The sequence below is a fragment of the Pieris napi genome, chromosome 8 (assembly GCF_905475465.1).
Source record: "Pieris napi chromosome 8, ilPieNapi1.2, whole genome shotgun sequence".
Taxonomy (NCBI): domain Eukaryota; kingdom Metazoa; phylum Arthropoda; class Insecta; order Lepidoptera; family Pieridae; genus Pieris; species Pieris napi.
Window position 1 is genome coordinate 3,465,268 of NC_062241.1, and position 261,652 is coordinate 3,726,919.

The 261,652-nt window shown below is 32.9% G+C and overlaps 6 protein-coding genes and 1 long non-coding RNA gene across 14 annotated transcripts; 2 read left to right on the forward strand and 5 right to left on the reverse strand.

Annotated features, from left to right (window-relative positions):
* Window positions 1-17,438: 17,438 nt before the first annotated feature.
* On the reverse strand, window positions 17,439-28,225 carry LOC125051815. The gene is made up of 3 exons (XR_007117354.1): window positions 28,179-28,225; window positions 24,360-24,430; window positions 17,439-17,549 (listed from the first exon to the last, which is right to left on the reverse strand). It is a non-coding gene; the product is annotated as an uncharacterized LOC125051815 (long non-coding RNA).
* Window positions 28,226-39,253: 11,028 nt separating this feature from the next.
* On the forward strand, window positions 39,254-84,696 carry LOC125051797 (paired box protein Pax-6-like). 3 transcript variants are annotated; one of them, XM_047652353.1, is made up of 10 exons: window positions 39,254-39,587; window positions 44,163-44,283; window positions 45,694-45,859; window positions 48,588-48,768; window positions 67,371-67,623; window positions 78,139-78,315; window positions 82,817-82,899; window positions 83,668-83,855; window positions 83,989-84,176; window positions 84,517-84,696. In XM_047652353.1, the coding sequence occupies exons 2-10, from the start codon at window positions 44,196-44,198 to the stop codon at window positions 84,603-84,605; spliced, it is 1,413 nt and encodes a 470-aa protein (XP_047508309.1). In that variant the 5' UTR covers window positions 39,254-39,587; window positions 44,163-44,195; the 3' UTR covers window positions 84,606-84,696. The 3 variants fall into 3 exon arrangements, with proteins under 3 accessions (XP_047508309.1, XP_047508310.1, XP_047508311.1); XM_047652354.1 differs by having other exon boundaries at window positions 83,695-83,855; XM_047652355.1 differs by having other exon boundaries at window positions 45,733-45,859.
* On the reverse strand, window positions 39,517-42,486 carry LOC125051796 (putative mediator of RNA polymerase II transcription subunit 26). The gene is made up of 3 exons (XM_047652352.1): window positions 42,217-42,486; window positions 40,161-41,626; window positions 39,517-39,654 (listed from the first exon to the last, which is right to left on the reverse strand). Exons 1-3 carry the CDS (start codon window positions 42,353-42,355, stop codon window positions 39,625-39,627), a joined length of 1,635 nt encoding a protein of 544 aa, XP_047508308.1. The 5' UTR covers window positions 42,356-42,486; the 3' UTR covers window positions 39,517-39,624.
* Window positions 84,697-87,422: 2,726 nt separating the features above from the next.
* On the reverse strand, window positions 87,423-94,247 carry LOC125051601. The gene is made up of 7 exons (XM_047652038.1): window positions 94,100-94,247; window positions 93,802-93,883; window positions 93,366-93,485; window positions 93,136-93,273; window positions 92,839-92,953; window positions 91,998-92,186; window positions 87,423-88,621 (listed from the first exon to the last, which is right to left on the reverse strand). Exons 2-7 carry the CDS (start codon window positions 93,859-93,861, stop codon window positions 87,621-87,623), a joined length of 1,623 nt encoding a protein of 540 aa, XP_047507994.1. The 5' UTR covers window positions 93,862-93,883; window positions 94,100-94,247; the 3' UTR covers window positions 87,423-87,620.
* A 5,513-nt stretch (window positions 94,248-99,760) lies between these two features.
* On the reverse strand, window positions 99,761-141,457 carry LOC125051530 (protein mini spindles). The gene is made up of 37 exons (XM_047651911.1): window positions 141,252-141,457; window positions 139,808-140,042; window positions 139,194-139,324; window positions 138,066-138,310; window positions 136,822-136,988; window positions 135,874-136,112; window positions 134,488-134,682; window positions 133,478-133,658; window positions 131,797-131,930; window positions 130,896-131,025; window positions 130,266-130,391; window positions 128,461-128,668; window positions 127,615-127,836; window positions 127,046-127,283; window positions 125,684-125,842; window positions 124,355-124,574; window positions 123,802-123,981; window positions 122,284-122,453; window positions 121,685-121,849; window positions 121,179-121,299; window positions 120,215-120,332; window positions 114,767-115,004; window positions 114,245-114,380; window positions 113,321-113,517; window positions 112,366-112,500; window positions 111,791-111,882; window positions 111,117-111,281; window positions 109,706-109,838; window positions 109,071-109,253; window positions 108,397-108,578; window positions 107,533-107,763; window positions 106,673-106,796; window positions 105,511-105,708; window positions 104,239-104,392; window positions 103,437-103,501; window positions 102,610-102,744; window positions 99,761-101,770 (listed from the first exon to the last, which is right to left on the reverse strand). The coding sequence occupies exons 2-37, from the start codon at window positions 140,007-140,009 to the stop codon at window positions 101,675-101,677; spliced, it is 6,015 nt and encodes a 2,004-aa protein (XP_047507867.1). The 5' UTR covers window positions 140,010-140,042; window positions 141,252-141,457; the 3' UTR covers window positions 99,761-101,674.
* Window positions 141,458-142,804: 1,347 nt separating this feature from the next.
* Window positions 142,805-213,988, forward strand: LOC125051801 (protein goliath-like). Of its 4 annotated transcripts, none has more exons than XR_007117353.1 (13): window positions 142,805-143,120; window positions 183,499-183,973; window positions 194,642-194,839; window positions 197,550-197,649; window positions 204,979-205,111; window positions 205,715-205,832; window positions 206,582-206,653; window positions 207,957-208,039; window positions 209,371-209,467; window positions 209,880-209,987; window positions 210,553-210,644; window positions 211,431-211,599; window positions 211,646-213,988. XR_007117353.1 is itself a non-coding variant. In XM_047652364.1 (12 exons), the coding sequence occupies exons 2-12, from the start codon at window positions 183,740-183,742 to the stop codon at window positions 211,507-211,509; spliced, it is 1,314 nt and encodes a 437-aa protein (XP_047508320.1). In that variant the 5' UTR covers window positions 142,805-143,120; window positions 183,499-183,739; the 3' UTR covers window positions 211,510-213,988. The 4 variants fall into 4 exon arrangements, 2 of the variants coding, with proteins under 2 accessions (XP_047508320.1, XP_047508321.1); XR_007117352.1 differs by having other exon boundaries at window positions 211,431-211,575; window positions 211,608-213,988; XM_047652364.1 differs by having other exon boundaries at window positions 211,431-213,988.
* A 1,016-nt stretch (window positions 213,989-215,004) lies between these two features.
* LOC125051800 (histone acetyltransferase KAT2A) lies at window positions 215,005-235,698 on the reverse strand. 3 transcript variants are annotated; one of them, XM_047652362.1, is made up of 20 exons: window positions 235,421-235,698; window positions 234,929-235,107; window positions 234,495-234,624; window positions 234,215-234,360; window positions 233,801-234,025; window positions 233,501-233,550; window positions 232,778-232,943; window positions 232,006-232,141; window positions 230,891-230,971; window positions 230,271-230,425; window positions 229,055-229,187; window positions 228,373-228,445; window positions 228,070-228,145; window positions 227,246-227,390; window positions 224,600-224,760; window positions 223,644-223,712; window positions 217,226-217,348; window positions 216,579-216,669; window positions 215,895-216,021; window positions 215,005-215,533 (listed from the first exon to the last, which is right to left on the reverse strand). In XM_047652362.1, the coding sequence occupies exons 1-20, from the start codon at window positions 235,500-235,502 to the stop codon at window positions 215,467-215,469; spliced, it is 2,415 nt and encodes an 804-aa protein (XP_047508318.1). In that variant the 5' UTR covers window positions 235,503-235,698; the 3' UTR covers window positions 215,005-215,466. The 3 variants fall into 3 exon arrangements, with proteins under 3 accessions (XP_047508318.1, XP_047508317.1, XP_047508319.1); XM_047652361.1 differs by having other exon boundaries at window positions 223,644-223,721; XM_047652363.1 differs by lacking the exon at window positions 230,891-230,971 and having other exon boundaries at window positions 223,644-223,721.
* Window positions 235,699-261,652: the final 25,954 nt, after the last annotated feature.

Genomic DNA, 261,652 nt, shown 5'->3' on the forward strand with positions numbered 1-261,652 from the left:
CGCAGTATATAACCTGGAGTGAATCTAAATGAAAGTGAGTAAGTTTGAACCCAAAAAGGGTTCGATTCTCGGCATAGCAATTATTATTTGGAGTTCATAGGCACACAAGTTCATCCATAAAGATTATTAAGGAAACTGTTGCGGAAATTCTACACCATACCCGAGTGTACTTCAAATAAGCTTCGACTATAAGAATTCAACTTTTTGATACAAAAGTAAATTCGTTGATTGGAAACTCTCCTAAAAGTTTATTTTGTAAGTTTAGATTCGGCAATATAAGTTATTGCAAGGTAAAGTAGTTTTTGTATTTTAAATCTATATACAAAAACAAACTTTTTACAATATAACGGATAGTTTAGAAAGAGCCTTTGCGATATGTACTAGTGTTGACGTTTCGACAACCATTTAGTTTCACCAAAGGTTTAACACACGAAATTTGGTGTGCACTGAAGTTTCGCTTGCATTCATTAGGACGTAGCATGATCCTAGCTACTAAGATTAGCGCATTCAAACAAACTTTTAATATAATATGTTTAATCACGTGGCATACTTTAAACTGTTGGTATAAGTGCCTACCTATATCGGTATAATACAATTAAAACCTGCTACTCTGTAACTTCGATACCGATCTCGGTTTTTGTATGCAAGTTCGATATTGTTATTTCAATACCCGTAGCGCTAATGTAGTCTTAGGATCGCGCGGTATATAACTCGATGGGACTATGTGATTAGCACAAAACAAACAACAGTCATTTCAAGTTATGTTCTCGTATATAGTAAACTAGCCGTTTCGCGCCCGCTTTGCTGGACGAATTAAAATAAATTTTATGTTTCATTATTTTATTTTTTTTCATATTTTTATTATTCTTCTTTTTAACTTCCCGCTAAGAAAATTGAAATGTTTCGAAAATCGAGTTTTTAACAGATGTTGACGTTTAGAGGTTCTAGGAAGCCTCCCCGAATGTTTCCGCGGTGAAGTCCGTATGGATAAATTTTCATAAAAGTAAAACAGCAATAAAAAAATGAAGGATCGTTGGAATTTAAAAAATAAATAGCCATAAACCATCTAGGATCATTTCGCATCGAATGGTGGTAGTTTCATGTCGATACGATCAGTGGTTTAGGCGAGATTGAGCCTCAAACGAAGACCATTTTCATTATATATATATAGATGTCGATACGATCAGTGGTTTAGGCGTGATTGAGCCTCAAACGAAGACCATTTTCATTATATATATATATAGATTTATGAATCTGCAGAGTAGCGTCTAGGCGTGTGACTCACTGACAGACTCTGACTCACTCTCGGATTCAAAGTATTAAGTGCTAAAGGTTCCCTTATGTCAAATCTATTACGTTTTTGACATAGTTAGCGCTAAATTTCGAGTCTAAATTTTTCCCTCAGCCCTTAGAGCGCTCGTTCGTCGAATGTAATGCATATTTCTATCGCAATTAATATCGTGTGAGAACCGGCAAACCGATGAAATACTGCGAGATTTTTTAATGATTGTCTATCCAGGCAAGAAAAGGCCTATAAAAAATTGTGCCTTACCTTCAAATCAGGTTTAAAATGTTATAAGGAAATTCGAGAGTAATCATATAATATTTCCTGATAATTATCCAAGAAATACAGTAAGCTAACAAGAAGGTACAGTCTACAGTAAGGGTTGCGTCGAAGCCTTAGGAAGTACACTTTCCACTATTGAAAGTATACGGTTACACAAGAGTTAATAATAAACTTCTATAGTTAAGTAGTTTATTCTACATTGAACTCGTATTTTTAAGTATTTTTGAGATACATAAGAATGTGAAGGAAGAGGTTTTTATGGCTAGAGTTTCTCAACTAACTAACTACATTTTTTCAAATTATTTGAAATCAAAATAGCCTTTGTTACTTATAATAATAATAATATAGCGTATTACAATTATCTATATTAATAAAAAACGAATATGCTATGTATATGTTTTTAGCGCAAAATATAAAGACCGCTGTACCAACTCGAGTAACTTTTTTTATGTATTGATTTGTTTAGTACTCAGATTTTTATTCCGGAAAAACGAACAGTATCTTTGTGGTAGTTTATAATTGTGAAAAAAAAGGAAATGGAAAATGTTCCATATGTTGGTATATAGCTTTTTAAAAAGGTAGGCTTAATACTTAGATATATAAAGGCAAAACGAAATTCGCATACAAAACTTTCTTATTTATAATATTAGATTATAAATAGTGAAATATAAATTAAACCAATTTATTTGAAATATAAACTTTTTAATATTTTTGATATTGTAAGCTCTTTAGTTCTTTTTTCATAAAATATGAATTAGTTCTTCATTAATAATACGGGTTAATATTTTAAATATCCCTAACAGATTAAAATTTATATATGAAGATGGCGTTCTCGGCGTTTTTGACGCTGCACTTATTGTTAAGTACTGACAGTAATTCATATTGAATATATTGTTTTGTTAATATTCGGCATTAATGGTACTCTATCTTACGTGCCGGACATAGGTCATAGACCAGAGATAACATTATTTGGAACTAAATAATTTTGATACTAGAAATAATGTCAGTAGACTCGCAAACATGCTAGTACACTTGTGTCCACATAGTCAGAGATATTTATACAGAATTTTTCCCAGAATTCGTAACAAAGACATAGAATTTACAAGTGGGGTAAGTCAATCAATATGTTAAAGCGCAGATATATATTTATATATGTATGGCACATATAAATGTGATTTGTGCTTAAATTCTAAACATAATTGCTCTTACACTTTTGTTATGATAACTTCTTAATAAGTTAAGATATATTTGGTTGTAATTATAATACGTATAACAACTAAATATCGTAAAGTGTTACGTGTAATAAATATTTATTTTTATATAAAAAGAAAATGTTAAGTTATATAATATAGTTCTTCATCAATAGGTATTTTTTCAATATAACTGTGACATTAGAAGTTACCAGAAGACCTTGTTCTGGCAACCAACGTTGATAAGTTGGAACGAAACAAAAAATCTTACGGATTTATAAATATAACGTTTATAAATATTTATAAAGAAATTATTTATTTTTATTATGCAATAGAGTGATAAATGTGTGAATGAATGAAAAATATAGAGTATTAAGACGGCGCGATCGTGCTATACAGTTGTGATACATAACTTGAGTGTTTATTACCTCAGTAACGTAAAAACTGCCCCAGAGCGATCGTTAGCTTGCAATTCCTGTTTGTAATAGCTTCTAATTACTATTGTTTAGTAATAAATTGTGAAGTGAGGTCATTTATGTGAGAGGATTATTTATTTTTCTGTAAGTAAAATTTAAGAATTTGATATAAATAAAATATACGTAATAATACTATGAACATTTAAATAAAATTTGAATTTTATTTAACTGATTTGATGTGGATGAAATCACGAAATACTATGATTTCTTTGTTAACGTTACAATGTTAATTAAGATATTTTAAGGACAATTTTAGTGAAACTTGAGGAAAAACTTGGGGAAATTTTGAAGTAAATAGAACAAAACGACAAATGCCTAACAGCTTATTGTCAAAAGAAAACAAGTAATTAGGTCATCCATATCTTTGGTCATCAACCAAATTGTAGCTTTCTTATAGAATTTAATTTAATTCTGTTAAATTACAAGGACTTTTTGTAATACAAAGATAAATAACGAGTATTAATTTTATTATAAATTTCTTATAAATAACATTCATTCATTTATACTTTCTAAATAAAATGGATCTGTTCCTAATTGAAACAAAATTTATTATTATTTTCTTTCAATGATCATTTAACCTACGAATAAGGTGGATAGAAGCGCCATAAAGCAATAAAATTTGAATTTTTTAACCGACTTCAAAAAAGTCGAAGGAGGGTATTAACTCGACGTGTAATTTTTTGCGTCTATATTTCAATTATGGCATAAAAATTTCATGAACAAATGCACATTTGTTTGTATATTTTGCAGATACAATGTCAGCGCCTAAAGCCATTCTAATGCTTGTGCTGTTATCCTTTATCTATAAATGTGAGTATATAGGTAGTATTTAAAAACATTATAATAGACAGTTCTAAACTAAAAAATATTGTGTCTATGGAGACTTGTTGGTAACTCTACACTACACTACTCTACACTGATTTGTGGTTCCAAATTTAAATTCTCGTTTATTTTGTTAGATTGGCACAACTGTTTTCCATTTTGGCGCGGAGTTTAAGTTGCATGTGTTATTTAGATTATTATATTGCGGATTTTACATGGAATTTCGTGTTTGGAGTGCCTGAAAATGTTACAGTGTATCTTTAACTAAAACACGTGGTTGAAGAATGGAAGATTTGCCTTGACAGCTATCAACGGCTTCACCTGATCGATGAATAACTAACATTTTGTGAATTTACGTATACGTAGTATACTGGTAGGTGCTCAGCCCTTTGTGTCTAAGACTGTCTTACAAGCATTAGTTTGTAGTTAATTTAATTATTTTAACAAACCGATTTTACGTCTCGAGAAAATTTGTTCACAGTTTCACGGTGTTATATTAAATAAACACTATTGATACCTAAATAATCTTATCAATTCCTTTGAACTATGACTCTAGTGTGATAAGTGTACTATTGTTTAATATAATGAATAGACAAACTAATATGTTTCAGTACAACATGTTCGTTTGTTGTTCCGACGATTTGAATTTTACTAAAAAACAGTACAAATGCCTCCGTTTTTCACACAAAGATAATTTAGTTAAATTAAACATCTCTTTATCTGTAACTAAAAAAAACATTATAATTACTTATTATTAACTTATTTAGTAAGTAATTTCTTATATAAACAGTAAGAAGAAATATAAAAAATCCAAGTGTGTCACAAAAAAAATTGTACACAAGTATGACAGCAGACGGGACAAAAAAAACAAATGTTATAGATGAATATATAAGTAAGGAAAGCATAATACAATAAACATAATATATTTACCTATACAAACTCTTGTCTATATTGTATTTTATATAAACTCTTTTGTAATGTTGTCTTTGCCGTACATAATAATATATTATATATTTCGACATAATATATAGAAACGCAGTTGCGCATTATTTATTCCCGTATAAGCGATTGATACTTTTATATATATATATAGTTATATCAATCCGTCAATTGTTGATCATGCGTGCTATATCGCGAGCACTTTGTTGATCCGAAAACCTATGTTGATCCGGGTGGTTTTTGTTGATCCAATATAATATTTTTCATACAAATGTGGTTCCGACCGGATCAACGATTTACTCCGTTGAAGTTTAGGAAACGCAACCGAAATGTTGATCCAATATACAAATCCACTCCGATAGTTGTTGATCCGATTCAAATGGGCCAATCAGAAGTCAGCAAGTCCTCCTACTGGACATACCTAAGGTATATGGATGGTTTCATTCCTATAATTTATTGCAAGACCACCTAATCAGTAACTTTTCTTTATTTATTCAGTTTTTATGTTTATAGGTATGATATGTATATATGGTAAGGAAATTTGTTGACGACACGCGCTTGTCGCTTACCCGATGTTAAGCTTCGTGGCCAGCTGCATGCATGCTATCAGCTCAATGTCATACAGAGTATGTGATATTGTATTGCACTCAGTAACCCTGAGATATAAGATCTAGAGTCTCGAAGTCCTGTTATTACTCCGCAAATAATGCCCTTCATCCCGGGTACGGTGTCCCGGGATGAAGGTTGAGCGTTGTTTAGCTACCGCTTGGCCGTTGATTAACTGACAAAGGTCTGGCCTTTCCTCAGACTGGCCTTCGCAAGAGTCCTACCAATACTCGATATAGTCTTATATAAGGACAATTTCTAATTGTTATTATAATGTCTTTTAAACAAAGTTTTTAGTTTCTTGGTATGATTGAGACCTAATCGTTTCTATTATGTTACTCTTCTTCTCCATTAATGTATTTTCATATTCTAAGAGTTGAGATCCTACAACAGCTTTTTGGAGTACCTGCATAGGCAATCTATAATTTTGTGCATGAACTGATATATTATGCCCTAGAAATCCTGCCAATTGCTCAGTATAATGATCATTTTGTTTAGAATGAATTTGGGACATTGTAGCAATATGATGTTCCATTCCAGTTGATGTAATCACCTCGGGGCGTTTCAAATTACACTGTTTTTTTATCATATCTAAACACTTACCGCCCTCAAAAGGTTCTTGTGTACCAGGTCTTGGAAATAAATATTGGTTGGAGCTTGGAATTTTTAAATCTTCACGGCAAGCTATTATTAAGTCTATGTTTTCTCGCATTATTTTTGTTAGCAAAATAGGCACACCCCTTGTTCTTTTACCGGGAATCTGAAATACGTCTAATTCTTTAATACACTTCCTCTGCTCTACTGTTAAACTTTCCAAAACCTTTTCGGGCACTTCTTAATTCTTTCTATTGATGTAAAACGTAAGTTCAGCTTCAGCTACGTCACCTGAACGTTTTCGGTCCAACATTATAATGTGAGCTATTGTTACTATGCACAATAATTCATAATTTAAAACACATCTATCTTTTCTCAGTCTGCTCGCATATTTAATTTCAAATTTATGGATTTTTTGCATAACGGTATTAATGTCACTGTCCAACGGCATGACTTTTTCTTTCGTTAATTGATTTCGTTTTCTACTTTTCTCAGCGTTCGACGAAATCTCCCACTCCCAATTGATTTCAATTAAATATTTAAAGTCATGTAGTTTTTTTTTTATATGCGTCCTTATAGGCTGTGGATTCGTTTTGCATAATAGATTGTGTGTATAGTATTTCAAAACATCCCAAGACAGCGGGACGCATACGTGAACCCTTACGTGCTTATAATTTTGACCATGCCTGTTTGTTCATTAAAGGCACACATTTCTTTTATGGCACTTACAAATGTTTCATATTTTTCAGGATCAATTGCGTCAGTGAGATTTTCAATAGTTGTGTCTTTTTTCCGCAATAAAATTAAAAGAGTAGCTAAATCTCTCATTTTCGAGCAAATCGCTTTACGACTTCGTCGCTCTTTTTTCTTCTTAAAGAGACGAGCACCGTATGCTATGATTAATGGATCATTTTTAACTACTAATGAAATTTCATCAGAACGAAGATGCGACAGTATTTTTTCTTTTAGCTCAATCGAAGCGTTCGCCGTATTGGGAACGATTGTTAAGCTGTGATTAAACAATGCTTTTCTTTTAAGTGACGGAAGAACATGTTCAGAAGCTTTACAATTTCTTAGATGTCTAAAAAATGAAGATCTTTTAAATGTGCCCAAGCATGTTTTACAAGTAGCGTAAGTTGACGGACTAGAGGTACCCTGGTTGCTTCGTTTTGATGGTTATAAGGTTAAATGAGCGTCCCGATCAAAGCTCACTTTAGAATTGTGTAAAAAATTTCCCTTTTTTCTCAATTTATCTGTAATTTTTTGTCGTTTTAGCTTTCGTATTTTAGGGTCTGTATCATTGATAGCTTTATACTGAAGAACTTCGATTTCATCTGCGTGGTTACGTAAAAGATGTCTAGAATAATTAGTTACAATTGCTTGACAGTAGAAACATGCATTTCTTCGGTCTTCGGAAAATGACCGTTACCGGCCCCACCGCGCGGGCGTCGACGGGTTCAAGGTCAAAAGCCCTCGGATCAACGTTAGTTAGATTTCGCATATAAAACGGATGCACATTTGACTCGTCGGTATAATATTTGCGACCGTTACGGATCTACAAAAACATTATGTTAATGTATTTTTTGATGGCAAGTATGTTGCAAAGCGACCGATGCAGATCCCCAAACAAGCCTTTCATTTCTAATTCGGATCAAAGTATATCAGTTATATTTGTAAAGAGCCAATTATACACTGCAAGAAGGTGGATCAACATTTCTTTTAAAATCTTACTAGATCAACGTTTACATAGAACGGTTGTATATATATATATATATTTATATATATATATATATATAATATATATAAGTATTGTGGAGATCTGTACCAAAAAAACTAGTTATAACATAACTATAGGAGTTAAGTATCTGTTTTTACTGAACATATTATATTTATTAGGCTACTTGCAAAAGACTTTAAAACTCAATTAATATTTATTATTACTGCCTTAGTTTAGAATTTAAGTCTCTAGGTATTAAAGGGAGTAAATACTTTTTTTCAACGTTTCCTGTATATATGATACCCAGAAGACCATCTAGACACAACATATGTGTGTATGTGTCTCTAGTGTGGGGACTGGCTTCTATGATTAGCTACCACATATTTTTCACAAACCGGGCAGATATAAAATAATCACAACGAAACCGGATCCACGTGAAACAGATAGTAAACAAATACTTATTTATGTACATAACTATATCTAGTATGTACTCGATATTGCGTAAATGCTTTTTATGTTATGCAATGTTGTGTTAGGTTATGCGTAACGCCGGTATGAAGTAGCAGTTTATATATGAATACACAATTTTCATACTTAATCTTGAATATTTTTTATTTATGTATCCTTAAGAAAGAAAGTTACTTGAATACACATAAAGCGATTATAACCTAGAAATAGTTTCCGTTCTTTACAATACAGTGAAATTTATGTGACGCAAATGTTAATTTATTCTGCCACAATTTTCGTAAAGAGGTGGTCAAATGTAGACACGACAGGAATTTTATAAGTATTTAATCTATATTATATAAAAATGTTATGTTGCTTTATGTACGCTTCATAAACTCAAAAAGTTCTGCACCGAACTGAAATTTTAGCGTGATATATGATCCGCGTCCAGGATTATTTTTATCTATTTTTGTTTTTTTTTTTAATTTTTTCCACATGTATTGCAAAATTAAACTTATATGAAATGTATTCTTTGTTTTGTTTCTCATTTCTCAACCATTCAATCACAGCCACAGCGAAATAAAGTCTTGTTAGTTACACCATATATTTGTGGATTTGTATTCATCCGAAATAGGATATCATTAAAATATGATTAATAAAAAGTATCTGTGTAGCCCTTTGTTATGTGGCATGTTTACAACTCGGAAAACCATGTGCTTTATTTGTTCTTGTACCTGGAACCATGCTGGCACGTTATTAAATAACTTGATTTTTATTATTCAAATATTATTAGTTAGGTACCCTTATAAAAATTTAACTTAATAATTATGAATTAATTTTAAATAGTAAATTTTCTCATTCATTGTCTTACGCCAGTCAAATAATGTAAGCCACATTATTAAACTCGTATTAATATTGCAACTTTTCTTAAAAAATCATTTTATATTCGATTAATGTTTATTAGGGACAATACCAATAATAGGACGAGACTAACACATTGAAATACGCTAATGTTCTATGCAAGTAGTGATAGTTGTTGTCAAGAAATGTCATTGATCATAGAACTCAGTAAAAGCGATTCTATAGACTCTCATTACTCATAGCAGCTTTAAATCTCTTTCCAGCCAGTGCAATCCATTGCTATTACTGCAACAGCGCAAACAACTCAGCCTGTTTGGACATCAACCAGTACGAAGAAGAAATTCGCTCCAGCATCATTTCGATCGTGAACTGTGATAATGCTATTCCTAAGACAAAACCAATCACATTCTTCTGCAGGAAAATTGTACAAACTAGTAAGTTTTTTAACCAAATTCAGAAACATGAAGGTGTACGTTTTTAGTATCGAATATAATCTATGTAAATAAAAATGAAAAAGTGAAAGTATGTTTCTAAACGTAAAAATGTCTTCTTTGAAATCAGAGAAAGGTTTTTATGGATAGAAAAAAGGGTGCGTGTACTTATGTACGCGCGTAAGAAGTTATACTTCTTTGGCATTATTAAAAATAGTTTTTGATTGCATGCAAATAATTAATGACAATTAAATAATCAAAGACACGAAAAGGAGTCATTATAGTCAATAAAGTTCAGTTTACATTTGAAAAATTAAATAAATAAATATTTAGTATTAGTAAAGAATAAGTAAGTGTAACATAAATTCTATTATTATTCGAATGTTGTTTTTAAATTATGTCCAATGCCGTAGCATCTTCCTTGGGCAACTTCATTCTGTTAATTTGGTGTCACGGTGCGCGCGCATCGTAAAATTTCACTCTCATCAATTTTTCATAACGTACCTAAAGAAGTATAACTTCCAAAATTGGAGTAAAGTAAAGAAAATAGTTTTATTTTACTTAGATTGTTATTTCCAAAATCGAAGTCTATGGGGACGCATAGCAAAATGTTCCATTATGTTGCTATGTAACTACTAAAAAAGTAGGCTAAGTAAAAAAACATAATAAGGCAAAACGTAGCTTAAGCCGAATTTACATTACGAAACTAGTGGCTCGGAATTAGTTTTATGACATAAATTTCATCAACAATTTCACGTGTAAATTTACAGTTTCATAATGCATGCATCGGTTTCGCGACACTGGATAAATTTCGTGCCATGCGCATATTTTTTGTAAAACTAATGTCACGCAACTACTTTCACGATGAAAACGCGACACGAAACTAGTGTCGCGAAAGCATTTGCACAGGGCAGACGTGTGTGTTTGAGTGTATCGTGCAGCTAAATGACCGCCAAAATGGCAAACCAACGTTGGTCAGTTGACCTTCTGACCAACAATTTAATTTAATTTAACAACGACGTTCTGCATCGCAAAATGAAGCTTTGATGTTGACAGAGCCATGTCGTTGGTGATACTGTTGATTTCACGACACTATTATTTTTTGTTAAAGTAGTTTCACACGTGCTGCAACTATTTTCATGAAACTCATTCCAACATGCATAACACTAGTTTCGTAATGTAAATTCGGCTTTAGGCCATCCTAAGCTACGTTTAGGTAGGTAGTATTGTAAAAATTATTTAAAGTGTCATCTCGTACTAACTATTATCTAGAATTGCTGTATGCGTTCTCTGAATTAATTAAATAAATTTGCAGTTTTCCATCCACACCGGGACAATGAGGTAAGAGTGACCCGTGGCTGTGGGTGGATGCCCCATCCTAAGGACTGCTATAAAGACGACAACTCCGACCACTTGGGTACATCCTGCCAATGCTTCGAGGACCTATGCAACAGTGGCGAATCAGCTGATCCTAACACTATGGTCGTCTTGTTTTTATGTTTCTCTATTATTTTGTATTTTTGGCGGGAATAAATAAATTTTAAATTTGGAATTTGCTTTGAACGTTGAAACGTAGGTATACTCGTACAATAGACATTTCGCTCTTATTAAAAAGAAAATTAGTCTAATTTCACCGTTTTAACTAAACAACTCATCTGTCTCTCTAGCACAAAAACATAAAATGAGGCGGTTTTAACCGCTAACCGCGATATTGATTTATGAATATTTATTGTTATTCAAATTTCATGTGATTTATAATTCTATTTATTGTGTTTAAAAGAATTAATATTCTAGTATAGGCGTTAATTTCATATGCAATAGAAATTGTTTTATTGAAATAGAATTTGAAATTGTTCTTGTCCACTTTCACTCGAAGTGAGATGTTTTTACTGTGCAGAAGGAGAGTTGTAGATAGGAATTCAGGAATAAAAATAATGATAAGCAATAAAGATATAATTTATAACAACGCAAACAATATGTCGTACAAGAGATTTCTACTACAGTTTTAGTAACAACATAAATTACGACCGATAAAGGTTATATATACAGTGATCGCCGTTCAGTTGCCTGCCTTTCTGTCTTCTATTGATTGCACTCCGGAGAATGCTCCATGGAATTACACAATCTCATTACATCCCCTTACAAACAATCTGGAAGCACCTTGCCCCCTTCCATCTTCCCTGGATAGTATAATATGGGTTAATTTAAGCGGCGATTAAATAGGCATCTCCTGGACAGGAGTGTCCTCCAATAGGCCACATCTCAATTAACATCAGGTTTAATTGTGGGTACAACGAAAAAGTAACAATTTGTTGTATATATATAGTCAAATTTAAATGTAACTTTCAAATTAATCAATTAATTTTTGAATATATCCGGGGTTCCAAAGTGAATATTAACTCTATATACTTTGCTTATGGTCTCTGGCAATGACCAGCGCTGTGGAACACGTCTGCTCCACAGCATAATGCTCAGCCAGTGCACTGAGCACTGAGCCACAACACCCACATATTACACACTTTTTTTTTTGTTTTTAAAGACAATTCACACCAATTGACCTAGTCCCATGCTAAGCTGGTGAAGCTTGTGTTATGGATACTAGGCAACGGATATACATACATATTATAAATAGATAGACATATAAATACATATTTAAACACCCAAGACCTAAGAACAACACCAAATGCCCATCACATCGATGTTCGCCTCAGCCGGGGATCGAACCCGGGAACCATGGATTCGCAGTCAGGGGTACTAACCACTAGACCAATGAGTCGTCAAACTTAAAATGTACCTAATTCCTTTTATTATTATTTTATGAGTTTCGTAAGTAATAAATGTTATTTCTATGTCTATGTCTACTATACTCTATAGACACGCACATATTGTTCGTGAATTTAAAGGTAAATCCATGCCAATAAAACTATAAATACACAGGACCGTGAGGAAACACCGCGCCGAGGGCTTTTCTTTGCCGCAAATAAGTACCGCACTATGCATCTGTTTATTTTTATGCCCCTAGTAAACAGAGATGAACTCAACAAACAGTTAACGATGCATCTGTGAAAATCCATTGTTTGGCGGCAATTTTCTATTTGAACAGTGAGTAGTGTTCAGTACCCGGACTCTGAACGCGACATACGTTCGAATCACGGCCACACACATTTTCCATGTTATTTTTGAAGTAAAACTTCTTTAGGCGCATGAGGGTAAAATGTTTACGGAACGTCACGAAGATGTGCAGCGTTTTTGTCGAAGAAAAGGGAGATAGCGATTTAGACTTGAACACCGATGGTGTTTTTTATATATCAATATCATTATTATTTTATTAAGTGACTAAATTACCGTTTATTGGTTGGTTTTGTTTTTTATAAGGCCACAGAACCAAGACCCAGTTGGCTACTTTAGAAAATGTGCACAAAAGTTAACAATATTAATAATAATGTACCTATTTGTTATATTTGGTAATTGTTACCATATTTATTGTGGTATTTCTATATACATAACAACAACTAATTTTAGTTCTGGTTTTTAATTAGCCTTAGTATCATTCATTAATATAGAAAGACTGGCAAAATAAAATTATGGGATTTGGGCAGCTTAATTACTCAATAATTAATTTACAAAGAAGTTTCACTTCTGGCATATTATGTACTTTGTACGCACGCACTTTTTGTTTTTTTTTTCATTTATTTAGGTACAGAATAATACAATCAAAATCATTGTATATATTTGAAAACCAATGTGGTTTGTAGTAATATAAAATAGCATTGTCTTGTGTAGATTTTTATGTTGCTTAACTTTAAGTTATCTAATTCTGGTTGTTCTTTTATTAGCCGCTGTAGTAAACGTTCACCCACTATAGACGTTTTTGGCGCATCTCACCCGCACGAAATTGGTAATCTGGCCTGCCCTGCTATTCTGTAACTCACTTTTCGAACTCACACAGCGGTTTTCGCATCGGCAGTCGCTCTCAAATCAGTCGTGAAGCAGTCACTTTATGATTTGGCATTCTGATAAACAATAAACTACAAGCTCCCACCTTTTCAGAATGCCAAATTATAAAATGACTGCTTCACGACTGATTTGAGAGCGACCGCCGATGCGAAAACCGCTGTGTGAGTTCGAAAAGTGAGTTACAGAATAGCAGGGCTGAGCCTGAACCACGCTATTGTATTTGGCTCTTACGGTATAGTATTTGGGTCTATACGGTTTCCTTTTGAGCAAGATTGATTGAAAAATCCAATCCACACGGACTGCCGGACACAGGCACCGGAGTTGTGTCGCGCGTCTAGCGACTAGGTCAAACTTACAGTAAAAATAATATAGTCTATAGGGTGTTTTTAAATGAATAAATCATAGCTTGCTGTATCTGTTTTGTGATCATTTGTCAATCTAATAGGCAAGTAGGTGATCAGCCTCCTGTACCTGACATTCCATCGAATATTTGGGTCCAAGGCAAGCCGGTTTCATCGCGGTGTTTACCTTTTGAGCGAATGTTAAAAAAGTCCATTGGTGCACAGCCGTGGATCGAACCTACGACCTCAGGGATGGGAGTTGCACGCTGAAAACACTAGGCCAAAACTGCTCAGGTAATAGTAAAAAGGTATTTTAAGTAATTCTACTAATTGATTGTCGACGTTATAGATACAAGACACACTATTAATTATTCCGTTTTTATATGTTGCATATAATATGGTTTTATGTAGATATATATACACATATTTATATACAGCTCTACACTCCAACTTTGTTCGCTCATATAAAATTGTAAGTTGCAAAATTATCAATAATTTTGTATGTACATATTAGGGTAACCGTGTACCTAGATCATTTTACGTGGAATAAGTATGAACAATACACCTTACTTACCACATTATTCCTAAGTAATCCTGTTCAGTAATTATGAGGGTTCTATTGCGTTAAACCCTTCAGTACCTCAAAATTTATTTATGGTTTTCCAAGCTAATCAACTAAAGTAAAAAATTTTTTTTCAATATATTAACTGAAATTATCTCGTATCATTATCGACCCTACAATCTCTCCGCCTTGTACGTTAAACATTAAGGCCCAGCACACATGGTGAAACGAAACCCTTTTGAAATTATAGAAAAATGTCTAGTTCAAGTGATGAAGAAGTTCTGGTTCTGTATTTGTATCTTCGACAAAAAAAGGCGTAAAAGGAGAACGATGTGGATACATCCCTAGGTACATCGAGAAGAATATCAACTGTCGTATGTTTGTGGCTGCCAAAGAATTACAAGAATTAGTGTTGTATTATCAAGCAAGGATACTTTTCCACTTCTAACACAAATGTAATGTTTTTTTGTTCGTCGTCAGCCATTTTGTTCAAAAGAAGCCAAATCCGATGTATGAAACGCAACACGAGTTTCCTGCACGACGGTTTCAATGCGACTGATTTGAAACGCGTTTCAAACCGGTTTCAAACTGGTCGCGTCATGTGTGGTCTCTCAAAGGAATCTATGGCAGAAACTTAGATGCAACTCAAAAGTAACTAGGAGTTGCAGTTTCGTTGCAATTGCGTTTCACCGTGTGTGCTGGGTCTTAGGGATAGAAGATTCAGAAGCGATAATTAAGTCAAAAGTTAAAATTTATAATGTAGGCCTAAATCTCGACTAGGGATACTGACTAAGCAAACTTCAAAGCAAGCTTAGAAAGATTTACTAATTAAATCTTTGATCCTAGCTTTAGTGGTGTAACAAAGTAATAAGATGACTTCATGTGTTCCTCCTAAGAATAATAATTATTTTCAATGCTACCGAAGTTTTGATCACGAACAGATCATTCAATCATAAGTATTGATTAGTTACGGGATACAATTTATATAGACTTTCATTTAGTTACATTTAAACGTAAAACAAACTAACTTTGAATGAAGATTATCTTGTGAATTGTATCATTCTAGTTTTAATTGAGTATAGATTAAGTAACTTGGACTGATTAAAAACATATGTCAAAACGTCTATTGCCAATTCTGTATATGACTGTGTAATAATATTTTTCTTCGAATATTAACAATTTCAAAAAATAATCCGCAGTTCCTTGTTTTTTGTCTGCGGTTTTGCTCTCCGGATGAAGAGGAATTATTAAAAAGTTCAGTCCATAGGTTGGTGTTCTCTCATCTCTCAAATGATATTGGTCGAAAAGTAATAAAAAATGTAAAATACATTTGCATTTAATTTCAGTAACGTTACAAATACTGAGCCCAGAACTATTTCTTGGATAAAAATTCCACCCAGCCGCAGAAATAATTCCGGGTAACAGTAGTTCAACACTTTTAACTAATAACATTTATATTATAACTTAACAATATCGTAGACGCATTCATAAATTCAACACCTGACAAGTTAAAAGAAAATACAGTAATCATAAAATAAGAAATGTTAAACATATTTTAATCTGACTAGATTCAATTTAAGAATTATTTGTATTGCATAGACAATAAATGTCAAAATATGGATTTCAGTGCCACATACTTTTCTCGCGGCGGCTGAAATTGGTATTACCGTCGCCATTTTGAAATGTCAGTTTTGTAATGTTTGTATTTATTTTCTGTAATTTCTTGTTCCGTACAAAAATTATTTAACTAGCTACTACCAAATAAAAATGTATTTATTTTTATTTCTTGCATTATTAATTAATTATCGAACGATTCTGATCTTATTAGATATTATATTAATAGCACAAGTTACAAAACCTATCATATCTGTTATGCCTATGTTTGTCATATTTATTTAAGCCCAGAACTGTATTTACTAGTATACATTGTTTAATTAAGACATTTCAATAAATTATTAAGGTGCCTGCACGACTTCAAACTATTCCCCTCATAATGGTTAATTTTTATTTACTGGCAAGTATGTGGGACTGTAAAACTTTTAAAGAACAGAATTATAATATAAATTTTTGACAAATAAGAACCTGTAATGAATTCTTAATTGACATAGTTAAATAACAATTAAATACATCGTAATTATGAAAATGATAAGTTGGTAAATATAAGAAAAAGCTTTAAATGTCTGAGGTTAATAAATAATTACACTAACTAAATAACATTGAATTATAAGTAAATTAAGCAATCAGTCATAGTATTAGTTGTGTTTCGTATCTCGTTTTTCCCGTTCGGATTCAAAAACGACCTGTTCTGGTTCACTTCTCTCTTCACTGGAAATTGCTAGAAAAATAAAGATAATTATTGCCTTTAGCGAATAGACAAGGATCGGAGGTTGAAGGAAGTATGTGGTGGTTGTAAAAGTATCAGGGGTCGTTTAAACGATGACGTGTTCCGTTCGATTGTGATTGGTTAACAGCATCTCTAGTCTATGCGTTGACAACTGACATGATGCATCACGTTATAGTTCGTTCAATCACAGTCGAACGCAAATCGAGAGTTTTTTGTAAATTCTCACTACGCAGGTATTTTTCAAATCTCCTATTATTTGATAAAGTGGTGTCTGTGTGTGTCAATAAATCATTCACACGATATTTATAAAATCGCTAGACTAGATTAAAGACCTTTTTACCTAATAAATATTTTTATCTTACAATACTGTCACGTAGACTGGTCACGATGAATGGTTATTATACATTATCGAGCGATCAGTCCAGTGACTTCATATCGGATTTATATCAAATGAGGTCTGTTTTTATCTCTCCATTTATATCATATTAACTTACTATCATCTTCACTCCTAAATCCTCTACCAAGCCTAGGCCCGAACCACATTCCAGTACTATCCGTGCTCTCACGTTCTCTCTTCACAAATCCATGACTTCTACCAAACAGAATCTCCTCCAATTTCGCAGGGGATATTTGGATTGGGTACGACCTACCCACGCGGGGAAATGCGTAAAGTTGCCGTTTCTCTAAGTCTTGATCTAAAAAAAATATTATTAAAATTTACATAAGTACATAAAGACACATCCAAAGCCAAGCACATTACTACGTTACATATATAAAGTTAAATTAATTAATTTGTAGTCATGTGAAATTTCTTGAAATTCGAAAAATAAAAATTATTTGGTCCCTGATTGTTAACTTCTTGTTAAAATTATGTCTTAGTGTTTACTGCGTTTAATATCAAAATATTTCACCTAACAAATCATGTATAGGTATCTGCCAGGTCTGATGAGATGACCGTCCAACCCTTGGAAATGGAAATAGGTTTAAAACTCCGTCACGGCGTAGTTTCGTTCCGCTATCTATAAAAAAAATCTTATGTATGCGCTGGAAATCTAACCCCGTGATTTACGTCATAGATGTTAAGCAAGCCACGTTAGGACATTCTTAGCCACAGGATAACGTCGGATTTCGTGTCCCTATCCATAGAATGTGTTCCTTTAACGCTCACTTCTTCAAAGTTGATATGTTTTCGGCGCTTGCCTTTAAAAATCGATTGTATATGTATTATAAAATCGATGTGTTTACTTTTGTGACCATTATTGTTATTTCTTTATATTTAATTGTGTTACTGATACTTTAATAAAAAATCTTATCTGTGAAACCCTACCTTAATAATAAGGACCTATACGAACTTGTAAATAAATGTTTTTTTTACATATTTGTAATTTATATGTCATGTTGTATTGAAATAAATGTCTAATGCGCCGTTTTTACTAAGTTTAACGAAATGGTACTTCAATTGAGAGAGAAGCAACCTAAAACTTCGGATAGTCCGCGCAAATAATGTATGGAAATCCTCATTTATCATATACCCATCTTGTTAATTGTTTACCCTTCTGTCCCAAGATAACACCTGGTATTGTAGGACAATCTGGAATTGGTTGGCTCCCTTAAAGATAGATGTATATATTATTTCGTTATCATTTGTTTTTTCTAATAGGCAGGTCGGCGATCGGCCTTCTGTGCCTGATACACGCCTACTTACCACGAACCATACCAATGTATTTCATTCGCACATCGATAGAAAGTCCATTGGTGCATAAGAGAATCGAACGAACTACCTCAAGCATGTGAGTCGTTGCTACAACAAGATGAAGCCACTTGGCCAACAACGCTTTCAGCATCCAAATCAATTAAGGATGTAAAACAACAACTTTAACAACGTCATGGGACGCCTAGCAGATGTGAAACATCGACATTATTTTGTAAAAGTAATATGCAGAAAAGAACAGATTGTGATAGGAACTAAATATGTTATAATGACAAAATAAAATATTACGATTTTTTTTCCAGATAAAGTCATTTATTGAATAAACATTTATTTTCATTAAATACAAAAATTTACGAATTTAATTCAAATCGTGATTACTTAATTCTTTTAATCAGTGACTTCGAAATACACACACCGTACACATTACTGCATATAGACTGTATATATATACCATCATATAGCGTGGCGTCGCGTCGCCACGCCAGAAATCGGTTTTACGTGCGGCTATAGATGTTTCACATCAAAACACGTTCTTAAGTTTTGTCGATCTTTATTACGAACTTTGTATTTATGTAATGGTTATTTATAACTCGATGTTACATTTGATTATAATGTACTATAATTACTTTACTCCGAGAAATAGTGAAGCGAATATTTTAATCATCTCTCAGGCTTCCGTTTTATTTTTATTTGCTCCGCCGTTTTTATTAAATACTCGAGGGAATTACAAATGGCCCGCGGCAGTCTATTTAATTATTATGTTAATATTCTAACGAATTTACTAACACCGTCAGTATTTGTTCCTTTTCGAAATATCAATTACCTTATACAATTATTTACATTCCTTTGTAACTAGTTTTTGCCTGTGACTTCGTTCGCTGCTACTGCTATATGCTGTCCTGCCTTGCGATTCTGTAACTCACTTTTCGAACTTAAGGAGGGAGCTTGTAGTTTATTGTTTATCAGAATTTGAGCGCGACCGCCGCTGCGAAAACCGCTGTGCGAGTTCGAAAAGTGAGTTACAGAATCGCAAGGCTGTTACGGTATAGTTATATAGGTGATGTTTTTAAAGAAGCGTACTTATTTAAGTTTTGATTTATACAATTCAAGCAATCTTCTCACCATCCACCAATTGTTAATCCTTTTTTATACTTTAACAACGCACTTCTGGAAAGGCGTGGGAAGGACCTAGTTTGTATTATATCTCAATGTAAAACTAAATTCTCACACCGCCAACTTTCTTATCTATCAAGTCAGCTATACAATAAACATAATAGGATCCTTAATATTTACCCGAAGTTATTACGAATATACTAAATTAAAACAAAACTTACAAAGGCTTTGTGCACTATGAAGAAACTGATTTACTAGTTCAAGCATAATTTAATCATTTTTAATTTCTCAATGCACTTACACTCTTTTACACTAGCACTATCCAACTTCCATCCATCCCTTCCCTAACATTAAGACAGTTATTCGCTTCTAGTGTGTACAAACATCTCAACCAGGTAAACCTGTATCTTTATTTTAGTAATAAGACTCAGCTTTCTATTTTTCTTTATATAGTATTTTGGTAACAATTGTTAAGTTACAATTTCATTAAACCGTTGGAAGAACGGAGTACCCTGATATACAACTCTCCCTAGACTTAGTTCAGGGGTTCCAATATCTGGTAAAACTATGTAACTTGTTATTGAATAAAGAAATTTGGAATTTTGTGTTATTTTGGGCAGCATTTAGGATAGTCGAAAGTCCAAAATGATTTAATCATATAGGTAACACAATGTACACTTATGAACGTCAAAAAAAGAAATGTATATGAAATGCTTCTAACTTTACATGTAGTGCCAGTTCTCAAATCAAAGGCGTCGAACTCTCCGCCACTCTTTTTAATCGCCATGTTTTTTTTACACAACGTTTATAAGGAGCTGCAACCATTACACCATATTCCACATGACATCTTAAGTAATTAATAATAATAACATAAATTAAAAGACTTGTCCTCCATCATATAGATAGTTGACGATAATGAACGTCCATACAAACTTTCATTCCGTTATCTGACCGCTTTAATCGCTTTTTTAAAGGTAACCTATGTCCTTTACCAAGACCAACTCTATTAATATACCAAATTTAATTAAAATCTGTGATGGTTAACGCGTAAATATACTATTTATAAAGACTATATTTAGTAAGTAAATAGCTATATAACTATGAGTTCGACAAGTATTAACCTAACGTCGAATAATCGAATGAAGAATCTTATAGCCATACTAACAAATATTAAGCACAGATCGTATGTTAGCGCCAAGATAGAAATCTAAAATATCAAGATTTTCCTCACCATTAACCACTAAAAGGTAATTCTGTAAAGACAATCACAGGTATGTAATGGACTAAGTTGCGAGGTGTTTATAAGTTAGCGATAAAATTCATATCTTATTATGTCTTTGATCGCAAAATTAATAACTTTATGATGATACTATTGTTTCACTAACAAATCTCTGAAATGTCAGTCGCTCTTCCAAAATCTTCTTTGCAAGGTTATTTTCATGTTGCTGTTAGAAGGGTTTTTATATATTGTATCAACTAAACTATATATATATATATATATATATATATATATATAACTATATATACTTTGAAGTACGAGGGTGGTTCTTACGGAGAGAAAAATAAAAAAAAATTGAGTGAAAAAGTCTAAAAACAACACTTTTCTATATTCCCATATAAAATATTCGTAATAATATTTAAAGGCAATTTGAACTTTAATACCATATCATAAAGTTCAAGTGTTAGTGGAGGGGTTCCGGGAAGGTAAATTTTTATTTTTTGACATAATGTATTTGTTGTCTTATCAACTTTCTTTTTTTATCTTACTAGCCAGACCGGTGTCCCGAATAGCAGAATAAATATTAAAAAAAAATAAAGAATCGACTGTTAGCGGTACGATGTTCGCCAGGCCAGCTAGTTATGTATAAGCTCCTATTCAATCTTTAAACGAACTAATAAAACGAGAAAATTCAGTGGCGCTACAACCTTTTCAGGTCTGGTCCTAAGATTTCTGTATCTGTTTCATGATCATGATTGTCAATCTAATAGGAAAGTAGGTGATCAGTCTCCTGTGCCTGACACATCCGTCTACTTTTTGTGTCAAAAGCAAGCCGTTTTCCTCAAGTTGCTTTCCTTTCCCTTTACCGTTCGATCGAATGTTAAATACGCACATAGACAAAAAGTCCATTGGTGCCGGGGATCGAACCTTCGACCTCAGGGATGAGAATCGCTTGCTGAAACCACTAAGTCAAGACTACGCAACTTTGAACATTAAATAAATTTAATTCAAGGCTGTATTTATTATACACATATCAACAGTTAATTTCAACTACAATGGCTTAGTTAGAGCGTTTCAACCGAATTGTTGAATATAATTTGCAACCGGCTATGCCCCAGAGAATATAAGCAAGATATTGTGGTTTTAAGGATTGTTTTAAGCGTTTTGGTTCTCTATTATTACCTAATGCAATACATGCAATAGTTGCTTATGATTATGGTAATCTACCAGAGTAATGCTGGTGGCGATGAATTGCTAAGAAGATCCTTTGTATTATAGAAACAATAATTCAGTGGCGCTACAACATATAGGTAACTCTATATATTATCGTTTTTTTAGCAAAGACATCAGCCTTTTGTGGCTGAAGGAAAATTTTATCTTCTCTCATAATGTGTAATTGCACAAATAGAAAGACAAAATCCATTGGGGCTCAGCCGTGATTCGAACCCTCCTCAACACATCCTTAGGATTGAGAGTCGCACGATGGAGCCACCAAGCCACATTGTAATTAGAAAATAATAGCTATGTTAATATATCATTCGAATCTGAAAGAGGTTGTAGCGCCACTAATTTTTTTTATACTTTTCAAGTTACCTCACAATCACAAGGGCAGATGACAAGATAGTGATTAAAATGCATTTGGTATTGAAAATAATAACTTAAGACTAAAGTTGCAATACATTTGTTGTATGCGAAAATATTAGCAGGCTAACAATTTATCGCTTTCACTTGTAATTTGTAAGCTATTGTAGATAAGTTATCAATATGGGGGAACAGGTAACTGGTAATTAAACTAGAGACAGTAAAGTGCAGGGTATGTTACTAACAAAGTTATATCCACTTCCGCCGGATATTATTTTACACTTGCTAAGAACTCGTGGATTCTAATATCAAATTTTCATCTTTAAGGATGTAGTTTTTTTATATTTGTTTTAACACACCTTGGAGTGCTAGCCTTATTAATCTTTAATTGAAAATATTTTGTAAGAAGTTTGTTTCAAGTAAAACGATTTAAGGATATCACAAGAACAGATAAAATCCAAGACAGTATTAGTTTTGTTCAATAGCTGCGTTATAAATAGCTTGGATTTTCAATTCTTCACGTAATCATCATCATCGTAATTTAATTCGTTAAGAAATAGCATAGGTACCTCAAAAGATCATAATTATTTAATAAAATAAAAAATAAAATTAGGAAAATTAATTCATCATAATTTACGTTTAAACAATTTACTTAAAAACAAATTTTGCAAGCTCTTACAACAGCTTAAACATATAAAAACCCAAATAACATTATTTATATGGAGAGATTATCTATATAGAGAGATTATCTATATAGAGAGATAAAATCACGTAAATATCAGTTAAATTAAATTTAAAACAGTTAATGCGTGCCTGCTATAAAGCAATTAAAAGTTTATTTTTATTTTGTTATTTTAAAACAAAAGACAACAGAGGTTGTCTTTTGTTTTAGGATCAAGTCGTTAGCAATAAATAATTAATCAGTGAGAATATAATCCTAAGGATTAAATTGTTATCTCTACACGAGCTTTGCACTCATACTGTGGTATGCTTTAAGCTGTATGAATTTCTTAATCATATCTAAGTCTTTTAAACTAAATGTGTTATTTTGTATTATTTGTTAATTAAACCACCGTGTTATTAGTGGTTAAAAGTGAATATTAAAGTCGGTTGTGTTACACGTAGAGCCTTTTGTGCCTGACCCATGACATCGATTTTTGGGTCTAAGGCTGGCTCGTTTTCTCACGATATTAACCTTAGTGACGTGCGACTCTCAAGTCGTAGGTTCGTTTAAGGAAATCGCGCTGTTGTCACGTTGTTTGTCCGCTATGGACTCCTAAACTACCGAACCGATATCAATCAAATTTGCACACCGTGTGTAGTTTGATTCAACTTAAAAGATAGGATAGCTTTCATCTCAATTTATACCCGCAATATTATTTTATTGCAAAATATTTGTTTATTATTTGATAGTCACAATTCTAAGAGGTGGCGCTGTGTTAAAAGTAACAACGTTTCATATAAGCTACAATTTAATGGCATAACCACCAAAAAAACATGGTGGTCCCCATGACTGGTGTTCTCCTACCGTTCCCCTTGAATAGTTTACTACTATGTAATATAACAAAAACCTTAGCTACAGCAACGCTTGGCCGGTCTGCTAGTTTATTATAAATATTAATCCCGCGTTCGTCTATGACTTGAAGCATTCAGCGTGTGTAGGTGTAACTCACACACTCAATGTTCCAATAAAATAAACTATAGTAGTAGAAACAATTTATTCCACACAATGTTCAGACTAAAAGACCTTAATTTTATTGATTTTTGCAGTCATAATGTGTCATTCATAAATCTGAATGGGGAAAATTTATGATGCAATTTTGGTAATTATGATTCATATAATGATTTAATCAATAGTTGGAAAATAGAAAATGGACTTACGAGATGACCCTGCAATCACGGTGGCTATCAGGAACATTGTAATAATTATTCTCGGTGTGGACTGCATTTTCCTGTAAAAAATATACATTATAATATGCGCTGAAAGTTCTTTGTATATTTATTATCATGGCATCCTACTTATATGATAAACGCGAAAGTTTGTAAGTATGGATGGATGTTTGTTACTCTTTCACGTAAAACTACTGAATGGATTTTAATCATGTTGATTATACAAAAATATAGCTTATACATCGGCGTGTGTAGCTACTAAACAGGTAGGCTAAGTAAAAAAATCATAAAACTAAATCCACGGGGACAGCTAGTATATAATAAAATAATATATATATAGAACAGGATTAACATATATTATTGTATATTTTGTTCTAATTATTTTCATACAATGGTGCTACACCCGTAGCACCCGCGCCCGTAGCAACCACAAAGTATAGCAAATTCTAAACCAAAACGAACACTAAAATGTAAATTCGTACCAAGTACTTTATAAATTTTTAACCATTCAAAGACCTCACCTCAAAAACTTTTTACCCTTGAATTTATAATATTTTTGAATGATATTGAATGTACAGACTAAATACGTCAGATTTTGGTTCTCAAATATGTCGTTTGTCGTTCCACAAGTTTTTCTTAGGTAAGGTAGTAAGTAAGTAGCGTCATAAAAAGACACAAAAATTACATTCGCATCCTAAAATCACTTACCCTTAAGGCCTGTATTCACTTTAAATAGTGCGAGTGCAAGTGTTTAGTAATTGAGAATGTTTAGTGCATGTAGTGTCCAATTCGGTTTTGGTGGTACTGTAAAGTAAATTCAGCTGTCAGTCGATCAGCAAGTTTGGACGAACATCGAGAAGCGCGCTTGCAATTGGAAAAAGTACTGAAAGAAGTATTCCAAGATAAGAGTATAAAAGTAAGTTTTGGAAGCTGAAATTGCAAGACCAAGAAAAGTATGGGTTCGAAAATGGATTAATAGAAGACCCATTCAGTGCGAAAACTACCAACTCTTTAATGAATTGGCTGCTGAAGATACGACGGAATATTACTTTGCTCTCAGGTTGACCGAAGAATACTGCTAAGTTTTTTGGCAGGCACGCTGCGAGTAAAGGGGAAGGGAGTGACGTGCTACTCGCAGTTCACTCGCAAAAAAATACAACACTCTTCTAATCATGTTACTACGCAGACAACGAATCACCTGCACTAATCAGTCGCTGTCCACACTTGTTTTCTTCTAATCACTAATCAAAGTGAATAAGGCCTGTATATTGTCAAAATATATTTTTAATAATTTGGAGCTAGGATATGAAAACTAGCAACTTAGTAAGTCAAATTAATTTTTATAATATATAAAGTTTCTACGTAAACTGGTTTGGTTTAGTGTAATAGTAAATTATTTATTATTAAAAAATCGCCTTTGCATTGTCACCTAGTGAAATAATAAGCTTATAAATACCGCTACTCTTCGTAGCACAGCCCGAAGCTAGTCAAAAGATATTAACTATTCTAACGGATGTGAGTGTAATTTTATTTGGAGAAGAGACTTTTGGGCCGTGGGGTTCAAGTACACAGGCGCTTTAATTAAAGATTAAAGTTGGCGCCTGGTAGATACCGATGACCAGAGCTGGTGCTTTTCTCGCTCAACGAATTAGTATCGCAATACAGCGAGGAAATGCTGCCAGCGTTAAAAGTACACAGTACTATGGACCAAACTTTTTAAATTTGTTTAAATTTTCTCTTTATTAATTTGTATTATTACTATGTAGGTTTAGAAAATTTAAAATACTGTGTTGGAAATAAATATTATCAAATTTATTTAACTCGTTTGTTCAAATTAGATACTGTTACATCAAATTTACTTAGTGTTTTAATTCTTCTTAAATCAACCGCGTTTTTTTTAAAATTAAATAATGTTTAAATTAAAAAAAAAAATTAAATCGTGACTAAACAACTTATGAAGTCAAACATAGAGAAGATTTAAGCTCACTGTATCATTGTAATTGGGTAAATGGGCATGCTAAATGAATAAATGAGGATTTTAATCATTTTGTAGGGATTCTGTTAGCGTTATGAATTAGTAAGCGCGCTGGGCCGTAGTTAATCCCTTCGACCGGAGGTCAAAATCATAAAATTAAGTCACTAAAATTTTGATTTGCCCTCTTGAGGTATGCTTAGACGGATTCATTATTCCGGGTTAATTCGATTAAACAATAAACATATAATTTTATAGTTGAAGCTAAACAATAGTCATCAGAAGTATTTAAAAACGCATGATTGAAGGACGAATTCATCCTTTGCATGATTCTGGTATGGGAATAAATTGCATTGGTTCTTACTCAAAAATATATTGATTAATACTGAGTATTTTTGCTTGTTCAGCCTTGCGATTCTGTAACTCACTTTTCGAACTCTCACAGCGGTTTTCGCAGCGGCGGTCGCGCTCGAATCAATCGTAAAGCAGTCATTTTACGATAGGATTCTGATAAGGAGGGAGCTTGTAGTTTATTGTTTATCAGAATGCCAAATTGGCATTGGCGAAAACCGCTGTGAGAGTTCGAAAAGTAAGTTACAGAATCGCAAGGCAGTTCAGTAATTTAACTATACTATATATGTAACTCCGTATAACTTTTCGACAAATGATATTAATAACAGGCGAAAGAAATGATATAAATGTCGCTTATAAAACAAAAAACTATCAACCAATACGACACTTTAACTATTATAAGAATTTATGTTAGTAGATGTAAATTTAGAGCTTTTATAAGTAATCCAATACGAATCAATAAAAATGGTTTATAAAAGCATAGTGAGAAAATCCATCTCTGAAATATTCAAGATCATTGAAAGACGTATAAAGGATTCGTAAAAAATAATCTTCTACGAATTAAACCCATACAAACGTTATACCTTATTAGGAATTTTGTCAAAATATCTGTATTATGATGACATGACTTATATTATGTATATGTTAACGTAAAATTACCGTTAGATTGTAATCTATCTCGCGAGATTATAAACTGTCGAAAGATTGTGAACCTCAGCGTACTGCTTACAATTTAACGTATTATTATTCGGTAGATTGTACTACACTAACTTAGTTATCATTCAAACTTCTTTGGTCAATTACAGATTAATTTTACTTTCCAACAATTTCATATAACTACCGAATAATAATACGTTAATTTGTAAGCAGTTCGTTGAGGTTCACAATCTTTATATACAGAGATTCCTGTTTACAACTGTTAGGTAGTATAAAACAGACAAAGAAATTATTCAAGGACTAACATAATCCCGTAAATATTCACGCAAATATTTGCTAAAAATTAAAGCATTGATCACGTTTATATTGTTATAAATTTATTTCTTTTTAAAGAATATATGTGATGAAACTTTTTATAAATATTCTCATACAAATATGTTTTTTCTCGTATATTAATTAGAAATAACTAAACGCAACACATATGAAATGGCCAGAAAATATAATAAATTAGCACCATCATCCCCTTATAATATTCAAGCAATTCGCTAATAAATTACACTAAGCCTTGATCGCGTTTATCATAATTTCATTATTTATTTTAATTTAAATAATAATTTAAAATATATACGTGATTAATTAATTACTATTCGAAAATATTGTATTTCTCGTATAGATCAGAAATAACTAAACGAAACACGAGTTTTTAATATCGACACTATTTTTTACTTATGTCTGTTATATTCGAATAAATTTATTGCGTTCTAATTCTTAATCCAAATGTAACAAAAGCACAGTAAAATCAAGTTTGCTATAAATGTAAAAATACTTACGTTTCTTTCACAACTTTTCACTACTGTGAACAAGTTATCTCTGTCCCCTACCTGTTGCCACTGAATACTGTTTGCTCCTGTAGGACCTTTATATAGTACGCAACGCCCGCGCTTCGATGTATCTCAAACTGTTGATTATCCTATATGAAACACTTATTTTTTTTATTTTTTATTTATTTACACTTCGTTGCAAAAAAACAAAGAATGAAACACAATACAAAAAAATTATAAGGGATGCAACGGGCGGCCTTATCGCTAATAAGCGATCTCTTCCAGGCAACCCTAGTTAAAAAGAAAAACTTATTAGCATTAGGATTCAAATTAACAGGTTATTTTACAATAAAAAAAATCAGTGGCGCTTCAACCTCTTTAGGCCTCAGATTTCTGAATCTGTTTCAAGATCATTTTTTAAATCTAATAGGCTAGTCGGTGATCAGCATCCAGTGCCTGACATACACCGTCGACGTTTTGGGTCTAAGACATGTCGGTTTTCTCACGATGTTTTAAAACATCTTAATGAAATTCGTGTGAGCAAAAAAATGTATAAGAAGAGAGTGTATGTCTACCTTTACGATTGTTTCGTAGCTGTCACGTAGCTGTATTATATATATCTCGTTGCTGTCCTGTGGAGGATTAAACAGCTATTAAGAATGATGTTTATCTAAACTTAAAAAAAACTAAGCACCCTCTTCATTGTGTATGACTCTAGATTTTTTTTTTTCTTAGAGGTTTCTCTATAATAGATTTTTACAGCACGATTTCTTTTAGTAGCGTTGAAATCTGTTATTTATGTACCTTTATCTCATATTTGGTATCTTACCTTGAATGAATCAGTCGAGACTGAAGACTTGTTTTACAGTGACCAATCAAAATTTTTTACAAGTAAACCAATTAATCTATATTAAAGTCATTTAAATTTCGAACAATAGTAAAGACATATATTATCAGATTATATTTCCCCATTAATCTATTTTCTTGGATGGAAATTTATCCGTTATTTGGATGTGAAATTTGGGAACCACTGATCACTGTATCTGAGCATCACGTCCGCGGTTTTACTTAATTCATTTCCACAGCATCCGTTATTTTCAGTTCAGCCTTTTAAGTAGCTGATATTAGGTTTTATAATCTCTTTTCTTAATTATGCATTTATAAAAATAAAATCTTTTGTTGTTTAATATCTTTATATAATACATATAAATAAAAACTGTGCTTAGTTCCGGTGTAAGTTATTAAAATACAGATCGAATTAAAAACCTCTTTTACACGCTTTATATTAGCTTCACCTGTATGTATATATGTGTGTATGTATGTATGTGTGTGTGTATGTATGTATGTATGTATGTATGTATGTAACCGACTCCTTCGGACTCGATTTTGACCCACATTAAACGGACAGATTTAATTCAAACTTTGTACACTTATAAAAAATCAGCGACAATATAATAATTTCATAGGTTTATATCGAAAAATAATGAATTTTTTTTTAAGTCCACAAAGCAATACGATTAAATTGAGACAACACGCATTGCTGCTAGGACTAAATAAAAAAATCTGTGCCATATTTTTCGTCTATCGAGCAATCCACGCTTTTTCACAATAATACCAGTATTTTTTGTTCATTACCATTTTCAGCCTAAATTAGGAATTATTTTTCACTTTTTAGTTTGATGTGCTTTAAAAGCGTGATTTTTAGTTTTTTTAAACTATATTTATTTATCTTCACCTTATATATATAATGTAGTTCGTAGTTATACGTATTCTAAGTATCACTAACACTCTCTCCACTGGCGACACAAAATGTGTTCGCCATTCGCCGTCGCAATCGCCTTCGCAATTAGAATCTTTTTAGTATTATTATTCTAAGAATACCAGCCCATTAAAGTATTTCCGAACCAATTTGACTTAGGGTCCTTCAAGAAAATGAGCGAACCAATTCTTATAAGGTCGGTATCGCACTCGCGAGCCTTTGGCATCCCGTTTGTCTCTTTTATATAAAAGAAACATCACAACAAAAACAATACTCCAATTAAAATAGATCATATTTTTAATTAAAGTCGCTTTTTATATTATTTTTCAAGACTTCAAATTTCTGATTTGGATTTTGTTCTGAAATGAATATTAGAAGGTGCATTGTTATTTGCTAATGTTACAAACTTCAAAAATACATACGTGATGACGAAATAATATCTTAAATGTGCATCGTTTACATATTATGTAAAACTTTCCAAAAAGACGAATATTAAATAAAAAGATTTTAATGCGCTGATTGTGAGCGTGTGTGCGTATTTTTATTTAATTTTATACAGAGCAGAGTTATTTGGTGCATTCGTATATGTATGTATTTATTTAAATGGAGGCGTTATTCAAATTTAAAAAATCTATTTTTTGTAATTTGCAGCCCCAAAACATGGTATGTTTTATGTTTATTAAATAAATAATAAGTGTACTAATACTTAATAAATAAATACTAATAAATAATACTTGGCAAGCCCAAGTTCTCCGGAACGTCTGAAGTCTGCGATTCCATTTAAAATTACGTCGAATACCTACTTTGGGTATTAAAATCGGTAAAAACTAAACAACAGCTTGCAGAACACATACCTGTATGTTTGCTCCATTTTATATTCAAGGTGTTAATTAAAACCAACAAACTTTGATTAAACAGTAATTCGTAGACGTTCTTTCTAAGCTCAGCAATTTACATAATTCAGCTAATCCATGATTACCTTAATGAATTTCTTACTGTGTTAATGTTTGCTTGATTAAATCAAGAAAATTAAGACATAAAAAAAACTTTAATAGAAAAAATACTTCGAAATACTCGCGTTAAGTTCGTAATAGTTTCTTTTAATAATTATTTAAATTTAATAAGGGATATAAGTGAGTGGTTTAGTGTGCGCCTCTCAACTCTCAGGTCATCTTCGGATCCCCGCTGTGAAATTTACGGAAATAGTGAATTATATAAGAAACTAATGATTTTTAAAATTCTATGTAGCCAGTTAATATATGTGATACGGTGACGGAAAACCGTGTCATCTTTGTATGTTTTAAGCAAAATTATCGACTTTTGTCAGACACAGGTGGCTGATTAAGTCTAAAATATAAATGTATCAAAAGCGATCTGCTCCGTGTTTCTGTAAGGGGGACTTCATTAGTAAAAATAAATTAAAAAATGTGTTTATTCTTTTGACAAAAATTAATTATAATGTGTCAGATTGGGAAAACTTTTAATTAGAAAAATAAATAAATCAGTGGCGCTACAACCTCTTTAGGTCTTGGCCTCAGATTTCTGAATCTGTTACATGATCTTTTTTTTAAATCTAATAGGCACGTACGTGATCCGCCTACAGTGCCTGACACACGCCGTCGACTTTTTGGATCTAAGACATGTCGGTTTCCTCACGATGTTTTCCTTCACCGTTCGAGCAAATGTTAAATGCGCACATAGAAAGAAAGTCCATTGATGCACAGCCGGGGCTCGAACCTACGGCCTCAGGTATGAGAGTCGCACGCTGAAGCCAACTGAGGCCGACACTGCTCAAGTAAAAAATACCTGTTATAATAAAAAAATACTTTACGTGATATTATAGTGATATTGAGTACGTTATTGTTTTTTTATATCTATATAAAAATTAAACTGTACTGTACCCTAGTTTATAAACGTAAGAATCTTAATCTTGAGGCCCTGTATTCGAATCCTGGCGACAAATGAATTTTTTATTCAATATGCTTAATTCGCACTTATGGATTTTTGTCGAACGGTGTTATAACCGAAAGACTGGCTCATGATATTTGAGTTATATAAATAAAATACTTAACAATAATACCCAAGTGCTAATAGTGAACTAAACGAGTCAATGCAATAATCGTATTAAAAAGAAAATTTCAGCTTACACCCACCTACTTAATGTTCGATAAAAATATTTTACACAGACATTTAACACTTTGTTAAACTTACAATAGAATCGAACATATTCAATTTGATATTTTCTATACATCTTCGAAGTCCTTGTATAAAATTCGAATTCTACTTGACGTAGTTCTTAAGTTTGAGGTTAATATAGTCACGTAAGGCACTCACTCACAATTTGCGAGGAGTTACGATATACATTATTCATTGTGTGTATCTAAACAATCTGTTAGCCTCCTCCGTTAATGACAATATGTGACTATTTTTTATGTTTCTCGATTCGCATAGAATCAATAGTTCGCTTTTTTTATCTGTACTTTTACAGGGTCACTTTTAGCACGAATAATACTCATATTTATATATATATATAATTCTACTGCTATATGTCACTAAACTCATCTTAAACCGCTGGACCGATTTGAATATTTTTTGATATATAGGCGCTATAGGCGCGTTATGAAAAATTTATGAGAGTGAAATTTTACGATGCGCGCGCATCGTGACACAAAATTAACAGAATGAAGTTGCCCACGGAAGATGCTACGGCATTGGACATAATTTAATAATAAATATTTATTTATTTAATTTTTCAAATGTAAACTGAACTTTTATTGACTATAATGACTCCTTTTCCAGTCTTTGATTATTTAATTGTAATTAATTATTTGCATGCAATCAAAAACTACTTTTAATAATGCCAAAGAAGTATAACTTCTTACGCGCGTACATAAGTCCACACGCACCCTTTTTTTTGTATGCGTGTGTGTGGCGCCCTGGATGGTTTGGATTCACAAATCAGGCCGGTAGGTGGCGCTGCGGTATCTAGGTTATTTATCTATACTGCAACTAAACAGCTGATTTTTCAGGCGAGTCTTGGATAGCTTAACTGGTCTCTTGGCACGTAACCAAACGAGCTGGGTTCGATTCCCAGTCTGAAACGTCCGAATTATTTTTCGTTTGCCGAAAAAGATTTCCGAATAATGCTATTATTAATTGTCTTTCATTTCATACTTTGTTTAATATCCTAATATCAAGATTCAGGACAACCTCTGTCAGGTCCGCTAGCAGCTATATAAAAGTCTGGTTTATATAACGTAATTAATAAATAGTCTTGGCTACAAAACATCCGAGGGTGGCCAGTCAGTGGAGTATTAGTTTAGATTGGCAATGAAGAGATTACCAGTGTGAGATGTCATAATAGGACATCGTGCAGACACATTAATGTTTCATTCAAAATTTTTTCAGACGAGTAGGTGATCGACCTTCGATTCCTCTTCTATGGACGACCGCGAAGGGCGCGCCCGCCGAGTTATTGAAGTGGAAGCGTACATTCAAGAGGTTGGAATCCGTCGTTTAGATTGGCCAGCTCGAAGTCCTGATCTCAATCCAATTGAGCATGAGAATGTTTGTAAAGTAAGATCAGTGCAACCTGCTCCACAAAATATCGAGGAGATAAAAAGAATGGGATATACGTCCCGTATTTCTGAAATTGTTATAAAGATCGTGGAAAGCATGCCCAGAAGTCAGAAGGATTGTCTAGGTGTGATCCTGGCATAAGGACGTCACACTCGTTTTTATTATATATTAGGTTTTTACAATGTAAAAACATAACTACTTTATTTAATTTAATTTCTTTAAACTAACTTAAAAAAAGTAAAAAAACGTATTTTCTTTATTTCCGATCACTTCTGATTGTCTGGTCGTAAACTTCGGCTTTAAAAAAATTATTAAAAAATTGCCAGAATTTACTTCATGCGTATTAATTTACACGATTATAGGTATATTGACGTCGTCGTACGTACCTAAGGCCACTAAATTTAATTTTATTGACTGAAACTGAACTGAAATCGACCTTAGAACGAAAATTTAGTCTAGCCTAACATATATTATCAAAATTATATGCCAACGATTAGGGCAAAAAGTATGATAATGATATTAATCAAAAAATTATTTTCGTTATACATTTTTGGTTCATTGCGTGCGTATTATTAAAAACCACGCCATCTATGATATGTAATGAGAACTACATTACCCTGTTTTCAGTGAGATCTAAGCACGCAAACTTACTTTAGAAGAAATGAGTTTACTGCCCTCTAGCAGCAATTCTTGTAATCAAGTACAGCAAGTCGAGATACTAGGTAATAAGTAACTTTATTACTGTTTTATTTTATTTTACAATTAAGAATAGATGGCGCTTATATCATTTTTATTACCTTTTAATAGTTTTATATTATACATAGACTATGTTTTTGATTCTTTTCTATCGAAAATATATTCAAAATTTGTTTATCGTATTTTATATTTAAGTCTTAATTTAACTTAATTATTATGCCTGTTGTGTTCGTTTTGAAGTTTTTCTTTATTATTTTTGGGTTTTTGTGAGCAACATTACCTATGTTTTAAATAATCCATGTTAACAAAAATACATGTAATCCCAGTATTAATGGTAGTCCCACCCATATTAATATAAGTTTTCTAATGTAATGCATAAACTTTAGGTAAGGTTTTATAATACCATTGATTTATGTATGGCAATCAAGGTTTATAATAATTTACATAAAACATTCAGAGAGATTTTAGAAATCGATGTAATGTACTACTGTTGGAAAAATTATGCTATAAATGATTATTTGCGTGAAACAATATAATTAATATTAATAAAATAATGTAAGAATCGACTATAATGTTATAACTCATAATGTGGTTGTATCTTCTATTCTACCTTTTAAGACAAATTTCTCTAGATTGTACCACCAAATCATTTTCGTACCTTATTCTTGCTAATAAATTATTGTTTTTATAAAACAAGGCCAATAAGGGTTTTCTTTGGTTAGCGGAAGTATACCATAATAATTTTATTTCAATGGATATAAAACGGAAATTTGTCAAATTATTTTTTGTATAAGAGATTGTAAAGTACTCGAAACGAAAATAATATAATCAGTAATACATTCTCGTTAACGAAGTTTTATTTTAAAAAAATGCATAGCCAATTACGTGGACAGATAATGGTTTTCCTAGACACAGAATGCTGATCACCTACTTGCCTATTAGAAAAAAACAAATGATACAGCAGATACAGAAATCTTAAGACCAGCCGGCCCTGCGATTCTGTAACTCACTTTTCGAACTCACACAGCGGTTTTCGCATCGGCGGTCGCTCTCAAATCAGTCGTGAAGCAGTCATTTTATGATTTGGCATTCTGATAAACAATAAACTACAAGCACCCACCTTTTCAGACCTAAAAGTTGTAGCGCCGCTCTTTGAATGTTTTAGTATGTGCGTATTAAAATTAATTACTAGTTAAATATACAACCTCGGTTCGTTTCGGTCACACACTATAGGTAAATCTTGTTAGAATTAGGTCTTTAGAAATGTGTAAATACTAAAAAAAATAACCAAAGAATATCAAAGTTGTCTTGCTTGTCATCAGCAAAAGTGCGTGCGTACAAAGTACACGTCATGTGAAACTTCTGTGGCAAACTAATTTTTAACTCTTATTCATATTTATACAAATCTAAAACTTTAGGTTTCCGAGACTTATAGGGAGGGAAAAAGGAAGATATGTTAGGAATTTTATTGTCATTAAAATATTAAAAGTATCGAAAATTAATACAATATTTATTTTTTTTAATTCATTTCTTCGATAATAAAAACACGTGTCATTTTAATTTACAATTCGTCATTTGAGATTTCAATAAATAATTTTGCATAAAATATAGAATGGTAATATTTCATAAATTCTCTTTACGAAATTTTAATTTTTAAAATAGAATTTCCATAAGGTAATTCGCACTTCTCACTCTTTCTCAAAGCTGTCTCCCTTTTCTTCGACAAAGACGCTGCACATCTTCGTGACGTTCAGTAAAGTTTCACTTCAAAAATTTGTTGAACATATAAGAAAACGAGTAATGCTGCAAAATTTTAGGTCTATTATATGTGCCTGAGACACGCCGTTCAACTTTTTGGATGTAAGGCATGTTGTTTCCTCACTTTCACGATGTTTTTCTGCACGAGTGAGTGTTTAATAAGCACAAGGAAAGCAAAGTCTATTGGTATCTATGGCATGGCATGGCGTGGTATTATTGGCAGAGGTTTCTACGAGCTCAGGGATGAGAGGTGCACGCTGAAGCTAGGCCAACACGGCTTTGCTGTTATTATTATTAGAGCTCTAATAATTAAGCAATACAAAAATTAGTTAGTTATTAGTAGTAGGAGTATTTTAGTAATTGTAATTTGTAGTGTTGTGTTAGTATAAGTTGTCAAAAATTAAGTTTATTTGATTAGTTGTATACCCCTAGAATATGGTAGATAAATTTATATATATGATATATTTTTATTTTATTTTCATTTCTCTTTTTTCTCTCTGATTTTTCTCATTGCAATGTTCATATCTAGTGTCTTGTTTTGGATGATAGGGTTTTTACGTTTTAATAGTTGTGACGTGGAGCGCTTTTTTTATTTATATTATTGACCTCTTCTTCGTTTTTCATATGCAATGGAGTGTGGTGGTCGCTTTTCCAACGGGGACCAGCCGAAGGGGACTATTAACTCTTCTGCTATCGAAATACCATTTTTTTTTTGTTAATTTTGAAACGTTTTACATAATTTTTACTAGTTACAAATCAAACATTAATCTCGTTAATATACCGACAAGGTTCTAGGTAATCTTTACAAAGCTTTTTAATTATTAAATTATTAATAGCATTTTCTTGTAACTTTACTATTTTGTGATAGACTTTTAATAGAGTGAAATGACACAGATTTAATTTCTATGATATGAAGATAGATTGAAAACTATTGCATTAGATAGGTATTCTAATACCTGCGCATGCGCTGAAACGCATAATCTATAATGAGGCATACTTAATTACCGTAATTTGCATAATAATTGCAGTTGTAGGAAGTGTGCTCAGTGGTTGCATCGTGGAGTCAATTCGAGATAATGCATTCATTGTATAGTTATGTACTTATGTATATAATCAACCCTATTCATCGCGAGAAAATAACGTTTATTTTATATTTTTCTTTGATCTTAGATATACATATAGGTATATTCCTTGATATTTTATAGTATGTTTCTTATTTGACGTAGTATACTACAGTATATATACTAAACAACCTGATTATCTATAAAAAAAGATCCTTTGGCGTAGAAATGTTAGCAGGAAAGTTAGGAGTTGTACTCAGGAGCTTGCCATTCCCCAGCATTGGATGGCATCATTTCATGGGAGTTTTAAATACGAAATGTTGGAATAATATCCCGTGGAACACGTCTAACACTCCACAGCATAATGCTGAGACAGGGCTAGTTATTACATATTTATGACATTTGTGTCAAAACTTAATACAAAGTTTAAAAACAGATCAAAGAGATCGGACCTCATACTACAGCTATTTCTAAAGGCTGTTATAAATATATGACAACCAGGCAAACATTTTTTATTTCTAAAAAAAAGACATCAAATATAACGAAGCTAGAAATAGTTTTTATTGGTAAATTCAATTGTCATTTTTAGTATTTTTCTTTTCATGTTATTAATGTTTCCCACAAATATTTCAAGACTACGATTAGCCAAATCGATCCAGTCATTATCGAGTTTTAGCGAGACGAGAGAAAACGTTTTAGGAATTTCGTTATAGGTACCTATATCTTTTTCAATCGTTATCGAAGTATAAACATAAATATTACTAACACATTCACAGATCTAATATTCACACTGAATATTTCATTTCAATTCACAATTTTAATTAAATCAATTTAATTCAGTATTTTCTTTATCTGCCGAAGTCATGTCCACCTAGAAGAAGAATGGTGAGGTTTTCCTAGGTTTTAAATGAATTTTCTTACCAAACAAACGTTTTATAGAACTATGCGAAATACTCAAGTTTTCGATATAAATTTAATCATATGTTTAATTTATATTAATTAGTTTCTAGTAGTTAATTTTGTTTTTAAGTATATTACTGTAATTAATGTCGACGCTTCGGTGGACGGAGATTTGTGACCATTTTGTTTATAACACAACACAACCCGTCACAAATTTCTGTGTACGTTTAAAAAAAATGTTAAGCTAGATGTAGTTTCTAATCAACTAAAGCGGAAGTGCTTTTTAAGTGAAGTTTTCAGTTATAATTATAACTTAGAAAAGTGCCCAGTACATTTATTATTATTTTTGAAATACGTATTAATTATTTTAAAATTAAACAAATCAATAAACACAACTGTTATGATGATCGTTGTTTGATTATTGAAAGTTGTTCTTAGACAAACTTAGTACTGTAAATTAACTAAGTCGTAATTGTTTATTCAGTCCTGCCGTTTTAAAGTTAGGCACTTTTGCAACGCACAGAGTGCATCAGAATACCGTTGCCAAAACGTAAATTCCAATTTCAAAAGAAAACAAAAGGGAAGCGTTTGACGCCAAAAATTTCAACCGCTTGATTGGCTGAAAATCGTCCGAGCTCACGTGCTATTGGTCACAGATAATATTTGTGTGACTAACGGTTATGCGGGGGAGATAAACCAAAATGCGACCGCAGATGTTGACAGAACATTTTATTTAATTAGACAAAGGAAATCCAATCCTATTGTCTCAACGAAAAAGTTCAATTTTGCAATATAATTCTGGACTAAGGATTAATAAACTTAGGATTTTTTTCTTATTTGTCCGGGATTATTGCTGTTGTAATATTATCATGAATAATATATACTGAAATCTTAAATTGCTGGATGTACCTATACATATATTTCCAATTTTTATTTAAAGATTTACACATATCGATTTCCAATTAGATGCAAATTACTAAAAATGTTGCATTTGTTTTTCAGGTGTTTGTATTTGTAATGGTCAGTCTTACAATATTGCTAAAGTTATGTAAAACTTCAGACATTCGAGGTTATAACCAAGTCCAATCTATTGATTTTATTGAAATTAAACCTGGCGCTAAAGACGCAAATGAAACACGTCATTAACAAAACCAACCCCTTATTTCACAAAATAATTTTATTATAATAGATAATTTAAAACTGTCCAACTTCGCCCCACCACTTGGGAATAAAAGAGAAATGGGCGGAGCGTAAATAAAACAGAAACCTTCTAAATATACAAGCGTCCTTTTCGCGCAAGTGAGCAGTCCTAAGTACTGAGCGCTCGACAATGGGAGTTAGTGGAGTGCTGTTGTCTCTTTCACTTATGGCTCCACCAAATAGAGCTATCTCAACATCAGCCCTTCATTTCTATAAAGGTATAAGCGGACGGCAGGGTCATAGTTCCACGTGAGATTGTGTTTTGTAATCAGTGAAGTGCCGCCTTTATTCTGTAGCAGAAGTACAATGTTCGCGCGTTTGACACTTTAACATTTGTTTGGCGCGAACACGATTTTGATACGCCCGTTTTTAGTGTTGCTCATAGTGAAATGTTTTGCAGTTAAAAATTACAACAGTTATTGCAAGGGCAATAACTAGGATTTTTTTCTCTCAAAGTTCTATAAGGTAAGAACAGAAAAAAATCATGTAATATTTCTTTATATCAGGGCCCTCCCATAAATACAAGTGGTCTCTGAAATATAAAAGTGATTCGTTTATTTGATAGAAAAAAACAAAATAAATATATTTTAGCAATTATTATATCATGTTATAAGTCTGATATAACATAAAGTAAGTCCGTTTACTAATTATTTATAAACGCGCCAACTTAATAAATAAGCCAAATATGTAAGCTACATAAGAATAATTTAAACGTCAAATTGGTATCCAAAAATATAAATGTATTATCCCATTATATTGTATAATTTATTTTTCTTTTATATATCTTGAATTAATAAGCTTCACTGCAAATGGCATGAACAATCGCAAGAAATATGATATCAACCAAATCTTTGTTATCAAAGAAATGCATTGATTTTTTAACACAGGTTGTAACGGATTCTAAATGTTTGTGATATCACTTCAATAAAAAAAGCATTATTACCTTATAATAAAGCCGCTAATCATAGATTTTTATATAGACTTTAAATCAAGCCCGACGGCAACATAAACTAATATTGTAATTAAAAAGTAACTTACTCCCAACGTTGACCTTCTGGTTTTGGTCGTACTTTTTGTGGTAGCCCTCTTAAACGTTCTTCTACGCCACGGCGTTCTTATAGTAGAAGTTTCCGAGGTAACTTTTCGTTTCGGGACCCTTTTTGAGGTTTCTGTAGTACTCGTGTTTGTGGACGTAATTAAATTACTGCTATTAGTCAATCCTGGAGTGTCGTTAGTAAAAGTAAAACTTTCATTTATTACTTTTGTAATTGCTTTAGTCACAACTGTGATGTATGTATCTAGTTTTGTATTTTCTGTGTTATTTATCTCTGGTTTCAATAGTTTTGTTATTACTGATTCTGTAGTTTTCTCTGATAAATCGGTGATAGTCACGTCACTATGGTTTTGATATACTTGTGTGTAAATTGTACTAAGAACTTCAATAGTTATATTGTTCGTTTTATATGTATTATTGAATAATGGCATATGTGTGTCAGTGACGTTATGAATTTTACTTGGACTCGTTGAATTTATGATGGAACTTCCACTCGGTAATGATGTTGTATCTATCTCAGGACTTGTTAAAATAGTGACATTGAGGTTATAAGTTTCATTTCTTTCAATTTTCGTACTGGGATAATCTGTTATCATATTTACTCCATCTTTAATTTGATTTTCATTTGTCTTATTAGGATTACTCATATCTTCCTTGTCTTGAAGTTTTGTTATATTAATCGGTATAGAATCAACAGATGTTACATCTTTGTTTAGTTTCTGTTGTTCCTTGAGTAGGTGTGAAGCATTTTGATGTTTTGTATCATTTATTTGAGGGTCTATGATTGAAGTCATATTAATAGGGTTTACAGTGTTGTTTTTGTATGTCTTTGAAGTTCCAGACATATTGCTATAATTTTCTATTTCAGTATAGGTGTAGTTCATTGGTAATGTTCGCAAAAACATTAAATCTTCTATGCTAACTGTAGTAAGACTCGTCTCTTCGGTAGGCGAATCTAGTTTCATTGCAGTCGTAGAAGAGTTCAAAATATTTGTAGTTTCCAACAACTTCTCAGCCGTTGCTTTAGTTGAAGTAATTGGATTGCTAGCATTCTCCTCTTTCAATGATGATGTAAAGGATGACCTTATTAGATTCGTTGTGACTTTCAAAACATTCGTGGCATTATTTAATATAGTTGAGGAGTTCATGTGAAGGCGTGTATTAGGTTTTTTAGTTGTGAAAAATACGTCAACAAAATTCAATGTTGTTTTTTTATGCTTCTGAACCCTCTTAGTTAATGCCTCTTTAAATTCTTCTAAAGTCAAATAGGCGTTAGGCATTTTTGATTCAACTGGATTGTTTATGTAAATAAAGGGACTCCCAGACCTTACTTTCCCTTTGATCATTAGATTATGCAGTTTGTATCCATTCACTTCTTTTAACTTTTTAACGTGTATCTCAAATAGTTGATTCTGATCGAATTGTCGCCGTAGTATGACCAAATCACCATCTGTGAAAGTTTTTTAGGATCTTAATAATCATCCAGTTGTGTATAACCCTATATTGCCTCAGATTGCAACCCTTCCTCGTATGATTTTCTATTTATCGACTAATATAAGTCTGATCTTCTGTGCCTGTCATAAATTTTCTGGTTTGAGATATGCAAGTTTCCTCACGATGTTTGACTTCACCGTAGGAGCAAGTTCTCAGTGCGCACATAGAAGGGAAATTACATTAGTGCACAGCCGATATTCGAACGCACGACCAACACTGCGCCTTTATAAGATCTTACAATTTCTTACTAGTTAAACTATTTTTTTTTTAAATGACAGTTATTAAATATGTAAAGCGTGGGTTGAATAATTAACACGTATTAGAGTAACAATATACCCTTGTTTATGAATACAGAGAAAAATCGTATACAAGGCAGAACACGTTGGACCGACAATCTCCTGAAAGAATGTTACTTGACATCCAAATGATTTTAATTTTTACCGTCGCCGCAGTTCATTTATGATTCAAATATCAATGAAACATGTAGGAATGCGCCCATTGCCTTATGGGATTCCATCAAATAATATAATGTTTTCTAAAACATACCTCGATTTATAGCTTCCATGTATTTATTATATAAGTCGTTAATTATGGAATCCGATAGATCTTGCGCTTCATTAGAACCAATAATTTCTTTAATAACTAATAAAATCAATACAATATTAATCCTATTTACTAATTCCATTTCACCTGTTCTCACAAACTACATTTTTTAATAATTTGTGAGTTTCTAGTTGAATGCATGGATGGATTTTAATTTCACTATCGTAAATTTTTCCAATAGCATTATAAGAGAATATAACTCAGAATTCTTGACAGACAAATACAATTTTTGCTATGATAAATATTGTCACTTAATGTCAAATCAACTGATACTTGTCACAATGACATGTTTACGATTTTTTTAGTTTTTTTTACTCTATGTTCTATGGAAATTTTTGGTGTCATTATTAAACTAATATAAAATATTAAAATCTAATCTAATTTAATTTAAAAAACCCATCTCCTTACAATTCAAGTGTATATATATTTTTTTGAAGTACATTCATATTCCCGCGTAACTCCAGCGTCTATGGGTCATAGAATAAGGATCAATGAACACTATGATTTTTGTCATTAGATTTTTATTCTAAAAATTGCCGAAAGATATTACTTTTATTTTAGTTTTATAAATTCATAAACAAACTTATCAATTCTTGCATAATTATATAATTCATTACCTTATAAATACATGAATTCGATTTTAAACTGATGACATTTTATTCAGTTATAAAAAATTACATACATCTAAACATATTAAATTATAAATGACAAAGCTTACGCCCTTATGAATCACCCAAGTCCGGAAGAACGGATCTGTATTGAATCAGAGATATTAAAATGGAATAATATTCCTCCTTCTTAAGTACTTACATTTTATAAAAAGGCTCTAACCTTTTTTAGCTCTGGGTCACTGTATCTGTTTCGTAATATTTTTTTCTAATAGCCAAGTAGGTGACCAGCATTTTGTGCCTGAAGTAAGTCAGACTCTCTCTCTTTAATCGGCAGCTCATGTCTAAGCGTCCTGATTCGCATCTATCTGTTTTCACCGGTTTCAGTCCAGCGACTTTTGTGACAGCGTACAGTTTTGAGGATAAGTCTCACTTAAGCGGTCCATCAAGTCATACTAGGGAGTGTTAAATGTGCATATAAAGTTCATTGGTGCAATTCGATCCAACGTCCTCAGAGATGAGAGTCGCACGGCGCCACTATGCGTTATGTCGTACGGTATACTGTAGGGTGCTTCTGCAGTGGTTCAATCCATATTTGTGCTGCAGAAGCGGGCTGATAGGGGTATTTGTTGTGTTTCCCCAAGGGAGTCGGTACGGAATAAGCATAAGGAATTAAATATTAAGACACTATCTGGTCAATATATTTATGAAGCCTTGTTACCTTCATCAGTATAATACTCGAGACAGAACTAATATAAGCGTACGACCAACCAGGCTCCAGAAGATAAACCACACCTTATATGGAAATTGTATTCTTTTTTACAACAAGCTCCCATGCCAATATTAGAGAATTATCACTAAATAAATTCAAAGCTCTCGTTAAACGTAAATTAATCAATACAGCTTTATATAAATTTCACGAATATTTAAATGATCCTAATCCTTGGGATTGATTTGCTCCAGTTCAAACAATTTGTATGACTCAAAACTTAGCTATTAAAAAGAGTGGCGGAGTTTCTTGCCAGTTCTTCTTGCCCGCTCTACGCCCTTGCCTTGCGAACTGGTAGTAAATGTAAATTTAGAACTAATTTAACTTCTTTTCTGACGTTCATAAGTGTACTTGTTTACCTATATGAATAAAGTTATTTTAAGTTTGAATTTGAGGCGAGGATTCGATGTCAGTTATAACGCAATACCAGCCACTAGTAATGGCGATGATCATCTACAATTTATTCTGAAGCATTTACCAAGATTATCATTAAGTAGATGTCATCTGTACAGGGCATCATCATAGAAGAATACGGGGTGTACACAATGCTGCCGGCGCAGCAAATAACGCCGATCTCCCCTTGGCCACCCGATACCAACCTTCTGGATCGAATGGACGATCTGGCGCACAAAGGTAAAGGTAATGGTGACCACCATTGTTTACTATTATTAGCTTAGATGCTGGGTAGCTCTGGGTTTTTTGTGAATGTGTTCATCGTAATTGCCATATATTTTAGACCAAGATTTATATTAGAATGTTGTTGAAACTTGTATTATATAATATGATGTTACTTTAATTAAAAAAGTAGTTTAAGTTTGTAAGATTTGCATAGACATATAGACGATAAGTCTTATACGTTTCTTAGGTACTTTAGAATATAGCAAAGAGTATTTAGTGTATTAAAACTTTTGCTTTTAATTATTATGGTATACCAATTTATTATTGTTACAAGTACAATTATTTTGCTTTTGTAATTTGTATATAGGGTAGGGTAGCTTTAGAGCTATTTATGATACGCTGATCAAAACAAATAATTCCATTAGACTTCCATTCATACGAATTTAAAATAAATTATTGTTATTATATTGGTAAACTTAGAACATACATTTTATTTAAATGATCGCGCTAGCTTATGGTCATTTAAATATATTTACAAGCTAAATAATACTAAAATACCTACTTGAATGCTAAAGATAGTATGTTAGCAAAAGCCTATTACTGAAAACCAGTCTCGAAGAGAAACGAGTATCCATGAATCAAATAGTGATTTTTACACTTTTCTTACAAAAAATTATAGATATTATGGAGATGGACTTGGCTAACTTGCTATAATAAAAAAAGTGCGTGCGTACAAAGTACACATGGCAGAAGTGAAACTAACTCTTGTTGATATTTATACAAATCTAAAACTTTAGATTTCCGATACTTAGAGGGAGGGAAAAAGGAAGATATTATGTTATGAATTTAATGAATTTAATTGTCATTAAAGTATTAATAGAGTCGAAAATTAATACAAATAACAAATATTTTTTTTTATTTATTATTTTAATTTGAGATTTCGATAAATTATTTTGCATAAAATATAAAATACTAATATTTCATTAATTCTCTTAAATTAATTAATAAATTTTAATTTTAAAGATATAATTTCTATAAGGTAATTTACCCTTCTCACTCTCTCTCAATCATTCTCAATCGCTCTCTCCCTTTTCTTCGATAAAAACGCTGCACATCTTCGTGACGTTTAAATTTTTTTATCCTCATGCGCCTAAAGAAGTTTCACTTCAAAAACCCAGTCCGCCTCTTTAATTAGGCCCAAAGTATGGCCATCATACTTTAAACCGATTAAAAAAAAGAATTTCTATTAATTAGTAAACAAGCCAATCTCGGCTAAAATATAGACAACACATTTTATTAGGTTATTATTTTTTATTCCCTGATACCATAAAAAATAATAAACTAATATACTGCTGTGTAGACACCTGTTGCATAAGTCTGTGACGTGGCGTGATTAATTAGAGTAAGCAGGCTTGTGATGGACAGGTCACAGCGGTGTTAACCAGCTCGGCGGGGTGTTTGTAGGAGGCAGACCGCTACCTGACTCCACGCGGCAGAAGATCGTTGAGTTGGCGCACTCCGGCGCGAGGCCCTGCGACATCAGCCGGATACTGCAGGTCTCCAACGGCTGCGTGTCCAAGATACTCGGCAGGTACGTGTAGCATTGCTGTTGTTTCATACTTAGAACATACATGAACTGAAGCGTGAATTATAGGAGGTAAATTGGAACTTATCACATCTCGGAGCAGAGTTGTTTGCCACTTTAGCAATCGTGGCTCTGGAATAATCCAGATGAGGGTTCAGTTACGAAAAGTCTTCTTTTCGTTCTCTAATTTCTGCTTCATTCAATTTTATACTAAGGTAGAGTTTAGTTAGCTTGAAAAGTGTTCAGTAAGTTTGTGAATATGAAATTACAAATTCACACCACAGCCACCTTGAAGTAATCAAAATGACAAATGGTTCAATAAATCGTAATATATCAAGACCAAACCACAATTAGCATAGATCTCTGGTAACACTACACCCAGTTATCCGAAAAATGTTGCCAGTAATCAATACCAGGTCTAACTAGCCGTAACCGCAGTATCATAGTTGCGACCGCATCGTAACGTCAGGGTTACAACCTGTATAAAAAGTTTCTTTAGGTTTGAATGCAATTAAAGTATTTCAAAATATATGGCACTATTTATTTGATTTAGTACATGAGATATAATCAGCGTTTTATGCATAACTAACAATTCTTCTTTTTCTTTTCAATCTACAATTCTTCAATTCAATCTACATAAACAGAGGTGATTTTTGTTGTTAATTAATGAGCCCATTTTCAAAAGATTTATTTCGTTTATAACATAGACTGTAGATATTTGTGATTAATATACTGCTATCGGTAATATTAAGTACAGTTCATTTATATTAATACAGTTCAAATTTAGTTTTCTATCAACTAACACTTCTACAATAGCTTCAAAATTTATCGAATTAAAAAACACTTTTTTAATATTTAAGGTTAGTCTACGAACAAGTATTAAGTTTCACACTTTAAAAATGCCATATGGGTTTAAAATGTACCAAAATATTCGAGACACGGCCCAAGGCTCTATTTAACCTGGTTGAGACCATGTAACATGAGACGATCTATTTTCATTGATGGAATATTCTTATTAACTTTGCGGTTAAACACTGTAACGTCTGAGACGAAATAACAACAGCAAACTTAGGTATTCCAACAAAAACTTTAGACAAACATATTTATTTACAAAGAGACAATTCCACTTCAACTAAAATAGAACAAATAACAAGTAAATAATAACTAATTGGAATTAAAAGGTTAATAATTTTTACAGCAGTTAACACATTCTTAATGTTATGGGCAGTTATTTACTTTTTAGTCTTTGTTATATTATCTATATCTATCTTTGTAATCTATTACTATCCATCTAAGTTTTTAATGCTAAACTTGTTAATAAACATGCAATTTTTTATTTCTACAATACAACAACTTAAATCAATATCAAATTTAAAGTTTACACAAAACAGTTGTTTCTCTTATGTACCAATGTATGTGTGCTGTGACAAGCTTTTGTAAATATTTATACTCTTAATTATAGATGAAATTATGCACTGTAAAACCAAATAAAAAAAAGCACCGATATCCTGGCGTAAAATTCGCTCGAATGGTGAAGGAAAACATGTCATAGACCCAAATAGTTGACGGCTTCCGTCAGACACAGGAGTCTCATCACCTACTTGCCTATTAGATTAAACAAATGATCATGAAACAGATACAGACATCTGATGCCCAGACCTAAAAAGGTTGTAGTGCCACTGATGTATTTATTATACTGGCGTATAATGTGAAAAATAATACGTATTAAAATATGATTTAATTACCAGTAAACAAACCAGAGACTATATCTAACCAAATTCTTATTTGGTTATTTTTAAGACTTAAAACTTAAGCAAAAAGCTCGCTCACTGACAGCCAGACAAAACCTGTTTTCATATTTATAACCCGTTGATACATTATATATCTCACTAGTGCTATTTATGGTTGAGACTACTAACAAAAAATATTCACTTTCTACTTTCATAATTCTACTGTGGGTTAAATATTTGCGACTGACTTTTGTCCCGTTTTATTGACATATAAAAAACTATATCAATAAAAATAAATAAATCAGTGGCACTACACCCTTTTTAGGTTATTAAACAAGATAGATAAACCACTCCTTATATGGAAATTGTATTCGTTTTTAAACACACTCCCAAGCGCAATTAGAGAATTATCACTGAATAAATTCAAAACTCTCGTTAAACGTAAATTAATCAATAAAGCTTTTTATAAATTTGACAAATATTTAAATGATGGAATGGATTTGCTCCAGTTCAAAGAACTTGGCGATTAAAAAGAGTGGCGGAGAGTTTCTTGCCCGCTCTATGCTCTATGACTTGCGAACTGGTAGTAAATGTAAATTTAGAATCAACATCGTTTCTGATGACGTTCATACGTGTACTTGTTTACTTGAATAAAGTTATTTTGAGTATGAGGTCTGGGCCTCATATTTATGTTTCATGATCATTCGTCAATCTAATAGGGAAGTAGGTGATCAGCCTCCTGTGCCTGACGCATGCCGTCGAATTTTTGGGTCCAAGTTTGCTCACGATGTTTTCCTTCACCGTTCGAGCGAATATTTAATGCGCACATAGAAATAAAGTCCATTGGTGTTCAGCCTGGGATTGCAACTACTTCAAGGATAAGAGTCGCATGCTGAAACCAACAACACTGCTCATATAAAACAACCATATAAAAATGTGAACACGTGAAATACTGATCTACAGCAAAGTTTTATATTATTATTGTTAACATAAATTTCTTTTAGATATTACGAGACTGGGTCTATTCGACCTCGAGCGATCGGGGGTTCAAAGCCACGCGTAGCGACAGCAGAAGTTGTAAGCAAGATAGCGCAGTACAAACGAGAATGCCCCTCAATCTTCGCGTGGGAGATCAGAGACCGTCTGCTCAGCGAAGGAGTCTGTTCTTCGGATAATATACCAAGTGTAAGTACGATTTCTATTAGAACTGATTTATGTAAAGAGGCTATATTAAATGTTCTGATAACCTTTAAACTTTAATCTGAATTTCAAAGGAATTTTACTTGAATTATTACATAAAAACTGTTTTTATCTGAGGAATTCTTGTACTTTTCGAGAACTTATGAAGAGTTTACGAAGATTATGCTATAAAGCAACTTTTCTGTAAAATCATCAGTTCGTAGCAATTTCGATTAGTTTACATCCCTTTTCTATATAATAACTAGCTGACCCGGCAAACGTCGTTTAGTCATGTATATTATTTCTATGAAATTTTTTTTTAGTTTAATAAAAATAAAAAAAATAGGGGTTGAACGTAGAGGGGTGAAAATAAGGGGTTGTATGTATTTTTATATGCTGAATCATTAAAAATCAGAACAAAAAAAATTGTCTAAAAAATAAAATGTTAGGGGTGGACAACCCTTATCACTTAGGGGTATAAAAAATAGATAGTAGTCGATTCTCAGACCTACTTAATATGCATATAAAATTTGATAAAAATCGGTCAAGCCGTTTCGGTATGGTAACTAACATTGTGACACGATAATTTTATATGTAATACATATAATTATCAATATGTCATCATGATAGTTCGATTCAGATGAATTTAAGAAATGTATAACAGAAAATAGGCTATACCCTTGTTCTGCAGACAAAGACACGCGCTTCAGCCAGGCATTTAAAATCTCTATAATTTCAGTGCGATATAAAATCGTACTGCCGTAACGCCTTATCGCCCCCACGAACCCCACTCCCCCCGTAGCAAAACAATATGACGTTATAACTTTTTTCTTCGTCTTTCCCTTTTTTGAATAAGGCTCCCTTCTGGGACAGCCTTTAGATGGCTCACATATAGGATGGTTAAATCCGACTTACGTTTTTGGTTTCAAATCCTGTTGGCAACAAAAATGTTATAGCATCATCGAACACATTTTAGTTTCCCCGGAAATAGGACTCAGTATCAGGATGTTGCTATCTACTTTGATACAGTTTTATACCACAATATTGAATGTTTAAGTCGTGGGTTGCCTGGAAGAGATCGCTCGAAAGCGATAAGGCCGCCAGTTGTCCTCCTTTTAATTTATTTATTTTAATTGTATTGTATTTCTGTATACTTGCACGAAATGTTAATAGATCTGTTAAATTGTGATTAAGCTGTAATAAAAACAAAGATCCCTTATAGTCAAAATGGACTGGTAAGAAAACTAAATATAAATCTATAATAAAAAAATCTAAAAAAGCAAGTTAAAACCATACAAAATAATTTTAGTCGAACGAAATCCTAGAAGGTTCAAGTTTATACTTTGCACAAAAGAAACACACTGTATCATGCTGTAATATTTTATCTGTGTGCGTTGTAGTTATGAATACTACACTATAGAGGTATATACTATTACTATAGAGGTAGGGTGTACCTGTACATCAGAAAATTACGTTTTTTAAAAATCAATATTTAGTTTATACCTATTATCCATGCCTTTTAAATTGTATTTTAACTTACATGTAGGTATCACAAATGATACATCTGTTTGTGTTGATTATTAACTTCTCATATAAACGTATATACTATATAAAAAATATACTTTTACTAAGTGTTAGGTAGAATACTCACGAGCTGATTTTTACATAAACAAAACACTTAGGCCCTTTCTCCACTGCTCCGGTCCGACGTCGGATACCGGAATGAGTCATGAGAAAAATATCGGAAAGCCGGATTGCGCTTCTCCACTTCATCCGATCCGACAATAATCGAAACTTGTATATTTATCATGCAACACTTATATTAACTAAAACCCATATAATTTATTTTATTAATAAAACGTTCTAAATTCTGAAAATTGTATTGCCCTGGCAAGTTTATTACTTCTTTATATTGTCTATCTTGAAATATTATAATCTACTTAATAAATAGTTCACTAATACTATGGTATAAAAATATAAATAAATAGCAACATAATTTGGTTTGGTCCAGGTTATCCAGATTCTTTCAAAATAAAGAAACTATAAATAAACCTGTGAATAATAATTTATAACCTCTTGGATATACTTGGACCGATAAAACACCGCGTTCCGATCTAGCAAGTTATCGGATCGTTAAAAACCGGATGCCGGAGTAGTGGAGAAGCACGTAAGTACTGTAGTGAGTTTCTAAATCGGATCGGTAATTAACGTTTGCCGGACCGGAGCAGTGGAGAAACGGCCTAACGCTTCAAGTACCACTTATATTTAAGTACAGGTTTCACTCTTTTATGATCTCCTAAAAACAAGCGAGCCGAAAAAAGAAAGATTAAGATGTGAAAACAGTCATTAAGTCAAATTTAAGCAACGGGTAAATTCCTAAACACCCCTCGGAATACTTGTGAATACTTAACATAAATTAATTAATAAAACCCGCCATCATCCTGTCGTTGACGTTCCGAGAAAAAGAAGCATTACGACCTCCGCCAAGAACATCGAGAAAAACATAAAACCCCCAAATGGAAGGTATCTGTAAAACGAGATGAACATAGGATATCGTAATAGGTGCGAAAGAGTTGAGCATCTTTTCCAATGGATGGGGAGAGCGGGCGATTTCGACACGGCGCCGAATAAAGAAAATATGAAGGCTTTTGTTGCCGTAAAAATTCCTGTATAGGGGATAAAGTCTTTAAGTTATCAGGGGGAGGAAGGGCTCTTAGGTGTCTATAAACAGGTAGATAATATTATGCATGCTCTCGTCGTATTTATCGAGCACAGGGTTGTCGTGTTTACGTATCTATGCTTAAGGGTGTTTAAAGGTTGAATATATTAACGTCATGAGATCCATTTATAGTGACGTCCGTTCTAATTTTGTAAATAATGTAAAACTGAAGGGAATTTATACAATAATTATCACACGAACATGCGTACTGCTTTTTAACATAATGAATAATTTACATGTTGAAATTAAATTTTAGTTTACTACAATTGAATAGCCTCGTTTAGCTTAGTAATAAACAAGATCGAAACTTTAGTTAAACCTTTACACTAACGACCCTTAACTAAAAAAGCGAAACCACTCAACCTTGCTAAATACACAGCCCTAAACGATGCGTTTTGCCGTTCAAATGTGTGATTAATATCCATAATGTTACAGTACGATTTTAATTAACAATAAAAATATGCGGTGAGAGGGTCAATTGTCGTCAGGGTTGTCATAGGGTCATATCGTGTTGAGCATGCGTTCCCGTAGCAAATCACTTCCGGGCCACTAAATCCAGGCCAAATTAATGCATTTAGCACGCTCCCGGCACTTTTGCTGGGGATGACAACTTTATTTTATTGTATCGCGATATTTTCTTGTCACGTTACTGTCAACGACCGATGTGTCATTTTTTGTACATTCAATTTATATGATACCATTATTTATAGAAATTTTGTATGATATTTGTTTTCGGTATTATATTTTAAAGTGTATTTTACAACACATTTATATAGACTTTAGGTAAAACTAATATGTGTATATTAACTATGAACATACTACGTAAATTTATGTAGTATAAAAACCAAGTTTAAAACAGCTCTGAAACAGCTTAAACCATTACAAACAGAAAATACACAGTATACGACGATATTAAGCCCAGATTGTTCCGCTGAGTAGCTCAGAACACTGATTTAAAATATCATTACGTATCATATCTGAGATGGCGATCTCACGGGGGTTGGGATATCGCGGCAACAAATTGTAACAAAGAGAGCCAAAGAAGATTACCGTAGAAAACGCGTGCCGCGCACGCGACTCGCATGTGGTCCACTATACCCCACCCTACCCAAAAATACAACGAAAGAAAAATACACTTTAATACAAAACAACAACGCACAATTTCCAATGTTTTATTTTAAGAATTTACTGCTATCGCACTGACGAAAAACATACTGTATATCTCATTAATAAAGTCCAAAATGGATTGATGGGTATTATAAATCGGTTAAAGAGAAGCGTCAGAGAGAAATTAATACCGCAATTCGTGGGATTTAAGGCTTATATTGAAGTTGCAAATAAATATATGAAACAATTGTTTATTTAACTGTTTTTGACATCTTTGTCTTCGGGCTATTTGTATACCACTGATACATTTAAATAGCTTTTTCCTTTTAAAAAAGTGATTTGAGTATTCGCAACTTATATGTATGTGCTATAACATATAGGCCAAAAAAAATCAATGTCGCTACAAACTTTTTAGGTCTGACCCTCAGATTTCTGTATCTGTTTCATGATCAATAGGCAAGTAGGTGATCAGCCTTCTGTGCCTGACGCACGCCGTCGACTTTTTAGTACTAAGGCAAGCCGGTTCGAGCGAATGTTAAATGCGCACATAGAAAGAAAGTCCATTGTCGCACAGCCGGGGATAGAACCTACGACCTCAGGTATGAGAGTCGCACGCTGAAGCCACTAAGCCAACACTGCTCTACAGATAAGCCAACTGGTATTTATTTTAATGGATCACCTCTTAATTAAGATCCTTATGAGAGGTAGCCATAAGCCTGTCTCCATACAGCATTACTCCATACAGAAAACTTTTGCAAAAACAGAACTATTTGTGCCTTGCAGGTCCAACTGTATCTGTAGCTATAATGTTATAAAGATTTCGTGAAAATATTCCGGATTATTCATAACAGTTTTATTCAATTAGAACGAGATGATCTGAGATTAACTAACAAACTCTGCCTGATAATATGTATTATAAATGTATAACAAAGGCCAGTAACTTATCAGTTCGTAGCGCCGGTCCTATCCGAGTAAATTCAATTTAATATCACCGATATAAAGGCATGTAATTTCATTAAACGCACAGGCTAAGGTGTCATCAATACCATACAATTCAGCCCCAGTTAATTACAAGTTTTGAGTGCAATAAGCCGAGACGAAGCGTGCCTCAACCCCGCCTACAATGCCTATTGATTTCTATTAGATTTTCTTTTTATTACGAGTTATTATCGAGATAAAACTTCATTTTATTACGCTATGTATTCAGTGTTTTATGTTCAGCGTTAAGCATTTAATTAATAAGCAAACAAAAACTGGTTAGTCAGTTTGACATGCTCAAACATCTACGTAAATTGTGTTCTATGTATCCTAAATTATAGTTCTTTAGTGTATTAGTTTATTAAAAAAATCTTATGTTAGATGGGCCATTTATTAAAGAAAACTATAGGCAATATAATATCATGCTTCTGTCTAATTAATTCGGTTGACTAAGAGTGATAACAATTTAAATTCAATTAAAACAGTCTAAATTCTGTAACATAAATCGATTCATTACGATTAGACTAACTCAGTAGCAGGAACAATAACAGTTTAGGTACCCTGTAAAGCAACTCGATTCATACAAAGTTTACTACTACTATGCAACAATTAACCATCATACATTATTAACTTTGGACTTTATACACCTGGTTACTATATAGTATTTTTTGTATGAAGTAAGTTGATTTTCAAATAATACCTAATGGAGAAATGTAGTCACTCACACACAAAAAGTTATTTTTAATAGATAATTATTAATTTAATACTAATTTAATTTTAAATACATTTCTGACAGTGTGTGCGACTGGCTTTAATCTGGGATAGGAATCTTCTGGAATCTTTTACAATGATTTTGATAAACGCCGCACTTAAAATGAACGAATAGATCAGATCAGTCTGGAATCGTAAGTAAAGTTTTAAAATATGTGTATGTATTCTTGCACTATTTAGGTGTAATATTTGTACTTTTCAAAACACATCACTTCGAGGGTGTCAACCGAAGCGAGTTAAGTACGGACTACGAACACGTGCGACGAGCGATTTTTTTTTATTTCCCCTCTTATTACTATCGACTTGTGCAATAATGTTCAAATATTGAATCGATTTTTGCTTATGAATTCGGGTACGAACACAAATTTTATTTTCAACTATAACTTTACTTGTATTGTAAGAACTGCAAATATCTTTTACGAAACGAATGCTGTTTTTTTGGAATAGGATCTCTATAGACATTGCAAATATGTATTAAGTAACACTAAATTTTTTGTTTATTTATCATTTATTTATGAACGATTAATGACGCTAGAATACAATATAATTTTAATCAAAAAGAAATAATGATTTAGTTTTTTTAATGTATATGTATTTATAAAATATATATGTATAATTATGTATAGTATACCTTTAACAAGGCACTCTCTCTCACGTATGAATAAGAACGGATTGCGTATATTAGCCTAATCCCCAGCCTCTGTCCACTCCAGTCGAGTGCCACACTTGTTATACCGCGTGTACAGACAGCAAATCACACAATTACTATATTTACGCTATACCACAAAGCACTTTATCGATATCGGTTTAGTCATTCAAATGCTGTATAACCAGCAATAACAAACTTTTAAAAATCATTAATCATCCCGCAAGGGCATTAAACTAAACTTTATTTTGACTAGAAAGGTGCTTACTCGGCACCCATGAACAGAATTTGTATATATAATAACAATGGTTTTATTTGCGTTTTAATTGAAAAATATGAATTATTTAACCTAAACAATAGGATCTTTCAAACGTCATCACCGATTGCTACGGCTAGTGCTACGAAAAGCGTAGAGCGTGTATACTATATTGACGTACATCTATTTTGATGAAACATAATTTTCTATCCATACACACACCCCACGTACGATCAACAGATACTTGATAAGATAAAATAGGAGATTACCATCAACTTGAGCTACATATTGGGGTATTATAACGAAATGTTTATTAGTTTAGGGGCTGTAAACAAATCTTTACAATAAACTAAATATTTTATACAGTAACGATATAGGGATGAAGTAATTAACCTCTATGGACAAAATATTGAAATGGTATGCATATATATTTATAAGAGTGACTGAGAGTATATTTCTCTTGTCTGTTGTACGCCCTTGATTTGGCAGTTAATGTAACTTTAGAAGCATTTCTTTTTAAACGGTTTTATTTAGCAGTGTAGAAAAGCAAGGTTTTACCAATAAAACCCGACGCATTTTTGCACTCTTAAATTTAATTTGCACAATTTTATTGCATTTTAAAAGTCTAACCAGATACAATACTGTCTAGACTACTCATATCATCTATAAATAGAAACTACTTCAATAGATTTTTAGATATGCAATCGATGTAAGATTTTTTTACTTTATAGACTTATATACCTATAGAAAATATTTTATTAAACGGCAGCTATGGGTCATTGATCCCTTTATTTATATTTGAATAGTATTTTTCTTTATTTATTAATTTCCAAATGTTATTATTATAAGTAGGTTAAGAAAACTCTTAAAACTGTATACTCTATGATGTAAACGTTACACAGTTTTTGCGAAAGCCGTCGTATACAGAAAATTAAAAATTGAAAGTTTATAGTCTAAGTACATAAAGGAAAATCCGTAGACTATAGCTAGTTTAATAAGTCACAAGCTCCAATATTTACATAAGTATACCGAGTAGGCAGCGTTCAAGGCATTCTTCGGGCGTGACCGCTTCACTGCACATCAAACGGACTACCACCAAACAGTCATAATCAGCCTCTTAGGCTTTCTTTGATAAACATTACCCTATGCTGGGGAATTTAATTTGCTTCCTATTATCTCGTTTAATTTAATAGAAATTCTGAGAATACCTTATGTATAAGAGATTTTTCGCTTTTTATAAGTATGTTTTGAATTCTATTTCATTTCTACGAATAAACTTATAACATGTAACCTAATTCTGTGAATTTTCACAAATGTTATATTGAATTTTACACAGTAGGTATACTAGCTGACCCGGCAAACTTCGTTTTGCCATATGTATTATTTCAAGGAAACATTTTTCTAGTTCAATAAAAATAACTATGTACTATAATAAAAAAAGGAGTTGATCGTGGAGGGTTGAAAATTAAGTGTTGTAGGTATTTATGTATCATAAAAAAATAAAAATTCAAATTTAGATTTGGACCACCCTTAACATTTAGGGGATTGAAAAATAGTAGCCGATTCTCAGACTTTCTGAATATCCATAAAAAAAATCATAAGAATCGGTAGAGCCGTTTCGGAAGAATTTTATATATTACATTAAACTTAAACTAGCATTTTGTGATTTCCAATTTATTACTCTTAGTTTTCGTCTTATTAACCATATTAATCATATAATCGATTCCAAGACCGTCTAATCCTGCCTATACGAGATCCCTGAATCACAATTTATAAATTAATATATATATATAGATGTGTGTATTTAATAGGTATTTTATACAGATATGCCACAAGAACAATCGCTTCGTAATCACCGTACATAAGTTGTTAGTATACTTCCTTACGACATTAACACAAGAAATCTAACTTCTCCAATTCAATTCTCACTATTTGCTCTCAATCAGCGATTCAAAAAGCGTGGTGTATTTGTATTTTTTAAGGAGAATAAAATCTTGTTTAGCGCTGGGGTGCGGCCCTCAGTCTCGTATTGGCATATGCTGTACGTTTTACGCGGGTTTAATTTTAATCCCACTTCTCTTCGCTTGATGAGTCCCCCTTTACAATATTCCTATATTCATATTAGTTAATGGCCGTTGGAAGTATGTTAAATCACAGATATTATCTGTATAACGAGTTTGACTTGAGCACAAGTGTTTATTCCTACTTTAAATTGAAATTTAATGCTTAACAACCTATACTAAATAAACATTATATTTCAAATAGATATTACGGTAATTTTATTGAATTTTCAAACGACAAACGACAGCTGTGAATGCTCACGTATTAGGTAATAAGGCGGGTAATAGTAATCGAACCATAGAATATCAATATTGTATTGGTAGATTATAAAATCCGGATGGAAAGTATGACATTGATATAGGAAACGAGTTAGTGCTGGAAATAGAGTAAATGGATCGTTGCACTGGCCGTACATAGAGAAGTGCTTATCCCGACGTTAACATACGGCAATGATTGTTGTGGCAGAGAATAAGAGTAGAGTAAATGCCATGGAAATGAGAGCGTTCAGAAGTATACGTGGTGTAACATTGCGTGATAGGATAAGTAATAGTGAGGGAGTGAGAAGTGTAGGTTAAAAGAGGAGAGGAAGAAAAGGTAATGACAAGGATACCAAAAGAAGCATGTTTTGCCTTATAAAGGTGGGTGGAACAGTATATTATATCTTTGTATAAAGATCCATGGATGATGAAGAGGGGTTGGGTAGGTCTATCTTAAATACCTGGAATAAATCCAGTAGCTAGTAGAGCATGCATGGTGAATTTCATAAAAGTGAATAAAGTAAAAGAGGTATCTCAAGAAAAAGGCGTGCTGTTAAAGATAAATAAATTTAAATAAAAATGGTTTTAAATACACACTTTCATAGACGTCGATTTTTCGCAGTATGTAAAAAAATATCTACGAACGATGTGTCTGATGCGCACTTGAAAATATAACTCCGAACATTTACATTTGTAAGCGGAATTCGATAGCAGATGATACAAATCAATAAGCTAATATGCAGTACAAAGCTGGCAGGCAAACGCAACCAACCATTCATTACCGAATCGGTTTAGCATTCCTAGCACGCCATTCACTGACCACAGAGCATTGTTTGCACATGAGAATGTTTGTTTATGGTATGCGAGCTTTTTGGTATTTTAATGGCAACATTATGAGAATATTCATCTGGTCGTAAATCTAAATTGACATTTAAAAGTTATTAATATAAGGTTTTAAAAAATATGATTCATCTGCGCGGTATAGGGATAAATATAAACTGAGTTTTGGTCCATGATTTTAATTTTCGTTTAGACAAATCACAAGAACTGAAACATTCTCAAGGCCAATGTTTTGTTCGTGGTTAGGTTAGGTTAGTTTATTCAGTGCCAATAATTGAACCTAGTTACCTGGGTTAGTATTGTCGAATATATAAATATAATAATAACATAGCATAGTAAGCTTCTATGGAGAAATGCAATGCAATTAGGAGATTAAGGGACTTTACGTCAGGCCTTCTTAATGTCTCTTTTTATTAAATAGAAGCCAGAATACTGCTTAACAGGTCTAATGCAGAGAAGAAGGGAAAGTCAACACCACAAAACGTGTTTGGACCCGCAATTTTTTCTCCACACGTTCCCCGATAATTTAGTGAAATTTACAGTCATTTTACAATAATTTCACAGATCACATCAACTCCCCTAAGAAAGCGTTGACAGCGTCGTCACCCAACAATAATAGGTTTCGATCTAAATCAGAATTCATAGTCATTACAATACCCCTCCTCGAGTTAACATGAGTTATGACTTATTACTACCCCATAACACGGATGCCCCCAAATGACATGTCATTGTCACCTCGCGATTTACGAATGTGGCAACACTGACCACTTCCCTCTCTTTCGCACTAGCAATAATTTATAGTTCTTTCTTTATTTATTATAATTTTATGCAGCGTGCAGCGCCTAAACGTTGTCGTTGTTCGATAGGGGGATATTAAAAGTAATAACAGTATCGAGATATGCGTAAATGAATATTTATGAGTTTTTTTTGCATTTGATTCGGTGATTATGGAGTGTCAGTTGTCCGTAATTATAGCGATGGCGCAGCCGCAGTGTGGCTATTGTCTGGTTTACGATAGCGTATTGTAAAACTTTAAATTACTAAATTAGAAATGACATTAGCATTTATTGGAAAAGTTTACATAAATATTTTAGCACTTCGTTAGATTGGATATTTTTGAAATAGATAGCTACCTATTCTTCAAAACATCTCTTTACAGTGTATTACATAGTATAGAAAAAATCACGCTGCTGCAAAAATGTATAAAACCCTAGAGCTGGTGAATTCCTCGTTTAACGAATAAGTATCGCAATACAGCCTTGCGATTCTGTAACTCACTTTTCGAACTCTCACAGCGGTTTTCGCTTATAAACAGTAAACTACAAGCTCCCACCTTATAGAATGCCAAATCATAAAATGACTGCTTCACGACTGATTTGAGCACGACCGCCGATACGAAAACCGCTGTGTGAGTTCGAAAAGTGAGTTACAGAATCCCAAGGCAGCATGGAAATGCTGTAAGCGTTAAAGGTACACTGCCACAGAGACCAAGCTTTTTAAATTTGTTTTATTTTTCTATTTATTAATTATTATTACTATGTAGCTTAATTATAAATACAGTATTTATAATTAACCTACATACTGATTGTTATGTTTAGGTTTTAATAACCAAAGTACTATTTAACTTCTTAAAACATTCTATTCACACCCGTCAAAGCGAACACATTAAAACACAAAAGTAACGTTTATTTTCATAAAATATAATGAAAAAAACGTCCGTTATATTTGTCTTTCTGATTCATTCGAGCGTTCATCCCCGAATACGTTATTATTAATAATGATTATTGTCATTAAAATAAAATCACTATTATTGACGGCTGAGAGCGGTTCATGAATTAAATACAATCGACTTTTGCCATTTGGCTGGCTTTCAAAGATGAAGTATTTAATTGTGTTGACCCTCGCTGTTTTCACTTCATTATTTTGACTTTAAAGAAGTTGTAAATCTTATGTTACTTGACAATACATGAAATAAATTATGCTCTCAATTCTCAACTAATAATTAGGTTTATAACATTGAAGTTGAACATTACCGAGGTATATTACACTTAATCATTCAATTGATTCAATAACACACAGAGTATTTAAATATACATATTAACCAATTTTGTAAAAATATCTTGTATTATATATATTATATATACTTATAATTAAAAATGGATATATAGAAAACTAAAACAAATTTTAAAAAATATTCCCTGTGGAAAATAATTAACATTAGACTTCTTGGTAAACACGTCGGTAGTAGTAAGATGCGCAGAGGTCATTTAGTAGAAGAGTAGAAGCGTGTGTATGTCTTTAAATTTCCATTGTATACGTAGTTACGTATGTTTTAAAAATTATTCTTAGTATCGAACGAAATCTTCTTGGCATAAAATAAACACTGATTGTAGTCTCAACTTTGTTCTACTGTTACTTCTAAGGTAGATGAGCCTATTGCCTTACCGACCTTACCTGTAAAATAGTGATAGTACATGGCAACTGATAAAACCCTATATAAACCTTTTACTTCTGTGTCTGTTCATTAAGTATTTTTCTTAATATGAAAGTAAGTTAAGTATTTTGAAGTCAAGGTGCTTTTATAGCGTGACCGAATATTTAGAACATAAGTTTAACAATTACTTATAAAAGACATGACTTCTTATTTTGACATTTGCATGCCTATTTAAATATGGCTGATTGTGCGGATTTTTCTTGTTGTTGTTGTTGTTAAGTTTGACAACAATTAATTATAAATAGCTTGACTTATTATATGACTTAATGAAAATTAATGTGTCATTTGCATGCCTATTTTTGTGTGGCTGATTGATGATTGATCGTTATAAATGTACCACTTTCTTGCAATTAAATGACTTATTATTCTTATTATTATGAATGAGAAACACGTCGTCAATTTTTAAATAAATTGTGTATATACATTAGCGCCTGGTTGTGGTTCATGACCTCAGGGCTGAGATTTGCCAGCCTTGCACTACTATTGCTGCTCTCCATTGTTAATAATAGGTGACATAATTTTTCATGAAAAGTAAACCTTTCTAACAACAATATCACGGAATACCATTTATCTTAATTTAACCGTCAACAAAATGACAATTTAACAACTGGAATAATCATTTCGTCACACTTCCGATTATTTCACACTCCTCGAGAACTCGGAAGCCACCCTCATCCATCTTTAAAAGTATAATAAAATAAATCAATAATCAATTTCACGCCAGCCCTTTCTGTTTCGGGTTAACATTTGTCCATTTCGCGGAAAATCGCGATGTATGTGTCCCGGAAAATGGATAGTTATTCTCACCTTTTCCCTAAAAACCAAGAGATTTTCATGGCATTTATAATACGCAAATATCTTCGAACCCAGTACACAAACTGTCTATTCTTTTTCAAAATAAATAAGAAGATATTAAAGGACCACAGCGTTATAATTGTCTGAAATTGTCGTTAATTATTCCATATATCTATATTTGTCTAAATTATTCTGGATTTTGATTAAATATTTTTATGTTAGCAACACACCTTTAAAATTCATACGCACAGCGGACTCCATGAGAACGTACCTAATAAATTGCATATCATTTCACTCTCAAATGCATCCGTAAACATCTTAGCGCCCCGCCGCGTCACAATACAACACGGTATTGACAAACTGCCTATAATTCCCAATCAAACAATAGATTTATGAGCTCTTTAAGTATTGACCCATTTCTTTGATTGCAAACAATAGTTAACGATTTTATAGAAATCGTATTCGTGGGAAAGGTTCGAATTAAGTGACCTGCGCTGTCATCGACTATGGGCGGGTTTTTTTTTATTCGGAAGGCGTTGGTTCTTAAGTCAAGGGGCGTCTTGCGGTCGCTTTATTTCAATTATTTGAAGCATCGAGTGCTTTGTATTTTTATTATGCGAAATTCAATATTTCGCGGGAATTTTTTGTTTAATACTTTGTTTGACACCCAACTACAATGCCTTTTGAATATAGAATTTTACGATTAATTCAATTTGATTGTCTATGCCTATTGTATTAAATATTTTTATTCTTTTTTCAAATGTTAATTAAACGTTGCCAGCTGACAAAAAAGCATCAAAAAGTCAAACGCAGATCTCCGCATTGAATTTGAAAAAACAATAGGATAATGAAATGCAGCGTAGGCGCGCAGTTGCACGCTTACGTTGCAAAGATTCAAAACATCTGACAAGAGTGAAAGCCAAAATATTGACTTGCAAAGTGCCGAGTTCGCGCACAATGCTCCCAGCAGGTTGTCCTTTGTGAAGGACCCTTCAGAATTCAACAATACTGGGAGTAATGTACTGCTTTTTTTCGCGATATAATTGTGAATCTAGGTGCTAGATAATTCTATGGGTCACTAAAAGGTTCTCGAATTAATTGTTTTTAGAAAACTTTTTCTCGGTACAATACTTTTAAAGTAATTTAGAAAAATTAAAACAATCTCCACTTATTATTTATCTTCATTGTGAACCCTCGTGATTGCGTGTCTCTAAATCTACTGAACCGATTTTGATGAAATTAACACTGCTCTGATTATGAATATACCTGATTTAAATTGAAAGGATCATCTGGATATATATTTTAAGTTATTATTAAATTTGTAGACAACAATACAATCATACATGTAACTGTATAAATATGAATATTTACCGAAACAATACTACAAGGCGAGTCGTAAAAAAATCATTATTAAACTTAGGGACACAATACAAACAATACAATATTGTACCAAAATTTAACAAAAAGCTACATAGATGCCAATAGGAAATTTTATAGAAAAATTTAAACATACTAATAGTTATGATGTAATTGAAAATGATTCCGTAAAACTGGAAACTACGTAATCCGATTAAAATGCAATTAAACATGTCCCATAGATCGTAGAAGACGGTAAATAAAAAATCTCTAAGCTTATTGAAAAGTATTTTCGCCCTACGTTCACGGCTTCTGAGCAAATATAAGATAATTTTTTCGCTTCACCTCACCCGGTATTTAGGGGGTACCTTTCATTTTTACGTTCGGAAGGTGCCCGGTGTAATGTAATTTATTTTGTATTCAAAACTCGACTTCAATATCGAGGACACGATTGTCGGTATGATGTTTCGAATTTAATTTTGTTACATTTGCGTATATTAATTTTTCGTCGTTTATCGCTGAATCAATGAAAATCGATATTATAGTCTAGGTACAAGTATTGTTGTTGCCTTCTGTTTAGAATTATAATTGAATGAATAATCCAGTAATAAAACAGTACGAATTTATTTCTTCCTTGTTCAATAGTTACATCTCCATTGTAAAAAATTCTTATAATTAAACTCGCGTACTTAATACATGTGTTAGTTGTGTGTGTTCATCATCATCATCAATGGTTGTACAGCCCCTTATGGGCCAGGTCTTAGCCTGCGTAACTTTCACCATCGCAATCTACCTTGTGCGTCCAACTTCGACCACCGATTGTTTTGAGATCCTTGACAACTCCAACCAACCAACGCAGCATCGGTCTACCGGGTTTTCTCTTGCCACCAGGTGGTAAGTTCAGTAAGAGCCTTGGGGTTCTTTTGTCCGTCCGGTGCACTTGACCCAACCATTTGACCCTGATACATTTAGGCATAGGGCTTATCTTAAGTAAGAGGTATTTTTTTCCCAATTTAATCCAAAGTCAAAAGAACCTATAAGAAACAAGTCCAAAGCTTTTTTTTTTTGGCAAAAGTTAGTACCCAAAAAAGTTTGTCTTTTTAATATATATGCAACAGAGTAACACAATAAGACGATTTTCGTTCAACTAAACTTAAGTACTCTCATAGTAAGCATACACCTGTATGTAGGTAACGTAAGAAATATTAATTAAGCTTGCTTTAAGTAAGGGTATATAATCTTTTCCCAGTTCAATCCCAAGTCAAATGATCCTAGCAAAAAACGAATGTAAGCTTATCTTGACATATTTTGAGCAAAAAATACAGAACCATAATAAAAACTAATTCCCCGTGTATACCACAAAAATCTATTTAAGTCCAACCAAATGCGAACCGATTGTTAACCGGACATTGTCTAAGTGCACTCTTATAAAGAAAATTAATATGTGTAAACAGATATAAACAAATTTACAGAAAGGGTTATTTACTAATTGGTGAATTAGTCGAGTACAATCGTGAAAACAAGTCAATGAGCGTGTAATACGAATTATGTGAGCGCTTACAGGTCCTTTGCGGAGTTTATTTTTTACAAACGGCCACTGCACAGACGTTTTTCACACATGGCCACACTTATACGACTCGCTTGTTTATGGTTATGCATAATTGTTTTTTACATTCTGTGGTCCTTTGATAACAGTGAATAGAGAATTGCAAAATATTTTCATTTGTTTGTTTATAAAAACTAATTATAATTTCTTTATTTTTAGTGTATTTAGTAATATGTATCTTTGAACACAAGGACCAAAACAGTTGTTTTTCAACAAGATTTGTTTTTTTTTAATTAGTTTAATTGTTTTAAATTCAAACAAGACACAACAGGTTTTACAAGATGTTAAAATCATTATCAATAGATACTGTTAATTCTTGCGACGAAAAATCTTGTTAAATTTGCTTTCAATTAATTTGTATCAAACAAATAATTGATACGAATCATTGACTTTGTCACTTGGTCCTTGTTAAAAATTTCCATTTCATTTTGTTAGAAAATTTCTAAGTTGCAACCCCTTGAGAGCCATTTTTCTACTCGGACAGTCAAGATTGTCGACTTTTAATTAAATAGCTTGTTATAACTTTCTATCCCAACAATTTCTATCACCTGAATCAAGAATATTGAAAATACGTTAATAATTTTAAATGTCTATATAATGTAGTACTTAATATTATTAATATTATAAACAAAGTTTAAATAAATAAGTTTTAAGTTAATTTATAATCTGTGTAAAAATAGAGTCGTGACATAAACAGTTCTTATCATAGACAAAAAAAGAAGGACCGTTTCGAACGTGCCGCGCTTTCTCGGTCCATCGGGCATCGCGTCAGCTGCCATTCAGCGCGCCGAGCGGACCACCGCGCGTCTACATATCGAGTTACCGTGTTGCCTTCCTGCCCTACGTCTAAGTTACGTCCGTTTGCCGCGCTGTCAGATGTCAGTGTGACAGTTGGTACTCTGTGGACATTTTTGGTTAACTGGGTGGCCTTAACATTTATGAAAGAATTTCTCAAATCAATCCAGGCGTCTTCAAGTAATCTGGGAACATAGATGATAAAAGGAAAATAACTATAGGCATTAAGCATTCAATATTTACTTAGATTTTTTGGTTCAAAGTCAATGAACGTCAAACAAAATACAAAGAAGATTCTAGTTGCCTCTTCCAAATGGTAGTTTCGTGTGGAGAAGAATGTGCAAGAAACTCCACACTTACTCTTTTAAAATAGGTTTACAATATTTTGTTACATTTGTTAAATAATTATATGTGAAGACAATGTACTCTTAGAATAAACTACTATACTAAAAAAGTTTGATCCTCACATATTTACAAATATCGAAACCGTAAAAAATATACAAAGTTAAACCTGTAGTGTTTTAAAAACCATAATATAAATTGTCAAGGCGAACGTTATAAGATAACATAGACCACTTATTGCTAAAGGATCATTAATAACAGTTAATACAAAACGTGGCTCAAATTATACCCTAAGTTTTAAAATGTGATTGTAAATTTAAATGCTAATGTGGTAGACCTTCAAACTGTGAGGGAAAGTTAATCATTTTAACATACTACTAACTTGAAACAAGTATGTTTCAATTCGTACACAAATAAAACAGTATTAAATTACACGTTATAAGTTGTACATTACACGCTATTCTGATTTCATGTCAATGGGACGACTTTATCATTGACATCGGTTTATAATCTTAATATCTCAATATTAGGCCACACATGCGACAATTTTATCTTTTAAATAGTCTTTTGTAATTAAGAAACAGATATTTTTTAAATGTTCTCTGGGCACCTTTTCATAAAATACTAGCTGCCCCGCGAACTTTGTTTCTCCTTAATGTGATTTTACTTAGCCTACCTTTTTAGTGCATACCAAAATGGAACATTTTGCTATGCTACCCCAGAGACTGTTCGGTTTTTCGGAACGAAATCTTTTTAGATTTTTCTGTGATTTTTTTCTATATAAACCTGAGTTCAAGTTCTTAACTAACAAAAAAAATAGGTGTTGATCGTAGAGGGTAGATGAAAATTAAGGGTTGTATGTATTTTTTTGTATGCTGTATCATAAAAAAATTAAAACAAGTAAAAGTGTCTAAGAAATAAAAATATTTTATTTGGGGTGGACACCCCTTATCACTCAGGGGTTAGAAAGATAAATAGTAGCCGATTCTCGTCGACTTACTAAATATGCATAAAAAATTCATAAGAATCGGTCGAGCCGTTTCGGAGGAGTATGGGAACGAACATTGTGACACGAGAAGAAGCAAGACTGAGATTACCTATTGTACCTACTTATAATGCAATCTTTGTGTCACAATATTTTTACCCCTCACTTCACAGTGTTAATATATGTATATCTGTTTCTTGTTTAGTTTCTACGTTTATACCTGTGTGTGTATTTATGTGGCAATATAAGTTATTTTATTTATTTAAACCTATATGTTAAAACAGTTGTGGGTCTTGAGACAAGCTGAGGATATAGTGGTGTGGAAGCAGCAAGTCGACGTATCGGTTAGGGCTTTTAAGACCTTCAGTAATGTAGTCTTCGAAGAAGAGGAAGAAGTTTCCAAACTGTAATTTAGGATAACACTCGATTTGTTATCATATTAATTGTTAAAGTCTTTTAATCACGTCATGTATTCTTCATCGTTCGCAACAGAGGATTAAAATATATTTTAAAGTCATGCCTACTTCCACTTGATCAATGATTTAGATCGATCAAAAGTAATTTAATTTACGTCAAATAAGCGCATTATTTTGTACACAGGTATCATCCATCAACCGAGTTCTACGAAACCTGGCAGCTCAGAAAGAGAAGTCAACAAACCAGCAACCGTCGTCTGATTGTTCCACCCCTGTGTATGAGAGATTACGGCTTTTGGGGACTCCGGGGTCCACGCCAAGTTGGCCTAGAGCCCCTTGGCCAACACAGATCGATACTCGCTCTCCTTATCAGCTTCACAGTCTGAGCCCTGGACCTCAGCTAGGCTGCAATGGAGATTTAACGGTGATGAAGAAAGGTGCGTGTTTAACATTTAAGTTGAATTCAATATTTTCTTAACAGTGCAATTTAATATTTAAAAAAGCTTCGGCGTTTAATTATTTTTAAAATTGTTGATATCACGTGTATTTTTATAGTCCTTTCTATAAACTCCAATGTTGTTTTTAAATCTTTAATAAATCTACTTTGGTATAATAGATAATATTTCACTGCTTAAGCAATGTATTATAAGTAAATTATTATGCCAATTACATGAAAATAAACAAAAACATTTTATTACTAAATGGATTTTTAGTAAAACATATAATTTCAAAACTCCCAACATGAAAAATAACGAATAACCAAAAGTTATTTCAAAGCGGAACCGTAAACCGCAGCTTTGGACAGACGGGAATAATTAAAAAAAAAACAGCAAAATGGCAATCCGCGTTCGGTCACAGTCTACAACTTTTTTCCTCGGCATTTTGATAGTCGATTTGCGGCTCTCCCCACCCCCCACCCCCCGTCAAAAACATTACTCTGCCCATCCGCTTGGAAGATTTAATTTTCATTTTTATCTCAAACCATCCCCCTTTGTAGTGGTTTGTAGTCTGTATCCAATTAGGTTGGCTTTGAACATTTTTCTCAAACTCCGCAACTGTATGAAACAGTTATGGAATTTTTAATTTCAATAGATTAAAGATTGCCGCGGGTGCAAGTCGAAAAAATATTGATTTAAAATTCGAATTCTTTAAAACGTCATCAGCCAAGAAATACCATAAATTACGGGACAGGTCTATAGATATATTATCTGTAATTAAAATAAGAACTAATAGTCATACTGCGACATAGAGCCTGATATCAAGTTTTCTTACATCCCTTTTTGGTTAAGAAATTGTTCGTTCTTAAAATAGCACCTTAAAGCTCCAAGACAAGGTCAAAGGAGCCAAAGAATAAATCCATTAAGGACCAAAACTAAATAAAACGTACTGAAGGGAGGTGAATGCGTCAAAGCGAGACCGGTATACAAAACACGTCAAGTGCAAGCGGGACAAAACCTCGTCTGGCCTCTTAAGATAAGGCGAAGAAAAATGTCGCAGAATATTTATTCGGGTCCCTGATAAATGGTTATTATGGGGTTCCGTAGTAGTAAATTAGTGGGATATATGGTGTCGGTTGAATATTTATTTATGCGTTGAGTAAGTTATGGTATCGTTAGGGCTGACCGCGGTGAAATGGCACGGTTTATGGCCGCTTTATTGAGATCCGGGATATTGATTATGATAAAGCACTGTTAAGCTTTCCTTAGACAATTATGACATAAAACAACTTCTAAACATAGTTAAGGCATTTATTTCTAAGTCTTTAACAATACCATTTTTTTTTCTTATCTGTATTTTTCTATAGAAAATCCCACAGATTGTGCGACAAAAATATTTAACAAAACTCAGCCGGCCAGTTTTTCCAACGCATAGCTAACGGGGAACCTTAAGTTGGCGGGGGGAAATTAATTTTTTGCACTTTTTTTTGGCTCTATCAACTGTTCGTTAACTGTTCTTCATTGTTCTATCAAAAAAATTTTTTGTTCGTTCTTATTTATTTTTTTTTTAATTATAAAAAAATTGACCCTCAATTTGGCACGAACTATAGATATTTTGATATTTTTTTTTTTCTAATAGTTTAGAACTATTCAATAACTGTTCGTTCAAAAAAAAGTGCAAAAAAATTAATTTCCCCCCGCCAACTTAAGGTTCCCTAGCTAACGTAGGTAGTCAAACATACTCAAATCATCAGTTGTCAAAATGCTTTGACAGATGACAATATAATTGAGTGTCATCTGCCTTTCATATTTGTTGTCTTTGCCCATCCTACTACCTACTTGAAATCATAGTATAGACCGTTTTACTCAAAGAAAAAAAACCAGTGCTGCTCCAACCTTTTTAGGTCTTGGCCTCAGATATGCCTGGCACACGCCGTCGACTTTTTGGGTTTGGCAAGAATTCTTTTCCTGTTTTGATTCCTTTTCCGTTCTAGCAACTGTTAAATGCGCACATAGACAGAAAGTCCATCGGTGCACAGCCGGGGATAGAACCTACGACCTCAGGGATGAGAGTCGCATGCTGAAGCCATTAGGAATTAAAAAGAACTTATTCTCTTTGCAGAAACTATTAGTATCAAAACATAGGGAAAATTAATTAGGTACCTACATCAAAAATTACTTTTACAGTAAAAAATCTTTTGAGATTGAACTTATTTTGCAGTACACTCCTTAAATCTTCTTATATCAAAGGAAATATAGGATGGCGTGAATAAATATTATCGTAGATATTTCCATATTGAGAAGTTCACGTCAGACGTAGAACTGACGCAAAATATATGAATATACTCTCAGACTTACTGGCACCGGGACTGAATTGTATTTTTCCTTTCGAATTGATTATATAAATATATGGTTTACTATCTATATATATATATCTATATATATATAATGAAAATGGTCTTCGTTTGAGGCACAATCACGCCTAAACTACTGATCGTATCGACATGAAACTACCACCATTCGATGCGAATTTCCTAGATGGTTTATGGCTATTTATTTATTAAGTTCCGTTCCTTCATTTTTTTATTGCTGTTTTACTTTTATGAAAATTTATCCATACGGACTTCACCGCGGACACATTCGGGGAGGCTTCCTAGAACCTCTAAACGTCAACATCTGTTAAAAACTCGATTTTCGAAATATTTCAATTTTCTTAGCGGGAAGTTAAAAAGAAGAATAATAAAAATATGAAAAAAAATAAAATAATGAAACATAAAATTTATTTTAATTCGTCCAGCAAAGCGGGCGCGAAACGGCTAGTATATAATAAAGTAATAGTAATCTGCCCAAACATTAACTTAAAGTATACTCTTTGGTATAAAATTAGGTACTTTAAGTTGACTTAACAACCCTTATACTTCACATTAACACATATTCATTTATATTTTTAAAGTATTAGAAATTTAATATATATAAAGCAGTGTTGGCCTAGTGGCTTCAGTGTGCCACACTCATCCCTGATCGTAGGTTCAAACCCGGCTGTGCACTAATTTACTTTCTATGTGCGCATTAAACATTCGCTCGAACGTTGAAGGAAAACATCGTGAGTAAACTAGCTTGCCTTAGACCCAAAAAGTCGATGGCGTGTGTCAATCACAGGAGGCTGATCGCCTACTTGCCTATTAGATTGACAAATGATCATGAAAGAGATACAGAAATCTGAGGCCCAGATTGTAGCGCCACTGAGATTTTTAAATACATATAGGTACAGAACAATAAAAATTGTTTTGAATCCAGTAATAATATAGTGTTTAGTATAATATAGTTATTTTATGTGTTTACAGTTGTGTTAATATATTCTAGCAATCTTTCAATATATTATGTGACTATGTAAAGTGTAACTATTTAAAAAAAATAGACTCTTCTTATGAATACACACATTAATTTAGTACTGTTGATTGAGCATTTAAGACGAAAAATTTGTTACGTCAGGGATAAAACGACCTTAGGAGAATGTCTTCTGAAATATTAGCAGAATTTTAAACAATATTTAACAGAAGAATTTGCATTTGAAGAATACTCGAATTCAAAAACGTATTTTAAATCACAGACAAAAACCCCATACAGATAAATAGTTTCATAAATTCAAACTAGATTGCAGTTCGAATATTAAGAAAACTCTATTTATTCAACATTTTCCGAAGTCTTTGATCATCCGACTAAAAGGCTATATTTAGTATTAATACGAGTACATCTATTCAAAATAGCTAACACGTAGCACAAACGCTATGTACGTGTCGGCAGATACAAAGTACGCCGCAGCCCTTTGATCTGCGCTTATGTACTGTATATAACCCTTGCTTTTCGTATGTCTTCTGTTTTGATTCACTCACTTATGTAAATACATACTCTATACACTATTAACTATCAGTCTTTCTCTTTCTCAATAACTTTACTAACTAAAAACGTTTGGAGATAAATGTTTTTTATTTTTAAAGGTTTCAAAATTTAAGAATTGTTTAGAATTGGATAAATTTTGCTTTTATTTCTAAACAATGAGGGGATTATAACACACTTTTGTTCTTATAACTCTAATGTTGCCTTTTCAAATAAATAATTGTAGCATTATTTAAATACGGCCGTAAAATTAAAAAAAAAATATATGACAAAACATTGTTACGTTCAAGAATTGAAAGGCTTTTCAGTATAAGCGATACTGTCTATTAAAGTAAATGTAAAATCCTAATAGACATATATCTACGGCAAAATAGCAATTAAAACGACCCAACACAAAATACGCTATTGTCCATACCACCAATGAGGGTGCACCCACCGTGAAATGCGATTAACGCTTTGACAGTAGATGTGTGAAGAACACTGTAGCTAAATGATCGTCGTACGTAAATACTAATGTATACCCTACGTATGTTCATTTGCGTTTTGTTAATCTGAGTTCAAAGAGATTTGTCTCTAATAGAGGTTAGTTATGAGTGGAGAACTCCAGTCTCTGTATAAGATTTTACTGTGTGGTCAATAGATAGATTAGTTCAATTTCAATGAAGAAGGATATATCTCTTATAATATTGAACTGTGTATTTTATGATTCATACCACGTTAGTTAGACGTAACTGTAACTTCGCCATTTAGCTAATTTATTAAACTTTTCTAATCCTTCAATAAATTGAATAATAGGTACAAAACTTCCTAAATTACTTAATAATTTACGCAGATGTAAAACAAAGGTTAAATAGCCCAGTGAATAGGCTATCTCGCTCTTACAACTTATTTACTAAAATTAATGCAAATATGTCAATATTTTACAATAATCTTACAATTTTGTACATCACTCTCTTAATGAGGTTTAAATTTCTATTTAGTTTTAGTTACTTTTTATTTTGAGGTTTGCTTGTGTTAAATTATTTCCTTGCTAGAGTTACGTACACTAACATTAGTTAGGTTACATAATATGTAATATGTATATATATGTATATATTTAGTTAATAATTATAAGCACAAACAAAATATTAGCGATCATCGCACACTTAAAGCCAGAATTAGGCCTATAGTTTTTCTCCCACTCATAAATTGAAATATAAAATTCTCGTTTCTGATAATATCCAACAGGCCGACATATAAGTATACGTGTCACTTAAATTTAAGGACTCTTAAATAACCTAATAATATACTAAAAATAACCTAACCTAACATAAAATACACAAAGTAGTAGGACTTTACGCATACATGTTGTTTTAAGATAATATATAAAAGGTTTTATTTATTCAAACAACACACAATTCAAATAACACCTAAAAAAAGGTCCCGAAGATACAATTCGTCAAAGCTACTTATAATATTTAAAACTAAAAGTATTAATTAAAAGTGATTATATCGTGCACACTTGTAATAAACCAAAACCTAGCACGTTAATCGTGCGAACGGGTTGTACAAAGGGTTTAGCAGGGCCAATAACGCATGAAACAGGATTATAAAACATGAAAACGCTCGCTAAAGGGCGTTTTGAACAACCCTCCGCTTACATGTAATTATAGCTGTTAATTTACGAGTTTGTATTTAGGATACCTTATTTAAACACAGTCTAATAACCGCACTCAGAGTTGTTAAGTTGTATCTAATGGTAGATTAAGTAATTCTAATTAGATATCAGTCTGATTTCTTCTTATTTAAAGACGTTTAGATTTAACTATGATGTTAAAATTACATGCTTTAACCTGTCTAAGGTAACTGTCAAAACAATGTTAGTTTAAAACAGCGAAAAGAACTATCAGTTAAACCCCCTTTTTTCATTTTTGAAAATATATTTAACAAAATACAAAATTCGTGTTTTGGTAAATCAATATATTAATTTCAATGAATAATATAAATATAAAAAAGTTGTTCGTTTTATATTTGAATATAAAAATAAATCAATGCGAAAACAATATTAATTTACGCAAATTAGAAGCAACACCACAATTCAATATATTTTAATTAAAACGACAATATTAAAACCGCGTCTATCAACCACAATGGATATTAATTTAAAAATCCATTAATTCGGTATCGAAATAGCGTTGTATGAAATAATAAGGTAAAAAAGGCAAGGGTGGTGGGCGGCGCCGCGTTAGTGCCGCCCCACTGCGCAGCGCGCATAAACAACATATAATTATATCATATGACATATGCGACGCTTATGTACTATGTGCCTAGACTTACATGCATGTTTATTTAAAAAAGGAATAGAAATGTTTTGGAGTTTACGATGTTTTAAAAATAGAACGTATTTAGATTGCGATAACAATTACGTAAAACAACTTCCAGGACGTGCTGGGTTGTCTTATCTAGTATATTTCGCATTTCTTAGGAATTATATGTTAATAGAGAGAGCCGAGATTAAGTCCCGTACACTACACGTACCTCAGATCAGCCTTGCGATTCTGTAACTCACTTTTCGAACTCTCACAGCGGTTTTCGCAGCGGCGGTCGCGCTCAAAACAATCGTGAAGCAGTTATTTTGCGATTTGGCATTCTGATAAACAATAAACTACAAGCTCCCTCCGCTTGTCAAGACGTAATGTGAAATTGCTTAACAGAATACCAGGAGATTCCAAAAATGACGTGAGTGACGAAGGGAGCGTTGTTAGTGCGAGGTGAACTCACGGATTAACAGGATCGCACAGCACGTCTTGAAACCAAGACAGAAAAAAGACAGTTTGACTTCTGTGAAGAAGAAAGGAAATGTTTCACCATTTTGCTTTGAAGATTTAGCTTTTTCCAGGGCTTTAGTAAATGGGGGTAGACATAACTCTTGTATCATGTTTTATTTGTGATAAGCACGTGGAAACACTAAACATCAATCTGATGTGAATAAACACACTTACAAATAGAAAATTAAGAACCAGTAACAAGTCTTTTTAATCACGGCCCTGAAAGACCTACCGAGGTTTTTAAAAGATAAATTCTACTAATTGTGGCAGAATAAGTGCTAACTGCATAACAGCCTACGATATCTTTTACATTGAATAATGCAGCAGCACAAACTCATTTTATTGCAACTAACTTTCGTACGAAAACTATTTCAATGAAGTGTTGGAAAATTACGTTGCGTTCTAGAATCAAAAACAAACGATTCACCACAGTCATTTCTACAGTAAAAGTTCGATTTAACTATTCTACAGTTACTGTGTTACGATTAAACTCAGGTTTGGGTTTAGAAATATTTATGACTACTAACTCTAAGCAAGTGCGAAGAAAATAATGCTAGAATTTTAACGATTTAGTCAAACTGAATCTTTCTAGATTCCGGTTAAATAATTAAATTACTATATAATCTAAGTATGTGTCTCAAATATCTATTGAATGTTTCATTCTTAACATAGTAATTAGTAGGGCAAAAATAAAAATAAAACTATTTTTACGTTTAAGCGTAATACCAATTAACTTTCATTTTTTTTCCCAAAATTGCATTGCCAAGTATTTATCTACTTTTACGTCATAAGACTCGTTAATTACAACAAATATCTTGTAATTTAGTAGGAAAACAACGCTTAAAATAGCCAGGGGAATACTTATGTATAACTATTAAATGTAAATGATATTTTCCCCTCGCACAGTCGTATCGGTTACCACCTGCGGGCCTTTCCGCCGTTTTCCTGCAAAATGGCCGACGCGTGACTGGAGTGCTAACTAGAAAAATTCATATTCCCTTTTTGATAAGCCTGAAATATCACTTAAACGTGAGTCATTTGTGACTTTATGCCTTGGTACTTTTTAATAAAAAATAACGTTAAAATGTATTATCAAAGACATTTTAGATTTATATACGTAGTTTCACGGACAAGAATTTAGAAATAGTAGTTTCAACTTCTATTCATAAAAAACGCGGTTGCAGTTTGAACTAAAGTTCTTATTGTTTATATTATTATGATGATACAGATTGGTCGCTATCTTCTTTACGGAATAGATCAGTGTGTGCACAAGTTTGTGGTTAGCAACGACGTAAGTGTAAAACTTTCTTTAGAGTTTTTCACTTACCTTATAATGTTTAAATGAAATGTACTTAGTACTGTATAGTATGATGACGTCTTTTTCCATGGCATATTCCCTGTCTAAATCAAAGTGACGTTAAATAGAGACACATCTATTATCTGATAGCGATCTTCGTACAGTGTGCCTTCATGAAACATTAATGTTTTCCCGCGTGACAGATGGGCTCCCGATACACCGAATGTCATTTTCTGTCCGCGAACACGCCAGGGTAAAGTCACCCGTATGACGATGGACCGACGGTGTAACCGTTACGACGTGTTTTGAAGATATGAGATCATGTTTCGAGGTGTCATATTCGTTTGCGAAGTGAAGTGGGTGGGCTTATAATTACGAAAATGTGTCAGCTTGTGTTTGTACAATTTTGTAGCATAAAAACTATTTACAAGATGATGCAATTTTCATTAATCTATCTTATAAAGAAACTCCGCCTTGAATAGGAGAAGCATACATGATGTAATCAATTCGTATTAATTAACTTAAAACAGCCGATTTATTATTGGAATTAAATAGTATACTTAATAATATAAAGTATATGTTTCAGCATTAAATAATATTTCCTTAAAATTGTCACTCTCAATTGACTGTCGTAGTGTTTATATAAATTACCGATAATTATATCTATATAATAAACCCTTTACTCGTTGGCATATGAAGTATCCCTTGGTAGAAGTTAAAGAATTTAAATTCCTAATAATGTACTAAGGTAGAATACAGATAAGGTATATTACCAATCTTTAAAGTCTTTAAAACAAAATCACCTTCAAAATGCCACTCCATTATTGGCCATACATTTATAAGTTGATAACGCTATCGCAGGCAGGGTTACGTGGTAGGCTGGGCTGTTATCGTGTCTTTCCGCATGAACGCGCGAGTTACAACCACTCCCCTGCCCCCCTGGATCCCCCTGGAACCCCCAAACACCCCACGGGTGTCTCGGTCCCCGCAGTACCAGATACCGAAGAATCTTGACACTTGAATGTAATTTACTATTTTAACTGGAGATAACGCGATAATAACTTGCAGACATGGGTTTTATTTTGAAATGTGACTTTTTATATTAGTTATGTTGAAAATAGATAATATACTTAATAAAAATTATTTAATATAGTGACGGTCACGTGCATTCCGTCACTAAATGTAACTAACACAATTTATGTTAGTTTCAAGATAATCTAGTTTATTTAAAATTAATTATTTTGGCAACGTACCAGAAATTATTTAAATATATTCGTAGAAATCTATTTTTATTTGTTACTATGGTTATACTTATCTAGAATTAAAATTACACCAGTATTTCAAATAAATTGGTTTATTTGACGAAATGTTGATTTTTACATACGAAACAATCTTATAAAGTTGGTAACCAAAATTAATTACGAGGAATACAATTTAAATGTTTTATTTAAATTAGTTACCACTTTCTTATAATATCTTTAAATAGATTAAATTAAAGGATCAAAGCTCTGAAATTTACTCGCCGGCTTACAAAGCGCCGCGGGCCCGATCTCGGATTAGTATACCGCAATAGACACGCAAATCACCGTTAAATCTATTTAAACAAGCCCCAGTCTATTTATCTATATTTCAAATAATTTACAGAGTGTATACGTACTAAATATTATTCAAAAGTCTCATCTGAAATTGTATGTACTACAGAAACTAGGTTTTAGTTACTCTTTGCTGTTTTATTAAGTCATTTACTTTTGTGGGCGGTGAAAATGTTCAACTGTTAAATAATTATAAGTCTTATTGACCACAGTTCATAGGATACGCCTCACAGTGTCAATGACAAAACATTAATTACATCATATTTAAAGTAAATGTCCTCAATATCGCATGTGGTACGTTTTTCTAGATAGCGCATTAAAAAAATATTATGTGCTGTAACACGAAAAAATACGGTTACACCAAAATGGTATATCTACGGATTATGTTATACGTTAATCACTACGCCTTAGATATTAAGAACCATAGATAATATGAATAAATCAAGAGTAACAAAGTTTTGAAAGCAAGTTACGATTTACGAGTGTTCCAGGTTGTTGAAACATGTGATAACGTACTCTTATCAAATACTATGAATTAGATTTATAGCTTTACTTTGTCATATATTCCAATTAATTTCCAAAATGTCAAACGAAAATTCCCTTTGAATATTATATTTAAATTATGACGGCTGTATAAACTTTTAATTTATTTCGCGTGTTTGTAACGGTTGCCATAAACTTTATATTAATATCTATACAAAAATCATTTATTAAAAACATTCATATATCTAGCGCAGTAAATAAATATTATATAAAATTAAAACGATTTTCTTTTAGGTTTTGACTTACAAATAAGTTTTGGACAACAATAGTAAATTAATTAATTTTTCATATTTCGGAAATTTTGTTCTGAAATTCAGTGTTTTGTTAAGTCTTTGTAAAATTTCACAAGAAAAACAATTACATTACTCTTGTACTTCAGGTGAAGAAACACTGGAGGGTATTGAAGGACTCAACTCCGATGAGACTGGGTCTGGGGATAATTCCAACGCAGGCTCTAGCGGAGCAGACGATGATGCAGCCAGGCTTCGTCTCAAGCGCAAGTTGCAGCGGAACCGCACAAGCTTCACAAACGAACAGATTGATAGCTTGGAGAGAGGTATTGTAAAATGTTTTATTCACTTGACTTGAAGGAAATGTGGTGAGAAAACCAGCTTGCTTAGACCCGGACAATCAATTATTCATACACAAGCATATTAATCACACAAATAATAATTACACAAATAACACAACTTTAATATTGCTTTTTGGGAGAAGGGGAAATGTAGGACAAAATGAATTGTTGTCATTTATTGATAAAGTTAAATCACTTAATGTAGAGAATATTGTCTTGTATACATTTCCTTACATCAAAGGTGCACCAAAGGAAAATAAAATTAGATATAAGTTAAACATTGTGTTGCACAATACTTTGACTACTAATAATATACAATTAAATTGTGACTTAGGTACACTACCTAATTTAATGGATATAAATTGTATATTTAAAAATAAGTATGTATTGACAAAGGATAGGTTCCGCCTACCTAATTATTATTTACAACAGATAGCTACTATGCTATCTTATTTTTTATTTACAACTAAAGCTAAACATTTAGCTTTTCAGACAACTGCTTCTATTGAGCAGATAGCTTTTCAGACAACTGCTTCTATTGAGCAGCTTAGCTTAAAAGAATGTAGTGATACTTGCAGTAGCACTTCATTAAGTATTAATAATTTAAATTAGATAGTGTGACAATAGAGGCAAACTCTAGCAATAATTTAGTACAACTCAGCTCAACGTGTAATATTACTAACAACAACTGTTTAAACTTGATGCATCAAAACATGCAAGGTATGTTGGGCAAAGAATTAGAATTGGAGTTGTTTTTAAAATCAAGTAAAATTGATGTCCTATGCATTACCGAACATTGGCTTAGAGAATGCCAAATCATCTTTAACTTTGATCAGCACCAAGTTGCAAGTTCGTTTTGCAGATTGTCGGCGATTCATGGGGGCTCTTTGATCATTGTTAATAAAAATTTAAAGTATAAAGAGCGTAATGACATCGTGTGTCTGTCTGTAGAACACTCTTTGGAAGTAGCCTGTATAGAGATTGAGAATTGCATTATTTTAAGTGTTTACAGACCACCAAGTGCATCTTACGATTTTTTTGAAGAAAAGTTGGAGGAAATTTTGTGTAAAGTTAGTTTTAAGAACAATAAGTATATTATTGTATGTGGTGACTTCAATATAAATTTATTAGAAAATACCTCCATTAGTAAAAAATTCAATCTGTTATTAAAATCTTACAATCTTGTTAACTTGTTTCTTGAGCCCACTAGAATTACAAGCTCCACTGCTACATGTATAGATAATGTATTTACAGATGCAGAGGCAATGCAAACCTCAATTACAACTGATCTTAGCTCAGATCATTGTGGACAGTTAGTGGCGCTAAAATGTAAAGCGGTTAAACAAGTAAATAAGAGCAGTGTGTTTGTTCCAGTGAATAAAAAGCGAATGGTGAGATTTAGACATAATATAGGTAAACGCCTACCTTTATTACCGGTAGGTACTACCGTTGATACACAATACAACAATCTAAGTGATTGCATTAATAAAGAGTTCAACACCATCTTTACCCCAAAGAAAGTCTCTCATTCGCAGTGTAAATCGTTTAGTGATTGGGCGACAGCGGGAATTTATAAAAGTAGACAACGGTTGTATGACCTTTACGCTGAAAAGTCATACAATCATAATGAAGAATTTATTCTTTATGTTCGAAATTATTCGAAATTATTTAAGAAAGTTTGTTACGCGGCCAAGTCCTCAAATATCAAAAACAAGATTAAAAATAGTACCAATAAAACTAAAATGACTTGGAAGATAATTGATAGTGAAACTGGAAGAGTCAGGGATCGCAATCAAGACATCGAACTATGTGTCGATAACACTATAATCAAATCTAACGAAGAGATAGCGATTGTTTTTGATAAGTACTTTTCTGACATTCCAATTTCGACTACTAAGTCTCTTCAATCATCTCCCGCCCTCGCTGAATCGCTGCTTAAAGATAATGTAAACGAGTGCAAGGTCAGTTTTTCATTCCGACCCATTGGTGCCGACGATATAGTGAGGATATTTAGAACCATAGATATTAAGAACACTACCGATCTTTGGGGTATTTCTGTAAAAATAATTAGTAGCATAATTGATGTAATTGCTCCCCATCTAGCTATAATTTTCAACAATTGTATTAAAAGTGGCGAGTTTCCCGATCTAATGAAACATAGTAAAGTTATTCCTTTATTTAAAGCAGGTAGTATGTCCGACCCCAGTAACTTTAGACCAATTTCCGTACTACCTACTTGTAGTAAAATATTTGAAAAAATTATATTAAATCAACTGGTAATTCATTTTAACGTCAACAAATTATTACATAATAATCAGTTCGGTTTTACCAAGGGTCGCTCGACAGCCGATGCCGGTGTTGAGTTATATAGATATATAGTTAAGGCTTGGGAGGAGTCGCATGACGCTTTAGGTGTTTTCTGCGACTTATCCAAAGCATTTGATTGTGTCCAACACGAGACCTTAATCGGGAAACTCCGTCACTATGGCATCAAGAATACCGCACTGAATCTTCTGACTTCCTATTTACACGGAAGAACTCAGAAGGTTGAAGTGAATGGTAAGAGGTCCTCTGGGTCGGCAGTAGATATGGGGGTACCACAGGGCTCAATTCTTGGCCCTTTCCTCTTTCTTGTTTATATAAATGATCTACCTTTCATGGTAGAGAGAAAACATCAGATAGTTTTGTTTGCTGATGACACGTCCTTGATTTTTAAAATCAAACGACAAATAACAAATTTTGACGATGTGAACAATGCTCTGTCTTCGATTGTCCATTGGTTTAGTATGAATAACCTTCTACTTAATGCAAAAAAGACAAAATGCATTAAATTTTGTGCAAAAAATGCAAGGGTTATGGATACTAGACCAATTATAAACGGTGAGGAATTGAATCTGGATGATACAACTGTATTTCTCGGAATCACCATGGATTCAAAACTTCAGTGGTCCCCTCATATTAACGGATTGGCGAAGAGACTTAGTTCTGCAGCCTACGCGGTTAAAAAAATTCGCTCACTAACTGATGTCGATACAGCTAGACTTGTTTATTTTAGTTACTTTCATAGCTTAATGACTTATGGCTTATTATTATGGGGTCATGCTGCTGATGTCGAAACTATTTTCATCCTGCAGAAGAGGGCTATTCGTGCAATCTATAATTTAAAATGTAGGGAATCTCTTAGAGATAAATTCAAGGAAGTTAATATACTCACCTTTCCCTCGCAATATATTTATGGAAATATTATGTATGTTTACAAAAATAGTGATAAGTTTACTAGAATAGAACATACGCACAATGCTAATACACGGAACAAACGCAGGCTGCAATTTCCCCGTACTAGACTATCTAAAGTTAGTAATTCTTTTTTGGGGAAAGGGATACTCTTCTTTAATAAAATCCCAGAGGCTCTTTTATCACTGCCTTACAATAAATTTAAGAAATGTATTAAAGAAAAGCTGTGTAAAAAGGCTTACTATAAAGTCAACGATTATTTAGTTGATAAAAGGGCCTGGGACTAGTGCTAGACAGGCTACTTCTAATTAATTTGCGATATTTGTTTTAATAAGTGTTGTTTGATGATTTGCTGTTTTAAAAGAGTACCGAGAGTTTTTTACGCCGGCTTTTTCTCTCGGCCTACCCCCTCTGTCTTCTTTGCCGATGAGTAGGGATGCCTTCAAATTTAATGACGTGGAATAAGTGATACATGTATCTTATGTTCCATAATAAACATATTTTATTTTTTTTATTTTTATTTTTAATCATCTTGTGGTTTTCTGTCTAACGGTGCTGATTGACTTGAGCATTAATTTGTAACAGAAAATCCAGCATTCGCCGTTTTTATATTTGTCGAACTAAACAACGAGCCGAGCCAAGCATAGAGCCAAACATTGCTATGAACATTTTCATGAGCATTCTAGTGAACGCTCTAGTTGATGCTCGTCTAAAATATATTCTTCACGAAGATGTCAGACTTGACGGTCGAGTGTGCTCCATTTATACTCATTGGTTATTTAAAAAGAAATTGAAATAGAAAATGTGGTAAACTAATCTGTTTCATCATAGAAGTGTTAGAAGACGATGACCGAAGCTTGGCTCGGCATAAAGCTCGAAGCAATGCTCGCTAGAATGCTAGCCAGAACGCTCGATAGAATGCTTGCTAAAATGTTCTCGTATTTTTCTATGATGTAACATATGCTCATTACAAGTGAATGTTCAAGTTTATCAGCACCTTTACAGTTAGTTACGAAATAGACTTTTGTCTATTTCCGTCAAATTGTACTTACGCTCTCACGAAAAGAGACGTTGAAAACGATGAAGTGTTTGTTACAATTGTGTTATTGGACTGATTTGGTCAGTCTCTAGGTTATAGCATAATGCTCTCTCTCTTTACTAATTGAATCAAATTCATTTTTTAAACACTCCGGTGTTAGTGAACTAAATAAATATGGCAAAACTGATCTAATTCGTTTAATTTTCTTTCAAGAATTCGAAAGAACACACTACCCTGATGTATTCGCACGAGAGAGACTTGCGGCCAAAATTGGTCTTCCTGAAGCTAGAATACAGGTAAGATGCTAATAATGACAATTCATATTTTATATTCTGTATAATATTTGATTGCCGTCTGCAATAAACTTAGTAATTTTTAAATATAATAATAATAAAAATCCCGTTTAACTTCCAATCATGACAATAAAATAATATACAGCTTAGATTTTTTGTTACATTTTATAGGTTTAGTATATACGGTTTTTATACGTTATTTTATCTTGTTATCCTATATATCCTAGCTACCTTCATTACCGTCGATCGTAACCCCTTCACGGGTAAAAACCTCTATAAGAAAAACAATAATAAAAACCTCTGGCTATCTTTTTCCTTTCGCTTCCTGCTACCGCTTCTATTTCTTCTATCAACCTTTTTTTGGGGCGCCCTCTTCTTCTTCTTTCCTTGGTCCTTTCCATATAGTTGTCTACCTTTTATCTATATATCTTGCTATAATTTTGCCCATAATTTTTTAAATAGATATCTCCGATTTCGAGAAAACGGCCCTAAAGAGTTTAATGTAGACGGCTAGTAGTATGGCTGACTTACGTTTCTAAACATAACATACTACAATGTTTACTTTTTTTAAGCGGCTTGATTATCCATTTTGGCATTTTATTTATTATTTCACTAACACCCATTAGAATAGTCAGCCGGATCTAGTCGAAAAAATATCACAAAATTTTATATTTATCGAAACATTCAGGCAAAATCTAATCTATGTTACTAATCAACAAAGTCGAAATCAAGTCCGCGTCCCGCGTTTTGTTAACCTAACCCGACATTAAGGTGTGGTTCTCGAATCGTCGCGCGAAGTGGCGTCGAGAGGAGAAGATCCGCAGCCAACGTCGGAGCCCCGAGTGCTACGGGGCCCCGCAGGTCCCCGCTCCTCCCGCCCCACCACTGCCTGCTCCCGCGCCACACCATCACACGCATCACACGCCTTATCAACCGCAGGTCAACGTTGACACTTACAGGTATGTTTTTGCTTTCCTTAGTACTTTACTTACGACTAACATGTGTTTAATGTTCTCTATACTTGTTGTGTAAAGTTTATATCTTCGGTAGCATCCATTGAGACTACTTAACATGTTTTACGACTATCTACAGCCCACTGACTCCAATGGGATACGGCGCAAGTAGTGGAATGGTGTCAGACGCGTCGGTCTGTGAGGGAAGCGAAGCTGATCTATGCAAGAGCGGATTCCTAGGTTATCCCCGTTATGAGCTTGGCTACCGACAGCCGCATCCGTATATGAACCATGGTTACCAGCATGAACCAGCGTCTCCCCCACCAGGTAATTTAATTGCTTATAAAACTTCTTTATCTTTGGTATAACTATTAACTATACAATAATAATTATTTATAAGGTCAGATTAACATCTTTACAAGTCGTTTTCGAAAAAAAAATATTTATCCATGTAAACCATTTTACCTTGGTTTTCAATATATATTGCGGACGACTGACGGACAGGGGTAAAGGGGACTATTTATAGCACCAGACGAACTGTGCGTTTAGGGGAGACGTCACATTATATTCTGATGCTTCGATATGTTCATAGATATGCTATATTTTTTACAGTTTAAGAATGAAAACCTTATAAAAGTTAAATTAACAGGTTTTTGTTATTTTATAGAATTGGGCGGTCTTTTAGGTGCAGGAGTTTCGGTTCCATTGGCGGTGCCAGGTCAAGACTCTCAACAGTACTGGTCGCGTCTGCAGTGACCCTGGTGGAACTAGACATACATCCAACAAATAAAACATTCAGGCACTGATTCAGGGAATTACCCTAATCGTTTATAAGATTAATAATTCCGAAGTTCGAAATAACAAATTATGAAGTAATAAATCATGAGCTGTTTCAAGGATGTCATAAAAACTTCATTATGTTGTTTCCTGATTCTGAAATGGAGACGATCAGGGCTCCTGATTTTGTGCCTGACTGAAGCAAGATATTTGAAGCGATTTTTACCATTTCAACTACCAATAACATTTAATAGTCTCAACATCGCTATTTATCAATTAATATAGAACAGAAATAAACAGTATGATCAATGTTATCTTGACTTATGATGCCTCGAGTTTTCAACATGATTAAACAATTCGAATTCCTTGTAATTACTATTGTTACCAACAGCGCTTGTAAAAATATGGCTTAATATTCGTTGTGTATGTTTATGCCATGTAATTTTATAAATATAGAATAAGATCTGTATAAATTAAATTCTTTGTTTGGATATAAACTGTAGATTGTCGGTTTCAATTTAGTTTAAGTTTGTTATTTCAGATCAAACTCCAGATACGCATCAAGGTGTAATTAATCTATATACCAAATATCTGTCACAAATCGATAATAAGCGCACACATTTTATTTTACGTAGTTGGGGCCTCGGTGGCTTCACATTGAGTCCGCCCCTGTATTCCATAGAATAAAGAATTTACATATCCAGTAGCACGAAACAACAAAGAGCACAAATAAAGGCTCAAATTGTATTTATGTAAATTATTCTAATTAGTCTACATTTAATAGGTGTCAGTAATTTTTAAATAATTTATTTTGGACCTCAAAGCCTTTAAGGTGAACAATATTTGTTAGTGATTTATTTTAAGGGAATCGCAAAACTGTAGATTAGGCCTATTAACCGTGTAGGCGATTTTATTTGGCTCTTAGATTCAGAGATAAGTCCAAGTACGAACTATATCTTTTATCTTGAGACCACATCAGACATGGGACTAAGGGTAAGATTGAGAAAAGAGACTTGACAAAATGTTTTCGATTTTTATAACCGGAAGTCATGCGCTAAGTTTCCGAACCTCACTCATTATCTTGAGTTTTAGTTTAAATATTACTCGTATTAGCTAATTCTTATTTTGATGTGAAACATCTATAGCCGCACGTAAAACCGATTTCTGGCGTGGCGACGCATGCCGCCCCGCCCTGCTATATGATGGTATATACTATATATATTCAGTCTATATGCAGTAGTGTGTACGGTGTGTGTATTTCGAAGTCAGTGATTAAACGAATTAAGTCAGAATTTGAAATAAATTCGTAAATTTTTGTGATTAATGAAAATTATTCAATAAATAGTCATCGTTATCTGGAAAAAATCGTAATATTTTATTTTATTTTTAGTTCCTATCACAATCTGTTCTTTTCTGCTTTTCATATTACTTTTACAAAATAATGTCGATGTTTCAAATCTGCCAGGCGTCCCATGACGGCTCACATTTTTTTTTCTACCTGCATATATCCAAAGTTGTATCTTTGTCACTTATTTTTCATCAATATTCTGTACCTACTTGTATTCTGTGTCTGTATTTACATTAACATCGTAGCATACCTTACATGGTCAGCTTTTTAAAATAAATCGTCAATGTATATAAATAAAACACCTGTGTTAAAATTAAATGCTTTCCCTTTTTTGAGCTAATTGGCTTGCTTAGAACCTCAAATCTGCACCGCCATAGACGTCTATCTTCGAATGTTGCTAATCAATATGTTGTACCAACATTTAATTAGGTGTAGATAATGTGTATTATTTTAGTATCAAAATATACTTACATAAAGTAGCTGTATTCGAAGATAGCCTAGATTTGACAGTAGTAGAATAAACCCCCCATGGTACAAAGTAGGCGTTTTCTATATCCCATAGGTTCGAGTTTATTTTTATATATGTATATATATTTGTTACGCTTTGAAGGCCACAAAAAAGATCAGTGAAACCTTGTAATACATAAAAGTAAGTTTAACCAGTGTAGCTAATTTGACTTCATTTCACACTATTAATCAATCTATGACTTGATTATTTGACCGTGCCATGGCTTTGTTACGCTTGTCTAAATTACTCTTATTTATATATTCCAAGAGTGAAACAGACTAAAATGTCTGTACTTAGTTATTAAACTTACCATTTTGAAGATACATCAACTTAGCATTATTTTAAGCTTCATCTCGCCACAAGTAGTAATCAGTCCATTAAAAGTAAGATAGTGTACAAATATCAATTATTTAGGTAATTAATTTCGAATTTATTAATTGTAAACTTATAGATACTTACGATATTGTGAATAATTGTGTGATGTCGATGAAACGTTTTATTAATTGCATTATATTACATTTTTGGATAACGTTCGTTTTTTTATTCTGATCCTTTAATCCTTTCAAAAATCATAATACAAGTTTAATGTTTATGTGATAATAGTAAATTATAGATGATCCAGTCCATTTGAGTGCAATTAATTATATAATTGTAACGTTGTATGTTTTTTACAAAGACAGGTATCAATAATAGTTTGTTGAATATTTATTCACTATTTTAAATTGTGTAAGTCTTTTTGGTATCTCATTAGATGCAAAAATAGCATTAAATGCGTAGGAATAGCGTAGTCCACATGAAGATCGATTTGAAAATATAGGTTGGATGCCTACTGACGGTGGACGACAAATTCTAAATTAAATATTGGCCATGTCTTATATTATATTTATTACCATAAACACATTTACAAAAAATATCGAGGTAATTGTTTGTTTTAAAAAAAAATTTACACAAAAAAAAAAAACAATTGATCTTCAAGAATCAATATAACCTAAAATAATACCTATTATTTTTGGTTTATACACAATAGTGTGAAATTGCTATCATTATATGAACTTAAAGTAAGCGTATATAATCTAATAATTCTCATTTGTAATTCAGTCAACAATATAACCTAAATAACTATCATATACGATATACATCATAAGTTTTCGTTGAGTATTGCGTCGATATCATTTAAAATGTCTTTATCGTTTTCTTTATTCACACTTTTCCGGCAACTGGCGACAACATCTGGTACATTTTTAACTAAGTCTAATTCTAAGTCCGCAATAGTTATTTCATTATCTTCGGGTTCATCGCACAAGTCTACCACATCAACGGGTTCACCAATATTCGTCGATTCAACGTCTATTATGTCGCTATCACATGTTTTATCGTCGGATAAATCAACACTTATAATTTGGACATCCGTATCAGAGTCTTCACATTTGCTGGACTCATCAATATCTTTGCTTTCACTAATAGATTTATTAGAACTTCTACTTCTAATGAGTCGTGGCTTAGAAGTCTGTTCGGCGATCTTGATTCTTTTAAATTCATAACAATTGTCTACCAATTCATCCGCTTGCATCACAGACATGTCGCTCTGTTCTGATAATGTCCTTTTTCGGCTGACCACTTCCGCTTTTTTAGCCTCGGATTTCTGGGTCTGACTTGGCTGTGTTGGTGCACTTTTATCTAGTTTCTTATAAACTATGGAATTGTTCCTAACTAATTTGATGATTTTATTACCCGCCGTGGTAATTGCTTCGTGAGAAGAGAGTTTCCTCTTCCTATTTAATGTGAGCGTGATTGGTGTCGGTTGTATGACTGTGTCTGACACTTTTTTCTTTGCTCTTATTTCGTCTAGAGACAATACTTTAAAGTCTAGGGAGGTTCGCATGTCGCCGGCTGTTTGTTTACCTGCGATTTCATCGAGGGAGATTTTATCGTATTTGGTAGACAAATTGGCTCGAACTTTTTTACGCTCCTTTGTAATGTCTATAGCGTCGTAATTGTAGTAAGCTGCGGATTCGGCTTGGATCTTTTCGAGGAGCAAGAGCTCTTGCGACTTAGTCCTCGCTATTTTGGCAGGGTCGTCTGCTTCCGGGACGTCGGCCTTAGTCGGAGTGGAGGAGGGCGCACTCTCGTTGTCTGATTCTGTAAGAACACACCAAGTGATCGTGAGAAGACGCTCTTAAAGCGTAAAATGATTTTAGTAATTAAATTTGAAACGACCGCGCTAACTTGGTGTGTTCCTGTTCGCATCTGAAACGGACTTAGGGGTGGACGGTCAAAAATAATTACAAAAACCATAATACGAAACGTATTTATTTGCTCGTTGATAAATAACACAATATCAGTAAAACAAAGCCAGAGTACATCCTCGGATATTTGTTAGTTAAATCAAAGTGCTTACACGCCTTACTAAAATTAGAGAAACTCTTACAATTGTAACGCTAATATTAAAATAACAACGATTCCATAAGAATTAAACAATAAACTTGGAGCCCCTAGGCGGTGTTGGAAGCTAAGTGCCCTAGTTGCCCAATTAGTATAACAAAAGAAAACCTTCTAAGAATCAACTTGTACTAGGTGAACAAGGCGTAATCGAGTACTGGAGTCTGTATATCGTTAGTGTAGCAAAACAACTTTACAAAGATATTTTACAAACAACCGAAGCAGACTCTCTGAGACACTATCCGAGCCTTCACCGTGCAAACATATATCAACAATATTGACTGCAATAATACATAATAATACGTTTGCGTAAAGTACATTTTAAAAACTCTTAACGAATTTCGTTACAAAATCTTAAATCTATGATACAATAAAAATGAAAACTTTCCTTTAGTATTTGAGTAAAGTCGATACACAATTTAAAAGTATCGAAATTAAATTTTCTATAGTAAAAAGCAGTCTTACCCTTCGAATTTCCGATAAAGAACGCCTAATAAAATCAAAATAAAACAAAACATGTACGTGGGTACATATAAACGGCGATGAATATTAAATCCTATATTTCTCTTGGCATTAGTCACCGTTTTCGTAATTTTAAAACAAAATACCTGTATGACATAAAACTAAACAGGCACAAGCGAAACTAAATTTCAGCTGTCGCGTTAATAATAATTTTTCATTTTGTACTCAAATTATTCTCTTTACTTAGGAAAGGTTCTTATTTAGACCTATTTAAAAAATAATCCGGTTGACTTAAAACATATTAAATACCTAACACTTGCGAAATAATTTTATCCTTAGGCTTCTAAACAAGAAACAATCCTAAACTAAAAAACAAATATTACAACCTCAAAAGACACAATTTGAATCCTATTTTTTTTAATCACTCCTAATTCTAACCTCCACCGATTAAAACTATTTTTATTCCCTTTAAATATGTTTAAAATAATTAGATAAATAAAATGACTAGGCGTACCGTGGACCCTAACGATTTTTTTCCATTTGTTACAACCATTCTGTTTCGAACTGATATAGGAACTTTTCTGTCAGTGCAAAACAAAACATATATTGAAACAATTAATTAGCTAATCAGACTAAGGTGCTTTTAGAACGGCTGCCGAGCGAGCGCCCAATGCTAATCTATCCTATACTCGGTAATACATTTTCTTAAGCACAAATTTAATTTCGTAATAGTAGTCACAGTATCATCATCAATACAAACATCAATTCACAAAGTAGTCCGATCGGACTTAGAATATATTGCACTGCAATGCAGCGCTGTGACCTCTATCCGCCTAACTACTTATAAACGCTCAGTGCGAAATATAAACTTTTATAAGACGCGACCCTTAACTCCTCTACATTAAACGCATCAAGCATTTTTTTTTTTTTTTTCATTTCACCTATATTAATGAGTTATAGTATCGTGTATATATATTTTTATTTCCATACTATGTACTTTATTAGACAAAGATTACATCGACGTCTAAGATGGTAATACATTTCAAATGAACCCACACATAAATACATTTGAAATATATGCGTGTTACATTAAAAACTAGAAAAAAAAAAGCGAGTTAATATATTCCTCTAATAGATATAATTAGCTAAGATATGAACGAGAATACACTCTCTAAATTATTGCACATACAAAAATACCGACCTAGCTAATTAATTTAATCGGTCGGACTCGAGAGAGAGCTAATATAATTTAAATAGTTTAATATTAAAGGAAAATTTAAATAAAATCTAGCAACAAACGCTCGCCGCTGCGCTAAATAAATAAGGTAGATGAACAAATCGATTTAAAACAAACAAAAGCCACTGTTGGCTCAATAAAGTCAACTTTAAGACGAGCCAATTTGGATTTCATAAATAATCGAAAAATCTGGATATCTATTAACAATCAGATCCGATAGTAGAACAACTGAAACCTCCAATTATTTCTTAGCCCAAACTCAAGAAAACTGTTACCTCTAGTTAAAGTTACGTATATTATGCCAAATTCTAAACAATGAATTGCTCTTAATAGCGGCGAATTGTGTCGCATTTTATAAATAAACCTGTCTTTAGAACATGTGAAAACACTGAATTGGTAAACGCTTATAGTGAAACTAAAATACTTGAAAACAAAAACCTTGCCGTATACCTTTATAGAGATATAATATATCTTTGCACACGTTTATAAATCTATAAAATTGTAAATAAAACCTTTAAATAAATGAACTCTAAATACTTGGCGTAAAATCGTGACTATTTTGACATTCCAAGCGTTAATTCTATTTACCTTCGCCACAATTTATATATTAGTGAGCGAATTTTACATTAGCTTAACCCATTTAACCGCCTAACTTAACGGCGTCTAATAATAGTCAGTTTGGGTAACTGTTATAAGTCACATCAAAGTTTAAATTATTTTATATGAAATTTGATTAACATGACTATCGATAACGCATCGATAAGCACAAATTAATATAAAATGTAAATTATACCCAACTCCTCACGTCAAGTCTTGGACAATTTGCTTTAACGCTTAAATAATGCTAAATCTTTGACAATTATTATGCCACGTATAAGGTTTAGTTGGAATTCATGGAATAGCTAAGTTTCTATGATAAACGTTAGTTTTTATGATTAACGTATGTTATGAAAACTATGAAAAAATAGGTGTTATATTAAAGACTATTAATAATAAAAAATAAAAGAATTAAGATTGGGATTAGAGATGACTTTTTATATCTCAAAAAGTTACCTTTTTAAATGGCTTGTCAATATCTCTACTTTGTTGTGTCTTAATTTAATTCCACACCGATTACACTTTTGCATTTCACATCTCATTTCGGTATATGAAATCAACATATTAAACTTAAAAACAATATTTTACCTCACAAAGTCATATAATGAAAGCTATGTGATGTTTCAAATTCTTAGCAAAGAGGCTGCACGGACGAAAGCCTTAGGTAATTCCATAATCCAACTAAACTCAACCGAAAGCATTAAGCATTTCAATGGCGAAAATAAAAATGTGTGAATCGCAAATTGTCCAAGTCTCAGGGATTTCAATAGAGCCGCATACCTTCCTCGAAGTTAACGACGAGTGGATCGACGGGTAACGGGGCGTAGGCTTCGTGTGGGGCGTGGGCCACTGCATGGGCGTGGGCGTGAGCGTGGGCGTGGGCGTGAGGGTGGCCGTGGGACACTACTCGTCGCCCACCCATCAGTTCGGGAGATGCTGGAAGCACGCCCAAGATGGCAGAGTCCAGCACTGAAGAGAAAGAAACTTACTGTTACTATTTTTTACAAATGACCTACGGTGATAAATAATATGAATAATTAAAAAATGTGGGCTTGCAATGACTAAATTGAATTTGGCTGCAAAAGTATGATAATACTATATTCCTTACATAATCAGTTTTAAAAACACATTGATAAAATGCAAAATACCACTCATTAACTAATAATGATTAGTTGACAACATTAATTACTTAATTACTTTACTGTGTATCATAATAATATTATACACTTTAAACCTTAATAATTATTTCTCCATCACAATAAACAGAGTATTGTTAAAACAATAATGTAATGAAAATATAATTTTAAGGAATTGAAGCAAAGATTGAAATTAATATAACATGGTCCTCATTACTTACTACAATTACATTACTTTGGGTCATAATTTTTTTAATTAATTTGTACCCAGAGGAATAAATCCACATTGGTTTGTAAACTCAAACTCAAAATAACTTTATTCATATTGGTTACCTAGCAAGTACATTTATGGACGTCAACAGAAAAGATGTTAAATCAAGTTGATCAACTAAAATGAAACTAGTAAGAAAAAGATAAATTTTAAAAGAACTTCCAATAAAAAACAACAAAGTCTATGGCCTTTTTTGCAGAGGAAAATGTCTTACCCTGTCGCTGTGGCCACAAAAGTGGTACAGAGGCTGGAGGTGGCACATTGGGAGTAGGTACTCCAGTGATGGCCTGTTCAGCACTTGCCTCAGGAATGCTGCTTGTAGAGGGGCTCTGAAAATTATTATATAATGTTTACAATTAGGCCTAATTAAAATAAATCCAGAAATCTAAACTATATAGAAATATACCTAACGCCTAAAGGTATTCAAAGACTGCTACAGAATGTGGTGATTCATGTGAAAATTTGTTTTTAGTAGTAGTAACTTAGTGCTGAAAACTTGTAGATAACTTACTGTAGGAATAGGGCCAGCCTGGCTTGGAGCTATGCCATCGGTGCGGGCATCTGGATTCTTGTGCATGAATGGGCAGTGCTTCTTACGACAACCACCTGGTTGGTTTTCCCAGTAACATGGTATTTGCTTGCGATTTTTCTATAACATTAAGATTGTGAGTTCAGTCCTTGTCCATGTTAAATAAAAAATATGAAAAAAAATCTGTGAGTTATAAAGTTAAAAAAACTTACCCTCAGTTCCATGTGCCTTAGTTTACAATGTTTGTCCAGGCATTTTCCCTGCTGCCATGCCGAGCACATTGTCTCACAACCAAGAGCCGATGGCTCATGGCGAAACACACAGTTGTCACCCTGTACCCAAACATTCAATTTAATTTACTAACTTGCCTGTATTCTACATATACCTAGTTGTTCAAAATTATGCAACCTATTATCACTCATAAAGGAAAAGAAAACTAGATAAGATTACAATAAGGATTAAATTAATAACTGATAAACGAATGTAAGGGAAAAACCGTTCTAAAAATTAATTGGATGTGGTTTATAGCTATTTTATGTTCGTAAATCGTACGCATGGTGTTATCTTACTTTGTTTTGTAGAAATGTAGTTAATGCAAAAAACTAAACTTACTACAGAAAATATATTAAATAAATACTAAAAACTTACCTTAGTACATGTAGAATAGTAATAAAAGTAACAGTCGTTAAATTTTCTCGGCGACTCCATTCCTTCTTCTTGAAGCCAGGGTCTGAACAGAAATAATCTATATGTTATAACTTATCGTAAACACTTAATTAATATTCAAGTCTTACAATATTAATATTAAGCAAAAATTATTTCCATACAGTACAAGGTTCTTTAATAACAAATTAAAACGAAACTGACACATTGTGGGACACATCGCGGCTTAAACATTTTGCACTAAAACTCCTCTTACAACAGAATTCAGTTAATATTTACTCACCGTATTAAAAGTAAACTAAAAATTAATTAAATTAAGAACACAATATTTCACAACAACCCTATCTATTACGAAATAATAAATTAACGTCAATATTAAGAGAAATTGTTGCAGTTATGAGATATGGCGGACATGTGGCGGAAAACCAACCATAGAGTGCATTCCTATAATGAAACCAACTTTCATTATAAATGTAGACTCAAATAAATGCTCTGTGGTAACTGGTAACTCCACTGTCTATTAAGTCTACAGCGCTTCTCAAAGTTTATGCGAGAGAACTTGTACAAAATAATAATTGTTAATTAAATAAATTATTAAAAAATAATTTGTTGAAGTAATTATAACGAATTTTTGAATTGAAACAGTTTATGATAATATGAAGGAAGGACTTCTACGATATCTTGTACGTTATGAATTATAAGTTTGAAATAATTGAATCGAAAGAGAGAGATACGGACGGTAAGAAATTGGTTGGAAAGAATATATGACAGAAGAAGCCTAAACTGCTGTAAAATACAAAGGAAAAAACAGTAAGAGAGAAAGGAATTTCACATACCTCACACATTGTACTATTGTTTTTAAGAAATGTGGACGCATTTTAACTGAATCCTTTCAAGGATCTTCAGAGCACTGCGATAATCAACGATCTTATTGGAGATAACGAGACTACTGTTCGAAGGCTACAACACGACTGACTACTCCCTGCTTTTAGCGAAACCTTCCTCTTGCGCAGGGTCATTGTTACATTTTCAATCCTATTTTTTGCGCGAGTACGTGAATGTGAGAGAAAGAGATAGGAGAAAGGGTGAGATACCCTCATACCTTATTATTCCATTCAATGTTCTATTATTTCATCTAAAAAACGCACACAGTATAACTAATTTTAATGTAATAATATAAAACATATTTTAATAACATTAAACTATATTATTTTACCATGATTTTATATGTCTGGCAATTTTTTTTTACATTATTTTGTGGATGTACATCATAATATACCTACCGATTCTTTTACATTGGTTATTAATTCAACCAAATATATTTGATTGATAAGTAGTGTTAGTTAAGTTTGTAGTGTAAATTATGAAAATTTATGTAATTACATATTTCATTACTACTTTTTTATATTATATTATAAATGTTCACAATGATTATTATTAAAATTGTAAAAAGCGTATTAAATATCTACTGAATAAGAATTTTATATTGTGATAACACAATTATTTATTGTATGCAGTTTCGCGTGATACTTTGCGACATATTACCACAGCTGTAGAGTTAATATAAAATAAAAACACACTAGTATTTATTTAATGTAACCTGCTTTTAAGTGAGAACGAAAAAAAATTATTGACATATTGTGTCGTTTGTCAACCTATGTTGGAGTAGAGATACTGTTGACCTATTACAATCCAACGGAACACACATCGTTTTGCTTTTCAGACATTCTTAAAGCAGATCTATTATATAACTTATTTGGGTCTTAGTTTTTAATACCGGTGCTTTAAGTTCCTAGAAATCGGCTAAATATAAAACTCGACTAAAGCCGTTCGTTCACGTGTAATCTCTATACCCAATAATTCCTTTGTTTTAGCGAATCTTTTGTTTAATTGCTTATGATACCCAAATTGCTAAAATAAAGAGCAATTCTAAAGCATTTCAATATAATAAAATAATATAGATATCTTTCTCAGAACTATTTTTTTTAATTACGCATTATGAAGAGATAACAGACTAAGTGTGTTCACAACCTGAAGCCAGGCAGTTATCGTACCAGGGCCGTAAAATTATCGTATATATGATCCATATACGATAAATTATCGTAGTCAGGAAAATGGCTAAAAATACTTTAAAAAATCATATGAAACGTGAAAATAAAATGTTGCAAACGATTTATAGTTTAAATCTTTTAAACTTGTGTTTTTCAAATTGAAAAAAAATAATAATAATTCAATCTCTTCCGTCAAAGAGGAACGAAAATACGCAATATTTTCTCGTTGAACAATATGGTGTTCGCTCTAAGTGATATACCTATTGTCCGTAAAAGTCGCATATTATTTTTATCATTTAAAATTCGTTAGGTATTAAAATGTTATCGAAGACTTCCAAATCTACGTCACCATACAAATCGTGAATTTTAAGGCTGTGCATTCTGATGCGTTTTTGTGTTTGTACATTAACGCTTTGTTCATCTGCTGTAGTTGCCTTGTGACAGCATAAGTTCCTAATACAAAAATAAGCCAATAGATGGCACTGACACTAAAAACTGTAATTGTTATTGGGCTATCTGTGTAATCATCAATTTTTTTTATCAGACTGGAAATTATCGTACAATCTGCGTACGATAGTCATGTACCATCGTACATCGTACGTTGTTATGAAATTATCGCAAATGTACGATAATTATCGTACGGTTGTGAACCCTGTGACTAACACGGTTAACGGATCTAGAATGATTTTCAATTATTTGAGGCGGATTCTGGGAACGGGTTATTATCATACTGCTGCATGCATGTTTGATTTTTACTACCTTAGAAAATAATACTTCTATAATATGTAGTAGGAAGTAAAATAAATGCATTAAATATTTAGACTGAAAGATATAAATATTTACTAGATTTAGAATATGTGGTAGACCTATTTTTTTATTGTTTAGCATACTCATTTAGTGTTTCAGTGACGAACATAAGTGAGCTATGTCGCTTAAGTTTTAGCGATTAGTATTAGTAATTAGTATTATGTATTAAATGACAAGATAAAAACCGCAAAATTATGACGCCATTAACGATATTGTTTTTTCAGAAATCTTAATCGTATTAGAACATTCTATTCTTTTAAAATTTTTGCTAATGAGTTATGTTACCGAATTAGGTATACAGCAATTAATATACATATTATTAATAATTTCATTAATCTTAATTTAAGAATTAATTAATTTCCCATTGGCCATACTGATATAATATATAAAAACAACTCATTAAACACAAAAAATACGAATAAAGTTCTGACAGTGCTAATAATTCAGTCAAGAATCGAGACATCCTAATATATTAAGCAAAGTACAATATATACAAAACAAAAAAATCCAATACAACATGTTCATGGGCTTTGTAACTTTCAAACATTCAATTTTCATCCGGTTTACACGGTTAAACTCTTCCCTAAAATTAAAGAACCTAATTAAATAATGGTTTCGAATCGACAATATATATCCATAATATTCGGATAATAGTCTAGTCGACAAGTTGAAAATGGTACAAAATAGAGATACTACTCTTAAAACTATGTGCGATAGCTCATTGGATCCGGAATGACGTCTAGAAAAATGTGCCAAAAGCGTGTATTAGCACATAAAAAATTGCAAAAGTTATAAACAATTAAAGATGAAAAAAAATGGCATTTCGATTTTAGCCAATATTTAACAAACTATTAATATTTAAGAAATTTCAAAAAAGATTATGAAAGAGGAGGAAATTTCCAATAAAAAACTCTTAGCTCCCGGAACTCTATTTCCATTATTTATAATTTTAATTTAACCCTGAAAATAGGTCTGCGCGTAACATTTTTAGGATTCGCGCGTGGCGTCATAAGCGACTACGGCACATTAATTAATTTATTTAGGTATTGAATAATTTCTTTAAATTTGAAAAAATTATGGTGTGTTCTGAACACTATAATTAATTTATTCGCGTTGGAAATTTTACTTAAAGTTAATTTTTCAACAAGTTAAACAATTGATAACTAACGAAATTTTCTCGAACTACCGTCTTATTTGTAATGAAAAAAAATGTTTAAATAATGGTCGTAAAAAAATTTCGCTTAAGAGGTTCTACTTTCTTACATTCATATTTAACAAGATCGTGTCATAAAAGTTAATAAAATATTTATACTTTGATTATAACAATTTTTTTACTTAAACAAAAACTAAAGAAAGGCTCTACGAAGCGAATTTTTTTTACGACCATTATTTAAACATTTTTTTTCACTTACACGCTTTTGGCACATTTTTCTAGACGTCATTCCGGATCCAATGAGCTATCCGCACATAATTTTAAGAGCAGTATCTCTATTTTGTACCATTTTCAACTTGTCGACTAGACTATAATGGCGTTTTAAATTGTAAAAAAAGTCAGTAATGAAAAAGTATTGAGATATATATTGGTCGTCAAATATTTATGTGTACAAATAATATATAACTAAATTTAATTTGTGTAAACTAAGGAAAACATATGAATCTAAGTACTCAAAGACAAATGAACGAATGACTTAATTTAAAAAAAAACGTCAAATCGATTAGTCTTACTGAATCATTCCAGATAATTCTGTCATTCTTATAATAATTTTGTTGTGTTTCCGATAGAAACGGCGTAATAAAATCAAAAATTAAATTCAGCTAATCTATAACAGGACATTCATTGACTGTTAGGCAGTACGAAGTTCGCCGGGTCGGTTCCAAATAAACGAAAATAAGTAATAGACTATTAAACTTTTATTTATCTATTATAAATAAAAATGTCTGTGATGAAATTATGTGTATTACTATAATTCTTTATAAATTAATTTTAAAGCTCAAACAGAATTTTTAAAGTTACAGGAGAAAGATAAAACCTTATTGAAGGCTGGCTTAAAATAATACAGAATTAGGTCTGATGGTTTTTTAGTATAAGCTTCTAACTCATTTTTGGATAAACCTTTTCAGTCTTATATTTCTTAATTTAGCACCCATTTTTTATCTTCACTGGTTAATTACGTTCCAAGAAATCAGCTACCAATAAAACTTGAACCGACTAAGCCGTTTCAAATGAGATTATAATCGCATTGTTCCGTAGATCTTTTGTTTAGCTCTATGATAAGCGAATTGCTAAAATAAAAATCGATTCTAAAGCATTATCTACGTTAAATTTAAGTGGTTTGCCGACTGTACCTATGTTTTAAATGTCTCTGTAATTAATAAACGTATCGCCATAATTTTTGAATTGCGATTATTTAATAAAATAGACATTTGTAGAACTTTATAGATATACTGAATAGTACCTATTATAATCTAATGATTTATGTTTATGGTAATCCATAAACATAACAAATTGGCACTACCACATCTGGTCTATTATATTTTTATACCCTTTTCAAGAATATTTACGAATGCATTACGTTCCACGAATTTAACTACCAATAAAAGTCGAACCGACTCAGCCGTTTCACGTAAAACCTAAAATTGTCTTTGTGGATCTTGGGTTAAAAAGAAGATACCCATATAACCGTCCCAAAGCACAACGCGGGGATATCTGATATATTCAGTTATTCTCACTCCTGTTTAAAATGTTTTTTTATTTCGCGCAACCAATTTATTGAAGCCCTATTTCTATAATGATTAATAAGAACTAAAATTCATAGTTCCATTTTATATTTTACATTTTATTATAGGGTTACACGATACCTGCGTTAGTATTATACTTAACACCATGTTCAATTTAACAATCTAACATACATATAAAATGTATGAGACTTGTACTGTAAGTATGATAGTAAATTCTCTAGGTATTTAGTCTGAAACAAAAATTATTAATCATATAGAGATGAATAAAAGAAGACTAGTGTTGTATGAATTTATTTAAATATTACAGAAATCATGATCTTATAATTTACATAAAACAAATAAATGCTCACAATAATAATTATTAAGTTCATAAAAAGCGTATTAAATATAAAGGAGAAAACCGCAAAAATATATCATAATTAACGATATCATTTTTAAAGAACTTCTAATTGCTGTAGAAAATATAAAGCTCTCAATGTTACCTATATCCAATTACGGTTATATTCTAATTACCATTTTGGTATATTTTACTAATGGCAATATTAATTTACTACTATCACTATACATGTTATTAATTAATTACTCGATTAGAATTGCTTTTCGCTAAATTGAATCGTGATTATAGAGAGATATAGGCCATAATTTATACGTAAAAAAATACAACACTAATATTTGACAGTGGTGAAAACTCAGTCAATAATATAATAATCATAACCTAAAACGAGAACAAGTAGTAAGAAAACATTAAATACATATTTAAATATCTCATAGTATAGTGGCAAACATAAATACGTTATAACTAGAAAAATTGTTATTTAATAATGGGGACACGTTAAAGAATTTGTATGGTTATTATAATAAAATATTTTTTATTACGAGAACTATAAGCCAATACTTTAGGAATGTTCGATTTATTATAGTGAAATGGATAATGCCTCATCGCAGCTAAATTTTACTAACAAATCTACCCGATGACTGCTACAAATGATAAAATGAGTATTTCGCAAAATTTCGTTTCAAATCCCGAGTATAGAAGGTAGAACTAGGAATATATAATACGTACGTACTCCCGTGCGTATACGTTAGGTGCACGTAAACTACAGCGTATACGTGCGTACGCTTTGTTCGTAGTTCTATACTCGAGACGTGAAACCTTGCCAGTCTTATGCGTTCGACAGTCCAACATAAATTATACTATCACACTGTATGTATGTCATGGATTCGCGATGCAACCTACAAACTACAGAATCTTCCAGATTCAAACTCATCTACGCTACACTATACACACAGTCTGCTAGTCATAAGTAATATCAATCGTAATTTTCAATATGACGAAGACTACGTTGACATACAAAAATAATACACTAATTAGCTATAGTATATATTCGTTTATAGGCGATTAAAATGGATCATGAAATTAACGTCTAAAATAAAATTTAATATTAATAAATGACAATACTAGTACTAGGGTTCACACACGTGCAAAACTCGTGTAAATCTTATTGTAAAGAACAAAAACACAATTCCTCAACAATTTAAATTTATAACAGTTAGAATGACTTAAAGCATTAAGTAATTTTGAGATTTAACTGTTGTATGTGCATTTTTAATATAAAACACTGGTTAACACATAGCAACATTCGTAAATAACAGCAAATTATTAAAACTTTATCCCCACCAATCAATATGGCAACATTAAAATTTTGTTGCCAATTGTAAAAAAAAAACAAATTATATTCACATTATGAAATAATAGATTCAATAAATATTAAAAAACCAGGAAATGACATTTCAAATTGTAATTTGGTGAGGATTTCAACGTATCGAAGCTACACCCCAATTACCCTGATAACACGTTTTCTAATATTGTCACTTTATTCTAAGGGTACACTACGGACGTACGACCAGCATTAGGAACTAAAAGCGTGATTAATGCCGAGATTTTGACTCATACACGAACGATTTAATTTCGCAATACAACCGACAATTTTAGAAAATACTGGTACGTGTAGGAAACAACCATTATACAAGTTTTGGGACCAAATCAATGGTCAAAATGACAGTGCGAATACGACTTAATATGTCGAAATTAGTGGGTATACCATGAGCTTCACAACAGGAATACATTGTAAAATGCACTTTAATTCTTAAGCAATAAAGATACAATCTCAAATGTTACCTGTTATGAGGCTCATGCTATAGTGGGTCACGTATGAGTGAGATAATAGATGCCGTAATACGTATGTGCGAGTGAGAGAGCCTTATCTTTTAGACGAGCTCTTGATTTGTTGCAATTTAAGTCGTAGAGCATCTACAGAAGCTTCGTGTCTCTGGGGCATTGTCTGTGTCGAATGTAACTGTAAAATAAATATACAATGTATGACTTTTTAATTAAAAAAACACAATGTTTTCTTGATAATTTCAGCACAAAAAACTAAGTTTACTAAGATTCGGATCATCATTATCAAAGGACAATTTTTCCATATTAGCTGTATTTAAATTACACAGTATTCGTGAAACTTTTTGAAGTTATACTTCTTTAGGTGCGTTATGAAAAATTGATGAGAGTGAAGTTTTACGATGCGCGCGCACCGTCACACAAAATTAACAGAATGAAGTTGCCTACGGAAGATGCTACGGCATTGGACATAATTTAAAAACAACATTCGAATAATAATAGAATTTATGTTACACTTAATGTAAGAGAATAATAATAAATATTTATTTATTTAATTTTTCAAATGTAAACTGAACTTTATTGACTATAATGACTCCTTTTCCAGACTTAGATTATTGAATTGTAATTAATTATTTGCATGCAATCAAAAACTATTTTTAATAATTCCAAAGAAGTATAACTTCTTACGCGCGTACATAAGTACATGCACCCTTTTTTTAAGCTATATTTCATTCCACACAGTATAAAGTCATAGATAATTAACCAAATTTAACTTTGGTTTATATTTGTATGGAACACGAATAAATCAAATTTATTAATGAATATGGAATAATATTTTTAGTTTTTGTAGTTTCTTAACTTAAATTCTACTGAATGTAACCTTAATTAATGTAATAAATTGTTACATACAATACTAAGGTCATTTCCTAATGAATAAAAAATTCCACCCCTTTCCTTTATTCGCCAATAAAACACTATGCTTTTTATTCTTAATTCCCATTAGTACTTTTGACTTACCTCCAATTGTGGGTCGATACTGTGTGTTCTAGGTAACGTGTTGTCGTTGATGGAGTCAGCGAACGCCCGATTATCACCCACGGGTGTACGCGGCTGAGATGATGGACTAGACTCGACTTTCAGGCCAGCTTTCATCTGTAATTAATTTTATTAGTGGTTAACGTGCAAAAATGACAGAAAAGTTGTAATTGATTATATATAGTATAGGGGATTTAAACGATTTAAGAAATATCTATCTATCTATCTTAAATGAAACATCCAACATTTTCAAAAGAACGAACGAACATTTACCGAAATAAAAAATAGATATTTTAATCAAATAACATTTACACATAGTATTGTCTTTTATTGACATAACTTTTACACATTTAAAGAAAACACTTTTTTACCGGATTGCAGTTATGTATTATTATAAATACTTTTTCACATTCAACACCTTTTGTATTCAGTCACCGTGATCATGCACGCTGTAAAGCACGCGAAACGGCGAAAAAATTTAAAATTATGTAAAAAAATAATTGTAAATTTATAATAATACATAACTTAAATCCGGTAAAAAAGTGTTTTCTTTATATCATTTATATATATATATATATATATATATATACATCCTCCAAATTGTTTATTTAATACCATATATTAACTAAAATTATATACAATGTGTGGGCACTTTACCTATTTATGTAAAAACAAATTATTTGAGCCCCAGCTCTTTCGTAACTTATATGATAATAAATTAAATACTAATCTAATAATCAATAATATAGAACTCTTTAATCACCAAGTTTTTTTTACAAAAGGTATGAAAGGAGCTAAACCGTAAATACCTGTAGCGCTCGAAGCCTTTCCAAGAAGTCGTTGGGTGATTTTTCATCGTTTTCGTTTGTCACATCTGTAACGTTTTACAAGTAAAAATTAAGATTATTTAAATAATTACACATCTCATCATCATTCGGTTTGCGGGTAGGCCGAGAATTGAATATCGAGTCCACACAAAATAACAAAAAAAAGATAGTAGGAAAATACACAATCAAAAGTAAACATTGAGCTGAATCAGGAGAAGATATATCATAGGAAAACGTTTAAAAAAAACGTAAAATTAAATTAAAAAATCTGCCTCATTGAAGAAATCTAGTGCAAGTGAACAAAGATTCGACAATTTCCTTTTTTAAAAGATTTAAAAAAAAATTAAAAAAAAAAAATATCTTTACTTGTGCGGTTTTTACTGTTTGTTATGAAAAGGGCCGCAATTATCACTCGCCTTAAAACCACTTTTAATGTGAGCACCGCACTTAATAAAATATATACATTCACTAACAAATAAAATTTATGTATAGACTCAGATGTTCAGACTGGTATTGGAATTGAAAAAAGTGCCCGGCCAAAAAGTAGTAAAGTAGATGATCAGCCTTCTTTGCCTAACACACGTCGTCATATTTTTGCCGGGAATTGAACCTACGACCTCAGTATAAGAGCTCGCTGGAAAACACTGCTCTTTACCATATATATAATCCAATTTAGGCAAATATTTAAATCTAGCAAAACTTTTATTAATTAAGGAAACTGATTAAAAAATCACGATTGATGATCTAATCTCTAGTTTTTTGAAGTAGGTTAAAAAGGACATACCAATATGCTCAGGTTTTAAGTCTGGCTTGTAAATTTTGTGAGTTCGCATCTTTCGCTGCTCAGCCACTTCCGCTAAACCACATTCCACATAGTTTCGGAAGTAGAAGGACGATCCGGCCATAAATGTCCAAATATCCACTTCCGGGTGACGTTCCTAGAAATATGTATTTATTATTATAAATGTTATATAGATGCTATAATTTTCACATTGATCAAAAATGAAACTAAAAATGTTAAAGTTAAATAAATTAATTTATGTAAAATACTTTTAAATTATCTTAATTCCCAAATAAGAAATAATTAAAAGGCAACGTGAAATAGACAAACTTTTTTTTTATCGAAGTTTAATGACAGTTAATTTATTTATTCATTTACAGTATATATGCCAAACAATAGATTGTGACTAAAGGTCCATTTAGATGGGGAGAGTTTCTCGCACGTTTTGGGGCTAGAAATCGTACGCGACTATCGCCAGCAATAATCGCCATAGCATTATCGTATCAAAATGTTTACCTACAGATAAGAACTAAATTCTCGCCTACGATTATATCATACGAGATTCGCCAGTGATTTATCGCTAGGCGATAATTTCCTGCGTCTGTTTACACATCGACATTTTAGTAAGAAGATTCTTACTTACGAGAAACTTGACTAGTATATACACGATCTCGTATGACATTTTTTTATGTTCATACGAGTATCGTACAAATCGGTTTGAACCGTTTTGAGTGCGAGATGTTTCATTTGAGTTTAATAGGGGTAGGGTTCTCAAAAATGTCACAAAAATCCTTTTAATTTTGGGGTTGCTTTTAATATTAAGTTTATTTGACTTACGAGAGTTTGTGGAACAATGAAAAAGAAAATTATAAAAACCCACTTTTAACACAAAATCGTTTTTCCGTTTTCGTTTAATTAATTCATGTACTAAGAATTAAAACACCCTCAAGCACTGCACTCATGGTAGCAACTTATGGTAGATTATTGCTTTTGAAATTCTGTTTACACAATAAACTTTCCTTTGCGAAAGTGGAAGAGCGAGAGGTAGAAGAGAATGTTTAGACAAAGAAACTTTTTTATATTCTTTCAATAATCGTACATTCGAGACTAGAAACTCTATCTAAATGGGCCTTAACTCATCAGAAATACTATCTGGGTTGTCTGGAAGAAACAGCTTTTAGCAGAAGACCGCCCATTATTTGTCTTGTTTCGTGTTATTATCTGAAAACTTCCATTGCAAGTAAAACAAATAAAATCAATAGCCAACAAACTCACTCGTAAATCGTAAAGCTGAGATAATGCCTCCTTATTGGTGTCCTTGGAGCCGATCCTCTTCAATATGATCCCCAACTCCTCGTGTACGGACCTGGGCAATCGTCCAGCGGTGAGGGCACTGTTGCCCACATTCACGCCTAGGCTCTGAAGACCGTTCACGTCAGACTCCTTTTTATCTTCCATTTTTATTTGTTGTTGCTGAAGATGACATGTTATATTATGAGTAAGTTTATTAGGTAATCTTTAGTTTATCTTCGAGAAACCTATTCTCGTGGCTTGAGTTGTACCCTAGACAAAATCAAATTGGTTGCTGATTTTTTGCTTTTACATATTTTTGTTATTTTTTTTAATTTATAATACTAGAAATGTAATTGTTTTATTTTATCTCACACACTGTTTTATTGTATTTTTTTATATTATTTTTATTACTCTTTAATGTATAATATTCTACGGTTTCGATATTTGTAAATACCTATGTGAAGAACATGTATACTAACTTTTTTAGTATAGTAGTTTTATTCTATGAGTACATTGTCTTCACATATAATTATTTAACTAATGTAAACAAAATATTGTAAACCTATATTAAAAGGTGGAGTTTCTTGCCCATTCTTCTCCACACGAAATTACCTTTTGGAAGGGGCAACTAGAATCTTCTTTGTATTTTGTTTGACGTTTAAAAGTGCCATTTTAGGTGGTCTAATTGAAATAAATGATTTGATTGATTGATTGATTGAGAGTGCGACTTCCATCCCGTAACTTCGAACCCCGAATGGATTTTTTGAATGTGTTTTTTTTATTATTTAATACTCATCAGTACGATGAAGGTAAACATCGTGAGGAAACCGGCATGCCTTGGATCCAAGTAGTCAATGGCTATGTCAGGCACAGAAGGCTGATTACTACTACATAAACCACAAACCAGGGGTTGTTGCGTTACTGATCTATTTCATGAAACATAATTTTGACTAATACTTCTGAAAAAAAAATTCTGAAATAATTTTAACTGCGCACACACAAACACAACTATATTTAAATCAGGTTGATCCTAAAAAAAGTAACGAGAAAGCTATAGCTTTTAATTTGTCCAATTGTGTTTCCGTCAGTGCTTTTGTTCAAATAATATATATATTTAAATACGATTTATATATTTTTTTAATACCTTCAATATTTTATGTAAATAGGGATACAAATCCGACTCGTGAATATCTGGTATAAGTGTGAGATGGTTCATTATGGACGCTCCCTTTGTTTTCACGAGCGTGTGTACTAGAGTTTTCACTGTCCTGTAAAAAACATTAAATATAAGAACATCTCGTCATGCTCAGTTCGTAAGCTTTAGATAAAGTTGGCAACAATTTTGAACACATGATAAATGTAAGAAATATCACGAAAACAAAGTACAGTTTTCACTTGTTTTTTCATTGTATGTAAACCTATTAGATCTACAAAAACCGTATTTTTGAATGTTAATAAAAGTTTTTTATGAATGCTTAGTAACTTAACGGTTACAATTGTGTGTAACTTAACTAATCTATAATGCGTAATAATAGACTATTTGACAACATGAAAAACTGTTATTGAAATTAATATGTAAAAAATATGGGTTTAAATATCAACGGTATTTAAAATAACTTGTAAATAATCATTCGGCTTGTCCAAAATTAAAATAATTTATTTTAATACGTCACGTAACATAAAAACAGTAACAGGTTAGTCGAATCGACGATGACGTACCACTAAAGAAAGTCTTCATAGAATTAAATAATATATAATTGTTCCACAGTGACTTATGAAAAATATGTTTTCAAAATCTTGGCTATTTCTTATAAACAAGTACCATCCCGAACACAATATAGACTTTTGGACGCAATTTCGATTTATTTTTATTTCAATTTTTGGTCACGTGGTACAAAATGTATTTTAAATTATTACGCATTCTAGATTTTTCTATAATAAATAACGATAAATGATCTGACTTGAACCAGATATTGATGTGATGGTGATATTGCCATAACATACCTATAAGGCGTATCACTGGTAACTTGGGCGTTCTTCTTCCAATAACTATTAGGAAATGCTTTGTAGAAGAGATGTATTTTGTATAAGACGGTGTCGCAATCAATAGAATTGATATCCCACGATGGTATCATTTTCAGAGTCTTCCAGAAGCATTTGAGAAGTAATTCTTGGTACCGGGTATAGGCGGGGTCCGATTCTGCTATAGAATCTTGTAGAAGTGACACCAGCGCGCTGAAAATTACAATATTTTGTATGTTAATGGAAATATACTTAACATTAAACACTAAAAACTTTTTCACTATTTAATTATATCGTTTGTATAGCATTTGAATACCCAGCCTGTGTCGTGTCGGTTGCTTATTACATTTATATATAATGACTGTAGTACCCTTAATAGAATATTGGTAGGTACGTATTTAGATTACAAATTTTCAACGTATTTTAAAAGACTCCTAACTTTAGAGTAGTGTTTCCCAACGAGGGCCCCCCGCCCCGCAGGGGGGCAATTAGTTCTTATACCAAAATTTATTAAAATTATTTTGAATTTTTTTTTTTTCTTTATATTTTTATGTTTTGAAATGTATTTACTGTGTTTTAGTCGGCGGCAAAAAATCCTTGAAACCCACTTTTGTGTTTACTTCACAGCTATACCCAATAGTTAAAATTACATAATAGAAACTAGGTCAATATTTAATTCATAGTACCCCATTTTGAATTTGTGTTAGGAAATAACTGAATGAAGCAATTGTTACACCTGTAAAAAATTTACTTTCTTTTCTTACGTTACTAATCTTAAAATTTTTTATGCAGAATCATTTTTTTTTACTACATATCGAAACATAATAACTGCAATAAAATGGTTACCATAGCAACGCAGTATGCGGCGAGTGTTCTAGCACGCACACGCACAGATTGTTGAGAATTCGTGTGAAGCGATCGCTGTCTGCGCCGTGAGTGCCTTCCGTCAGTACGAGGAGGAGCTCACTTATCACCGAACGAAGGGCCGCTTCGTTCACTTGCATGCCGCATCCGGATGTCTCGTAAAACTAATCAGATCAATTCGGTTTATCAAGTATTACGTAACGAATTTGGGGGGGGGGGGGGGGGGGGGATGGAATTACGCGTTATTGTTAATATTATTTTCGACTTTCCAGTGTTTTAACCACATAATGGTAACTTAGATATAATGAGTCACTAGGTGGTCACAACGTTTTACTATACTTGGGTACAGAAAAACGTTACGGCGCGTTACATGGGGGGGTCAATTATCTCCAAAAATTGCATGACGTAATACTTGAACGGTCCCTTAATTATATGGTTTAAAAAATAATTATAAATTCTATGTTTGCATTCGTTTTAATAATGATAAACTATCTCCTTGTCAGAAAGTAAGTTGAGTTTTGGCTAATGGAACAATGATGCAGTCAATCAAAAATATTAGATACAATAAAAATAGATAAAACTGGCCTAAATTATTATTTTAATACCTTAAATAAAAAAAAAGTTGAATGGAGAAAAAATAAGGCAGGCATAATTACCGTGGTAAGTGTCCGTGCCAGGCACTTAAAGGCGATGGGCGTATTTTCGGACGCGGGCGTAGTACGTAGACGTCTCAACTGCGTACTGATCGCGGTAATGAGTCGAGATTCGTGAGCCGCAAATGCCGCGCCACGCCCAGACTCCAATGCGGACGATATTAGGGATAACGCCCTATATGCCGCCTGGAAAAATGTTTAGTATTGACCAAGGCATATATGTATATTTCATAGGTAAATAATGTGAGTTCACTATGTTTTTTAGATTATAGAGATTTCAGATAGTATCGAAGAGACTTACATCTTGAAAATCAAACACGTATTATAAATATATACTATGTGTATTGTGTATCTATGAACATATTATCGTTCTTATGGGTTCTTATGGCAGAAGAGAATCGAAAATCGAAAAGCGAAAATCTGTTGTTACGCATATTTTCCACGTGTTATAAGCTGTGGATGCGTTTTGCCTTCAAAGAATAGTTTTTTTTTAAAGATATAACGTATATTTCCCTTGAAGATATTGAAACATGATTCTCCAAATTTTAATAAAATTCAAATTAATTAAAGTTCAATTATTTCAACTTTTCCTTTAAAATATACACATTTTAATGCAAGTTATACAAGTATTTCCTTACGTTTAGGTCCGGGCTAGCAATGGAGTGAACGGTGTTCGCGATCTGCGAGTCGTCAACGGCAGTGACCAAAGGCTGTGTGGAGGCTAATGTATGTGCCTTGACTGGCTGCCTGGGGGACATCGCTACCACCGAACTGGAATTTATGAAATGTATCTTAAAAATACTGTGTTAAATAAAAAAAACATTAGAGGCGCTACAACCTCTTTTAGGTCTTGGCCTCAGATTTCTGAATCTGTTTCATGATCATTTTTTAAATATAATAGGCAAGTAGGTCAGCCTCCAGTGCCACACGCCGTCGACTTTTTGGGTCTAAGACATGTCGGTTTCCTCACGATGTTTTCCTTCACCGTTCGAGCAAATGTTAAATGCGCACATAGAAAGAAAGTCCATTGGTGCACAGCCGGGGATCGAACCTACGACCTCAGGTATGAGAGTCGCACGCTGAAGCCACTAGGCCAACACTGCTCAAAAATACTCTATTACCTAATATAATAATTTATTGCTTTAACAAAAACTCGATACCTCTATTTAAGCAAAATTGTTGTCGCTTGTTATGAGAGAGATTCAGTGTGAAAAATTACAGCCAATTTATTTTAATATGTTGTACTATATCCATATATTTCTTGTTCATGTTAGTATGAGTGTCCTACACCACAGAAGAGATTGCATTGTGTAAAATATAGTTTACAGGGTTTTATTAAATATATAAATGAAATTATTTGCTTTCATCTCATTCAGCTTTTAACTTTGTTTCTTCTGTGCTAATTTTAATATAATTGTTAAGACTTTAAGGAGTTTCTTTTTCTTCCTACTGCATATAGTCTGATTTTTAATTCCGTAGAATTCTGACTAATTTAAGTTTATTCGATATATTGTTAGTGATATTGAAATATTTGTTATGTTTGTATTAGGTCACTTGAGTAAGTAAATATTTAGAATTACCTTTTTGTAGGTAAAATCTAAAAAATTCGTAGCGTTTTTTTTATTGACCTCAAATAAGTCAAATTTGTCCCTTTTTGGTGGAGAACTTTTTTAGTAGCAACATGTCAGAATTCTATGGAATTAAAAATCAGAGTATAGTCTAGAAACTTTTATTGCACTGTGTTCGCCTCACGCGCACCTATAATTTATATAAAACCTGTTTAATTTCAGTTAAAGAAATATAACGATGTTCTTAAAGGTAAGCGCGCATGTGCCACGGTTATTCAGTTTGCTTATTCTGTGGTTACCGAACGTCCGGAGTAGGGAAGTAGTCGTACTACACGTTTGAATAAGACATTCTTAATTGGAATAGAAATTAAAATAAACGTGAATTATTAAAAATTTAGACGAAGGCCCAGCGTTGTATGTATGGTTGAGGAAAACAGGCATGCCTCAATTAGTTAGTTTAGGACGTTTTTTTAATAATTACCTTGGGGCACACGTAGTAGTGACCATTCTCACAGGTTCCTCGAGGAACTTCAGATCTATATCCGGAATATCCGGCCTTCGTAGAACCGGCTTCTCCGCGTCCAGTCGCGCTATGAAATCTGGGTCTAATCCAAACGGCCCGGTTATCGTTCGTGGCTCCTCATGACTGCAAAAGTAAGTGGGCTAAGTAATTTTTTTTTATCTCTTTTTTTCTTTATTATATTAAATATAAAGGAGATTGAAATAGCATTTTCAATATGGATACCATAACATTGAAATACTATTCAGTGGTACTGAAGACTTTTAAAACCATTTCAAATTATTCATAGTCAATATCATTCTATATATTACTTGTTTGTTAAGTGATAACTTTAAAAAGTCAAAATTAATTCATCATTCCAAAAACCACGAGTAGACGTACATTTTTATATAAATATACATAGAAAAATTAATAATTATTTACAGGTTACACTATAACCCTTTTTAATACAGATTACTCTCAATCAACTGTAAAATGTCATTTTAAGTTTATTTAAATTTAATATAGTGGTATTTTTTTACCATGGTTACAAACACGGTCATCAGTAGACATTTCTAAAACGTCGTAACCGCACCTATATAGATACTAGATGTATTTAATACAAACACAAAATTCTTAAAATATCTGTATCTTACTGTACGACAGGTGGTGGAAGTTGCTCCTCAGGTTCTTCATCTTCATAGTCATCTCCTGGTGTTGCCTCTACAGCGATCTCTTCCTGAATTTCCTTTTGAAAAAAAAACATTTTAATTCAAATTGTATATATATATACTACACAAAGCTATCAGATTCAGAAAACAAAATTATTTAAATAATTGTTCTGTATCGTAATATTTGTTATAAGGTCTTCTTAGTTCTTACTTCAAACAATTCGTTCGTATACAATGTATGAAAATCTTTAGCAGCGCTCGCTGATTTTGAACTAACCACGACCATAAAAATTTTCTAATTCAAATATCTGAAAAAACGCTAATAGTCCGGTCAATCTAGACCAAAAAATGAGAGTGAAGGTACATAAAGTCCCAACAAGCTGAAAATCTGTAAAACATCATTATAAATAATATTTAAAACTTCCCCATCATTCCCGTTATATATGTACCTTCGAATGTCTAAATTGACCGGAGTATAAATTGTTGCAAAAACCAGTACATTAAGTACGTTTTAATATTAGATATACACCAAAACAAAATTATGTTATAGAATTCTTTACCTCAGGTGCTTGTTGTAATATGGGTTTTCCGCAGGCCGAAAGCGGTACCACCATCGACCGACGAGCTTCTGCGCTGCGAGTTTTACTAGCGCGTTTTATTCGCTCTTCTAGAAGTGATAGATCCTTGTCTGATATCTGAAAGTGCATAAGTTAAAATGTTATTATAATTTTCTATACTATAAAAACATTAAATCTTAATAGAATAAATTAATATAGTCTCGTAATTCAATATGTATAATGTATATTTGCGTCATACAATATTTTGATCACATAACGAAATTCAAAGATTACAGAAAAATCATTGTAAATAAAACTAAAGCTAAATTATATAATATAACACTGCTCGGAAATTACTTATTGTAATGTAATGGCGAGTGTAGTATCAGTTTTCCTAAACATCACAAAAAAAAATTGATTACTAATTTAATTCCGCTTGTTTATTGAAAATGTTATGCAATCATTATCCAAACAATTTTTTACTTCACCACAGCATTCAGATCTATTTATCTATCTTCGAATGTCATCAAACTCAAAATATCTTTATTCATGTAGGTAAACAAGTACACTTACGAATTGTCAAGTTAAATTAATTGTAAATTTACATTAACTACCAGTTCGCAAGTCAAGGGCGTAGAGCGGGTAAGAAGAACTGATAAGAAACTTTCCGCCACTCTTTTTAATCGCCAAGTATTGTCATACAAATTGTTTGAACTGGAGCAAATCAATCCCAAGGATTAGGATCATTTAAGTATTCCTCAAATTTATAAAAAACTTAACCGATTAATTTTCGTTTAACGAGGGCTTTGAATTTATTTAGTGATAATTCTCTAATTTCGCTTGGAAGTTTGTTGTAAAAACGAATACAACATCTTTATACGAAGACCGATACTAATTATTTAGTAAATTAATTTAATACTTGGTTGCAAGTAGTATATATTAATTTATAAAATCATACCTGTCCAATAGTCTTATAGATCTTCTCTCCGTCAAGGAAATAGGCGGTAGTGACGCAGTTCAGTGCGGCCGAACGCACGGCGTTATCTCTGTCCCCGATTAGCCTTGCCATTTCCCTTAAGGCCGCGCCCCCACCACCCCCAGACATCACCGTGGATCCGTATGTTTCTAGTAAATGGTTTATGCAATCCAGGCACTCTGTAAAGTTTTATATGTGGTAAAAGTCGGGGAAATTCGTAACGAAGTTGGGGGGGGGGGGGGCTTTTGTAAAACGATGCGGGGCGGGGATTGAAGTACGCGTTATTGTTAATATTATTTTCGACTTTCCAGTTATTTACACCACATAATGGTACTTGATACTTGGGTACAGAAATTATGTACGTAAACTAAATTTAAAACATGTATAAGTTCGAAAGCATCAATCTGGCAATATCATGAGCGTAGAATTACAGTAACTTAACAGTTAAAACATTGGAATTTTTAAATTAAATTTAAGTATAATATGAAATAAATTCTATAAATTGCATTTCCAAATTCAAATTAATTTCAATTTGTTGCCTCCTTTATAATAATGTAAAAATGTAACAAAAATACAACTGTCTCGTCTTGAGCGCTGACCAATATGTCAAAACCTTATATAGACAAAACGGTTGACAGCAACAAAGAATTAAGTTTGATTGACGTTCTAGAATATCTACATATAAGGCCCGTAGCCTTATATGTAGATACCCACTAGAAAAAGTAAGTACTATATCCTTAAAAACTTAACAATATTTAATGTTCTATCTGTTCAATTGATCAAATATACTGCGCTAAAATCATGCCATACGTACAACTGCGTTTTACAGTAATCACAGCGAAATATTTGGTTTGTGAAAATTGGTCCTTCGAGCCGAATTTTTTTATAGATTGAATTTAAACTAACCGGCTCTTTGTCTAGCGTTTTTAGACTTCAATCCCTCCATCAAGTAGCCAAATAGTTTCGTTACTGAGTAAACAATGCAAATCTGTCTGAAGAGATCCTTAACGCCATTACGTACTGTATCTTTAGGGTCACCAACCTGAAATTATCAATTTATATGAAAATAATATTTTACAGCTATTATATTAAAAGTATATCTAATATATAAAATTATCGTGTCACAATGTTCGTTCCCATACTCCTCCGAAACGGCTCGACCGATTCTTATGAAATATTTTATGCATATTCAGTAAGTCTTAGAATCGGCTACTATCTATCTTTCAAACCCCTAAGTGATAACAAAAATACATGCAACCCCTAATTTTCACCCCTCTACGATCAACCCCTATTTTTTATTATAGTAGATAGTTATTTTTATTGAACTAAAAAAATGTTTCCTACAAATAATATACATGGCAAAACAACGTTTGCTGGGTCAGCTACTATACTATATAAAAGCATTTATTATAATTGCAAAATATATACCTTTAGAACAAGATATGGTATGAAGCAATTTGCCTCATATTCCGCCATTGTGTAATCACTATCAATTAGGTACTGAAATACTTGGCTTATGTACTCTAAGCCCTTGAGAATCACTGAAGGGTTAGTGTCAAAGAACCTTAGTGTCAACCACTTGAGTACTAAATCGAGATTAGCAGTCAGCGCTGATCCATTTTCGTGAAGGTCTTCAGAGAGAGATTCTATTGCTTTTAAGTGATACCTGTAAAGAAAATGGTATAATAAACTAAAAACACCCTTAAAAATTAGTCTATGTCCAATTAATTGCACTGTTAAACCTTAAGTACTGTCTGTCTCTTTTAATCGTAGCGTCAAAACAATTTGACAGAAAGAGACGAAAGATACTTGGGTCATTCCACGTCAAATCGACCAATAGTTGGACTCGACCCCTTTCGATTTGGATAAATTTTGGTCAGAAGTTTTCTTTTATCCTATAACGAAGTTCTGCCAAAGGAAAAAAATTAAAAATTTTTTTTTCAAAAGTTATGCAAAATCCAAAATTTCACTATTTTCCATATTTTTTAAATTTATGTTTCAAAAATCTCGAAAACTATTGCAATTAAAAAAATCGCTTATGGTAAACTTCAAAGGGGATACTTGGGGCTATTAAAAAAAAAATTTCCAAAAAAAAATTTTGAAAAATCTCCAATTTGTGAAATTTTGAATTTTTGAAAATTGTCAAAATTGACCGTCGACAATAAATTTTTGGCTCAAATTTTTTTGTGTACTACCTTGTACCAATCTTAAAAGATCCTGAAATTTTTGGAACTGTGTTTTTTGTTTTTTCAAAAATATGAATTTTTGAAATTTGTTAAAAAAAAAATTTTTCTTAATTTTTTTTTTTTTAATCAGTTTGGCAAATCGCGTAATTTTGATATTTTGAACAGTTGAAATTTCATTTAGTGGCATAATGATGAGAAAAAAAACATTAATGATATTTGTTTATTATTGGTTATTAATTTATTTAATAGGGCTTTTTACGTGCAAGTTTACTTGACATTCTGTTACGAAAAATTTTTTTTCTTCAATTCTTCAGTTACTGTTGTTGCTCCTTTTCTTTTTCTTAACCTGAAAAATGATAATATGACTTAAATCTTTAAACCCAAACTTAAAAATAGATAAAGTACTAACACAGAAATTTCAGATTTTTACCTGCTTTTAATATATGGTTCTTCAACGAACTCGTAGATATCTGTATTTTTTAACCGGAAGTCCTTTCCTTCCTCAGATGAGGATGAGGTTTTTACTCTCATCACATCACTTGAAATGGGAATAGCGGCATGACAATTTCGGATTCCTTGTACTGGCAGAGCATTTTTAAATCTCTGGTTAAGTTTTTTTTGAGTACGCTGAATCTGCTCATTTGAAACAAAGTCACAATTGATTCCGTGAACATTTTCTTTTGCCCATTGGAATAGCTCATCAGGTGTTTGAATTTGGTCGTCAGCTTTAGATTGGAGGTTGGCTCTGTCAACCTTCCGTTTTAATGTTCCGCCTAAACCATCACTTGGACCTTTTCCATGTGAAGTTGCAAAATAATGCCATTCCGCTGGTATTTGAAAATCTTCCTCATGATGCAGCAAGTTCAGCAAATTGTACCGATTTTTATATTGAGATGCTGCACCATCCGAAAAATAAATTATTTTAGAAATGTCTGGGATTTTATTTTTCAGAAACGATGTCAGTACTTCCTGGAAACTATAAACTGCTGTTGTATTATGCGTCAAGTTGTCTGAAATGATTATCAAATTTAGAGGTACTATATTGTCGACATTTTCATCAATGGATCTATAATAGCAAGCAAATGGATGGATTGTCGCTTGACTATTATTCCAATAAGCTCCTTGGACACTGTTTTGAAGTAAAAATGAGTAATTTTCTGAGAAGTCAGCAACAACAAGTACTTGTCCAACTTCGAGATTATTTTTCGTAGTTTGAAAAAATTCAGCCTGTTGACGAGCAATAAAATCATGCTGAAGGAATTTTGGAATAGATTCTACCAAATTATCAACGAAATCATCAGTTGATTTCACAATCGTTTCCAAAGAACATCGATCTACTTGAGTCCATTGTTTATACGTTATTTCATCTACAAAGTTATCATTGCAAATATTTTCGATCGTTCTTCTTAATTTGGTCGAGCCAGGACAGTTACTACAGGTTCCCAAATAGCAGTCACTCGTAGGCCGAGGACAAATAACCATTTTCAAGCAATCTCGATATGAAGAAAACGGTTGACTTTCATCGCTACATTTTAATTTGTCAAGTTTTGCACCATGAAATGACAGTTTAAAATTTTCGTGAATGAGACAGACACAAACTACGTGAGTGCCAGATGAACCTGCTAGAACACATTCAGGGGGTCTCAGACTAGCAAATTTTGAAAAACTGACTTTTTCAAATGGGTATTTCTGCTTGAACAATTGATAAATTTCATTTAAATTACCCAAAATCAGCCGTTTTTGTTTTGGAACCCGTTGACCATTCTCATGAATAGATTTAAATTCTTTTTTACCTGGTAACTCTCTACTTACATCTTGATTTCGATAAAATTGTTGAATTTTCTCTTCAGTAGTTTTTAATAATGAATGACCTTTGTTTCTTTGTGGAGTGAATAGAATGCCATCTTCACTGACTTTTTGTTTTACTTTTTTCACCATGTATGTAGATGCTTCAAAAACATCAACAATTTTTTCTGTTGACCAACTTAAAGGCAAAACAGATAAAATCTGTAATTTTTCACTCACTTTGCTGCAGTTATTAAATTTTTCTTTTAGCTGATTTATTATTTCTTTTCCGGTTAATTCAGGAGTATCGTCAATGTTCAATTGTTTATTTTTAAATGTGTCAGAATCATTTTCCATAAGATGTTCAAAGCATGATTGCAGTTTCGATGTCATCTCATGATATTTCCGTTGAGCGTATGTTTTTGATCGATCGAAATCTTTTTTTTTTACAGGAGATAAATTAAAAATTTTGGCAATAGAATTAAGGCGATCTAGATGTATTTCAGTAGGTGTAAAAGTTTCACCGGTTGAGCTGCACATTTCAGATGTTGAAGTTGTCACATTTGACAACTGCAAGTTCTCAGATAAATTAGAGGACATTTTTTCGTCCACCAGGCTTTGAATTAATATTGGAGTTCCTACTTGGTCAGGTGTTTCGGATGGTTTTGATGATTTGGAAACGGAATCTTCAGAGACACTCTCAACTAGTTGACTTTCTTCGACATTCACAGTTTTTTCAAATATTTCAACTTCATTTTGATGTTCTGGTAATTCACTATAGACTCTTTTAGTACACGAAATGCATAGTTTACTTCCCGGTATAATGGAAGGTAACCTAATCTTACACTGTTCGAACAATTTTAAACTGACTGGTCTCAAAGATTTACGAACTATACTGTCATGAAGTTTAAAGGGATCAGCACAAGATTTTTGATTTGAAGTATATTTGATACGATACTGTTTGTCATGTTGAGAGCAAATAAAACTAACATCTGTACCACTTCTAGAATTCAGAGTAATCTGATCTTCGTCAGAAAAATCTTTGCAATTAATAAATTTTTCTTCAGAGCATATTTCATTCTTAAATAATCCAATCGAACACTTTTTATTTTCCATCACTAATCTCTTATTTTTTCTGCACTCAAAATTTTAACTAGATAATGTCCTCAAATTAAACACTTGATAAGATAATTGTTATAAGTTTAGAATTTGAAGAAAGAGTTATTTCTAGACACTTAGAATGATGACTGTCTTCGAAATAAAAATCAGAAAGGTTAACTTTATCTTACACGTAAAGATTCAAACGTCACGCCACAGATGTCACCACTTCTTCTACTTTAACATCAAATGATAATACAGGTGTCAGTATCATTTTATAAGTGTTTGCGTTGTCGTATAAACACTATATAACACTATATATATAATAATAAAACTTGTATGATCTCAACGATGTATATAATTCGTAAAAAATAAACCGCGGCGTCGGCAGCGAGTTGCACGTGTGTCGCTTAAGAAATCGTGGGCCGTACTGGTGGCGGAGCGCGCTGTGGAATGCGCGTGCCTCGCCCCCCGCCTGCCGCGGAGAACAATAGACTCGGTCTATACGTAGAAGTTGGTAAGTACATTTTTAATAATTTAATTTTATAATTTATTTTGGTAATTTCTATTTCAGCTACCAATGACGACGAGGACGCCACAATTTTTTTTACGAGTTTTATTTTGAAAATGATCCCAAAAAATGTCATTAATGTTTTTTTTCTCATCATTATGCCACTAAATGAAATTTCAACTGTTCAAAATATCAAAATTACGCGATTAGCCAAACTGAATAAAAAAAAAAAAAATTAAGAAAAAATTTTTTTTTTACAAATTTCAAAAATTCATATTTTTGAAAAAACAAAAAACACAATTCCAAAAATTTCAGGATCTTTTAAGATTGGTACAAGGTAGTACACAAAAAAATTTGAGCCAAAAATTTATTGTCGACGGTCAATTTTGACAATTTTCAAAAATTCAAAATTTCACAAATTGGAGATTTTTCAAAATTTTTTTTTGGAATTTTTTTTTTTAATAGCCCCAAGTATCCCCTTTGAAGTTTACCATAAGCGATTTTTTTAATTGCAATAGTTTTCGAGATTTTTGAAACATAAATTTAAAAAATATGGAAAATAGTGAAATTTTGGATTTTGCATAACTTTTGAAAAAAATTTTTTTAATTTTTTTCCTTTGGCAGAACTTCGTTATAGGATAAAAGAAAACTTCTGACCAAAATTTATCCAAATCGAAAGGGGTCGAGTCCAACTATTGGTCGATTTGACGTGGAATGACCCACTTAAGTTATGTGCAATTAGACTGATTTAGTTGTTATGAATCTGGGGCTAAGTAAACTTTTAATAGAATGTATTCTGTTGTTTATTTTAATTGAAGGTCATTATTATCTGTATTAACTGTTATATGCATGTATGTCACACTGCACAGAAACACTTCAAAACAGGGACAGATTTGTAGAATTATAGAATTTAAATAACTTGAAACATACTTAAATTTTAAATGAAAAGCTTTAAACTATATATATTTTAGTATTGTCTTTTATTGACATTTAAAGAAAACACTTTTTTAACGGATTGAAGTTATGTATTATTATAGTATAATATATATGTATATAGTCGATACCAACTCCGGGGAAATAAATACAGATAATACAACTTTTTCTACAGCTTTATATATACATTTATTTGACATTCAACACCTTTTGTATTCAGTCACCGTGACCACGCACGCTGTAAAGCACGCGAAACGTCAGTTAAATTTAAATTTATGTAAAATATTTGTAAATTTATAATAATACATAACTTCAATCCGGTAAAAAAGTGTTTTCTTTAAACATATATTTTTCAATGTATACCTAAAATCGTTGTGGAACATATTCGCAATAAGTTGCTTGTTTAATCCGGCACTGTTCATTTGATCTTTCAATAAGTCAAAGAATTCCTCTCGCGGCGTCGTGAAATTCCATTTCAATACTGTAAATGAATAAATATTTGTGTATTTAACTTATATTTCAATCTAGGACGAAGTTGTATGTGTAACAAGAATTTCGACGTCTATTGTCAAAGTCGCTTAAGCAATCAGGTAACGTAGCAAAAAGGTGTTTTTGTTTCAAAGTTCGGAATATTCTCGTGTCCAGTTTATGTTTACACCACAAATAAACGCAGGCTGCAATTTCCCCGTACCAGACTATCTAAAGTTAGTAATTCTTTTTTGGGAAAAGGGATACTTTTCTTTAATGAAAAGGCTCTTTTATCTCTGCCTTTTAATAAATTTAAGAAATGTATTAAGAAAAGCTATGTAAAAAGGCTTACTATAAAGTTAACGATTATCTAGTTAATATAAGGGCCTGGGACTAGTGCTAGACAGGCTACTTCTAATTAATTTGCGATATTTGTTTTAAAATAAGTGTTGTTTGATAATTTGCTATTTTAAAAGAGTACCGAGAGTTTTTTACGGCGGCTCTTTCTCTCGGCCTACACCCTCTACCGATGAGTAGGGATGTCTACCGATTAAAATTTAATGACGTGGAATAAGTTATAACTGCATCTTATATTCCATAATAAACATATTTTTTCTTAAATGTTAACTTTTTTTTGTATACAAAAAAAATAAATAAAATTCATTCGAACTTATTACAAAAATATATATCCCAAAACACGTAATTATAAACAATAAAAGCTTTTTCCTTCCTTATTTAACTAAAGAACTAACTGACGGATGCACCAAATCTTTCAGTCTTAGGTAAGTTACAATCTAGGTTTAAACACCGTCAATACTGAATTCAAAATATAGATTTTCATAATCAGCGTGGACTTTACCTTTTAATTTCTGATCATCAACAATCCTCTGGTTCTTAGCATTATTGTTGGGTAAAAGCGGTGTGCAATCGTCATCCTCTTTCTTCCCACGATTTGATGCCGACGATGGCTTTACCGTGCTCTAGAACAAAAATTCATTTAACATTTCTTTTAATTGACATTATGTACAGCACTTCCAAGTTATATTAATAGGTTGCAATTGGTTTATATAGTAATAATAATTATTAAAAAACTGTAATAAACTAATAAATAAAATTCTACAATTAAAAAAAAAACGGCTGAAAGAATAGTTTCGCCCAAGACTTGTTTTTTTAACGCGTATATAAAATATACCAATTATTTTAATAAATGTGGCCCCAATTTATTAGCTTAACTGTGAACTACTGGTTCAAGTAGAAAACTTCTCCTTATTTCTCAATTTATCAAGGAAAGCTTCGGACAATATAAAATCATGATACAACAAAATAAGCAAAAACGCACTAAGCAAGTTAACAGGACATTCTTACCTTGGCTTTGGTGAGAGTCCCTTTCTTCTCAACTTCTTTCTTAGCGCCAGCGGATTTCAATGCTCGTGGGTCACTCTTCCCCTTTTCCTTAGTTGGTAAAGGTTGTACTGGCAAGTTGGGCCTCGCTTTCTCTAATGCCGCTTGAACAACTGATTTCGATCCCGGCTATAAACAAAAATATTTCATACTATAAAAACTAATTTTTATTGCGATAAATATTGATTATTACCAAAAAAAATAAAAGATATTAAAGAATAACTTTACAATTCAAATAAAAATATATTAAGATTCACGTTTATATAATATGGATTCGCGATAAACATCGACAAATCAATTGAACTAACCAATAATTACTTTCATATATCTCTGTTAAAAATATTGCTTCTACTAAATATCGCAATGAGCATTAGAAATTGATGATTTCATGTCTCTTTATAATGGATAATGTTTTTAAACTCTTGATAATTTTTATATTTTATTCACGTTATCAGTAATTTTAAAACATTAAATATTAATTTCCTATGCAACTAGCGCCATCTTAGCTTAGCACCATCTGTTCCTAACTCTTGAAACCACTAAGAATAGTATACAAATATTACCTTGAGTTTATCGACTTGTTTGTGCATGGCGTCGTATCCGAGGTGCAACATAAAAGGCAGTACGCACTCTGCGGCGGCCTTCCGGACGTCCGCGGCGCGATCTTCTATACACGCGAATAATATTGGTATGCATACAGAGAGCTCTTCTCGGGGGAATGATTTTGGTGGTACTGGAAAAAATCATAACATTTAGCATAAGTTATTGCTTTTGGTTTACTCAAGTTACGTAAATAATGTAATAAATTCGCGTTTACATCCTTCAAAGTTGTTTTATTAATAATTCCTAATTAAGGCTGAAAATGGTAATAAACAAAAAATACTAGTAATATTGTGAAAAAGCGTGGGGCGCCGCTCTGTGCCATATTTTTCGTCTATCTAAATTAGGAATTATTTTTCACTTTTTAGTTTGATGTGCTTTAAAAGCGTGTTTTATAGTTTTTTTAAACTATATTTATGTTCCACTTTTTAGTCCTAGCAGCAATACGTGTTGTCTCAATTTAATCGTATTGTTTTGAGGACTTAAATTTTTTTTTATTGTTTTTTCGAGATAAACCTATGAAATTATTATATTGTCGCTGATTCTTTATAAGTGTACAAAGTTTGAATTAAATCTGTCTGTTTAAAGTGGGTCAAAATCGAGTCTGAAGGAGTCGGTTACATACATACATAATACAAAGCGTGTAAAAACATTTCGCATGTTTTTTCGTCGCAATTGCTTGACGCCAGCACTAGAACGATGTTACTATCATTATTAATTGAAACATGCAATACACAGTGGCGTAACAATAGGCGGGGCTGGCAAAATTCCACGAGCCCCGTCCCAAGAGGGCCCTGCCCAAGAGATATTATGTTCTATGCAAGTCTCCAGTACGTATTGGGCCAGAGTGGGGACTACAGACCATTACCTATCGCCTAAGAGAGGAGGCCTTTGACAGACATATACAACATGTAATTGAGTATTCTGAAAAAGTTCATTAAACTGAGTACAACGTGACGATTTTTACTGATAGGGCCCCATCAAAAGAATTTGCCACGGGCCCCAGATGGTATGGTGCGATACCAACCATTTTATCAGATTTTGCCTTTATTGAAAGAGTGATTTATTAGCGTATTTAGTAGCGTAGCGTAGTAGCTTTAAAATAAATGTAACGTAAACGGAATTGTATCATTCTGAAATACCGAGTGTTTTAAATATTCATTCTTTTGTCTCATTTGGGAAATGATATGACAAAATATCAATCATTATCAAATCAAAATATCAAATAGAATATGAATGAATAGTTAACAATTTTTTCAAAAGCCTTCTAACAAAACATAACATTTTCGAAAAAAAGGCATTTAATAGGGTACGTGGCAACGCGCTTAAAAAACTCTAGATAAAGCCCGAGAAGTTAGCACTAAAAAAAAATTTTTGTTCTTCCCCGACCCTACGACGTACTACGTAATTTCTTATCTTTTACGACCTACTTTAACTTAATTGTAACAAATGTAGAGTTATAAATATCTAAATCAACTTACAATTAGGCAACTTATCAGCCATCCACTGGAACAAGGAAGCTCTGAGCACTGGAGATCCGTTTTTCAAAGCATCAAATACCATTTCGCCATCAAAGGCGACCGCGTACCCGGCTTGTCCGCACCAAACGTCCACGCACGATATCGCGGACGTACGAATCCATTGCTTACTATCACCGAAAGCTGAAAATAATTTGTAACATTAGTTAAAGAATTTTTTTTAAACATCATTGTAAATCTCTCTTTCTAGTTGAAATACAATTTAAAAATTAAAATTTACGTTGTAGTTTTCAAAACAAATCCCTTTGGACGAAGGAAAATATAAACATTGTAGGGAAACCACCTAATAAATCTCCAAGTCGATGTATTTTAGAGGTTCTAAATTCCAGACATCAAGATTTCTTTGAAAGATTTGTTTTTTATACCAATAAATAATTTACAACTTGTTATAGTTAAATGTTCATCTACATATAATTTATTCAGAATTGCCATTATTTTGATGTAGAATAGAAATTAATGTTATTATTGGGATAAAATAACAGTATATAAATCTCACCTTGAAAAAATCCTGGAAAAAAAGTCCTTACGTGCTGTTTGCACTTCGGACCCATAGCTGTTGCAATTAATTCACAAATCTGCAGTGCGCATTGGGCCAGCTTCGAATTAGAGTCCAATAACCTCGCATTGAGGGCTGAAGGCAATTCTCCCAAACTTGGTTTGATAGGTGATGAATTCGAGATTATTGCCTTTAATTTTTCTAGGGCTTCGTTTCGAACCTTGAAAAATTTGGATTTTTTATTTATTTATTTTTTTATGATTGGACAATTCACATCAATTGATCTAGTCCCATGCTAAGCTGGTGAAGCTTGTGTTATGGGTACTAGGCAACGGATATACATACATATTATACATAGATATACCTAACACATATAAATACATAGATATACCTTACACATATAAATACATATTTAAACACCCAAGACCTAAGCACAACACCAAATGCTCATCACATCGATGTTTGTCTCAGCCGGGGATCGAACCCGGGACCCATGGATTCGCAGTCAGGGGTACTAACCACTAGACCAACGGGCCGTCATAAATTGCTGAGTATTAAGATCAGTCATGACTGTATCGGACAAGACAAGGTCAAAATATACTTGATGTATTGTCTTTGATTAACATAACTTATGTTCATTTGAATAAAACACTATTTTGACCGGATTGAAGTTATGTATTATTATAAATTTACAACTATTTAACATAATTTTAAATTTATCCGACGTTTCGCGAACCTTTTTGACCAGGCCCATTTATCAATTTCAATACGACTCTGAACATCTGAGTCTATACATACATTTTAATCGTTAGTGAATGTATCCATTTTATTAAGTGTTTTACGGCGAGTGATAATTACGTTCCTTTTCATCAGAAACAGTTAAAACGCACAAGAAAAGATAGCATTTTTTTTTTTTAAAGGTTTACTAAACCCGCTATTAGTAGGCAGTGATGCCAGCTAAAGAATGAAATAAAGTACCTAATTAAAGATAATTCGATATATTGTTCGTGATATTGAAATATTTCTTATTATTGTATTAGATCACTTGAGTAAGTAAATATTTATTTACCTTTTTGTAGGTAAAACCTAAAACATACGTAGCATTTTTTTATTGCCCTCAAATAAGTCAAATTTGTCCCTTTTTCGGTGGGGAACAACAAGTAGCAATACTTAGGAAATGTCAGAATTCTACGGAATTAAAAATCAGAGTATAATAACTGAATAATTAGAAGTTTTGTTCGTTTGAAGGGTTATATTACGGGACTGTCCGGTCATGTAGTTTCATATGAAAACACAATTTCTACTTTTTTGTATTCTGAAAAGACTTACCTTCCAATTTTTATCAGCAATTTCTGCCACCAGCGCATCAGTGATGAGCGGTGCTAGGTCTGTTCTAGCACGCGTGTCCTCCACTACGGGGGGTTCATCTTCCGTCGCGTCTTCATATGTCTCACCCCAATCGTCACCCATTGACCCTTTGCTTGCGGACTGCAAATTACAAACATTTAAATATTAATCATTTGTTGATTTAAATTTGTGTCCGTCTCATTTTTTATATTAAAGTTAATGTTTTGTATTTTATAATCTATTTCGCAATTACCTTTAAACTAAGAGTAAGATTCACGAAAGAGACTTAGCTCATAGGACATAGATAATAGATTTTTGACGAACAGAAGTAAGATTGGAAGATTGTACGTCGAAAATCTACTGGATTACGGAATTAGTACGGAAATCAGTTTTTTATCAAGAACAGGGGCAAACGCCAGGAGGTTCACTTGATGATACCGCCCATGGGCACTGTCTGTCGTATTTGTAAGTGCGTGCGTTTGTGTTTTGTAGAGTGCGGAAATAATATATATATACTACCTGACTCGGCAAACGTCGTTTTGCCATGTATATTATTTCTAGGAAACATTTTTTTAGTTCAATAAAAATAACTGTCTACTATAATAAAAAATAGGGGTTGACGAGGGGTGAAAATTAAGGGTTGTATTTATTTTTTAATGGCACATTATAAAAATATTAAATCTTTCGTCCAAAAAATAAAAATTTAATGTGAGGGGTGGACAACCCTTATCACTAAGGGGTATGAAAAATAGATAGTAACCGATTCTCAGACCTACTGAATATGATTAAAAAAATGCATAAGACTCGGTCAAGCCGTTTCGGAGGAGTATGGTAACTAACATTGTGACACGAGAATTTTATATATATATAGGCAAATAGAACGACGCACGCCAAGGTGCTACGGTGGTCCGACGCTGAAACTCAGCAGGTGAGTTTGAACAACTCCTCTAAACACCCTCCATAGTAAATGCGCTAAAGGAAGCGTTCAAGTATTTCGTCACGCAATTTTTGGAGATTATTGACACCCCCCCCCCCCCCCCCCCATGTAACGCGCTGTAACGCTTTTCTGTACCCAAGTATAGTAAAACGTTTACCTAGTGACTTTATACCTAAAAGTTACCATTATGTGGTGTAAAGTACTGGAAAGTCGAAAATAATATTAACAATAACGCGTAATTCAATCCCCCCCCCAAAATTCGTTACGTAACACTTGAACGCTCCCAAAGGTGCAGATTGACCCCACATCTCTACGCAACGCCTAGAGATCTAGCCGTTCGTAAAGGGATTGGTCATCCACGAAACGAACTAAGTCTCGTTTCTGAATATCACCCTAAGAGTGCTTACCTTACTGACACGTCCGACCTGCCTTGTGGGCGTCGGGGGTGTGCTATTCGCGTATTTGTCCATCTCCAAACTGATCAGCTGCTTTGTGGCGGGTTTCTCACTATCGAAGTGGTTAAGCAGTGATGGCCCCACATACAAGGACAAAACTCCGAGGAAGTTGACTGTGGATGTCCTAACATTGGGATTGGTAGCCGATAGCGCCTTCTTGCTGTGGGCTATTATGGATTTTATGTTCATTCTGAAAATGGGGTTTGAATAATAATAATTTAATTTTAGATATCAAGTGTATTTAACCAAACACTACAGTTTAAAATTATAATAATAAAAATCCTACCTCTACAGCAAAATTACTAAATACATTTTTTTACAGTACACATGCATCGTTTTCTTGTTATCTTTAATACATACCATTGTTATAATACAGGGGGTTTTCAAAAAAAGTATTTTTATATGAGAGCAATTGTATTAATCCATCATTATTTACTTAACAAAACATGTTTTAAATGATAATAACTACTACGTATATCAATTTACTATAAATATGAAGAATGTATCTAAAGAATACTTACGAAAATCCAAACTCCTTTATAGCATTGGTCATCCAATTGAACATCTCTGACTGGACTTTGGGATTCTTCTGCGAGTCCATAGCGAAGCCCAAACCCTCATTTACAACGTGTTCTAGACCACAGCCATCAGCTAACAAGGTCAAGCAATCAGCTGATATAGCTGAACAGGATGCTTCACCCAGTTTAGTCACAACGTCTAAGAGTACCGCGTCTGCGGCTATCCTAATGAATAAACGAGCAATTAAAATGGTTTACTAGAAATCTAATGACACTGTTTTGAAGGTTAGTCAAAATCATTTGCTCATATAGATTACACAATGTACACGTCTTATGAACGTCAAAAAAGAAATATACATTAAATGCTTCTAATTTTACATTTACTGCCAGTTCTCAAATCAAGGGCGTAGAACGGAAGAGAAGAACTGGTAATAAACTGTGTGTGTACTTTTTTTATGTTTAATATTATTACAGTACAGGTATTTTTTTAAAGTGTGATACGAAAGTATACACACATATATATAAAAACAGAGTAATATAATCATTTAGATTTGTAGATTTATAATTTGTTTACTCGAATTAGATTGGTTTTTTACTTTTTTATTGTAATTTTTTCAAAAATATTTTTTTATTTATTAACCATAATATTTTTCAATAATACTAGTGAGTGTAAAGAGAGTGACACCGTGGGAAAGCATGGGTGAGAACGGCCACTCTCTATACTCTTTATCTTATACAGATTTTTTTATATACTCTATTGTTCGAATTAAAGGCTTTTTATTATAAACACTAGCGAGTATATAGGTACACTCTTTAGAAAGGAAACTATCGAAATTTAAGTATACTTACGTAGAGACAGGGAAGTTTTCTGTAACATACTTGCAAGCTTCCAACCTGGCTTTGAGCACTTGCACATTGGTATCCTTAAGGCCTGGCTTCTTATTGAGACTTCGGTACAGGACTTGTGCGTTCGTATCTTGTACAGTAAGGCCTTGTATAGTTGAATGGAAGGATTGGACCGCAGTGAGACGAGTCTTCCAGTTGGCATCTACTAAGCCTGGAAATACAATTTTAAATTATTATTTATTTCACGGAATAATACAATCTAAATCATGGTCAGTTTGAAAACCACTGTGCTTTGTATTAATTAACAATAAGTCTTGTCAGGAACGCGACAAATACATTTAAAAATAATTATATCTAATACTAATAATGTATTAGATATAATTTATATAATTAAAACCTGTATTTGGTAGATTATTGGAAATAGGGAAACATTTCCTTTTGTTCTATCCCATACGAATTATGATTATATATCATTAAATTAATTCACACACGTGTTTAATTCACATATCCTTGTGTAAGGGTACAACTACAACATACTGTTATTTTTTTTGTTATTTGAGCTTAGTATATATATATGATATGTATATAGTATTTTGTACAGCGCTGAATATTTTAGATTTGCGATGAAAGACTGGTCACAGAACTTCTATACATTAGACTCAGCTTTAATATTATGTAAAATTGCTAAAATGCAAAAATACTGAGGCGAAGAAAAATTTATTATTTACCGAAATTGTAAACGCTAATTTATTTTATGGCTTCCCAATTTATTAAATAAATATATGAAAGCGTTTTATCTAAGGCAGCGTCTCTTATTTAGAGTATTATTTACAGTAGATCCGACCCATAACCTAGTAGATAATGACGCAAATACATTTTTTTTTATGTAATAGGAGGCAAACGGGCAGGAGGCTCACCTGATGCTAAGTGATACCGCCGCCCATGGACACTCACAATGCCAGAAGGCTCGCAAGTGCGTTGCCGGCCTTTCAAGAATTGGTACGCTCTTTTCTTTAGAACATATTATATCATTTTCTTAAGAAAAGATGTTCTGGTGGTTATTTGTTAAGAAACCATTAATCGCTTGTAAGTAGGAAGCCTTTGATGACACTAATTAGGGCATATCATATTCTACACGTTTCCATGTAAAGCGCGTAACAATTTACATTATATTAATACGAAACTTTAGATATACATTGCTTCCAATACACAACATATGCTTATATGAGCTGGTAACCCTTGTGTGTAATTGCTGTTTAAAATTGACCCATCAGGTATGAAATTAATAAAAACTAAGCATTAGAATTAAGTTAAAATAAGTAAAAAGTTAGTATGAATAAATATTCCTCCATCTGTACAGATAGAGGATGGATTCAATCTAGCTAGTTCTTCCCACGGCCCGGGAAAAAACCCTTGTAAACCCCATACTGACATACGGCGTAGGATTTTGACATAAATAAGCCGATTTCCTTACTATGGTTTTGGTCACCAATTAAACAACGAACGTTTCGTTGGATTGTGATGGGTCTAACGTGATTTACCGTACGGAAGTTGTACTTAGTGCTACCATACAACATTGTACGAAATTCATAGCATTTCTAGTCTAAGTCATGATTTAATTAGTGTAATTATTATTTAAACATAGAATACTTAATTATAATAAAAATGTATGCACTAGTAATAAGCACTATAAATCTGGAGTCAAAAGAAAACAGACTGACCCCGCAAAATTTCGCTGAAAACCTGAGTTTTAAGGGATTTCTTAAAAAATGAGTTAAATATAATTATAGAGCCTTAAAAATACTTACCAGATAATACATCCGGTGCAAATAACATTTCAGCCTTAGCGTCCACCTCTTCAGGAGACAGTTCTTGCTCTTTAGGCGGAGATATTTGTGCTTTGCCTGGCGCTTTCTTTGCTACGGGTTTCTTGACTAAAATTAAAAGCATTCATATTTTAGTATGTTTATTTGTCACAATTCATTAATTTGGGCGTCTTACTCTTCTACTACATTTCTAGTTGCAAAATAATATTTAAATGTTACTAGTTGCAAAATAATATTTAAATGTTTCTAGTTGCAAAATAATATTTGAATGTTTCTAGTTGCGTAATAATATTTAAATGTTTCTAGTTGCAAAATAATATTTAAATGTTTCTAGTTGCAAAATAATATTTAAATGTTTCTAGTTGCAAAATAATATTGAAATGTTTCTAGTTGCGTAATATTATTAAAATGTTTCTAGTTGCGTAATAATATTAAAATGTTTCTAGTTGCAAAATAATATTTAAATACGTCTAGTTGCGAAATAATATTTAAAATGTGTGATAAATAAAATCGGCATATTAGTCCAGCAATAGATTTTTCATTAAACTTTATAATACGCATTTTACTTTGCTGTTACTTAAAAAAAATATTAATATTATATAAAGACTATACCAGATTGAGGTCGTTTCACAGGTTTAGGCTGTGATGATCCGGCGGTTGATTTGGCATCTCCTTTTCCGGCTACTGCTGTTTTAGGCTTCGAATCCTTTTTGGGGGCAGCTACCTTCACTTTAATCTCCGCCTGAACCAACAAAACAGTTGTGACAAATATTTTTCTGCATACCCTGTATTTAAATTAAATGCTAAGATTACAATGGAACATAACTTTGGCTCCATTTTGCAAGATTTGAGATTCGTATTACCACTTTTACCTAGAACTACTAGCCCTTTCCTTCATATTTTTGTCTCTTTCTATCAATTTCCATGCTATAGTAAAAAGAGAAAGGACTGCTAGAAATTAACAATATATACATAAAAGGACATTGGTTTCGATCTTAATAAAACCAGAAGTATCAACGAATGAGATTCGTATTTGTACCGTTATTGTTATAAAGTAACTTGACTCTTTTTGACAAATCCTATTCACGCTGTTTTGGAAAGAGACAGAACTATGTTTTGGAATTTATAAATATTTAACTCTAACCAAATTTTCATATTGAATACAGTGTAAACTCTTTATAACGTCATTCGGTATAAAGAAAACTCTCCATAACGTAAAAACAAGTTTTTTTATTTGGTTTAACCCAATACCCATACATTAATTCTTCCCTCCCTATAACGTATCCTGTCTATAAAGATAATAATGCTCGGTCCCTTAAAATTCGTTATAAAGAGTTTAGACTATAGTAAAAAACGTTGCACTGACTGTGATGAGTAACTCGTGCGATATCAGGCGTCACTAATTTTCTATAATGCAATAAATATTATCAAGTAAACCAATATTATATTATCAATAACTTAGAATAATATTAAATATTTAATATAAACTCAAGGTTAGAGAACTTCTACACACCTTATCAGCGAATTCTTTAATTTTCTGCTCTTTCAAATTGTCCAGTTTCCCGATATGTGGAGCAATGTTCTTCTCACCCACAAGCTTAGTTGCCGTACCTAATGCTTCTGACGCAGCATCTCTAACTGCCGGATCTATAAAAATCATTTTTTTGTAATTCAAAATTGCTTGGTCTTATAAAAAAGGTATTGGACAACCTGAAGAGTTATTATTATTCGGCTCCATATATTTAAGATAGTTAATTTGCTATATCTTAATATATATAATTATTACGTGTCACGTTGTTTGTCCGCTATGGACTCCTTAACTACCGAACTGATTTCAATCAAATTTGCACACCGTGTTTAGTTTGGTTCAACTTAAAAGATAGGATAGCTTACATCTCAATTTATACCCGCAATATTATTTTATTGCAAAATATTTGTTTATTATTTGATAGTCACAATTCTAACAGATGGCGCTGTGTTGAAAGTACCAACGTTTCACATAAGCTACAATTTAATGGCATAACCACCAAAAAAGCATGGTGGTCCTCATGACTGGTGTTCTCCTACCGTTTCCCTTGAATAGTTTGCTACTATGTAATATAACAAAAACCTTAGCCACAACAACGCTTGGCCGGTCTAGTATATTATAAAAAAAATTATTGCTCTATGTTTTAAATGGCTTTTGGTGTTCTTGTACTCAACATTTATTTATAATATTTAAGCAATAATAAAAATTAAAATCTACATACATATATATTGTCACTTGCGTAACAAATGTATTTCACGTATACGGCTATTAAAATGAATAAAAATGCTAATTGAATCCTCTTGACTAATTCATATTAAAATAACTATGTTATATTTGTATTAAGACAAGTTCAGTAAGAAGTTTATACATTGACGCAAAAGAAACATGATCCTCTTATAACAATGGGATTATTGTTTTCTTCAGTACAAACATAGATTAGGTATAAAATAATTACATTAAAAGCTTTTTACGGCACAACATCGCAGTTAACATAATTACTGTATAAAAATAAACAAATTCTTAATGAAAATATATATAAGGACGTTATGAAAAAGCATAAAAGTGCATAAAACTTAAACTGAAATAGGACCGATATAAAAATGCAGTATGGATTATATAATACATAATTTTAAATACATATTCTAATCTTACGCAAATACATACACGTGTTGCTAAATTCTACCTCCACTCAAGTTCTAAAATAAAATTCCTATCTAATACTTCTATTTTACTAACATATTATTAATTCTTAAAGAAATATATACTTGACATTTAATATAATGTTTTCTAATCTATTTAATAGTTACTAAATAACTATTTTTGGGTAAAATTTTGCCGGTAGCTGTTTTTGATGGCAAAAATGTATGTATTTGTGTAAGTTAATAATGATAAACACGTAAAAACCAAAATCTTTTCACGTGTTACTGGAATGGTTTGTCATAGGGACTGCCACGCCATCTTGCTTAGAGAAGCGTTTTGGTTCTTGAAATTATGTTTGATTTCAAATTAACAGAATTAAAAATTATATAATTGTATACCCACCCTCAATAGTATTGGTTTCACAATGGTTTTAAAATCTTATCAAAAAGCATATTTGGTAGAAAATTTCCAAGAAATATAATCTATCTCTCTTTAATATATCATTAGAAAAAGAAACAGCCCTTACCAGCACTTTCCAATAGCTTTAGCAAGCTCGCGACATACGCCTTCATTAGTTTCTTGTTGAAAGCGGCTGGTTGCGTGTGACACAGCGCTCGAGCCAGGAAAGTAGCGCTTTCTGCTTTGATAGATGGGTTCTTGTTATCAAACGCAGCGAGCATATCTTCCATTATTACTTCGAGGTTTGTCTAAATTAAACACAAAATATTTGTTACATTTACACAACTCAACACAACCAAGGAATTTTTAATTTAAAATTATTTTCACAAAATGGAACAGCTTGATAGTATTGATAGAAATCTCCAGACTTAGGAAAATTTTTAATTCAAGATTTGATTTAAACATTAATTGGCAATAAAATATCGGATATCCGGTACAAAGAAATGAGACGGACGAAAATTTGTACCAAGCATTGTATTGTCCTGTAAAAACATTGTAACCATGGTAACACACAATCATTATTTCGTGACCGATCCATCTAAAATTAATAATATTGAAGCACATACATGTTATACAGGATTTATTTAAATAAGTCGATTTTAATCAACAGATTTTGGCATCAACTACCTGTTATGTATCAATGTTTGTGTGCTTAGTTAATCTACCGACTAAGTGCGTAAAATTAAGTATTGGTCTTAGTTAATATGTCGTAATATTGTTTGACGTCCTGGTAGACAAACACGTCTAGTTTGAACGAATCGATAATGATTAATAATAAAACTATCTTTACATAGCAATAATATTCTAAACTACACACAAAACAGCAGGGGTAAAAATGCGATGAAATCGTTTTACAAACTATTAATATATACCTATATATATTTAAAAAAAAAGTATTTATTTAGGTTTCTTCTAGGATCTCAAATTCATAGATAAATTTAATATAGTGCCTTATTGATACTTAGTATAAGCCTTGAGATATTTAATGCTGTTTTATTATATAATACATATTAACAATTATTTAAAATATTTTAACATTTAATTAATACAAGGTAGGATAAAGAGGATTGAACTTACAGCAGGATAAATAGCATCAATGGCATCTCGTAATGCGGCAACAACATTTGGTTTCCTCTCTTTGAATTTTTCTAACAGAGCTTGAATGCAGGACGATGCGTACGGCTGGAACTTATTTCGTAGACCTGAAGCCACCGCACCTAGGAGACGAGTTCCCAGAGCTACTAGCATCACGTTGGTGTCTTTGGAAACCACCTGGAGATAAACAATGATTCATAAAATAATTATTCATAAAATTCGTCGAAGCCGTGGGGTATTGTTAACACACGTGATATATTCAGGATTCGATACCTGTTGTGTTTCTACATCACTTGTAAAAACACCACAGACTCATTAACCATGTCCAATTTGTAGGTTATGTTAAACGAACAAAATATATAATTTTAACTAGCTGACCGGGCAAACGTCGTTATATAATTTATAATAAAAAAAATAGGAGTTGATCGTAGAGGGGTGAAAATTAGGGGTTGTATGTATTTTTTAATGCTGTATCATAAAAAATAAAAAAAATTTTTTTATCTAAAAATTAAAAAATAAAAATTAGGGGTGGACTACCCTTAACATTTAGGGGGATGAAAAATAGATGTTGTCCGATTCTCAGACATACCTAATATACACACAAAATTTCATGAGAATGGGTCGCGCCGTTTCGGAGGAGTTTTATATATTAGATGAGAATTTTAGTATCAAATTAGACGATATTTAATTTATTTTTTCATCTTAGAACACAGTTAAAATGTTGAATTTCGAGAAGGAAAACAAAATGGAATTTTTATCTTTGAATACCACATAGTCAAAAGTCAAAAATCATTTATTTATATAGGTAAACCAATGTACACTTATGAACGTCAAAAAAGAAATATACAGTAAATGCTTCTAATTTTACATTTACTGCCAGTTCTCAAATCAAGGGCGTAGAACGGAAGAGAAGAACTGGCAATAAACTCTCCGCCACACTTTTTAATCGCCAAGTTTTTTGTTTTACACAACGTTTGTAAGGAGCTGCAACCATTACACCATGTTCCACATGACATCTTAAGTAATAAATAATAATAAAATAAATTAAAAACAAAGATTTGTCCACTATCAGCAGGAGGCATTGTGAAATAGGAGCATGGACTTACATTCTCGTGGGAACAACACGCAAATACATCGCAATAGCTAATAGCCATAAGGGCCTGTAAAATAGATTAGATTAGAAGAAAACCTAAAAGTATTTTTATGAATGAAGAATTTAAAAATATATAGAAAAAATAAGAGAGGAGCAGTCTCGATGGAGATTTTGCTTTGAACGCCAACAGCTCTCAACACATCTGCTCATAGTCTAGCTGACTGATCGCAAGATAAATACTTATATAAAAAGAAAATATGTAAAAAAATATATACCTTTTTCAACGCACGAACCAAATCAGCATAATCTCCTGGCTCCAATTTCGGTGCATTCTTCAAAAGATTATCCAAAGCATCCAACGCTTCCTTTCTTTCCTGCCATTTCTTCGCATCCAGTTTATCATAAAAGTCCTTTGGTAATTTTGATATTATTTCCACTGGGTCCATTAAATCGTATGGGTCCATGTCCCCTGAGTCACCGCAACCGGTTTCTGCGTCATCATCTTCTGCTGCACCTAATTATTATTTTTATTGATTTATAGTATTGTCTTTTATTAAAACTTTAACTCATTTAAAGAAAACACTTTTTTAACGGATTGAAGCGACGTCACCGTGACCACGCACGCGAAACGTCGGAAGAATTTATAATTATGTAAAATAATTATAAGTTTATAATAATACATAGCTTCAATCTGTTAAAAAAAGGGTGCGTGTACTTATGTACGCGCGTAAGAAGTTATACTTCTTTGGCATGATTAAAAATAGTTTTTGATTGCATGCAAATAATTAATTACAATTAAATAATCAAAGACTATACATTATAGTCAATAAAGTTCAGTTTACATTTGAAAAATTAAATAAATAAATATTTATTATTATTCTCTTACATTAAGTATAACATAAATTCTATTATTATTCGAATGTTGTTTTTAAATTATGTCCAATGCCATAGCATCTTCCGTGGGCAACTACATTCTGTTAATTTTGTATCACGGTGCGCGCGCATCGTAAAATTTCACTCTCATCAATTTTACATAACGCGCCTATTGAAGTATAACTTCAAAAATTCTTTTCTTTATTGATTTAAAAAGGCGTGAATTATTTCGCTAAACTGTACATGCTATTTATAATAATAATAAGTCTGTTCTGTACTGAATCAGGAACTGATCCCAGTTCCTCCACCCAAAAAGTACAGTTGTAGAGTCGTTAAGGAAATAATCGTACCATCTGGTGCATCAGCAGCGGGGGTGTCTCGAACTCTGTGCTGCTGAGACCGAAGATATCTCGTGGGTTGAGCCCCACCCCCAGTTCCAGAAAAGGCCTCTTTCAGCTCTTGTTGTACAACCGCTTGTAGTGATGCTATGTGGGGTTCAATTGCTGGCCCGATCCACCTAAAAAAATAGGATTTATTTAGCTTCCAAAGTATGAGGTATATATTATGTCACCGGAATATAACAAAATCCGCAAGTTTATAAATTAATTTTAAAGTTAAAATATTACAATTTATCTCTCGTTTAGAATCCTACGAAATTTCCTAGGAAGTTTATAAACTTGCGGATTTTGTTATATTCCGGTGACATATGCACAAATAAATCTGAAACGAAATTTCCGATTTCAAGTAATAATACTTTGAATTGACATAAAACTTTATAGTAGCGATTATGTGAAACGTTTATCACGTTATTCTTTTGAAAAATGTGCAGCTTTTTTATGACGGCAAAGATAGTTAACATTTGAATGCGGGTTCCGACGCGGAAGTAGGAGAGAATGTGCGAGTACGAAATAACGCTAGACAAATGGTTTGCAATATTAAACCTGCGTTCGGACTGTTACGAAACGCACAGCGTGTTTTTAAATGAACACACAGGTAAATAACGCTGAACTGAAAATGGTGGAGGCAAAAGGAAGAATGATATTGCTTGTTAGAATTGTATAGTAATTGAGCAACATTCAATATAATTGTGCATGTTAGTTGATTTTTACGATAATTGTAAGATAAAAATGCAATAATGAAAATGCAAATCCTGTTGTTATCCCACATTAAAACGGTGCAAACGACGCAGAAATAAGTAACATTTTATGGAAATTTCATTATATTCATTATTTACCAAAAATTCATATAAACAAATTGTCTGCTTAGGGAGCGTTCAAGTATTACGTAACGCAATTTTTGGAGATTAGTTACCCCCCCCCCCCCCCATGTTACTCGCCGTAACGTTTTTCAGTACCCAAGTAGAGTACTGTACCCAAATATAGTAAAACGTTTCGTGACCACCTAGTGACTCTTTAGTAACTATTATGTGGTGTAAGTCGAAAAAAATATTAACAATAACGCCTAATTTAATACCCGCCCCGCATCGTAATGTTTTACAAAAGGACCCACCCCCTCCCAAAATTCGTTACGTAATACTTGAACGCTTCCTTACCAACGAAAGGTTTTAATGTATTCACACTAATAAACATCATACCTGTGCATCTCCACAACCAACGCCTTCATTTCATCTCTCACTCCTTTATCTCGATCAGCTAACAACACTGGTATTTTCTTAACCATTGGCTTAATTGCTATGACTTTATTGCCAAATTGTTTAAGGGCGGAATTTAATGCTGAAACACAAGCAGCAACCACCTTCGGATTCTTCTGCTCCATACCTTTTATTAATTCCTCTTCTACACTCTCATGTTTTTCTATTTCTACATACATCAAAGTTATCTGTAAAAAAACATATGTACCATTGTAAGCTTTGTTATATGAGATCCGGCTGCAGGATTAGTGCGTTCATTGGTTATTTGCTAAAAACCAAATTTTATGTTTATTTATAATTAGGAGAAATTTTTTTTTTTTAATTAAATTATTTTAATTTATTTTTGGGGAAAATTTCATTCACTTGTTATTTAAATAAAATACACGGCAAATATTTAAAAAAATCACGGTTGCCGTTGCACATCAGGCCGCACCTCTTCACAGCCAGGTGGTAAACAGACAAACATTATATATCAAATTGAAGCTAATTTTTTTTCTATTAATTATCATATATAGGTGCCTAATGAAATCTGGCCACAAATAAGGGTTGCTGGCAGTTAAATATTTAAGGTAGAGTGAAAGAGAGATAACGCGTAACATCATTTGTCAGACGAGGATAGCGATTGCCGGCTGTGAGACGCTTTTAAGCCATTGCGCAAGAGTCGAATGCCAGTGGTTTTGGCTCTTAGCATATAACCGATGATGCGTTCATCGGTTATTTGAATAAATAATCCTGCAGCCGGATCTTAGACCATTAGTTCAGGGTTTAGAAAATATGGTTCAAGCTAAATTTTTGTGCCAATTCCTTTGATCATTCTGTTTTATAGGCTATCTGTGCCCTCCTAAAGCAATTATAATGTTGAAGCAAATTGAACCTTTTCTAAATGTTAAATGTTGTCACTTCTCCACGCCACATAAGTGGGTAGATAAGAAATCTTTTGTGTAATAAAATTAGTTTAAGAGATATTTTAGCTTTATCTCATTAAGTCACTAACATCCATGGCATGTATGCAAATAAAATCATAAAAACAAATATTTATTTCTTAGTTAATAAAAACTGGTGCATACATACTTGTAAGGCAAGATCTTTTGTTTTTGTTCTAGGTGCGGCAATACATTTAGTCACAATTCCTGACATGACCTCGCCAGATGTTTTACCGGCAAAGCCACAATTTTCAACAAATACTAATGCTGCTTCCAGACCTATAACAAAAATATATTTCTGGTTAAGAAAACCAAACAGAAATGTCAGATATAAATTTCTTAAATAGATAATTATGTAATATATCAATGCTTAAATACAAAGCTTATTGTTCTATTTAAATAGTAATTGGTTTGTAACAGGAAGTAATAAGTAGACAATAGCTTTTGCTAAATGACTTTGAATAGATCTTCAAATAATTCATATTGTCTTAATGCAAATTACAGGATTTGAAAATTTATGAAGAACACTGAAAACTCATTAAATTGTAATCTAATTCAGCTACTGATTTTATTTACACTATGCAACAAAGTTGTAATAAATTTGATTTAACTTTGCAATCTCTTGTACATAGAGTTACCGCCACCTAGTTATAGATAACTTTTTAGACTGTAAATAATGTTATATGCCAAAACACTTAATTATTGATACTTAAAGCATGTTTAGATACATTATGAAAAGATCATATTGCTAATTTACTATACCTTTTTCTTGTGCAACAGCATTACTGTCAGTAACAAATTTCTTTATAAGACCTAAGTATTTATTCCACTCGGGTGACTTCTCATCATCAATTTGATTAAAAAGCTTATTAGCTTCCTCGTAACCAGCCACTCTGGCTTTCCACAGCTTGTGGACACATTTATCTTCTGTTGGTAATTTCTTATACTCACTTTCGTCTTCCATTTTTGTATCTTCAGTCTTCTTGTGAACTTAAAACTGAAAGTGTTGATTTAATAACAATAAGGGTATTGTTACAATGTAAATTCTTACACAATTTGTGAAAGGAATAATTCAATGAGTTATGTAATATTTTAAAGCTACATGTGAAAATTTTCTAAATGTATACAAAATTCAGTTCAGAGCAGTGTTGGCCTTGTGACTTGAACATGCTCTGAACAAATTGTGGCTGTATCATGGTATATAACAGGAGTTTTATTTTTTTAATTACTACCATTGTCAATTACACTTCATCATTAAAACATCTTATTAAACTAAAGTACTCTTTCTTTCATATTATGTTTACAATGTATAATGTATGTATCGAAAACATTAGGTTAACAAGTTCAACTTTTTTTATTAAAAAGAGTATATTAGTTTTTGTGATCTAAGATTGATTGCAGTCAAACCTTAATGATCCCAGTTATTGAATAAGATTAAGATTTGGGAGTAATTTAATGTTTTGTTCAATAAAGGTCTGAATTTAAAAAAAATATATTGAATTGGTTTTTATAGCAATTTGATAATAAAATTACACCATTTTTTCTGAAAAGAACTTCACATATGCTAAATAAACACTAATGCCACTTAAAAAAATATATCCTTAAATATTTTTGCACAGATTTATAAGGACATTAAGGAAGAAAGCTTTATAAGGACAGTTGTTAGCCATGAGTACAATTTTGTTTACAACATGCATAAATGACCTTTTGTTGCATCTCAAGCAAGGTCAAGGATTGCAGTGCTTAATGCAGTTAAATATGCTTAAACATATAATTTTAATAAGCCAGTGTATCTTTTTTAATATATAATTTTGAGAAATATCTCATAGATGATTCAAAACCTATTGTTTTGCGTGTTACTGCAATAAACTGAAAAGTGTTTTACGCTTTCTAGTTTCTTCCCACCGCAGGAGTTATAAATTTTAATAGCTTAGAAACTTTAGAGCAAAATATATGATTATCAGAATGTGTAACGGCTGATTAGCTTATGCAGAAATGCAGACATGCATTGCGGACGAATTGATGATTCAACGCACTCGTTTTATTATTCGTTAGATCAATTATGCCACCACTTAGTGATAAATTTCAAACTGAAAAATAAAGCAAATGTAAAACTGGATCATGTAAATACTGTGCATACGCCCGAGAACGGTTACTTTCTAGCCATAATACAAACAAAATGTCCTATTTGTAAAAAAAAACTTACCGTTATACGAATGCTTTGAACGAAGTAACAGAAATTAAAATTACACAAACGAATTTAAATTGTATCACATTCTTAACTGCGGATAAATCAAATTTACATCGAGAATTTATGGTCAATTCGATGTCGTTTATTCAAGTTCGCAAATTGTTAATTTTAATTTGTAGAAAATGGACGAAGTGACGTATGTAACAAGAGTGTTACCACTTTTCCTTTTTAGTTTTTACAATTAACCAAGTAATAACAAATGTCATGCGTAGACTACGAAGATGTTCTGGCTGTATGGACTTAAGTCCTTTGCCTTTCCCATTAGGGATAAATTAATATCATCATCTACGAAGATGTGATTGAACGGCTTAAAAAATACGTATATAAATAAAATCAATGTAGCGTGTGATCTGTGGTTTTTTTAATCAAACATTAGGGACAATATCTTTAATTTTTTTCTTTAGAGTATCTAAACGTTAGTCAACTAAAAGAATTATCTATCTGCAAGATATTGTTCAAAGATGCGAGTGAAAGCTACAACTATTTCACTAACTGACTATAATATACGTAAATCTGGGGCTTGTGGTGAAATTGTTTTTCGACGGGAGTGACCTACCTACTAACACTATAGGAATTTGTATGAAAATTGTCACGTGACAATGCGTGAGCTACTGTCATTCACATACAAATTCGTTTAGCGTTAATGGGTCGTGCCTGTCGAAAAGTGATTTTGTCTCAAACCCCAGATTTACAGCATTTAAATATTGTCATACAAAATTTACGTGCTAATTTATTTTCTTGCTTTTTTTTTAAATTTTTATTAATGGCTCTGGCACGGTTTGTGCATTAGCCAGCGTCAAGTATAAGTTTTTTTTTATAATTCGTGTTTTTTGTCTTAGAAATTCGACCATGTCCTCCATGTACGGTTTTAGGCACTCGCCCGGTACCGCACAACCCTCCCAAAGGCCGAGAACAAATTTAAATTAAATTAAAACGTGCCCTCGAACCGGGAATCAAACACGGTACCCCTCACCTAGCTGCCACTTAATAAGACCGCTAGGGTATGAGGCCCCGCTTCTTTTTTGTTGGTCTCTTTTGGTTTTTACTTGGAGTTATCAGATAACATAACACTTTGATCACTTATGTACTAGTTCGTTAATATTACTAATTATATCTTGAGATCGATAAAAAAGAATAAAGTACAGTGTCACTTTTATTATGTATCAATAATTTTATTTCAAGTGTGCCTAAACGCTTTAAAAAATTGCCATGTTGTAATTTTTATACCAAAAATTTTGGAAGCTTAACGTAAAATGGTAACTCAGTGTAATAATTCCTTTACTCTTTGGTTTTCTTTATTTGTGTTGAAAAGTTTTCGTTATAAAAAGAGCTTAATATACAATATACAATATATAATTGTGTTTAATTAATTAAGCTTTCTTCGTAAACGTATAATTTATTTATGGACCGTTTAACAGATGTCATTTGATAATTGTCATGTTCTGTCACTGTCATAGTCAACTCATATCGAATTCGTTGTAATTCCGAATTCGTTTACAGTTTACACTTTACAAATGTTAAATGGTCGTAAAAGCGTCTGCGTACGAGACGTGTGTCGCGTTGCTTTCGTGACTACTGTGCGTTCGCAGTAATAGTTAATTTTCATTTTCATTACAAAAATAGCGATTTAGACTAAGCTATGTATTAAATCAGTGTATAGATATAACGTTTCGATGTTAATGTAATGTTATAGTGATTTATTATACATAAACAAACAAAAACATTGTGTTTTTTTAATTTTTGGGGTGAGCAAAACGAGTTACTTTCGACCGTGTCCGTGAAGGGAAAATTAAACAGCTGTTTGAGCATAGTATGCTTCGTATTGTAAGTATGTTTTGATATTACGCAGCACACTATAACTGAATGTCTGAATTACACATTTTATGTGCAGTAAGAGACATCTAAATCTAAATGTTATTACATACTATTATATCAATTATAGAAACAATAATTAATAATCTTTCTATTATGATTTTCTTAATAACGTAATTATTATTTATCAAACTTAAAATGATACTGGTAAAATTTTATAAGTACTCTGGAAAGTGTTTACACCTATACTAATCTTTATTAAATAAAGAAACAGTGCCACAATATATTAGCTAACTTTATGTTATTACAAGTATCTTAGAAATGTTTATTCTGTAAAAGGAGAAGGAATTGGATCCTACATTCCTTCAAGAACAAAGACAAATTATTATAATATGCATTATGCAGTATAACTGTTATAAAACTTATAAGACTAATATAAAAAATAAGTTACAGTAAAAAACAAGTATACAACTACATATGTGTAGGTATATAGTATATGATTCAAAAGCAATCTCATGTCATGTTAAGCAATTTTAATACATGACAAATGAGGTACTAACTTGGTACCTATTTCTAATCTTCATACAATAGAATGTTGTTGGGAATTTGTTCTCCTTTTGACAATTGTAATTCCATAATATCTGATCAATATGATGATTTCTGTCGCTTTTTGGGTTAAAGTTTAGTTGTAAGGTAAAAGATTATGCTTTGGTTTGCAAAATAAAGTATGCAGTTATAGGTATTAATTTTGGCAGTTTGTTTAATATGTCCTATTAATAGTAATCCTTAATACAAAACTTGTAACTGGGGATCAAAGTATTTTGTAGTGACTTACGAAACTGAACCTAAACTGAGTAAGTATTTATACCTTATAAATGTGGATAATTAAGTGTAACAATTCGACCAAGTAAATTCGACTTCACATACCTACGCCTTATTCTTTTTTCATACCTAATCCTGTTTTTGACGGATTTTTTAAAATAATTAGTAGTTACGTATTACATTTTTATAGCGTAATATAAGCTATAGAAAGAGGAGTGACTGATGGTATCATTTTTTTATATTTTTGTACCCTCGAAATATTACGCGCTTAAAATCGTTTGACCGAAGCAACCGTTATTCTTAAGACTTACCGTTGTAAATGGATAATTACGGTGTAAAGTTGTTTGCTAAGCCGTTGATTGTTTGAATTATTTGAGTGTGCATTGAAAACTGAATTGCTTAAAAGGCAATTTTTATTACTTTGAGCATTATCTCTTGATTTATTGCGGCTACCGTATCGTTTCAACTAATATTTACCGTAACGCATAACTATGCGCTCATGCCCAATTCTCAGTGAGTTATATTCTTCACATAACCTACAACTTGATTTCCATTTGTTGCATGATAATATTATGTGTAAATTCACATGTCTGATACCGTTCAGCTAATTGATGCAACAAGTAGGTTGTTTTTCGTCCCTACTAAGATTTTTGATAAGATTGAGAGGTAATCGATTGTTATCCGGTTTCAATGCATCGTGAGTCACAAATATGTTATTCAACTTAAATTCCTATTCATAGACAAGTGTCCTCTGCAAGGGGCCCAGCTCCTAATTATAATAACGTAAAGCGAGACATTCTAGAGTAGTAATTAGATTGAGGTGTTCTCGCATTTTAAGCCTGCATTTCTCGGGATTCCATGGTCTGATTCAATTATTCGTGCCTAGAGCCTGCGTATAAGCATAGATAATATGCATAAGGGTTAATAATATTCTAGAAAGTTTTATAAATAATTTTAAATTATCGGAAGTAATTTTTAATATTTATTTAACTTAACCCACTTCCAGATTTTAAATTAAATGAAGCCGAGTTTCAAACGAAGTTAATAGATAGATCAGGTAATAGATATAAATATTATTTTTGAATAAAGAGGTGTGTATTGGTGGCGGTTAGTATCAAGGTTATACATCGAAAGTCAGTAAGAATAAGAAAGCTAAGTGAAAGTCAAAGGAATATTGGATATTATGTAACAAAGCTTTAAAATTCGAGCTTTCATACCAGGATCAAAATGTCATGATCGTAGAACAATGTCGGATTTGAAAAAAGTCCAAAATCCAATTTTTATCATATTTGGATACTACATTGACTAAATATTACGTCTACATGAAAAAACATCCATGTGTTTTTAATTTCAAATAAATCAGTCGGTAAAGTGACGGCTTTGATAGAAAAATGTGATTTTTCTAGAAAACTGTGTATCTAATGTTATTATTTTTATTTTGTTTCAAAACAAACCCTTTTGTTTGTTTGTATGCCTATTTACATAATAACAGAATAAGAATTGAAATAGTTATGTCAAAAACTAACATGATTATACTATTTTGAAATGGGTGCCCTGTAAAGTTGACTATTTGTCAGATCCTATTCTACGACTATGACGATTAATTATGGTGTTATAATGTAATGTACTATAAACGAGGCATATTTATGCATAATTGAGCTTACCTAAAGGTTCCCTAATGGAGACAAGGTACCTAGTAACTATTACGTTATTCATGTACTGTAAACCTGTTAGTTATTATTTATGTATTTGAAAAAGTGCAGACTGACAACTGACAGCATGAAAGCATAAAACAAAATGGCGGGTACTAAAACTAAAACTTAATTTAAAATCTGTAACGTGTAGAAACAATGGGGATAATGCTTACGATGTTGTAAATAAAGTAATTAAACAAATCTCATGTTGCAAGAATTCCATGTGAATATATCTTTAACCACAATATTGTATGTGACATACTTCATTGTAGGTATTTCGATTATAGCTCCGTCCGTTTATAGTATAGGTCGCCTGCTGATTCATTGTTTATACCTGATTTCATTATCTAGGTATCCTTGCTGTATACATAGTATAGAAGTGCTAAATCGACATACACTGTTCCAACTATATTGCTTTGTTTTTATCAAATTGTGTTCACGCGGTGTTGTTCCAACCCTTGGTGGAACCTGCTCCAAAATATACTAAAAATAATAAAATAACAATATTTCTTGATTGATTGATTTTGTTACGAATAAAATGAACCTATATTATGTTAATATAAGGGTATGAATATTCTATATGTGTAATTTTTGGAAGTCATGAACTTGAAATGTACTTAATATCAAAAGTGTATTGAAAGATAATTAAATCAAATTATTAAATGAAGCTGTTGGATATGAGGTACGCCAGTTCTTACATTTTTAACTGACTTCACAAAAGATGGTTATTAGATTGACCTGTGTGTATAGTGATATTTTTGGTCCAAGTTTACAAAAGTTTTCCGAAACCTTAAGATTTATATTTCAAGTTAGGGAACAGTCCAAGCTTTATCAAAATCAGTTCAGTAGTTTTTGACATAAGGGGTTCCTTTCAAATAAGTAATTAATATTGGTCTATATTATTTTATTACTTTTATCTACGCCGCAATGTTTACGAAAGGTCGTTGCCACCGATATAAAACCATTTGTATTAAATCATAAGCAGTCATAATTGCATGATTAAAATATCCATTAAGTGATTAATTAAAACTAGGTTAATGTATCAAAAGCATCCTATCTTCCTGATACTCGATCGATCCGAGCATTCAGGTCATATCGCAATAAAATTAAAATATAATTCGTATTGCTGAGTGGTAACGGAAATCTTTGCAGGTATATCAGTAAAAATGTTGTGTTTAATAATCCATATGTGTATAGGCGTTTAGTAGAGGAATGAAAAGTGTTTCTGAACAAAAATTACTGAGATATTAATTTACAAAACACGAAAAACCGGTTTCCTTCTTTGTCCAAGCCAACTAAAAAGGCCGAAGGAAATTCTTCATCCATTTACAATTCTCAGATTTTTTATTAATCAGCTGTAAAATAGCATTTAAAGGCCAGCAACGCACTTACCTACAATGTTCTCAGTTGGTGTTATTGGAAAGCAGTTTTACATATACAAATCATAAACGAATGGGAGACCTGTTTATTCACTAATACTTATTTAAAATTTAAGTCCATTCTTAATTTTGGCCGTGTTTGCGCAGTGTTGGCCTAGTGGCTTCAGCGTGAGACTCTCATCCATCATGAAACAGATACAGAATTCTGAGGCCCAGACCTAAAAAAGGTTGTAGCACCACTGATTTTATTTCTTTAGAATGATAATTTATAGATCATCTTTTCTAAGTTACTAACGCGGTAACTAAACTAGGCTGAGCCACATTGGATACGAATCTACTTTCGCAACTCGCAAGTAACTGTAATCTACTCGGTTAACACGGCCATAAATGTCACAACCAAATGCATCTCACTGTTGCCTTGTAAAAACGAATGATTTTATCGACCTAGTTGCTATATTTAGATTAGATATATCGCTGCTTACATACCACTAAATTATAATTACTCTAATTTTTATGTAACAAGGGGCAAAAGGGCAGGAGGCTCGCAAGTTCTTTGCCGGTTTTTTAAGAATTGGTTCGGAAATATGGTAGTGCGGTGCAAATTTGAAACGCTCAGTTGTGGAAAGACGGACGTCGAGGTGATACGGATGGTATTTTGTATTCTGCCTTGACGTGCGATGAAAATTATGTACTTTATTTCCGTAATTTTGTTTAAATTACTGAAATAATATTCCCATCGAAATCTCATATCCCTCGCTTTCGTTTAGGCTGTTAGTAAAGATTCTGAAACGAGACTTACGGGAACTATGACTCCTGTATGTAATCTTCACGTATATTGCAAATATATTCATAAGTTATCTTTGAAAAATAATACAAAAATTAAATATACAAGGCAACCGTGGATGGTGAAGTTGTGTTGGGTAGGTGGTAAACATTCCAGATTGCATTATGGCCAACATAATTTGAATAAAGTTTTCAAAGTAAATATAACACAATCTTACAACATTCATTGTTAAAATATCCGGAACTTCCTTTGTTAACGTGACAAAGATATCTGTTGAGATAATTTTATTTAATTGTGTGGATGTGATGAAATGCGAAATGATAATTAAATACGACTTGCAGAACTGGTGCATTGTAGTTGAAACTTACTTTTTAATTTTACAATATTTGTAAGTACAGATAATACAGCCTACTTGTGCACGTTCGGGCTTTAGTAAAACTGTTTTTTTTAAGCAGTACGAAGAGAAGACTATCACCTTGTGTGAAAATGCTATATTGTTATGAAAAAAAGAATTGTAATATTTTTCGTATGAATGTCAATTAAACAAAAAAATATCCTTTTTCACAATTTCCAATTAAAATACTAATATACAGCCTAACACTTAGAAACGATTCCTCTGAATCTCATGAATTTTTGAGCCAAATTGAGTCTTTGTTCAAATGTTGCTAAAAGATTAAAATATTTATACTGCTTTATAAAATTGATATCAACAAATTTTAACTTCCTCGTTCTGAGTCACCGCATCTCGTATTCAATCGGTAAATTGAACAAAGGAATCGTCAGAGGAAAAAAGTTCGATCTCTTAGTTTATTAAGATGCATCAGTTGCGTTTCCTGCAGCTTAAAAATAAACAAATGTGGCTGACCGGAAACCGGCCGGCCTCGCGGTTGAACCCTTTTGTATAGTTTGCGTTGGCGGTCAAGATGAGACAACTCTTGGTTATGGCACATTTTATATTGTAATATGAAGTCAAGTTGGTGATTATTTTGTTCCACAACTATTGTGGTTAGTAAGATACATATTAGTGGGCAGCCTTAATTTGTCAACTGCAGTTGTAAAGATAAACTAGCGGCCGGTCCCGGCTTCAAACGGGTGGACATTTTTTTTTTTAATTTCTGTAGATATCGGTATGTTCTTTAATATTGTGGAACAGTTTTTTGTTCTGTCATCAATAGTTTTCGCAGCGCATATGATGACAGATATTTTATAGGCATTTTTTTTACACCTTGGGTAACATTATTGTATAGTAGAGATACTTATTCTTTTCTTGCAATTAAATTTATATATAATTAATCAGTGATAATGTAGCATTGAAATGGTGAAAGAATTTTTAAAATCGGTCCAGTACTTTTTGAGCCAACTCGTTACAAACATACAACATAAAAATCTTTCCTCTTTATAATATTAGTATAGATTAAACTGTCAAAAAAGGAAGGAGGTGCATACAATTCGACGTATATTTTTTTCCTTCTACTGATCTTTCCAGTTGCGCTACACCCTCAATGGTTTTGGTTTTTGATCGCATTGTTTCTTTAATAATTTTTATATTTTATAGTAGGTACATAGCCTTCTATGTTAGACACGTCATGTCGTCGATTTTTGGGGTTTGATATGCTGGTTTCCGTTATTTGCCTGCACGGTAAGAGCAAATATTAATTGCGTTAAATCTAAAAGCAATTCCACTGGTTTCCGCAACACCGTGGTTTGAAGGGATGGCCAGGCTTTAGGGTCGCACGTTTAAGCCACCACTAGGTTATTATCTACATAAATCATTATAGTATCCACCTGTTATCGACTAAAAACAAAACGATCATACATTGTTAAAAGAATTCAGAATAGAATAAACACATTGAACATGTTAAAAATAGACACAACAGGGGCTTAGAGTTAATTTGGCCCGCCGCATGTGGTAGGCGACTCTTATCATAATAAACTGGTAATCTCATTTTTTGTGCTCACGTGTGGCGAAATGAACTAAACATGTGTTAATTGAGTTAGTGTATTAAAATGAAACGTGTTGTAAATGCGATTTGACGGCACTAATGTGAAACAAAGATTTTGGAATTCGGTGTGTTTTAATTCTAATTTGCTTACGTCCAAACCCAATAATTAATCCACAATCTCAGATTGAAAATAATCTGTGATCAGACCGTGACAGTCGATCGATCGCCTATCAGCATCCCAAAAAGTAAACCCTACGAAGACAATCCATTTTTGGCCACGGATAAAATGCTATTTGTCGTTCCATTTTACCGAGTTTACACACATATTTGATAATCAAACCGATCCGACCTCCCATGGATAGCTTGTATCCACAGATGGCTATTACAATCCGTCGATTGGTTATTGGCACACTTGTTACAACATTTGGATTAAGATTTAATTGGGTTCGGGCGTTAGTGGATTCTTGATTAGGGTTAGATTCAGTAACGAGACGAAACTGACTCACATACGTCAAAAATGTATTGCATTTTGACATATTGACATAGTAAGTCGCGTTTCTGAAGCTCACTCTTAATAGTTTGTGCTGGAGCGCGACATTCCATGGGTACGGTATGTGTTGGCCCTTTTTACCTTAAGATAAATGAGCAAGAGACAGAATGTCTGACGCCAAGATTGAAGCGGTACAGCTATCGCCTTTGCTAATGGTAAAGGCTATTGTTATTTAGTAGAATTTCATTAATGATTGCCTTTTATTAGCGTCGAAGTATTGTGTCTCTAAGTAACGGTTGGAAGATAATTTCAATTATTACAAAGTTATATTTTATTTCTTTATAAACATCTAAGTAAATTAAACTTTGCTGATAGAGACGCGTACAAAAGCTCCGGAAGTCGATCAGTCTTAGTAATTACTTTGAGACCTTGTGGCTTTCTTAGCTATTGGCAATGGTCAGGGTTCATGGATATCAATAGGAAGTAGCGGAAAATACTATCTTAACAATTCCTTTGTTGTAAATACCAAATAAACATTAGAAAAATTTCCCTTCCATGTTTTTTATGTAATAGGAGGCAAATGGACAGGAGGCTCACCTGATGTTAAGTGATACCGCCGCCCATGGACACTCACATTAAAAAAAAAAAATAAAAATAAAAATGTATTTATTCATTTCAAGTAGATATGCACTACAATGTGTGAAGATTTGGGAACCCTTTTAAGTAAGAAATACCTGTGTCAGGGTTCCCAGCTCTTCCTTAACAAACTTAAATATAATTCCTTAAGATATATTTATATAAAATCTAATTACATGTTTTGTTTAATTTACTTTACAACTATTATCAACACACCTGAGTGCATAAGTGAGTGTGTAGGTGCAAATGTGTAAGCGAGTGAGTGAGTCAGTGAGTGAATGAAAAGGTGTGTAACTACATACTAGGTTTCAGAAGCATCTCTAACAATGCGCAAGGTATGCTCAGAAGCCAATCCTTTACTCGTATCTTAGCATTGTAGACGGTGACATTGACATTGCCAGAAGGTTCGCAAGTGCGTTGCCGCAAGTCGAATTGGTTCAGAAATACTTCAGTGGGCAGCTGGTTCCACATAGTGGTGGTGGGCGGCAAAAACTGACAAACTAAAATTCTATTGTACAGGAATATTTGTCCTGTTTCCCACCTTTTTGTAGAATACCATGAAATCCGACTTGAGATATCATAAGCAATCATGTTAATGAAAATTCACATTATCATTCAAATCTAAATCTATCTTTAAAGCCGAATTTAATTACATAAACTTTATTTTACTTATTAAGGCTGATAGTACGTTTATAAGTAGAACCGTAAGTATTTAGTTAAGTGCACTATTGGACATATTGTCATTCTAATTAATACAATTTTTGGTGGTCGTTGTTTTTATCAACGTCACCTGTTTCTATTGTTAATTCAAGGCTGACAACATTGAATGGAAAATGTTTCTTCAAATATCTGTGATGTATTCGTTTTGTACTGAAAATGGAGACAGAAAACTTGTATTTTGTAATATTCGTCAACTAACGCTTTAAATCTGTTCTTATATCCTTACCAACTATTACTACTAGTCACTCAATAAAATATGTATTTACTTTTAATGAATGAAAGAAAATCATCTCTGCAGTTTATTTGTTTGAGGATGTTGCTTTGAGTGTAGATAAATATCGGAGAGATCAAGTACTATCTTGAATTTTATAAAAACGATACAAATTAATATTTAGTGACGACGTGTCTTTATGGTAAATATTTCGTCGCGGCCTTTTTTTTACCTTGAATGATAAGAACTACGCCGTTTGTCAATAATCCGTGAGTTTTGTCTGAAATTATTCAAGGTTGTAAAAGTATTTCATATTTATCACGAAAATTTAAAAAAACTCGAACATGGTACTTTCTTGATAATTTGTTTAACTTGATAACTTATGTTTACTTCAATCGTCACACATTTTAGATGTAAGATTTTGTAAAATAATTACTTAGTAGATTTAGTACTGTGTGATGTCGTAACCTTAATAACTAAATAAATAAAGTATATGTTCCAAAGATTTTGTGTATCGGGAATTAGTGTGAGCTGCACACAAACGTTGTTTCCCTTCATGTTTTTTTTATATAACAGGACAAACGGGCTAGAGGCTCACCTGATGTTAAGTTAACGTCGCCCATGAACATTCACATTGCCAGGAGGCTCGCAAGTGCGTTGCCGGTCTTTTAAGAATTGGTACTGAATCTTTAGTTAAAATATATTTTGGCTTTACATTGGCAAAATTCTTTAAAGTTAGTTGAATAATCTTTTGAAATTTCATCAAAACTCACATCACGTACGTAATTGGCATGTAACGAGAAAAAATACATATTATAAGAGCGAAATTATCTTTACGTTATACCATTTTATATATCAGTCAATTGTGTTAAAGCCTTATTAAAATGTATAATTACGTATTTAATTAAAAATAAAAAGTTTTTAAATATTTAACGGTATGAATGCATGATTTCATGAATCTGCGATCGTATAATGCTTACAAAGTTTTAAAAAATCACAGAAATAAGGATCCTAATTTTATTTTATTTCTAAAACTATACATATATTGTTTCTTCTAAGTTCAAACAGTTCCCCTGTTCATGGATCGGGATCAAGGTGTCAAATCATTTTGATTAGCAGTTGCGGACCGAGTTAAAAAATAGCCTATAAGATCTTCATACCTCTTAGTAATACATAAAATGAATACAAATAAGAAATATTGATTTATATACTTTTACGTTTTGTTAAAAATATTTTTGTTTTCCTTAGTATTTTAAGTCGGTTCGTTTTATATATAGTTTTTGGGCTGTGATTCAAGCATTCCCTAGAATTTGCGTGTTTATCGAGACACAATGTGGCGTATAAGATGCGTATTCTTTGCCAATCCCATTTGGCATTTCTACAACATTTACACTTTATTAATTTAAGAAATCGGAAAATAGCTGGATTTTGGATGCAAACATGCTAGCATGAAAACATATATATACTAATGATATTATATTAAGCATTTTACACAATTATTGTTATATTGATTAGCAATTCCTAAATACTTGCTTTATTCAATTATAACAAGCATTTAATACATAATTGACTTTATTCTAAAAAATCGAAAAGTCGATTTTCCTGCGCTTTCACCTGCGCGGTCTGACTTACCATGTATCTCGACTTCAATAGCGAGTGTTCTTCTTCAGTCTCGTGAAGTGTGTCTTGTCCAGTGCCAGATGCCGAATCTCTACCTAGCAGTCGCAATATAGGTCCACTCCCTATCGTTACGAAGCCATGATTTTTTCCTTTTACCGACCCGCCGATTACCCTGAATTTTACCCATTATAATTAATTGAAATTGGGTTTCATTGTTAGAAGACGTCATTATTTATGGTTTTACAAAATAAGACAATTGTTTACTTTGTTAATTAAACCACTGAATTGTTTAAAAAATCGCTTAAAATTTATTGAAGTTATTTGGCAAGCTTCGATATAGGTACTTTGTTTTGTTGCGAAAATGAATTTATTTCGTAAAAATGAACGTGATCCCATAATTGACGGCCATGCATTGTGAATGTCATGATCAGGGTCCTTCAAGAAACAACCAATTCTTAAAAGGCCGGCAACGCACTTGCAAATTCAGTGTCTATGTGTGTTTATCACTTAATATCAGTTTTGCTCTGTTAAAAACACCGGCAACGCACTCGCGAACCCTCTGGCATTGAGAGCGTCCACGGGCGGCGGTATCACTTAACATCAGGTGAGCATCTTGCCCGTTTGCCCCCTGTTCTATAAAAAAAACATATTAAAGTGGATGAAGTGGGAGAGGTGTGTCAGGACAATACTAATACTAATACTACTAATAATAACAAAACAAGTGAATTTAAGGAAAAAATAACACTTATCCGATTAAAAGTCAAAATGGCGGCGTTCTTTTTACGAAATTAGATGTACATATACTGATTAGTGATTACTGTATAGTACGAAATATAAATGTTGCCAGTTGCCACAGTCCACATCTTAAAAGTATACTTGACATACGATGACAAAAAAAATTGCAATTAAATGTGATTTTAAATTAATCGAAAGGATTTTTTTTTAATTGTTCAATAAAAGTAAAAATATACTTTTAAACATAGTAATATATGAAAAATATTAGTGTAATATATGTATGTATATATACATATTTAGTATGTTTGGTTATTTTCTCACAGGTGGCGCTATAAACCAGAAGCAGTACATTGATTACGAGTATCACACCAAACGGAACAAAACAACGTTTAGTGAAGAATTATAGCTACACATAATAATACAATAATAAAGATATTATATAATATATTATATTAAACAGTTTTGATTCTAATTTCTTCTAATAAAAAGTATTACAAAAATTTTAAAAAGTTTGGTCCCTGTGTCAGTGCACCTAATAATGTATATTTTATGTTAGCTGTAGGATTGCGAAATAAATAAGACGAAGCCGGAAAGCCGGAAGTTGAGGAGGCTTTTGCCCAAAATAGCAAAAAAGCCCAAGTCTGGTAGTATAATTATAAAATCGACATGTAAGAGCCATCGAATTTATTAAATTTTACCTATAATTTGTGTCCGAATAAGATAATTATTTATTTATAGATAGGCAAAAAAGATCACAGATGCAAAAAATAATATGATGAAAATAATTGTATTACGTCTTATTTCTCTTCTTCCGAGATTGTATACGCAAAACGCTAATTTAAAAAGCAAAAGTAATTGTTCATATTATTTGTATAAGCTTTATATAGACATTTTATTACCGCATTTGATGCTTCGATCAAAGTGACAAAAGAAATCTGGTTGTCATACAATCATCCAAATGTCAATTTCATTAAAAAGGTAACTTGCATTTGACGGTTCTAAGAAGTTGTCAGTTTTTGTTTGACATTTTGAAGGTCCTACTCTGTAGAGTTTTGACTTCAAATGTTTTGAACATCAAGTTATAACGTATTTTAAATCAAGCTTTGGCCTTTGTGTTGTGTACTTAAAAAATAGATGTGCAATGTCGGTGCCCAATTCTAATATTTCAGTAAAAAGAGAAAGCATGATGGAGGTAATGATATTACTTATTTTCCAATATATTAAACTTTAAAATAAATTTCCGATACAATGTCTTGGTTTTAATATTAGTAGTACTCTTTCCTATAATTCTATTAATACTTTCAACGCTATTAAACTTATAAGATATACAGTATTCATTAATCTGCATTTATGGTAAAAAATCTTACGCGATATAAATACGGAAATGAAAAAAAGATAAATATCTTACAACATAATATCATCAGTGTATGAAAATGACAGTAAAATATTTTATTTTTATAAATACTTTCTTATACAGGCCCCTGCATATTTTTTCAGAGCCGTGAGGAAAAATTGACTAAAGAGTTGCTAACTATTCGTATAGTCAATGAAAATCTTCGCACCTATTTAGAAAATATTCAAAAATTTAGAAAAAACTTGAAAGTTGTGAATGAAAATTACAAACAACTACGTGAAGTGAATAAAGAGTTGTTAGATTTAATGAACATCTAAATTTCGACAAAATTAGAATATGAATCAATTGTTAGCTTAGTGATCTCAATTTTCACAGCTGTATCCTCACCCTCTTTCTCATCTGCGTCAATAGATTTCTGTCTATATGTGCAATGAAAACTTCCTCTTGTAAAAGCAAATCAACTTTTCTAGAAGAAAGATCCGGAGTTATACTTAGTGCTAAGTTTTTGTAAATATGATCACAAATTTTACCATAAGTATATATCTCAGTCAACACATTTAACTTACTGAGTTGAAAACAGATAAAATGTATTAATATGCATTCATATTTATACCACTAGTCCAAGTTTATTTAAGCAAGACAGTTGAGCTATCTTGGAATATTTATTTATTAATTCCATTCACATCCAACATACCAACAAATTCGTGATTGTAAAAAAAAGATAAGAAACCTCTTTGTGTCTTTGGTGGCCAATTGTGGTCTCAAAATCTGCATAGGTTTGTGGATCACACCTCCACACTTAGACTCTCATTAGGTCCGTTGTGTGTAAATATTTGCATGGGATTTATAGGAATTTTTACACATTATTTATTCAATACAGTTGTTATACCCAAACTTGGCGTGACACTATGCTATAGCCATATCAATTTTGTACTGAATTATGCTTTAAATTCAAGGGATTTAGATTTAAAGTTGCTACAAACAAGATTGTGAATAAAATCCACTATACACATTTAATTTTTTTTGTAACAGATATAATAATAATTATTCTTTTTTTGCAAGAATATAGTGTAGGTACAATAACACATGGTACAACCTGTTCTTCTAAATTCAAATTATGTATAATTTTTAGTATTTTTTAACTTTGTCATCACATTATTAAACTACTTATCAAAGTTATATAAATTACAATTTTAATTAACAAAGTGGTATGTTTTTGCCAAAGTTAGTCCATTTCTAAAGGCTCTAATATGGAAGGGTTATAGGGCTTTTACTAAATGAATTTAAGTTTTAGTTGCAATACAAAGGGTTTCTTTTAAATAGTGGTTATCAGATAGACACTCAAAATCTTTTTACTTTACTAAAAATTAGTACCCCCTCACTAAAATAGCAAATTAAACATAAAACATTTTCCCTTATAGAACCTAATCTTCACAATCCATTATCCAATAGGTCCTTTTGTGACTGCAAATTTATCTCCCCTACCAATTCTTTAACCATAACTATAAGAGACAGAGAATTAAGTTAAAACAGAAAAAATTACCAAAAAATTGAAGATATTTAAATTGTACTTGTCGGGTTCTAGGTTGAATTAGCGCAATGCATGGCGCAGGTGAAGTTAGTGAGTTACACCATTTAGCGCAATTTTGTTATATTCACGTCGTAAACTTGTTATTGTAAATAAAACTATAAATTATTAATGTGTTTTATTTTTTCCAAAATAAGTAAATCATGTTGAGTCCTCGTTTGCTGTGTCACCGGCGGTTTTAGTTGTTTTTTCTGTAATAATAAAATTTGAATTACACGTATATATTTGACAGCGAAGGCCAAGGTTGTTTGCGATACCAAGGGTCAGAAGCAGTCTGTTGCACAAATCCCCATTAACAAAGATGTTGCACCTTCTAATTGTTCGCACTTTACAATGCACCATCGTACATTAAAAATGAAAGTATCCACAAGGATTAAGATCCTTATTATATATATATATATATATTTAGGGCTGTATCCACATTAAGATGATTTTGTGAATAAATAAATAATTATGATCATCATCATCAATGGTTATACAGCCACTTGTGGGCCTTAGCCTCCTCAATTACACTTCGCCATCGCAATCTATCTAGTGGATCCCCGCGTCCAATTGCGAACACCTATTCCTATTGTTTCGAGGTCCTTGACAACCATCCCACCAACGCAGCGTCGGTCTACCGGGTCTACTGGCTCACTTACACCCGTTACAAGTAAATACGTTAATAAATTTAGCAAGTGGAGATCCATGGTCTCTGCCAACTTCTCCTAGTAAGGACGTAATCATATAAATAATACAATATTATAAAGCCGAATACATATTACAAATGTTAAATGATGTTTCTATTTATATAAATGCCTCTGTTCATTATCACATTGCTATGCTATTTATATCAGATGCGTAGTAAGTAACGAAACAACAGTCTTTAACGATTTCTGCTACTTTAAAATGATATTAACTTTTTATGTATGGTTAATGAGTTCCAGCGAATCCATCTGTGGTTTAACATAACCAGACTACTATACATAGACTCTTTATAAAAAATAATACACTGTTATTGCGCCATTAACTTATCTGTCTCTTTTCATAACAGCGTAAACTCAATTAAACAAAAAGAGACGAAACATACTTAAGCTATTAGACTGGTCATATCGCTCGTCGCGAACCGGATAATCTGGACAAGGTGGAAGGCAAAAGGCCGCGGGGCAGATCGCCAACCCGCTGGTGTCACCAAGTCACGATACTCACGGGTCTCCCAATAACAGCTACGCTAAGGAAAGCTATAGACCGAACAAAGTTTAGAGGCATCACTAGCAGGGCAGCAGGCACCTAACAGTAACAGACACGACCTTTAGAAATGAAGAATACGAGTGAAAAGAGAGTTATTATAAATAAGTAGTCTAGTAACTGTGTATAGTTACAAGTACATAATATACGCTTTCTAATATATAGATTATCGTTTCTTTTGTTTTGTAGCCTGGATTGAAGGAATAAAGCCGCCGTTGCCTTTATAATATGTAAGTCAGAATATATTTTAGTCTATGAAGTGGTATGTGGGTCTATGATGTCGAAGTAAGAAGTAGACATGGGAAGAAATTGGGTGTGCCAAAAATCAATCTGGAACTGTTTAGGAAAAACACCTATTGTATGGCAACTAAGGTTTACAATAAATTACCAAAAGAATTAATAGATCTTGGCGACTTAGTGTATTACTTTTGAAAAAAATGTACTATTCAATAAATAATTATTTGCGTGAGATATAAATTTTATAAAGTATGATATGTACGATACAAATAATATAAGAATTGACTTTGACTTATAATGTAAAAAGCGCGCCATTGTGTGTGGCAGAATATGCGAACTTACGATTGTACCACCTTACACATTTTTGTACCATATTCTTGCAATAATAAATTATTATTATTATTATAAAAAATTTATTACTTTATATAAACCTTTCTCATGAATTTGCGTTAAATACCAAGAATCAGAACTCCATTGGTTTTATTTTGCATATAGTGTTATCGAATAAAAATTGTGGCCCTTTGGCCAAAACCATTATTTCTAACCATATATTTTTATATTTAAACCTACATACGATGAACACGTAATGCGATATAACGACCTGGAAGTGACGTCATTTGAATTGTTTATGAAATAGGAAAGGCTGATAATGCTGCCAGCTTAATACTTCCTGTTATCATCGAACAATGATTTAAAGTTAAAGCTGGGGTTTTAAAAGATCTATGTCGTTCAACGCTATGAAGAAATATAATGTGATTTTCCATTTATTAAAGATAGACATATCAGCTAAGTTTTGTAATGTATTTATTGTTATAGAACTGACTGGTGTGTGTAAAATCCATTGTCTGTTTCATTGATAATTTTACTTTATAGGCAAGTGAGTAAGTGTATATGTATTTTTTTATATAACTGAGGGCAAATGGGCAAAAAGCTCACCTGATGTGACGCCATAGACATTCACATTGCCAGACTCGCGTTGCTGGCCTTTTTAGAACTGGTACGCTTTTTTTTGAAGGATCCCTAAGCGAATTGGTTCAAAAATACTTCATTGGACAGTCTAGTCTACATAGTGCGCGGCAAAACGTGCCTTAAAACGCTCACTTGTGCATCGAAGGACGTCGGGGTTATACGGGTGGAATTTCGTATTCTGCCTCGACGCTGTACAACAAAAACAACTCCTCTGAATTAATATATATTATAGCCAGACACATTTATTTTTTCGCAGGGGTCTAACCCAGAACCTGTAAAGTTGATAAACAATAACCAGGGACGTGAATAATAATATTAATCAGTCATTGCGATGTTTGAACCTATCTAATACACCTGATAAGCAAAAGCAGTTAAAACGCGTTCGAAATTTGAATTGTACGTTTCAATTTTGGCGCCATTTGCCAATGTCGAGACATAGCCAAGATATTTGAAACGCTATATGAATTATTTATAATTGTGTATCATTCTTTGCATTGAATAAAATATCTTCATATATTCTCGGGAGGAAGAGAACTAAAAATTATAAAAGTACGTTGTTTTATATTTTTCGAGCAAGTTTTTGCTACTTCATTTTAATGCCTATAGTATTATATATAATTTTAAAAATTAATAAGTTTTTTTTTTTAAATTTTACTATTAAAGGAGTGTTCAATAAAAAAACTGATAATGATTACGATACAATCTTCTTTCAAGTACACTTTAAAAATGGAATCCTGGAAAAATCGTAGGTAGGTACCTACTTGTATACCGCGGCGACCAACATTTAATTTCGCCTGACAAGTGAAGTTTTTAATAAACTGAGCAATTATCACGTTATAATGAACACCCCTAGTATACTAAACTTAATTATTTTGAACTTTTGTTCATTAAAATGTTGTGTGCCCTTTATAGGTAGCCTTCAAACGCAATATTCTTGTAACAAACAACTTGGTAGATTGACGCAAAAATGCTTGGGTTTTAATTAATATTTCGATTCATTCGATGCCATAAAACAAGGCGAACGTGCATTGTTACATAGATGAATGACTCTTTGTCTGCAACAAGTTGCATTGAAGTCATAGGTGTCATGGACCTCGCAAGGACAGCAAGGTCTGGCCATGTTCGTCCAACGTTACTGATAATAGGGATATTGAAAAATACTATATGGCAACACTGTTGTGTTGTATCACTTACAGATCGAAATTCAATTATAAAATTTCTAAAAAAATATAAAAAGAAACGGAAATAATACAATTAGTACACAGGAACTACAGAAATCATAATCTGTGACAGAAAGAAATAACTGTCAAATGCTTTTAAAGGTGTCAATTATAATTGCCTATTTTCTGTAGGTATATATATGTTAACGTAAAATTGTAAACACCGTTAGATTGTAATCTATCTCGCGAGATTACAAACTGTCTAAAGATTGTGAACCTCAGCTTACTGCTTACAATTTAACGTATTATTATTCGGTAGATTGTACTACACTAACTTAGTTATCATTCAAACTTCTTTGGTCAATTACGGATTAATTTTACTTTCCAACAATTTCATATAACTACCGAATAATAATACGTTAAATTGTAAGCAGTTCGTTGAGGTTCACAATCTTTCGACAGTTTATAATCTCGCGAGATAGATTACAATCTAACGGTGTTTACAATTTTACGGTGACATATATACCTACTAACCTACCTACAGAAAACAGGCTCAGAGCAATGATTAATGTTTAGATATATATTGTATTGTAAGGTTGTAATTAAATTTTAAGAAAAAAAGAACAATTTTTAACATTTCATTTTATATTCTTAAGTGTAAGGGTCTGTTTCACAATGTCCATACATTGTGAAACGTAAAGTACCATATAGCTATGGGAGCGTTCAAGTATTACGTAACGAATTTTGAAAGGGGGGCGGGGATTGAATTACGCCTTATTGTTAATATTATTAATTATTATCATACATACATTACATATACTATACCGATAGGTACTCCTGACATTTAATACATATAAATTTTAAACACACATTCCATAGTCCACTGGCTAGCAAGCTGTACAATTATGTTCCTCCGTCTTTTGTTTCTTGATTTTCTTTGCACAATACAAACACGCGTTCTCTGGCGACGCTAAACAATATTCGTCATTGATCTTGAATATAATATTTACAATTTGGTACGTGATCAACCAAAGTGTTATATAATCAAAGTATGCACGATTGCATGTATAACCTCGATTGACCTGGTCAAATGCTGAGTGGCAAAAAACTATCTTTATTGAACGTTTACTGATAATAGGATAACCTTTATCTAGAGGTTACTGTGTATTCACGTGTTCGAAGTCACGTTCGAGATTTGACAAACATTTGCAAAGATTGTTGCAATTACGTTCCTTGTATGGCTTTTTATGGATGACATTTTTTGATTTTAGGTAATGAGATTTAGGTATGATTTTTTTTCTTCACCGTTCGAGCGAATGTTAACCACGCACATAGACAGAAAGTCCATTGGTGCACAGCTGGGGATCGAACCTACGACCTCAGGGATGAGAATCGCACGCTGAAGCCATTAGGCCAACACTGCTCAGATCGATGCTTGACATACAAGCGAACCTAATGTCGAAGTTCTTCATAAACTGAGTCACGGAGTAAGTAATTGGTACACTGTATTTAATCAAGCGTAAGTGTAAAAACACATACGAATAACAAATATTTAACCATTACATTACCATTGCGTGCTAAATATTAATTAAAAGGGCTAGGAATCGTGTTTATAAACACTGGACAAAATTCGGTCAAGGTGTTCACATGTAAAAAATATTAAAGAAATAACGTTTAATTAATTTTGATTAAAATCAACCTTGGGAAAGGATGATACGCCCTTAGATTTAGTGCTTTATACGATATAATAGCAACCTGCTAACATAAACAATAACACCTTTAATAGTGTACTTTAACTCATTAATAAACACTTTATTTACATCACAAAACAGGTAAAATTTAAAAGAGATATATACATTCTTTCTTCTTAAAGCGCGGTCTTACTGCAAAAAGCAGTTACAAGTAAACATGTAGACTTTTACGCCAAACGCTTAATGGGGTAGTTCAAGTATTACGTGAGCAGATTTACTGTAATTTATCCCCCCCCATCCTCTTGTCAGCAATATTAAGCAAAGCTCTCAAAAATAATAGTGCATAAACGTATTACTTTTTAGTAGAAATCCTCCAAAATGTATTTCGTTTGAAGCATAGACCATGTGTGGGTAATATGTGTAAAAAAATTATAATTACTGTTGACGTAATCGAAAACCCTTCTATACCTTCTATCGTGCTTACGTAATGGGGCATCCACACGCTGGCTGTTTGTCACAAACACAGCAAACAGCAAACGAAGTCCCAAACACCAACCACAATCACCCAACACAAACAGCCATCCACATGCTTGGCGAACGTTCATAACATTCCGAATCGGCAAACATGGCGGACGACGAGCTTGTGGCAGCTATTACTTTCGGGTTGACATATTTTTATTATAAATTAAAGCAAGAGAAAGAAAAAAGGAAAAAAAGAAGAAAGCAAAGACGATGGTGGATGATTAAAATACATAGAAATCGTACAAGGTACTGCTTTAGACTTTATTATTTGGGCTTTAATTGAAAAAGTGTAGCAAGTAAATACGTCCGCCTCCCGCAAGCTCGCGCGCATACTGATCGCTGCCAAACGTGTGGATACGTAGCAAACTGTTTGCCAAACATCCTTTGATCTGGCAACTAAAACCGACACCGATGCCGAACACTGCCCAACACAAACAAAAACAGGCAAACAACGACAAACACCCATCCACACGTCCATGTTTGCTGTTTGCTGTTGGCTGTTTGCCATTGTTTGTCAAGCGTGTGGATGGGGCTTAATGGGGCATCCACACGCTGGCTGTTTGTCACAAACACCGCAAACAGCAAACGAAGTCCCAAACACCAACCACAATCACCCAACACAAACTGCCATCCACATGCTTGGCGAACGTTCATAACATTCCGAATCGCCAAACATGGCGGACGACGAGCTTGTGGCAGCTATTACTTTCGGGTTGACATATTTTTATTATAAATTAAAGCAAGAAAAAGAAAAAAGGAAAAAAAGAAGAAAGCAAAGACGATGGTGGATGATTAAAATACATAGAAAGCGTACAAGGCTTTAGACCTATTATTTGGGCTTTAATTTGCCGTGTTTTTTTTTAATTTTACTTAAAAGTTACTTAAAAATGTCAGAATCGTAGGTGCTCCAATCAGACATTTTTTACGCTTTGCGCGCCAACGAAAAAGTGTAGCAAGTAAATACGTCCGCCTCCCGCAAGCTCGCGCGCATACTGATCGCTGCCAAACGTGTGGATACGTAGCAAACTGTTTGCCAAACATCCTTTGATCTGGCAAGATAAACCGACACCGATGCCGAACACTGCCCAACACAAACACAAACAGGCAAACAACGACAAACACCCATCCACACGTCCGTGTTTGCTGTTTGCTGTTGGCTGTTTGCCATTGTTTGTCAAGCGTGTGGATGGGGCTTATTACTTGAACGTCCCCAAACACATAATATAAGAATAATGTACCTATTTTAAAATATACGAGAAACAATTATCTGTTTAAGTGTTTTAGATGGCTCCTGGTCCGGTTCATTTTCAACTACAAAGTACATTTTAATGTCTAATAAAATGAACTCTTATTGATAAGGAATGCATAGTGTTGGCATTAAGCGTAATTATGATATAACACGCTCGTAGAAACAAGTAGGTTTAATTATAACACTGATCAGATCACGAATAAATAGCGTGGAATTTAAATAAATGACATTGTCTATGAATTATAGAGCTAGGGCCTAGGTGTCATTTTTGATACCTGTTTATACGTGAATCTGTTTCTATATGGACAGAGCAGACTTATATATACATTATAACACGATTTTCCGAAGTGTGACGGAGCTGCATCGGGTCTTTTATTTGAATTTAACGATTTTAGAATTGTATTCGTTTCCGTGACTTCTATAATGTTAAGGCAATTGGCTGATTCATAAGAAAAGTTAATATAAGGCTGATAAAATGTATTGGAAACATATACAGTGGAAAGAAAATATAGTACGAATGCACACTTTATATTTTTATTTAATAATAAACCAGATGGAGTTGGAACTGCGAACGAACCGTGATCGACCTTATAGTGTGTCTGCTCACAATATTATCGTGTTTTTATTTGAAGTAAAATAGAACATTCGTAACGCCTAATAATTTTGATCATATAGCCATTTCGTGTATGGCGTGTATTAGTTAACAAATACCTAATTGATCAGCCAAGTTTTTATCAAGAAATACTGTAAGATAAGAGTTTATATAGAGCGAATATGAATTATGCATTACTTCTTGTCACGCACGCAATACTCCTGCGCAACTTGTAGTCTATAAATATTGTAGGAAAAAGAACTAACTTCCTAAGAACACTTTTTCTATTTTGTTGGAATAGTTAACCTCTTACAAAATCTTAGTATGGTTGTACTAATATTTAATATATTTAATACGAATACTCTTTAATTATAAAAAAAAAAAATAACGCACGCCGTCGACTTTTTGGTTCTAAGGCAAGCCGGTTTCCTCGCGACATTTTCCTTAACCGTTCGAGCGAATGTTAAATGCGCAGATAAAAAGAAAGTCTATTGATTCACAGCCGGAGTCGAACCTATGACCTCAGGGATGAGAGTCGCACGCTGAAGCCACTAGGCCAGCACTGCTCTCACACTTTTATTACCTTCAATAATATTTAAATATCAATATTATTTGATGCGCCAATTAATTATGTTGCTTCAAAAGATGGTGCCTCTAACTAACCATACAGACATCAAATACCTACTTTGTAAATCTATGAGGGTAGACGCATTCACTGCGTTAAATGTAAGCGGGTAGCCAACTACATTTTAGGATCCGAATGCCTTAAGCCGCAGTGGATAGTCAAATTGGACAATAATTGTTAAATTTGGAAGAATTTGCAATATTTACAAATATTCTTGTACGTAAAGAGCGAAAATTCCTCACGCGTTTGCGATTACCATAAATTTGCAACTTATGTTGTAACATGTCTATATGAACTCGCTTCCTAGTCCCAAGGAACTTCCTGGCGACGCGTGTACGAGTTTTAAATAACTAATATCTCGTTTTTTTGCAATCTTTTAATACTATACTATTGGGTGGTCTTTATGCGTTGAAAATCGATTTATAATGAAATTAGTTTCGTAATTTTATGGATAAACGCGGTACGTTTTCCAGTAGACATCACATATTTCACCTAACAATGTTTAGGTAAAGAATTTTTTGGAAGTGTTTTGCAGCATGTGTTATTCCTTCAAATCTACTATAATATACAGTGTGTGCTTCAAGTTTCAAAGACGTAATATTATACGATTGTTTGAAAAAGGGACCTATGTTTCGTCATCACAAAAAAAGTCGTTATCCGATATTACTTAATGTATTTATACTGCAGTTACGAAGCAAATCCAAATTAACAATACAATATTGTGACAATATTCCCGGTAGTGTAAACATTGCTTCACGTTCATTGTTTATTTTTTAGTTCACGACCGAAATGATAAATCAGACATGATTGTTTATCGTGTACGATTTATTACTTAGATTAAGAGTTTGAAAACAATTTGCGTTGTTTTTGAGTGAAAGTTGTAATTGTTCGATGATATGAGTTGTTCGCGAGTGCTGACCTTGATGCAATTGTGTGATTCATTATGTGCTGTTAAACTTTCGCCTCAGTTTTATTACCCCAGAGACAATTAGAACGGTATTATGAGTTTTGTTTAAAGGTACTTGTACAGTTAAAATGGTAGACAATTTTGATTAAGCTTTATTTATATAATCGTCTATTGTGTTGCTATGATTTTAGCAAATCGGAAGAACTGTTAGAATTTGAATTAGAGTTTTTGAGAGCGAGAACCTCTCTGTCTAATGTTATTTTAAATTGAGGCGTGAAATACGATGGCTTCGTTCTGTAAGGAAATAATGCTACAGAAGGAGTCTGCAGAAAGAGAGATGGCCTAGTATAAGAGCCCTTTTGAAAGATGGAAAGGAGGAGAGAAGGACATGGTTAGCCCGTCTTCCGCCATCTCTGTTGTCCAGATTTTATCGATGCCATACCGCTAAGGTCCCGCTTGAATGCGAAAGCGAGCCCTTGGTTATTTGATGCAGTCGTGTTGAAACTAGCCTAGACCACCTAGGCTCTAAACCATTTAGAGGTTAATATAGCTCATCCGGTTCTCTGAGAGCAGAATGCCTGGAGTAAGTCAAGTCTCACATATCGTCGAACTTTCACGTTAATCAAAAAAAACTAAGCGAGAACCGGATAAAGTCTAAAAAGCTACTACATAATTAGTCTATCAAATTAATTAAATTAAAATATTAATAGTTTAAAATATATCAAACGATACTGAAGAGCTGTAACAATTTAATTGGATACTTGTTAACCCTGAATTGTGTGCCGGATAGATACGGATACGTATAGGTTTTACATAATAAAACTCGTTATAAAAACTACGCGCGCCTGAAGTATAAGAAAAATAAATAAAATTTTAAATTATATAGTGAGGTTCGAGACATTTAGGTTTATAACCTGTTCTTAGTTCTATTAGACAGTTGACAGTTGACATAACAGTTGCATTCATAACATTGACATGTCAACTTTTCACAGATTAAATACATTTGTGTGTGTTTTTTTAAATTTCAAAATCGGAAATAAATTGTTTGTTTAAGTACCGAATCACGGTACTTAAACAGTTGTGTCGACTTTAATACTGAGTAATAAATAAATGTGTCATAATTTACCTAAACCCAATCATATAGTATGATATATTCGATACAAGATATGAATAAAGATCATATATGTACGTACGCAATAGTATGCTGTAGTAACGATTTTGCGTATGTAAATAAAGGTGGAGTCCGACCCCTAATGAAGATTACATCTGACGCAGACATAATGTATAAAAACTTGTATAAATTCGCCCGTTTTTGTTATCTTTATTTTGTCGTAGTCACAACAATTCATGTATTTTTAGGACCTATCTTTTATATACAAATTCTGACGACGACATGACGTCACATTTTGCATCGTGATGTACCTTTGCCCCTTTTTTTGTGTATGACTGATTAATATAAACAATTATGGCAATTTTAGAAAGATAACTTAGAAAACCCTCTTGATTTGAAATCCAAATAAATTAAAAATAAAATGCAGGTTGTATATCTTTTGTTAAGAAAATCTACACCGCAATGCATAACGCCCCTATCTCGTTCACCGTTACCTCATTGTTGTGAAGAAAGTAACGTCAAAGAACGCATTGAATTTCAAGTGCTGGTTGACGTTTCCATTAAAATAAAACAAAAAGGAAACCTCGTTAGAGGCTGACTAATGCGTTGCTATTAAATTTCTCGCTATCAAATTATTTAGATTCATTTGGTTTCAACAGCTCCCGTGTGGATTGATTGGATAAATGATCCGTTGTATGGGCAGCGTAAAGTGAAAAGCGTGTGAGTTAAAGCGGTGACATCGCGAGCTAGCCACGCAACTTCAAGCGATTTTAATGATTGATTAAGTAATTTGATACGCCGATACCAATATATCGCCACTTTTGATCAATACTAAGAGCTGATAAGCTTGGGATTGCGCGATACAACATTAAGAGCTATTACGCACTGTCGACTTGTCGCCGGCAACTCGGTCGCTGGCGACTGTGAGTTTCTACAGTTTAAATAGATGTCTACGCACTTGGTCGTCGGTCGCCCAAGCGACTGGGCGACTCGCCGCGTCGTGGCGACACACAAGCGACTGCCGGTCGCTGGCGACCAATAGGAGCACGGCTTCAAATGGAAGCATTCACACTGCGAGCAACTGTCGTAACGACTGGACGTATATATACGAATGTACTTGGAATACTGTCGCTCGGCTTGGTCTCCTGCCTAGTTGCCTATGTTTTGGTCGCCGAGGCGACCGAGTCGCCGGCTACAAGTCGACAGTGCGTAATAGCTCTAAACTCAGGATCACAATTATACTACTACGTACAGCTACTGTGAATATTGCTGCCAGTAAATTATTTTAGTATATGCCTTGAAAATGCGGCGCCTATTATCCCTCACAAGGGAAATTCATTACATTGTCTTTACTCAAGAACAATGAAACAATTATATAAGTTGTTTAATAATTACGTCTATACTTGTAATATTTCCTTGCTAGATTGTGAAATTGTCCTTGTTCGTTCTTCCTTATATCTAGATTATAAAATCAATAGTCAAGGCCATCATTGTAATGCACAAAACACCATAATTTTACATACAGTTTTTTTAGTATAATTATTAGCTCAGGTCCCGTTATCTATGTATTTTACTATTTGTGGAAACACATAGATTACTATATTATATGTATATAAATATATATATATATATATATACCCAAATAATGGTTATTCGTGGATTAAAATTTGGCAAAAAATTTCATCCGCTTACCTTATAAAACTTGTTCGAGTTTGATTAGACTTATTTACGTTATCACTTCATAGTACTAAAATGGTAGGAATATATATAGAATCGTTTATTAAGGTTATTTAATAAAACTTAAGAAAGGCTTTCATTGAAATATATTTCCATGTCCACTTGTTAACGAATCGTAGATTAGATTCGAGTTGCAACGGTCATTAAATAAATAATGATTCATCATAAAGATAATGGCATATAAGTAATATCAATAATATTTGTTATAATATAAACACATCATGACACCAACGCACTTCCGTTGAATGTGAATGTTGTTATAACCTTCGATTTTCCTAAGGATTATATTCAACTAGTACCTACATAATATATCAAACTTTGTAGAGGAAGTAAAATAGGCACGAGTTTTAAAGGAAGTACTTATTTAAAATGCTAATGCAATAATAATAAACAAATGAGTCACACAAACTAATTTGTAATTTGCATTGATAATGGTGATAACTGAAGCAACCGATACCCTATCACAAGCTTTGAAATTAAAATGGCAATGGGCTTGTCATGTTACACAATACCTTCACAACAGATTGTCAACGCAATGGAAGGGACCACCCGGTACAAGGAAAGTGGGCAGGCCAAAAAGAAGGTGGGGTTATGACTTGATCGAAATAGCACTAAAATGCAGACTATTGGCAAAGAGACATCTAGAAATGGTTAAAAGAGACCTTCATCCAAGAGCGCTCTATCCACAGGGACTAATATAGTACTACTAACATTTAACTAATAATAGGATATGGAAATAAAAAAGGCTTTATTATTATTAATGGTGATATAAAGCACTATTTTTATGATACATTTCTGGATCGTAATTTTGTAGTTCATCAGAATGTGTTTGACTATGGTCAAAAGTTTTCGAATCAGGGATTTGACCCCGATTTTGTTTTAATTACACTATTTTCATTAATATTTTAACCTATATTAAGTTTAATAGCGCCTGACCTGTCGCTAACCGCCACAAAAGTTTTGTAATATTGATTGATATTCTGCGATAATCTGATGAATATAAATGATTTCTACCGTTATGTAACTATTACGTAAAATACAATATAATTTATTCCTTTGTTTCTAATCGAACTCTTAGGAAATAATCTCGTTAAGTAAGAGTGAAGTAATTATACGTAATACATAATTACGAGTAACACGACAATGAAGTCTAGAAACTGAGAAAGAGTTGTTTTAGTTAAAAGTATTATTTTCTCTTACCACTTGAGACAGATAAAGGATAAAATTGCCATTAGCTTACGCGAGCTCTACAGATTAAAATGAAACTTTAATTATAATATTCTTAGAGGACATTGACGTGCTGACTGCATCACCTAGTGTCATTGTGACGGGACGGGATATTACGTGCTCATTAGTAGTACTTTATATACTACCTCATCTGATTCCTTTTCCATTCGGGTGCTTGGACGCGACGGACGTGTGAGAGATCATCTTCCATTGATTTGTTTTCTAAATTAAAAATGATCGGTCAATAATATATTATATAAGAGTGTCGACATTTTTAATTATTAATATTGTCTGCTTTAAAAGAATATTATTTAATTATAGATTACAGCTTTTTATATCTTTTAACGGTTTAATGGTTGAAGGCAAATTTCAAGCGTTCATATTTATTTATATACGAAGAAAGATAAGTGATCAAGTTTATTATATATTCTTTACATATAAGAGAATAATCGTTTCCCACAATGAAGTAGATATATCAATGTACTGCGTACAGGCAACTGGGTAACCGTTCGAAATAATAATTATTAAACAAACACTATGCGAATTGCAGTTGTTAAAAGGAATATCGATTATGTAAGTTGTGAACATAGAACAAAATAGATGCGTTTTTTTCGCCTGTTTTGCATTTCGAGTAAACTTTTTAATACTAACGATAACTCTAGTAGTATTATAGAAACCGGTTTCAAAAATTGAGGCTTTTTGAGTTGGTACACAAATATATCGAAAACTAAAAGGCACACCGAGATCCTGTCGGGACTTGTATCTCTCTTCAGTCGATAGCTCTCGTCTGAGCATCATGGTCAGAAGGAACATCTGGAGTGGACTATCTGTTTCCACCGGTTTCTGTCCAGCACCTCTCTTGTTACAGTGTACATTGCTGAGAACGATGAGTCCTTTACGTGATCCGTCCATCTGGTTGGTGAACGGCCACTTTGCGTTCTGTGTTATTAACCACGATTAGTTTCTCCAAGTTCTCATAGCCTCGCATTGTATGGCCGTGTAATATATGCACTTAACTAAATAATAAGTCAAGTCTGTTAGTATTTGAAGTTGGTTTATTTTTTTTTTACTTTATGATGCCACCTCTGTTCATTCCGTTTACGCGACATTTCCCCTTGATAAAAACCTCTACAGGTCATCCAACCGAATGCACAGTGGGTTCGAGGTCTTAACATCGCACTCAGCAACATTTACAGTGGATCATTGCTCTCTAGATAAAACGAATACCCTTTGACATTAATTCACGATAATTTTAACAACACCACTCATTTTCTCGCTTTATTATTGAGGAAACACAATTATCTTTATACTCATTATCTTAATACGATAACGAAGTATAACACAAGAATAAGGTTTTTTAAACCAGCGCTACAACCTTTTAGGTCTGGGTTCCTCTCGATGTTTTTCTTCACATTCGCGAGTTAAATGCTCACATAGTCCATTGATGCACAGTCAGGGATCGAACCTAGGGTCGCACGGTCAAGTCACTAGACCAATGACTATTATCAACATTATATTAGAGATACCTTGAGAAGTTGTTATGGTTTATATCATGTTAATATATTTTGCTTCAAAACAAACATTTATATATTAAACATAGATTGAAATATCCTTCCATTACCTATTTACTTAAGTTATAGTTGCTAAATGATCCGTCATGTTTAACAACCTATTTATGAGACATATTATTTACTTTAAAAACAGTTGTAAATAAGGAGTAAAAATAATGTGTATGAAATATTTTCTATTACCAATATTATGTAATGAAAAATCATTGAAGTAGAAAATAGCTGAAACTCCCAAACCAATTAATATTCGAGTTACACAATAAACACGGATTCATGAATCTTGAAATTAAACGAAATATTTTATTATTATTTGTTTAATTACATTTTTAATTAGTTTCATTGTGTACTAGTATTGTGGGTAGGTCACCGATGAATAGTTTTTCATAGGGAAGCCAGTCGAAGCAAAAACTGATCAATTAGTACCTCGCTCCATTTCGTCTTGATTGAATTGAATAAAAACGTTCAGGAAGTTAGTTCTGTTCGAGTGGAGATGTTCTCGAATAGCTGTATTTGTATACGATTTTTTCAAAGGCAGGAAGCATTTAAAGCCGCATTATGCACAGATATATGGATTATCAAAACGTAATTATTAATTACATAACTTATATGTAATTAATAATTATCAACAATTAACAATAACTTTCATCAACAATTTGAAGTATAAAACAAGCTTAACATATTTGTAACTGTTCTCTGTACTGCTATTACTTTCATGTTCATTATTTACATTCAAAAACACTAGCTCGGTTTGTGAAGCTTTAGAAACAAAAGTCGACAAAGTCAGGTACAGGAGGCTGATTACTTCGATGAAAATAAAGATATGATAAATGAAACTGGATTAATGATCAATAATTATCCATTAAAATTAATAATAATCCATTTATTTGTATGTAGTATCCAACGTACTCTACGTTGGATGACAAAGGCAGTCTAAAAAGCTTGCTTTTATTACATTTTAATCGGTATTATGAATACAAAACATAGTAGAGTAAACAATGGGACTATGGAAAAGATGTTATCTTTGATTGCTGACGTCGATTCATTGTCAATGTCGAGTCGTTAGAAGTTCGTAGCCTTCAGTAAATGGCTTGGGTTCATGTTGGAACGCACGCGAAGGGAAATCGAACAAGGTTAGAGAAAAGGAAGTGATAGGGGTTGTCGATGATACATAAACGTCCGATTAGAAAAGAAAAGAAAGAAAACTCTTTATTACTTTAATAAAAAAGATTGTTTAGTTAAAAGAGAAAGTGAACTATATCTACTAGGATTCCCTGTGTCGTGAGTAAGTCTCTTCCATTTGACATATTAAGGGTACTTGACGTAAACTACATAACACTTATTTACGATATATTGAGATCACTTGAAGGACACTTGAGCTCATTGTTTAGTTATTTTTCAGTCCATATTTCGGACATAACCTCGCGGTACTAGACTATTGACACTGAGACTACAGACATTCTTTTGTTGAAGTGTAAAAGAGGTTATCAGCTTGATCTGTATATGTGTGTGATACTGTTGCAATTTGATATTTGAGTATAATTATGAGACTATAGGGTCTCTAGTTCCATTTTTTAAATCGTTTCTACACGTCATTGAAAAGTTCTTGTTTGTTTTATGTCTTTACGTTTAGTTGAGTTACGCTTGTTTTCTATATTCAAAATACTTTTCCATAATGATTTTTTTAAATTTATTGTGTGTAAGGAAAAGGAACTCGTGCGAATAAAGGCTACATTCATTTATTTGATTTCCTTTATGTAGCAAAAGGAAGTTTATAGATACTTTTTGCCAGAAAATTTCGGGTAATAAATGTGTTTCAATCCAATATCAAATGATTATCGATATTCAAAGAAAGTGAAACTACAACCCTACTTAACGGAAGCGGTCGAAGGACAGACCTTGGCCATTCACGGCCACAGTAACCTTGTTTCGGGAAATCAGAGTTATAACGAGAATGTCGATACATGAATGTTTTTCTTCATTTACGTTTAAAGCTGCCAGTTTTTTTCCACAACAAATTGAGTTTGTATATTTAAAAGTGCGAGCAGTGTTGGTCGTTGGTTGGCTATGCACCAATAGAATTTCTGTCTATGTGTGCCTTTAACATTTGCTCAAACGGTGAAGGAAAACATAGTGTGAAAACCAGCTTGCCTTACACCCAAGTAGACGGCGTGTGTCAGGCCCAGAAGCTGAACACGGTGGAACATGGTGTGATGGTTGCAGCTCCTTACAAACATTGTGTAAAACAAAAACTTGGCGGTTAAAAAGAGTGGCGGAGATTTTATTGACAGTTCTTTTCTTCCGTCCTACGCCCTTGATTTGAGAACTGGCAGTAAATGTAAAATTAGAAGTTTTTTGACATTGTGATTTTTGTGTACATTGTGATTTTGATTTGATTTGATCATCTACTTGCCTATTATATTGACAAATCATCATGAAACAGATTCAGATATCTAAGGCCCAACCCTATTGTAGCGCCACTGATTTATTTTTTGTTTATATTTAAAAGTATTATTGTAGCTTATATTTCTTATTGCAAATATTTATTACATGATTGGTAAGGCGCGAGCGAAACTGGATTGGTCAAATATTAAGTGGTTGCAACTATTTGCTTGTTTTTTTGTCAAAATATAAGGAAAATAATCTTAAAACAGCATTGCTTAAGTTGAGTTAGTTTTTTTAATAAAAATAATTGCATCTGTTAATATAAATGTGGACAGATAAACAAGTTTCCTTATATAATGAAACAACAGTATTTTACTGGAGTTTGTCGAACAATAACAGTTTTATGGATTTGTTTCCATCAATATATTATACATACGTTTGTATATAGACAAATATTTAAACAATTACCCCTTTATTTAATTTTTAAACCTTTCTCAATAATTTATACATAAAAGAATTAAGAATAAGCTAAATTAAGCTATTGGGCTCATACTTCAAATATAAAGTTATTCTTTTTCTTAATCAAGTGCCTGATAATTATTGCCATTGGATGCCAATAATATTATTGAGTACGTGTGTTTTGTTATTGTAACGAAACCTCGACCTGCTGGACCAATTTCAAAAATTCTGTCTCTATTCTTCTGTTCCGGACTTAATGAAGTTAAGCAAGGTGATTCCACTCTTCAAATCTGGTAGTACAACCGATCCTACGAATTTTCGCCCTATCTCAATTTTGCCTACACTGAGCAAAATTTTTGAGAAAATAATTTTAAAGCAAATGCTAAAGCATTTTAACAGACAGAATCTTTTTCACTCCAAACAATTTGGATTTACTAAGGGTCGGTCTACTGCTGATGCAGGTGTGGAACTACTCAAAAATGTATTCGAGGCTTGGGAGAATTCACAGGATGCTTTAGGCATATTCTGTGACTTGTCCAAAGCTTTTGACTGTGTTTGCCATGACACACTTATCAAGAAACTACACCACTATGGCATTAGAAATAAGGCTCTTAGACTTCTCAGTTCATATTTAGACAATAGAATACAAAGTGTAGATATTAATGGCAAAAAATCAAAAGGATCTGTGGTAACTATGGGTGTTCCGCAGGGTTCAATTCTAGGTCCTTTCTTATTCCTTATCTATATCAATGATTTACCTTTTTGTGTAAGGGATGATCACAAAATCCTATTATTTGCGGATGACACTTCGCTTGTTTTTAAAGTTAAGCGTCAACTTGAAAATTTTGACCAAGTTAATTTGGCACTATCTAAGGTTGTCCATTGGTTTAATGTTAATAATCTGCTTTTGAACTCAAGTAAAACTAAATTAATAAAATTTTCTACGCCTAATGTGAGGCAGTTAAGCACCAATGTACAACTGAATGGAGTAGAGTTGGACCCTGTTGAGTCAACTGTTTTTCTTGGCATTACTGTTGACGCCAAACTACAGTGGGGCCCACACATTAACAAATTGTCTGGAAGGCTCAGTTCAGCTGCTTATGCTGTAAGGAAAATTAGACAAATTACTGATGTGGATACTGCCAGAATTGTTTATTTCAGTTATTTTCATAGCTTGATGACGTACGGCATTCTCCTTTGGGGAAACTGTGCGGATATTAATACAATCTTCTTATTACAAAAAAGGGCTGTCCGCGCTATATATAAGTTAGGTCCTAGAGTTTCTCTCCGAGAGAAATTCAAAGAGATAAACATTCTGACTGTAACTTCACAATATATTTTTGAAAATTTACTTTATGTTTACAAAAACGAACCGGATTTTGTCAAATTGTCTGATCTTCACTCCCGAAATACTAGGAACAAAAATAATTTAACAGTTCATGCTACTCGCCTTCATAGAATAAGCAACTCGTTCATGGGTCAATGTATACGCTTTTACAATAAACTTCCCCTTAAGAAATTTAAATTTTTTATTAAATCAAAATTATTAACTAAAGGATATTACAGGATATCCGATTATTTAAATGATAGAAACGCCTGGGATTGAGCTGCTCGCTTATACAGCTATCGCTTGTGTTTTTGTAAGCTGTCTTTCACTTCTTTTTTTTTTTTTTTTGCATGTTGTACATATTTACAATCTGACATGTCTTGTGCTTTTGCATATGCATTTTATTTTATTCTATTGACATGTTTGTGCTTAGTGCATATTCATTTTTTTACATTTTTTTTTTTCTATATTACTGACATGTTTTGTGCTTAGTGCATATTCATTTTTTCTTTTTCTACAATACTGACATGTTTTGTGCTTTTGCATACAATATTTTACACTTTGACATGCCAAGTGAATAATGATTATATTTCGATTATATTTTTCAATTTCATTATTTTTTCCTTGCTTTAAGGTACACCTTAAAAATACATTTTGTATCCATTGTAAGTGTAAACATTATGCGGGTATATCATAAACTCTTTTGCTTGATTTATAATTTGATACATTTTAGTCTATAGTTATTTTGGGCTGGCGATCTGAGTGAGTTGTTGCCCCACATATTTTTATGGTGCCACTGGCGGTATTGTTGTGTACCGGGTTGTGCAGCTCCCTTAAAAATGGTTGAGCTGCATGAGCTATTCGGGGCATGCTAGCCGTCTGCTGGCACAGGCTTGCTCAGATCGATCTGGTTCTTTCTTCCAAAGACCAGTCCAGTAAATACTCTGCATTTGTTTACACCAATTTATTAATTTATTATTGTATTATCTGGACTATAAAAGAGACTAAGACCCCCGAGTTTGTTTCGACATTTCTTCTCAGGGCAGTCAGTTAGGAAATGTCGACTTCATCTAGTTTAGGATGACATTGTAAAAGTGATTTATATAGTCCTACTTGCAAGAATAAACTATTTCATTTCATTTCATTTCATTTCATATTATAATATTTTGATTTATTTCCAAATATAAATAAATTAAGTCCTTCGTCCAAAGCCGGAAAACCGCTAGTTATACATAATAACTGTTAAACTTCCTATTACTGACTTAATTTTTATAATAATTTTATTTTAATTTGCATTATTTCATCGTTCAGTTTTAGACTATTTAAATGAACCGTACCAATATACGAAAGTAGGGTTTTATTACCTAATCATAAAAACATACTTCGCAAACCTTGGTCAAACCCAAATCTGACAAAAATACTGATAATCCGGTCAATGACCTGGTAAAGAAAGATTTTAAACACGTCTGCGGATAAATATTTAATAAGGTATGTATTTTACGCTAAATCCAGTAGATGCATTTCAAACTTTACAGATTTCCGTCAGAATAGAATAAAGTAAATTAGCCAAAGTTGAGACTAAACTTCCAAGTAGGTACGGCCAAAAATAAAATAATATAACTGACTCAAGATTGATAGGTTTTTCAGAACTTTAAAAATTAAGATGTCGATTTGTATCGACTTTCAGGATTACCAGTTCCTCTGTGATTATGAGGTTTTGTGGGACTTAAAATACACCAAACCTGATATCGTCTACGTTGTTGTGAAGTGGCGTGTGCTATAATAATATAAATCCTTCAAATCTCTACTGTACAAAGATTACCTGTCCACATCGTATCCCTAACTTTCGTACTAACTGGTGTGAAACTGATATAAAGTTATCGTGATTCTTGTGCACTTTGTCTTTTTCATGTATCCTCTTTTAGTTTAGTTTTTTGTTCCTGTTTTAGTTTTGTCTAAATAACTTTACGAATTATGTATTTTTGCACTTCTTGCTTATATTATCTAAAAAAAAATCTCACAGTTGCCTGGAAGAGATCGCTCGAAACCGATAAGGCCGCTAGGTTTCTTTTCATTTAATTATGTCAATTGTATTCTATTTCTGTATGCAACGAAGTGTTAATAAATAAATAAAAACAAAAGTTACACAGGTTCTTACCACTCTCCGAGCAGGAGGCCCCAGACGTTGCCTTCAAATCCTAGCTGGGCGGAGGAGACCCAAAAATCCCTATATATGTATATACTATGTATTAAGATAATGATATTTTAATATCGTATGCGAAATTTTTAAATTTGGCTCCAAATGTGTTGCTAACACACAAACAAAGGCCGTTTTTATTGACAAAGTATTAGTTTGTATCAAAGTAAGACGAGATAAGATATTGAGAGCACGTAACATATATTTTTAAAGATATATCTGTCTGCAGTATACAAAAACATTGAAGTGTCTTCATAGGAACAGATATAATATGTCTTTTTTTCTTATAATTATCATAAATCTTTTATGATATCTATTAGTATAGAATTAATGAAATGCGAAAACCCAAAAAATAAGGAAAGTCAAAAGTTATTATGTCTAGGTTAAGGATAATGAAGCATATTTGATTTAAAAAAAAAGAATAAACGAAATCTAACATGTAAATCGCAAATACGAGGCGTGTATTTAAAGTAAGGTCTCCATTTATTTTTTTCACATTAAATAACATGTATTTACAAAGTTTAATACATTGCTGTAAAGCTTGAAATCTAAGCTATTTTTCTATATAATCGCCATTCACTTCGATAAGTTTCTTCATTCGTACGACAAACTTTTGTATCCCCTCCTCGAACCATGATCCCGCCGCCTCGCGCAGGAACGAAATGAAACCCCGGAGCACAAAGTGAAACGTGTCCAATGTGCCCAAGACTTTCTCGCCAGTTTTGAAGAGGAAGGGGAAGAATTTCTCGATTCAATCGTTACAGGAGATGAAACATGGGCTCATTATTACACACCGGAAACGAAGGAGCAGTCGAAACAATGGAGACACACGCATTCGCCTAAAGTCAAAAAATTTAAGCAAGAAAAATCAGCAGGCAAGGTTATGACCACCGTCTTTTGGGACAGAAAGGGTGTATTGCTGATCGATTTCATGCCTCGTGGAACAACCATAAATGCTGATCGGTACTGTGAGACCTTGAGGAAACTTCGAAGAGCTATTCAAAATAAACGAAGAGGGATGCTGACCAAGGGAGTACGACTTCACGACAACGCGCGTCCTCATGTGGCCAACAAAACAATGTCACTCATTACGGAATTTGGTTGGGATGTGTTGGACCACCCTCCTTACAGTCCCGACGTCGCCCCTAGTGAATTCCACATGTTTCCTGCCCTGAAAAAACATCTAGGAGGAATGAAATTTGCGAGAAATTCTTCCCCTTCCTCTTCAAAACTGGCGAGAAAGTCTTGGGCACATTGGACACGTTTCACTTTGTGCTCCGGGGTTTCATTTCGTTCCTGCGCGAGGCGGCGGGATCATGGTTCGAGGAGGGGATACAAAAGTTTGTCGTACGAATGAAGAAACTCATCGAAGTGAATGGCGATTATATAGAAAAATAGCTTAGATTTCAAGCTTTACAGCAATGTATTAAACTTTGTAAATACATGTTCTTTAATGTGAAAAAAATAAATGGAGACCTTACTTTAAATACACGCCTCGTACCTTACAGGTGTTAATGTCATCATAAATTCGCCGCATCTTTTATTTAAATATCATATACATACAGGAATCTGATATTTTATTTGCATATTATAAATCTTTTTATAAATAAAATATTTTTTTATTTTATTATTTCATAACCTATGAAAATTCATGTGACCATTGTTGGCCTGGCGGCTTCAGCGTGCGACTCTCATCCCAGAGGTCGTAGGTTTGATCACCGGCTGTGCACCAATGGACTTTCTTTCCACGTGCGCATAATTAACATTCGCGCGAATCGTGAAGGGTAACATACTGGGGAAACCGACTTGCCTTAGACCCAAAAAGTCGACGGCGTGTGTCAGCCACAGGATGCTGATCACCTACTTGCCTATAAGATTGACAAATGATCATGAAATAAAAACAGAAATTGGAGGCCCAGACCTAAAAAGGTTGTTCATTTTTTTGACAATTCAAAATTCACATTCTACATTTATTTCTATGTCATTAGTAATATCTATTTAAAATAATAGTAAAATGATTTAAGGAAAGATTCAAATCAGTGTATTACGTCTTGTAATTAAATCGGGATCGAAATACCAATTTGGCGAGAAAACAAAAGACGAAACGAACCGTTTCGTTTTAAGGCGGAAACATACTACCAAAACGCGACGCCACACCACGCCATCCGACGCATGTCAGTACTTATCAATCCCATATATTTAATATGGTCAGATGCACATAGACAACACGCCATGTGATCACACGCGGTAACATCCAATCGATTTGGATCGGCGTGTTGTGGATGTTGTGATGATGACGTCATGCGTCAATGCTTTCGAGTTTTTGACACGAATGTCAATTTATATACTTAGATATTTTTGGATTTATTTGGCGAAATGAACGACCAACAATTAATTGAGTTGGTGAAACAATATTCTGTTTTATATGACATAAGATTACCTCAATAGAAGGACAAAAACAGGGAGTTAGGATGTTGTTAGTTTAATACAAATAACCTGCTAATCAATTCAGTTTATTAGAAAAATACAGGGTGGGCCAGAAAGATTTGCGAATTTGAAAAAAATATAATAAAAAAACTAAATACAATACACAAAAATTTTTATTTCAATTAAAATAGACATCTGGGAAATTTATTTCTTAAAAATAACATCATCCAGGTGTGCACCATTGCGCTGCAAACATTCCTCGAATCTGAACCTCAAATTGGTAAAAACTTGCTGGCACATTGCGCGGGGAATAAAAAAATAAATAAATCAGCTAAATGACTTTTGAATTTGCAAGCGTGTCGTGGTGTCGCGTGTTGGTAATGTGCACGATGGACATCGGATGTCGACACGACACGTCGCGTCGCGTTTTAGTAGTATGTTTCCGCCATTAGTGTAATTGGTCAAAAGCTTCAGTCCAACACGCATTGACACGCAAAATAGTGATATTGCGTTCGTTTGACCGATCACAATTAAACCCACGTTTTCGTGTTAATATTTTATTTTTTGTACATTAGGAGCGCTTTGCATCTGATACTCAGTAAATATGTGAAGGAATTACACACCCGTTATCTTATTTGCTGATTTTTGCGTGTATCTTTCGTGATACGGCGGGCGACCCAAATTTCCACTCGTATTTTGTACGTTTATGACATTTTCACGACCAATATCCGTACTGGTTTATGGCATTTGAACTGCTTATAAAAATCGCATTAGGGCATTCATTACTTCAGTAGTACGCATTTTTTATATTATTGCTTTTGTAGATTTTATAATAGCTCGAGAATGATGATACTAAAAGGCCGAAAAAAAAGATATTCTTAGTGACAAACTGAATAGCTGGACAGTCTCCTTTTGAGCAATTTTTATACATTATTTAAATATATATAGATACATGAACAAATATTCGATGAAGCTATGTAAAACTTTATTTTTAGATATTGTTTTAAATCACATTAGAAACCCTATTTGTATGACGTACATATTTCCTTCTTTGTTACATTATGTACCACCACGATACAATATATGTATTATAGAATTAGTATAATTTTCGCTATGTACTCTCGTATACTTTATTTCGTAACAAAGGTATATAACTAATAATAACGGCTGTCCCGTAGGCTCGTTTGCTATTAAAAAAGGGCGTGCGTACAAAGTACATTAGTAGTTCTCACTCTCTCTCAATCGGTCTCAATCGCTCTCTCCCTTTTCTTCGACAAAAACGCTGCACATTTTCGTGATGTTTTTAAAAAAAATACCCTCATGCGCCTAAAAAAGTTTTACTTCAAAAATCATTTTAAAAATAGTAAATTAACATATTTAATGAAACATAATTAAAACTACATTTAAAGCAAGAGAGCAAAATTCATAAATATTTCTTTCCCGTTTAAAGTTTAACCTATTATTTCACGAATAATATAATAATTTAAATTAGCAATTACAATGAACGTTTCGTGACCACGTAATAACCATTTATATTTACAATAAAAAAAATGTCGTGACTAAAAGGATGGAAAACGTGTGAAAATATTATTAAAACATTATTGATTGTAATGAGGAATTAATTTTAAGGTCATAGCGTATTGTCAGTTACGGCAAAGTAATAGATGTACCGTTTTACCTACCATAAATAGTTATTTTGATGGATGATAGAAATACCACATATATTTTGAATTCTCTAAATATTTTTTAATAAAAAAAAATTTAAAAAAAAAACCGAACAATAAAATCAATGCTTTCGTAATACTTGAACGGCCCCCTATGGACACTTACATTGCTAGAAGGCTGGCAAGTGCGTTGCTGGCCTTTTAAAATTTGGAACCCCCTATTCTTGAAGTAAGTCGTATTGGTTCGGAAATACTTCAGTGGGCAGCTGGTTTCACGTAGTGGTGGTAACGAGCGTGTGGTAGTTATTAATTATTTACATCTTTTAAATTCAGACGACTCATTGGTCTAGTGGTTAGTACCCCTGACTGCGAATCCATGGGTACCGGGTTCGATCCCCGGCTGAGAAGAACATCGATGTGATGAACATTTGGTGTTATGCTTAGGTCTTGGGTGTTTAAATATGTATTTATATGTCTATCTATCTATGTATGTATCTGTTGCCTAGTACCCATAACACAAGCTTCGCCAGCTTAGCATGGGACTCGGTCAATTGGTGTGAATTGTCTTAAAAAAAAATCGGAAAATAAAGAGAAATTGTGTATTCCTATTTTTATCAAAGTTTTGATTTTGTTATCGTATCCAACATTCCGTTTGAAGGAATGATTTATTGATTTTTAATACTGAAGTCTACGGCCGATGACCGGGGGTCAATGACCGTCTGACGTGTTTTGTTTATCACGCCCTAATTTGTTATTAATATTTCCCTCAATAATAAAAATTACATTTATTATTTACGCTTCACTGAATCCGTTTGTTAGATCAAAACAACTCAAAACAGGTTGTCTTTAATTGCATGTTGTTTAATAAACAAGTTTGACTTCTGATTAATCTTTATTTCAAAAATGCACAACTAGGTATATTAAGATATTGATTAAATTTTTTTAAGTAATTTTCCCATTTTTTTAATGTAATAGGAGGCAAACGGGCAAGAAGCTCATCTGATACCGCCGTCCATGGACACTCACACTGCCAGAAGGCTCTCAAGTGCGTTGCCGGCCTTTCAAGAAATTATTATATTTCTAGCCTAGTTATAAACATTTCGTGAACTTTTCTGATGACATCCTCGTTGTTTCAGGTCCCGGCTGTGGTGAAATACCTCGCCGGTTATGGAGCAGCTGTTGATTTCCCTGTAATGACATCCTAACACAACCAATGCGAGAGGCTGCGTCCACGACGATAACTCTCGCATACAATTAACGTTATCGCATAGTGCGGTTCTGATAACTTAATAATCGAACGCAAGTCGCGCGGGTTGCACGCATTCAGCGCCCCAGTGTTAGTGTCAGTGATTTTGAAAATCGAATGTGCATTTAAAAATGCGTGTCGGCAATCTGTGGTCAGGCCTGGCTGTCAGCTGGGTAGTGACGTTTGTTCAGTGTCATACGGCGGGAAGCGAATTGGAATCAACGAGATACGGTCCAGCCGAAGAGAGATTTGGTAGTGATACATATACCATAGCGAATATAAATATAACATATGAAGATGAGCATGGCGAAATGTTTACAGACACATCCGAGGTGAGAAAGAAACACTACGTACTACACTATTCCGTGAGTAACATAGATTTAACGTTTTTTATGTCATATAATTAGGTTACTAAGAAATAACGCTTTAGCATATGTATATGCCCTATATATTCCAGGATATGTCCCTGGATAACAAGTCTAGGTGATATTGTTTTTAATGCATGTAACTTTTCAATGGGACATTAAGCAGTCACATACAAACAATTGTTGCACCTTAGGGAACGAACCTGGGGTTTAAGAGTTTATTATACACTTAAACTTGTACTAAATTTTAATTTTTGTTGGCAGCAATTAATTCTTATTTTTTATGTTAATTTTAAATTATTTTCTGTTTTATCCTATTCTGAAAGTTACATATGCCCATTGAACTAGAGTTTGACCCAGTACTGCAATCCGTCAGATATTACAACTAAAAATAATGTCGTAGTTATTTGGGATTTGGACCCTAATCTTTGGAAAAGCCAAAATTAAAACCGTGACGATAATCGCTAAGGTTATATTATTATTACATTTAATGATTGTGTCTCCAAAATTCTGAATTTTGATTTTAATATATCAAGAACTAAATGATGAACAACAGTATTTGAGGTAATTCAATATTTTGTTTAAGCCCAACAAAACTATGGTTCCTCTATTTAATTTTTATTTGGGAGATACCAAAATTTGTTTATGTACATAGATAGTGTAGCGTAACCGTGCCATATAATTTAAAAAATCTCCAGTTTCGATAAAAATCCACTGAGGACTAAAATAAAATACATATAAATTACGTAATTTACCCTAAATATTAAAGAAGTAATTATAAATTTATAACGTCAAGGTGTTTCAGAATTATCAATAACATTGTTACTAAACACGATATTTTAATCGAAGGATTTTCTTTCACTTTCCAATGACGTCACTCATATAATCTATAAGGGAAGACATAAAGTACATATTACAGTAAATTAATCGTCACCCTGGCCTATGGGTTCATAGCAATTTACAAATGCAAATTTTAATCTTGAACTTTGGCTTTGACTTGCAAAATTAAATTTTACAGCTTGTATTACTTGCTTATTCGTGCTCATGTCATTCATAAAACCATGCCATAACTAGTATGCTTGTTATCAAACAATTTTTTTTTAGTAGAATTTTCTTGTATTTGCGCGCTTCGCATCTTCGCTATACGTATATCCCTGTGCCTAAATAACTTGTATCAATTGCTTGTAATGGCAGTTACTCTTTCTTTGTAGTTTTCTAGTTGTAATTTTTCTTTTTCGTTTGTTGTTATATATATATATATATATCGAAATTAGAGAATTATCACTAAATAAATTCAAAGCCCTCGTTAAACGGCAATTAATCAATAAAGCGTTTTATAATTTTGAGGAATACTTAAATGATCCTAATCCTTGGGATTGATTTGCTCCAGTTCAAACAATTTGTATGACAATACTTAGCGATTAAAAAGAGTAGCGGAAAGTTTCTTGCCAGTTCTTCTTACCCGCTCTACGCCCTTGACTTGCGAACTGGTAGTAAATGTAAATTTACAATTAATTTAACTTGACAATTCAAAAGTGTACTTGGTTACCCACTTGAATAAAGATATTTTGAGTTTGAGTTATATTTATTGTAGAAATTCTTGGAGTTACCTTAAAAAAATTGTTTTTCGATTGAAGTCTTTGTTGCCTACTTGGATAATAATTAAAATGTAAATGATATGACCGTTAGTCACAGTTCGCGAAATAAATAATGAATTAGTCATTGTTAGATTGGTGAATTACTGTTTACTGGAAAAATTACTAAATAAGGTCAGGTTTCGTACTGGATTGTCGTACGACAAAATATTGATCATATATCGACAAATATGAATAGGTCTACTATAATAATAATATTTGCAACAAAAGTACATTTAAAGAGTTGTGTCCTGATTAGTTTTTTATGCGAGAAGATATGTAAAAAGTATACTATACTCTAAGAATGGATATTTTTCTTTCGTATCTTAATTAGTATTTTAGAAAATTAAGGTATATAACTATAACTTTCGAGTAACGTCAAATACAGCATACATTATTATACATACATTAATTACTGTTCAACGATAAAGAGCCCTTTCGTCGCAACTTTAAGGCTGCGCGGTCGAAAAACTCAATATTTAATGTAATGCAATAATACCGTGGTGGTAATTAACACTACTTATTATTGACTGTTTGAATGAGTTAATTTTTGTAGTCCTTTTGGCGCGTTAGGGAAAAATGAAGATAGTAATTTTTTACGATGCGCGCGCATATCGTCACAAAAAACCGACACCCGGAAGTTAGCATAGTTAACATTTTAAAATAAAAAATGTCCATTTCTTTAATTATGAAGAAATAAGTTTTTGTGATATTTAAATGAAATTTATTCAACTAGATAATGCCTTATAATAAAACTTTCAATGAAATAAATACCTTTTTTCTATTGTTAGTGTCGTTTTTTCTACAACTGAATAAGGAAAAACATAAAAATTTTAAAAAGATTTTTGTCTTGTTACGCCAAAGATGTCCACATGTTTTTTTTACGTAAATATCATTCTACGCCGAAGTTCCGCGAGATCTCAAAGCGACATCAGCACTAAAGGTATCAAGAAAACTACATCCACTTGCATACAAAAACGGCTCACTTCTGGAAGTTACAGAGTGAGATTTCTGACCACATTCGATTTGTGGTGTAAGTGCGTTGCGCGTAAGCGACAATTTCTGCGAATTATATGGCCAATATAGTTTTCGGAATTTATAATAATAATTATTTATTTGCAACAATATGGTACAACAATATTATGGTGGTACAGTCTAAACTTCGCATATTCTGTCAGATATAATGGCGTGCAAATTTGTCTTAAAGAGTAGAATTTTACATAGTAACATATTAGATTACATTATTGAAATATATTTTAACATTACCCAATTAATATTAATTATAAAGTCAACGTCATAAATAATATTTTTTTCCAAAAGTAGTAAATAAAGTCGATTAAAAATTGTCATATAAAAAACCTAACAACCTGTTACATACAAGCCCTCCGACAGGTTTTTCCTAACATTCACTATCAGTATCATGTATCTAACGGGTCATACGGTAAAGGGCATCGTATATCAACTTTGTTGTACAAGCTTGCTTTCTCCAGTAACTTGTTTCATAATGTCTGGGAATCAAAACACGAATGTATTCAAACCATGTATCTATTACATAATATATATAAATTACGCGTCACGTTGTTCGTTCGCTATGGACACCTAAACTACTTTACCGATTTCAATCAAATTTGCACACCGTGTGCAGATCTAACTTAAAAGATATGATAGCTTACATTTTAATTTATATCCGCAATATTATTTTAATACAAATTATTTGTTTATTATTTGACAGTCACAATTCTAACAGATGGCGCTGTGTTGAAAGTACCAAAGTTTCACATAAGCTACAATTTACCACCAAAAAATCATGGTCCCCATGACTGATGTTCTCCTACCGTTTCCCTTGAATACTTTACTACTATGTAATATGATAAAAACCGTAGCCAACGCTTGGCCGAGTCTGCTAGTAAATTTATAAGTTAAAGATAATATTATTGACTGGAGACCAAATATTTTTTTATTAAATTACGCAAGAAGTTACTGCGTCATTTTGCTATACGTAAAATATGGTGGCTGAAAAATGGAAAAATAGAAACGAACAAGTTGGTTCCGATTCCAGATATACGTAACTTTAAAAATGTTCACTAAAACAGATGGGAATCTATGTCCCATTTCGGATTAGTACTTATGTCAGCTGCAACGGTATATTTATATTTTTGCAAGCCCTCTGGTATCTCAAAGCCCATGTACATGTCTCAGTGTCCATGGGCGGCGGTATCACTTAACATCAGGCGAGCCTCCTGCCCTCTGTTCCATAAAAAAAACCATATCTAAACAATTGCAGTCATAATATAGGTTCATGATGGTTTTGGGGCACTAATTATATAATTCCCGAGTGCAGTGGCCGTGCTCAATCGCTTTATTGGCTCTCTGCCATTGTCTTACGGTGACCTAAGGTCTGTTCTACTCAAAGTAGAAGTGTTTTACATAGTATATGCGTTCATATATTTTTTATTATGTAAACTAATACATTACTCGTAAATACCTACATAATCCTATATTATTTCATCATATATTATTGTTTTAATTATGTATAGGCGACTAGATCTTTTTCTCGTATATACAGTAAAGGTATGTAAGAACTATATTATTGGTACATAAGTAAGTTATAATTAAAAACGAATCAAAAGTAAAACATACACAAACCTAAAAGGTTGTAGCGCCACTATTTTTTTAAATAAAGCAACATTTGCACTGGTTTTATCACATTATAAAAGTTATGCTGCGTCATAAGATGTTATGTATGAAAGTAGGCGTACGTGACTCAATGTCAATGTAGAGACAGAAATACACACTAGTCATAGTACTGAATTAAACACACTTAGATCATCCCGACCGCTTTTCATTTTCAAGTAAACAAGGAAATATTAAAACAATTGATAAAACATATGCCATTACGGTGAATGTCTCACCCCTTGTTCTATAAAAGATGAAAACCAATTAACCATATTCAACATTTCCCGTTCTTGTAATCTGTCTAATTAAGTCGTGATTGTTATAAATTATTATTATTACATGGTCAAAGGTTTTTTGACGTGATAACGTCTTTAAAATCGTTTTAGTCGGGTGACATGTTCAGAAACTTGTGTCACACCAAAACCTCACGAGCGCGATCGCAGGTATAACGAGAGAGAGACGGACCGATCTCCCGTCTCATCTCACTCATACAAACGAATGGAGATTTTCTCGTGCGGTTAAGTTTTCGTTGAATGTTTAACAGTGAAACAAAATGTGAAGTGCAAGTGAAGTGTTACAACAATTGCAACAAAAAAAGGTGAATAAAATAAAATAGCCTACTTACTAACAATTAACATTCTTGAATAAACTTGTAAAAGTAATGAAAGATGGAAAAAAGACACGTGTAAACAAACGAAATTTAGAGGTTATGTTATGATAAAAAACTTATATCACCAATAAGACGTTATCACGTAAACATCTCGATCGTAAACCTACTTTACAAACAACCAATACAAGTTTTTTTTTGCAATAAAATCTCATAACTTCACAATGTTATTATTTTCCTTCAATCGGTGCAGGAACGACATTGTTGGCGATGAAATCGCAGTCTACTTGTTTACTCAAATTGTACTTTCTTATTTATATGTAAATGTCTTAATAAATGTGAATATCAAAATTATTTATTTGTTCAAACTATTTAACAGTTTATCGGTTCCCTTTGGCAAATACTAAATACTACTTCCAACAAACTCAAATGTGCGTCTAAACATCAAAAATAATCGTGGTACTCGGACTTCATAACGCTGACGTTTCTGCCCTGCGATTCTGTAACTCACTTTTCAAACTCACACAGCGGTTTTTACATCGGCGGTCGCTCTCCAATCAGTCGTGAAGCAGTCATTTTATGATTTGGCATTCTGATAAACAATAAACTACAAGCTCCCACCTTTTCAGAGTGTGTGAGTTCGAAAAGTGAGTTACAGAATCGCAGGGCTGTACGAAATTTCTCAATAAACGCAGTGCTAGTGTAACCTTGTTGCTAAAACTTAATATTGAAGGAATCGTAATCTCTGTTGATATTGGGAGAGAGCTTTCTTCTATTTATTTATTAATTTAACTTTGAATATATCATCAAAGATAATATTTTATAAGTGTCTACAACAAATAAAAGTTATGATATCAATTTTTCAATGACTAAAATTAGACGAAGCGAGGCGGATTGGAAAAATGTGTCGTGATAATAATATTTTTGTTTACCCTTCTGGCACCGATCTTTGCTTAGCTAATAATTGAATATTATACTAACGGTATCAAATTATAGCACACATTTTAATCGAATTGTTTGCGTTCAACTAAATTGTTGATACGCGCGCCGGCCGCTAATAATAAACATCTAATAACAAATCAATATAAACTTTATTACCATTGTATAACGACTATTTTCGCATATATACAAAATATTGTGCTATATTGTGTTTCCGCGCATGATTCACACTGCCCCGCACTATAATGACCTTAGAGTTCATTATGCTGGTTTAATTGTTTTGAATGTAAACTAAAAATTAAGTTTAAATTTATAATTATACATTGTTGTGACGAGCTGTGTATGGGGTTTTTTGTGCGTAATTAACACTTTCCGTTTGTAAAGGAAAATATCGTGATGAAACCTGTAGGAAATAAATTAGATACTCCTGTATAGCATTGACGGCGGTCGTACTTAGCGCTAAGTTTGACTTCCGTACGTCATAAAAGTATTGGACTTTGATATATGTTTCGTTTATCAAACCTCAAATATAGGGTAAAAACGGGCTTGTGTGTATTTTACTACATAGCAGACATATTCAATACTAATTAGAAAAGTTTTTTAATCTAAAATATAAAACTATTTCCGTTTAATTTCGTTAAATTATCTATGGAATTATTTCTAGAAGCATTAATCGATCTATAATTACAATGTAAATTACAATTAACAAGAAATTTTAACTCGCATTTGATAACTGCAAATTATACGCGAATTATCGTTAAAAGGTGTTTTTTACAATTCGGAAAAAAACATGTGACGTCACCCGCCATAAGGAAGCGGAAACGCGTGTAAATGTCGTAAAGCTACGAGCCTATTTTACTGATCAAATTCCCATTTTGTATTGAGTTAAAAATAGAACGATTTTGCATTTTTATTAAATTCATCAATAAGTGTCTGCGTTTTCATTTTTAAATAATTTTATTTTGATTTTGTAATGTGTCTCTGTATATGTAGTGAATAATTGATGTACCTGCTTGTTCTGTGTCTTTAAAAAGTTCTTAACAATATTTAATTTTAAGGAACAACCGTGGTACTCTGAAAGTCATAGCAATTGACTTTAATGTTGTATTTCAACTTTGCGACATTATTGCTACGGATCTGAGAGAACTATATCGGCTATGCGTCAGATATAAGATACATTTAGGTATTACCCACAAATGCATTGATTACATGGCATCAAACACACCCTCGTGCTCTCTCTATTAGTAAGCGATGCAATAAAATAATTACAAATTAATCTTTACACTTAAATTAATAATAAATTCGTGCAGAAACAAAAGTTGTTTTTTGATCTAATATATTAGAATTAAGATTGAAGACGAAAAAGGACGGCGCGTTAATAATGTAATTGTAGAAATGTTATTGAGTATGCTATATACAAAGCAAAAGAAACCAAGAGAAAAGAGAGAGAGAGAGGGGCAAGTCTCTCGTGTACCAAAAAAAAGCTCTGGCGCTACAACCTTTTAGCAGACCTCAGATTTCTGTATCGTAATCAATTTATTTTTCCTAATAAATGGCTAAATGATCAGCCATCTTACACGCTGTTGGGTCTATGCCAGTTTCCTCACGATGTTGTTCACTGTACTAAATAAAAAAGTCAGTGGCGCTAACACCTTTGTAGGTCTGGACCTCAGATTTCTGTGTCATTTGTCAATCTTATAGGAAAATCTAATCAGTCCTGTGCCTGACACACGTCGTTGACTTTTCTAAGGCAAGCCGGCTTCCTCACGATATTCTCCATCACCCTTTGAGAGAATGTTAAATGCGCACATAGACAGAAAGTCCATTGGTGCACAGCCCGGGATCGATCCTTCGACCACAGGGCTGAGAGTCACACGCTGAAGCCACTAAGCCAACACTGCTCATCTTCATCTTTCACTCTCATACTAGCATCACTACTCTCGTGTACTTTCAATTCTATAAGAAGGCGTTATTGATAATATTCCTTTTGTTTTATTATAAATCTTTGGGTGTGTTTTAAGTTTTGATCAAATATCTAGTTTTATTAGCGCATAAATTAGCTATATTAGCAGAATTACCAATATTGTTACACGCGCTTGATTTACATGTTTTCGCGATTTACGTAACATTGTTTAAGATCGGCGTACGCGCAACTGCTTAACAAACACAAATGTTTGGTATAAGCCCATTAGGTGTTTGAAAATATTTTCTATTGTTCCATTTGGTATTGCTCTATTGGAGTTAACTGTACTATACAGGTTTGTGTAACTAAATATAAATAGAAATCTCGGCAAATTACACCAAATATGTTATTAGATCAGCATTGATGGCTGGAAGTTTCCACGGTCCGCTCCACAAGACACTTTCTTTTGCGAAATAGCGATCTATGGAATCGACTCCGTGTGGGGAAATACAAACTTCAATTATTGTTTAAAGAAAGAGTATACTCTTCCCTCAAAGGCCGGCAACGCTCCTGCTGAAATGGGTGACCATTAGCTGCGGTGACTGCCCTTTCAAGGCGTCCCGTAGGTACTTTTGTCGCTATACTATAAAAAAAATGGATAAATGTTTTTAATATCATTTTGAACAAGCATGTGTATGAATAGTACATCTGGGTAGAAACTTCCTGTCACCGAAGTGGGACATGAGGTAACCATATTGCAATGTTTGTGGCACATTATTTTAAAATGCAAATCCTCTGCGCATTATACGACAATTATAATACACCGGCAATTGAATTCAGGGCCTTCTCCCCACGATGTAATAAACTTGAGTTTGTTTCACTAGTAAATAATTAATATGTAAATAGTTAATAAAATAAATCAGTGGCACTACAACCTTTTGAGGTCTCAGCTTTCTGTATCTGTTTCATGATCATTTGTCAACCTAATAGGCAAGTAGGTGATCAGCCTCTAGTGCCTGACACACGCCGTGGGTCTAAGGCAAGCCGGTTTCCTCACGATGTGTTCCTTCACCGTTCGAGCGAATGTTTATTGCGCATATAGAAACTAGAAAGAAAGTCCATTGGTGTACAGCCGGGGATCGAACCTACAACCTCAGGGATGAGAGTCGCACGCTGAAGCCACTAGGCCAACACGGCTCTGTGTGGATAGTCTTTATAGTCTTGTAATGGAAGGACAACCCGCAATAATTGTTTTAGTGTCACCCAGAGGGCCTACAGCTACCAAGTAAGCCACGAGGTTTAGCTATTGTATAAAAATTCATCATAATAGGCTTTATTTCCAGTGTGATCTAGTTTAGCGTTTGTTATTTTAGTACAATGAAAGTATGTCTTGACTCCTTAAAGCACTTGTCAGCGAAATACCCTCTTGGCCTGCTTTTGAAGATGACTTTTGAATTAGGCAAGGGAATATAAATACAGAATGGGCTCTTACAACTATGTTGCAGTTTCTTTGCCGAGTTAGATTGTGTTTTGTTTTGTGACAAGCTAGTCACTTGTTTCATTTTAATAGAAAGACGGGTTGGGAAACGTTTCTACTGGGAGATATTTCTACTCGTCACTTTGATATTGTAATTTGAGAATTTGAATTATTATACACAAATTTATGTCAGTTTTTCTGAACTTAAATACTACATATAACATTAATTGATCAACTTGATCCTACCTTTTTTTTTCTTTTTTTTTTTCTTCTTCATCCATCTGCAATCAGCCTCTTGGCTTTTATCAGATTTTATGGGAAATGTTGGCAATTAGGGAACGCAAATCCAATAATTTTTACTCCCTCCGTAATTTGTAAACAGTCAGATTGCGGCAAGTTCAACATTAATTGATCAACTTGATCCTACCTACGCTATATAATATTTATCATATTAAGTGGTGTTTTGCACATGATTATACGTTTACTATTGTTGTTTCTTTGCGTGACAGATGTCGAAGCTGGCCATATAGAGGTTGTTGTGCGATGAATACACAATTTCCAAGGTCTAAACGCACCGAAAGGAGGTCCAATGGAAAAATTTTATACATTAATTACATTACACAATTATACATACATTTGAATGTTATATAAAAGTGTATTTAATAGATATTAACTATCAAAATATTTATTTATCTCGCACATACTTCGATTTCTGCAATAGACTTGTAAAATACGTCTCTCACTGCAACAAAAACGCGCAGGACTCGCGATATGGCGGGCCCCACTCGCCTATGAATATATAGGAATAGGAATATAAATATCTATATTAGGAATATTATTATATATTATTGGATAAGTGACTATGCCAGTCCTCTCGTGAGTTTTCTTAACAAGACATGTATAGGTCGGTAATCGAAAGCTGGCGGGTTCACAGTACTCACACTAATGCAATTTCACATACAGTATGTTTCAAAATATGATTTTTTTGCCATGCTATACATTTTAGTCCACTCATACACGACGGACAGTCTATTCATGATGTATTTATGATTGTATTTCAGTTTGACATCACGTCTCGCGCTTATTCACAGACACTACACAAACACAAAGTGTAAATGTGTTGAAGCCGCCAGCTTTAGTTAACATACCTATATATTTAATAAGGTCCCGCACCACAACAGTCGGGGAAATTAACTAATTTTAATACAACTGCTATTGACTATCTATGAATTTGCTTTCCTAGTTTTGGAAACTTTTGAAAATAGACAAGCATTGTTAAAATGTGCTAATGCGTCTTAGGGCAAAGTCCATAATCGATTAAATAAAAAAAATTTAATACGTATTACCTATATCTTGGCTTATTATCTCGACTCCTGCAACCCTTTGTTATGAGAATAAACGATATATTTACACAAAGTTTCCATCTTTTCAGTCCGGGAAGTACGGCGAGGGGATAGTCAGCAATGCCCACGGCATAGCCGTGCACGTTCGTGGTAGGGGTCCACAGGGGGCCCACGACCACACGGGCTGTCAGCCGCCCCTAATCTCGACGGCTGCTCCTACGCAACCGCTTCCAACTGAGCCTTGGATCGCCGTCATACGCCGAGGCAGTTGCAATTTTGAGATCAAGGTAAGAGACTTGGATGCTGTCGTGGAAGATTAAATTAGTTGTCTGATGAGACATTATCATGGAAATTGTGATAAATGCTATAACATGCATGTTACTGGACGTAAAGAATTGAGGCTGTTCTTGGCTCTTGTACTTGAATTTTGAGTTCTTTACATTCTCAACAATTTGATTTTTTGTTAAGACGCTTAAAGTATGTGATAGTTAGATATTATATTGATTACTGTAATATTAATATTGATTTCAGATAGATCAGACTTTGATTAAGGCTTAAACGTTAATCTTTTGTCTTAAATATTTTAAGAATTTGCGTATCAGCTGATTTTGGCATTGGCATTTTGGTATTTAAATAAACAATATTTTTATAACCGTATTTGAATCGTAAAGTAGTTACGGGTATTGAAAGATGCATGTCTTCGTGACTCTGGTATTGCTTATATATTCTTATATATTGGTATTTCATATTAAATACGATAATTTAAATCTGAATTTGATTTAAAAATAAACCGAAATTTGTTATTTATAGTACTCTTGCTACCAAAATCTATTTTACATAATATTTTAATTTCAATATTTCTACCTGCCTTCTTCCTCGACGCCTTATTCCCTTGTTTTTCACTTATTTTAGCAGTTAATGTCTTATTCAAGGCAATCAACAAAATGTATACAGTAGTTTTACATAATTAATTAAATTAATGATAACAAAAGACTTTATACGTACATTTCGGTGGCTGTATATAAAGATCTATATATATATATAAAAATGAAACCCGATTTCCGTTGTCACGACATAACATGAAAACGGCTTGACCGATTTGTCTGATTCTTTTTTTATAATATTCCTTGAAGTACGAGGATGGATCTTACGGAGAGAAAAATTAGAAAAAATTGAGTGAAAAAGTCTAAAAACAACACTTTTCTATATTCCCATACAAGATATTCGTAATAATATTTAAAGGCAATTTGAACTTTAATACCATTTCATAAAGTTCAAGTGTTAGTGGAAGGTAAATTTTTATTTTTTGACATAATGTATTTGTTGTATTATCAACTTTCTTTTTTTTTATCTTACTAGCTAGACCGGTGTCCCGAATAGCAGAATAAGTATTAAAAAAAAAAAAAATCATCGACTGTTAGGCGGTACGATGTTCGCCAGGCCAGCTAGTTATTTATATATTTTTAAAATAAATAAAAAAATATGGTTTAACAACTAAAATTTTAATATTGTATAATTATTCTGATTTAGATTGGTTTATTTCTGAGTTGTATATAAGGAAATCCGTTATTCCCATTCACGGTCGGTAACTAGGAAACAATTCATAAATAATAGGTACTTAACTATTTGCCATATTTTGCTGTTTGTATCGACTGATTTTTCAAGAGATGGGTTAGAAATTTTATAACGTAAAGTTTATGTTTGGTAATATCTAAAGCTAAAAGAAAGGATGTTCGGCTGCATGAAACATCACAGCCATATAAAACCGGAATTAAGTTTATACCGTATTTGTTGCCATGGTTACGACGTTACCATATAAAAAGAATGGTAAAAAATTTTACTTACTTTTATCTACGTTATACGTATACCATACATATTTTCCCTTATTTAATATGTATGAGTCAACATATCAATTTATATTCGGTTTGTGGATAATATCTTACCATACAATGTTTAATTCAATAATACAAGCATTTTGCACGTTGTAAATGTCGTGATGTAGGTAACGAAACAGGAAAATTAACATGTTATAAAAATAAATTGCGCTACGCATTTAAAAACAGTTGAAAATACGATTTATTCAGTGAAGTTTTTTGGAATAATTTTATTAAATAAAATATTTATCAAAGTATATAAGAAACTTCCTTTTTACACTTGTAGTACACAGAGACGTCTATCAAGGATTCTAATGGCACCTTTAACTATCTATCTAAAGAATCTAGCTAAATTAAAAGCCTGATAACTCAACCAATGATTTTCGAAGACAAAGAGCATTGAAATACCTGTTTTTAGATTTTGAATCTATTGTTATTTTATTTAAATCTAATCCAAATGGATAGCAACTCTTATGAATTATTCGCTCTTAGCTCCGGTCCGGGTGCTCTAAGCAATTAACGAATTAAATAATAATAATAATTATTATAGCCTCTTTATTTCCATACCATATGATCAATTATTACATAATATCTGCATGCATTAAAAAATACCATATTACTATTTATAATACTTAAATTTAAATTCCAATCATGATTAATAATTTTAATGTACATAAATATTAAATGATAAATAAATTAAAAATAATCAAAATTCATTTTTATAAATCACTAGCTGACCGGGCAAACGTCGTTTTGCCATGTTTATCATTTATAATAAAAAAGGGGTTGATCGTAGAGGGGTGAAAATTAGCGGTTGTTTGTATTTTTAATGATGTATCATAAAAAAATAAAAACAGAAATAAATATCTAAAAATAAAAAAAAAATATTTAGGGTAAAATGTTAAGGGTGGACTACCCTTAACATTTAGGGGGATGAAAATCCGATTCTCAGACATACCCTATATGCACACAAAATTTCATGAGAATCGGTCCAGCCGTTGCAGAGAAGTTTAACTACAAACACCGCGACACGAGAATTTTATATATTAGATTATGGTCCCTATACGGGATAAAAGGATTTTAATAATTATTTGAATTAAATTACTGGACTATCTACTTTCAGGTGCAGAACGCTTGGAAGGCAAATGCGTCGGCGGTTCTCATTTATAACGACAGAGACACACCGATGTTGGAAAAAATGAAATTATCCACTGACAATGGGCGTGAGTACGGATTCATTACATCTAGTTAGTGTAATCTTAATCTATATTATCTAATGTATGTTTAGTAATGTTATCTTAATTAAATAAACTGTTATGTAAACTTAACATTTAAATATACAGGGAGCTATTTACATTATTTACAAGGACTCGAAACATTATTTTGCATTTTAATTCTAATAAAAAGATTTGTCCTTCCCGTTTTGTTGATCATATCTTAATCTTTTGTTAACTTTCTATATTGATTCAACTGTGAATAGTTAAGAAGTTGGCACGATAGATAAAAACCAGTGGCGTATTTATTTATCTATTTCGTGATTTTATCTAATAAGTAGGTTACCACACAAAGTCTTGCTGCACTGTACGAACAAGTGTTAAAGGCACATAGACAGAAAAGTCCATTGGTGCACAGCCAGGCTTCGACCTAGGATCTCGGATATGACACTCGCATTGAAGCCACAAGACCAGTGGTGGGCCAACTTTTTTAATGGCGGACCACAAAGTTTAAGAAATTCTAGAGTAGGGCCAGAATCATAGAAAAAATGCATTGTGTGTTAAAGATTTTAATCATTATATTATTAAAACATTACAAGTAGAATCTACTTTTTCTTCTGAACTGTCAAAACGTAATCATAACGCGCCATATACTATCATACATGACATATACCATGTCGATGGACCCTCGGCGGGCCGGATAAAATACTTTCGCGGACCTGAGTTGGTCCGCGGGCCGTACTTTGCCCATCACTGCACTAGACCAATATTACTCACAATTTCTATTGTTATTTTTTATATAAAACTTACTATGTATATTATTTTATTATGCTGATGACTGATAAAGGGAGGTATAATAATATGTAGGTAGACGGTTGCGCCAGTTCCTCTCGAATTACAGATAGTACTATCAGACATTGTATATATAATAATGAATTAAATATTATTTAAATATTTCGTGCTCTTTTGGCATATAATATATACTCCACGAACTAAACACGAACCAATCTGTTTATCGAACATATAAGGGAGGCGTAACATAGAAGTTAACGTTTTTATAAATCGTTTAACTCAATGAGAACACTTAAATAATAAAAAGGTAATATGTTCATTAAATATGGGTTCAAGAAAGGATCGTACCAATCCTTAAAAAGCCGGCAACGCACTCGCGAGCCCTCTGGAATTTATAATATCCAGGAGCAGCGATATCAATTACTATTATAAGAGTCTCCTTCCAGTTTGCACCCTGTTATATAAACAAATGAAGCCCTTATCGCTTTCAAGCGAGCTCCAGCCAACCATTTAGTATAAATAAAAAATAGAACAATACATTTTTAATTAAATCTGAGATTCGGTATTTCTAGCTATAGTAAATATGTATGAACTATTACGTTCTATTTCAAGTACATACACTATTCTTACAGAACTAAGCAAATATGGTAATGTCAAAAAAAAAAATTATATACACAATATCGCTACTGTACAGTGTACACCCACAAAGTCGATAGTGTCGGAGACAGCATTCATTCAACTAACGTTTATTGCAGTATTTGGATAATTATATTCAAAACAATCGATATCTTACGAATGCTTTTAACCTGAAGGTTCTTATTTAAAATAATTGCTTGAAACGGAACACGTCTACTACTAGGTGTGAACTCTGACGTACGTTTAATAGTTTTTGACACACGGGAGATACTGAGCTATGAATGTTATATCCTTAGCACAAACCTTTACATATCTTATATATCTTCCTTTTGTAAATTACGAGACAAGTTTCATTTGCATGTTGGAACATTTATATCGAAATTTTATGAAAATGACAAGTTAATCCTGGTCTCTGATAGCACAATACTTTTGGGTTATCAGGCTTATTTATCTATGTTTTATCATATATGATTATGTATATTACAAAATTACGAACATAATAAAGATGGGTATACGTTTATATAATCATAATAAGCCTTATTGGAAACTCACGTAGAAATTCACAGGGTATACGTCTAGAGCAGTGTTGGCCTAGTGGCTGCAGCGTGCGACTCTCATACCTGAAGTCGTAGGTTCGATCCCCGGCTGTGCACCAATGGACTTTCTTTCTATGTGCGCATTTAACATTTGCTCGAACGGTGAAGGAAAACATCGTGAGGAAACCGACATGTCTTAGACCCAAAAAGTCGACGGCGTGTGTCAGGCACTGGCTTATCACCTACTTGCCTATTAGATTGAAAAATAATCATGAAACAGATTAAGAAAAAAATGACATAAAGAGGTTGTAGCGCCACAGATTTTTTTATTTAAAAGCCTAGAAGACGGACCGAACGTCAATCAAACTTAAATCTAGTTTCAAGAGCTGTCAAACAATTTTCTTTGTATGAAGTTATATTTGACATATAAGAATCAGAATCAGACATTTTTGAAGCAATTGTCACTCAAACACTATTCCACCTTCAATGCATTATATTTAAGGATATAAATTATGCAAGGGTGAAGGGCGTACCCAGAAGGTAGGACTTTATCACAAATTTTCATCAATACTATTAAGTCAGACTTTTACAGATTCTGTATAAAAACAATCCAAATCACTACTAAAACATTATACACACGTTGGCGATAGCAACGGTCTTATTAAAATACCTTTGACTATATGACCCCCTTTTACAGAAAATATGTGAAGATTTTGAATAAAAGAAAAAAGAAAACATTTACACATACATAAAAAACGGAAATACAAACCCTTTGATAAAAAATTGGCCCAACTCAGCTTTCAGTTACTGCTACCAGCTACACTTATTTTCAGGGGGGCTATACTGTCTTGTGTGACAGCTTAGGAAGCGTTCAAGTATTACGTCACGCAATTTTTAGAGTACGTACTCAATAGTAAAACGTTTCGTGGCCACCTAGTGACTCTTTATACCTAAAAGTTACCATTATGTGGTTGAACACTCCCTTATATACACGTACACACTAAACAAAAATATTAACAATTAAAAAAACATTTAACAATATCTTTCTTTTATTGCCTTAACATCCTTTGATATATTATCTCTAACAAGGTCTAACAACTTTTCTTTATTAATTACTTTTTATATGTAGAATATTTAATAAGTGCAAAACGACGAGCGATCACAATTAAGACGAATAATAATAGAGGTATGTAGTTTTAAATTTATCTAGCCAACATGTCCTAGAATAGGATATTAACCTACATAAGGACGAGTTTAGGTCTATACTTAGACTAGTACTATACTATGTTAGAACTGCTATGTGACCCAGTTACTCATGTACTGTGGATTTCAGTGGAATTGTTCATTTAAGAGTACGTTTTTTAGAAATTATTATTATCGTATTTTTAACTAACAGCTGTTAAGTTGACGCATAAAAAGTTATTCGCTGACCTACAAATGTATTACAGCTAAATGAGTTAGTCAATTTAAATGCGTATTAAAAAAATTGCGTACTGACGGCGGATAGAGATATACAACAAAAGAAATCAAAATTTATTTTAGGCAAGTATGTACAGCAATATTAAAAAATATACATAAAAATCTTTCTCTTGAACTCCTGATAATGCAAACAAACTTATAAAATAAAATTATGTTGCTTAGTCTAGGATATAATCGATTTGCTATACAATTTCGAGATAGACACATTATGATATAGTCACGAATTCAATAATAAATTATTATGGTTTTAACATGTTTTATTGAGATGTAATTGCGCAGGATCCTGAGATAGGAAAACATGAATTTATTATATCCCCAAACATTGTAGATATATCAATCAAATACAACATGATAGCTCTAGGAATACATGTGACACAAGAACCCTTACCAAAATCAAGTTACGGCTAGCGAGACGCAAATACCGAAATCATTTGGGAATAATATTTGAATATTTATTATGTTTTCAACTCCTCAAAGGTCTGACGAACATTCTTATTGGTGGAATTAATATCCTCTGGGAATAAAAAATATTTACTAAATCAGAACTCCTTGTGTAAGGAGACTAGGGAGACCCTTATAATGTCAAAGTCAAACATTAATATAAATACCATGTGATGATGTTAGGGCTGATATGCTTGTAGACTATACCTTATATATTTACTAAATAAGACTTTAATAATTAATCTAATCATAATCCGTAATGAGGATGTTATAATGTATCGAAGCTTATCTAGAATTTTCTGTATAAAACAGATTAACTTAATACGAGTTTGTTTATATTATTTCTAGATAATTCTGTAATTAGGTCATGATTATTGGTTATTTATATGTATAATACGAAAAAAGAAACGTCGAACTGAGGGCATAATATGAATTTTTTTAGACTGAGAGAATAGCACTCTGTTTTTTTCTCATTTCTTTCCCACATGAAAATTTATATGCACTATAATACAAAACGAGATAACGTGCAAGACAATGCCAAAAACACCGTGCGTTCCCGTTACTAATGTTAGTCTGAAATGAACTTTGAAGAAACCTTTTAATTTCCCACGCCAGTCACCACTCCTTTTGACAGCTAAAGGGCGCGTAATTTGACAATTGACACGCGACACCGCGCTTAATTGAATAGGACTTACGAGTAGATTAAACGCGACCATTGAAGTTGATTGCGAAGTAATTAGAATTATTGCGCGTTTCATTCGTGATTCGTGACATCTGCATGTAAAGAGTAAACACGTTTAACCATTATTTTGATAAACGCTAATAATAATTGTAAATAATAGTTTCAAGGTAGTTTACTCCTTTGTTATTAGTTATCCAAACTTTTAACAATGTTTTTACTAAGTATGCTCTATTTAAGACTGCATTGTCTAATCATCTAATGTATAATGTGATTTATCCAAAGAGATTTAAATAAAGTGGTTGTTGTTAGTTGAATGGCCAACATTCACAGTAACCCAGGGACTTTTGAAGTCATACTTCTTTTGGCGCATTAGGAAAAAATGTTGAGAGTAAATTTTTACGATGCGCGTGCACACCGTCACAAGAAACCGACACCCTGAAGTTAGCTATAGTCAATATTTTAGTTTTTTCTATTGTTAGTGTTGTTTTTTCTACAAACGTAGAATAAATTATTTAAAAAGATTTATATATAGATTTATATAACTTCTAACGCGTGTACATAAGTACTAGGGATGCATCCGATACCGATGCCGATACCGATATATCGGCGATACTTTGGGTTTGCCGATATATCGGCATCGGCGATATTTTCATTGCCGATTCACCGATACTTTTCAAATTTCACGCTTTAAAAAAATAATGTAAAATGCATTTTGTATGATCTAGTTTGTTGCAAACGAGCCACGGGCTATTGTTGCCCGAGAAATCCCCGCGTTTTATTCAGTTTGTTGTCTCTATCATTCGCTTGGGGACAAAGCATTATTATTCATTTATTTATTAACACTTTGTTGCATTGCAATATAAAAATTAATTAAATGAAAAGGAGGGCAAAACTACATATTACATATAAACTAAAAAAAGACTATATGAAAAATAAAAAGTGCACATGAATCACGATAATTTACGATCAGTCTCACGTCAGTTAGTAGTTAGTATGAAAAACTCTTGTTGGACTGATTAGTAGACCAACATTTTTACTCGAGTCAACTATCTTTGCCAGCGCATAGTTATTAGATATTATGGCTTGCTCCTTACAAACGTTGTGTAAAAAAAAAAAAACATTTACGCGATTAAAAAGAGTGGCGGAGACTTTATTGCCAGTTCTTCTCTTCCGTTCTACGCCCTTGATTTGAGAACTGGCAGTAAATGTAAAATTAGAAGCATTAATATTTATTTCTTTAATGACGAATCACAAGTGTACATTGTGTTACCTACGTGAATAAATGATTTTTGAATTTGAATTTTGCAGGAGATTTGCTTTTAACTGCTATCGTGAGTAGTATTTTATCGATACCAAATTTAATAAAATACAGAATTACAACAATGTTATCATTGTTAATTTAATTTTACTATGTTAATTTATTTTTATTATCAATGTTAATTTTAATTATTAACAGTTATTTATTTTATTTTAATTTAATTATTACTCTTAATTCTTAATTTTAGTAAGTAACAAAACCTTTAAAATAATTCAAAGTTTTTGACTATTTTTTGCATATATTTTTTAATAAAAATTATAAACTTTAACTTAACTTGATATATTTTACCTTAATTTAATTCAATAAGCGTTGATATCGGTATCGGTATCGGTATCGACGATATTCCTATAAGTGTATCGGCATCGGTATCGTATCGGCAAAAAAGCGTATCGATGCATCCCTAATAAGTACACACACGTTTTTTTTGTGTTATTGACCTTATTTGTCGGAATACTTTTAACGCCCAATTCTATACAAACTGTAGCCTTTGGATCTTACACATATTATGTATATTTAATACAATTTATAATTAACCCTTATCTCCAAAAGGATGATTACTATGACTGAACTAGCAATAAGTGTATTACGATATTAGCTCTTATCTGAAAAATATTACACAGCCCATTGCCTCACCCCGGTATGGACATACGAAATACGACACTACTGTTGACGCAGCAAACGTGCCTGATAAGCATTTCTCCGAGACCTTGGCAATGAAACCCTAGCTCTGATCTCATTAGTCCACCATAAATATGGCATGGGATGAGCTCTTCATATAATGCAATTATGGGGAGTGACTATTTAGCCATAAGCCTGATTAACAGTTTACCATTAACAATAATTACGTTACCTATTATTGTCTATTACTGTCATTGTTTTCTGATCCTAAAGGCATTATTTAAAAAAAAATTCAATAAAAGTTATATTTTTAGCAGATATTGAAGCCCCTGAACTAAGTCTAGGGAGACCTGTACATAAGGGTACTCCGCTCTTCCAACGGTATAATGAAATTGTAACTTAACAATAATTGAAACCAAAATACTAATAAAGAAAAATAGAAAGCTAAAACTTATTACTAAACTAAAGATACAGGTTTACATGTTTGAGACATTTGTACACAGCAGAATGATAATCTTAGGGAAGGGATAGATGGGATGGGAGGTGGAGGGTGGTAGTGTAAAATAGTGTAAGTGAATTGTGGAAATTCCGAATGATTAAATTATCTTTGAATTAGCAATTCAGTTTCTTCGTTTCTTCTTTTTTACATGATCTCCGGATTTTAAAGCAACAATAATAGTTCAAGACAACTCTTAAATATGACATAATATGTCAAACAGGTGCTTTTAAAACTTGCGCCACAGATCTCTAAGGGATCTGTCAAAATTCAATGATCATAGATGACAGAGTTAATATAGTCTATGAATGTAAGACTCATATGAAGTTTTATGTTTCAGGTAACATAAGCGCTATATTTACATACAAGTGGAAAGGAGCGGAAATCACTCGGCTGGTGGACAATGGAACTCGAGTTATGATCTCCATCGTACGAGGGCAAACTTTTACACATATCAATAATAATATTAATAAGTAAGTATCGTATAAAAAATGCATTTGTTTAACACGCATAAAGGTTCCAATTCCAGTTTGGTCTAACACACATTACTGATTTATAATTTTTCATGTTGACTGATTGAGTGTTCTTAAGAGCTATGGCTAATGCTTTAGTTTAATTCGTAAATTGTAAAAATAATATAGGTATTGCTAAAAACTTAGATATCAAGTTACTTACAAAAAGAGCAATAATAGAAATGTAATATGGCGGCATTTGATATAAAAACCTTTTTAGGTCTGGGGCTCAGATTAATATGTTTATTTCCTGATCATTGCTTTTGTTTTATTAGAAGGTGATCAGTAGTAGCCAGTAAGTGACAACCCTTCTTTCAAAATTTAGATCAGACTGTTTGAGGAGTGAAGGCATGCCAGTTTCCTTAAGATGTTTTCCTTCACCATTTGAGCGACTCTTAATGCGCACATAAAACGTCTATTGGTGATTAGGGGTTCGAAATTACGACCTCAGAGAGTAGCATACTGAAGCCAGGGCAGACGAGGGCAACACTGCATATTTGATATTAAACATGACCAACAACAAAAATCTTGTCTAATGTCCAAATCTTTTAATCTGTCTTTCAGGACTTCAGTGCTTTTCGTCTCGATCTCATTCATTGTGCTGATGGTAATCTCACTGGCGTGGCTGGTCTTCTACTATATACAACGCTTCAGATATATACACGCTAAAGACAGATTATCGGTTAGTAAACATAGTTTATTGTGTGTTAAATTGTGAGTATGTTATGCAAATTGATCATTTGCAATATCGTGAGTTGATTTTATTGAATCCGCATATACAATGTTCAACTTATCATTTTTCAATTACACAAATACTCACACACATATATACAGTGGCGTAACTATACCATCTGAAGCTCGTGGCAAATTCTTTTGATGGGGCCCTATCAGTAAAAATAGTCGCGTTGTACTCAGTTAATTCTAATAAACTTAGAGGTTTTCAGCGTACTCAATTACACGTTGTATATGTCCCACTAATGGCCATAGTCCTCCTCTCTTAGGCGAGAGGGAATGGTCTGTAGTCCCCACGCTAGCCCAATGTGCTTTTGGAGACTCCAATTGGAGACTTCACATTCATCCATATAACATAATATCTCTTGGGTAGGGGCCCTCTTGAGTCGGGGGCCCGTGGCATTTTGCCAGCCACCCTATTGTTACGCCACTGCATATATATTTTGATTAAAATTAGTCGATGAAAAAAAAATGAATTTGAACTCTTCCAAATTCAATATGAGCTTTTATGGAGTCCATTTTGAGTAAAGGCCATTTAGATATATTAATAAATATTATAAGATTACTATGTTAGTAGGATTAACTTCCTGTTGGTGTACGAATTCCTTAAAGTATATTTTATTTTAATTATATTTTTTATTTTCTTGAGTCGACACGAGTGGGATAGTGAATGTCAGTGAGATTGATGTCTTATTTCAGAAACGACTTTGCTGCGCCGCGAAAAAGGCATTATCGAAAATACCAGTTAAAAGCCTGAAGACTGAGGACAGGGTGAGTTATTTAAAAATTACATATTTATTTATATGTGCAAATAATTTAATAACTTTAAAATTTTAAAAAGAAGACAATTTAAAACTTTCCGTTTTAATTTGTCTTATTTTTCGTTACATGGAATCCCTTTTAAGTAAATACAACACAATGTAATTCGACTCTATAATTATAATAGTGTTTCTATAATAATATATGTATAACGTAATGGGCTTGATTGTGTGATAAAATAAACGTTTAAACCACAGGTCGTTAGTAATAAATTATGTTATATACGCACGTGTTTTATAAATAATGTATGAATTAACCTCTTACATTTTGCAACCAACGTTCTAGAAGCTTACAGAACAATGTATCTGTATGTGATCTTTTTGTTCGTAAGAGTTTAGTTTATTCTCAATCGTTGTAAAACACACATACAAAACAAAATACGGGACACACTACAATATGGAGGTCACTCTAATTGATTTATTTATTTGCTTACATTTACATTCCTACGGCTACTTATTATACAATATCCAAACAATTACATTATACAATTATTTCCTACTTATACAAAACAATAAAATGTATAATATATTGTAAGATGCATCGATCAATATAAAAGAGAAAATAAAGCCATTCTATCTAATAAAGGCACCACAGCTTTTTATATTATTTTAAAGCATTTTTTATGTTATTACCAATATGTTCGCTAAGGCCAGCTAAAAATCGCCAATTTATGAAATGGCATTATGAAGAGACCAATTCTACAATTACTCATTCCAATACGTTAGACCATGATTGAACGAGATTTTTTTTATTGTAAGTTTTGTCTGAAACTGATCCCTTCCGCGTCCTGAAACTTATATTCAAGATGAGCAATAAGTTATACATCTCGCATTTATAATTTCTATGTATTTTGTTAGATTTGTAAAGTTCACCACATCATTTATATTGCTATAGTATAGTATAATCAATTCTAAATACATGTAAATTATGGTAAACTTAGGGTCCTTCAAGAAAAGAGCGTACCAATTCTTGAAAGGCCGGCAACGCACTTGCGAGCCTTCTGGCATTGTGAGTGTCCATGGGCGGAGGTATCACTTAACATCAGGTGAGCCTCCTGCCCGTTTGCCTCCTATTACATAAAAAAAAAAAAAAACTTAAATGTTACAAAAAATTAAAATAATAAAAATATAATAAAGACTACTAGTAATTTTTTGCTTATTGTTAAACAAAAAATTGTATTAACTATTCTGTAAGTAATTGTTATTATGTATAAAGCATGATCCCTTTATTTTAAATAAATTTTGGTGTATTCCAGGAGGTGCAGGGTGACGGTGAGTGCTGCGCCATCTGTATTGAGCCTTACAAAGTGTCGGAAACGTTAAGATCTCTTCCTTGTAGGTGAGTGATACTTACTTGAGGACCTATCTGGTCGCCAAACTCCAAAAGAGTACATTGTTTCTTTCCATTTTTCGTCAACGTTTCTTGGAGTAGGGCGAATGGAAAAAAAATATATGGTGGAGTTGAGTAGTTTAGATTTAAATAACTCCACTTTTTTGACTTCTTTGAATTCATTTTATGACGATAATGTACATGATTTTGAAATTTACACGATATATTTTATCGCAAGCCAAGTAATCCATTTCAGAATTTTTTTTATAAAATTACATTAATTTAATGTTTTACAACTAACTAATTGTTATTACGGGCCGGCGCGCCTCAGTGCTCCAGCTCTCCACTGCGCCCCACAGACCACCCCGAGACACTGGCACAGCAATTCGTGCTGGGATAGGGCCTTAATAAGTTATATTTCCGTATACGTTTCACTGAACATTTACTCATTCAGTCTCAATTGTTTTATTACTACCTTGTTCGTGAGTTGCAATTTTCAAGTGCCATGTTTAACGTAATTGAATTTGTACTTTTTCGTCTCTGTCTGACAAATCTTGTTTACACTGTGATAAAAAGAGACAAATGTATGCGAAGATTGGCGCTTCAGCCAGAGTTTAATGAATAGCGTGTTATTACTACAATCGGAAATTATGACACAATACAGCATTTCCTTCCCAAACGTATTAGTCTAGTCGACAAGTTAAAAATGGAACAAAATAGAGATACTGCTCTTAAAATTATGTGCGATAGCTCATTGGATCCGGAATGACTTCTAGAAAAATGTGCTAAAAGCGTGTATTAGCACATAAAAAATTGCAAAAGTTATAGACCATTAAAGATGAAAAAAAAATGGCATTTAGTTTTTTGCCAATATTTAATAAACTATTAATATTTAAGAAATTTCAAAATCGCGAATCCTAAAAATGTCACCCGCAGACCTATTTTCAGCGTTAAATTAACATTATAAATAATGGAGATAGAGTTCTGGGAGTCAGGAGATTTTTAATTGGAAATTTCCTCCTCTTTCAGAATCTTTATTTGAAATTTCTTAAATATTAATAGTTTATTAAATATTGTCAAAAAATGCCATTTTTATTTCATCTTTAATGGTCTATAACTATAACCTTTGCAATTTTTTATGTGCTAATACACGCTTTTAGCACATTTTTTTAGATGTCATTCCGGATCCAATGAGCTATCGCACATAATTTTAAGAGCAGTATCTCTAATTTGTTCCATTTTCAACTTGTCGACTAGACTATATACATTAAATATAATAAAACGTATACATAATAATGTATGACCTTAAATTAATCATAATATATTGTCTCAAATTCCAGACACGACTTCCACAAGAACTGCATCGATCCGTGGCTACTGGAACACCGCACCTGTCCCATGTGCAAGATGGACATACTCAAGTATTACGGCTTTGTGGTAAGTTGTTTTATTTAATTATTTGTATATATTTTAGGTATTAAAGCATTGACGTAGCTATAGTAGTATGCGTGCCTCATGAGGTCATGACTCCGAACGATGGGTTTTATCTTTATAAGTGTATGTATCATTCGTCGCATGCTAAAAAAAACATCGTGAGGAAACCGGCATGTCTTAGTTTCAAAAAGAGCAGTACGCGCGTGGTACTACGTATTTTGATGTGGATCTATTTTAAAGCTACTCACAAGCTATATAGCGAAATCAAATAAAGTAAAAATAAAATAAATCTACTGTATTAATATTTTATTAATTTAAAGTCTATGGTAATTAGTACCAATTTCTTCTGTATAATAGAGTAAAGATACTAGATACTAAAATATATCAGAATTAGCATAACAGGATTTGTTTTCAGTTCACGGGCAGTCAAGAGAGTATTCTGCAGTTGGATGTTGAGGAAGCCAGGAGTCGAGCCCTCAGTCCGGCGATGTCGCCCGCACGGAACAGACATCCGCTGACATTGGTAATTATAATATATAAAAATCGCTAATACTCCTAGTATTAGGAAGTAGCGTAGTAGGAAATTAAACACTCCAATAATGACTTGATTGACTATACTTCAGTTCACTGACATTACATAACCTGTATAACTTCAAACGTATACAAAGGAATTGCCCGTGCGCCGTCACAAAATCTTTTATAATCCCTACTCCGACTCGATCACTTCGGAGAGATGTTCGAGTCAATTTGTAAACAAGCAAACGAGTCAAATGAGCAACTATTGCACATGCGCACTTGTAGCAAGATTCTTAGGAATATGTTTCATAAAAATATTTGTGTTTAATTATATATATACAATTTTTGTTAGCATTGTTTAACTATATTGGACCTTGACGTTACTAAATATATGATATTGAGTTGAAATTGTCGTATGGCCGTATGGCAAAAATAAAATAAGTTTTTGTCAGTGCTAAGTCTGGTCTCTATAGTCACTTTATTTGTTATCTCATTAAATTTTCTTCCTTAAAACATTTTACTCGTAGTTTTTGAGTCAATAATCTTATTTTGATGGATATTTGGTGTTTCAGCTAACATCCGACAACTCGTACGGCGAGACCCACAGCGAGCGCAGTAGCCGCGCCTCTTCGCCTGACCATCTCGTGCCGCCACACGGACATAGGTATATACATTCTATAGTTAAATATGTACTATTTTAAATAAGCAAGCAGAGCTGACCTAGTGGATTCAGCGTGCTAATCTCATCCCTGAGGTTCGACCGCCGGCTGTGCACCAATGGACTTTCTCTGTGTGCATTTAAAATTCGTTTGGATGGTGAAGGAAAACATCGTCAGGCCGGCTTGCCTTAGATCCGAAAAGTCGGCGTAGTCAGGAACAGAAGGGCTATCGCCTAATTGCCTATTAGATTGGCAAATGATCATGTAACAGATACAGAAATCTAAGGCCCAGACCTAATGCAAGCTGTAGTAGTCCTAATGGGTTAGCATAAAGTAAAGACCGTTTCGTTTGATTCACCCGCCGACTTTACATTTGTTAATAATAAAAGTAGAAAATATTTTAGGCTTGTGTCAACCACGTTTCCGTATTTCTTTCGAGTTTTTATAAGTCCTGCAATTTATAATGTTCCTAAACAAATTTACGATTTTATTTGTTAATGGTAGGCAAAAATTACAGCAAGATTATTCTGACGTTTGCGCATATATTAATAGCCTCCGTCAGTCTTTTTAAACCGCTAAATTTTCAGTCATACAAATTGTCTGTAAGGCAGAGCAACCATTAAATATTTGAACTGGAGCAAATTAATCCCAAGGATTATGTTTTTTGTATTACGTAAATAGTCTGTGCAAACTTGTTGCAGAAATAAAGATTCTATAACCACAATAAAGCAGTTATTGCGGTCATTTGTTGCTATGTTGTCATATTTATTATCAATATAATCTATTTTCAGGTCGAATGAAGAGTCATCAAGCGAAGAACAGGAAGGTTGTTCGCAAGAAGAGCCGAACCCCGGCACTAGCGATGCCTGAGACATCGCCTCAAGTAGTCCCAGACCACATTTGAGGTCTCATAGGCCGCCATGATCTTGGACAGTTCGATCTCACGTTTAAGATTGTGGCTAGAGATGTCTTTTGTAGTCTAAACTCCGCATTGGCATGTCTCTTACAAAGTCTAATCGGAGAACTCAAATTGTGGTCGACGACTTCCCCGTGCCAAATCCCCCCCCTCCCCTCGCAATCCCGAATGGCTGGAGCTGAATGCGAAGCGGAGTGAATCTACCATTGGAATCACTGTGTGAACTTGAGCAACGCGACATCTATTGAGATAAAAATACGATTTTGTTCCAATCAAGTCCGTATTTTACAGGAAATATTCTGGTTCAAGTTGGACGTAATTGATATATCAATACCGATCGAAGGTTGTGAAGTACGGAATTAGTGTTTTATATGGAAAGTAAAGTTCATACCCTTTTGTACGACAAATGTTTTTCAGTGTCCTAAAAAATCGATTTCAATAAATACTAAATGAACTAAGAGCTGAGAGAGAGATTTTCTGAGACACTGAGGCAATTATATGCAGTTTTAATGTTTACTTCTAAGCTATTATTCTAAATGAACTTATTCTAGATATTATCGTGTTATCTTCTATTGTACGACTATTTATCATTCTTTATCTGTAAGAACAGTTGCATTATCATCGCATTAACTAAACCTGGATTTTACGTTTAAAGAAACGACTCGCTGTAATTACGAATGGTTGGTTAATATAGAACCCGGGTTAGACTTGCAATAAAAAATATTCTTTATCTCTAGCTTTATGTATTGTAGTGTAAAGGATAGCAATATTATTTAGACATGTTTTTCATCGAGTCTCGTATTGCTAGCCCATCTGCATATAATTGTCTAGATACGCTAGTTTCCGTGTGTTCATTTATTTAAGGTTAATACTCAAAAAGGCAAAAAAAATCCAGTGATAAGAGTGGTGGATGACAAGTGATATTTTATAAGGACTATTTAGTTATAGTGATATAAACCGCGACTCCGCCTAGGCAACTGGTACCAAATGGATCCAAAATTAGATTGACCAATTTTCTGACTTTAAAATATATATAAAAATGTAAGGTCAGCAGAGATCCAACATTTCATTTGAAATATGAAGCCATAGAATTTTGTTTGGTTGATCTCATTGTATCCACTTAATCGCGAAGACTTAAAAAACGTGCGTGCATTATAATAAAAAACAAAAAATCTTGGTTATCTTATTAAACAACTGTACAATTGTTTACAAACAGCCCTTATCTTGTATTTAGTTATATTTTTTTTAAATATGAGTTTTTTGACTATTTAAAAATTACTCGAACTATAAGAATTCCCACGTAATGAAATATGTACAGATGTTTTAATAGGATACAAAAAATATACTTAGGAAGATAGAATTGACAGTTGAATGACAGCTGTCACTTATTTGTCGCCCTTAGAACGTTGTTGAAGCAATATGGTGTCACATTTTTCAAAAGTTTATTCTAACTTCCTGCTAATAGATTTCATAATTCTTTGAATTTGTACCTTTTTAAAGATGACAGGACTGCGTCCACGTCATGATTACCGCTTAGAAATTTTGCTTGATTGTGAAGCTCCTTATTTTCGCGGCATTATCTTAGTCTGTGGTAATTTATATTTTAGTGATATGGTTGTTGGCCCTTTCATTTATCATTGTAAGATGTCCGTCCATAGAATTAACTTACCATTTTCTAATATTTTAACAGTTTTTAATAGTTCGCTAGTTTACAGTCTAAAATTCTATTCTAATTATATTATTTACTTCTCGAATTCCTTTTAAAATACCCAGGGTAATCAGAAAACGTAAGTTTAAGTTTGCTTCGATATCAGTAAAAATAAGTTGTCTTACTAATTTCGAAAATTAAGCTTTGTAAGGGTTTCGTTATAAATTCTATATTAATAGGGCCAAACAACCAACCCGACCTGTTGATCTAGGAACCAGCGGTAGACTGCAGAATTATGTGGCTCTAATTTAGTTAATACATTCTAGTCTGATTACGCTAGCTGCATCGCTTTCGGTATTAAGCTCTTACACCATAAATTCCAGATATGTCAAACTTGATGACCGCTGTGAAGATTCGCGTAGTGCATAGAGCAAATATTTCTATCGTGCGATGTTATCTCCGCTTTATACAAATAAGCTATATTCACACCGTTCAAAAAGTTTTACAGAATAATGTAATTTCACATAAGTTTCAATCCAAAAGCGATATAGTTAGTTTTATTTGTAAGCTTAAAATATATTAAGTTTTGTAAGCATTTAAGTTGTAACGTGTACTTTTAAGGTACTTATTGAAAATCCAATGGATTTTATATTAACAAGGAGACTGGTATGTACTTTACGGTAACTACAGATATGGTCTAAAGTTGTATATGTATTTACATTCCCCTCATATTATGTACTCCATGTGTGTACGAAGTGTTTAAATAAAAACCAATACAGTATTGACATTTGGGTTTCATTTAACAAAACCAGACAATTTACAGAATAAAAGAACTATTTAGTTCGTATATTTCGGCAAGCAAATTTTATTTATTTTGTATCATAACACTTATGAAAGAAATTATGCTCAGTAAAAAGGTGGCTAAGAAAATCTTCATAACGTTTGATATTATACTGTATTTTTAGAGCAATTTTTAAATTATTATCTGCGGGAACGGCATCGGCCCACCACGTCGAGCAACAAGCGACACGGCTGTGCTAACCTTTTCTCGAAGCAGTTCAGGCCATTTTCGACCCCCTTTCGACCACAGGTAAATTTATACTACCGCTGAGACAAAGCGTTTATCCAAAACTGAACATAACAAATTCAACCTTAACTCCACTGTGTAACGCACACATTACTTCTGAGATTTCCAAAAGACGCGACCAAGCTGATTGGTGCGCGCGTATACTCGTGAATCCACGCGCCCACTAGCGAACCTACGCGTACGTTCTTGGGAATCCGCGCGCATTCGTGCGGCTTCGCTTTAGTTGTGAAGAATTCGACGCTTCGGCCCTGCGGTAGTATAAATTGACCCTAACTTCGCTGTGGATAAAACTAGAATAAGCAATCTAATTTAATATAACATGCATTACTTTTGAGACACATTGTGCTTCAATGCGATGGCCAAGTCAATGTATTTATATAAATTATAAGATTTGTAATATGGATATTACTATTAGATGTTGTCAGGTTAGCTAATTACGTAATATCTTGAAACAGACCTTCTAAGTAGGCACTGAATAAATTGACCGATTTGTTATTACATGGATCTCACAACTGTTTACGGTAAAAAACTGGCGTTGCTAGTCTTGATTTGTTTACAAGTTATGTCTTTGATAGCATCAGTTTGAACGTAATATATTAGACGGGTAATTTTGTGACTAAGTTGATAGAATAGGTCATAAAAGTGGAATTTATGAGTTATTCATACATGAAATTGTTTCTCTCTTTTCTCGTTTATACGAAAATAAAACAACAATTTGATGAACATTTTAATTCCTTAAATAAAACAATATCTACACAAGTAGGAGATAAGGGCGTATAGTTTTTTTACTTGATTCTTACAGCTATAATGGTACAAATCACATTACTGTTCTAGGTTTATTTTACTGCATTGTACGAAATGAATTTATCCTCAGTACTGAAATTGAACTTGTCTGTATATACAACAAACAACAAACTAAAAAAAAATACCTTGATAACAATTAACATGTGTAAGAAAGTCAAGATCTTTTAGATTTTTTTAAATATTTGAACTATAATATGATTATGTTATTGCTAGGACGTTCTATTGGGTATAAAATAAAACAAATCCAACGATGTCTAATATTGAGAATATTTTTCTTAAGTGAGCCTTCTGCGCCTACGCTTATTATACACCATGAGTACGAGGTATAGTCCTATAATTATCAATAAATAATTGAGCTAATTTATTATTAATTCATTTATCCCAAAGGCCCGCTTCTTTCATCTTTGCCTGGAAGTATTTTTCTAATGTGTTTGCGCATCTGAAAAATTAACAATTGTGGTATAGTAAAATGATAATAATTATTTAATAATAAAATAACTAGTATGGGTAAGTCTAATTCCCATATCGTCACTGTTGAATGATATCCTCGTACCTATGTCAAAGCCATTAATTTTTTTATTCTTAAATTCTTATGTCATTTAACTGGTATAATTATGAAGTTAGGACTTATTTATGTTATTAATAAAAAAGTCATTTTTACCAACCAAAACAACAAAAAACATTATAATATTTTAACGAAATTAATTTTTTTTTACATTTCCTGTAATGTTTGGTTCTCTGGACATACGAGGTTATTATACAGCGACGATATGTTATATATTAAAATAAAATAGTCTTACCTATAATAATCGGTGTCAGGTGAGTTGTAGAGACGGCAGTTGGTGAATATCCGGGTCATATCCGCGATGAACAAGCGCCGAGACACGTAGTACCGCGCTTTCAGACGTTCCCCCATTGAACGTAAGTCTGTCAAAGTTACAAAAACATTTGTTGCATTAATAATACATACACTGGAGGCAACGGGCTTATCTCTGTCAAGCGATCTCTACCAGGCAACCCTAGTACTAGTAACTAAATTAAAAAAATAAAATTATAAAAATATAGACTTACTCAATTACAAAACTAGCATCTAATAAATAAAACTAAAAGCTAGTCATGAATTACAATTAATAAGTGCTAAAATATAATAAAACAAATATATTTAGAGATATCACGATTAAAGAAATATAACGGATGGTTAAGAGGTATTTGTGTAGAACACGTCTTTTAAATTAAGTTGCTTTAATATTTCTCATCAAATATTTGTATATATTTTTATTTATTACGAGCTCAAATATAAATTATATAATTTTTTGTTTTTTTTTAATTATAGTTTATGTTATTTAATTATTTACTTTTGATAGAGGGTAGGCAACCCTAGAAAAAAATACGTTTTTGTCATTAATAATGTATTTAATTTAATTATATGCTATTAAAATAGTGTTTATAATAAAAAAAAAATATTTAGTCAATAAGCAACTTACCCATTGGATACTTAATGTGGTCGTAGTAATCCGGTACCTCGGCTTTGTCCACCGGCTTGAGGAATGGCCAAGCAGCGCCGTGGTTTTTAACCTAAAAAAATTCTTTATTAACACGTTTTAAGAGTACAAATAAAATCAAATTACTTGACAACAAGAAATACTTTAGTGCACATCTGCGTCAGTTGACGGAGGTCGAGGGGGTATTTACGGATACGGGGGGAATTTCAATTTCATACAAAAAAATTTAGTGTAACATTTTTCGGTTACGCGTCACATTTGACCGTTACGCGCGTCTTTTTCTCGTCCCTACCACGGTTGATTCGAAGAGATTCTAAACCATTAATAACAAAAATATATAATAACGATAACAATGATAGTAATAATTCTATTACAATTAAAGAAAATCTGTAATAATCTTAGTAGTAATAAGGTAAAATGAAATAGTTGTATTAGTTGTATTAATGTCTATTATAATAAAAGCATTTTGTTAAACTTTATCTAATTTAACTTTATTTAACCAATTTCTGTAAAGTTGCATATAGATAATTTTTCGAAAAATAAGGTCATAAAGAAGTTTCACTTCTAACGTGTGTACACTAGTACACGCACATTTTTTATTATAATCAAAAAACGCTATATATAATTACCGCGTGCAATATATTCCTAAGTGGCGCAGGATCCGCATCAGGCTGAGGTTCGGGCGCAGCGCGAGATGCCCGCCATCCAGCTTCCCGGAGTCCAGGGATCACTTCTATTGGTATACTGCGTACCTATAAAATTTATAGAATAATTACAAATAATTGAATTAACTAATTTCTTTAGAAAATTTAAATACTTGTGAATTTATTTATACTATGTGCGCTGTAGCATGGTGTGAAAATGGAAAAAAAATTAAGCTACTGTCACCCGCACCATGCTACAGCGCACAGCAAATAAAATTTAAACTACAGCATTGGCCTAGAAGTCGTACGTTCGATCCCCGGTTGTGCACCTATTCCATGTGCGCATTTAAAATTCGCTCGAACGGTGAACGAGAATATCGTGAGGCAGATCACCTACTTGCCTATTAGATTCACATTATTCCTAATATATACATAAAATTAAGGCCCAGACCTAGAAGGTTGTAGCGCCACTGATTTTTTCAAAACTTAAACCCCAACTAAACTTGCAGATGCCTTGTTTGAATTATATAATTGAAATAAATTTGTAATAATTTCAAGTAATTTTGTTTTAGTATCTTTTTTTTATTTTTTTTTAATGGCTCTGGCACGGTTTGTGCATTAGAAAGCGTCAAGTATGAGATTTTTATCATTCGTTATTTTTGCCTTAGAAATTCGATCATGTCCTCCATGTACGGTTTTAGGCACTCGCCCGGTACCGCACAACCCTCCCAAAGGCCGAGAACAAATTTAAATTAAATTAAAACTTGCCCTCGAACCGGGAATCGAACCCGGTACCCCTCACCTAGCTGCCACTTAATAAGACCGCTATGCTATGAGGCCCCCTGTTTTAGTATTATAATATTATTGTAATGAATGTTACCTATGGACGTTGAAACTGTGACCAATTCGTTCCACCGACACAATATATATTACTGTATTTAACAAAAACTAAAGTACACATGTCTCTTTTCATAATAGCATAGACACAATTAGACAAGAAGAGACTAGATTTTATCTTTAATATAGCACCTATAAGTGCGGCAACGTCGTTCATTCGAAGCTTACTCGTAAAATCTAGTCATCTCTTTCTGTCCAATTGTGTTCATGCTATGATGAAAAGAGAAAACATTTTGTATAAAATATCTAAAAAAAAAAAAAAAAAAAAAACTTTATTTTTCTCCACAATCTTACATTGATATTAACTAAATATTAAGAAACAGATATATTGTCGCAAGGAAACATTATAAGATTGTGAGAGACTGGTGACTGAACTAAGCAGGGCTTGTATCTCAGACCACCAGCCTCTCCCCACATGGTGTAAAAAGTAACCAGTAACAAGAGTAAATTATTAATAAGGACATTTTACAGATGTAACATGGAGAAAAGAGGTACCTAATTAAAATATGTAGGTGTGCAATCGCGCCGATATAACATCCGTGCTAATTATTATATATATTATTATATATATATATATATTAGTACTTAGATAAATATATATATATTAGTACTAGATAAATAGATAACAGTACATAAATAAGTATAAAAATAAATAGTAAATCAAAAATAAGCTATAAATTGTAAGGTCTAACCATTGGTTGGATTAAGTTTTCAGTCTCATCATAGTTGAGACCTTGTATGTAGGCAGTGACCTTCTTTTTACAACTGAAGGATAAGAGTAAGTGAATATTCAGCTTGCGATTTAGTTTGTTGTAAATAAAAGGGCCGAGGTAACAGTAGAAGCGGTGGGAAAAGGCAGTGTAGAGAGAAGGAAGGTGAACAGGGGGTGGGCGGCGAGCAGATCGAGAGGAAGAAGGACTAGGTTTATGTTCGTGATGCTGTTTGAGGGCTGTGTTTAGGATGAACAGTTGACGTACAGTAAGTATCTGAGCTTCCTGATAGAGGGTGAAAGTAGGGAAAAGAATGGGTTTGAATAAGCAAACTTTTAGAAGAGCCCTCTGGGCACGTTCCAGGGACAGCAGATGGGTTTTGGCTGCACCACCCCAAGTGGTGATAGCATATAATAAAACAGATTGACATAATGCTAAATACATCATTCTGACTATATGAGGCTCGGCAACATGACGAATTTTCTTAAAGATAAACATGAGTTTGCGGACTCTACCACACATATTCATAAGATGGGCCTGAAACGTGAGTCGACTATCTAGTGTGATGCCAAGATACTTAACCGTACAACCTCTCTTCAATGTAGCGCAAGAGCATGGAACAGAAGGAACAGAAGAATGTGTATGGGCAGCTAAGGAATACGGGATTAAGGCTATGGGAGGAGTATATATGGAGAAGGTAAGATAGCAAGTTTTCTCTATATTAAGAGTTAATAAATTTTGGCGCAGCCAACACGAAACGATATCAAATCCGGTCTGTGCATAAGAGAAAGCTTCCCTCCAGCTTTTTGCAGAGAAAACAAGAGCAGTATCGTCGGCGTAAGAGACCAATTTGCAATTAGGTATTTTCAGGGAACACAGATCATTCATGTACACTAGGAACAGCGTAGGACCAAGAATGCTGCCCTGGGGGACTCCGAATTCCACTGGAAGGTAAGAGCTGACATGGCCATCTACCACTACACATTGACTCCGACCGCTGAGGTAACTTTTAAATAAGGAAAGTTGAACTCCTCTCACTCCAAGCGCTTCCAGTTTCTGTAGAAGGATTTGGGCCGAGACAGTGTCGAATGCCTTCGCGAGGTCTAAGAATATGCCCAGACACTTCCTATGGCTGTCCAAGTTCCTAACTATGTGATCGGTTAATTCATGGATGGCATCCGATGAAGATCTTTTAGCTCTGAAACCGAATTGGTTCGGAGAAAGTAATTGTTTATCTTCCAGATAACTAACGAGACGTTTGTTTATTAGGCGTTCAAGGATCTTGGACAGTGCTGACAGAATAGAGATGGGGCGATAGTTGTCGACACTGCCACGGTTGCCGGATTTGAAAATGGGATGCACTATTGCCTTTTTAAAAGCGGATGGGAAGATTCCCGTACGCATACTTAAGTTACATACATGGGCGATTGGTGTAGCTAATATTTTAAGGTTGCGTTTAAGTATGGCAGACGTGATGTTGTCCCAACCTGCAGCACAGCTTTCTTTCAAGGAATTTATAGTGATTTCGACTTCTTCAATAGAAGTGTCGAGCATGACGAATGATTGGAGAGGAAAAGGAGGATTTGGCCGTAATGGAGGTGGAGAGTCGTGTTGATGATTGGATTGTATATTTAAGGCAAGCGATTTTCCGATACCCACAAAGTGAGAGTTAACATGGTTTGTTGAGTCTTTTGGATTCGCTCTACATTTTAGGAGGTCACTTGGTCTATCATGTTTTTTATTAAGATTACTAACGTCTTTTATAGCTGTCCAAAGTTTTTTGGTGTTAGTTCCTGCATTTAGTAGTAGACCTTTTTCATAATTCTTTTTTAATTTCTTCAGTAGACTATTACAGAAGTTCCGGTATCTGTAGTATGTTTTACGCAGAATATCATTTTCAGGTTGCTTTTTTAGTTTGTAATGCATTCTATCTCTATTACGTATACATTTAAGTAAGCCTGGGGTCATCCATGGCTTGATGATTTTAGTGCGGTGAGAGCGAGTCATTACGGAGGTGTGCATAGAGATAACTGATTGAAGAATTTCTATCAAATTGTTGGTTGCTTCTTCACAGTCAGTGTTATTGAGAACAGATGAAAAATCTGTATTCAGGAGAGACTGTGAGAGGCTATCATGATCCACTTTTTTGATAGATCGAGTAGGAGCAGAGTAGCGTTTCTTTATATCTAAGGACATTACTACTGAACTATGATCAGTGATTGAAGAATTGATGACAAGAGTAAGAGCAGTAAGAGGTGATTTAAGAATACCGTGATCAAGACAAGTAGAAGAAGGAAAACGAGTAGGGAAGGTATGAGTTGGGAGAAGCCCATGGTAAACCAACATGTTGAGATAATCTTCAGCTTCTTGGTTAAGATTCTCTGGAGTAATATCAATATTTATGTCACCTAAGATTATTATATTTTTGAAACTTTTAAGAGATTCTAGCAAGGTAATTAGAGAGTTAATAAAGTTCGTTTTATTTTTGAAAGCACTTGGTCGATAAATACCTAAAATTGCAGTATCAATATTAAGTTTAATTAAGAGAACGCTGGCTTCTGCTACAGAGGGTTCTTCAATTGAGATGCCTGTAATACAATTTTTATAGTAAACCAGGACTCCGTCATTTTTATTAACTGGGTTACAGGAAGAGATGCTGGAGAAACCTTTTATGGTTGGTATTACCGGGTTGCTTTCTAGAAAACATTCAGTGAGAATGATAATATCCGGGATAGTATGAAAATTTGTAAGTAAAATTTCAAAGTTCGCGAAATTTGCCGATAAGCTCCGAATATTTTGCGTTATAATATTTAGGACTTTATTATGTTTAGGTAAATAGTTTCGGACTTCATGTGGATCACAGCAATGGCTTGAAGCAACCGATAGATTATCGATGTTGTTTAATAATTGTCTATTATTACGATCGAATTTTGAAGCCTTGAGTAACTAAAAGTAACCAATTTGCTAGCACAATACAGTTATTAAATGGGAATAGCAGTGTAAGGTCAATGAGTGCAAGCACAGGTTTACTAAACTTAAGGATATATGCACGCATTGGAATTAGAGTACAATTTAAATAGTATATATCAGTGAGATAGTCATAGATTATGTATAAGAGAAAAGTGTCTACAATATTTGTGTGTGAATAAAGAGGTATGAAATTAATTACGTGAGTAACAACTCTAGAATAATATTTGAAAATTGAGCCTAAGGAACCAAATACTATCAGAAATGCTAAATTATATAGGTATATTATATGAGGAAATATAAAATATAATATAATACATATGTAAAGGCGCGTCGGCACTATAGCACAGTTACAAACAATGATTTTACCTAGTACTAATATCATAGTAATTAAAAAACTAAATCTAATCATAAACAAAGACGGAAATACGTCGCAAGGATCTAGTTTTTTGGCTGGGGGCCAACCAGCTGACTTTCATTAGTAACAACAATGAGTTTGGTGTGGTCTGCCTGCCTCAGCAGCACTCGGCCTCCGGAAGTCCAGCAATACTTATATTTTTCCGTCTTGGCGTATTCTCGAGCTAGATAGTATAGGCGGCGTGCCTGTGCCGTCAGATGCTCGGCGATGTAAATCGGATGTTGCGGACCACCGACGATGGTGGAGTTGAGTTTGTTACTGCCTCTGTTATGTTCTTTGAAAGCCTTCAGAATTCTTCCCCTCGTAATAACTGAATTCAGGGTGCATACCAGAGTGATACTATCAGACTTTGACGGGACACGGCGGATATCAAATATCTCAGACAACGAGACTTCCACCGATATCTCCTTGAAAAGCCGAGTGACAACAGATATCTGCTCATCCTGAGACAGAGTTCTGTTTGCCAGCCGGATGTTACGAATTTCCAGGGAGCTCAACCTAGAACGACGGTCCATATCCTCTGTTGTGTCTTCAACCTTAGATACACGCTCAAGGAAAGATTGTGTTTGTTTTTGATGTGAACTCAATTGTAACAGCAAGTCATCATACTTTTGCGACAAAAATTCTATAGATTTTTCTGTTTCACTCTGCGAAGCCAGAATTTCTGTGTTTTGTCGCACAACATCCTGCACGTACGTTTTTATTTCTGACAATTTCTCATCAGTTTCCTGTCGCCACATATTAATCGTGTTTAAGAATTTATCGATTTTTGACTCTTCCGAAACTCCACCACATTCGCACCGCCTTCGCTTCGAACGTTGAGTAATGTTGTCATCAATAGTGCTAGTATCACTTAAGTTTAAGTTTGGAGCGGAGCCATACTGTACATCTTGTTTACATGGACTTCTAATCATTTTGTGATCGCAAACAGAAGAAGCTATCCGTGTCAGTGCAAAAATATAAAGGCGACAACACTTAAAGTGATGTGCGATTTACTATTAATCTTATGGTATAATTAATAAATCACTATTGGGCCCAGTACTAGCCACGCCTCCTTTAACTTGCTCGTACGCAGGTGGGCGTTACTGCTAATTAGCCACTCGAATTGCGGGATGCGTAACGACGAGATGCGCCAAATATAATTATCTCACTCACTCTTATGCTGCGTTACTTGAGTGGCCTCCGAGCTTGGTGGGAGAGCCGTCAGTCGCCTCGCAGTGCACGAAGCTTGTCTTGAGTATCCTCGGGAGTTATGTGCGCCTAGTACTCGAATCACTTATTTTTGAATATATTAAATTTAAAAATATTTTTAAAATAATTTTATAAGGTGTAGCCGTAAAACACGTCTAGTCAGCCAGACATCCAAGGGGGGAGAGGGAAGATAATTTATTAAATGATTTTATTAACTTACCCCTTCTTTGAAACAAGTCAGGCCGGGATGTATTTTCCTCACTTCTTTTTGTCTCATATCAATTAGCTTCTTTACAATCTGAAATTAATAAGTATTCGTTATTTCGTACGGTTAACAAAACTTTTTAATCGCGGAGTGTGGGGTTGAATTTCGTAATTAAACATAGATATAAATCAACGAAACAGACGCAAAATGTCTATTGATTGCATCTGTGTATGGCAGATGCCACTCTTTCTTACAATAATAAAACAAATACTTAAAATCACCACTAAAGACGGAGTTAAAATAAGAAATAAATTGTTTAAATCACAATTTTTTTTCTTATTTTAACTCCGTCTTTAGATTTAATTTAATTTCTTGCGATTTAATCGTTGGTTATTGCTGCCAAGAGTCGCGCATAAAAATAACAAACAAAAGAGGCGGAATTAAAATAAGAAAAAAAAAAACAGAATCACAACAAAAGAGACGGAATTAAAATCTGTGCATAGTGCATATGTGCGAGTGTATGACTTTTTTTGATGAAAATAGTATTGCATTCTAGAATGTCAAACTTAAATCTTGATAGTAGTATCAAGTGCCCTCATACAATTTTTTTCTGTAGTTTTGTTCTGTGAAAATTGACAGTGCTCAAGAAGGGATTGTGACTTGAGATACGATGAATATGGACCTTAGTTGCCTACATAAAGCTTTATGCAGTGAAATTATGAATTTTTTAAATCTTCAAATGTAGTATTTAAATCGGTAAATAGTTAATAATATCAAAAGTTAGAAATCTTTTATATAACACGGGATAACGCAAGTGCGTTGCCGGCCTAATTAAATAAAATTAAAATTGCGAAAAATTTAATTTTTATGTACATATATATGTACATATGTATATTATTTTAAATTTTTTTTTCATTGTAAGAAAAAAAATTAAAAATATTTTGTTAATTCGTTTTAAAAGTATAGTTTACCTCCTTTTGCCGCCTTATAACAGACGTGAATTTGGTGTACACTATTCTAGGATTAAGTTCGCAGTGCATCAAAGTCGCGCCCTCGTAGTCCTTTATATACCCTTGGTACATCGCTCGAGGTAGTTTTATGTCCTTACTAAAACCTTGCTTCTTGAAATAACCTGAAATAATAAAAATATTATGAAATATATATGGGTGTGGTGTGGTTGTAAAACGTGTGTAAAACGCGATAACGACGTCATAGAAATATATAGTTAGGATTTAATATGTATGTTTAGTTTAGTTTATTTATTTAGTTATTAAGCTTACGACATCACACACAGTACTAAATCTACTAAGTAATTATTTTACAAAAAATCTTACATCTAAAATGTGTGAAAATGAAAGTAAACATAAGCTTCACAAAAAAAAATAGAAATTAAAAATTACAAAATACACGCACACAATAAAAAAAGAAAAAAAAAGAATTGGTTTTATGTGGTTTAAATAGTGTGTAATTCCATACATTAGGTTATTTATATTCAATAGGTGGGTATATTATACAACGTATATAAAATTCTTGTCTCTTTCTATCACAAAGTAAACCAAATTTGTCGGAAAGAGGCGAACTTAAGATTTGTTATAGTTATTTTAACTCATGCGCAATATGTTTTCGTCAAGGTGCTAATAAAGAGTTGATACTTAGGCCCATTTTTTTTTTTTTTATAAAACAGGGGGCAAACGGGCAGGAGGCTCACCTGATGTTAAGTGATACCGCCGCCCATGGACACTCTCAAAGCCAGAGGGCTCGCGAGTGCGTTGCCGGCCTTTCAGGAATCGGTACGCTCTTTTCTTGAAGGACCCTAAGTCGAATTGGTTCGGAAATACCTCACTGGGCAGCTGGTTCCACAAAGTGGTGGTGCGCGGCAAAAACTGCCTTGAAAAACGCTCAGTTGTGGAACGGCGGACGTCGAGGTGATACGGGTGGAATTTCGTACTCTGCCTCGACGTCCGATGACGAAACTCAGCTGCAGGTATTAATCCGAACAACTCCTCTGAACACTCTCCATGGTAAATGCGGTAGAAGATGCAGAGAGACCCCACATCTCTACGCAACGCCAAAGGATCAAGCCGCTCGGAAAGGGATTGGTCATCGACGATTCGAACCGCTCTGCGTTGAATACGGTCAAGTGGAAGGAGCTGGTACTGGGGAGCCCCCGCCCAGAGGTGAGAGCAGTATTCCATGTGGGGCCGAATTTGCGCTTTATATAGTTGCATGCGGTGGCCCGGAGTGAAGTACCGTCTCGCCTTGCTGAGCACACCAAGCTTTTTGGAGGCTAATTTAGCCTTTCCCTCCAAGTGACCGCGAAACTGAACGTCGTTCGATATGTCAACGCCAAGTATTCCAATGCTGGCTGTGGCTTTAAGAAGAGTGTTTTCGAAAAGAGGAGTAGCGACAAAGGGTGTTTTTTTATCGGAAAACGCGCAAACTTGTGTCTTCTTGGGGTTAAATTGGACTAGGTTTAGTCTGCCCCAGTCTGAGACTCCACGTAGAAGAGTTTCGACTTCAGACACAAGTTTGTTCCGGTACTCATCGACAACTGCCCGAGAAATACCTGCCCGGCCAGTGTAAAAAGTATCCCCAGTGCTGTCATCCGCATAGCAATGAATGTTGCTAAGTTGCAACATATCGTTGATATGCAGAAGAAACAGGGTCGGGGATAGAACACAGCCTTGTGGGACCCCCGCGTTCACGGGTCGGAGCATGCTCCGTCGATGACGACCTTGATGCTCCGATCGGCCAGAAAGCTGGAGATCCAATCGCATAATTTCTCGGGTAGCCCATAGGCTGGAAGCTTCGAGAGCAGTGCTCTGTGCCACACCCGATCGAAGGCTTTCGCTATGTCCAAACTAACCGCCAGCGCCTCCCCCTTGGACTCAATTGCCTCTGCCCATCTATGTGTAAGGTATACAAGAAGGTCACCAGCCGAACGACCACGACGAAAGCCGTACTGATAATCGCTAATCAGCTGGTGGCCCTCTAGATACCTCAAGAGCTGGCAGTTAACAATGGATTCCATTATTTTGGAGAACAAGGAGGTTATGGCTATTGAGCAGTATATGGCATATTCTAAAAGGTCCATCAAACTTAATAATACACTTTTATTATTAAACCAGATTATTATATAATAAACAAAGTGTCTTTGTTAATAAATAAAACAATTACTATTAACAAAGATTACATATTAAGCAAATTTTGTCACTGAAAACTTTTATTTGGAAAAAAGTATTAACTAATTTAATGACGACTGACGACTCATTGGTCTAGTGGTTAGTACCCCTGACTGCGAATCCATGGGTCCCGGGTTCGATCCCCGGCTGAGACGAACATCGATGTGATGAGCATTTGGTGTTGTTCTTAGGTCTTGGGTGTTTAAATATGTATTTATATGTCTATCTATCTATAATATGTATGTATATCCGTTGCCTAGTACCCATAACACAAGCTTCACCAGCTTAGTATGGGACTAGGTCAATTGGTATGAATTGTCAAAAAAAAAAAAAAATCTAATTATTGCCTGGATCCTAGGTTCGGATACCACCGAAGCAAGCTTTCTGGTTGGTACGGAGATACAGAAATGTCTGTCCAATGCCCCATCAACTTACCAATAGCAAATTCATCAGCGAAGGTCAAAAAGTGCAAAATATTGTTTCGTATGTGATAATCCTTGAGATGATTCATGAGATGGGTCCCGTAGCCTTTCACCTGCTCGTTAGATGTCACTGCGCAGAATACCACTTCGCTAAATCCCTACAAAGATTAAGGTCAACTTTGGATGTATCTATATATATCTATATATATATATAATGAAAATGGTCTTCGTTTGAGGCTCAATCACGCCTAAACCACTGATCGTATCGACATGAAACTACCACCATTCGATGCGAAATTTTTCCTAGATGGTTTATGGCTATTTATTTATTATTTTTATTTATTATATATAAATTAATATTTATTATTTAAATTCCAACGTTCCTTCATTTTTTTATTGCTGTTTTACTTTTATGAAAATTTATCCATACGGACTTCACCGCGGAAACATTCGGGGAGGCTTCCTAGAACCTCTAAACGTCAACATCTGTTAAAAACTCGATTTTCGAAATATTTCAATTTTCTTAGCGGGAAGTTAATAAGAAGAATAATAAAAATATGAAAAAAAATAAAATAATGAAACATAAAATTTATTTTAATTCGTCCAGCAAAGCGGGCGCGAAACGGCTAGTGTATTATATAAAAAACAAGTATTTTTTTCGTTATTTTTCAATGACCGATAATATTGTTTTTATAATATTTTGTCAGGCTAGTTTTCAAATTAAAAAAAAATCAAAACATTCTCACTCACAAAAAATTTCATTAAAATCGGTGCAGCCGTTTAGGAGATTAATTACATACTCACACAGATTATATATATTAAGATAAAATTACTCACCTGTGAATGGAAAGTTCTAAAGCAAATGCCTCCAATTGGTCGTCCTTCTTTGATTAAAGCTAACGTTTTGTGTTTACTGCAAAAAAATTATTGTATTTGTAATAATATCTCTAAATTACTTTTATAATAATTTTTAAACAAACCAACTCTGAAATTATTCTAATTATTTTTGAACAAGTCAACTCTGAAAATATTCAATTTAGTTTAGTTTTTTTTTAATTGGAACAAAGCGCCTTTGTCAATAGTTTGAAGTTGACAGATGCCAACTCAAACGTCAAGTGCAAAATATTGTCAAATACTTACGGATCAAAAACCAATTGCGATATGTATTCTTTCGTCATTTCTGGAAGCTGATGCGAGAAGACATTATGTAGACCTGCAACCACATTTTATTTAATTGGTGTATACACTTTCAAAAGCTTTGAATAAATAGTACCGTACAAAAGTTAGAGTCTGGCTAATGAAAGAAGATAACGAAAAAGCGCGGCAAATTAAAAAAAAATAGTATAGTATCCCTAAAAGTTTGATATATTTTGTGGATTAAACTTACTTGATACTTGATTTTATTTTATTATTTTTTACATTGATAGTAACGTATTTTACTATTGATACTTAAAATGACTAGCATTGCATGGAAAACTAAAACTATATTTATTATAAAACACAACTTTATTCGGAATAATCAAAATCAGAAATATGCATAGATTCATCAGAGTCATTGCTGTTATCACTGTCTCTCACATTATTTATGAAACTTTCTAAATGTTTAGGATATTATACCTGTATTATACGGAAAAAATATAATAAGAAATAAATATGAGTAATTGCAAGTATCAAGACAATAAATCATACTAACCTAAGAAATTCAATGACATTCTGTGTTGCCATCCGAAAGTTTTCAAATAATTCAATTATTTTCTTTCAATAGCCAGACTCTATGCGCCTACAGTGCTGGTAGTCAGATAGTAATACAGAAAATAAGTACCTATAAGCCATAACATAGTCTGTTTATTGACAGGTCCAGTGAGAGAATTTCCGATGACATGAAACTCAATCAACTTCCGCTGTTCCTCCACTTTGGCCGCCTCATCGCGTGGTGCTTGCATTTGAAATAGCGCCTGTCAAACACATTTTTAAAATATTATTCGCTGTGTATCTGCTTTAATTCGGTTAAAGCATGCCTTCTTCAATAAATAGACAATGCAGCTCGAAAATTATTTTGGATCTAAGCCGTTCTCGATCTGAAATATGGAGTTAGACTGAGGGAAACTCTCACCAGGAAATAAGTACCCTAAGTTGCTACTTTGTAGTTTAATAAAAATATATGTGGACGAAATTTATATATTCGTTTTATAAACTAAAATTTAACGGTGTTTTAAATAAAATTAAAGAATATATATTAAGAATATTATATATCAATTACGAACAAATTTTTATTTGCTAAAGCATGTTTATTATAAATACTTACTTGATCCTATTACTGAGACGAGATACTATTATCTGAACATAGTCTATACTAACCTAAGATAATCTGGAGATAGCCCACATAGATAAAAAATTATCACTTATCGCAATATTGATCTGGACCACTTAGGTCCAGTTACTGAACAAATCAAAACCTTTTTTGGTAGTTAGTAGTAGTTATTTTTTTTTATTTACGAGAATGTCTTTATACTACGGAAATTACTTTGTGCACAATGTTAGTAATAGGTAAACGAGTTACCTAATTTTACTTTCCTGAAGTATATAGCAACAACCATAAAATTAGTTTTAGTTTAAATTGTAATTCTACCAAATAATAATACAAGTTAACGCGATACCTTAATAACAAATAAAGAGTGGTAATAATATGTTTCACCAAGGTCATAATATTTCGGCGAAAAAAAGACATCCGTCAAAATTATCGTCGTAATGTGCGGTTACTGTGTAGTCCGTAATTATGTTTAAACTGTGAAATAATCGTAAAACGGGTTTTGCTCTTTAGTCTAATTTAAGATAAATTTTAGTAATTTTTTAACTATTTACACTAAATATGTACAAAACAACAATGTTTAAATCGTCGAATAGGAAAAAAGGCTTTTATTTGAGATATATATACATATGTACATATATTTAAGCAATAATATAACCCCAAGTTTCGCAACATATTTTTGATATCAATATATCAAAAAATAAAAATATATTTATATTTTTATACTCACATCGGGTCCACACATGTAGTTTGGATCAGAAATGGTTGCCACAATTTCAGCGACAGTTCGCTCGCTGACGTCATCACTCTCTTCTACCCTACGTCTCTTTCCCCCGATGGAGACATCAGACCCTGAACGCTTGAGATTCTCTTGTTTTATCGTTCCTATATAAAGTGAGTTTAAAACGTTAGAAATCATGTTACTCTGGGAACTTTAAATTAGGAAATAAGGATGCATATACTATTTTAATTTTTTTAAACTTCTACAAGTGTAACATAAAAATATGTATTTTTTTATTTATGTAATCAAATTTCTTTTAATGTATAAATTATTGAAGCCGGGAGGATTTTGATATTGGCTTTAAAATCTTATAAAAAGACCTCTTCCGAAAAAAGTCCAGTACCTACATATTTATATCATTACAATTTTCCCTTCATTAAATGTAATAAAGAACACAATAACATCTATTAAAAAACGCACATCGCAAAATTCAATTGTTTTTTTATTTATATTCAAATGCGGTCTCTACCCTGTATTATCTATATATGAAACATGGAAACAATGATTTGTTAGTAAGCGTTATATCAATGAATATGAATACGAATTAATATTCCGCATGATATATGTACCTGACGAAAGCGACACCGTGGTAAAGCCATCTTTGCTTTCTCCTGTCGCGGTGACGCGTTCGAATTCACCGCGTTTTCCAGCTGATAACAATGGTTTAACATTATAATAGCTATAACTTAAATATCTCTCTTATTTAAAGCAAGCTGGTAGATGAACAGATTATTAAACATATTGGTGATTAATTAGAAATTAAGCAAACTTGTATTCTATTTTACCACGTAATTTAATTTTCAAGTCAAGTATACGTTTCAAAGTGTTAATATTTTTTTTTTAATTAACACTATTAAAATGCATGTACTGTATTGTAAAAATTACTTTCATTTCTGTATCTTGTATTTGTGACAATGATTCACAATTTAAACAAAGTTTTTGGATATAAACGAAAAGCGATGAAATGGTGTACCCATATGATTTTGTGTTAAGGAAAGCAGCGTTTAGAAAGCAATGAGCTCGGTTAATGAAAAATAAGTAATGATTATGTATTGTCAAGCCTTTCAATGTATGGAATTGGCTAGGTACAAATTTATGAATAGTTCTTTGATTTATCGGCCTTTATTCCAAACCAAAACAATCCTATCTACCATAAAATAAAATATGTTTATTATGGAACATAAGATACAGGTATCACTTATTCCACGTAAAATTTGAAAATGTAAATATCCCGACTGATCGGAAAAGAAGACAGAGGGTGTAGGCCGAGAGAAAAAGCCGGCGTAAAAAACTCTCGGTACTCTTTTTAAATAGCAAATCATCAAACAATTATTATTAAAAAAAAAATATCGCGAATTAATTAGAAGTAGCCTGTCTAGCACTAGTCCCAGGCCCTTTTATTAACTAGATAATCGTTGACTTTATAGTAAGCCTTTTTACAGAGCTTTACTTTAATATATAGAAGCCATGACTTTCAGTAATATACGGTAACATCGAATAGAGTTAGCGATCCCATCATCAGTATATAGTATCTCTACAATAGTAGAGATTGTGTTTTCATAAGCAACGGATGTTTGGTTAGCTGTTTTAACATGCTTAAAGTTAGTCGTTAGACAAAGAGGACAAGACTGACAATTGACAAGTACTAATTGACAAGCTGATCATAGATATAAAAATAACTTACGTGTTTTATCCAATATAGTCTGTAAGTGGTTGGATGGCATCTGCTTAAAGTCCGGGTCCCAGATGGGAGAGTTTGCGCTGAAAATCTCCTCTTCCAACAAACCAAGAAAGCGTGGAAAGTGGTTTAGTACTAGAACCTGGACAGAAGATAACCGTTTAAAAATTTAAAAATACTGTCATTATCATAAAAAATAATTTATAAATATTTGGATAATGTAAAATAATGAAATAGCGAAATTCAAGAATTATCATTGAATAAATTCAAAACCTTCGTGAAACGTAAATTAATCAATAAAGCTTTTTAAAAATTTGACTATTATTTAAATGATCCTAATCCTTGGGATTAATTTGCTCCAGTTCAAACAATTTGTATGACTCAAAACTTGGCGATTAAAAAGATTGGCGGAGAATTTCTTGATACTTCTTACCCGCTCTACGCCCTTGACTTGCGAACTGGTAGTAAATGTAAATTTAGAATCAATTTAACATCTTTTCTGTTAAGGTTCATAAGTGTACTTGGTTACCTATCTGAATAAAGTTATTTTGAGTTTGAGTGGGATTTTTTAAAGCTTCACTCATATCATACACTCCTTGCCTATATCAAAATCACTTTAATTGTTTAGATTGATTTTACAATACAGAAAAATAATAATCATTTAATAAATCTTTTTGTTAGCTCTATAATTAAAAATCTATAAATTGTTTATTGCGTTTGACAAAATTTTAACCTGTTCTAAATTAGAAGTTAAATATAACTACTAAAATAAACTTACTCTTTTCTCTGGTGGCATTCTATCTCTTTCCGAATGGCACTTGTCCATTAATTGTCTACACACAGACTTGAAGACTGCTCTGAGGAGAGTCCTTCCGAATACCAAAGAGGTATCATAATGGGGTAGGGAGTCGCAGAATGCTGGCACATGGCAGAATACCAGCCATCTGAAATTATATTCTCGGTTTAAACTAGGAAATATTTTCTAAACAAAAATCTGTCTTAACACCTTGATACTAAGGTTGATTTTATATTTTGCACTTCTTTCCAAACATGAAAAAGGACAATATATTAAAAGAAATCTATATATACTGAGTGAAATGGACGACTTTTTTGCTTATATTCAATATTTTACAGGCAAACCCGTGCTAATCTTTAATGATATTGTTACGAAACTTATAAATAAAGTGCCCCAGACCATGAAAAGCTTAATAAAATATAAATTAACAGTAAAACAATTATTATACATGTGTTACATTACTACCTTACACAAAACTCAAGGCTAGGTAGATATGCTATGGGCAAGAGATGCTTACATTAGAGATATTTTTAGATAATAGATATAGAAAGTCAGATGGCATTTAGTAACAAATATATGAGGCATTCACAAAATATTACTAGTAAATATAACTTAAAGCAATAAAGTAGCGACTTCTATTGTTATAAGGGAACAAAATATGTGTACTAACTTAAAAATTGTTAATATAGATTTTTAAAAAAATACCTTGTATAGTTAATCTGATAGGCTGATATATCTTCTGGGTTTGAAACTTGCTGGAAAACAATTTAGGACACTATAAAAATCTTTTAACATTTATTTAATCAAAGTATATTTTTATCAAATTCTTGTATCTGATATAGCAATATTTGTTGAATTAAATTGTCTATAAAAAAATTAAAATTTTATATAATATAAGATTCAAATAATAATCAAATCTAATAATTCAATATAACAATAGTTTCTTTCAGGCTAAACTTTCTTAGTTACTGATGTGGTAAAATAATTTTAAAATATATATATTACCAATTTCCGAACACTTGGTGTTTCAAAATTCCAGTGGTTGAAGCAGTGCAGGAACATTTTAGCTAAGTCATACATAGTCTGCCATTCTCTTTGAGGTAGTGCGTTGAATTTATATAGAACAAAGTTGGTAATCGCTCGTGCTATAGACGGCTTTTCAAATGGAGGCTGCCCTAATGGTCCATCTATTTGAGGCTCAGAGCGAGTAAGAATGCATTTTCTTAACAGCTGCAAATTAAAATATAGTAGTTTGGTACATAGTTTCATACAATTTCACTCAACATTAAAAGTAAAAAAGGTGAAAAATGCTGAAAACTGTCTCACATAGGTAAAGACTATGCCAGAATATAAAAACTAAGTAGAAAAAAGTGATAGGTAAATTTCAGTATTAATAAAAGTAAATTAATTTAATTTTACCTTAAATAAAAAGTAATAAACCCTCTTAGTATCTTGATCATCTTCTCTGTGCATAGACATAAATATATTCTCAACATCAACTACAGCCGCTAACAGTCTATTTATTTCAGCACCTGATAATCCTTGTAGTTGGGTGACATGTTTTTCTGGAAATATTTATTAACTTGTGTAAAAGAAGAATCAAGATTGTTGTATTTCTGACCAAAGAGTAAAGTGTCTTGAGATATTCAATGAAGCTGAATCAATATTACATTGTTAAAATGTCAGATTGTAAGATTACCTAATATATGGTTACAATTCCTACAGGGATCTGTAAAGTTAGCCAGTGGCTGATTATCAGTTCTGGCATTTGCTCTCACTGTCTGCTGAGCTGCAGGAGTCTTCCAACCATTGCAGTTACATTCAGGAGTCTATAAATAAAACATTGCTTAATTCATTATTTTGATAGACACAAAAATAAAATGTAATACTAAAGTATTAAATTTGAAGAAAATAATTAGTTAGTGAGCTTCCAGTGTTATAATAAATATATGATATGGCTTAAATTATACTGTCTCGAAGCAAATATAAATACATAAAATTATATAATATTTTTATTTAACTTATCTTAACAATAACATTTACATCACATACACTGTTTACTTCTATTTTTACTTGTTGTGAGTAAAATAAAGTGTTCACAATTATAAAAAATGATTGATTGTTACTTCTTACCTGACATGCAGAATAAATTGCCAATTTTAATAATTTCTTGTTATGTGGCCAATTATAAACTTGCAGCTTTCGCTGCTGTATTCTTTGTAAATTTGACTGCCTAGAGGCCTGTCCCTCGCTGCTAGCAGGAGTTGCAGCATTACTTGATGACCCATCATCAGCATTTGCACTTGTTGTGGCTTAAAGACAATTGAGAATTTAAGTTGCAAGGCAAATCAATCAACCAAACACAGAATATCGGCATCCATTATTAACAGCATAAATATTACAGTGAAAACCTGTACTAGAGCACATTTCATAGAGTTAAGGATATTTAGATGTTTATTTATTTTAATACAGAAGTACCTTGTAATAGTTTGTATTTTTGTAGCTTTAACTTTGTATTTTAATTTATTTATGGGTCCATTATTTATAAGGACAACTTTAGTGAGTGGTGTTGATAATTTTTAATAAGTGATGAAAGTAGTCCAATTATTTTATTTGTTTGTTTACCTTCGTGTGCGTGTGTTTGCGCTGAATCCGCGTCTGCCCCAATCGCTATAGCGTTTATGTCATCTGTCAACGGCGTCGACATTTTAGGGAAAAATATTTTTAATATTCTCTTCTACTGATTAAAATAGAGGCACATGATAGAATTATAAAATACTAATTGAATACACTAATGTTTTTACAAAACTGTTCGACCCAATTGAACGAAAAACAAGAAATCAACACGACTTGCAGTGAAGATTGAACAAACTTGTTTTAAAGTCGCTCGTTAATCGTTGATGTCACGGGTTAGTCAATGAAAATTGACACAGGATTTGTCATCCATGTAAATCTGTCACTAAAACAGGATCAATATTATAGACTATAGATTACATTCAGGTATTTCTTTGAATGAAGTTTCCGTTATATAATATTATGTAATATTATATTACATATTATAGAGAATTTGTTCTTTCATTTACATTTTACACTAACATTTTCCGGCCATTTTTAACAGATCGATAATTCAGAGTAAAACTGCACTAAAATAGGAGACGATGTAATTGTATCTACCTTATTATATGAAAAGTTATTATCATAAAAGTGGTATCCTCAAACTATTAATTATTACACCAAGTAAAATACAACCGTAGATTTCGTAAACGTAATAAATTATAATTCAGTAGCTATGACACACAACCTGATTAAATTTTATAGAAAACAAAAAATCCTACATAGCTTTTACCTACATTTTCACAGGTTTTATTTTCGTATTTGTTAATTTATATCACTAATTTTTAAGTGTCTTTCACTTTTAAAATAAAATAATGAGTTGATTATGTAAATAAAATCCCTTTGATTATGAATATCTCACTCACTACCGCGTTTAAAAGTAGGTATGTATAATGTATATAGTACCTATAAACTATAACAATATCAAATATATTATGATAGATACCTTATGCAGGTTAAGGACAGTCTTTGACGTTTTTATAATATGTATATTCGAATTGTTCACAGAAACAATGTAGTATTTTACATTATTCTTTTAGAGTGAGGTACTATCGATCGATAGATATACTAGTTTACTATGTATTGCATATTGCAGATATACGTACAAAACCTTTACAACTTGCAGGATAAATATGTATCATTACGTAAGTACAAAATGGTTCATGATGACAAAAATGATAACCTGGGCATCGAAATTCCATAATGTCCAAAAATAAACCACATCGCTCTTTTCCTATCACCCTTTTAGGAAAAACTAATCTATCGAAAAACAATAGAAAAGGACTTATTGTGACATATTGGACCATCTTGTTCTAAATTCGTAAGTGTATCAGTCCCTTTTGTTTGATCTTGGAAATCTGGCTTGTAATAAACATTCATCCGCTTTGTTTAGTGAGATTAAAAAGAAGAGTTTCTTATTTCGTCGGCACCTTTTATTATTAGGGCTAAAACTAGAGATTTTCAATTTAATATAATTTAATTCGAATTTCAAGTATTTTAGTATATAATAAATACGAAAGTACTATGAGTAAAAAGCGCACAGAATTATGGAAGCTTGTGTTCTATTTAAGTTAAATTGTATTGTTGTCAGGTATTTGAGTATATAGGTAGGTACCGACTTCTTCAATGGTTATACAGCCCCTTGTGGGGCCTTAGCTTCCTCAATTACACTTCGCCATCACAATCTAGTGCTTCCCGCGTCCAATTGGGAACCCCTATTGTTTCGAGGTCCTTGACAACTCCATCCCACCACCGCAGCCTCGGTCTACCGGGTTATCTCTTGCAGCTGGGTTGTGAGTTCAGTAAGAGGAACCTTGGGGTTCTGTCTTTCGCCATTCGGTGCACATGTCCCAGCCACTTAAGCCTGTTGCACTTTATGAATTGGACGATGTTGGCGTCGTCTAGGACGTTATAAAGTAGGTACCGACTTTGCACAATAATAAAAACATATTTTCTTATATCATTCAAAATGCTACAACTAAAATTTATTTTTCTATTTTTTATAATTGAATTTTAAGTTCTTAAGATAATACTATTTTCTCATTAATATCTGGGTTATTTAAGGCGTAAATTTAAACAAATTAATACATAATAATACCTTGAAAAGATATATTAATGTTTGCTCCCTCAGGATCCTATTACGAAGTCAAATTGTATAGTTGATTGCTAATTGCTAGTTAGGCAATATAATCGGCGAAGTAGATCTCTTGGGACAGCTTACCTTATTTATATGAAACGGTATACATATATATTATGCAAGTCTTGTATTTTACTCCATGACTTAAACTTATAAATACTAGCTTTCGAATCGGATCTTGTACTTCTGATTAGAGTCACGATGCCGATTCACTGCATTTTATCACCCCCCCTTGTCAGCAAAAGTAAGTAAAGCTCTCAAAAATAATATTACATAAACGTATAAATTTTTTGTAAGAATCCTCGAAAATGCATTTCGTTTTCAAGCATAGACAATGTGTGGGTAATATGTGTAAAAAAGCAAATAATTGCTGTTGACGTAATCACCATATAAGAAAATCAAAGACCCTATGGTGCTTACGTAATATTTGAACGAACCCTTAGAAATTTTAACTGAAATATTCTTCTACGGTAGCTAGTAATACAGCTGTGCTACTTTGTTACTTCTATACTACTTTATTAATATTAACAGTCGATGTTACTTTTGTATTTATTAACGATACGTTTAAAAGTAAAAGCAGGAACAGACACAGAACCACCGTATTGCACATTTACTTGAAAATTGTAAATTACAAAGTATTCGGCTTTTGAAGTACAACATTTTCCTCGTATAAAGTTATCTTAAAAGGGAAGCACTTTATTCAATTTATTGAAATTATAGGTTTTGGGAGAAAACGTAGCAACGATCACGTTTCTCTTAACATCGATCTTAAGAGAATTTTCATATTTTGCGCAAAGTACCTAATCAAAGAAAATATTCCTCAATTTAATGTTCTTAAGAAATATTCCTGCCAACAAACTGTATAGCACTCGCCATTTTCTACTTAAAATTAAATTCGAAATTTAAATGTATGTTCCGGAATTCTATTAATTCCCGGAAACGTACAGTGCATTCAAGTATCGAACAAGCTTTGCACAGAAACTGTTCCTTTGAAGACGTCTCAGTATTGATCGTAAACCTCAAACTTGCCCAGATATACAAGATAATTATTTTCACTCTTGAAGGGGAACTGCATGAGTCAAATTGTTTAATAATACAATAACTAATAATACTAAGATATCGAAGTGCTATTGTATGGAAAAGGCTTGATTCTTTAATGAAAAACTATATTCGAAAATTCGTGACATAACGATATATATATACGTTTATAATAATATGTTATTAGTAGCATTGACAAGCTTACTTACGAGTAATACAATAAAACCATGATGAAAAATGACTTGGTGGTCATTTTCAGCAACTTGGAGACCTTTCGCCGAGTCATTTTAGAAACCTTACTGTGTTAATTATTTGCTATTATTATTATTTTCTTTATTCCTACAAAATAATTTACATTGTAAATAAATTATACATAGTAATTTATTTACAATGTAAATTCGCGGATGCTTGGCGGACCCATGCGACTTCTTCTTCTTCTTCTGCGTTCCCTCGTGAGTTGTGTGATGCGATATTGCGGGCTACTCGATTTTGAGGATGTTAACTTTCTGCAGTTCTCATGTCATTTCCTATAACATATTTTCTGATTGTCCGCCTTGTAACATGTGTGATGTTTTACAGATAAAATAAAATAAAATTAAAAATATAACAATTACAATTCTTAACTAGCTTTACTTAAAAAAAGGCGGCGCTTTTATATACTGCTACTTTAGCGTTTGGGCAGATTGTTTTTTATTAAATATATTTTATTTTCAATAAAAACATCTAAAAAAACGATTCTAAAAGCTATCTATATATATTACTCACGTATCATAGTTTTTCGAGCAGTGTTGGCCTAGTGGCTTCAGCGTGAGACTCTCATCTTTGAGGTCGTAGATTAGATTCCCGGTTGTGCACCAATGGACTTTCTGTCTATGTGCGCATTTAACATTCTCTCGATCTATCACTATCACTATCACTATTTAAAAATATATAAACATAACATATAAATTTCTTAGGTTTATTTCATTTATTATGCTATTAATTATATTTTTTTTATTTTTCACCCTTCTACCCTAACCCCCATTTAATAGCGATATGTATTAGTACTTTCTATTATTAAAAAACAACGTTTGCCGATCAGCTAGTATATTACACTTATTAATAAAGCAAATACTTTTTCAAGATTCTTTTGAACAGAAAAGTTAACCTATTTTTCATGCAAACTACGATTTATAAAGTTACCAACTTTCGGCAGGAATTTCTACATTCATAAATTCAACGAGAAAAATAAATCAAATAAACAAAGTTTCATTTATTGTCAGTAAATATTTCAGGTACGGTTTAAGAATATTTTTAGCTGTTATCTGAGCTCATATGGGAAATACGGAAATGCAGTATCTGTGATCTTAAAACGTAAAAATCGTCTTATAGACCAGGGTCGATAATTTTTGAAACCAAAAAAAATTACAGTAGGATGAAACCCATTAGAAAAGCAGGGGAATATGATCAAAATGAAAGAAATTACGGTCGATCCGAGATCGGGAAGTAGGAGGGGGTGAGTTTTTAAGGGTGAAAAATTGTTATTTGTTGTTTAATTTTGAGGTTATGTGAAAAAATTGCAAATACAAAAGTTGTAGATCTTTTTATGACCTACAACTTTGCCATTTAACTTTTTTCCATAGGACTTGTAGTTTTGCCGGAAATCAAGATAAACCATTTTTTTTTTACCCTTAAAACTCCCCCTCCCCCACCCCTTCCCGACCTCAGATCGCCCGTAAATTATTTTTTCTTTAAATTTATAATATTATCCTCCCTTTCCAATAGGTTTCATCCTACTATTATTTATTTCACTTTTTATTTATTTTAAAGGCTATCTGCACTGGTCTATTAGTTCGTGGTAAAAACACATTCAACAGATAACAGATTAAAATGAATGCTCAGCCGATTTCTTTTAAATCACCTCTTTAAGAGGTCGAAGCAAGCATTTTCATGCGGAAATATCCATTTCTTGAAATCATTTGCTGTTCGTTTATCTCGCTAAAACTCCAGAATGGCTGGACAGATTTGGCTAATTTTGATATTGAAATATTTGTGGAAGTTTACGGAAGGTTTAAATGTCATTAAACTGTGGGAAAAATAAATAATAAGTAAAGAAACATACTAAAAACGACAATTAAATTTTCCAATAAAAACTGCTAGGAATATTTTATGACTTTTGACTTTTTAGAAATAAAAAATTGCCACTTAGTGATCTTACATGAATGGTGGGTCAGGAACAAAGCAAGGACGAGAGTGACTGACTTTGGCTATACTCTCGTAGTTCCGCTACGTAACTACTAGTTTATTGCCAGTTCTTCTCTTCCGTTCAACGCGCTTGATTTGAGAACTGGCAGTAAATGTAAAATTTGAAGCATTTAATGTATATTTCTTTTTTGACGTTCATAGATGTACATTGTGTTACCTATATAAATAAATGATTTTTGACTTTTCACTTTGGCTTTACTAAAACTAAGAAAACCCAAGTGTGGCTTGTGCACTAAGATTTTTTCCGCTTACCTCAAAGCCACACAACTTTTTCTAACTTTCTATAGTCTATTGTGCTAATAGAATTAACAGTTAAAATAGGACATTAAAACTTTTCTGGTCACACGTAATAAATCGATGTAACGACAGAAGGAAGGCCAAAGACACTTCACAAACTCTCTCAAGTCTACTGACACTGATTTATTGAATGAACAGACCGCTCCATATTTATGTGATTCTATACGTGTAGACGAATAGTTTTGTTCATAACAACCTACTCGTACGTATGAACGTACGTAGGGTATTATAAGTTTCGTAGATCTATTTGAAAGGACTCAAAGGACGCATACGAATACGTACCTACTATATGAATAATAATGATGTGCTTCATTTATTTATTTCCAAATTACATGATAGGGATAAAGACTAGACATTCTATAATTATTAGGTAGCTGGTATAACCTACATCTACATATCTGCATACATACAGCTAATGCTTTTCCTAATAAAGGAACGTCTTTAAATATAGTAATGGCTCTATTATTGTCTCAAATATCTAAGGAGAGATGTGGTAAAAGGTGTAGTCCCTAATGTGTGTCCGAATTTTTGAATGAACAGGGGGGAAACGGGCAGGAGCGTCACCTGATGTTAAGTAATACCGCCGCCCATGGACCCTCTCAATGCCAGAAGTCTCGCGAGTGCGTTGCCGGCCCTTTAAAAAAATATAACTTCCGTACTATTAGAAATTACAAATGAAATGCGTGTTTAGTTTTGTTATCATACACTTAGTCTACGTTCGTTATTGTTATTTCGTTTTCATCGTGTTCTGCATTATGGACCCCTTTTCGGTAAGAGCCTCTTCCGGAACTTTCTATTTGGATCTGTTCTTTGGTACCGTCATCCATTTCTCCCCATAAACCGGAACTATGTCGTCAATCCATCGCTTTTGTGGTCGAGTGCAGATAGTTTATTTAAATTTAATTATTTCCAAAATGATTATGGTTTGCAAAATCGATGGCATGTTATGGCCAAAGTGGCGTATTATATGGAAATTGTATTACGCCCGTTGTATATAAAATACAACTATACTATACTATCATATTACATATAATCTAATATGAATATCTCATCTCAATTATATTGAAGCCAATGAAGTGTATTAAGCTGTCAGTAGTTTGAATAGACCCTTTCAGGTGTAGCGGCATAGAACTGTTCAGAAACTTGATCCTAATCTTAAGTGCCAAGTGAAGTCTCGGATATAATATTAAATACAGTCAAAATCTGTTATAACGACATCGAAGGGACTGCTCATATTTGGTCGTAAAAACCGATAGTCGTAACAGCCGATGACGTTGTTATTAAGTACCTAATACTTTTTCCCGCCGGGACTTTCGATTTTGGTCTTACATAAACGGTTTTGACTGTATATTTTGTCAATAGGAGAAACGTGTTTAGATGAGGTTCATATTTACATGATCAATAAACATTTAAATAAAGTATATTTCATAGGTTCTAAATAATTCGGGTTGGCGAACACAAGGCTGACCACTTACGAATTTAAACAATATAAATGAAATAGTCTTAGAAGGACGGCAAAAGCAACTGACTAACTTTATTTTTTCGAAAAAATGTCCGAAACCTAATCGTAAAAATAAAAGGAGGTTACGATTACTTTTTTCTTTGAGTCATTGAAATGGTTAAAAAACAAAACAATGTTGGCTTATCGTAGGATTCGAATTTTCTATATTTTCTATTTGCGTGTTGTTCCCACGAAAAAGTAAGTGCGTGCTCCTATTTCACGATGACAACTGCTGATAGAGGACAAATCTTTGTTCTTATTATTAATTAACTATTGATTACTTAAGATGTCAAGTGAAACATGATGTAATGGTTGCAGCTCGTTACAAACATTGTAAAACAAAAAACTTGGCAATTAAAGAGAGTAGCGGAGAGTTTATTGCCAGTTCTTCTCGTGCCTTCTACGCCCTTGATTTGAGAACTGGCAGTCAATGTAAAATTAGAAGCTTAATACGTGTTTTTTACCTTATTTCATTATGTTACCTTAATGAATAAATTTTGATTTTGAATTTTGAAAAAAAAAATTGAATTTTTATATGCGCATTCAACACATGCTCATACGGTGAAGGTCGCGAAGGTCGGTCAACATCGCGAAAAACTGCCCTGCGATTCTGTAACTCACTTTACGAACTCACACAGCGATGCGAAAACCTCTGAGTGAGTTTGAAAAGTAAGTTACAGAATCGCAGGGCTGGCATGCCACAGACCCAAAGTCGATGGTGTGTCTGCCACAAAAGCTCTAACAGAAACAAGAATCTGAGGCCTAAACGGTTGTATAGGCACTGGTTTTTAACTCGCGCATCGTCTTTTCCACGTAGTCTGCTCAATAATGGATGTATTGAGGGAAGTAAAATATGGGAAGCATGCGCGGCGAATCAAGTTCTATTGTCTATTGCCTTATAACCTTGAAAGTTTTAAACGGTTTTTATTACAAAAGGAAAGTTAAGAACCGAATTTATTTAAATCAAATTAAATTACGGGTTCTTGGAAATGTTAGGATGAGTTTTTCAATCGAATTTCTGAGTCTCGAAATACGTATTTCTATTTCTATGGACAATCTGTTTTCAGTTTATTTACGAAATATTCAAAGTTCCAATTAAGATTTGCTGTTTAGATTACATTTATACATTTCAAAAATGGATAATAATAAATAGAATCTTCTTGCTTAACGAAATTTGTACAATGGCGCATTCCCCTTCAATACATTTTTTAATTTCTATATTTTAAAAAGTCTTTATTTTATTAGATATTTGACATATCGTCTATAAAGTGCCAAAGTTCATTATATTTTGAAAGAGTAACTACGGCACTTAGTTACAAAGCATATATCGGGTTATCACCGTACAAATTAAATTATATGTCTTAGTAATAAAAAAATGACATAGGTAGGTACCTCCCGGTACCTATTCAGTTCTGGCCGAAGCACGAGCCATTGTGCTGACGTAGCATTACAATATTAAAGGCTCAAGAATGGTCGAAAAGGCAAAGCATTGTCACCCTCTTCAAAAAAATAATAAAATATATACATACATATACATACTGAGATGACGTGATCCTAAAACGCGCTAAAGAAATTATTCCGGCCGCTTCCGATATACATTACTTCTCGCCCTTAGCAACGGGGGCCTTCGGGTCGGCCAGTCAGTGGTTAGACTGTTTGAGTCTTCTCCCTTTAACACCCTACTTCTAAAACCCGGGAAGCACGACGTCATCGCTCATTCCTTCAGCTTCAATCAACAGCACCAAGTCACAGCTAACCTTCGGTTATAGGATTCCTATCTTCTCCGATGCAGCAAGCGCGTATGCTTGGTCATCATCCTCAGCCGCTGCAGCAGACTGGAGCAACATGCAGAATCATCGCACACAAGTATGACTCACTGGAATATCAAACAACCTGGCAAACAACACCCTCAAAACAGCTGTATTAAGCAACTTGATCGACGTTCAGTATTCGGGGAGGAGTATTGAAACGTGCTAACGAATTTATTCCGGCCGCTAAGGATATATATGTTACTGTAAAAGCTCGAACTACGGTTAATCTTAAGATTTAAATGTAAGTCTTAGGATTTACCGACATGAGTTGGTAAAATATGTAAGTATTTCTGAAAATACGACGATTTTTCGAGCTTCTCCATTCGAATTCAGTATATGCTAGGTTTTACCACTGTCAGCTGGTAGATGTTGGTTTTAGGAATAAAAGAATGAGTAATTCTTAATTATTTACTTTAATGAACTATTAGACAAAACAGGTACATAGTATTATAAAGGTATCATATGAAAGTAATAAGTACAAACTAATACCAACTTATTTAAATTATTTTGAAAAAACACATAACGTTTATCTCTGAATATCTCAATCTCTATCATATCTATCTAACTGAATCAGTAGTTCTCTATTTGGAATTTAACAACGAAATACAAACATAATGCTTACATATGCTGAGCACGTTATGACATGTTTTGTTTTTCAACATTTACCGTGCCATTTATGTAAATCCTAAGATTTACCAACGGAATGGTGGTAAGAGTTCGAATCGCAAACCTTTTGGGACATTTACCATTAGGAATTGGTAGATCTTAGGTTTTACTGGAATATCTTAGGATTTACTGCAATTCGAGCTTTTACATTAACATATACAACTTCTCAACTTAAGCCACTGGAGCATTCGGGCTGGCTAATCAGTGCTTAGACTGGTCAAGGATCCTCCCTTTAGCTTGGACGAGTACACCATTCTTTCTGCACTTTATGCAAACTGTAAACACATTTCTATTTACCTTTTATTATGAACCTAATTCATTATTTAAATTGAAAGGTTGTATGTGTAGGTTTTAATCAATTGAAGGGATCGTCTAGATTGGTAGATAATTAACACGTTCGGCCCAGCGCCGCCGTAAAAAGAGTCTCGCGTCGCGACACACTATTTTTTCATACAAATTGGAATGACGTTTCTTAACGTTGTGCTCTTCATGTATGCAAGCTTAAGTTTTGATTCGACAACAACGTTAATAGACGTCGACGTTATATAACGCTATGTCACAAAGTATTCGACTATTTATAATAAACAGGAAGAGATTCCATGGAAATAGTATCTGCATCGTTCGTATCTGTACTGTTCATTTGTTTATGTGAAGTAGTTTTTCTTTGCCTATTGCGAACACAGGTATCGAAAATAGTTTCAGAACTACTTGAGTGTAGAAAATTCTCAGAACAGGAAGAATGTGAATAGCTAAGTGGGCTGTCGCTATCAGTATTAATAGGTTCTGGATCATAATCCTTGTCACTTCCGTATTCTCCGTCATCACTGAAGGGGTCTGGAGTAACTTCCGGGACGAAGAATCTTCAAATACCTTCAGAAACCCCTTACGGCATAGTCGCTTTTTATTCATCTAAATCAATAGATTTTTGGTTACTTTAAAATAAATATATATTAGTTATTTATTTATGAATATTATTCCAAAATAAATATATGTATTACAATAAACTTAATGTTTCGAAACTTCAATTCGGTTGAGCGATGTACGCGAACCAAGAGCTTCTCTTGATGCGGTGCAAAATGACTGAAGCTAGCCGCGTCCCTACTTCCCGTGACGTCTACCAACGTTCTGTGTGTGCGTATGTGAATATGTGCGGGTGTAACGGATTTTCGCAAAACGTTCCTAAAAACTGATTTGCTGCGGCGGTAGACTTTTGAAACTTCCAAGTGATGCGGCGCAAATATCTATTTAGTTGAATATCGTATTGACTTCCGACGTTAGGGAACGTAGTGTGAATAAATGGAAATTGAAAGCCGACGTGATTAAAAGTTGTGTCAATTATGAATTTCTAAAATTTAACGTCATGAGACGTTGCTGGACCGAACGTGTTAATAAAGTTTTACAAAGCAAAAGTGTTTTATTTGATATACGAAGTTTATAATGAATTAATTTAGATGTGTTGAAAAAAGGTAGACTAAAAAACTAAATTTTTATTTTATTTCATTTTTTCTCTCAAATATCACACGTTAGAACTAGGACAGTTCAAAACTTTTAAAATATGTAAGAAATAAGATATACACTTGTGAAAATAACACATGAAAACAGGCGCAGCTCTAACCAGATCTATGCAACTTCCTCGCAATCAAAGCAGACGCAGCAAATCTTAAGGGGATTTTTGATCACTTTTTGTCCACCAAGTGTCCGCGAATGTACAGAAAACAATGTTAATTCATAAATAGAAATATAATGAAAGAAAATAAAAATAATAATTAATAATTAAAAATGCAAGGTTGATAAAACAACTCTACGAAAGATCTCTATGAAAATGGAACAGTTTACCTTGTCATTTTTCATCACAGTTTTGTTGTAAACCCGACACAATTTTTAACAGGACCATTTTACATATCCATTGCACCCCCTTTGCCCCGCTTAAGCAATACCTGCACCCCTCTGACACAGCAGCATTATAAAAGGAAATTTGACAGCCCGCGACGGCCCAAGCTGAGGTCCGAGTCTCATAGGAAACGCCAACAGCTAGATACCATTCCAAAAATATAAATTATATTGAGGGATCTATTATTTTACACGGCCTTCTTGATTTATTAATGAACGCACGTCATACAAATAGTATAATAATATAATAATTGTGCTTGGTGGTACCTATAGGAAAATAATGTCGATCATTTGAATTATTAACCAGACACAAAAATGTCTGTGCTCCATTTGAGTACCGTTCTTGAAACGATACCAATATTTCGCGAAAGTAGTTTATAATTTTATTTTATATTTATACACAACAAGTAGGTACTTATTTCAATATGATTCTTGACTGTTTCCGCAAAACAGCCGAAAACAATATGCACGAAAATAGGTAATATTCGATACATTTGCACGTTAAATCCACACTTGAAATTTAGTTCCTATGAAACCGTGTACATGATATAATATCGTAGGATACTATAGAGAATTATAGTCTCAGGTAACGGTTTGTTCTGATTACAAATCTACAGGTATATTCAACATATTATGTAGAACGATTGGTTTCAGGATTGCTTAAGATTATATTCCTTCTAAAATTGAGAAAACGTCACCGAATTTCACCAGTCTTGTAAAACCTATACATCGATTTTAGAATTTTAAAAATGTAGTTGCGACATTGTATAATAACGATCTTTAGATTTTTTCCCAATAAAGCAACAACACGCGTGTTCCATCCCACCACCTACTGAATAATATGTTTATTTTTTTTGTTGCAAGTGTAATTTACAATCAACAGTAATGTAATGTTTATTCCTCATATATTAAGACACTATCTTTGATTTACGCAATTATGACAAAACTTTCATTAGGTAATGGATGAACGCGAAATTATTATATACATATAATATTTATTAAACTACCAATATCCTAACAACCTTTAAGGTCTGGGCCTGGGATTTCTGTATATGTCTCGCGATCATTTATTTTTCTTAATAGATAAGTTGGTTTAAAATTGCTAAGGTTTAAAATCAGCAGAATTTTCTGAATTCCGTCTGCCAAACCCAACCTAGGAGTTCAGGCTACTCCCATTCCAATTCTTCGCGATTATAACTTATCAAACTGTTCTTAGGTATATGGAGATAGATATTAATTTGAAAGACAGAATTGTTGAGTGTCTATCTCATACTTAATCCGCTTAACAATAAGCAAAAAATACTAGTATTTATATGTTTTTTTATGTTTATTGTAACATTGTTGCTTGTAGCATATACCGTTGATAAACTTCAATTAATATATAAATAAATAAAAGTTGGTGATCAGCCTTCTGTGCTTGATACACGCCGTCGACGTTGTGTCGGTTTCCTCGCGATGTTACCCTCATTATACGAGTGTTAAATGCGCAAATAATCTATTAAAATACATCTACATTTTTTTATAAGTCTTTATCTTGCAATCAGTCAGCTAGACTATGAGCAGATGTGTTTATTACATTTATTTAAAATTTAAATTAATTATTATTATTATTAATTTTTATTATTACTATGTAGGAAAGGAAGGCTTTTCCTTTCTCCTTCACATTAATTCATAGATTATAGTTTGTATATTCAGGTACCTATTCGAGTTCGTTATTCAGAGGTAATACCTATTTAACAAGCCCTTACATATGAATAGAATTGAGAAGGGTTCGTGAAACTAAAGGTTGTCTTAGTATGCTGAAGAAATAAGGCTTTGAGTAACTAGATATATTTCTTAAGGTCGCTCTTATTCCAGTTTATAATCCTAAAGTCTATCATAACTATAGAATAATATATTTATATTTATTTACAACACACTAATCGGTGTCGTACCCACGAGAATGTAAGTGCGTGCTCATATTTCGCCATGCCTACTGCTGATAGAGGACAAATATTTATTTTTTATTATATTATTAATTAAGTATTAATTACGTAAAGATGTCATGTGAAACATGGTGTAATGGTACAAATATTTTATAAAACAAAAAATTGGGAAAGAGTAAAGACTTAAAAAGAGTGGGAAAGAGAGTTTTTGCCAGTTCTTCTCGTCCGTTCTACGTCCTTGATTTGAGAACTGGCAGTAAATGAAAAATTAAAAGCATTTAATATATGTATATCTTTATTGACGTACATAAGTGTAGACTGTGTTACCGAAATGAATAAATGATTTTGAATTAGTATTATATTCATAAATTAAATTCAAAAGCGAATAAAATAAATTAAAAGAGGTTTTACGGCTCAAATCTAAGAGAGATTATATAATTGAGCAATCGAATTTTAATTAAGACGAGACTGGTAAAATTGTATAAATCTAATTGAAATTAATCAATGAATTATAAATTTACGTATAAGATACATTGTTACAGATCCTGATGTTACGTTATTTTATATAATAACAATTTGTTCCCATAAAGTAATTATAGATAACAGTGTGACACAAAGTTAAATAAATGTTTGAAATGAACGCCATATCACCAGCTTTCAGCTTTGTAACTCTCAACTCAGCCAGGGCGGGAATTAAGGCACTCGCACACAGAATGATATTGATATACGCCCTTAAAAATATTAAATACTTAAATTAAAAGTAATTAACTTATTCAATAGAATCATTCATTAAACTATCAATTATAATTTTGAAACATATAGCAGAATACTGTCAAATGCTTAAATCTGGATCATATTATATCAAATCACACCTTCGAATGTCAATATCAAGAAAAAAGGAAGATCTAAATTTACATTTACTACCAGCTCCAAATGAAGGTCATAGAACGAGAAAAACCAGCAAGACACTCTTCGCCAGTCTTCAGTCAGTCAGTCTTTTGTACAAGGATAATGTAAGGAACTGCAACCAATAAACCACTTGACATATGATATGTTATGTTAAAAAAATATTTTGTCGAATAGTAACGATGGGTAGGTTTCGTAGGTTACCTACTATAACCATTAAATAATAAAAGTAATTTAAGTTGATGTGATTTTACAATTCGCGGCACTTGCCCCTAAACTCACCGACACGGCAAATATGCGCATAATGCTGAACTTCGGTTGGCCGAGTGGGGGGTGTCGCATACAATCTGGTGCGGGCGAAAGCATATGAGCCGACAAACAAACCCGGTCGCTGTCAGGGTTGTTAGGGCGTACCGCACCCTGGCATCTTGATAGGGCTGGTCTTGGCGGCGGACCGAAGCTAGGGAAAGAGGAAGCAACCCGTAAATGCGCGACGCGCTAACCAAATCGTCGCCAGCTAAAAAGTGTCCAACAGAAAAAAAGGAGTCTGGACCTGGGAGCTGGTCCTCCCTGCAAGTACTAGAACGGCACGGTCTGGGAAGGATACTGGCTGTGTCAAGTATCACAAACTAACAATGGGCGTGTAGAGGCCGAGAGAGAGAGTATCACGTGTCGGGAAGCGGTTAAGCCCTGCTGTTACCGCATCCCGCCTAGGGCGATTGTTAGGAGCGTCTTGGGGTTTTAGTGGATATTCACAATAGCGAGTCCCACATAACCCTCCCTAAATTCTAAATTTAAAAAAAAAGTTATTTTTCATCATAAAATTACATTTTTTTTAAGATTACTTTTAAATTTTTCGCTATTTCGTGTTACTAACTCATCAATTCATCATTCTTATCGATTATAGATTGTCTGTTGGAGCCCTAATGTCGTATCTCGTTAAGGGAGTTCTTGTTCATGTTGAGTTAGCCCTAAAGGCATGGGGATTAATCTAGTTTCGAAATTGATATTATACAAAGCTGAATCTATGATATATGAAGACTTTCATATACCATGACACCTTAGTATAATTGTTTAAATGAATCACATAAAAAATGTAATTGTCTTGCACAAAGACATCATTTAATATTACGATCTAGCCTAACATAAGACTGATAAGTAATTTACAACTATCCTAATTTACTAAAAAATATATTTAATATAGTCTATATGGTATGTACAGTAATTGTGATTCGTTTTACCGCAAGACGCCTTCCGAGTGTTGCTCAAGTTTTCCATCGTGATTGTTTCTATATTGTACGTTAACGAATTGTTCGTTAGCTTTAATTAATAGTCTAGTCGACTAGACTATAAGAAATCGGTTTTCATTTTACATCTGTACTGTCATACTATGAATGTTAACTATTATGAGAGTTTACTAATATATATATTTTCTTCTCCTTCATAATCATCATGACTGAATGCACCTTTAATAAATTCAATGACGAAAATTCAAAAGTTATAACAATAAAAACGTAAAAAAAAAAGAAAAAAGGTTAGCAGAATAATACAGAATGTCTAGGATCCTATTTAGATATCCTCAATTAGATATTCAAATATACTGTTCAAATATCTCATGAAAAGAAACGAAAAGACTTTCGATATAAATAGTGAAGATTTGTTGGACTGTATAATTTGCCTTGAAGACGTCTTAGCTAATTCAAAAACGATGAATACGTAAACGGATTGTGACGCTTGGGGTACCAGGTGCGATTCCCGGTCGGATCGATCAATATTTTTTATTCTATCTTTACAGTTTCGATAGAATTACATAATATCACCTACAATTCATAAAAAATATATTTATACCTACATCTTTTAACTAAAAAAGGATACTAGCAACTCTTGTGAACTCAGCCAGAGCAGAACTTGGTTAGTTAGATCCCGGTAGATCCAACAACAGACTTCGGCCTTAGAATTTTACTTGGAACTTAGATATATATAATATATAATTATACATATATATATGTTTATATAAAAACCTTCCTCTTCAATCACTGTATCTATATAAAAAACCGCATCAAAATCCGTTACGTAGTTTTAAAGATTTAAGCATACATAGGGACAAAGAAAGCGACTTTGTTTTATACTATGTAGTGATGTTCATTGAGTTGTGAAAGTGTAAGTTGGCGTTATTTAGTGTTATATAAACAGATTTTGTTTTATCAAAGTTAGAACTTGCTATTTCCATTTTAAAATTTATTCAAAATGTCGAATACTCCTCCTATCTAAGTATCTATATGAAAGCAATTCCTGGGGGCGAAACGCATTGCTAGTTTAATAAAATTCAATATTCTGTCGCGTCGTGTAACTGGGTAATGGCTTTCATTCGTGTAGCAAGTAACTCAGCACTAACTTTATTAATTTTATACCACAATACTGATGAATTTATAAGACTGCTAAAAAGCACTCGAAACTAAACTAAAACTGAATTCAGAAGTATGAAGTTTATAATGTATTTTTATCAATAATTTTTTTATGTTTCGATCAAAATAATTATTTTGGAGTCGTTTATTAGTTAGTTAGTTGAAAATCGTAATTTATAGATCTAGCAATATTGACAAATAAAATATACCATTCGTTAACGGTTTTGAAATAATTTGACTTTGATGTTAATTATAATGACAATGGCAGCTAATACCATTGGTTCATTAATAATAAAGACTCAGAAATTTCTGCAGACTCTCAAATAGTCGTTAATTTGTAGATCTCTAATTATTTGTAAATCAAATAAACCTTATAACGATTTTGAACTAATTTGACTTTGATGTTATTAAATTATAATGACAATGGCATTTGATACCAGCGCCATTGCACATATATGTATAATAATAATCACATAAATATTTGTGGGAGAAGTTTACAATTCTCCAAGGTCCTTGAAATACTAGGTCTCTATATCTTCATCCAACACCAACAAAAGTAACAAAAAGCTCTCACCATAGAACAACCAATTTCTCGTAGCCTGCAAACAGCTCAAGTACTTATCAATATTAATACAATACACGAGTTTATTATCTCTAATAAATGAAACACTTTGTTCGAAGCTAGTGTCAACTGTCTTTAGTGGTTAAGAACAAGAACTTATAACTAACATAAAATTAGGGGGTTAGCCTAACAAAACACTGTAACTTAAGGTTTTTATCGGTAAATTTTTTGTTAAATAATAACAAATAAAAGCGATGTTGACACATTTTTAATTCCTGGGAATGTTATCTTAAAATTTATAGATTTATTTAAAACGACAGGTTTTTAAATATTAGGTGGGGTGAAAAGTTTGTAGGCTAACAAAGAAACAATATTTTTTTGATAGAATTTGATTTGAGTATCGAGAACAATTATAGCGGTCATACATTTAAAGAACGATTTGTCTTTAAAATAGGCTTTAGTTTCAGCGATTACCTCTTTATCAGCACAAAATTTATATCAAGCGGGGCATTCTCAAACAGGATGTAGCGAGATCTACAAATCATCTGCTAAACGCGCTCACTGCGATGACGTCATACCCTGTAACTCGCTTAGGAAGTTATTCCGGGCAATACTTATATATAAAACCCCTCGACCTTAGCCACTGGGGCCTTTATGCTGGCCAGTCAGAGGTTAGACTGGTCAGGGATCTTTCCTTTAGGATGAAGGGACATTACACCTTTCTTCCTCCAAAAATACAACCTATATATATATATATAACTTGTTGGATACAAATAGAAGTAAAGCAAATCGTTATCATTTAATATAAATCGATCTTTATTCTTTAATAAATATATATGTTAATTTATTAAAAATTGATTTACGAGGAAAATTTCAAATTACATATAAAAAAGGTAGCTGCTAAAATTAATGAAAGTATTTTATAAAAAAATCCAAATACAGACGTTTTAAATTTTGTCAATCGGAAAGTAACCATTGGAGGCCTTTTAATTAACGTGAATTATTTGTAGAAATATTTGATAACGAAAGAGAAAATCAATTTCAAAGGTATCAAATTATCATTGTAAACAAGTAGCTTTAATCAATTTGGGAAATTCCGTCTTTCAGTTCGTATCTGTATTTCATTATATAACAAATTAAGTGTCGCTTTCACTGACACTTAATATTACTTCCATATATAGAGATTTCTTCCCTTTGTGATGATAATTGTCACTTTTGTTTCACGATATGAGGAAATCTTATAGAGACCTTATATGTAATCAATTCTATTGTTCATGTAATAATAATATTTATAATAATTTCGAAAATGGAGGTGTTGGCGAACTTGAAAATCGGTTTTGAATTTCGATATTTTTTCATAAAATATTTTAACCAGTTTAAGATGTTATTAAGAATTAAGATATCTGTTGTTGGCCCTACCTAAAGATTACCTAAATAAATAAATGCAAAGGAAACGATATTTCTGGATAGCTATATATAATTAATTATAGAATAATAGAACCGTCTAGGAATTCGGTTAATATAAAATGCTATGTTGACGGCGGACCTTATGGGGTCAATCCAACGATAGGGACTAATATATAACTACAAAAAGCCTGCATCAGAAGATTTAAACAGCCTGGCCTAATACACGTCATGTTACAAATATACGAAACCTACTAACCTAACCTTCGCAACATTTGCAGGTTTATGAATTTAATAACGCAGGAATGCCTATTGTTTCGTAGTTCAAATTACGAAGTTGTAGTCAAGTTAAGTAGCTCGTGTCAGTCCCCAAACTTGACTCAAACAATGTCGCGGAGTATTATCAGCTCCTTTATGATGTCAACACTTCACGTCTTTATAAATACAAAAATACTTTATCTGATAAAAATACATACACTATCCTTTTAGTACTGTCAATACGATAATGTCTAAAAAAGAAATATTTTTTATGTCAGATGTTTTGACTTGATCTTTTTTATTTCTGCCACATGGCCATTCTATCGTACGAATGGCCTAAGCATTAGCCATCCAGTTTATATGTTGTTACCACGGCTGAATATCTTACAGGCCTCTAGTAAAACGGAGCCGTGCGATTCTGTTAATCCGTGAGTTCACCTCGCGACAAACTAACAAACAACAAATAAACCTAACAAAGCTCCCTTCGTCACTTACGTCATTTTTGAAATCTCATGGTTTTCTGTTAAGCAATTTCACATTACGTCTTGACAAGCGGAGGGAGCTTGTAGTTTATTGTTTATCAGAATGCCAAATCGTAAAATGACTGCTTTACGACTGATTTGAGCGCCATCGCCGCTGTGAAAACCGCTGTGTGAGTTCGAAAAGTGAGTTACAGAATCGCAACGCAGGCAATTAATATTTAAGGCAGTTTCTGTCACGCACCACCACTATATGGAACCAGCTGCCCACTGAAGTATTTCCGAACCAAATCGACTTAGGGTCCTTTTATAAAAGAGCATACCAATTCTTAAAAGCCGGTGATTGTTGATCCATAACTCACTTAACATCAGGTGAGCCTCCTGCCCGTTTGCTCCCTGTTTTATAATAAAAAAAACAGCGCTTAATTAAAGAAAAAACTTTTGTAACGGATTGAAGCTATGTATTATAAAGTTACTAGCGTATGGTATATTTATTCACATTGTGTAATAAATATTCATGGAATACTATAGGTACACTTAAATAATACCGCCCGTTGCCTATTAATTTATATAACCTACTTTTTTTGTATGTATGTTTTGTATAATGTAACGAAGTGTAAATAAATAAATAAATAATAAAGAAAACGTGTGTTACATATCCATTGCACTCCCTTTGCCCCGCATACCCAATACCAGTACCCCTCTTACACAACTACAAATAATAATAATAATTAATATAAGATATATTAAATAATAATTTATATAAGGAAACGGACAATGGAGACGGAAGCTTTGATCGGATACCTCATATTGGACCGGAATTCTCAAGTAGTTAAGTTTATTATATAATATATTTTTCCTTCACCTAATATCGGGCCGATTAAATAATTGTATTTAGTTAAGTTCATTATTGTAAAAGTAATAATTAATTAAAGTAATTCAACACATTTTGTTTTTTTTTTGGATTCGCCGCTCGCCCTCACTTAATTCGTGTAAACTTATTCTGTTTGCGCCTCAATATAAGACAGAATTTAGTTTCATGCTAAGCCCAAACAGACGAGTTACATTCTCAAACTTCTAACCAGAAGTTATGTCAGTTAAACTATCTAAAATTCGACGATACCTGTGAGGTCGGTCAGTTTCCAAGAAGTATTATAAATAACGAAAATCAGAAAATTAAGTGCTTTAAAGTTATTATTAAATGTTTTTCAATTAACATCTTAAATAGCACTAGCTTTTGCCAATTTATACTCTAACACTCCGTAAAATTGTGTCTCATAATAAAATCATTGATTAATTCGCTTGGCATTTTAAGGCACTTTCTGCTGTATACCATTTTATCATGCGACCAGCATCACAGCTTGTAAAAGATAGGATGGATGGACTGATATTTCCCAAAGTTTTCCTTATATAAACGTGCTCCATACATACGCGCCGGTAACATACCTGTAATCTTTCCACCCTTGTGCTGCCAATGGGCGGCAGTGAGTAATACTTAAATTTAATATATGTAAATATATACTGGTGTATATTAAAAGCTTCCTTCATCGGTCCGATGATAGTTGCGAAAATGGATGGGAAAATAATTGCTTGTCCATAGTTACGAGGGTAAAAGGGTCGGACCCAGCTATTATGTTACTAAATCATTATTGAAATTAGTCTTAACTTCAAGAACCTTTTTAATGGAGCCTGCAACATTAATGATAAAACTCAGCCTAACTCGTAACTATAGATTTTAAACAATACTATTCATTTAAAGCAGAGCCTGCCCGTGAGCCTCTTGCCGTTTGCCTCCTGTTAATTTAATTTTTTTACTAATCGAAGAACAAATATTATATGAGATTGAGTGGAAGAGAGATAAATGCGTCACAAGCCAAACGCTTAGGCCGATCGTACCTCGCTATTGCTTGCAAGCTCGGCTCAGGTGGCACGTGGCAATGAGTCACGTTTTATTGTGCGTGCATCTGGCGTTCATCGATTTATAAGACGTTATCACGCCAAAAAGATGTAGGGAATAGATGAGTCGAAACTTAGGCCAAGTGAAAAGTTATCGTAATCGACCACCACACCTTTAGCCAGACGCACAACGGTCAAATTTTGGTTCAGTCGATAGGGCATGGTACGAATTTTCATACAAATCAAATGAACAAAATCTGATTACCGCTAAGGTCACGTGGGAACGTAAACTGTCTCGTTTATTGGATGTCATGGTATGAATAAGTGATGCATCTCAGTTGTAGGTTGTCAATAGGCTCACAATAAGAGCTCATGGTAGTCCCCCTGAAGCTGGGATGGCGCGGTTCAATAACTCAACATTGAAGTCGAAATCGTTTATTTCAAAGTACCGGCATAGAAGGCATCTTAACAATGATATAGAAAATACATCCAGACATTTTTATTCTTGAGCACTGCTACACTATTGTACAAATATTTCACACCAGCCTTGCGATTCTGTAACTCACTTTTCGAACTCTCACAGCGGTTTTCGCAGTGGCGGTCGCGCTCAAATCAGTCGTGAAGCAGTCGTGAGTTCAAAAAGTGTGTTACAGAATCGCAACGCAGGCAATTAATATTTAAGGCAGTTTCTGTCACGCACCACCACTACATGGAACCAGCTGCCCACTGAAGTATTTCCGAACCAATTCGACTTAGGGTCCTTCTATAAAAGAGCATACCAATTCTTAAAAGCTCGTGATTGATCCATAACTCACTTAACATCAGGTGAGCCTCCTGCCCGTTTGCTCCCTGTTTTATAATAAAAAAACAGCGCTTAATTAAAGAAAACACTTTTTTAACGGATTGAAGCTTTGTTTTATTATATAAACTTGTAATTATCTTACATAATTTTAAATTTTTACTGACGTTTCGCGTGAAATTAAGTATGAAGAAAAAAGAAATGACTCACGGTGTCCTCTATTTCAGAGTCATTTCTGCAAAAACCCTTCATCTTTTAGTCGATATCAACTCCGGGGAAATATAACTTTTATAACTTTATCTACATAATATAACTTTTTCTACTGCCCTGCGATTCTGTAACTCACTTTTCGAACTCACACAGCGGTTTTCGCATCGGCGGTCGCTCTCAAATCAGTCGTGAAGCAGTCATTTTATGATTTGGCATTCTAATTATCAATAAACTACAAGCTCCCACCTTTTCAGAATGCCAAATCATAAAATGACTGCTTCACGACTGATTTGAGAGCGACCGCCGATGCGAAAACCGCTGTGTGAGTTCGAAAAGTGAGTTACAGAATCGCAGGGCTGTTGTGATACTTTTTGACATTCAACACCTTTTGTCTTCAGTCCACGTGACCACGCACGCTGTAAAGCACGCGAAACGTCGGGAAAAAAATTATGTAAAATAATTATAAGTTTATAATAATACATAGCTTCAACCGTTAAAAAAGTGCTCTTTAAATGTGTAAAAGTTATGTTAATGAAAGACAATACTAAGCGCTTCATTAAGCCAATGGGTTATGTATTTTTTCTTTGCAGCGTATGTTATATATATTTACAGTGTGTAATAAATATTCACGGAATACTATACACTTAAATAATACCATATAACTCACTGTTTTCATTTTATCTAGGACGAATTCCGATAACAATTTTGTTTGTCATTTGTATTCGATTTTATTTGTTTTGTTCTCACTCAGTTTTATTTTTATTGATTGTAATGTTTTTGTATTTATAACATGTTTGTTTCGTTATTATTATAACCAAAGGGTCACCCCGTGTCTTATTATTCAAAGGTTAGATTTTGTCCAAATGTTATTTGTTACAGGCACATAAGATTGATTGATTAATATGATTTACCCCTTTGAGTAGTCATTTTAATCATCTCTTATACTAAAGGTCACTAATAAATATTAACTTAATACCTTAATTTATTTAATAAGAAATTAGTCCTTATTTAAATATGTTACTGTTAACTATTAATGTACGGCTGTAGACGGCGTCTTGATATGTATTAACGGAATATACAATGTAATTGTAAATTTATTTGCATTCTATCTGTATATCTAATAATTTATTTGTTAGGTTTTTAATACTAATAGATTCATAGCAATCTTTCTCGAAATACTTAACAAAATTGACAGAAATATCAGATCGCCCAATCACTGAAAATCGCTTAAATATCTGTCTCGCCCGTCGCTAATATACATTTGAAGTGTATTTCTTCAAGCAGTAAATAACCTCAAATAGAGTTTTTGAATTTTTTAATAAGATTAAAAAAGGCCTTTGTTCATGCTATAATAAAATACGGTTGCTGTGTATTGATGAACATTTAAAAGAAATCACATTTTTAGAATGTAGAAAATAAATATGTTGGGGTTAGTGATATATATATATATATATTTTTCATAGACATTCCATTTAGTAGCCAATATAATAATGATATAGTTGCGTCCCGATTCATGAAAGCAAAACATTTGGATCGGATTTCCCACAAGCAGAATCTATGAAGCCAAATTTGTATCCTTTCGACCTAGGTGGAGGTTCAGAAATGAGGCTTAGCCCAAACTATGAATCATGTAGATCAAAATCCAAAAACACTAATTTCTTAACCTCCGCTTCTAACATTCGCCCACTCGCCAGCAAGTTTTAACAGTCCTTTGGAAAATTGTTTACACTTCTAATTTTACATTTTCTACTTTTATATTTTCATGGAACCATCTTATGTAATATCACGATTAAAGTAATTAAAACAGCAGAAGATTTTTAATTTACTAAATATTAATAAAAAAATCAGTTGTGCTACAACCTTTTAGATGTCGGTCTCAAATACCTGTATGTGTTTCGTGATAACATTTTCCAGTAGGCAAGTAGGTGATCAGCCTTCTGTGTCCATCATATGCCGTTGACTTTTTGGGTCTAAGGCAGAGGTTTCCTTACAATACTTTCCTTCAAACAGCCGAGGTTCAAACGTACGACCTCAAGAAGTCAGTCGCACTCTGAAACTACTAAGCCAACACTGCTAAATAATAAATATGAGTTTGATAAATACATATAAGCTAACAGATGATCAGATAATATAGTCGAAATCTAATCGTCTGTAAAAGCGCTTTGAATATGGATAATAAAACCAATTCTATTACCTAGTCTACATTATTCACATTTTTCTATTGTGAAAAATATGTTTCATTGAAGCTTTCCAACCCAATAGCAATTCGAACATTCCTTAAAATGTTTTGTGGTATATTCGCTAGTCGGATTTTATTATCACAAAATGTGTGACAATAAAAATATATTTCAATGGTAACGCCGCAAACGTTACGATTCGTTAAGGTGCGTACAGACTATATAACATAACATGTACAACATTGCTATACAACTTGTTTCAGATAATGTGGACACTGTTATAAAATATGTTATAATAACATGTTATTGATATGTATGCTAGGACGAGCCCCGCATTTACGTTTTTTTGTTTTTCTTTCGTTATTTAAAATGGTTATATAACATTGTTATATTGCATTGTTATTCTAATATGTACAGTATTGTTTTATGTTATAATGTTGAATAACAAGGTTACATAATGTTGACGTGTTATAAAACACAAGTTATATAATATGTAACATAGTCTGTACGCACCCTTAGTAGGAAAAAACAAGGATGTCCAATATAACTCACATTCACTATGACAATTCTGACATCAATTTTCTGTCTCCAATCCAATCATGGTAATTGAATCGGATCTTTAAATAACATGGTCTTAACAAGTTTGGGGTGACGAGTGCTATGATGGCACTTTATTTTATTAAATTATATTAATATGCCTGTATGTAACAGAAGCATAACTAATTTTTAAGTTCTATTATTATTTGAAAGGCAAAAATTTCCTAAACTTAAAAAAATTGCAGTGTTGGCCTAGTGACTTCAGCGTGCGTATCTCATCCCTGAGTTCGTAGGTTCGATCTCCGGCTGTGCACCGCCATTTAACTTTAGCTCGAACGGTGAAGGAATACATCGTGAGGAAACCGACATGTCTTACACCCAAAAAGGTGACGGCGTGTGTCAGGGACGATAGGATGATCCCCTACTTGCCTATTAGATTGAAAAATGATCATAAAACAGAATCAGAAATCTGAGGCCCAGACCTAACGAGGTTGTAGCGCCACTAATTTATTTATCTATAAAAAAATACTTTGTTTTTTCGTCTCCGTCCATCCATTTTTAATTTTTCTAACCATTTTTAATTTTTCTAATAATTTAACTTACGAATTTTAAAATAGTAATCAAGATTGCAATGTTTAATGTACTTCGTTGATGCAGCGTAGCAGAAGCGACACTTACGACTAACATCGTAAAAGATGAAATGTTGATTTTAGTAAGGTTCTACGACGGTAAATGCATTTTGTAAATTTCAAAGATCACAATGTCTATATAAGTTATAAGAGACTCCTTTTAATAATATATTTTAAGTTTAGTTATTGTTTTTATTGCATTTATAAGCTAAGTTAAATTATAAATTTTGAATTATATAATTGTTGTCATCTTACCATTATTTTGATGGAGTTATAAGTTATTACAGTTAGGGTCTGTTTCACAATGTATGGATAAAGTACCAAATAGCTATGCAACACATAAATTATTTGGAAGATAAATTGTGCTATTTGACATTCATCGGACTCTTAACTTATGATGGACTTTATGTTACGAATAGCGCTATCTGACAGTCGTGAAACGCAACAATAGTGTTTATCCTACCAATAGGTAA

What these genes read in the sequence shown, in the direction of transcription:
- LOC125051797 (XM_047652353.1), top strand. Translation starts at nt 44,196, where the DNA reads ATGCTGCCGGCGCAGCAAATAACGCCGATCTCCCCTTGGCCACCCGAT. An exon ending in GTCAACGTTGACACTTACAG is followed by an intron (nt 83,856 to 83,988) that starts GTATGTTTTTGC and finishes GACTATCTACAG; the next exon opens with CCCACTGACTCCAATGGGAT. An exon ending in ACCAGCGTCTCCCCCACCAG is followed by an intron (nt 84,177 to 84,516) that starts GTAATTTAATTG and finishes GTTATTTTATAG; the next exon opens with AATTGGGCGGTCTTTTAGGT.
- LOC125051796 (XM_047652352.1), bottom strand. Translation starts at nt 42,355, where the DNA reads ATGGAATTAGTAAATAGGATTAATATTGTATTGATTTTATTAGTTATT. An exon ending in CATGGAAGCTATAAATCGAG is followed by an intron (nt 41,627 to 42,216) that starts GTATGTTTTAGA and finishes AAACTTTCACAG; the next exon opens with ATGGTGATTTGGTCATACTA. An exon ending in CCAGAAGGTCAACGTTGGGA is followed by an intron (nt 39,655 to 40,160) that starts GTAAGTTACTTT and finishes TTTATATTTCAG; the next exon opens with AGACCACTTGTATTTATGGG.
- LOC125051801 (XM_047652364.1), top strand. Translation starts at nt 183,740, where the DNA reads ATGCGTGTCGGCAATCTGTGGTCAGGCCTGGCTGTCAGCTGGGTAGTG. An exon ending in ACAGACATCCGCTGACATTG is followed by an intron (nt 209,988 to 210,552) that starts GTAATTATAATA and finishes TTGGTGTTTCAG; the next exon opens with CTAACATCCGACAACTCGTA. An exon ending in GTGCCGCCACACGGACATAG is followed by an intron (nt 210,645 to 211,430) that starts GTATATACATTC and finishes ATCTATTTTCAG; the next exon opens with GTCGAATGAAGAGTCATCAA.
- LOC125051601 (XM_047652038.1), bottom strand. Translation starts at nt 93,861, where the DNA reads ATGGAGTCGCCGAGAAAATTTAACGACTGTTACTTTTATTACTATTCT. An exon ending in ACTATTCTACATGTACTAAG is followed by an intron (nt 93,486 to 93,801) that starts GTAAGTTTTTAG and finishes GTTTGGGTACAG; the next exon opens with GGTGACAACTGTGTGTTTCG. An exon ending in CGTCGTTAACTTCGAGGAAG is followed by an intron (nt 88,622 to 91,997) that starts GTATGCGGCTCT and finishes GTGTTCTTACAG; the next exon opens with AATCAGACAACGAGAGTGCG.
- LOC125051530 (XM_047651911.1), bottom strand. Translation starts at nt 140,009, where the DNA reads ATGGAAGACGAAAGTGAGTATAAGAAATTACCAACAGAAGATAAATGT. An exon ending in CTTCCACCACCTGTCGTACA is followed by an intron (nt 111,282 to 111,790) that starts GTAAGATACAGA and finishes TTACTTTTGCAG; the next exon opens with TCATGAGGAGCCACGAACGA. An exon ending in ATTTACATAAAATATTGAAG is followed by an intron (nt 105,709 to 106,672) that starts GTATTAAAAAAA and finishes TGTCATCTTCAG; the next exon opens with CAACAACAAATAAAAATGGA.
- LOC125051800 (XM_047652361.1), bottom strand. Translation starts at nt 235,502, where the DNA reads ATGTCGACGCCGTTGACAGATGACATAAACGCTATAGCGATTGGGGCA. An exon ending in TTATAAGGCGGCAAAAGGAG is followed by an intron (nt 223,722 to 224,599) that starts GTAAACTATACT and finishes TATTAATTTCAG; the next exon opens with ATTGTAAAGAAGCTAATTGA. An exon ending in CCTGACACCGATTATTATAG is followed by an intron (nt 215,534 to 215,894) that starts GTAAGACTATTT and finishes TTAATTTTTCAG; the next exon opens with ATGCGCAAACACATTAGAAA.